The sequence below is a fragment of the Podarcis cretensis genome, assembly GCF_951804945.1.
Source record: "Podarcis cretensis genome assembly, chromosome: 12".
NCBI classification, from domain to species: domain Eukaryota; kingdom Metazoa; phylum Chordata; class Lepidosauria; order Squamata; family Lacertidae; genus Podarcis; species Podarcis cretensis.
The window spans coordinates 11,206,948-11,438,377 of NC_137181.1; the positions used below are offsets into that span (position 1 = coordinate 11,206,948).

The 231,430-nt window shown below is 44.5% G+C and overlaps 1 protein-coding gene and 2 long non-coding RNA genes across 15 annotated transcripts; 1 reads left to right on the forward strand and 2 right to left on the reverse strand.

Moving 5' to 3' along the window:
- Positions 1-5,610: 5,610 nt before the first annotated feature.
- PRKAG2 (protein kinase AMP-activated non-catalytic subunit gamma 2) lies at positions 5,611-215,413 on the reverse strand. 7 transcript variants are annotated; one of them, XR_013831821.1, is made up of 17 exons: positions 214,387-215,413; positions 146,705-146,776; positions 138,871-139,153; positions 72,919-73,130; positions 45,371-45,437; positions 33,954-34,063; positions 32,087-32,168; positions 28,858-28,916; positions 22,975-23,020; positions 21,347-21,401; positions 20,485-20,611; positions 18,549-18,714; positions 17,531-17,568; positions 16,196-16,342; positions 14,481-14,533; positions 12,782-12,875; positions 5,611-6,268 (listed from the first exon to the last, which is right to left on the reverse strand). XR_013831821.1 is itself a non-coding variant. In XM_079946862.1 (16 exons), exons 1-16 carry the CDS (start codon positions 214,483-214,485, stop codon positions 6,237-6,239), a joined length of 1,689 nt encoding a protein of 562 aa, XP_079802988.1. In that variant the 5' UTR covers positions 214,486-215,408; the 3' UTR covers positions 5,611-6,236. The 7 variants fall into 7 exon arrangements, 6 of the variants coding, with proteins under 6 accessions (XP_079802988.1, XP_079802991.1, XP_079802989.1 ...); XM_079946862.1 differs by lacking the exon at positions 14,481-14,533 and having other exon boundaries at positions 214,387-215,408; XM_079946865.1 differs by lacking the exons at positions 14,481-14,533; positions 214,387-215,413 and adding an exon at positions 167,108-167,231.
- LOC307199309 lies at positions 45,222-52,313 on the forward strand. 7 transcript variants are annotated; one of them, XR_013831849.1, is made up of 4 exons: positions 46,798-46,812; positions 47,448-47,579; positions 48,811-48,859; positions 52,177-52,313. It is a non-coding gene; the product is annotated as an uncharacterized lncRNA (long non-coding RNA). The 7 variants fall into 7 exon arrangements; XR_013831845.1 differs by lacking the exons at positions 46,798-46,812; positions 47,448-47,579 and adding an exon at positions 45,222-45,240; XR_013831846.1 differs by lacking the exons at positions 46,798-46,812; positions 47,448-47,579 and adding an exon at positions 45,477-45,495.
- On the reverse strand, positions 52,177-56,108 carry LOC307199308. The gene is made up of 2 exons (XR_013831844.1): positions 54,256-56,108; positions 52,177-53,877 (listed from the first exon to the last, which is right to left on the reverse strand). It is a non-coding gene; the product is annotated as an uncharacterized lncRNA (long non-coding RNA).
- Positions 215,414-231,430: the final 16,017 nt, after the last annotated feature.

Sequence of the window (231,430 nt, forward strand, 5' to 3'; positions counted from 1 at the left end):
ATGCTAATATTGTATGCACTCACACAGAGAAATTATATGCACATTAGTCACTGTATTACAACTTACATGGTTAAAATTATGCTCTTTGTGAAGGACTGGGTGAAGAGGCCTTATAGGTTTCTGCCCAAAACCTATATTATAGGTTCTAAAGCAGGCAGGTTCCCCGGGATTTTTTTTTGGGGGGGGGGTCTGGTTGACAACATGGTGTTGGGTGTGCTTCCTTATCACCTGTTCTCCAACTCACTTGCTTCTCCCAAGCATATGTGTAACTAGCATAGAGTAACTTTTATGGGGGGCCAGTGTGGTGTAGTGGTTCAGAGCAGTGGTTCTTGTAAGGATGTGGTGGTGCCACAATGGTGTGGCAGAAAAGGATGGCAGTGTGGCAAGAAGATTCAAGGATCATCAAAGAAACATTTAAACATTTCAGTGCAGTATAGTATAGCATACAGGCAGCAACCATTCTGTACCCGGCCAATTGATGCACAACTGCTGACAAGTGGGTCCTTTCGGAGGTCAGAATGAGGGAGTAACGGGCTTATGCACACTTTCCTGACGCGCCTGAGGGCCAGGAATGAAACCCCCAAACAAAATGGTTACCGCCTGTATTATCAAAATATATTTTTTTTGTAGAACATTACTGTGAGTCCTTTTTTTGTTTCTGGATGCATCGATCAATTAAAAAAAATCAGTGCAATGTGAACAAATATTTATTTTGAAAGTATGGCCTAGAGAAAAGTTTGAGAACCACTGGGTTATAAATGCAATGAATATTTTTTTAAAACTTCTCTCTCTGGGTAGTGAGGATTAGGCTCATCTCAGATGGTGCAGCAAAGTTTGGGTTTCCCATAGAAAAGATTGAATAAGAGTTACCCAAGAAGGCTGACAGTGTTACAGTAGAGTCTTTGTATATGTACTCTAGAGATTGTTGGGACAAGTAATTGTTGAGAGCATGCTTACTGTCAGGGGTTCAGGAGCAGAGACACAGGGGAGAGAGGAAACGGAGAGCGAAGGGGAAGAATCTGAGGGCAGCGTAGGGGAGTATGACAGTGGCCCGAGAGATTCCATGAGCTCCAGCGATTCAGAAGATTCCCAGAGGGGGGCGCCTATGGCCAGGGCAAGGGGGGTCCCAGGGGGGACACACCAGAAGCAAGGGGCCAGCGGGGACTCCCAAAGCAGCAGCGGGAGATCAGGACCAGTTCCCCCACCAGAGTGGAGTGGGGGGGAAGAGTCTCATGAATCAGGGCCAGCGTCTCCTCCAGTAGGGAGAGAAGATGAGTCAGAGCTGGCCACGCCCCCATCGCAGAGTGAGGGAACGGAGGGGAAGTCAGGTCCAGCTAGCCCCCCCCGAGGGGGGAAGCAGTGACAGGAGCAGTGTAACAGTCAGGAGAAAGGTTGCTGGCTGGGCGCGCGCGCCAAGTTCAAATGTACAGGCGCGCGGGACAGCAGGAAGCACGGATTGGGAGCCAGGTCCTAAAGCACGCCGGAGGCAGGGGGAAGAATCCGGGGACTCAGCATCAGAAGAGTCCAGAAAGGGCAACACCCCAGCGGACAGGCGGACCCAGAGGAGGAAAGAGCAGAGGAGGAGGTGGAGCAAGGCTAGAGTCTTAAACTGGTGTCTGGGGGGAGGAGATTCAGACGGAGCTTCAGCGGTCTAGGGTTTAAGACGTAGGGCTGCACGCCGCGGCTTTGAAATCGAAACTGCGTTTCAATAAAGACTCTTGTATATAACAACGGACTGGCGTTGGTCCTTTGTGAGCTGGGACCTCGGGCAGCCCTGACACTTACCTATATGGGTGAATGTATGCTGGTACTTTTACAGATGTTTCAGAAGAATTTATGTGCCTCTTGAGTGAGGGGAATCCCATTTCATAGATTTTGATTTTTTTCTGTTCTATCAGATTAGAGATTTATAGAAGATTGGGAAAAGTTTACAGAGTATATGCATAAATTAAGTGATAATCAAATAACGCTTGTAAGCTTTAATGAAGCTCTGTAAGAAGAAATGTTAGAATGTGAGCAAATTAAGACTTAATCTATAAAAATAATCAATCAAAAAGAAGTTACAGCAACTTGACTTCTCTAACACAGCTTCCCATGCAAGAGGGCCGTGTTCAGGCTTAGCCCTAGCTATTCCACCCCCTGAAGGGATCCCTCTATACTGCTTTACAATTCCTTCGGAGGCTAAGCGAAGGGCCTTCACCTGTGCCCGTCTCAACTGTTTCCCTACAGCAGCTTTGTCGGGTCGTTATTCCAGAGCTCCCATCGCAAATAGAACATGCACCTGCAACGACACGGCTCTGGAGACTATGGAACATGTAATGCTCTTCTGTACCAACTGGACAGATGAAAGATCTCGGTTTCTAATTCCTCTCGTGAACAAGCTTCATCTCCCAATCCAGCCTTGGATAGTGTCCCTTCTTCTGCAGGATTCTGACTGTTGGATCACCGAGATGACAGCTAACTTCCTGCTTAGTGTGATGAAGAGGAAGGCGGCACCAACTCCTTTAACACCACAGCCGTAGTCGATATGCCGCACAATCGAACCTGTTTTTGCATTCTCTGTCATTCGATGTTTTAAATCCCCTGTCACTTTTGTTATCCTCGTATTCGCCTTGGACGATATCTACCTTTACCTCCCCCCCTATTTTATGCTGTTATTTCTATGTATATTATGCTATGGCCACACGGCTAATGCAATAATAAAGTTGTTGAATAATGGAAGTAAGGTTTTAGAAATGTGTAAGAAATTAAGAAGGGAAGGAGTATCAGTCAAGTTGAGGGAAGTCAAAAAGAGAACGGATATAAAAAAGATGTATGAATTGTATAAATTTTGTATTGGAAAAATGGAATAAAATAATAATAATTTAAAAAAATTAAAAAAAATTCAGGGCTTTTATTTCAGACAGGACCTTGCCGTAATTCAGTTCCAGCACCTCTCAGATGGCTGCCATTGACATTATAAGAGTATAAGGGTGGATTTCATGGTGAGTTCTGGCACCTCTTTTTCTAGAGAAATAGCTCTGATGATGATGATACATAATTTATTACTTGTACCCTGCCCATCTATTAATTGTGTTTGTTGATTTCCTTTGTAAACTTTGCCATTTTTTAATGAAAAGTAGTTCTTTTCATTATTTCACAAATAAAATAATATTTTGTGTTCTAGCCATTCACTCCTCTCAGATAATATTATTTCATAATCCCCCCTGTTTTTCTGTTTCTGCAAACCTTTGAGTTCTCCCTAGCTTGTTGATACTTCCCTAGTTCCTTGTGCCATTTTGGCTGCGTAAGGATTCACACTTGAAGAAAGAGTATACTATTAGTATATACAATGTTTCTCTCAACTTATAAAGTGTTATTTAATTTAAAGATGCTTTGGCCACCATGGGATGTAGTTTTCTTATCCAATAGCATTTACTAATAATTGCTCCCATTCGTTGTTTCATACATGTATTTTGCTTACGTATTTAATTTTAATGTTTAACCTGTTTAAAGCACACATTCTGAAGAGGATACAAGTAGGATAGAAGTCAGTACCAAAGGTGGAAAAAGTACATTGTCCTTCTCAGCCTTGTTAACTCTGGCTGCAGCTGACAAAATCTTATCCCATCTGAAATCTCTGGATAATTGTTCACCTTTCATGAGAGACCTCAATGCTGTACTGACACCCTTCAGACGTAGACTATGAAATTTGCACAGACCATCATGTATTGTTGGAGGGGTCAGGAGAATGGTTTGGAGTGTAGATAAAAGGAACAGGGTATTCTGGATTGTAAGCACAATCAGTTCCTTTTGTTTTTTGTATCATATGTATCACCTATTTGAAATATAAATGATGCAGAAGCAAACTAGGACTTGTCTTGTGTCACATTCTGAATGTCCAGACACAGCAAATATATTTTCCTTTCACACTGCTCTTTCATGGATGTGGAATTAAGTGTGTTTCTACATGGCGCAATACAGCACTATATACTCCACGTTAGTTCTTCTCCATGGCCAAGTCTTCTGTAATGTTTATTCACAAGGCAGTTCCATTCAGCAAAGGTCTCTTGCAACATTAGTAGATGCCTTATTCCAGGTTTAGTGCTTTTTATTGCTACCTATGCCGCACAACTGGGTGTGTGGATTACTTATGAATTGCCCCTGAAGCCTGTTCCATTTGTGTGTGGTGTGTATGAAGATTTAATTACTGGCTTCCTTTCATTATGTAATAGTTAAAGAGAGCTATTTGCTATGGGAGGAAATAGACAATAAAAGGAACAAACCTTCCCCAGCGAAGTTAACTAATGGTTATCACGAAACTTTTCAAGAGACACAGTTGGAACAGCCTCAGCAGAAACACTGAAAGGTTGGAGGAGTGAACAGAGCCCACAGCTTTTATCACTGCCCTTAAAATTTTTTTATTTGACTGTACTAATTTTTGCTTTCTGTCAGGCATTGGTAAGGCAGAAAGGTGGAATATAAATATTTTAAACAATTATAAAATGGGCAGAACCTGTAAAGAAGAAACGGTTAATTAATGATCAAGTACACTCTAAAGTGCTGGGGAGGCTAATGCTCTGACTGTATTTTATTACAACACCCCACCCCAAAATCAGGACATTGCACCAGTGGCGTAGCGTGGGGGGTGCAGGGGGGGCCGGCCGCACCGGGCGCAACATCTGGGGGTTAGGGTTAGGGGGTGCAAATCCACGGGTTAGGGGGCGCAAATTACTTGCCTTGTCCCGGGTGCTGACAACCCACGCTACGCCACTGCATTGCACTGAACATAGGCACTTTGGCAATGATGTCTGAACAGTAGGGATGGGAAGTCTTGTTGCAGAGATACAGTCTGCTAGTATACAGCCAACATATCCACACCATGTACAGAGGACAAATAGATGCTTAAGGAACAGGACCTTCCCTGGAAAGAAGCTATTCAACTCCAGAGTCTTCCACAGATATCTTTCTTTAATTTCTCAAAAGGGAAAAGAACTGCCTGTTTTCTGATTTTTTTTAAAAAATAAGCTTATTAAAAAGAGAAGAGCACATCCTTAAAAACAATTACATTTTGGACAACAAATATATGTTTATAGTTTACACAAATAACCAGTTTGCCTTCTGAAAGGAATTAATCTGAATCGCCCTAAAAATGGAATATGCCAGAACATGTGGTTGTACTGCATATGGAGATTTATGGGTGTATTTTTAAGTGGATTATGCCATCTTCTGGACACCTAGGCTTTTTTTGTTACTAAAATTACACAGTAGGACTTTTGGAATTATTCTCACACCCTGGTTTTCATTCCAATCTTTACAGACTACCAGCATGATACTGTTACTTTTCTGCAAGTTTATATGCAATCAACATTCACCTTCCTTTGTTGATTACTTTTTCATAGCTTCTTTTCTGTGGAAATATGAGGTGTCTAGTGGTGATACATGACAAACCCCTGATTTCTGTGCCTCTTGTGTACAACCCATCTAAAAGCCACATGGTTTGCACCGCTGTTTTTAGTAATGAGAGATCTTCTTATATAACAATCAATGTTTTATTAATGAATATGGTGAAGTTTTAGCTATCCACCAAAGATGTGTAAAAAATTGCAAGAAAATAAAAATAAATAAAGCTGGTTTTAGATCAGTCTTGTTTTACCATCTCTTCAGAATGCAACATTTATAAACACACAAAACTGTCATTAAAGTCTTAAAGTAATCTACTGATATTCAAATTACAGCTTTTATGACAAATCTAATGATAACTGAAACTGATTTGGTTTTAGGTTTAGCGACTTGAACATTCAAATACAGTGTCTCGTTTCACACAATACTTCCTCTTATTGTGATGGGCAACAGCGATGACATATTGTTGGCTTTTTGACATAAGGCACTATGATATGAATATGCCATACACTTGCCTTATGTCAGAGATCTGTTGCTGAGCAGTGACTTCTATCAAATACAAAAGATGTTTGTTTTCAGGATACAGTGCATTTTAGATGAAGGACATCATGTGAAGTCTTTCAGCAAACATTTTGAAATGCAAGCCTGTATTTAATACATAAGCTTTTTGTCATGCTGCTTTTTGTGTGTGACAGTCACTGGGAAGTAATAGACTAGTTACCCAACACGCAGTCCCAATACACACATACTCATCCCCATTTCTCTCTTCTCTAGTGCTGCCAGTGTACTTGAGGCAAAGATGACCCAGTAACTTCAATCAAGTTCTTCTACAAAGGTTTATACGCTCACAGCAATCATTCAGTTTCACCTTCCTTTTGTTTGGCACCTGTTAACATAAAGGTAGATGAGAGAAAATGTGTACACCAGGGGTCAGCAAATGTTTTCAGCAGGGGGCCGGTCCACTGTCCCTCAGACCTTGTGGGGGGCCGGCCTATATTTTGAAAAAAATAATAATGAATTCCTATGCCCCACAAATAACCCAGAGATGCATTTTAAATAAAAGGACACATTCTACTCATGTAAAAACACGCTGATTCCCAGACTGTCCACAGGCCAGATTTAGAAGGCGATTGGGCCGGATCCGGCCCCGGGGCCTTAGTTTGCCTACCTATGGTCTACACTCTCATATCATGGGAGAGATTGCATTTGCCCAGCATTCAACACATAACATTTTTGTGCCTGGCAAAATTTGATCTTTCTACCCCTGCACCCAGGGGTGAAATTTTCAAAGCCATTATGCATTCTGCCAAACTTTTTAGTTTTATGGAAGTTTGGACCATTCATAATATACAATGTATAAACTTTACTTTTAAGCTCTAATGCAATATATACTGTACCTTTTATTATTTTAAACTTTTTAGCTAGAGGACATTATGGTCCAGATGCAAAGTTCTGCTGACACCCAAATGCATTCATAGCAGTTGTGGCCTGTATACAATTCTTTGCTTGTATCAGAGGCAGCCCAGGGCACTAACTGCAAGTGCAAGTTCAGTCCATTACATTTGTGTGCAAGGGAGAGATTACTGTGCATACCAGTGCTCCAACATGCACAAGGGTCAATCTGTCCGACTAACTGATAACTACAAGTATTAATCAAGTTCTCCACATAATGGAGAAATTCACATTTTAGGGGTGCTAGCTAAAAGATGTGCTGGTTTTAAGATAAGGTTATCATTGTGACATTTGATGTGAATACAGAAGACAACTGGCTCAGTCATGAAGCCCACTTGGCCTTGAGGAAATCAGCATCAGTCTCAACTTTCAAGAGTTGTTGTGAGTATAAAGTTATTGTACGATACTTTGTATGTTACTGTGATGGGATGATGAGCTGCTTGTGCGTAAAAGCTTAGGGACTAAGCTTGCTCAGGGTTTGCTCAGCTTAGCAAAACTCTGTCTTTAGCGGAGCCCTTAAGCATGGCTCCCTCAGTCGCTGGCAGAATCCGACAGTGGGCGTTTGCGGAATCTCTTCCAACATAAAAGCTCCTTAACGGAAACGCGTCTTCTGGACTCTCGGCGTGACAATTTCCGGCGAGGTGTGGGTGTCCCTATAGGAGGTCCTGAAACCTCCTCACTGTTTTCGCTGGAAGTGTCCCAGAGCCCTTCTTCCGACTCCCTTTCCCTCGGACCTCCTTCTCTCCCCCTGCTGGTTCCTTCCTCTGCTGTTAAGTCTCTCCTAACCTCCTTGAGCCCTTCCACCACCTGCTCTGATGGCAGTTCCCTGACATCCACCTCCCCTCCAGGGCCCCCTTCACCCCCTCCCGTCCCTTCCTCCATGGGCGGTGAGGATGCAAAACCCCTGAAAGAGCCTCCCTCCTCTTCTGAAGTCTCGAACACTTCCCTCCACCTGTTGCTGTCCCTGGCTCCCCAGTACTCCTCCTCATCAGAGTCTACTTCTTCTTCCCGCTCTGATTCCGGGAACCCTTCGAACTCCTCTTCCTCGTCGGTGGTGCCAAAATATTCCCTCCGAAACCTCGTTACAGACTGAGGTTTCCTTGGGAACCTTTGATGAAACGTTTCTATCAAAACCTCGTCATTGACTTCTTCTGCACTTAACCAGGTGTTTTCTGACTCTGGTTCTCCTTCCCAAGCTACCAAATACTCCACCTGATTACCCTTCCACCTGGAGTCAATGATTTCCGCCACATGGTTGTTGTGCTCCCTTTCTTCTATGACTGGTCCCTGAGTCAACAACCCTTCATGTCCCCCCCTGTGTGGTGACAACAATGACCTGTGGAATACTGGGTGCAGTTTCATGTGGTTAGGTAACCTGAGTTTGAACGCCACCGGATTGACCTGTTGAATAACTTCAAATGGTCCCAATCTTTTGGGTCTCAATTTCTTGCAACCCCCTTTGAACGGCAACCCTTGGGTCGACAGCCACACCTGGTTCCCCACCCTTATTGTTTCACCTTCCCTTCTATTCCTGTCTGCCTGCTTCTTGTATTCTTCCTTGGCCCTTTCTAGGTTGAGCTGGAGCTGACAGTGGATCGCTTCCATCTCTTCTACAAAATGTTCTGCTGCTGGGACACTCCACCTCTCCCCTCCTTCCCCTGGAAAAGCCCTGGGATGACACCCACAGTTTGCTAAAAAGGGACTCATCCCTGTGGACACATTCTCCGCATTATTGTAGGCAAACTCCGCCAGTGCCAACTTTTCTACCCAATCTTTTTCTCTGTCATTGACATAACACCTCAAGTATTGTTGGAGGATACCGTTTGCTCTTTCCGCCTGCCCGTTGGTTTCTGGGTGTCGGGCAGTCGAAAAATTGACTTCTACGTGCAGCAAGCTCATGAGCTTCCTCCAGAACCTGGAAGTAAATTGTTTCCCTCGGTCGGAAACCACCCTCAAGGGGGCGCCATGCAACCTAAAAATGTGTTCTACAAACAGTTTGGCTGTCTCTTCTGCCGTGACCGCATGTGAGCATGCTACAAAGTGGCACATCTTGGTTAACAGGTCTACAACCACCATGACAGCTGTTTTACCTTTGGACTTTGGCAGATCCGTCATAAAATCTATGGATACTGCCTCCCATGGCCTTTCTGGTGTGGGTAAGGGTTCCAATAGCCCCGCTGGTGCCAACCTCTCCCCTTTTGCTCGCTGGCACCGGTCGCACCCCCTAACATATTCCCGTACGTCTTCCCTCACTTTGGGCCACCAAAACTCCCTGGTAACCAACCACATGGTTTTGTGTTGCCCGAAGTGCCCCGCGGTGGGGCTGTTGTGCAATTGTTTGAGTACCCGACCCCTCAATTCACCTTCCGGTATGTACAGTGCCCCCTTGTAATACAACGCTCCGTTCCTTTCTTCAAACCCCCCTGTGTTCTCTCCACCTCCCCGTAGTCCTCTGATTTTATCTTGGGCATATGCATCGTTCTCGATTTCCTCTACCAGTTCTCTTTGCCCCACCAATGCCGCCCCACACACCCAGTGGTCCTCAGGGATGATATCTCTCTCCTCTGGCTCCCCCTCTCCCTCTAAATACTCTGGTTTACGAGAGAGAGCATCTGCTCTGACATTCTCCTTCCCTGGCACATAGCAAATTTCAAAATGGAATTTGGAGAACTCCTGGGCCCATCTCACTTGTCTCTGGTTCATTACTCGGGCAGTTCTCCAGTATTCTAGATTTTTGTGGTCGGTGCGCACTTGGACCTTGTGTTGCGCTCCAATCAGCAAGTGTCGCCATCTCCGGAACGCTTCATGAATGGCGAGTAGTTCTCGGTCGTACACGGTGTAGTTCCTCTCGGATTTGTTCAGCTTCCGCGAGAAGAAGGCACACGGTCTCCACTCCAATGTGTCTTCTCCCGGCTGTAGAAGCACCGCCCCCACCGCTCGGTCTGACGCGTCAGTCTCCACTCTCATGGGTTGCTGTAGATCCACGAGCAAAAGTTGTTCTTCCGACGCAAACGCCTTCTTCAATCTTTCGAACGCCCCCTGCGCCTCTTCCGTCCAAACAAATTTCTTCTTGCTGCTGAGACAATCAGTGATGGGCGCCGTTAAGTGGGCAAAGTTCTTGATGAACTTCCGATAGAAGTTTCCGAAGCCCAAGAACCTTTGCACGTCCTTCTTAGTTTTCAGTGTCTTCCATTCCAGTACCGCTTGAACCTTGCTGGGATCCATGGCCAATCCCTTGTCTGACAACCGGTACCCCAGGAATTCCACCTCTCTGGTATGAAACTCACACTTCTCTAGTTTCACCCACAGCTGGTTTTCTTGCAGTCTGCTCAATACCTCTCTTACATCTCGCACATGCTGTTCCTCATTCTCTGAGTACACCAGGACGTCATCTAAAAACGCTACACAGTTTTTGTATAGCAATGGTCCCAGGACGTGATTCATGAACGATTGAAAACAGGCCGAGCCCCCTTGTAGACCGAAAGGCATAACGAGGTACTCAAAGGCCCCCAAGGGGGTGAACATAGTGGTTTTCCACTCGTCTCCCTTTCTCATACGTATCAGGTTATACGCCCCCCTTAGGTCCAGCTTGGTAAAGATTTTCCCTTTCCTCACGCGGGTCAAAATGTCATCGATTCTGGGCATGGGGAAAGCCACTGGTTCTGACACTGCATTCAGGGCCCGGAAGTCCACGACCAATCTGGGTTTATCAGTATTTTTTTTGTCCACAAAGAACACTGGGCTGCCCCCCACCGCGCGTGACTCTCTGATGAAACCTCGCTTGAGGTTCTTGTCAATGAACTCCCTTAACTCCTGCATCTCCCGGTCTGACATTGCATACAGCTTGCCCACTGGCAGTTGTGCTCCTGGGAGTAAGTTAATTTGACAGTCAAAGGGTCTGTGCGGGGGCAGTTTATCTGCTTCTCTTTCGCTGAAGACGTTAACCAGGTCGGCGTATTGTCGTAGTACCTTCCCTTTAACTGTTACTTCCATCCCTGCTAGTGTGGCCTGAGCTCCTGCCTGGGCTTCCCCTTCCTTGCAGTGTGCCATGCAATGCGCTGACCCAAAGGAAACTACCCTCTGGTGCCATCCCACTAGCGGATCATGCAGTGCCAGCCAGCTCATCCCCAAAATAATGGGTGCTCCTCCCAAGGTGGCCACATTAAACGCTATCAGTTCCGTGTGTCTTGCCACCCTCATTATCATTGGGACAGTCTGTTGGTTAACTTCTCCCCCCAAACAGCTCCCTCCCATCAATCGTGGTCACCTGCAACGGGTTGCTCAAAGTGATAGTCTGTATCTGGTGTTCAGCTGCAAACTCCTTACTCATAAAATTGCAGGAGCTGCCTGAGTCCAATAGCGCCTTTATCTTTAATGGGTGTCCATTTGGCAGCTCAAGCAACACCTCTATTACAAGCGCTGGTCTTGGGGGTTCCGGCTTGGGCACATTCACTGCTCTTTGGCCTGGCTGCTGTGCCCCGACGGTGGCAGCCAGGCGTTGGCTTTTACTTGCTCCTTAACCCCCTCCTCCTCCCCTCCAACAGCTCCCGCCATCCCTTGCCATTCCTTTCTTTGCGGGCAGACTCTGGCAAAGTGACCTGGCTGTTGGCAGAGAAAACATTTCTTGGCGCTCTTTCCCTCCTTCTTCCGCCCTTCGCTGGGGTTTGAAACTGAGCGTGCGCTGTTCCATTTTCCATCGGCTCTGCTGGCGGGGAATGCTGCTCAGGAATCTCTGGAATGCGAAAATCCCTCCAACGTTCCCCCTTCCCTTCCCGCTTCTCCAAAGCTCTCGCCTCCTGGCGTGCTCCTATGGCCAGCACTGATTTAGTCAGCTGGTCCATAGACTCCGCCCTGGGCGCCCGGGAAAGTTCGTCCTTCACTGCCGAAGATAGTCCTTCTTCGAACAGCATTTGTATCGGTTCCGCCGACAAATCCCAACCCAATTTATGGATCAACATGGTGAACTCAGTCCAGTACTCACGGACAGATCGGCTCCCCTGTTTACACGCCATTAATTGTCTGCGCACCACTCCCTGCTCAATCTCGCTGGAAAACATCAGATCCATGGCGCGAAAAAACTTTCTTGAGTCCTTTAAGGCGTCATTATTCGCTGCCATCAGGGGCCTCACCCAGTCTTTCGCCCCTCCCTCGAGGTGCCCAATCACAAACGCAACTCTCGATTCCTCATCAGGAAAGTCATCAAACTGCAGATTGAGGGCATATTGCATCTCTGTTCTAAAGGCTTGATAGTTCCTGGGATCCCCCCCAAACTTCTGCACCAATCCTGGCACCTTCCTCGTGAGTGGGGTGGTTTTTCCCTTTTCTGCATCCTGAGCCCTCCTCTCCTCGAGCCTAGCCGTTTGCAGAGCTAGCTGGACCTCCAACATCCTGTACCTTTCTTCCAGGCTTGGACCCTCTCCAGCTCCTCCCGCTGCTCCGGCTCCTGCTGGGTTGCTCATGATGCCTCTCCTTGCACAAGCTGCTTTCAGAGACTGTCGGATTGCTGTGATGGGATGATGAGCTGCTTGTGCGTAAAAGCTTAGTCCCTCAGGGTTTGCTCAGCTTAGCAAAACTCTGTCTTTAGCGGAGCCCTTAAGCATGGCTCCCTCAGTCGCTGGCAGAATCCGACAGTGGGCGTTTGCGGAATCTCTTCCAACATAAAAGCTCCTTAACGGAAACGCGTCTTCTGGACTCTCGGCGTGACAATTTCCGGCGAGGTGTGGGTGTCCCTATAGGAGGTCCTGAAACCTCCTCACTGTTTTCGCTGGAAGTGTCCCAGAGCCCTTCTTCTGACTCCCTTTCCCTCGGACCTCCTTCTCTCCCCCTGCTGGTTCCTTCCTCTGCTGTTAAGTCTCTCCTAACCTCCTTGAGCCCTTCCACCACCTGCTCTGATGGCAGTTCCCTGACAGTTACAGAAGAACTCAATACATAAATGCTGCATACATACCAGCTGGTGAGAGCACCAGAGCTTGTAGGATGTCCGAGAGGGAGATGATACCAACAATGCTATCTGCTTCATTCACTACCACCAATCGATGCACCTGCAAACATGAAACAAAAGCATATTAAGAGATTGTTGTATTTGCCAATAAGCAGTGCACTCCACGTTCATGTTAATAATAGCCAGATGAATCAAGCTATTTAGAAAGACACTCAACTCCCCCTCAATGAATTAATATAGAGACTTTCCAGAACAAATTTTTGTTCAGCTCCAGAGACCCAGGAGGGCACACCACATTCAAATCGAATTTACAATGAGATTCAAAGAGAAAACATGAACCGGATCCATTTTCCAATGCCGCTAGGTGAAGCCTGGATCAGACCATTTAGTTTTACACTAGTATGTCATTAAAAAGCAGTCTCAATTTCCCTCACTGTTAGCACTTGCATTCACATCTTTTCTGTGGGCTTGTACATGAATAACTGGAGGCCCAGCTGTTCTATAATTGAACAGGGACATGCTGCACAGTAGCAGAATGCATTTCACTTTTCACAGCTATGAAAGGCTAATTGTTGAAATGCTAGCAAGGTGTTATTTAACAGTAAAGAACTGTCCGTCAACAAATAGAAGAAATCTGAGAGTGCAGATTGCATTTTCCTCATTGTCAGAACAGAATATAAAGTTCAACAGAAATTATTCCTACTATTTATGAATACATTCAAGTGGAAAGTTCTTGTTAAAAATAGATACTGTCTGTAACCCAAACACTGCCACATAATCTAACAAGGAACAGACTAAAACTAACAAGTCTATTTTTATTATAAAAGTGAAGTGTAATGTTACTGGTTCCATACATAGTTAAATCATATTTATAATTAGAATAGCCTAATTTACAACGTCAGCTTAATGATGTGCCTTTAAAATTTATGCACCACTATTTTAGGTGCATATTATAGTTTGTGTTTGCCCAGTAGGACTTTTAAACAACATACCCTCCCCACATATCACATCTCCTGAGTTTCAAAAGCAGTTTGCTATACTGCACAGCCACCCCTTTGGGCAAATGTACAACCAGTCAAGCATTGATGAGTAGACAGTGCCAGCAGCCCTCTGTTTGTGAGTTTGCATCTAGTTAATTGAACTGGGGAATATGCCAACAGCAGTGCCATAAACCCACACGGAGTATGCCACAGTTGGCATCTCATATATGGGGTATGTGAACAGCTGTTTGAGAGGGAAAAGTCCACAACCTTATCTTGACACGCTTTTCTAGAGTAGGTCTACATCTTTTTCGCTTTATAATCTGACAAAAGTTTTCTTCAGCTGTTTTTAAATACGCACACTTATCATGGAGTACTTGTAGCTTTGCCACAAAGACATTTGAGTAAGACAGCAGTTGTTTATGGGAAAGATGCCCAAATGATTAAGATGCAAAATAGTGAGATGATCAGTTCCCACAAAGCATTTAAAGAACGACCAGACTCTCAACAGATGACCTCGGCTCTACTAAACATTTGATGTTTTATGATTGCTCTCAACCATTTTCCAATTTTGTAACCACTTTAAACTTCCATCAAAATGTTTGCTAAAAGTAACTCAGAAATACAAGAAACAAAGAGCAAGAGAGGCCTTTGTCAAAGAAATAGGCATAGCAAAGTTCAAGTCAAGGTACTTCAACAGTTTAGGACAGAGGTGAACTACATACCGGCCAGGTAACTTAGAGCTCCTCTTCTCTTGTATTTGAACAGTCATACCCACCTGATACAAATGGGGAACACAGGAAAGAAATAGAAAAGGGGGGAAATTCTATTTTTATATATGTTCCTCTTACGTTGGCGATACTTTAGACAGGGTTATTATGATGGATGGGTTTAATATGACTATTAAGTATGGACTATCACATGGTCAGTCACTTGGCCATCTTTCTCAAGTTCAACAGCTTCATTACTCAAAGGCTATCGATTAATAAAGTGACAGTACAAACACTTATCTGCCAAGACGCAACAGTAATAGCCAATTACTTTAAAAAACCCTCCACCCATCCTCCAATCTAATTCAGATTTCTGGTATCTACGTATGTTGTGAAATAATTATATGGCATCTTTCTGAAAAGATATTGTAAGATCGGCTATGTTTGTGTTTAGAAATCTATAAAATAAAATTGATATACATTGATTTTAAAGCACACACCTATCTTAGTTTATGTTGGAAAGTTTCCATTGCTACCTGTTCTTGCTTTGTGTGCACCTGATCGGGTGTCATAACTGATTTTATCCCATATGAAAAATATAACTCAGAATATTTTGCATTTCACTTTTTCAAATTATGGTCTGAAATTAGGGCACTGGGCAGGGAGAGGGGAAAACGAGAAAGCATATTATGGCTTGGTTGGCTTTGTCAGTGAAGGAAGAGTCTATGTTCCATTACAATGGTGATGGTTGTATGGGAAAGTTTCCCATATACCTCATAACATTTATCCTGTCCCATCCTAGGGGAGAAGGAAGGAAGAAATCACAAGATTTTAAGGGGGATGTCTAAGAGCTTGAATCTAGAAGCTCAAATGGATACCCATTTTCTGATAACTAGATGGGAAGCTACTTCCTAGCCTGCTGCTTGCAAGGTGATCATGCCTGTAGCTAAAAGGCAGCACTATCCCAGAAGAACTGTCCTGTCCCTGGTATTACTGCAGAATTCAAAACGTGCAGTATTTTGAAAGCAAAGTGTAATTATTGATTACACCCTTATCCAGAACTATGTGCTTTGTATTAAACTTACAAGAACATTTCAATGAGTTTGCATTTCTTTTCCCCTTTCAACCAACATATACTAGTTGTCACATAAATACTGATTAAAGGGTGCGCTAGCAGAATCCATATTTCTGTGATGTGCCTTTGCAAACTAATATTCATCAAGTTTTAAAAAATATGGCAGAAGTCACAGTTCTCATATAACCACCAACAGTCCAGCTAAGTTTATCATCTATAAACCTTAGGTTAGAGCAACTTTAGATCTCCCACCTCTTCATTTCAGTAAAAGACCTTTAGACTTCAGTCCATCAACAATGCCACATGTTTTCATAGGTAGCCATCACAATCTCCACAAAAATCAGGGCTTGGTCACACTGCTTGCCAAAACCCGAAGTCTCCAAGGCTGTAGTAGTTCATCATGCTCAATTACTTTTTTATTTTAAAGAAAGTGTAAGAAATATGATAGTCTTAAAAGTTAGAATAAAGAATCCATGAAGTACAGAGCCGTTGTGCTTTATGTAGGATTATAAAATGTAAGTTTAAATGCACATTCTAGCACACCTTTGAAGGAGTCTTATGCAGACATCATCCGAGTCCTTCTTTGAAATTGTGTTAGCTGGAATTCTGGTTAGCAACACTACTCAGAAATGTGTTGTGGTCCAAGAAATCTCACCTCAGCTTTAACTATCCGATCCACGATGGTCTCCAGTGTTTCCAGCTTACTGCATTTCACAACACCTTCAAAATACTGAGAGCGGTGTTGTAGGGCTTGTGTCACTGTGATATCTAAGTTATTATAAGTTTTTTCAGCAGCAAGATTCTGAAAAAAAGTGATTACATAAGACTTTTTTTAAAAAACGAAACACCCAATGTATTATCCCCTTATATCAGGAATGTGATGCTACTAAGATCATTTCAGAAATGGAACAAAAACCCAGTCCTCCAGATACGCTAAGAGTACAATCCAAATAAATATGTGCAATGTTAGGTTGCACAAAGATATAACATTATGACCAAGCTTGCATGCCAGTTAGGAGGTCTATTGTGCCTCTGCTAAACATGATTGGCTCTTTGCAGATTAATGTTTCCTAATCTCCAAACCAAGTTTAGGATATCAGGAAAACCCAGTGAGCTTGCACACTCCTCTCCTTCCTGTCTCAAATGGGTAGTCCTATTTCCTTTCACTTTGCACCAGATTTCCACTTTAATCATGGTTGCAAACTGTGGATTAGTGCAAATTAGTGTGTAAACATAACACTAATCATAAAAAGGTAAAGGACCCCTGGCAGTTAAGACCAGTTGCAAACGACTCTGGGGTTGCGACGCTCATCTCGCTTTACTGGCCGAGGGAGCCGACGTTTGTCCACATAGTTTTTCCGGGTAATGTGGCCAGCATGTCTAAGCCGCTTCTGGCGAAACTAGAGCAGCGCACAGAAGCACCGTTTACGCTGGCGCCAGAGCGGTACCTATTTATCTACTTGCACTTCGACATGCTTTCGAACTGCTAGGTTGGCAGGAGCAGGGACCGAGCAACAGGAGCTCACCCCGTTGCGGGGATTCAAACTGCCGACCTATTGATCGGCAAGCTCTAGGGCTCAGTGGTTTAGACCACAGCGCCACCTGCGTCCCTCTAACACTAATCATAGATAGCTACAAAACTCAAATTGAGTGGTGGGTGCTCACAGAAGAGGGGAGAATGTAGGAGCATGCTAACCTATGATATCCCAATCTTGATTAGGAGATGCGGCACCATTAGGTTTGCACCGAGTAACAGACTGCAGTCTTTTGTTGGTTGCCAGTTGCTCTCTCCTCTCCAAGGAAATTTACCTCTCCACCCCCCTAGAAGCACTCATGGAAACCATCATATGAATAATTGAAGTTAGAGACTAACATAGAAATATCAGGAACTGAAGAGCAAAAAGGACCATTCTACTCTAGGAAAAGCCTCTGGGCAAAAGTGAGAGATATAAAATATATTTAAAAAGATATAAAACATGTAAATACTTACTATTACATCAAATTTGGAATAAATATCTACAACCTTTCCTAAAAACAGAAGATAAAACAAACTTTATGTTGGTAATTAAGCTATAAAACCAAATACAATACTTTATATTAGCCTCTGTCAACCTGGTTCAAATGTTTTAAGAGTACAACTCCCACCAGTCCCTAGCCAGCACAAAGACTGCTCTAAACAACTTAAAAAATTGTTCAGTAGCACCTTAGAGACCAACTAAGTTTGTTCTGGGTATAAGCTTTCGTGTGCATGCACACTTCTTCAAGAAGGATGTAAATACACCTAGAAGTTGTATTAACAGATTTACAGCTTGGTCCCATGCTTGTTTCCTTCCACATTGTGTATATGACACACACTAGGCCTGTGATTCTGTACATGCTTACTTTTGAGTCAACAAGTTATAGTGCTGGATGAATCCATATAGAAAGGCGAACATATTTTAGGAAACAGTGAATTTTTAGCTTCAATGATTTCAGCACAGAAAATAATTAATGGCAAATTTCACCTTCCTTACTCAAGAAATGCAAAAGCACAATCCATCTGCACTTTTCTGTACATTATATTGGAATGGAAGGAAAATAAAATTACTGCAGAAGTATAATAAATATAGAGGTGCAAATCAGGAGTAATTTTATTGAAGTGAAAACACACAACTGAAAAGAGAAGCAAAAATATTTTTTGTTCTAGATCCTATAGGGTTTGATGAGAGTGGAAAAGGGATATGTGCAAATGTGCTTTTAGCTTTAAATGATAATGAAACGCAAGATAACCAAAACAGAATGGAACCATTTTGTTCTATTACAGTTTCCTAGAAACGTAATTAATTCAAGTGAGATGATAGAGATGTTATGAATAAAAGATTGATCAAAGGGTGATAAAGAAGCTTTTTTCTCCTTTTATTTTTTCCCATTTAATAAGGCGATTCACATAATTTAGCACTTACAACAGATAACCAATGGCAAAATAAACTATTTCCTTCCGAATGATAGCCATTTTACTGAATACAAACCTGACTCATCCACAACAGGTAGTGCTGATATCCTTCTATCTACAAATATATTCAATGCTTTAATGATAGGAGTGTCTGGGTGTATAAAGGCGATGTTGTCATATGTTCCTATCCCAAGTTCATCCAGATTTTGCTTCATAAAGGCAGGCTTTGGCATTTCTGACACCTAGAAGAAGTAAAATACTACTTGTTTGACAGGCATATTTTACCATTTTTAAGCTACACAGGTCACACAGTTTTAAAAATTACCACGCAAGGAATTTCCTTATCATGTCTTTCAACTGGTAACATATTTTAGTAGCCTAGTAAGCTTAAGATTAGTGGGCAAAGTCAAATGCGTTAGAATGAAGCTAATACTGTTTTCAAAGTTGAACTCTATTCTGGCATTCTGTCCCACGTTTCTTGCCCATATAGGGATGCCCTGAACTGGGAAAACACAATAAATATCCAATATACAGTAACATGTTCACAGCTTTTATAATTGCAGCATGGATTGCAGTGGCACAAGTGTCCTTGGTGTTTTGAAGATGTAGCTTATGAATGAAACAGCACAGCTATCATTCAAAGCTTGCTGCTTCCTTGTCCAAGCTTCACAATGCAATTATTAACACCTTATATAAGGTTGCATGCTAGAACTTCTGAGTGTCGTATAACCCAGGCATCATTTGGACACGCTTCTGCAGCTGTGACATTTAGCACACTGAATTTTGCAGGAGAGTTATGAAAGGGATAGCATGTCTAAGGAGTTTTACTAGCATATCTTTTTATTGTACCGATTACAGACAAGTGGAACCTCCAAGAATGTTGCAGTGTATCCTCGCCTCTTAGTAGGAATGCTCCTGGACAGGTTTTCAGCCAGCCAATCATGACCCTGTCCATTCTACATTTCTATTTTCCAACAATCAATCAATATTCTGTGCTTATTGAGCATGCTCAGTCCTCACTGGGCTGTTTTGTGGTTTGTTTTTCAAAATGTTCTCCTTCTGCAAACCTCAGAGTTCCTCTGAGCATGCCAATACCTCTTTCCTTTCTCAGTGCCCTAGGTTGGCTCCAATCCTGTCTCTGAACTCAGTGGTGAGCCCTATTATGAGAATGCAAAGTTTGCATAGATTTTTACCATGAAGGTTTCTTGGCAGTAAACACTATAAAGTTGCTGCCATCTGAATACTCTGTAAACGCTATTTGCATGACCCATCCCAATACAAGAAATTTTGTCACCGGAAAAGTGAGACAACAAAAACCATCCATGTGGTCATTTGATAATTCTCAACTATAATCTCATTATACTCCTAAACTTTATAAAAACCTAGGAAAATCAACTACAGTTTCAAGTGACTGAACTAGGCCAGATGACTGCAAATGAGGCAAGCCAAGCCTTGGATTTGTACCCACTCCTCCTCTATGAACAAGAAATGAGAGTAGAAGCTTGCACTTTTGACTAAAATAAAAACTTAAAGAAATGTTCCTTATTCAAACTCCAGTAGGATAAAAGAATCCAGGATCTTGTTAGAATAAACTAAGGTTCCAAGTTTGTACGTAACAGGAAACGGTGCTTTAGTCTGCAGTGAAAGCAGAAGATTTGATTTTCCTCTCACACATGCAAACCAGGTGATGAAGTGTCACCTGCAAAAGTGACTGGATTATTCAAGAGTCTTTTTTGAGACTGCTTGATTGCACAGGTCCAATTAAAATACTTCCTGCATAGTTATTATGAATGGAAACACTTTTATCACTAGTGCAGAGTAAAGGCCTGCTACCAACTGCATGAAGAGAGACAACAGGAACATACCTATTATTTTTGTACCAGTGTAAGTGTAGAGCATTCAAAGGAAATGGATCATGTAAGTACCGTTGTTTATAAAGACTTTACTAATGTAACAGTGAGCTTTGTCTGTTCCAACATCAAGAAGTAATAGGAATTTATTATTTTACTTACAAAAAGCTGGAGAAACTTGAGGATTCTTTTATGGGTAAGTATATAAAGTGCATTTCCGCTCACTGGGTCAATAACTGGCAATCTGTGGATTCTGTTTTTGATCAGTGAATACACAGCATCAAAAAGGCTGAAGAGAAAGTTATTGCAACTGTTAGTATACTCTTACTGTGATATCTGAAGACAGCTTTGATCATTCCCCCAAAGCTACACTCTACCAACTAAGTGATTTTTAGTAAATAATGTTGGAGGAGGTTGTGAAAACTGAGCTAAAGGGCAGATGATTTCATTACATCATTGTTAAAGTAGGTATAGTACAGTTTAACATCAATATTATATCAGATCCTGTCAGCCAAACAGGAAAATGCTTTGTGATGGGGTGGGGAAAGAGAATGTTTTACTTATAAGGACCTGAAGATTACTAAGATTCAAATGCACAATAAAATAGAGGACAATAACAGTAATAAACACAACAGCTTTCTCACTAAATGTCCTTGTGCTGGCTTGGAAGGGTTACACAGAATGGATGGTTAATTATAGCATAACAAGCTTCCTGTATTTTCCATACAGAAATACATGTAACTGGAAGCAGGAGCGGAAAGGAAGAAAACTTATGCCATATCCTCAGTATTTCTTGTGTAATCATTCCCCCCCCCCCCCAAAAAAAAAATCAGATTCAAAACCACCAAAGATTCTAAGATAAGCCATAAAGGTTCCTATCACCAATTTAGAAACTTAATTGAAGTTAGAAACTTAGAAACACCAATTGCTAACGTGCACTATCTGTCTTGTCCGTTGCAGCTGTGTGATGGATGTATTAGCACAATTTACATTTTAAGAAATCAAAAGTAGAAAAGCATCTTACCTGGCGTCTGGTGAAATGTTCACTAAAGGCTTAAAGGTTTCTTGTAAATAAAGCTCTGTATAATTAAAAACAAAACCAATGCTTCATAAATTAATAATAAAAAATAGTATTTCATGAAATATCCACACACACTCTTAGCAGTGAACTCGGCATATGAAAGTGAGGACAATCCATGATTTACTAAATTAAAAAATGGCAGTGGTTCATAAGAGCAATCACTAGAGGTCACTATAATACTATATTAATACACATGAATACCATAAAAAAGTAGACAGCAAAGGCTGAGCAGAGGGTATTTTAAAGAAGTGTTTCAGATTACTAATGTAAGTGCTTTTTGTTTTTAAGGCACCACTGTCTTCTCAGGCACCTGCAGCAATAAATGAACTTCCAACTTTTTCTGCAACGCATAGCATGTCCTGAAGACACATCTTCAAGATGAACATTTATTGAAAGATCTTCAATTTTTTATCTAACCATCATTTCCTGAGGAGTGACTTGGTAAGGTGGAAAGAGGTAAAGGGAGGCAATTTATATTTATGAAAATATAAATACAAAAAGCCATCATTACCCCTATTTAAATCAAAACATGCAACATGTAATAATTAAAATTTACACCACCAGTCAGAAATATATAACACATACAGGTGAATATTACTGTGATATTTCATCTTCCAGGGACTGTTTAAAAAACACTTTTTAATAAACTTGCCTGGTGAGCATCCTCTCTTACAACATGTAAGTTTTGTAAGAAATAACACATTCACTCATATGAAGATAATAAAGAATTTCAGGGGGATTTCCAAGATAACTCTTATCATGTAAACTATTCACCGTTTTAAAGTCCTCCAGCTATAGATGATCCTTCAAATATCCCAAAAGCAGCATTTTAGGATTCAATAGATCATATCCAATAATCTCTTTTACTACTTGCCAAAATGAAGACTTGAGCTTTTCCAAAATACCTGCATTAATTTTGCCTCTAAAGCTTTACACCTCCAAGTCCTACCTTCCTGTAATTTTATCCTTCCCGCAAAGAAAGGCCTTAATTTGAGCTAATCCCTTTAGAATTTTACAGAATACAGACTACAACAGACTTGAGCTTTTCCCAAGATATGAGCAATTAGGATGGATTCCAGCACTCACATTTGTGTTGGAATCTCTTCCACAGCCCATGGCACAGCCCAAGTATATCTGGGTTCTCAGGCTAAGGGAACATAGGAAACTATTCCTGAGTCAGACCATTAGTCTATGTAACTCAATATTGTCTACACTCACTGGCAGCGGTTCCAGTGGCGTAGCGTGGGTTGTCAGCACCCGGCGCAAGGCAAGTAATTTGTGCCCCCTAACCCGTGGATTTGCCCTAACCCCAGATGTTGCGCCCGGTGCGGCCGGCCCCCCCTGCACCCCCCACGCTACGCCACTGAGCAGTTCTCCAGGGTTTCAGGCAAGGTGTCTCCTGGCCCAAGCTGAAGATGCTGGGAATTTAACCTGAGATCTTCTGCATGCAGAGCTGATGTTCTACCACTGAACTATATAGTCTTTCCCCTATTAAGGACAACACATAGTATAGTACTGCATAACAGGTTGTGAATCACGTTCTTAGTGCATATCTTTCAAAGGGTACTTACCCCTCCATGTTTCAATCTTGTGCTCCTCCAATTCATAGATTTGTACCTGCAAAGAAAAAACAGGTTTGAAGCTCAAATCTTTAGCATATAATTTTAAAATGGCCAGTGAACTAAAGGCTATCTACTTTCAAGTAATTAGGACTGAGGCACATAGTTAATATGCTGAAATTAACTATAGTAATATGGGTGACTTTAAAATGCAATGAAAGGCTGACAAATTGGAAACTAAACCAAAAGACTGAACAAATACTTAGGATTTTCTGCATACACAGCCACTGGAATTGACAATTACATTCTAATTTGAATCATTTTCTTATGCTCTGTTGCAAGCACATTACAGCAAACAGGAATTAAGGCTGGTTGGAAAATACTAATTGCTAATGCCAGCACTGGGATGAACAAACTTCTCATCTGCATGTTTTGAAAATGAAATTTTATTTCCCTACACTGATAAAACTAATCAGAGCACTTGGCTGAAAAGTGGTTGAAATAACCAGGTATAGAATGCATTGCTGACAAAATATATTCATTCTGCTGTCAAGAAAATAATGAAAAAAATCTTGCTGAAGCAGAAAAGTTGGACATCTTCCATTTTCTTGTGTAGATTAAGATTAAATCATAACTTGAGTGTCAGCAGCAGCCCCTTATCCCTATCACTAGCTGTGTACAGTTATGGGTAGCTACATGCATTCTTTACAAGGCACTTACTTTAAAAGTTAAGTTTGAAAATGCCACTTTTGATTTGTCATATTCAACTAGGCAATCGGGAGCATTCCACAGGCTCGGAAACTTCCATCCTTCCCTGGTTAGTGTTCCCCATACTGCAGCATTACATCTGCGTTAAACTAAGCAGTTTTCCATGTCAGGTAGAAACCCTGATTTCAAAGCTAACTAGTTAATGCTAGTGCAGATAAAATGCTGCAACATAGTTAACACTAATAAGGGAAGGGAAGGAGATTGCAACACATGCCCAGTAGTGTCGTGTGTGCTTGTCCGAGATGTGCAAATGAATCTTCAAAGTTATACTGGCATATCATTGTAGAATCTTATACAGTTGTGTATGGTAAAGGCCCTCTCTGCACACTCATTTTGCACTAACATACATATGCAGATCCACTGTATCATCCCTACCCTGGCATAAAATTGCTACCAGACCCCAAGATAACAGGAGGAGCAAAAGAACTGGAGAATCCAGAATGTTATTGAGTTCAGCATCTTTCCCTGTAGTTCCCAAATAACATTAGCAGAGGTGGGAGGGTACATTACAACATTGCCATCTGCTGACCCTATGGCACCATGCTTCAATAATTCAGAAGTTTGGGTTAAAAGAGCTCTTGAATGTTGAATTTTAGACTGGGCTCTAAAGAATGCAAGCCACAAGAGTTAAGAAGCATATTTCATTTTCTCTGCCTAAGAAATCTTCTTTAAAGGGAATGTATCTTTGCAGCACCCTTTAAAAACCAAGTACCAATTTTGGTATATAGAGTTTGACTTGTTGACATTACTGCAACAGTAATGATTTGAGTAATGGCAGGAATGTTTGTAGCAATGGAAAGAACTTGAACTTTGTACAGAAATCCCTTGGCATGGGTGCTTGGCACTCTAATGCAAAATAGAAACTCTACTTACAGTACTCCAACTTTCCTCATGATGGAGTAAAAAAACCCTGAATCCATACACATCAGCAAATATGGAAAACACTTATAAGCTATTGGAATGCATGCAACTCTTACAGCAGTGGTACAGCTGGATTTTATTGCCTTACAAAAACGAACACTCCCTTATTTGATGCTGAAAATGTGGCAGTGCTAATTTAAAATTCCTGGCTCCTCTACAGACCATGGTTTGCAAATCAGGAGTCATGCTCATTAATGGTGCTCCCTTTCCTTCACTCTCCAGATGTTATTCCTTTTTTCTTCTTCTTGAAATTCACTTCAACAATGCAAACTAGGCATCCTTTGTAAAATGGAAGCTGTATTCATATTTGAGCTGGGATCATCAATGAACATGGTTTGTGCTTGTGAATATGTAGCATGAAAAACAAGGAAGGGAAGGGGACAATAACTCTGGAGAGGACGTAACTATGGTTTCTAGGAAGTTAAAGTTACAAAATGCATCCATCTAATGATTGTGAAATTGAAATTATGGTTTTCAAAGTGCAAAAAGATATAGTGCTAAGTTTACACTTAAAATTCACAAAGTTGCATTTCATCTCTCATCACATCTATCCACTGTGTCAAATATAATGGCCCATTCAAGGTTAGGTGGATTAGGAACATGCCACAGGCTCATATGTTTCCTCTTTGTGGATTCCCTCCTCCATTTTCTGGTTGCCTCTATTCAATTATTTACCCAATTCAGATTACAGAAAACCAGAAATGGAGGAGAGTAAGCAAAAAGGGCAAATGTATGCCTGCAGTTTATGCCTGATCCTCCAAACCATTATATGAAGGATTGTTTGAATTGCGCCAAATTAATTATATTTACATCATGATTAATTCCATTCACTATTTAGTGAATTTATGGTTTCAGTAACTGACAGAGCAAGACTTTATTTTCAGTGAGTTATATGTCTGACGGTCATTTATGCAAAAATAAAGAGCTTTTGCTTCTCCTGCTGCAACAAATTAAAAACAAACAAACCTACAGTTAATAGGTACTTTACAGAGTAGCCTTTTAAACTATTCAAATATAATACATTCTTTATTGCTGCTATTCCTTTTAGAACAATGTCAAACTTCAATGTCAAATAACTTGTTGACTTTGTTTAGCAACTGAAGGATTACTAACAACAAACATTCCCTCAGCCAGAAATAGCCAACTTAGTGCCTTCCAGTGAGTGTGAACCAAAACTCCCAACATCCCAGACTACTGCAGATGCTTGCTGGGGCTGATGCAGTCCACAAAATCTGGACGGTACCATGTTTACTCCATGTGTTCTAGACATACTAAGCCAAATTGGGGAAAATGTGATTGAAGCAATACAACCAGCATTGTTGAAGAGCTACAGGCAACTGTTACCTATATTCAATAAATCACTATGATGCTTTTGGTCACAGTAGAACCGCTACATCAGCGCAACAGAAATGCATAGGTCAGCACTATCCTGGTGATAAGTCACCATTTGACCAGCATAGTTTTTTTTACTAATGTGGTAAATTTATTTTGGGCTATAGCACTGAGATTGCTTGGGGGTGCTCCATCCAAAAAATTTCATCCACATAGCAAAATAGAACTCTTCTCCCTAACATCTAGATTTCTAAATGTGTAGGGAGGAATATTCAGCAGAGAGCCTCCAAACTGCAGTCTAAAGTAGTACAGCCTTATCACCTCCGCAGGAGAAGGGCCATAGATTAGTTGTGGACAGCTGTTTTGTGGCACAGAAACAGTGAGGAAAGCTAAAGACAGAAGCAAGGACTGGGGACAATTAACATATGCAACATCCTAGGAATCAGTGGAAATCTAAGCACCTGACAAGGAATAGGTATCTGTTATAAATAGAGCCCTGCAGCCAAAGATTTAGCAGGTTCAATTCAATGGGAAATCCAGCCTCAGTTCCTTTTCAGGCTCCTTGCCCAACCCTAGTTTCCAAAGCTCTGTTTCATACTCATTGTGTCTAAATCTGATAAGATTTGCCTGACCTTAGGCTGGGTGAGAATTTCCCAAAACTCCACTTTCTCCTTGGTACAGGATTGTTAATTAACAGGGTTTTGCCTAGCCAAGCCAGTATTGGGAGAGCTGGATACATAGACAACTGTGTGTCATGGCTGACAGGCATCATAAAAGAAAGCATTTGACCCACTGTGTCTGTGCACCATTCCAGTGATATATATCTTTAGGATCAGGCTGTATACTTCCAGGTGAAAGAAATCTAAATTTTTCTTTAAACATTTTCACTGTCTCTGTTCCAACAAAATGCATCAGGTACACAGGGAAATACAAGTAGCAGATCAGACTTAACTACCAAATGGTCAGCTGTTTCCTCTCCTTGCACAACTTGATTATTTCCTGAAAAAAACTAATAAAGAAAGTTCTTCTCCTTAAAAGTGCACCAAAAGGGTTTCCCCCCATAACTGAATTTATATGGTTCCAACAATATGCTCTGTGCTTGACTGAAGGGAGAACTGGAACTTACTGGCATAAAAGCACATAGGAAAGTGCATTTCAACCTTGTATGCAAGGCAGAAGAGTTTTAAATTGGAACAGTTGGCATGTTCAGATAAAGCTGCTATGCTGAAATGAACAACAGGAACTAACAGGCTGGATACCAATCACGATTGCTATGTAGCAGATATATCCTGGATCTCAGCTGCATGCCTATACAACTACATGCAGTTCCCACTTACCAAACACAATGTGTACCCAGGAAATTGTTCATTAGGCAAGGGTTTGCATAACAAACTGGTGATTTCCATTATTTCCTATGTGAACATTTCTAACCCATGATCTCTCTCCCCTCTCCCACCACGTTTCTTCATAAAAGGGCTGCAGCCAACCAGGAAAAAAGAGACAAAGACAAAACTAATTTGTCCACACTCTCCCCTCCTTCCCTCTCTCCATGGTTTCTGTCCGAAAATGTCTGCTGCAGACCAACAAAGCACAAACAAGGAAGGAAGTGGGCAAACTCCAGTTGTTTGGATATCAACCAGCTTTGTATGTAGCAAGGTTTGGCTATTACTATGTTCACATAAGTGAAATTTTTGGATAATGAGCAGGTGGATAAGTGGCATCTCTGTGTATAAATTTGTGTCCTAACTTCATATTAGGAAACTGTGGAGGGGTTGGCTCATTTCAGTCTTACAACAAAACTAGGGCCCAAGAGTGTCTTGCCCCAGGACAACTAGTTATTTTCACAGTTAAACCAGCCTTTGAATCAAGGTATCTGCAGTCCAACACTTACTTGATGTACTAAACCACACTGACTCCATTCCACTGTGCATATTTTCTGCATACTTTGTGTTACATCCATGTTCTTTCTGCTTTTTATATTGGTTTGTGCGTACCATTTTATAACTATCATGGTTAAGCCAGCTACCTCATGCACCAGAGAAATAAAAAACAAACTCCTTCAGTATCAGAGACGTGAAATTATCTAAAGCAGGTGTCAGCAAACTTTTTCAGCAGGGGGCCAGTCCACTGTCCCTCAGACCTTGTGGGGGGCCGGACTATATTTCTTTTTTTTGGGGGGGGGGGAGAGAATGAACGAATCCCTATGCCCCACAAATAACCCACATATGCATTTTAAATAAAAGCACACATTCTACTCATGTAAAAGCACCAGCCATGCCCCACAAATAAGCCAGAGGTGCATTTTAAATAAAAGGACACATTCTACTCTTGTAAAAAGACGCTGATTCTTGGACCATCCGTGGGCCAGATTTAGAAGGCGATTGGGCCAGATCCAGCCTCCGGGCCTTAGTTTGCCTACCCATGATCTAAAGCAATGTTTCCTAAACTTGGGTTTCCAGCTGTTTTTTAACTACAACTCCCATCATCCCTAGCTAGCAGGACCAGTGGTCAGGGATGATGGAAACTGTAGTCCAAAAACAGCTGGAGACCCAAGTTCAGGAAACACTAACCTAAAGTATCAAGTTTGATATGAAGACAAGAATAACAGTTCTTATCACCTCTCTTATTCAATAACTAGTAAGTGATATAAGATAAAGAAACCTTTGCCCAAATGTCTACAGAAAAGGTGGGGATCTTAATTTCACATGTACCATTCAGAATCTAGCAGCAAAACTTTCCTTCCTCTTCAAAAGGCAGCATTCTTTCAACCACCCATCCAATTACAAAAAAAAATATTATCAAATACATGGTTATCGATGCTTTTATTTCAGGGATACTCACTAATGATAATTGTATTTATGAGGTTGTACCTACCATTGGAGACTTATAGTATCTATGCAGTATATTAATGAAATCTGTAATAGTTAACATTCCTGTAACAAGAGAAAACAATGCAAAATAAAGATTTAGATCATATTTAGACACAATTTTTAATTAACAAGTTAAAATAAATTAAATATTGCATCCCTAATTGATAAAAGTTCCTTTAAAAAATTCCTAGTGTAGCTTAGAAATATGAGTGTACATGACACTGCCTGCCTTTTACAAGAACAACCAGAGCTACAAAAACATAATTCCTACATAATAAAGGGACATAGCATTTCACATCTGTAAAACTGGTAAGATCTATTTTGTCACACAACTCTAGTAAAATGTCCTCACTAAACAGCTCCTAACTGTTGTTTGGTATATGATCAGGAACCTCAACCTTCCACGCTTACTCCTTCCCTTGTATGCCAAGATTTGTTGTTGTTGTTTAGTCGTTTAGTCGTGTCCGACTCTTCGTGACCCCATGGACCAGAGCACGCCAGGCACTTCTGTCTTCCACTGTCTCCCGCAGTTTGGTCAGACTCATGTTTATAGCGTCGAGAACACTGTCCAACCATCTCGTCCTCTGTCGTCCCCTTCTCCTTGTGCCCTCCATCTTTCCCAACATCAGGGTCTTTTCCAGGGAGTCTTCTCTTCTCATGAGGTGGCCAAAGTATTGGAGCCTCAGCTTCACAATCTGTCCTTCCAGTGAGCACTCAGGGCTGATTTCCTTCAGAATGGATGCGTTTGATCTTCTTGCAGTCCATGGGACTCTCAAGAGTCTTCTCCAACACCATAATTCAAAAATATCAATTCTTCGGCGATCAGCCTTCTTTATGGTCCAGCTCTCACTTCCATACATCACTACTGGGAAAACCATGGCTTTAACTATATGCACCTTTGTTGGCAAGGTGATGTCTCTGCTTTTTAAGATGCTGTCTAGGTTTGCCATTGCCTTTCTTCCAAGGAGCAGGCGTCTTTTGATTTCATGACTGCTGTCACCATCTGCAGTGATCATGGAGCCCAAGAAAGTAAAATCTCTCACTGCCTCCATTTCTTCCCCTTCTATTTGCCAGGAGGTGATGGGCCCAGTGGCCATGATCTTCGTTTTTTTGATGTTGAGCTTCAGACCATATTTTGTGCTCTCCTCTTTCACCCTCATTAAAAGGTTCTTTAATTCCTCCTCACTTTCTGCCATCAAGGTTGTGTCATCTGCATATCTGAGGTTGTTGATATTTCTTCCGGCGATCTTAATTCTGGCATGGGATTCATCCAGCCCAGCCTTTCGCATGATGAATTCTGCATATAAGTTAAATAAGCAGGGAGACAATATACAGCCTTGCCGTACTCCTTTCCCAATTTTGAACCAATCAGTTGTTCCATATCCAGTTCTAACTGTAGCTTCTTGTCCCACATAGAGCTTTCACAGGAGACAGATGAGGTGATCAGGCACTCCCATTTCTTTAAGAACATTTAAGAATTTCTTTAATGCCAAGATTAGATGATTCCATTTTCTGGTTAATTGTAAACGAGAAGTAGCTAATGTGATGTTTAATTACAACTCTCATCAGCCTCAGCCAGCATGGCCAATGGTCAGGAATGAGTTTTTACAGAACTTGGTGAATAAATCAAACTGAACCCAGAAAGTTAAGAGCTTGGCAACTTTACTTAGTTATACACAAGTAGGCCGAACAAAACTGTAGCCATAGTCCTACTGTAAATAATACTGTAGAAACTTCTGGTGATGCAGTCAGACTGTAGGCTGAGTTTCTGATGGAAAGGAACTACAATTACAACTAGAACATACGGAACATGTTAGCGTTTTTATATGCAAGAAATCCGGGAAGAAGCAAAATTCTTTGGCTCCGTTGCTGTTGCACCTACTAGCTGCTTTGAAACAGTAAGAGCAACCCAATCTGTAATTTACACCAGTGGCTGCCAACCAGTACCTCCCTATGTTATTTTCAAAAGGTCTCAGGAAGTTTCCTTTCAAAAATCTAATGCAGGAGAGTGTTTGCTCTTTCTAGTCAATTCTTGTTTACACTGGCTCAGCCTCTCCTAAACTGAACACACCCTTCAACATGACCACATTTCATTGGATACCAGGAATGGATGCCCACGCTTCCATCAGGAGCTGCAAAGAGCTTCACTGTGAGCAAGCATAGCTGTGGCCAGTATAGGTGCTTCCCACTCTCATTGATGGGGCAGCTGATGGGAAAGCTTGTCAGCACCATTTTGTGGTCCTCTCTTTTTTGCTCTTTAAGATGTGAAGCCATTATTGCCCATAGCAGTCATTTTCTGTTATGTCATCTTCATGGTAACAATTTTTAAACTGGTGCATATGGTCCTCTCTCTAAATTCCAAATTTGCCCACTAGTTGGTCACCCCGGGCTTACACTTTTGGTGCAATTCCCTGCCAGTGCTATTCCAGCAGGGAATCTAACAATACTTGGAGGGTATCACAGTGGCTACCTGCTATAAACATTAGCTCACCAGGTTCAGACCAACTGGCGGCGACTGGAAAATTCAAATCTTGGCACACAAGGGAGCATAAAAGTATGAGGTATGTTCTCATATTGTCAATCTATAGTTTGGCATTTAAACTGAATAGTCTCCAAGGCCGTAGGGGAGAGGCCACAGTACAATGGGAGAATTTTTTTGGGGGGGAAATTAAAAATCATGTCTGCATCCTCTTCTTAGGTATGTAATTTCATGTCTTTATGCATGAGAGAATTACAAGTCCAGGCATATTGCTGCTTGCACCTTTTCAGCTCTTTGTATGTTTGGCTCTTGAAAGAGCAATGCTGACTCCTTGGAATTTAAAATATTTTTTTCCAGCCCTGCTTTTATGATACACTAAGCATCCCATTTCCCAGCATTTTAAAATGTCAGTATAAAAAAACCAAGAATTCAGCTTCCTCCACAAAAGCACTAAGTGTTGCAGACCCATCACCCATTCTATGATTTGAGGCCCAGGTTAGAGATAATGGGAAACCACTGTGTCTCAATATTTGAGTGAGCTTCCCCATTGCCTCCACACAGGTGTGAAAGCAGAGACTTCCTGTTATGTCTGAAACAGATATGGACAGTATTTCATGAGTATAAAATAAAAAATTGAAGAGAAGGCAAAAGCACAAAAAAACCCCACAAACCAACACTATATCCGATTCCACTGTATAGTGGAGATGAATTAAATATCTCTCTCCAAACTCTATACTAATATACATTATCTTACCTACAAAGCTTTGTTTTTTACTCTCCCACAGAGGAGCTGCTCGGACACCATTTGCTACCAAGGCAAAGAAAGCTTTCTTTACCTGAAAGACAAAATAAAACAGCATTTTTAAAAAAAGGACATAGAGCATTGCTATTTTTAAAAACCTTATCACACAGCTTGATACTGAGGAGGACATGACAGCTACAATTTGCTAGAAAGGTATGGATGAGTTTCAAGCCTAAAGAAACAACATGGATACACTGAAACACTAGAAACTCCTCTCTCACTTGCTCTATATTCATATGGCATTACACTTGTATGTACAAACCGGAACAGTGATTTAGTTCTTGGCAGCTTCCCAAACCCAAGGACATGGAAAACACTTATTTTATAATAAACCTGCAGTATTAGCCAATGAATATCCCCCACTGCCCTGTACAAAATCACATTCATTGCTGCATTTGTGTTTGCCTCTGGCCCCACCCACCACTGGCTTGTGGGAGGTTGTCCAGAATGGAATCTGGCTCCCCAGCTGAAAAAAATTCCCCATCTATTTCTAAGCCATAATTTGTTTTAAAAGATGGCTTAATCGTGAATGTGACTCCTAGCCTACTGTGAGATGCCCCCCACCTCTGGTGGGTGCCATGTGCAGCACAAAACAAGCTATTGTATGGCTTATCAGATCGTGTAAATCTAATTTGTTTCACATGTTTGTTATTGGCTTATTTCTAGCTTACCATTCATTTGTATGAAATATGACAAGCCATGCTGTGGCTCGTTTGTGCCACACACAGCATTGTACAGAGTGTGTTTATGTGTCATGTGTTTAAAATCAACTATGACTTAGCATGACGTGCAAACTTAGCTCTTCTGGGGGGGGGGGAGGTCACCTGAATCCACTGGCATGTTAAGACTTTAATCATGAGAAAAAATGGTAAAGAATGGAAGACTAGGTTTCCTTCAGGCTATCTGGAGGATAATATACTTTTGTTCTATATAGGTCTTAAGGTTTGAGTGTTGGCCTCCCAACTTTATGAAAGCATGCATTGTATAAAAAGATCTGTCTATCATCAAAGACAAGAGGTTAATTTATTTACCTACCAGGTCCAAGAAGATAATGCAACTACATTATAAAAGGATATATTTTTAGTAACATACTTTTCATTGTAAGCAATTCAATGTGACTTTGAAAGTCAATGACTATAGAAGGAGTGTATTTTGTGTCAACTGGAAATGCTAATTTATATTAAAATGTCATGTTAGAAGGATATATGTCTCTCAGAAAATCTGTTCTATGCCGTTTCTCTGTTCCTATTCTGCTATATTCAGTGCTCCTTTTCAACTTTAAAATGATGTTACAGTGAAAAATGTTAACACAGAGCTGCACAGTCTAAGTGTTGGCTTTATTATGACATTTTTATTTAAAAAAATTCTAAAATGACCTTCATCCAGACAGATCCTAGGTAGGTATATAAAAATTATAGTTTAGTGGGCTTACTTGTAAATACTGACATGCAATCCTTAAAAGTTACTTTACCAAGGTATTTGAAACCTTATGCCATATAATTTATAAAACAAAAGATAGGCATCTGTTCAACATATGATTTTAGAACATATTTGATTGCTCAATTTTCACAACCACACAAAGGCACTTTGTCACTAACCCTTTTCCATTTAAAAGGAAGGGAACTTCCATTGGTCATTAGGACTGATGTCTAATTATTGATTCAAAGAGGAAGAACATTTTTTAAAAAAAACTTTTAAAATGTCTTTGAGGCATTGCATTCTGAAAACAAGGTCATCTGAATCACAGGGCACAACCCATGTATATTATTAATAAGGCAACTAATGGTTAGGAAATGGATTCTGAAAATGGACAACTCACCTGTAGTGTAGTGTCAAAGACCACAAGCTTTGAGCTTGTTGGAACAATATCATAACACTTATGTGACCTCATGAATCGCATGTAGATATCACTTTCTGATTCGCCAACAGCTGTAAGAAAAACAATTTTAAAAAAAATGCCTCAAACCATATGAATGCTATTCTAATTTAAGGAAGGAAAAAGTGAAATTCTCAACAACATTTCTACTGCAATAGTCATATAAACTTGGGCATAATTTTTAAAGTTATTGATGAGAAAAATCAATGAACAAATTTAGTGGGTACGGAGCTCCAGAATGAGGCAGGTTCACTTCCCTGATGAAAGGCAAACCTCATCAAGAAAACAGAATGCCTGGAGAGTAAACAGTGAGATATTCCTCCACAACAGGTCTGAGAATATTGATTTGAATGACTACACATGTGAAAAGGAATTTACCTAAGGAAATTAAAAAGAACATTGTTTGTAAAGATGATTTATTGGCAGTGGTGAGAATGGATTACTTCTAGCGAAGATTTTAAGTGGATTTCAAGAAAAAAGGATGTGGCAACAACAGAAGAGAAGGACATATGTTGGCAACAGGAGTGGGAAACTTGATTTTTAAAAATAAAAATTGTATTCAATTAAATAGGTTTGATTTGTATTAATTTGCAAAACTAATAAAAATAATTTGAAAAAAGAAGAAAGTAAGCAGTGCACCTTTAATGAGAAGTTGAGACAGCCGCTTTTCTATGGTATGATATGTTTCAGCATATTAACAAATATAATTAGAACCATGTGCTTCATACATGCATATGAATTCAGAGCAGACTACTAGGCACATAAACAGCCCAAGTGGACTCCCAGTGTGATAAAAACCTGCCTGAAGGTTCCCTCAGCTTTGCTATGATTTGCACCTCTGGTTTCATGTTGCACAATTATTGCCATGTTGGAAAAAATGATACATAAAGAGTCCCTAATGTTACATCTGAATCAGCACCGATATTTAAAACCTAGTGTTTAAATATTCATGGCATTAAGTCCCAAATCAGATTGCTGTTGCAGTTTTGGGGCGACAATGCAGAACAAAGAGAGCAAAAAATATGAGTGGCTTCTAGAGGATGCCAACATGCCACACAAAGGTTCCTCCAGAATGGGCGAGTTGAGATGGAGCCACTTCACTATGCTTTGAGACAATATAAGTTAACTGCCAGCCATTGTTAGAATTACCCATTTCTATCATGCTTTAAATCTTCTTCAGGTGGCTTACAAAGTAAGTCACAAGGTTACAAATTAAGCTTAGAATAATTCCGTTATTAAATTATTTCTCCACCATCGCATCAGGTAATTCAGGAATCGCCACACTGCCAATTGCCTTTCAATACATTTGTGAATATTTTATTTATTCTGGAAAATCTTTTCAGTTTGCTTCTAGATATGGCCAAGTTAGTTGATATCTGGGAGGGGCTCCCTTCCACAGACATGGCTGGAATCTAAAATTGTGGCTATACCCAAGCCATATAAAGATCCGTTGCAGGTGGAATCCTACTGCACAATGTTTTTGACTAACCATGTACACATAAAATCAACAATGATTCTTAATCTAAAGCCATCATTCATATTAATCATCTGAACTCCAATAGTATAGATATTAAATGTGGGACAAAGCAAGGTTGTCCTTTATTACAATTTTTACTTATTCTAACACTAGGGATTAGAACCTTTTGCTATTACGGCTGAACTTCCCTGCAATGCCCTGCATTGTTTAGCAGGCTCTGGGAAGTGGATAATCTAAACGCAGTTGGAAGAGGCTGTGTCTCTCATATGGATATAGTTACAGCTGCAGCCACTTCAGTGCCAGATCTGCTCAAGTCCTGGCTTACAAGACATCACTTCCTTTTGCTATTAGAATCTGGACCTCGGCAAACATTTCAGGGGTAAATATTAAACGAAGATACTGTATCTTCGGAAAGTACATGGATGATATTATGCTAACTACACCAAAACCCATGGAAACAGCTCAAGCAATACAAGAACTTAAACCAACATTGCCTCTGTCACAGGGTGTGTATTTCCAAAAAATTGAGGCAATGTTTTCATATCCCTCCTCACACACAAAAATCAAGAGTTTACTGAATATTAAAACATATTATGTGAAACTGAAATATCTAGGTATACTTATCACTATAAATTTGAACAGACTGCTTAAAGTCAACTATAGTTGGCTCTGACACACTATTAACCACAATGTTTAAACGCTGGAGAAAAGAAACCTTTACAATACTAGATAGATTAGTGGTAATTAAAATGGTGACTCTTTCCAAGTTAACATACCCCTTTCAAGCTCTTCCAGTATGAATATCGCCTGTACAATCATGTCTTTGGCAACAGAAATGGAATTATTTTATTTTTGATCAATGTAAAATCCATGTAGGGAAGTTTATTTATGTGACCCATCATGAGTGGGGCTGGAGAACCCTGAATTGTAAAGGTAAAGGTACCCCTGACCGTTAGGTCCAGTTGCGGACGACTGGAGTTGTGGCGCTCATCTCGTTCTATAGGCTGAGGGAGCCAGTGTTTGTCCGCAGACAGCTTCAGGGTCATGTGGCCAGCATGACTAAGCTGATTCTGGCAAAACCAGAGCAGCACACTGAAATGCCATTTACCTTCCCGCCAGAGCGGTACCTATTTATCTACTTGCACTTTGATGTGCTTTCAAACTGCTAGGTGGGCAGGAGCTGGGACCGAACAACAAGAGCTCACCCCGTCGTGGGGATTCGAACCACCAACCTTCTGATTGGTGAGAATCCTGAATTGTACTACCTGGCAAATGAGCTTCACCATGCTATTCCAATGATCATGGATGATACAAACAATGGGTTTGTATGCAATCTGAACAGATATAGGGTCTCCCCTTTCATGCCTTTTTGGACTCCAATAATAAATTTCAAAACAACCCACATATACACAACAATTTTCTCCAAACAGCAGTCCACTATTGGCTTAGAAAGGCGGCTGTACTTGCTGCAGCCCTATCCCCTTTAATTTGTTTGGTCTCCATCCCCTCTTTTATCACAAAAATCAAACTTACGATATAAGATGGTTGTGGACTGTAAGAGAATGTTTTACTTTTTTGTGTAGATAATGTTCCCATATTGGAGGACAAACTTAATGAAAGTCTACAAAAACTACATGTACCATGACTTCTGTGGAGGCAGATCTCTACTTTTCTCTAAAGGTATTAGAGAGGCAGTAACATGTAAACTTTCAGAGTTTGAAGGTGTGGTGGGACACTGCAGTAGTAATATTAAGGGTTTGATTTTAGACTATCCTGTAGCTTACTGAAATCACAAGTGAACGGCACAGAAGGCCTTAAAATAATGTTGGAGCAAGAACTGGATTTGAAGCTGGAGGAACAGGAATGGCAGGCAAGATGAAACAAATCCCAATGGTCCATCTCAGTTAGTGACTAAGAAATAGCACTTAAAATGGTACAGAGGTTATCCTGTATAAATTATACACTATCACCATACTGTAGGAGGGGATGCCAGATAGTGTGTACTTAAAACATCTCTGGAGGGATTGTAGAAAAATATAAAAGTTCTGGCTCTCTGTGTTTAAAGAGATTAGCACACTTTCAAATTGTAATGTAACACCCACCCCACAACTAGCTCTTCTAAACATTTATGAAGAGAATGATAAAGGATTATTTTTTAAGGAGTTGGATGCAGTACTGTTCTAGAGGAATTGTTGCAGGAATATATATGGGTGGGGGGCACTACCTCTAGAACAATGCTACATCCTGATGCATCATCATTCAGGGTAGTACAGCAGCTAGTGGCAGAACAATTATTTTAAAAACTCCCCACGAAGGCCACTGCTGCTGCTTCCACTACTTACAATTGTAAATCTGCATACATTTGTTTAGAACCAAGCCAAAAATGCTGACCCACTTTCATGGGTTTGAAGTGGGAAGGCATTTTTGGCTCAGTGCTACTTAAATATTGTTTTGCTATTAATGACCCAAAGAACAGCTATCTCTTCCCTCCACTTGCTCCTTCAGAATCTGATATTTTTTGAATTACTGTAGCCACATTTAACAAATGCCAATTTATTTAATTTGAAACTTGTATTTTCATATGGTTACAAACAACACCTATAATCTCATTATCAAAATTTCTGGTGTTTAACCACTACTTACACTACATAAAAATCACACCCAAGCAAAATCTTCCATCTGATAATCCCAAGTACTACTACTATATGGGTCAAACAGAAGTACTTGTTGTGAAATTCAGATAAGTCATTTCCACACCAGTGCTATTTCTCCCATCCATTTGCCTTGTAGTGATGAAAAGAGAAAAAATAAACTGAGAAACACCTTTATTTTTAATTAAAACATTTTTATATCACTCGGTGTTCAAACACCATGCTTGATTAATTATCAGTATTTCAAGAAGCATGTATAAATGACAGACTGCGCTGCAAGTAATTAGGTACAGTAGAACTTGGATTTAGTCAAGCCATGTAATGCATGCCTTTTCTGTTTTCTTCTGCAAAAGCAATTATGGTAAGTTGTGTAGTCAACAGTATGGACACATCTGCATAAACATTGGTTAATATACCAATGAAGTGAAGAGTTTATATATAATCCAAAGTATAAATCAGGGCAACATTACAGCAATTGTTGTTTGCATTAATCCACAAATGAAGATTCAATGACTTGTGACTGGTTACTCATTAAGACTAGAAATACCATGAAAACAGCCTGGAAGAAAGTATTCCATTTGTATACCTCCATCAAAGCTCAGGAGACTGCATGGGGAGGGAGATCATTTTATTTTATTCAACTGCTCTGTGAGGTAGGTAAAGGTAAGAGACAAATGACTGGCCAAGGCAACTTAGTGAGTGAAACAAGAATCTAAACATGTTACTCACCTCAAACCCAAAATTCTAGAGGCAAAGCCAGACATGGATGATCAGTCAACAGATCTGCACTCATCTTTTTCAAAGCTTACAGTATAAAGCAACCTTTTCTCCCAGTCAATATCGCTCCAGTTATTAGCATCGCTTGCCTGGAAAAAAGCAAGTTCCTGTCCCCCACTGGACAGAATGAATCCCCAGTTAAATCAGGAAATGATACAGGGAGAAAAGGTTAAATCCTTGCCACTTCAGCTCTTTGGCACCAGTCAAATATGGTCCCTGCCCCCTTGCAGCTTTCTTTAGAAAAACCTTTACCATAGATCTTGCATCTCATCTCGTTTAGTTACCTTATCACTGCTGCATATTGCCTGCATGAATCACTATTTAAATTAGGAATAATGAACCTGTGGCCCTCCAGATGTTGAATAACTACAACTCCCATCATCCCTAATTATTGGCCATGCTGGCTGGGGTGATGGAGTCCAGCAATGCTTGTAGGGTTTCTTGATTTAGGGATTGGGAGTGGCCTTTCCTCTAAGGAGGTCCGGGTGGCATATATGGTTTTCCTTGTGAAGAAGGTTAGGCTGAGAGATAGTGACTGGTTTCACAGGTGGTCTCACAAGTCACGGTCTAACCACTACACCACACTGGCTACCAAGTTACATACACTGGGACAACTCCATATAGTAATGCAGTACTCCTTTGTGACTTATGATCAGCATTGTACTGATGCTGATGTAACTATGAAACCGTAAGGAGAAATGGGCAGAAGTGCGACTGTAAGGGTGGAGTAGCTAGTCTAACTGTCATCTTATCCTACTGATGTCAAAAGTTATGCTAGCTGTTCTACACACTTACCAACTCAATGGAAAACTAAAATGAATGCCAATCATCCTTCAGGTCATGTTGTAGAATAGGAGGGCAGCACCAGAAAGACATAAGCAAGGGCCTAGAACTCATACAAACACAAGATGAAGCTACAGCACTCTGCTCCTCACATCTAAGTAAGGAGATGGATTTAACGAAAGGGGAGTTTTATACAAAACAAGACTACAAAGGGCAAACAAACAACACTCCCCTTTTCAGAAACCATTATTAGGCACACTTCAGGATTCCACACACATACAACTATCTTCAGCCCTGGTGAAGTTTCCCCCATACACTGGGAAAAGCAATGGGACACCAAACATTCACATTCCATTGATTGCTATCACTGGTCTTTATTTTTCATTAAAAGATCAGAACCATAGTGCATGATAGGAGAACAAACAGTAATGAGACAGATCCAATGCAACTTCCTTCAGTAAGTGGGTATTGCCTTAATATTGTTTCCTCAAATGTAGATATCAGGAGAACTACTACTTGAGTGCATACTCACATAAGTGGACAGTGTGACTGTGACATGCAAAAAATGGAAGAGAAACAGGAGCTGTCACTATCTTAATCAGGCAATAGGACCACTATTTCCATTTAAGTCATATAAACTACCCAATTTTGGAAGTTGGATACTACAGCGCAGGTCTAATGCTTACATTCAAGATGTTATTGGCAAGTGCAAAGAGCTCACACTACAATTCTACCTGGGAGCGAGCCCCAAAGAAACCAGTCCCGTCATGTTCAAAAATTAATCAGAGAAAACAAAGCCCACCTGTCACTTGAGAATTCACAGCAAGTCTTTCTAACATGAGGAAGTTTTTAGCTTAAGGCAAAAATGACTTACAGTACTAATACTATACTTCAACACTTGGAGAGGATGTCAGCATCTCCCATTCCTTTTCTTCAATATAAGATTTTAACAAATTGCTCTGACAGCAAGAATTCAGTGTCAGAAACCTTTTTGTCCCTGGCCACCAATGTGTAAAAAGATATCTCAAAGAACAAATGCAGTTTTGTATATTGTCTACTGCTTCTTGTTCTTAAAACTGTGCTGATGAGAAATGGATGGAAGCCAACATTGCAGCAGAACCAGTTATCCAAGATAGACTTACAGCTCTGCACCAACCAGTTAACAGAAGTGATAGGTATATAGTTTGCAACCAAATTGAATTGTAGTCCAATTTGCTTTGAAAGCAAAGACACTAATTTCAGAACACATTAACACTATAAGTTTAAACTATGCTACACAACAAGCTGTTTAATAATTAAAGTTTCATGCCGAACAAATAAATATATCAGGACACTCAATCGTTAATAAAGCAACTTTTAATAACTGAAAAGTCTAATACCAAGGACAGGAACCAGTTCCCCAATTCTTCCTTCACATGATTATAAAAATTAAAACAATCAAATACATTGCTTACTGAGACAAGTACAGCTGTTGTTAACAACAGTACTGCTTTTGTCACCGAACCATTTTCAGCTATGAAATATGGTAATAACCTTATTCTCAATAAAACAGATTAATCCATTCTCAGAATCATATCTCTATGGTGCTTTATAAAATTATTTTATACAGGTTGCCTACTGGGTTTAAATATTCTGTAAAAGTGACATGAGCACCACATTTTTATTGGGAAGCTGGGCTAGAGAGAAAGGAGCTCTCTAGTTGGATGTATTGGTTCCATTTAATCAAGGCAGCAGTTCCTCTCCCTATGAGCAGATATAATTTTCATGACTTCTATTCCAGAGCAGTCTCCTGTGTGCCACTGGGGAGATGATTATGCATCATGGAAGCAAGTGGTAAAATTTCACTGGAAAAGATGTATCTCTTGTACAAAGGAAAACATTGCAGGTGTTTTCCTGGAGGGGGCGCAAACTAAGGGCTAGCTCTCTGCTTGTAAAATGTCTGTAGAGCTAAAACTCACAAACCTCTCAGGGACAGAAATCTCATCTGATCATATATTTCAATTCCCCCAATCAAGATGGAGCGAGTGAACGCAAACATCAACTTATCTGTGTGAACAGAACAGTACTGGTGGCAGGACAGAGTTTTAATTTATCTTAAGTGGGAATCAAACAATTTTTGTTCTCCTCCCTCTTAGAAATAAACCTATTTTACACGAAGCATCAATTTGGCTACAAGGTTCATGCCCTGACCCTGAATGTCATAGTTCTTCATACAACAAATAGGGGAAAGGCTAGGCATGAGCAATGTGACTACTGACTTTTGATGAGAGTTGAAACTTGCTCCTGAACAGGATTAGAAATGGTGACAAAAACCAATTGTGAGTACAACGGACTTGTACAATATGCTGAGTACAATAGACTTGTACAATTGCACCAAGTAATCTTTTTAACATAGCCAAGATCTCCTAATCTTGTGCCCTCTGCTACATATTCTAGACAACAACTCCTGCCACAGGAGCTAACTCCTAGGGACCAAGGTCCCTTCGCCCCCTACCAATAAAATATTTGAGGGGGGCAGGCCAAAAATAATCTCTTGTATCCATTTACTGCTTTATCACAAAATTCTCAGCTCAAGAAGAAAAGACACTTTTGACATTCCTAATGCAGTCAAAGCTTAGACCAAGTGTTTTAGCATCTTTAAAGCACTAATTTAAATTGAAGATGCAGTTACTCGGAAGAGATAATTCATAAAAGCAAACACAACCATTAGATCAGAAGGAGAGTCTTGCAGCTCTACTACCCACTAAAGTGTGATTCTGCAGTCATTCCATAGTGAGACCCATTAAGAAACTGGTCTTGTTGATGTTTCAAGCCAACACATAGCAATGATCAAAAGTCAGTCCTATCATTCATGAGGTGGTCCAGGAAACCTTCCAATGCAAAGTCGCATCAAGCTGCTAACAGCACAATCCTATATGTATTTACTCAAAAGCTACATCCTACTGTGTTTAGGATTGCAGCCTGAGTCCACTAACTGTCCTCAAAGTCTGCTAATCACAGGAAGAATGGAACAAGTTCTTAGGGGGGAAAAAGCTCTGTTGATTATAAAGCATTTTTTCTCTGTAAATATGTTCTGGAAAACTGCTTTTGATTGTTGTACTGCCTATAACTCTTAAGAGTCTAACAAACTGAGTCACCCAAAATTGAAAAGAAAAATGAATCCTTTGTTAAAAGATCTTTTAAATAAGAAGCTCAGTTATGAGTGGGAATGCAAGAAGCATTATGTTGACTTGTCCATCTAATTAAGTAGGCTTTCTCAAAACAAAACAGACTTTGAGAGTCTCTGTGCTGAAATATCCTTTAAGAGCTTTCTGTTATTTATACCATCTTTACATGACATAGCAGTCACTCTATAGTATCTTCTATAACAAAAGTATATTGGGGGAAAATAAGCCTGTAGAAAATTTACAGAGGCTTAAATTTCCAAAACAAAATGTGGATATGAAGTTGTGTGAAGAGATTGCAGTCACAACAGTGCATTTTGAACAAGTATTTTAATGGAGGTCCATGGAAGATTATCTGCTCAGGAGAACTGTGCATATCTGCAGAACTAACTGTTCAGAGGTACTCTAAATGCCTCTAGGGGGCAAACAGTAAAGGTGCCAGATGTCCCTTATTTTAACTCACTGACCCTTAATCCAGAATACCACAGTCCATTAGAGCACAATAGCAATCCATTATGTCAGACACCACTGCTCAGAAGTGTTGCTTTTAAAAACAATTAGGTTTGGAAATCTCAATATGAGCTGCCCCCTCTTACAAAACTACAAATAAAGAGCTATAGTGCCTAAGAAGGCCTGTGTATACATCAAAAGTTTATTTTGAGGTCTCAGAGTTGCATGTGGCAGGTTGCCTGTTTAGCTAGTTTTTAGATGGCTGTGTGAGAGAACATTTTTAGAACGCAACCGACACCAAAGGGCAACTAACTGATGGGATTAATGATGCTGGAAGGAGAAACCTATTCCATGGAACGAGAATAGACTGTGCACACAAAACATATCTATTCTAATGGAAACAGGTAATTCCCGTTGCTTGGGGAGGAAATAGGTAATTCCCGTTCGGGAATTGCTTGGGGAGAAGTAATTTCTGTATGGCAAGAATGCAGAAATAGATTACACCTGTTCTATTGGGCAGACTGCAGGTTTGTCCCTGATCTACTAAATAAGTAATTGTTCTACTCACCCCTAGCCTCAATGCCATACTGTTTCAGAATAGCTACTTCACACAACTGTGTTCTGACAGAGCAGAAATGAATTTACCTTCTAGAACCACCCTCTCCAAATGCAAGTGGGACACAGCATTTAAAGGGTATTACCCAATGCCATAGAGAACAGGAATCAAGAATTTTTAGAGGAATAATTTTATGAAATGCCACTTGTCATAACAGTGGTGCAGAGCGAAGGAAAGCTACCTCTGATGAAGTTTCCTTTCCCATAGAGCTATTAAAAGGTCCTCTTGAATACCTTTTAATTAACACTGCTTTTAATTAATGTGTGTAGGTCTGTATTTTAATACTGTTGCTGTTTTAATTATGCTTTTAGCTTTGACTGATTTTTTTTCAAATTATTGTATGTTCAATTTTCTCTCTCTTTCTCTTTTTAATAGTCCATTTTGAGATGAACCTCCTCAGAAGCGTTTACTCTGTAAAGAGAAATACACATTCTGAAATAAATATATAAACCTAAGAACCCAGGCATGAAAGAGTTGATATTTTAGACCGTAGGCTCCATGGGGACAGGGATACATCCTTTCACTTGTGAACCCATGTACACAAACGGTACTGAAGAAACTAACTAATCCACATTAAGCCACCTTGACCATGGCTGCGTATTCACCATACATTTAAAAGCGCACGACTTTCCCCAAAGAATCTGAGGGGGCTGCAGTTTGAATGTGGCAGGAATTGTAGCTCTGTGAGGAGAAAACGACACTTCCAGGGATTTTCTTTGGGAGAAACAAACGTACTGTAAATTCCGCCCACGCACTGTATGAACGGCTGTCAATTCTTTGGATGGGGGGGGGGGCGCAATACCATTTTAGCCCAGATCTTACCACACACCTCTACCTTGCTCCTCCCATTGTTACTTGGGAGAGGTTGCTTAGAATATAAAGAAGCCTATATCCTGTCTATCCCCCCGCCCACTTTACCTTTCATTCTCCCTCACCAAATCATTTATTGCAAGCCACCGGTTAGGTATTATTAATTAATTTATTTTTTTTATTATTATTATTATTATTATTATTATTATTATTATTATTATTCCGGCACTCATGCAACTGGTATGCCTGGCTACTCCAGAAATCCCCTCCCCACCCCAGCAGGGAAATGAAATCTTGTGTGTGTGTGTATATGAGAGAGAGAGATCGAGAGAGAGAGATCTAGAAAGAGAGATCTAGAGAGAGAGATCTATACCAAAACTGCCGGCTCCTCCAGCTACCAATGAGCCCTGTACAAATTCACCACACAACACAGCAGCAGGAAAAGCAGGTGTCTGCATGGTCAGCAGTGTGTGCCCAGGCAGGCTCCATGCCGGATTACGAGGTGGTTGTTTGTGTGATTCTGAAGGGATTCCGCCTGCCTCGGGGTTCCCCCATCATCCTACCCGGTCTGTCTGTCTGCCTGCTTGCCTGCCCCCCCCCCCCCGCCGCCGCCTGCCGCCGCTTCTCCTTACCTTCATCCTCGAGCTCCAGTTTCTCCAGCATCCCTTCGGAGGCGGCCGGGGACTGAGGAGGAGCTGCCTGCAGGAGGGCGGGGAGGGAGACACAAGAGAGAGACGGCGGGATCAGCAGCATCCAGGCGCGGAACTCACCCGACCCGCGGCGGCATCCCCGGGGGCGGGCGGGCGGGAGCGGAGCATGCGGCGGAGGAGAGCCGGTGGCGGCGACCGGCAATGCTCGAGGCTCGGCCTGACAAGAGCGGGCTCGCTTTGCGACGCCTCCCGCACGCTCCGAGGAAGGGGACTGGCCGAGGGGAGGAGCCGAGGGGCGGGAGGGCTCGGCCGGCCTTTCTCTCCCTCACTCTCCCCCCACAGCCCGTTAACCCCTTCGCAGTCTCGCCAAGGCCCGGCGATATACCGAGCGCTCTTCCCGCCCCTTTCAGGGACTCGGTTTGCCGCGGCGCGGGCTGGCTTCCCCCTCAGCAAGGGCTGCATCCCCCCTCTCGCAGGGCTGAGGCGCGGAGGGCGGCCGTTAAGCGGCCCAACGGCCGCCGGTAGAACGTTGGCGCGTTTCAACCGCCACCTTTACACACCCCTATTTCGGGAAAGCGCAGTGGAACATCCCGCGCTCCTCAAACCCCTCGCCGCGCTACTGCCCCTAGGGAGAAGCGGGCAGCTACCACCTAGCATGTCGGAAAAAGGGAGGGAAGGGGGCGGGCCTGGCTGGCTGGCCGGCCGGCGGCAAGTTTCCTATTAGGCTAGGGAAATAAGGCGCCTACTGTCCTCCCCACTCCTACGCCGCCGTTAAGAGATCAGGGCCGCAGGATTCCATATTAGACTTAAGAGGCTGGAGGTAGGACAGGAGACGCGCTTCTTCCCCACGCACCCCACCCCCGCCAGCTGCTGTTGGTATTGTCCAGTGTGCATTCACCTGCACGGAAAACAGGATGAACCACTGCTCTGGTGCAGGGGAGAAGCTTCATGTTCTTGTCCCCTCCTGCCAGTCACGGCACATAAAATTGCAGAGTTAGCAGGGATCCCGGGGGTCATCTAGTCCAACCCCCCCTGCAATGCAGGAATCCTGCCCACAGCTGTCCCTGTGTGGGCTTGAACCGCCAACCTTCTGGTTAACAGCCAGGCACACTGACCCATTGTGCCACAGTAAGAATGGACAGAGATTTGTATGGACCTTAGTTTATCTGTAATATGATCCAGATGTTAGTTCCTCTCCTCACAGAGCAGGATGCACATTCTACAGATGTGTCGATGACCCCCCAGTTTGGCAAGCCTACCATAATGCCCCATCCTTGCATACAGGGCACCCTATGCCACCTGCCTTTGTTTTTCACCATCGCCTTTCAATATGCGCCCACACATTGTATTCCCATTATCTGGTGTGCAGCCTTGCTTGTCTTTTTCAGTTCATCCTCCAGTTGCACAAGGAGAATGAGATGGAGGTGTATTTCTGCCAACCTTCACATTCAGTACTCATCATCACTGAACAGATCCCACCAAACCTGTGCACTTGTTGTTAGTCTTTAACACCCCCCCCCCAGCAGAGTACTTAAGGCAGGAAGGGGAAAACTGTGGCCCTCCAAGTATTGGTCACTCCATCCTGACCATTGGCCATGCTGGCTATGGCTGATGAGAAGTCCAGCAACATCTAGAGCAGGGGTAGGCAACCTAAGGCCCGTGGGCCAGATGCGGCCCAATCGGCTTCTCAATCCGGCCCGCGGACGGTCCAGGAATCAGCATGTTTTTACATGAGTAGAATGTGTCCTTTTATTTAAAATGTATCTCTGGGTTATTTGTGGGGATTGCCTGGTGCTTTTACATAAGTAGAATGTGTGCTTTTATTTAAAATGCATCTCTGGGTTATTTGTGGGGCATAGGAATTCGTTAGTTTGGCCCACCACATAGTCTGAGGGACAGTGGACCGGCCCACGGCTGAAAAAGGTTGCTGACAGGCTCCCCACCCTTGGCTTAAGAAGCAAATTTACATCCACACAACAGATGCATATGTTCTTATATTTTTCAACCACTCGTGGGTACATCTAACTTGCTTAAAACTTCTCATGTCCCTCACTGTAAGAGGTATTGGTTCTCCTGTTTCCATCCCTGGCTCCCCCACTTCCCAAGAGTGCATATGCTGTTCCCCCTTAATGTTCAGCAGAGATGCTGAAAGGATTAGGTATCTCTGACAGCAATGAACAGCTCCTAAAAGGTAAAACAAAATAAAAAAATTCCTTCCAGTAGCACCTTAAAGACCAACTAAGTTAGTTTTTGGTATGAGCTTTCGTGTGCATGCACACTTCTTCAGATACACTGAAACAGAAGTCACCAGACCCTTCTATATAGTGAGAAGGTGGGGAGGGGTATTACTCAGAAGGGTGGTGGGATTGGGTGATTGGCAGATAGCTGTGATGAGCCTGTTGACGACTCTTAACGACTGCAATAGGTCTTACAGGAAAAAGCCAGGGGTGAGAAGGTGAAAAATGGCTTTGTCATGTATAATGAGATAAGAATCCAATGTCTTTGTTCAGACCAGGTCTCTCCATGGTTTTAAGTTTGGTAATAAGTTGCAATTCAGCAACTTCTCTTTCCAGTCTATTTCTGAAATTCCTTTGTAATAGAACAGCTTTGAGATCTTGTATAGAATGTCCTGGGAGATTGAAGTGTTCTCCTACTGGTTTCTCTGTCTTGTGATTCCTGATGTCAGATTTATGTCCGTTTATTCTTTGGCGTAAGGTTTGGCCTGTTTGTCCAATATAGAGAGCTGAAGGACACTGTTGGCATTTGATGGCATACACAATGTTAGACGATGAGCAATTAAATAGTCCCGAGATGGTATGTGTGATGTTGTTGGGGCAACACCATTACTGGCCAATCTTTAAACTAATTTAAGAAATTAGAGCAAAATAAAAATAGAAAGCTTGTAAGAAAGTCTTGGGACGCGGGTGGCGCTGTGGGTAAAAGCCTCAGCGCCTAGGGCTTGCCGATCGAAAGGTCGGCGGTTCGAATCCCTGCGGCGGGGTGCGCTCCCGCTGCTCGGTCCCAGCGCCTGCCAACCTAGCAGTTCGAAAGCACCTCCGGGTGCAAGTAGATAAATAGGGACCGCTTACCAGCGGGAAGGTAAACGGCGTTTCCGTGTGCGGCTCTGGCTCGCCAGAGCAGCGATGTCACGCTGGCCACGTGACCCGGAAGTGTCTCCGGACAGCGCTGGCCCCTGGCCTCTTAAGTGAGATGGGCGCACAACCCCAGAGTCTGTCAAGACTGGCCCGTACGGGCAGGGGTACCTTTACCTTTTACCTAAGAAAGTCTGGTTCAGAATAGACTTTACCTGAATGGGATTTGCACAGTAACTACAAATTATATTTATATCTTGTAAGAATATGGCACGTTATGTAATTTCATGCTTTCCTATTATTGAAGTTGGTTTTCTGTGTTTTCAACAGGCAGAATTTTAAGGAGCACAGGAAAAATTCAGAACATTACTCATCTTTTGTAAGTGCACAGAGTTTATTTTTGAGCTTATATTATCCACTGCCAAACTCTCAGGCTTTCAGGGAAGTAGATATGCTTAACATAAGGATTCTAAATTTAAATAAGTTTAAATCACAGTTCTCAACATAACCACACACACAATCTTAACCAAATCCTTGCCTAAATATAAAGGTCTTAGACTGTATCCAGTGGGTACTTATGCTAGGGTTAGAAGAAGGTGCACCATAACTATGGAGTCAATGTGATCAGAACTACTTCACAGACATATTTCTACTTGTATATAAAATCTGATACCTCAATTCACCCATCTAACTCTTCCACAGTCAGTCACCTCCAATATGCCTGGGGAGTTGCTGCTTCCATCAATCACCCATTTCCAAATTCTTCCAAAATATTTATAGTCTCACTCAATCCTTATTCAGCCCACGGCATCATTCATATTCTTTCACAAGGCAATAGTGTATCTGCAACCAGAACCATGTAATTGTGGAAGAAAAATGCACAGCTCCCTTTGTCTATGTAGAATTGGCTCAGGGAGCAAAATTCAGAGACTGTTACTTCAGTAATGTTATCACATACTCTCAGGTTCTGAATCCAGAGTAACTGTAGTCTCATACTTTGAAATTTGTTCTACACACAGAACAGGTCCACATACACTCTGTCCTCTATCTGTTTTTCTGGGATTACTGTTCTAATGCACATGCTTAGTGCACGTTTCATAAAACCATTAGTTACTTGAAATGACTAAACCTGCAAGCTTAACGCAAACATATTCAGAAGTAGCTTTCCTCCACTGAAATAATTCAAGGCAGGAACTGCAAAAAAACCATGGTGCGGATCAGCTGAATAAATGATAGGCATATAAAGCAGCAATTCTTGTGGAGCAAGCTTCACAGAACTCAGAGGGACTCATCTCGCATAGCCTGGATAGCTCATTCGGTTAAAGCACAGTGCTGATAATCCCAAGGTTGCAGGTTAGATCCCCGTAAGGGACAGCTGCTTATTCCTGCATTGCAGAAGGTTCGGCTAGATGATCCTTGTGGTCCCTTCCAACCTGATTCTATGAAGAAGCATGTTTAGGATCTTGCTGCAAGCAGTGCTCAGCCTTATGCAAAACAAGGCTTTTCACCAATGCACAGTGGCCAGTGATCTAATTTCTATGTTCTATGAAGTATAAAAAGAAGAGCAGGTTTATTGGCTTTTCAGGCAAGGTAACAGTTGCTTTAAGAATAAACATAACTCTTCATATGTTTCTACCTTTTAGAAGACAGCCTGGTCACACTTGATTTATGCAGAGATTCCATCCCTACCCAATACTTGTCCTTTGAAGCTCATTGGGCAGATACAGCAGCCTTAAGAGATTCCCCTTTTATCTTCACACCCCAAAACATGGTTTTCAAGTGTAGTGTTTCAACAACGTAAGCAACCAAACACACGATGCAGGAGACTAGGTTTGCCAGGGTGACTGAAACCTCTCCTGAAAGGTTCCTTCAATTTCACATCTTCCTAACCCCTTCATCTTTTGCCTACCAGTTGTCAGTTTGGATCTTAAGGGTCATAACTGTTGTTACACGGTTCCTTAAGTGTTTTTCCTTAGAGAGAGACAGAGCCAGCAATTTCCTGCAGGGCTCAGATGCTCCCTGAGGCTTCTGTCTGCCACCAGCCACTGAACTTCAATGAGAGTATTCATTTTCCTCGGAAACAGTTCTCTCTCCCCTGCTGTGCTGTGGCAGCAGATGCCACTGCGGCTTAGGAATGCCCCTGGATGCACAATGCAGCACTTCAAAAGGAGCCATAGTGGCCATGCAGAGAATACAGGCTTTTCTTGGAGTCAGCACACAGGACAGGAACTACCAAAGTCGAGCAAGTCCCTAAATTAGGAACGTAACAGAATGTTAATTAAAAACAAAAGAGATGTTAGGCATTCCTCCCGAGCATCAGAATATAATTGCAACTGACGAGACCAGAGCAGAGCAATGGCCCATCTAACTTCAGTATCCCAATCCCCAAAAGCGACCAGCTTCAGAAAGCCCAAGGAAGGGAAATAGGAAACCTATAAAAGATCCCAGGCCAACTCAGCAATTTGTGCTTGCAGAAATAAATCTGCAAGTCATTCTAGTACTCGCCAATCCCACACAGGTATGCTAATAACCCCAGATGCCAAGTCCTTCCAGCATAATTTGTGGCAGAATAATGACTTGAAAGTGAACTTCAAGCAGCACCGATAATGATTGCAGAAGAAGCTATTACTCTTTGCAAGACATGAACTGGGAGGTACACTAGTCCAAAACACTCTTTTAAAGCAAAAGGAAGTGGTAGCTGAAACCTGCAGGGAAGAGGTATTTACCATTTCTGTTCCTATTCTGCATTTTTGAAAAGCCTCGTAAGATTCATTGTCAAATGACTAAATTGGATTTGGATTTTTTAAAATTCTTGCTGAAAATAGTCATAACATCACAACTTAAACCCATGCAGGTAAAATTCCAGTTGCTGCTTCTACTGGGCACACCATAAAAGTTTCATCGGCTCAGTATTAATGCAAGCAACACCAAAACATCCAAGGCTGCATGCAGATGTTCTTGTTCTTGGATCTCCTACTGTGGACTTGCACAATAACATACTAAAACATTCATATTGCAAGATCAATTTGCTGCCTCACTACAACAGACCACCCAAACACTTCCTACTTATGTTCCTTGGGCAGCATAGTATACACTCAGAATGCTACTTTTCCTAGGCATATGCAATCTGACAAAATGTGGAATATATGAAGAAGCCTTGCCATTGGCCTGATCTAGCTGAGGGCTGATGGGCAGTGGCTCTCTGGGGCTTTTGGAAAGGGGTCTTTTCCAGTCTTATGTGGAAGTGCCATGGATTGAGCCTGGAAGCCTCTACATCTCAAATATGTGCTCTATCACTGAATTATGTTGCCAGGATGGCACCAGCAGTCTCCATATCTCCAGCTGTCTCTCAGGATGCTTCCTATTTGCGCCTATTAAGCAAATAAGGGGCTTGTCCACACCGGACTGGACTGTGAACTTGAGTCCAGGATTTCTGGGCACAGTCCTCAACCAGAACCCAGCCATCATTTGTTGTTGAGTGAAATTAGATTTTCTCAACCCTGGGAAAATCTGAAAAGCAAAGCAAAACCCAAAACAAATCCGCTGGTGCTGTTTGCATTCTCTTCAGTTAAGGTGGCACCAGAAAGATCTATGCAATCTCAGAGTGAGGTGGGGGCATGGGGGATGGAGAATCCGGAGTTTGTATGCAGAGTGGAAGGTAAAAAAGGACATTTTTCTCTACTTCCCCACTTCCAGCCACTCGCTGAAGACTGGAGAAGGGACCCGCATGAGAATATGATGGGAGGGGGAGCATGACTTTGCTTTTGAAGGCGGATGAAGATTTGTTTGTGGGGCCACCTTAAGCCTTGTTGAACCTTGCAAGTGGTTGGAGCAACATTGAACCGGCTCTGGTTTCTGAAACTGTTACTAAACCGTGCATTCATTTTGCTATCCTGCGCTTGTGTAGACCAGTCTGTTGTGTGCACTTGCTACATGTTATATGTGCAATGAGCCTGCACAACATGCGACTCGTCAGGTTGGCTGCAGCCTGCATAATACAGCAACGCAGGTGCTTGACAATTCCTGTAGTACATTGACTTCAGCAGATGGGCCACATGTAGTGCAGGCCTAGTGCATGCTAAGAGTACTGTGAGACACTTCCGCTAATCCTTATGAGAGTCGCTGGGCATAAGAGTCAGACCAAGTTACCCATTCTCATGCCAAACCTATTTGGATTAGTTTCATGCTCTCCGATAACCTTGAGATATATATATCTTTCACTTGCTGCATTAATGGTTTCACTGACCTTGTGCAATTGATCTGCATTTTGTTGCCAGTGAGGAGACAGTTTCTTGGTACCTGCCTTTAAAGTTGTGTTGTTTGTCAAGGGTTGCAGCTCTCATTACACTGATAAGGCACATTCTCCATTTCCTGGATTTCTCTGCTGAGGACTTCCAGAGCACATTTAGGCCACTCTGATTTTTAAAATATTGATAATTTTAGGAGTGGACTTTGAATACAATGTTGCCAACATACTGAAGTGCCAAACAAAAAGTGTTAAAGAAATAACAGAGTCTAAGCCAGAATTTTCATTATCACAATACTCACGTTAGAGCTATGGATAGCTGAGTTGTTATATGAAATATGAAAATCTAATTGCTTTGCACCAAATGCATTTTACAAAATGCAGGATAAGAATAGTTCAGTGCTGTTTCTCTTCTGTGCTTTCTTTTGGAGCAAGACTGCTTTTATGGTGGAGTTATTACAACCGGGTGCTTGCAATCAAAATGCTGATCCAGGCAAAATCACCACACAATAACACTAACCCCCACCCAAGGGCTGTTTGAAGTAATAAAATATGGATCAGAATAAAATTAAAGTGCTTCTGTAATGGAAGAATATGAGCTGCAATTCAACTAACTTGAAGGCCCTGGCTTTTATCCCAAATACTGCTAAGCTTTTGAGTAGGAAATAGAATCCAAAGTACTCCAACCGGCAAAGTCTTTTAATTGTGTACCAATATACAATGCAGTATAGCTCTGCCCGTGGAAATAAAACTTATACAAGGTTAACAGTTAAAGTTCTCCCCAAAGAATCTTGGGAATCATAGTATTTATGACAATGCCATTTATTCTCTGAAAGCGATAGCTAGCCTTCTTCACAGAAAGTTACTTCACAAGAGTCTTTAGAAAGAGAATGACAAGCTAAACCTGTCTAAGAAGTGCAGATAAGTCCTTGTAGGGTTATTCACTGCATGGTTAGTCACTGGCAAAAGATCAAGCTTTGATAGCATAGCGTATCTTCATTGCATGTTTTGCAAACAAATTGCAAAATATCTGTCCAAAACAAAATGTATCTCTATTGCACTGAACAAACAAACAAATAGCACACAAGAACATCCTAGCTATAGAACAAAATAATATGAGAAAAGGATGAATTTGTGCTGCTTTCACTACACTGAAAGTGCCGCTTTTGCACATAAAGGTAAAGGTAAAGGTACCCCTGCCCGTACGGGCCAGTCTTGACAAACTCTGGGGTTGTGCGCCCATCTCACTTAAGAGGCCAGGGGCCAGCGCTGTCCGGAGACACTTCCGGGTCACGTGGCCAGCGTGACATCGCTGCTCTGGCGAGCCAGAGCCGCACACGGAAACGCCGTTTACCTTCCCGCTGGTAAGCGGTCCCTATTTATCTACTTGCACCCGGAGGTGCTTTCGAACTGCTAGGTTGGCAGGCGCTGGGACCGAGCAGCGGGAGCGCACCCCGCCGCAGGGATTCGAACCGCCAACCTTTCGATCGGCAAGCCCTAGGCGCTGAGGCTTTAACCCACAGCGCCACCTGCGTCCCATGCTTTTGCACATAACCTGCAGCAAATTCCATGTACATCAGGGTCAAAACAAGCTTGAGGCATGATCCAATACAAGCCCCATAAAGCCAAAACTTCTGAAGACTTTCCCATACAGAGCTCACCACAAGGAGACTGAAAACTCACTCAGGGTAGGAGGTGGGGAGGAAAGGTCTTGCAAATCCAAAGCCATGGATGTCACCCAAAGGTACTAAGCTGTGTTTCCTCCAACAAAACAAAATCTTAGTTTAATATTGACTCTCAAATGCCAATCCAAATTTCTTTCGACTGAAGCTGTAACGCAAGCCCAAAATTCAGATTCTCACAAGTATTGCCGCCAACTTTATCTCTAATTCAAGTTGCCCATCATAACTATTCATTGTGAACTGGAGTTCCGACAGGAAGCAGAAGCATATATTGCAGCCATTTAGAGAGAAAAGGAATGTGGTTCTTAATTGATCGGTGATGTGGTAGTGTTCTATTGTATTATTTATGCAAATTTATTTCCTCTGGAGTTAAAGATCTGACTGGGACAAACCTTGTTATGCTGAGCTCGTATTTTGCACAATTTGTATACGGTGTCTGTTTGATAATGTGTGGTTTGCTATGCCTAATAAAGGATACTTGATATTAGAAAAGGAATGTGTGCATGGCGGAGAAGCCAGAACTGCAGACTACAAAAAGTCCTACCTAGACCCTGCTCTAATCTAAGCCATCAGCAAATCCACCCAAATTCTTCCTCAGGAAGGAAGATCTGTACCACATTCCAGGTTGTACAGCAAATTCACTCATACAATGTGCATCGTCCTGCCTACATTAGTATCTGCATTTTCAATGTGGCTGTTTTAAAACACTAGGTCTACCTAAAAATTAAGGCATATCAGACCAGCAACATGTAAGTACCTCAGATGCAACAATGAAGTGCCCATTTCAGTAGAGAAAAAAAATGTCAAAATAATGGGCTCCATATACTGATATCAGTTGTATCCTATTTGTGTAATATTCTTGCTTTTCAAGGAACGGAAAAGTTGGCGTCTCCACAGACAAAATGACTTTCATTTATAACATACAGAATGCACCTAAGCAAATGGTGTTTTGAGTAATTCCAGTGGTTACATATTAATCTGCTATGGCTGGGTAGAGGCTCAAGAATCTTGTTTTAAAGCCAGAACCGCATGACAGAGAGTTACTCAAGCACTTCAAGAAGAGCCATGGGTGCCCTTTATTAACAGTTGACCTTCCTTGATACACAAAACACTTGTTTCAAAAAAAACCTTTGTTTCCACCAAAAACACAGAAGCCAATAAACTAATGGCTTCAGCATTATGCTCTAAATATGTCTCTGCAACTAAGAATGTCATACTAGTTTTTAATTTCCCTCCTAGTGCTTCTTAAGAAGTACACACACACACACACACACACACACACACACACCCCTACCTTTTTTAAAAAAAGCTTAACAGACTAAAGTCTAATGAGAAGGAATTCCTATCTAAATGCAAATCAAGGTACACCAATCTTGAATGCACAAATAGTTACAAATGGAACTTTTCCCACCATCTGTGAATGAAACACGCCACAATTTATAGCTTTTGCACATGCTTCCAGTTCTTCTCTCTGAAATAGTCATGTCTAAACCATGGTGCTTCCAACTCAAACTGTGCAAGCCTCAAACCTTCCTACTGTGTAGGAATATATGTGTTTCAAGTTAAATTTGAGAATATATATACGTACTCTTGGATCATCTGGCACTATTGGTTTTTCTCCAGTAATGTCAAGAGATGGAGACAAAACAAGGGTGGCTCTTCTGCTCAAATGGCAAAGAAAGTGACTAATGGTTGCACTGCCCAGGTATCTTTGCACTCATTGGCACCAAAGCTGCCAGCTTTTGGGCTTTGCAGTAATTCAGCCACTCAGCGGCAACAGTCATTACAACCTCCTTCTCCTTCCCATCTTAATCAGCCTGGCAAACGACAAGCCTTGTATTTTATCTTATTGTACAAGGCTTATTTAAGCTGAGGTTGTCTTCAGGATGGAGAAGACATAGCATACTAGTGATAGGATTGGGGGGAAGAAGAAGAAGAAGAAGAAGAAGAAGAAGAAGAAGAAGAAGAAGAAGAAGAAGAGGAAGAAGAAGGAGAAGAAGAAGGAGAAGAAGAAGAAGAAGAGAGTCTTGGGCTAGAATTGCAGAGGAAGGGTACACATAATCTTGAATTTTTTCAAGATTCAAGTAATTCAAGTGATATAAATTACAATTAATCATGTAATATCCATTGCTAAACAGTCAAGAAGTGTTACATCTGCACTGGCCCAATCAAATCACCGACATTTAAGACACATGCATTTAAGATCCTCTTTACCTTTTGGCTTATTATGAGCCTGAAAAAAGAACATCAGTCAGTCATGAGAAGTGCCATTCCACTTTCCCCTTGCGAAATGAATCAGCTGTCCATCCCAGTGACTGGCCTAAGGCAGCACTGCAGGCCCTAGCCAGAACTAAGTTAATTGCAAATCTGCCAAAGGGGTGAACCAGGCAGAGCTGATGTTAATGGCTTCTCGGCAGCATAAAGCAATGGAGCTAATGAGGAAGAGAATGGAACTTCCATTTCCCCATCGCAAAAATTGTACCTGGAGACAGGCTTTGTAGAAATATAACTGATTCAAGTGATATAAATTACAATTAATCATGTAATCCAGTTTAGGAGGCTGGCAGAGAGTTTTTCCTTTCACTCTGCAACTTGCAGGAGGAAAACGGCCATCTGTTTCATTTATTTAGCAGACGTACTGCAGGACGTGAGACTCCTTGTTCAAGGGCTCCCTGAACAGATTAGTCCCCCCGTAGTTTATTTTGCACCAAGCGTAAAATGTCATTCAGTAAAGTACAAACTCTCTCTTGTGGCTTATATAATGCCTGTGCAGTTCTGGGGTTTGAGAAAAGGTGCACATGATTATCGGTATGGCGGCCAAATATACTATTTGAGTAGCCAGAATTTACTTATTAATTAAAACCATTCATATACCGCCTTCCATGTAAACATCACAAGACAGTGTGCAAAAATACATTAAGATAAATTGCTGTAGTCCTTCAGGTCAAAACAGTTGTATTAGGTAAACGAAGTATTAAGTTAACAAATACAGGATAGCTCAATCGGTAGAGCATGAGAATCTTAATCTCAGGGTTATGGGTTTGAGTCCCACACTGGGTAAAATATTGCAGGAGGTTGGACTAGATGACCCTTGTGGTCCCTTCGAATGCTACAGTTATATGATTCTACTTTTGCAGACATTGAAATGCCATCAATGTCGGCAGCTGCCTTAATTCAGAGGAATCCAAATACAGTGGTGCCCCCCAAGACGAACGCCTCGCAAGACAGAAAGCCCGCTAGACGAAAGGGTTTTCCGTTTTGGAGGCGCTTCGCAAAACGAATTTCCCTATGGGCTTGCTTCGCAAGACGAAATGTCTTGTGAGTTCCTGCGGGTTCCCCCCCCCTTTCCCCCCTTTTCCTAAGCCGCTAAGCCGCTTAACAGCTGATCCGCTAAAAGCCGCTAAACCGCTAATAGCGCTAATCCGCTAAGCTGTCAATGGGCTTGCTCCGCAAGACGAAAAAACCGCTAGATGAAGAGCCTCACAGAACGGATTAATTTCGTCTTGCGAGGCACCACTGTAGACTGTTTCAGTGTATAACAGTTCTAACAAGGAAGGCATATACAAAGAGAGGGACAGTTTTGGTTCTGAAACACATGAAGGGAGCTGGAAATATATATAATAATAATATATAAATTATTATTATTATCTACCATATTTTTCGCTCTATAGGCCGCACCCGACCATAGGACGCACCTTGTTTTAGAGGGGGAGAACAAGAAAAAAAAAATTCTCCCCCTCTCTGCTCAGTGCCCATTCAGTGAAGCGGCAGGAGAAATGGAGCCCCTTTCATTTCTCCTCCCGCTTCGCTGAAGAGGCGCTGCGCAGCTCTCCCTCTCTGGGAGAGTCTTGCTCTCTCGGCTTCAGCAAAAGGAACCCAAAGCCTTTGGAGCGCAGTGCGAGGTCCCACTGTGCTTCAAAGGCTTCAGGCAGCTATCCCTGAAGCCTGGAGAACGAGAGGGGTCAGTGCGCACCAACCCCTCTCGCCCTCCAGGCTTCAGCGAAAGCAACGCAAAGCCTCCGGAGCGTGGAGGGAGCGCTCCCTTTGCACTTCGGAGGCTTCGCGTTGCTATCGCTGAAGCCAAGGAGCCTGCATTCGCTCCATAGGATGCACACACATTTCCCCTTAATTTTTGGAGGGGGAAAAGTGTGTCCTATAGAGCGAAAAATACGGTATATCTATCTATCTATCATCTATCTATCTATCTATCTATCTATCTATCTATCTATCTATCTATCATCTATCTATCTATCTATCTATCTATGCAATAAAATTATGTAGCATAAGAATGTAAGAAACAGCCATAAGACAGCTTTTCTGTTCAAAGAAAATCTATTGTGTATGGATGGCCATCTGTCATGGATGTTTTAGCTGAGATTCTTGCATTGCGGGGGGGGGGGGTTGGACTAAGTGACCCCCGGGGTCCCTTCCAACTCTGCAATTCTGTGATTCTATGTGTCTGGGAATTGTTGCAACATATTGCCTAAAATTTAGCCACATTGGTGTCAAGCAGACCTCTCTAGCGAGGGCGTTCCAAAACAAAAACCTCCATTCCAGGCCTTCTCTTTGGTCACTGTGAATCTCACCCTAGATCACGGGTGGGTTACTTGCAACCCTAGGTCCACATAGAGCCATCTAACAAATTTCACACAGGTGGCAAAGTGGGAGGAGAGGGAGAAACTTCTGGTTCTGTGAGGACTAAGGATCAAAGACCATTTCCAAAAAGCAATACTAAACCAAAATTTCCATGACTCCTTGGACAGAGGCCTGACAGTTCAGTTAAGGTGCCACGCTGGTTAAAACAATTATATCCATCTGTGGTGCAGACAACCTGCCCATGTCCCAAAGTGTCTTGTATACTACAGTGGTACCTCGGGTTAAGTACTTAATTCGTTCCGGAGGTCCGTTCTTAACCTGAAACTATTCTTAACCTGAAGCACCACTTTAGCTAATGGGGCCTCCCGCTGCTGCTGCGCCGCCAGAGCACGATTTCTCTTCTCATCCTGAAGCAAAGTTCTTAACCCAAGGTACCATTTCTGGGTTAGCGGAGTCTGTAACCTGAAGCGTATGTAACCCGAGGTACCACTGTACTGTCATACTCCTCAAACCACGTATCCACATATCTCATTTTAAGGAAATGATCAGTGAAGCATCACTAGAGTGAATCGGGATTAGGCAGAAGCAGCGCTTGGCCAAAGGACCCATATTCAGCCAGTCTGCTATAATTGACTAAAGGACTGTAGGGCAAGGCCACATCCCTAGTGCAAAACCATCAAAATTATCAACAGGTTGCTTTTATCCTTGCCCTCAGTTCCAATTGAAAACATGACAGTGATGAATCTACAATAATAACTATTTTGAGTTCACATCAGTCATCCAATGCAGAGGAAACATTTTCCAACCCACTGCTGAGACACTCTCCAATATTATTATGAGTCAGCTGCCCCAAAGCATCTCATTTTCCAGTGGCTAAACCTAGCCTGTTGCAGGTTTTTGCTTTTTGTTTTTAAATGCAGACTCTGTTTTTCAAACAATCTTATGCCTCCTCCTCTCCTCCTGCTGCCCAATGGCTTAGCTGGTGCGGCATTGAATATGGACAGACAGCAGTCCCATTGAGCAGGAGCAGGCAGTGAGAGCAAATATTACTGGACAACTTAGGGAAAGCCACCATTTCATTCCCAGTACACGACTGCAGTCTAAAACACTAAGCTTTGAATCAGCAAGACCTCTGTCATAAACTCTTAAGGGCTGCTTCGACACTGAGCATTTTTACTTACGGAAGTCACACACCCTCCAATCTAATTTACAGAGGCATCTGTAGTGATAAAAGCATCCTTCTCCCATGTTTTCCCTGTTCAGATTCTTTATTCCTCCAGAGTTCAGAAAAATCTGTTTGTTCTCTTTACATGATGGAACAGCTATGCAATTTCCTGAGGTGTAGATGAACCATCACACAGTTGTTCAAGCCTATACAGAGCAACAGTGGCCTGAAAAGACCATACAGTGGTACCTCGGGTTAAGAACTTAATTCGTTCTGGAGGTCCGTTCTTAACTCGAAACTGTTCTTAACCTGAAGCACCACTTTAGCTAATGGGGCTTCCTGCTGCCGCCACACCACTGCTGCGTGATTTCTGTTCTCATCCTGAAGCAAAGTTCTTAACCCACAGTACTATTTCTGGGTTAGCAGAGTCTGTAACCTGAAGCGTCTGTAACCTGAAGTGTCTGTACCCCGAGGTACCACTGTACTGTAGTATGTTTGGACGGCAGCAGTGGGGGAGAGAGTACTGCACCTTCTTTCCCCACCCCTCACAGTCTAAGTGATGTCCCCCAATAAACATTTGGACTGGGGAAACGTGGGCTGATCACAACAGAATGCAATTTGGATTCCAGAAGTCTAGATGAGGTTGCTACTGCCTTTCCTGTTTAAAGCAGAGGAGCAATGACCAGGCATTGCCTGGAAACAGTCAGGATGTGCATTCATAGCAGAAGAGGAATGACTGCTAGAAATAATAATAATAATAATAATAATAATAATAATAATAATAATTTATTTGTACCCTGCCCATCTGGCTGGGTTTCCCCAGCCACTCTGGGCGGCTTCCAACAAAGATGAAAAGTACACTAAAATGTCACATATTAAAAACTTCCCTGAACAGGGCTGCCTTCAGATGTCTTCTGAATGTCAGGTAGTTGTTTATCACTTTGACATCTGATGGGAGGGCGTTCCACAGGGTGGGCGCCACTACCGAGAAGGCCCTCTGCCTGGTTCCCTGTAGCTTTGCTTCTCGCAATGAGGGAACTGCCAGAAGGCCCTCGGAGCTGGACCTCAGTGTCCGGGCAGAACGATGGGGGAGGAGACGCTCCTTCAGATATACTGGACCGAGGCCGTTTAGGGCTTTAAAGGTCAGCACCAACACTTTGAATTGTCCTCGGAAACGCACTGGGAGCCAATGTAGGTCTTTCAAGACTGGTGTTATATGGTCTCGGCGGCCGCTCCCAGTCACCAGTCTAGCTGCCGCGTTATGGATTAGTTGTAGTTTCTGGGTCACCTTCAAAGGTAGCCCCACGTAGAGCGCATTGCAGTAGTCCAAGCGGGAGATAACCAGAGCATGCACCACTCTGGCGAGACAGTCTGCAGGCAGATAGGGTCTCAGCCTACGTACCAGATGGAGCTGGTAAACAGCTGCCCTGGATACAGAAAGAACACAGAGAGAAGGAACACTATGCTGCATCTGCAGCAGCACAACCGGGCGCCTTCATCTGCCCCAGCTGCAACAAAACATCTCTCGCCATATCAGTCTCTACAGCCACAGCAGGCGGTGTAACTCTCCAACAATTTGACTTCACCCTCAAAGGCAAACTCCTCCACTGTCTCCTGAGGCAGATGGATACCAACCAGGCTAAATCATCCATGTCTGTAAGCACCCTAAGTAACCTAGCCCATACTGGATCAGGCCAATTCCCCTCTAGCCCAGATCCTGTTCTCATTTTGGCTCACCAGATGCCTTTGGGAAAGCCACAAGCAGGATTCCAACACAAGAGCCACTCTTCCAACTTGTGATTGCCAGCAACTCGTATTTGGAGACCTGCTTCCCCCAACCTCCCACGCCATGTCTCCTTTGGCCTTTAGATAAGCTGCTGTCTCTCAGCCCAGGCCTCTATCTGGAGAGGCTACTAATCTACCATACAGGGTTGTTGTAAGAAAACCTGAGAAAGTCTACTTGAGTGCTGCAAGCCAACCTCCCTAACAATGAAAGGAAAAATGGATCACTGTGCAGCTAGAGGAAGCATTCGAGTAATTGCCACCCTGTCCCCCTTATTCCACGTCTACTTAGTTACTGTGCCTGGTGAAAAATTTATGAAGCCCTAGTCATAAGATGTTTTCAGACAGACGTACTTAACTGCCAGCCCTTCACTAACTGCAGCAGCTTTCGCACCAGCATTTATAATGTCAATGGAGAGTTCTATTTAAGCATTTATTGCTGGCTGTGGTCCACCGAGATCCATTAGAGTGTGGAGCAATCTCCCTCAGGGAAGTGGTGGGTAGCCGAGGGCCTCTGAAACCAGACTGGGCAAAATGCTATTTTTAAGGAATCAATGGCAAGACAGACACTGGCCACTGCCCAAGGAGAAGAGCTTGCAGCTGCTGCTAAATCCCCTTTTGTGATATGTTTACCGGGGCGTAAACATATCATGGCTGAGTCACAGAAACTTCTTGGCACAACTTGCTAAATCATGTTTGCCCACCTGAACACTGGAATGCTGGGTCTACAGTACAATGACAGCACACATTCTCCCTTTCCCTCAAGGCACCTAATTTCTTCTCAAAAAGTGCCAGATTTAAGCTAGAGGTACTTTCCTTTCCTGCTGCAGTCTCCATGTGGAACTCTGGGATATGCAGAGGTGGTGAAGAGAGGAAGTTTTTTGGGGGGCAGGGTTGTACCTAATCCTAGTGTGCATGACCTCTTTCAGACAACACTATTTTCTGTTATTAGAAAGATGTGAGGCATCATTCGGAATGCATGGGGACTGGGAGTTAATTGTCATTTTAATTCTTTTAAGCAGTGAAGAGTTTGCTTGTTTACCTTGCTTCTCCCAAACCCTGGGCCTGAGAATGGACCATATCTGCAGATTGCCCAATCTTGGGACTCTGAAGAAGTATCTGAAGAAGTGTGCATGCACACGAATCTGAAGAAGTGTGCATGCACACGAAAGCTCATACCTAGAACTAACTTAGTTGGTCTTTAAGGTGCTACTGGAAGGAATTTTTTTTCTTTTATTTTGTTGGGACTCTGACTTAGTCTGCAGCCTTGGAGGCCCACTGGATGGGTGCATAAGCATGACTTTAGACACCAAGGACAAATATGACTTGCCTAGAGCCAGTCTTTCTTCAGAGATATGGCCACACACAATATGTCTGAAATCACAAAGTGTTTTTTGTGCCAAGTCATTTCCAGGTGAAGCTTGAAAAGCTTAAGAGCGTATGTAATAAATGCATATCAAAGGAAAGCATGCAATTCACCACTAGGGTCCAGGAGCTGCCATGAAAGCAAAGACCCAAAAGCTCTCTTACATTTTGTGTTCATCTTTTTAAGTGAGAAAAGGAATGGGCAGTTGCTATAAAAGCAGAGTCACGGCAAAAAGGTTGAGGGAAATGGAAGGATGGAGTCAGGCAAGAGAGGAAAAGACGAGAGGAAAAAAGGAACTATTTCTGAAGGCACAGAAAATGCAAAGGGGGGCGGAACTATCATCACCCTCTGTATTAAAACCCCCACACAACCCTATCTGGAGCTCTATCAAATCTTAGGTGAAATGATCGGTAGAATGAAGACATTGTTTTCCAATGCACGCACAAGAAACTTTGTTGGGCTAATAGAAGGGGGATGGGAGGGAATGTAAGGTCATCTTACACATCAGCTTTCTGACTTTATGGCTGCTGCCAGGACACACTTCCAGGTACAGCTCTTTTCCAGGGCTGGGGGAGCTCTCTCATGCACACATGACAAATGGCTATTAAAACAGGTGATTACTATAACAGGGCCTTTTGGGTGGTGGCACTACAACTTTGGACGGCCCTCTGTGGGGAGATGTGAATGGTTCCCTCTCTTCCCATTTTTAGACAGGCAATGCTCTGCGTTTTAGTAGGCTTTATGCAGTTCCACGTTTATTTAGCGCTGCTTTTAGTTGTGCTGAATTTACTGAAAAATCCTATGGCATTGTTATCTCTGTGCGCCATTCTGCAAGTCTGGCTGCACTGCTGGGTACCTGCCAAGACCTACATCCCCGCAGGAGGTCCAGTTCCATCCTCTGGATCCTTGTGGCTCCGCTGTTCCTCCACTTGGCTATTGCTGCCTGCTCATCTGCTCTCTTTGACCAGATAAATAAAGTACTTAAAAAAAAAAAATCTCAACCACCTTTAATTAAAGTGTTCCAGGGAGATGTACAATAATATTTGCAAGAAGAAGCCTCTGGAACTGGGCATCCTTTTTAAAATGGCAGATCTGTTCAAACCAGCCACACCATAAAGCTGCAGAGAAAGGAATGAGTCTCCCTCTCCCTCCCCCCCCCCACACCAGGCAAAAAACAAAACAAAAACAGAAGCAAAAGAAACTTGCCTCCCCCATTACCTTTACAACCTCTCTGCATTCCACTCACACTTGGCAATCTGACACTAAGGAAGAGTTTAAGTCACCATCCTCCAGCTACTGTTTGAAGGTCAGGCAGTTCAAATAACAAGAAGTCAAAGTACAAATTGTTGTCTTATAGATGTTACGGTGTGTGTGAAGTTGTATGTCTTCCCACTAAACACAGCTGGCCTAACCTTTCGTTGAAGGAATCCAGCTAAACTTAGACGCTTTATCTGGAAAAAGTGCTTTGGACTCCCTACTAGGGACAGATACATAAACAAACATACACTTTCCCATAAAATTAAGCAGCTGCTACTTTGCAACTGGGGATGCAGGTGGTGCTGTGGGTTAAACCGCAGAGCCTAGGACTTGCCGATCAGAAGGTCGGCGGTTCGAATCCCTGCGACGGGGTGAGCTCCCGTTCCTCCGTCCCAACTCCTGCCAACCTAGCAGTTCAAAAGCACGTCAAAGTGCAAGTAGATAAATAGGTACCACTCCAGCAGGAAGGTAAACGGCGTTTCCGTGCGCTGCTCTGGTTCGCCAGAAGCAGCTTAGTCATGCTGGCCACATGACCCGGAAGCTGTACGCCGGCTCCCTCGGCCAATAAAGCGAGATGAGTGCCGCAACCCCAGAGTCAGTCACGACTGGACCTAATGGTCAGGGGTCCCTTTACCTCTACTTTACTTTGTAACCAGGAGGTTTGCAAGACAGCATTAAAATTTCCTTAAGGCAGGGCAAGTCTCTCATCAGGTTCTGCCTTAGTCATTCTGCCCAATCTTTACCTACTCCAGACGTGCCAGACAACAGATCAGCATTAGGAAAGGAGTAGGCAGGGGCAGCCAGAGCTACTATGTCACTTTAAAGCTAGAAACCTCTGGTTTGCAACCCTTACCCCAATTGCAAGGATGCCTGTACCAGCTCAGATTTAACAAGCAACTCTGTCTGCCAGGTTGTTGCATTAAATATATATACAGTATATATTGGCTCTGTTCCTGTGCCTTTAACAACAGCCTGACATACAGAAATGCTGCAAGTAAACCTGCTCCTAGCACTCAGCTTCCACCTGCTTCATTTCTGCTGTTAAAGGCACAGAAACGTAGAATCATAGTGGGAAGGGACCCCAAGGGTCATCTAGACCAACCCCTTGCAATGCAGGAACCTCAGCTAAAGCGTCCAATGCAAATGGCCACCCAATCTCTGCTTAGAAACCTCCAAGGAAGGACAATCCACCACCTCTCGTGAGAATCTGTTCCACTGCTGAACAGCTCTTACTATCAGAAAGTTTTTCTGAACGTTTAGTCGGAATCTCCTTTCTTGCAACTTTAAGCCATTGGTTTGAGTCCCTACCCTCCAGAGCAGGAGTAAACAAGCATGCTTCCTCCTCCATATGACAGCCCTTAAGATATCTGAAGATACAGTGGTACCTCGGGTTAAGTACTTAATTCGTTCCGGAGGTCCGTACTTAACCTGAAACTGTTCTTAACCTGAAGCACCACTTTAGCTAATGGGGCCTCCCGCTGCTGCTGCGCCGCCAGAGCACGATTTCTCTTCTCATCCTGAAGCAAAGGTCCTAACCCAAGGTACCATTTCTGGGTTAGCGGAGTCTGTAACCTGAAGCGTATGTAACCCGAGGTACCACTGTACTGTCATACTCCTCAAACCACATATGCACATATCTCATTTTAAGGAAATGATCAGTGAAGCATCACTAGAGTGAATCGGGATTAGGCAGAAGCAGCGCTTGGCCAAAGGACCCATCTTCAGCCAGTCTGCTATAATTGACTAAAGGACTGTAGGGCAAGGCCACATCCCTAGTGCAAAACCATCAAAATTATCAACAGGTTGCTTTTATCTTTGCCCTCAGTTCCAATTGAAAACATGACAGTGATGAATCTGCAATAATAACTATTTTGAGTTCACATCAGTCATCCAGTGCAGAGGAAACATTTTCCAACCCACTGCTGAGACATTCTCCAATATTATTATGTAACCTGAAGCGTATGTAACCCAAGGTACCACTATACAAAGAGACAGAAGCATTTCAGTTTCTGTGGAACTACAGGCAACGACCATTTTACACGGGGCTTACAATCCAAGGCACCGTGGGTTTAAGTGAAATCGTGTATATTGGGGATGCCCATAGAAAAAACCATGAACCCCCTCTGTAAACCCCAGAAAAACCCTTTAAAAAACCAGCAGCACTTACCAGATGCCAAACTCCACCACAGTTGTTCCCTCCAAACCTCCTTTCTCAAACTCCAACTCTCCACAGGCCTCAACGGTTGGTGCAAGAGCTTTGGGGATTGTACTTGCAAAAGCTTGTGGGATTGCTAGGTGCTGTTTTCACACCGTTTTTGCCCTTTCCACACTTTTTAAGGGCCACTGTTGCCCTTTTCCCGGTCACTCCCGGGTTCACGGCAATGCGCGTGTGCATGACCACACACAAATTGAATGTGTGTAAAATGGTCATTGCCTGTACTTATAGCAAAGTATAAAAATTAGAAAGCATAAAGTACGCCCAGCTAGTTAAGGTGTGTGAAATCTCAGCTGGGAGGCTTCGGGTCAAATAAATTAAATTTGCCTTTCTGGGCTGTGACCAGGGGTTCACTTTTTACCTTTACATCATCTGATGCTGAGGTAGCTTCTGTTTCCAGTGTCCCCCCCATTTCTGAAATCTTCCTCTTCTCCCATCAAGAGATATAGGGAGCTAATGTCAGGTAAACAATACAAGCCACAGCTGCTAAGCATTTTGCTTTACGGATGGATTTAAAGGCAGAGGAGGAAATCTTCAGGTTGCAACCTGAGCATGTAGACAGCAGATGTGTTATTCCCTGTCAGAGGAGCTGAAGTCCTAACACAGAAAGGCTGCAAAGGATATGTGATGCAAGGCTTATAAATCATGGTTTCTCCGCCACTGTCAGACTTGCTGGCTATCTTATGCAGCCACGCTCCAGAAAATAGGAAGAGTTATTGAGCCAATGAAAGATGTGATAAGTACAGTACACAGTCAGGGGCAAGCTATCCATCTCACTGTCATCTCAGTTTCCTGTGTCTAAGCCACCTTTTTTTAAAAAAAACAAAACAAAATTAATTTTGTTCTGGTGGACGGTCTGAGATGTAAATATGGATGCTAAAAGAAGACAACCAAGGATCCTGTTTCCATACCATGATGGTCTTCTCAAACAAGCTCCCAGCAAACTTTCCTGCTGCTGTAAAGAAAGTTTGGGGGGTCAAACGGGATATTGTTCACAGGAAAATTATTCCTGCACCTGTACCTTTAACAGGAGTCACATGCAGAGAAATTTAGCAGGTGAATGTTTTTACCCACCATTTATCTCCACGGTGGAAAAAGGTTTCTGTGCTGCCATCAGAAGCAGGGCACTTAAAAAAGGGGGAGGGGAATGTTGGTGATCCTAGAGGTTAAGAGATAATACTATTTCAATCTGCAGAGTCTCTTGCACCAAATATAAGGTAAAGGTAAAGGTACCCCTGCCCGTACGGGCCAGTCTTGACAGACTCTGGGGTTGTGCGCCCATCTCACTTAAGAGGCCAGGGGCCAGCGCTGTCCGGAGACACTTCCGGGTCACGTGGCCAGCGTGACATCGCTGCTCTGGCGAGCCAGAGCCGCACACGGAAACGCCGTTTACCTTCCCGCTGGTAAGCGGTCCCTATTTATCTACTTGCACCCGGAGGTGCTTTCGAACTGCTAGGTTGGCAGGCGCTGGGACCGAGCAGCGGGAGCGCACCCCGCCGCAGGGATTCGAACCGCCGACCTTTCGATCGGCAAGTCCTAGGCGCTGAGGCTTTAACCCACAGAGCAAATACATCAATATTGCTGAAATATCTGACAACCCCCTGGCTCTTGAAGACATATCTTCTAAGTCAAGCACTTCCCTGAACCTGAGCTTTCTGATCTAATTGTTTTAATCATTCTTTTAACTGTTTTAATTGTTATGCTTCTTCGCAGGCTTATTTTATTGTATATATTAAATACAGATGTTTTTATGTTTCGATGGAATTGCTTTATTCTGTATTTCAATTACGTGTGGATACTGAATACTTGATTTTATACTTGTAAACTGCTTTGAAACTATTTTGGTATGCAAGCGTTATATCACTAAATACACAGTGCTGACATTAATCAAACGCAAAGGGTTATGTCGCAATCGTCAGATTTGAATAATGACGTATTAAAAGTAGTTTCAGAAAAGCGGACTCACAGGAGACACCAAGAGATGAGCGGTATGCAAAAGCAGAATGTAGGACTGGAGACTATTTAGTGCAAAACAACCGTTGCGAGTTGGAGTAAACAGTAAACCAAGTAATTAAGGTTAGAACAAGATTGCAGAGTAGAAATTTAGATGTAAAGGAGAAAAATATGGAAGCAGCATGAGATTTTTAGGAAGAGATCATGGTGATAGAAAGCACCTGCCATTCCTATGGTTGGGAATATACTGTTGTATGTCACCCCAATCTCAGCACAATGTGAGATTCCAGGCACTTACCCAGGGTTTGTGTTTCCTTCGGGAAAAGGGATAGCGGAGACTGTAGTGTCTTTATAATATATGGTTTATTTACACGCATATATACAGCCTGACCCTATGGTGGAGAGGTTCACAGCATTAACAGCCCAAGAGGATATTGTTTCTGTAATAGCCACAGCCTTGGATTTGAACAGAAATCAAGCATGCCTCCATCTCTCTGGCTTCTGCCTGCTTCTTTCCAGCTTCTAGCTGACATCATTCCCATGTCTCTGATCTCAACTCTGCCTCTGTCCTTCTAGCTTCCCACGAATTGAAGGAGGGGTCCCTACCCATTTGCCATCTTGCACAGAGCCCCTTTCTTTGTTCTCCTTAATGGCCCATCACCCAGGCTATCACCTCACTAGGAAGCTAGCTAGCCTGGCTATTAAAAATTAGAAGGGGGTCCAGACATTAGGCCCACCCCTTCCCAAACTCATAACAATACTAACTGACCCCAGATATAGGGAGATGGCAAAACCAAATGATAGAAAATATTTTGAAGAATAGGAGTGGCATAAGTAAGGCCTAGTAGGAAATAGCAATTGGGAAGGCTTGCTGTGGGGAAGGATCTTCTCACCCTAGACTAGGTATGCACAGGAGATAAAAAATGGCACACAGCTTTCAAGCTCCATATGGGTTACTTAGTGCTTGGGGATGGATGGGTTTCTAGCAAAGGATGCTGAAGTTGGTAGACCTTAATCTGATCCACCCAGGCACTTCTTATGCTCTTAAGAAAGAACACATACATATTTAGGATCACTTAGCACAGATTAGTTATGCCTCAGCTACCCTAACTACTTTTTTGGTACATTTAATGCACCTTGGTGGAGAATTCTAGCTTTACAAAAAGTAGACTACAGAAGATTGGTCAGCCCATCTCTTACCTTGAAAGATAACACCCCCTGCTATTGTCTCCCCATCTCTTTCTCACCAAGTTTTAGTACTTAGGTGTCCTATTTTGTGTTATTGTCCTGTTGGCATGCCCTGCGACAAATGCTGACGTAATACCTTAAGACAGGAGGGAGACCTCCGAGTATTCATATTATATTGCTGTTCTGATCCAAGGCAAGTTTGATCATTGTGACTAAGATTATGGGTTTGTTTTGTTTTTTTAAAAAACTTAGCTGTTTTGTACTTGTTGAGGAAAGACTGGGTATAAATCAACGCAGGGCTAGAAAGTCAAAAAGGGGATGCGGGTGGCGCTGTGGGTTAAACCACAGAGCCTAGGACTTGCTGATCAGAAGGTTAGCGGTTCGAATCCCTGTGACAGGGTGAGCTCCCGTTGCTCAGTCCCAGCTCCTGCCAACCTAGCAGTTCGAAAGCATGTCAACGTGCAAGTAGATAAATAGGTACTGCTCCGGCGGGAAGGTAAACGGCGTTTCTGTGTGCTGCTCTGGTTCGCCAGAAGCGGCTTAGTCATGCTGGCCACATGACCCGGAAGCTGTACACCGGCTCCCTTGACCAATAAAGCGGGATGAGCGCCACAACCACAGACTGGGCCTAATAGTCAGGGGTCCCTTTACCTTTAGAAAGTCAAAGGTCTGACATAAGGTTTTCACATGGCCAGAGGTGGAGGTTGATCACATCTGGAAAAACTTTCTGGCAGCAAGAGCTGTTTGACAGTGGAACCGTCTCGCTCAGGTGGTTGTGGACTCTCCTTCCATTGAGTTTAGAGATTGGATGGCCATCTGTCAAGGATGCTTTAGCTGAGGTTCCTGCATTGCAGGGGATTGGACTAGATGACCTTTGGGGTCTCTTCCAACCCTACAATTCTCTGTTGTTATCTGAAATAAATCCTCCATGTTTGATTGCCATATTGTGTGGACCGTACTTAGATCAGCAACTCATGTCAAAGGTGAATGGTTTGAAGAACTCACGTTCACTCAGAAAGGCTGATGGAAGAATAATCTATCAACTGAATCACCAAGCGATATTTCATACATCCAATCCCCAAATGAGTAATTTCTTCCTCCTATGAAAGTTGCCATTTGACTTTCACACTCAGAGGCTCTGCAGTGGCCATTTAGGAGTGTTTCCCCACCAAAGTCAACTACTATTTCATACTGGCATGTAAGCAAAGTATACAGTGACCTGATGTGATTGATGTTAGAATGAGCTGAGGTCCAAGTATTAGTTTAGTCATCAGTGGCTTCTTGCCAGCTACATCTAACTGCACGTCTCACAGCAGCACATATCAGCTACCTTTGCTCTAGTTCCCATTTGTCATCTCTTTACGTAAATTCCGTAAATTTACAGGTGCTTAATACAGCTGTCAGGTGACGCAGGTGGCGCTGTGGGTTAAAGCCTCAGCGCCTAGGACTTGCCGATCGAAAGGTCGGCGGTTCGAATCCCTGCGGCGGGGTGCGCTCCCGCTGCTCGGTCCCAGCGCCTGCCAACCTAGCAGTTCGAAAGCACCTCCGGGTGCAAGTAGATAAATAGGGACCGCTTACCAGCGGGAAGGTAAACGGCGTTTCCGTGTGCAGCTCTGGCTCTGGCTCTGGCCAGAGCAGCGATGTCACGCTGGCCACGTGACCCGGAAGTGTCTCCGGACAGCGCTGGCCCCTGGCCTCTTAAATGAGATGGGCGCACAACCCCAGAGTCTGTCAAGACTGGCCCGTATGGGCAGGGGTACCTTTACCTTTTTAATACAGCTGTCAGACTGCAAGCCAGATCGATGCTAACCCTTTAAATTCCCAAGTTAAGTGGGAGATTCTGCAACCCATTTTTCCTCTGGCTCTTACACACACACACACACACACACACATCCACTGTAGCAGATGGAAGGTTTGGCTGTCTTTGCATTTTTCTCTGAAAAATGAAGGCTTTAAATGTTTGTTACTTCTAAGCTTCAGCAAAAGTATATTGACTATGGGTGAGGTTTTATATCTGAATTTAGAATTTTATAAAGTAAAACACAGTGTATTGCCTACCCCTGAGAAAAGAACTTACGGCTGTTGATAGTATAAACAAGACTGATGGGTGTTCACAGCTAGAATCCTATACAGGATTAAGCAGAATAAGCAGGTTTGAGGAAGGAACCCAAGTAATCAAAGTAGCTTTATCTTCCAACAGAAAACGGCATTCTACAAATTAAACACTGTATCCTATTGAAGACAATGGTGCCAATAATTAGTTGCTATTTGTAATGGCTGGTGGCTAAGTACTCAGTGTGCAAGTTAAAATTTAGGCACACCTTCTTGAAACTCCCAAGCAAACCTGCAGAGATTTGCAGTCTAAAAGCCTTTGCTAAGAATCGAGAAGCCATTGGTTCAAACCTCACCTCTGCCTTGGACTCATTAGGAGGCCTTAGACAAGATGTCAGCCTCCGTCCTCACCCCAACTGAAATATAGTGATAACTGTAAGACTTAAGCACCTTGCAGAATTATTATAATATATTTATATCCCGCCCATCTGGCTGGGTTTCCCCAGCCACTCTGGGAGGCTTCCAACAGAACACTAAAATACAATAACCTATTAAACATTAAAAGCTTCCCTAAACAGGGCAGTCTTTGGATGTCTTCTAGAAGTTTGGTAGTTATTTTTCTCTTTGACATCTGGTGGGAGGGCGTTCCACAGGGCGGGTGCCACTACCAAGAAGACCCTCTGCCTGGTTCCCTGTAACTTGGCTTCTCACAGTGAGGGAACCGCCAGAAGGCCCTCAGCGCTGGACCTCAGTGTCCGGGCAGAACAATGGGGGTGGAGAAGGCGCTCCTTCAGGTATACTGGACCGATTATATCAAAAGGATTATAAGAAGATAATCCACGCTATGAACTTGGACACTTAGAAGCACCCTGTTAATCCTAAAATGCACACAGGACTTTGCTTTTCTTACAGAGAAATGAAACAGTCCATACTTACGGCTTTTGAGGTAGCGCACGGGGTGGAGGTGGGAGGTTTGGCCACACTTTGTCCAGGAGGGAGACTCGGTCTCTGGCCTGTATCTGGGGGGGAAGAGGACGTGTGAATCCGTGTTTCTAGCCTCTCTGGTTCATGTTTGTAGGATTCAAGCGGAAACGTTGGCTGCTTGATCACTTGTGTCGGGGTTGAGGGAGAGGAGGAAAGACCAGAGGCTATAAACAAAACAAAAAAAGATGCAGATCATTAAATCTCGGATACATATGGGGTGAGGAATGGCTTAAGCCACGCAAAAGCTTTGATCCAATATTTTCATCCCCCCACAACACTGCAACACTGAACAGAAATATTGTCCTTCTATTTACAAAGTATGGGTCTTCCTCCCATTGCCATAAAATGCCTTTTTTAAATCTATAAAGTAGCTGCTGTGAAGCGTGTGTTGATCTCAAGCAAGCACAACCAGCCAGATGTGGCTGCGGAAGAGACACCATCCCATTCCTCGGTGTCACCAATGAAGAGAATTCATTGCTGACAGCCATGTAGAGCAATCTGTGAAGAAAACAGGGGTGAAAGCAAGAGTAGAGATGCTTGTGCCTTCCTGTTTTCTAGGGATTTCTCCTCCCCACATGTACACAGACACAACAGGGACTGTTCAAAGGGCGGGGGGAACCAATGATATGCCAACTCCCTTGGCTTGAATCACTACTGGCTCACATAAATCAAATACTTCAGGTGGGGAGATCACATTCTTTGAAAGCTCCAGGTACCTAGAAATGTTTTGCTTTCTCACAGTCACCTGGGAACAGTAGTGTGGTAGGGATGGAGTTTCAGAGCAAGGCAGCTCAGCTTAATGCACTAAGGTACTGCAAGGTCAGGAAATTTGTACTGCGAGCCTGCTATTTTTAAAAACCCTAGGAAAAACAACAACCCCAAAACGAAAAGGCAGAGAGCAGTGCAGCAGAAAGCAGGCAGGGTCAGCTGAGCGAAGGCAGTTCTTTTGTGGAAATGTATAAAACTGATTGTAAGAGATGACTTTCCCAGTAGTGATGTATGGAAGTGAGAGCTGGACCATAAAGAAGGCTGATCGCTGAAGAATTGATGCGTTTGAATTCTGGTGCTGGAGGAGACTCTTGAGAGTCCATGGACTGCAAGAAGATCAAACCTATCCATTCTTAAGGAAATCATCCCAGAGTGCTCACTGGAAGGACAGATCCTGAAGCTGAGGCTCCAAGACTTTGGCCACCTCATGAGAAGAGCAGACTCCCTGGAAAAGACCCTGGTGTTGGGAAAGATGGAGGGCACAAGGAGAAGGTGACGACAGAGGATGAGATGGTTGGATAGTGTTCTCGAAGCTACCAGCATGAGTTTGACCAAACTGCGGGAGGCAGTGGAAGACAGAAGTGCCTGGCGTGCTCTGGTCCATGGGGTCACGAAGAGTCAGACACGACTAAACAACAACAACAACAAGAGATGATACTGCTTAGCTTTGCCACTTTCAATGTCTGATGGAGCCAGATGGGAAGGGAAGGGCAGAGTTAGAAATGCCCCAAGAGACTCCCACCCGCTTTATTAGGAATCTGGAACTGGCCAGACTGTCAATTTCAACATCTTTGGTCCATCAGAGCCAAGTGGCTGTTACAGGATTTCTTACAGAAAATGTATGTGGTATGATGACTTTCCATAGCAAGCACTGCTAGAGGAAATGGAGGAGGGAGAGTTGGTGGATACAATTAACAAAGGTCTCTAGAGCAGCAGCCTTCTCCAACTTGGTGCCCTCAAGATGTCTTGGCTTACAACCATCAGTCCCAGCCAGAATGGCCGATGGTCAGGGATGATGGGAGTTGTAGTCTGAACAGAACCAGGCTAAGGAAGGCCCCTGTGCAGAGGATTTGTACCAATCCCATTATTTCAACGTAATCAGTCTTCTGTTGGTCAAAAGTATCATGAAAGTCAACTGTACAGCAGTTTCCGTTGATTTTAAAGACCATATCTTGGCAACCTGAAATTGACTTTTGTTTGAAGAGGCATTTGTGTTGTGTAAAATTAAACAAAACACACACACAGTAGCTGTTAAGGTACTGTTCAGAACCAGGAAACTGTTAATGCATGCCGTCCTCAGCAGTTCTGTTATCTCAGGTGTTGCTATGAGAAAGTGAACACTTCCAAGCAGCAAAGAAATTGAACTAAAGATTTAAAGGCTGTTAGGAATGGAGAGGCAGTAAATAAACAAGAATGCTGAAAAGGTGGTTGTTTCCTCTCTACTATAAAGATTCCCAACTGTGACATGTTATAAAAAAACAGAAAAACCTTCTGGATATACTCTTAAAAAGGTAAAGGTAAAGGGACCCCTGACCATTAGGTCCAGTCGTGACCGACTCTGGGGTTGTGGCGCTCATCTCGCTTTATTGGCCGAGGGAGCCGGCGTACAGCTTCCGGGTCATGTGGCCAGCATGACTAAGCCGCTTCTGGCGAACCAGAGCAGCGCACGGAAACGCCGTTTACCTTCCCGCCAGAGCAGTACCTATTTATCTACTTGCACTTTGACATGCTTTTGAATTGCTAGGTTGGAAGGAGCAGGGACCGAGCAACGGGAGCTCACCCCGTCACGGGGATTCGAACCGCCGACCTTCTGATCAGCAAGTCCTAGGCTCTGTAGTTTAACCCACAGTGCCACCCTTATGCCGCTGTTATTAGGATGCACATTTGTATTTCTAAACACATGATGTTGCTTTATGCAGAGTCTGATCATTGGCTCACTTAACCCAATACTGAATGCTCTGATCAGCAGCTGCTCTCTGGCATTATTTTGTAACAGGCTTGGATTGTTTTTCATTTTGTGTGAGTCACCTTGGGAGAGTTTTTAAGGACCAACAGGTGGATATTAAAGTTATTATAAAAGAACATCATGAAACGTCTCAGCAGAGGGTCTTTCCTACCCTTCTACCTAAAGTAATATTTAACTAGTTCTGCTATAGATAAACCACAGGAGCTTTTATGCGTATAGCATTTCCCCCACTACTGCTCTGTAGCCCCAGATTCCATCACAGTTTAAAAATATTATATTCCATTTCACTTATGGAGGTCTGCTATATGAGACCAGGAAAGTGACAAGAGGAAAAAGAGATGAAAAAAGCCAGCAAAATTAGCACATGCAACAGGAAAGAGGAAGAGGAGACAGATGGTCAAGAGAACAGACCCGGTGAACACAAGAGAATACATTTGTGGGAGATTGTGGGGGTCGTTGTTAAGAAGCAGAGAGGGAGCGTGCAGTTCAGATCTTGAGCGAGAGCTGGGATAAGAAGGAAAGGGAAAGAGTCTGTGGGTAATCTGTTTGTTTGGAGATACAGTTGTACCTTGGATCTAGAACGGCTTGCAAGTTGAACATTTTGGCTCCAGAACGCTGCAAAGCTTGCAGTCTATGTCCTGACAGATTCTAAGCTAGAGAACATTCATATTCTTGAGATCTCCCTACACCCTTCTGCTGTGCCTGATGCTGTCTTGTCTCTTAGAAAATGAAATGCTAACTCTAACTAACAGATTACAGAAAGAACATTGTTTCTTCTAGCTAGATAATATTTAATGCCCTTTTCTATATGTTTGAAAAGACCTTGCCTCAGTCTGCTGGTCAAGATATCAGACAACACTACTCCTTTGCAGTCAGACACAATATCGGTGCACTGTTTCAGACCACGATACAAACTAAGGATTAATCAGACTTGCCATTTCCCATCAGACTACATGGGAGTCAAGCTTTCTAGGTTGTGAGAAAGGTTAATGAACTATGCAATCCTATAAATGTCTACGCAGATGTAAGCCACTGAGTTCAGTGGGATTTACTCTGAGGAAACCGTGAACAGGATTGAAATCCGAACTCTCTTCCCCAATGCTTCATTTCTTCCAAGTTCAATGCATTAAAGGTAAAGGTAAAGGACCCCTGACAGTTAAGTCCAGTTGCGAACGACTCTGGGGTTGCGGCGTTCATCTCACTTTACTGGCTGAGGGAGTCTGCGTTTGTCCGCAGACAGTTTTTCTGGGTCATGTGGCCAGCATGACTAAGCCACTTCTGGCGAAACCAGAGCAGCGCACGGAAATGCCATTTACCTTCCCGCCAGAGTGGGACCTATGTATCTACTTGCACTAGGTTGGCAGGAGCTGGGACTGAGCAACAGGAACTCACCCCGTCGCAGGGATAATGCTTTTATAGGCAGGTAAGTGGGACGTGGGTGGCGCTGTGGGTTAAACCACAGAGCCTAGGACTTGCCGATCAGAAGGTCGGCGGTTTGAATCCCTGCAATGGGGTGAGTTCCCATTGCTTGGTCTCTGCTCCTGCCAACCTAGCAGTTCGAAAGCATGTCAAAGTGCAAGTAGATCAATAGGTACCGCTCCGGCAGGAAGGTAAACGGCGTTTCCGTGCGCTGCTCTGGTTCACCAGAAGCAGTTTAGTCATGCTGGCCACATGACTCGGAAGCTGTCTGCAGACAAACGCCGGTTCCCTCGGCCAATAAAGCGAGATGAGCGCCGCAACCCCAAAGTTGGCCACGACTGGACTTAATGGTCAGTGGTCCTTTACTAAGTGTTTTCAGAATGCTTAAAGTTTTGGTGGAAACTGCAAATGAGGAAAATGACATTCCATTCAAAGGAAATATGATTTACTGCATTACAGCTCCTTAATGCGACTTCTGAGATGCATCTATCACAAGAGCTAATGGGCTAACATGTCAGCTGAAGAGAGGTCCAATAGCAACAAGCTGTGCCAAAACACTAATAATCAGACACACGGGAGCCAAGCCACACAGTTAGCAACATCATAGACATGCCAAAAAAATAAATAAGAGGATGCAGTAAATGGTCAGCAAATGAGGATTCTTCAGGAACACTACAGAGCTGTGTATAAGATAGTCTTCATATAGTTTATCTCCACTTTCACTCTCCCTGTCCCACTCAAATATGTGACTGGACAGGGAGTATGTCAGGGCTGAACCAAGGATAGTGGTCTCAAGTGAGCCAGGAGCTAAGAACCAGGAACTGTGGGAAAAGCCAATAATCAGAACTGAAGAGTAAGTCTCTATGCAAAGGACGAACCACAAGGCGAGGTCAATGAGTAAGCCAGAAGTCCGGATCAAAGAATAACCAAGGATACAATACCACACCAGAGTCCAGGAAAACTTTGTTGCTTGAGCAACAAGCCCTACACCCATCTCTATCACAAGTGGCCTCAGGGACTAGGGGTGCGGGGCTTGAAGGAGGGCTGAGGCATGGGCAGAAAGGGTTAGACCTCCTTGTCCACCCATACGCAGCCTCAATTACAGAAGCGTGCTGGTTTTAAAACGGATGATTTGTAATTTAATTTGGATTATCGATTGGCCAGGATTGCACACAGAAGTCGAGCAGTTTTGCACCCAAACAGGTAGGCCCTTGCAATGTGTCTTCCAACAAGGCTTTGGAGTTCAGCCTTTCCCCTTGCTTTTGATTTGTGCATCAATATTGCTACAAGTCCAAATCTGCAGTTAATCACTCTTCTATTTTCCCATCAGCTTAGGCTTTCCTTTTCTGGCACTGCTCACGATCTGACATGCAAAGCCATTTCTCTCCGGGCTAAATATTTTCCATACCTTTTAAGCATTTGCATACCATTTTTGTGCCAGCATTTCAAATGTGCAAATATTCCATGTGCACTGTGTAAGGGCTTGGGGCAAAGGACTCTCTTCCCCTGCAACCCTTCCGTAAAGGTTTGCACTCTTCCGCTACTAGGGAAAACCAAGGCGCAGGCAAGCTATGGCTGGTGAATGTTAAGTAGAGTCAGTTACTTGTAGCAAAACTGAGCAGGGCCTACTATTTCTCCATTAGGCTGATTCATCGCAAAGAATACCAGGCATTTAAGGCAATTGCTGCAAACTTCATGTGATAACAGTTGACTGCAGTTGCTTAATGGCTGTGAAGGCACATACAAAGCAGCAGGTGAAGAGTGTGTTTGTAATGAAAGCTCTCTGGATATGGGAAGCCACATAAGGAAGCAAGCAGCTAGGTAGTACAACCCCTACTGCAACTGGGAAAAATTGCATTTCCCTTTAAAAGATATAACGCAGGGGGAGCATCTCCTGGATCATTCTTCCACTTTGTTGTTGTTGTTGTTTAGTCATTTCCGACTCTTCGTGACCCCATGGACCAGAGCATGCCAGGCACTCCTGTCTTCTACTGCCTCCCGCAGTTTGGTCAAACTCATGCTGGTAGCTTCGAGAACATTGTCCAACCATCTCGTCCTCTGTCGTCCCCTTCTCCTTGTGCCCTCCATCTTTCCCAACATCAGGGTCTTTTCCAGGGAGTCTTCTCTTCTCATGAGGTGGCCAAAGTATTGGAGCCTCAGCTTCAGGATCTGTCCTTCCAGTGAGCACTCAGGGCTGATTTCCTTCAGAATGGAGAGGTTTGATCTTCTTGCAGTCCATGGGACTCTTAAGAGTCTCCTCCAGCACCATAATTCAAAAGCATCTTCCACTACTCCCCCAATAAATGCATATATTGAACGACGCATGAATATGACTGGACCTAACGTATCTACACCGGCTCCAACAGATGGGAGGAATCTCAATTGCTATGCCATTCTAAAATTATTGTTGCCATCCATCTGTCTCGGGAGGCAATGGCAGAGTGCACTTTCGGGGGTAACGTCAAACTGTTGGAGAGTTACAGCGCCTGCTGTGGCTGTAGAGACCGATATGGGAGACATGTTTTGTTGCAGCTGGGGCAGGTGAAGGCATCTGGCTATGCTACTGCAGATGCACCATGGTGTTTCTTCTCTCTGCGCTCCTCCCAGCGGTCATTCCTCCTCTGGTCACAGCTATGGATGCACAACCTGACTGCCTGTCTGCAGGCCTCGCAATCGTCTGCAAGAGGTTCCCACAGGGCAGGGTTGACATTGCCAGCCTTCATGTCACATTTGGAGACATCTTTGTAACACAGAGCTGGGCTTTCGACAGGCCTAATGCCTGATGCAACACACTTTTGTCTTGGCATGGGGATGCGCCAGTTTGAACAGAGACAACCTGTCACTCCTTGAAGTACACACCATACACCATGAACTGTTATCATTATTACCTTGTGAACTGTAAATATTTTAATCAGTCAAGGGACATAAGCACTCTGACCCTGCACAGAACTGAGCTGTATAAGTCATCTCTGTCCCCCACAACCCTCACCCCAATCTATAATATTTATTTATACTGAAAGGTATAGGCTGCTTTTTGTATTCAGAGGGCCCTTAAAAAAAAGAAAACAATGACGAACAATAAAAAGGAAATGGAGATTTGAGTTCTGGTTGTCAACAAATTTGGTTCTCTGCTATTGTGAAGTTTGGGTTTTTTATAATAGTTTTATATTTTTGTTTTTGTGTGTGTGGATTTGGTATATTTTAGTATATTGCTATGCATCTTGGCAGGAACCTTTGGAAGAACACAAATTTAATCAATCAATCAATCAATCAATCAATCAATCAATCAATATGAACTAATGTCAAATAATATCCATAAAAAGATCTGTGCAACAGAACAAAGCAGCAAAAGGGGCAGCAAAGATGTCGGCTTCACTAACTAGGACAACTAACCAATACCGAGTGCCCATCGCAATAAGGCAACTCTCACCAGGCCTCTGGAGACCAGCAGGATGAATCTCCTGGTGGAGGGAGTTCCACAGTTTGGAAGCTGCAATCATTATGGACCTGTCCTGCGCTCCCACCAGTTGAGACACAGAGCAGGGCCTCTTCCAAAGGCCAAAATTGGAAGGTGGAGTCATGTGGAAGCAAGTACTCCTTCTGGACCAGGGTGAGGAGGGGAGGGAATGGTAATGCTAATAATATGGGGGTCATAATTTACCTGACAATACTGTGGTAAGAATGACTAATATAAAGGCCTCAAATGCTCGGAAGGCATAAATTCAAAGTGTTATCGTTGTTGCAATGAACGCAGCAAGAAATCTTTCAAGACGGTGAACTCGGAACGTTTGCAAGCTGCCCCTGCTCTAGGTAGCATATTTTCCTGCTTCTCACAAGGACCATTCTTCTTCAGCTTATTATTCAAACACATTAGCCAACAAAAAACAGCGAACACATTCAAGTAGTCCTTGAGCGAATACATCCTTGGCCCGCTAACGAAACAACAAGCGCTAAGACAACACAGCCCTGAAATGCTGACCTCCGACCCGGTCACTTACGCCATGAGTCTGTTGCAATGCCTAGCCACCCTGGGCTTTATTTACTTAGCACATCACCTGGTTTCTCATTCTCTTACAGAATACTTCACATTCCTCAATGGTGAGGCTTTAAAGGAACAAGGTTCTGGGCCCAGTCTGCACCCATGCAAGTGTGATCGCCATTAACCTGGCTGTACTACCAGTGACATTAGTTACACTCAAACCCATGCACACTTTGTGCAAAATGTAATATATACAAATTCTGGAGCCCAAATTCTGTGATGAGAAATGCTTGATTATTTGCCCCTTACAAACCTCACAAATTAGGTAAAGCTTCAGGAGTTTCTCCTCTACAGCTTTATTTACTTTGATTCTTTCTAACAACCACCACAACCACGAATCATGTAATTTGCAGGCAAAAGAAATGTCTTCATATTCAAACAATCCATAATTAACATGAGAATTTGTTGCCATAATATGTGGTGGTATACAACTAAGTTTTACTCAAAATAGACCCAACAGGTGTTACCTTGAGTTGAAGAAAGAGCCCTCTAATTATTTGGGTTTCTTCCCCCTTAATCATTGCACCCCTTGGTTGTGTGGATCCAGTGAGAATAGGTTCCTGTCTCCAAATAAGGTGCTAATAAACTTGGCCAACTACAACCAGGTCCTACACATGTTAACTCCAAAATAAATACCAAGTAACCATGAACAAATTTGAAGGGAAGGGGGTTGTGTTATATAGTGAAATGAGAAAAATATTCCACATTCTAGATCTTGGTGTGCTAAATCCCTCTGAAATCACTGAGGATTTGCAAAATAGCCTACATATTATGCATGTCATCGAGAACATGGAATGCCAACGCATGTAAAACCATTGTGCTATATGATTGGCATGCATGCTGGATATTTCTAAAAATGGGGGGTGGGGGGAACCATGCCAACACCAACAGCTGAGTTAGGGTATTTTTTGGAGTAGGCCAACCTCAGAGCAACTATGAATTTGTTTGTCTGTTTGTTAATATTTCTAGGATGCTCCAAAAGTAGCTTATGAAATAAACAAGGTAACATCAAGTTACAGATAGGTAGCCGTGTTGGTCTGCCATAGTCAAAACAAAAAATTCCTTCCAGTAGCACCTTAAAGACCAACTAAGTTAGTTCTAGGTATGAGCTTTCGTGTGCATGCACACAAAAGCTCATACCTAGAACTAACTTAGTTGGTCTTTAAGGTGCTACTGGAAGGAATTTTTTGTTTTAAGGTAACATCAAAACACAGTAATAAAATATCACATACAGACATAAGACCCAAATATTAAATGGGCAGTCTGAGTGATCAAGGAGCAGGTTATAGTGTGTACTGAAGCCAGCTTTACTTACTACCCTAAATTCAAAGGACAAAGCATAGGTTCTCTCTCTCTCTATCCCCCCCTTTCATTATGGTGAATGGTGGGTGTCTGTTTTTTTTTAGAGACCTTGTATGGAACCACTGGGGATTGCAATGAGTCTCGATGGACTCTACATATATATAGATAACACGGTGGCACATTGCATCTCCCGAAGGGAGACTTGCTAGTGAAGGCTGACCCTCCCACAATCAGAAGATGATTCTTCTAATTCGTCACTCCACTTTTCCCCCGAAGAGTGTATGGCAACCATTCATTTAATGGGGAGAAGTAGGGGGGGGGGGGTAAAGGCATGTCCTGGAAACGTACTGGGGTGAGATTTAAACTTCTTCCTCCCCTGCCCTTGTTTTTCCCAGGGATCCAAGCCCTTAAGAATCAAGCCCACTCTGGTCTGAACAGCTCTCGTCTCTGTGAAGAGGTCATAACACAGGGGACAGAGTAGATATATTGATCTGATGCAGTGTAAGGCAGCTACCTACCTACCTTCATCCAGTATCCCCATCCCAGGTTTTGTTTTTCGGCCACGCTCGAATGTGCAATAATTTTTGGAACTGATTAGATATCGCTGACCATTTCTCAGACTTTGATTGCTCAGGGCTTTAGTCCTCATGGGATCCCACTGGCAGTGATAAGAGCCAAAGGTCATTTGCACAAAGGGATGTCAGATTGAACCTTCATAAAGAACAACTCTCTGAAAGGGTGATGTCTGTTCAGGACCATCCAATGGCTCTGCTAAATATGGTGCTGTGAATGGCTACCAGGAAAACAGCCTTCTTGGCAGCAGTGCCCCATTTCTGCAATGCCCTTTCCAGGGAGGCTCGTCCGGCACCAACATTGCTATTTTGTGTGTGTGTCCAGCACATAGCTTTCAAAATTTTAATTTCTTGGGTTCTTTTGTTTTAAGCACTTTAATTTTGGAATAGCACCTGGTTTTATGCTGCCATATTGTCTGTTTTTATTATTTTGTATTTGATGGTGAAACTGTGTAGGCTGCCCAAATAAATTCTTATCTGAAAGGTGGGGTATAAATCTCTGTTAACAAAATAACAATGAAGTAATGTGCTTGGGAGTAAGACCAATTAAACTCGGTGGGACCTTATTTCAAATAAACCATAGAATCATAGAATCATAGAGTTGGAAGAGACCACAAGGGCCATCGAGTCCAACCCCCTGCCAAGCAGGAAACACCATCACTCCTGACATATGGTTGTCAAGCCTCTGCTTAAAGACCTCCAAAGAAGGAGACTCCACCACACTCCTTGGCAGCAAATTCCACTGTCGAACAGCTCTTACTGTCAGGAAGTTCTTCCTAATGTTTAGGTGGAATCTTCTTTCTTGTAGTTTGGATCCATTGCTCCGTGTCCACTTCTCTGGAGCAGCAGAAAACAACCTTTCTCCCTCCTCCTTGTGACATCCTTTTATATATTTGAACATGGCTATCATATCACCCCTTAACCTCCTCTTCTCCAGGCAAAACATGCCCAGCTCCCTTAGCCGTTCCTCATAAGGCATCGTTTCCAGGCCTTTGACCATTTTGGTTGCCCTCCTCCGGACACGTTCCAGTTTGTCAGTGTCCTTCTTGAACTGTGGTGCCCAGAACTGGACACATCGAATCAGGCATAGAACCTGCATAGAATCAGGCTATTAAAACTATTTAGCTTTGGCAGGCTTGTGCAAAACCTCTGGACAAAGCAATACGGTATGTCTAGAAAGCTGACTCCCAACCTGGGAATACAACTTGCTTTTATGCTCTGGGCTGCAGGGGTTGAACATGAAAATGCTAGTGCCTCTCAGAGGGCAAGCCATTGTGATAATAAAGCCTTGGTTTGTCATTCCTTCTCCTTTATGAGACTGGATTTTTTCAGCATATAGGCATTGCATCCTTGCCAGGAGAACAATTAACACCCCCCCCCCCCAAAGTAACCTACACCATTTAAAATTCAGAATGCATCCGAGTGCAGCCTCATCCCATGGGGAGACAGCAGGGGTGTGAGGTGGGGGAAAGAGAGCTCCAGACTTTCAATCCTGCTCATCATCATTCTTATCCTGCTAACGTGGGAAATTAATCTCTTTATTAATGTATGTCGCAGTGTGGTTCCTTGGACACCTGCCAAAGCCCTCCTGGAGGAATGAGTGATGACTGCTTAGCTCCTGTTTGACAGAAAATAAACTGCTTGTGCCTCGCTTATGATCCCTTACTGTACTTAGTGAAATAAATTTGTGCTGGTTATAGCAAAAGATCACATCTGCAGCTTGCACGTTTGAGCAATTTGCTCTCAGAATCCGATCTCACAGCTGCCCACTCACCTACCTCCCATTGAAATGGATGCCCTCTCTGCCATCTCTTGCTTTCCCCCACCCCTAAGGTAAAGGTAAAGGTACCCCTGCCCGTACGGGCCAGTCTTGACAGACTCTGGGGTTGTGCGCCCATCTCACTCAAGAGGCCGGGGGCCAGCGCTGTCCGGAGACACTTCCGGGTCACATGGCCAGCGTGACAAAGCTGCATCTGGCGAGCCAGTGCAGCACACGGAAACGCCGTTTACCTTCCCACCGGTAAGCGGTCCCTATTTATCTACTTGCACCCGGGGGTGCTTTCGAACTGCTAGGCTGGCAGGCGCTGGGACCGAGCAGCGGGAGCGCACCCCGCCGCGGGGATTCGAACCGCCGACCTTTCGATCGGCAAGCCCTAGGTGCTGAGGCTTTTACCCACAGCGCCACCCGCGTCCCCTTCCCCCACCCCTACAACCTGGTAATCGTACAGACAGGCATTGCACTTCTTACAAAAGGGATCTTGGTATCTCAGCCATTCACACTTTCTTGCATTTGGACTTCCTTTCTTTTTTCGCAGTGGAGTTAAAACTATTTGTTGCGCCACTCCTGCTGCAACCAGGCTTGTTTCCCTTGAAAGCCCCTTTAAAAGAAATTCTACTACTCCTCTGCTATTGGCTGCTTGCAGGGAGGCTGAACAGGCAATTGTCTCTGGCTCTAGTTCCACTTGCCAGCGTACGTGTTTGCCCTTGAGGCTGAGAACACTCGGATGAAACGCATTCCGAGTCTTGCTCTGAGGAGGCCGGCAGCTGTTGGTTCCTCTCAACACTCCTCTTGCACACAGTGGGAAGTGGCTGGCCAGAGACAAGACGGGCTGGCCTGTCAGCAGCGTCCGATCCAACTCACGCCTGCACTTCCCACAGGCTTCGCGAAGCAGCATTCTTCTCCAGAAAACTCTTCCTTTCTCAGTTCAGAGGCCTAGACCCCCAGTTGGTCTCACCACCACCACTTCCTTTGCCCCCCTACCCAAAAGCACTCTCTTCTCTGGCTAATGTAAGGATGTAAGAGGTCCCTGCTGAAGGAGATCAAAGGCCGATTTAGTTCAGCATCTTGCTCCCCACAATGCCCTGGTTCCAAAGCCCAACAGTGACCCAGAGACAGAGGCTGAGGGTCAAACTGAGAAAGCTTTGAAACTAAGCCCCACCACTGAACCTGAGGCATCCAAGCCTGAGGCCATCAGGTGTCTGCATGCCCCCAATCCCATTCCACCAAGGAGCTGGTATATTTCCCCTATGTACTCAGCTGAGCTAGCAGGGCAACAGAGACAGCATGCACAGCATGAGCTCCTGGAGAGATGATGGTGTGTGGCTTGCAACCAGAGAGTTGCCCCTTTATTAGATGGAGCATGAGAGGCGCAGTAAGGCTCAGAGCATAAGTGGACTCAGTGTGCCTTGGAACAAGTAGCCTGTTTTCACGGCTCTGTCCAGGGTCCTGAAACCACTGGTCTCTACCACTGTTTTCCTTTGTTTTCAAGAATCCTCTTTAATGAGCGGTACAAGTCTACTCCTTTTGCCCCAGATTTTCACACTCCTGACCCAATCGAAGGCTCTCTCTTACCAGGGCAGGATGATGAGATGCCTCAGGTAAGTACGCAAGCAGTAACACCTTTCACTGTTTCTTGCCACTGAACATGGAAGATCCACTTAGCTATTATGACTAGTAGCCATGGGTAGATTCCCCTGCACGTGAATTTGTCCGACCTGATCTAAGCCTGTGGCCATAATCTCATTTTGTGGCAGCAAATTCCACAAAATGCTTATGTACTGCTTCCTTCCTTTTGTCTCCCCTGAGTCTGGTGCCAATCAATATCGACGTAGGTTCTAGCACTATGAGATGGGGAAAACAAGTGATCTCTGTCTACTCTGCTCATGCTGTGGGCTTAATTCTCCCCAATGGTGCCTTTCAGACTGTTGCCAAATTCTTCCCAACAACTGACTCAATAAAATTATCTCTGCTTTGGTCTCTATTTTGGCCCCTGCTTCCCTCAGAAATGTGCTCACATATTCTAGTGTGGCTTCAAGCATCATGTTTGTGCAGTTCTGTTGGTAGTTATCTGTCAGGCAGCCAGCGAGCAATAAATCTCATAGAGTAAGTGAAGTTAACTCATTACGGGCAGTGACCATTTTAGGCGCGTCCACCAACATGTGGGCCCTTTTGGACCCTGAAGAGGGAGGAATGGGGGCATAACAGGGTGGGGCAGGCTTATGCACACTCCGCTGATGCATGGGGGGCGGGTTGACAAACGGAACCCCCATGCAAAATGGTCACTGCCTGTAGTAGAAGGAACAAGGCCTGCTCAGGAGCACCAGACCTAATGAGCACAGCAACTCTTCTTGGTAGGTCTTACTGTTAGTTTCTGTTTGTGCCTCTGTGCAGTTGCTTGGAGTCACAAGACTCTGTTTACATTCCAGAGATTCCATACTGTTGGAAGTCTCACGGAAGACAGGAGACGGATGTGATGTTTACTGGTTTCCTGTTCTTTTGTTTTTCCAGTTGCTCTCTGCTTTCACAAAGAGAGGATGTTTCTTTTCTGTCTGCGTAATTAGGACTAAAACTCTTTGGCGATGTAGCTCATAGACTTCTTGTCCTTCCCTGCATGCTGAATACTCTGCGTAATGGGAAACGTGCTTGGAGCCTTATCAAAGGCTCAGATCGTTAATCATCGTCGGAGGAGATTCAGAAGGCTCGACCGGAGGAGTAGTTTGGTCGAACACAAGTCCGACACTTATTCCTATAATACAGTTGTGGAGATTGAAGGTCCCTGCCTTCCCACAACTGCCTAAGTCGTCTCCTCCCCTGGGTCCTTCCCAAGCAATCTGAGACTTGCCAGCTCCGTGCCTGTATTTGCTCCTCCCTCTTCATACCAGCGGGGAGGAGAGCTTGTCACAGCAGGCATGGGAAACACCCTACCTTCTTCACCAGCCTGATTCATCTCTGCCTCTTCACCTGCTTCTGCTTCTGGACTTCTCTCTGCCACAGACTCTCCCTGCTCACTAAGCCCTGTTTCCCCTTCAACTTCTAACACCTCCTCCTCCCAGTCTTCTCTCTCTTCTCCTTCTGACCACTCATCATCGTCCCACCACCTCTCCCCGGGCTCTGAGCCTTCTTCCCTTGGGATTTCTCTCCCTGGTGCCTCCCAGCGTTCCTCTGTGTCTCGCCAGTCCATTACACTATCATGACCTAATGCAGTACCAAAACTTTCATGGTTAAGAAAAGAAAGGCAAGCTAGTAACTTTCGAAGGCTTATTGGCTGCCTTAAAGAGGCTCACTTCCCACTCCAGAAACTCTGGCACTGCAGACATGTCCAAAGACAGCCCTGTGTGGTCACCACTGCTGACCTGGGATGCGTTTGAGCTGGAGGTGCAAATCTCCATATCTCATTACCCTGGAGTCAGCCTGACCCCTCTGCTCCCAGCTGCCGTGTGTGTGTGTGGATTTCATTTCTGAAAACAAACAGCAGTTCAAGTTCTTGATTTAAGAAGTAGCTGCCACCTAGAAATCTTGGTTCATATATTACCCATAGTCCAAGGCCTAGGGGGTGGGGGGTGGGTCACAAATACGTCATTAAAGCCTGAATCTATTTGGTCAAGAGACTGCCTACATTGCTCCATGAGTCTCATGTGGACACTATGCTCAATCCACTTGCACAATCCAACTGCAATCCAGATACGTTAAAATCAGTAGGTGTCTTGGCATTGATTTCAGCTAGATATGGATGGCAATCTATGAAAGCTGAACCCATGACTTTCTCAAGGGTCTGCTCTAGCGTTCTCAAAAACTACCGGACTCAAAGAAGTACTGTCTGGTTGAAAAACCTAGGGTCAATTGTGCAAATTAGGTGGTGCTGTATACATCCATTCAACACTTCCATAATTTCTTTGGTTTTGCTCTTCAGGTTTCTAAATAATTTGGATTTTTTTCCCCTCACTAGAGACTGCCTGGAATGGGAAGAACATGCAGTGGTTTTAATGGCAATGAATGAGATCTAAAAACTTGCTTTTTAAACTCAAAAATCTACCATGATTTATATGCCATATTCTATGCCATTCGGTTGATTTTCTGTTTCTGTGACACATTCCCAGCTGTGCAGAATACACCCAACCCTTGTTCATTCAGTAACGTTGAAACTTCAGTGCGAAGGAACCCAATAGGCTCTTGGGAGTCATGTAAATCCTGGGCGAGAAAGGCCTAGACAACTTCCTGGGAAGATACAAGCTTCTTCCTATCTTCTTGCTGGGGTGTCCCAAAGGGTGGAAGAAGAGAACCAGAAGCCATGCAACAGCCATCTAACACTTAATGCACAGTGGTTTTGACAATATATGGAACTGGCTCCTGCTAGAACCGAGCTATGCAGAGACACTCAGGCTATCATTATTACCATTCACTTAATGAAGCGTTGAACATTAGTGGAGCTCACTTCCAAGTAGTAGGTGCACACTACTGGCTTCAGGCATGCTTCTGACTACCTCATCCTAAACATATTTACCTGGAAGTGAACCAAGCAGACCCATCATCACCCTGTCTCATGTGTTGCACAGGAAGATGCCTTATAGTAGCTCAGTTGTGTCTATTCCAGGGATGGGGAACCTGTGGCCCTCTAAATGTGCTTGGACTACTTCAGCCCAGACCAGGAGCCATGCTGACTGGGGCTGATGGGAGTTATGGCATCTGAAGTGCCACAGGTGAGCCTCCTCTGGTCTACGTTGGCCACCAGTAGCTCTCTAGGTTTTCAGCCAGAAGTCTTTTGCAGCCCTACCTAGAGATGCCAGGGACTGAACTTTGGACTTCTTGTCTGCAAAGGAGCTGCTCTGCCATTGAGCAATAGCCCTTCCCTGAAGGCTCCCACGGGTCATGAAGACTTGGTGAGAGGGGACCGAAGGAAAAGGAGAACAGTGATAGGCTAAGGGACGGGCCTGCCTCTCAGTGAGAAACTATACCTGTGCCTGGGAATTCATGTGACTTAAGGCTCCTCTTTTTTACGTTGGGGGTGAAGGGACCTCAGACCAGAAATTGGCTCCTATGAAAACTGCTGTATGCATGTAGGTGGTGCACTGTCATTTTCTGCAGCAAATGTGAAAATGTGGGCAACATGAGTACATCAGATGGAGTTAGGACAGGGCATGTGGTTTGCAAGTAGAAGATCCCAGGTTGATTCTCTGGCACTCCCAGGTAGGGATAGTAGTACAGTGGTACCTCGGGTTACATACGCTTCAGGTTACAGACTCCGCAAACCCAGAAATAGTACCTCGGGTTAAGAACTTTGCTTCAGGATGAGAACAGAAATCGTGCTCCGGCGGTGCGGCGGCAGCAGGAGGCCCCATTAGCTAAAGTGGTGCTTCGGGTTAAGAACAGTTTCAGGTTAAGAACGGACCTCCAGAACAAATTAAGTACTTAACCCGAGGTACCACTGTAGTAGTGGTAGTAATAATAATAATAATAATAATAATAATAATAATAATTTATTATTTGTACCCCCGCCCATCTGGCTGGGTTTCCCCAGCCACTTCGGGTGGCTTCCAACAGAGATTAAAAATACATTAAAACATCAATCATTAAAAACTTCCCTAAAGAGGGTTGCCTTCAGATGTCTTCTAAACGTCAGGTAGTTTATCTCTTTGACATCTGATGGGAAGGCATTCCACAGGGCGGGCGCCACTACCGAGAAGGCCCTCTGCCTGGTTCCCTGTAACTTGGCTTCTCGCAGCGAGGGAACCACCAGAAGGCCCTCAGCGCTGGATCTCAGTGTCCGGGCAGAACGATGGGGGTGGAGACACTCCTTCAGGTATACTTCAGGTATCCTTCAGGACAGGACAGATTCCTGTTTGAAACCCTGAAAAGCCATTGCCGGCCACTGTGCAGACATTGATAAGCTGGCGGAACCATTGGTCTGATTCTGTGTAAGGCAGCTTCCTGAAGACATGGGGATGTTACCCACATATTTGTTGCAAGAAATATCCTTGCTTTGTAACACATGCATGTGAATATTTGCGGCAATCCTGGTTTCTGCACAAAAGGCAGAGGCACCCCCATGCAAACTTCAGGGTTAAGAAGCAAGCTCCCAAAGGCATTTTTACGCAACGCCATTCTCCAGGGGACCATCCTCTGAGCGGCCAGAGCCGCTGCTTACATTGCAGAAGGAGGAGAGATAAACACAGCATGGGGCTTGCTCTGCAAAGGGCTATTATCGTTTGCTTTATTTGCCCTGTGTGATCTGAATTCGCCCCATTTGTTTTTGCCAGCATAAAACCAACAGCTGAGAAGAAAAGGTCCTGAGACCGCTAATGCAAACCTCAGAATGTGTATGAAAACAGCTAGAGCAGGAAGAAAAGAGAAAAGGGCGGCAGCTGGTCGCAGGAGGAGGTGAGAGGTAGGGGAACAAAAAAGAATGAGGACAGAGGAGGGTTAGTTATTAAAACAGCCAAGTGAAACAAGGCATACGCAGGAATAAGCCCCTTGGGGAGATATAAGCAAGCAAGGAAGAAAAATCCCAACAGTGCAGTTTTATGTAACTCTTTCACTGCTAATTCTTAAATGCCATCGTCCGCCTGCAGTCCAAACACAGTGACAGCTAAAGTATTTTGCTCTGAAGGATCCCCTCCTCTTTTACTAACTTAGCACACTGTACTGTTCCGGTTTGGAATGGTTTCACCTGTTTTACAATCCTAAAATGGTGTATTATGTTGTCATAATTCACCTTGGGGCCTTATGGTGAAGGGCAGGTTAAGAAATCTTAGAAATAAATAGATTAGGGAACAAGCCCTATTGAACATGACAGACTATATTCAGACTTCCCTGTCCATTAACATCAGGGTCCTTGCACTGGCAAACTGGTGAGCCTTAATGCTTTAATGCAGAGCAATCGAGGACCACAGTTACACTAGCAGAAGCTCATGGTGCAACGGATTGTGCAGCCTGCCACTTTATGGATTGTTCTCCTGGTAAAAAAAAATTGCACCAGCAGAACAAATACACAGCTAGGTGATGTTAACTTGGGGCTCATCCACACTGCTTTCTCCTGCTCTTCAGCACTGAATCAGAGGACCCGATTTGCTCCTATCCAGCAGTGAAGATCGGGTTTTCCCAGGGGAAAGCGGTGGGACAAGCGGAAGTCTGGAGGCTCATCCATACCTCCATTTGCCTCGCCCCTTTCTCCCGGGAAAACTCGTGGTTTAGCGCTGAAGCAGAACAAACAGCAATTGGGTTTTCTGTGGAGGGGAAAGTTGCAGGGCATAAGCCAAAATCGCTCAGACCTCTGCTTTTTAGACCCGGGACAAGCCAAAGTGTGTTTGGGGGGCCCAGGAGACCTTAGCGATACCTCGGACAAAACCCACCAGTCCTTACTTCTGAGTAAGGGCTGCACTGCTAGATAACGTACTTGCTCAGGATTACATCGGACGCTTGTGTTGACAGCACTGAAAGCGCCAGAAATGCTGTAGGCCAAAGGTTTCTCATTACAATTATCTCCATAGCAGGAGATTCTGCAAATCAGAGCTGGTTAAAGGTGAACAACCCAGACAGACGCATTAGTCTCGGTAGGTTTCAAGTTTGCAAAAGAAATACTGTAAAGGGCAAATGCGGATTTGAAGTTACATTCCCTGACATTCTATAAAACACAGCCAGCCGCAAGATTATAATTTACACACATATACATATAAGGGCAATATACTCAAGTAAAGTATAACACTCCTCCCCACTCTGCTGCCTGATGTGCTATTTCCCATGGCACTTCTGCTGCTGTTTTGTTTCTGGTGCACACCCACAAACACACATAGGAACTGTAACTATAGAACCACAGCTGGATGAAGCAACAGTTGCCGGGGATCTGGTATCAGTATGGAAGTGTGACTGACAAGTGCATGTCAGCAGCGCTGGACTCGGGAGCAGGAGAAAAGCACATGCCTGCCGACCATGTGATCCACAGCCATGTGCTCGGCAACAGCGAGCAAGGAAAAAACGGCTATCATCAATGCTCCCGTCCTCTGCGCTTTCTTCCAAGGCGTCATCCGATTTGCTCTTCCCGGCACAAAGCTCATTTGATTAGATTGCTATTAAAAGAACAATTTATCTAAACACGCTAAACTGGGGGAGAAGTGTGGGCTTGAAGCAAGGCAGATTTTGGGGGGGCATCCATCTTACGAGCATCTCCGAGGCAGATGAGTTGCCGCTGCTCCCAGAGGAGTAATGAAGCTATGTTTCATTTGCACATGTTAATTAACTCAAATGGTATAAAGGTAAAGGGACCCCTGACCATTAGGTCCAGTCGTGGCCAACTCTGGGGTTGAGGCGCTCATCTCGCTTTATTGGCCGAGGGAGTCAATGTACAGCTTCCGGGTCATGTGGCCAGCATGACTAAGCTGCTTCTGGCAAACCAGAGCAGCGCACGGAAACGCCGTTTACCTTCCCGCCGGAGCGGTACCTATTTATCTACTTGCACTTTGACGTGCTTTCGAAGTGCTAGGTGGGCAGGAGCAGGGACCGAGCAATGGGAGCTCACCCCGTCGTGGGGATTCGAACCGCCGACCTTCGGATCGGCAAGCCCTAGGCTCTGTGGTTTAAACCCACAGCGCCACCCACGTCCCAGAACTCAAATGGTACGCATGCTTAAATGCATGCTGCTTAGCAGAAAAAATACTGGCAAGAGGCATTTGGGAATGCAGCTAGGTGCTACTTAACTCTCCTTTCATCGAAGCAGCAAGGCTGTAATCATTCTCTAGAAAAGCCAAGCATGTAAAATGGAGAGAACGGTCAGTTGGAGCAAGGTACCCTGAACTCTATGGCTCTCCATTTATCAGAATGGTTAGAGCCTTGAGTCTGGATGTGGAAAACCCAAGTTCAAATCATCACATGGCTACCTGTTACACTTGCTGGGTAGCCTCGGGCATTGTACTCTGGACCTGCTACCAAACCACAGCTAAGGATGCAATCTAATATTTATTGCATTTCCATCCCCTTCCTCCTCCAGCACTTGGGGATAGGGTAGATAAGAGATGGAGAACCTGCAGCGCTCACTGCCACCGCTGCGACTGTAACCCCACAACCCTGCGAAGTAGGGCAGACTTAGAGATTGTGTCTAGAATTATATTCCCAACAGGTGTTCTGGCACTGGTAGTCCCAGTCCCATCTCAGGATACACCAGACATATTATCAAGGTCCCAGGTAAGCTCTGTTAGTCAAAAGCAGCAGAGGTGCTCATAGGAGTGCATTCATAGGATCACAGAATTGTGGAGTTCAAAGGGACCCTGAGGGGACATCCAGTCCAATCCCCTGCAAGGTAGGAATCTCAATATGTGGTCCCCCATCCAACATAAAACCACACTGGATCCTGCTTAGCTTTGCAAATGTGCTAGCGGTTTTATTGCTGTCCCACTGGGAGTGACAAAGATGCCATAAGCCTCCAGCTCACTCTCTTCACAAGGAAGTTGACCCTGTGTTGTATCCAACTCGCGGTAGACCCACTGATATGAATGGCATGACTAGCTTAGTTCCGTTAATTAGGGATATAGTGTGGTATAGTGGTTAGAGGGTCAAACTAGGACCTGGGAGACCAGGGTTTAAATCCCTACTTGGCCATGGAGCTCACTGGGTGACCTGGAGCGCTCACTCGCTCTCAGGGCTACTGTGAGGATTAAATGAGGGAGAGAACCATGCACACCATCTTGGGCTCCTTGAAGGACAGGTGGGCTACAAATGGAATAGTTTCAATGGGTCTACTCAGAGCAGGGCTTAGTTGGATCCAACCCCCTCTAGCCGAACTACCTACTGCTCGAGGGAATAAGGAACTATGTGGAAGAAAAAGTTCACTTAAATCCCCCAAACGTAGAGAACACAGTACTTTGCTCTGTATGAAAGAAATGCCCATATTGTCCCTTGATACACAGCACAACTAAACAAACAAACAAAAAAAAACCCTTCTCGTGCACACAATGTTTTATATTCTTGTGGTGCCTTTATTCTGGAGAGATCAACATTCTTAAAATGCTCATGTGATCCCCCCCCCCCCAAATATTTGGCTCGATGTCATCTGATTTGAATTTTTCTGGTCCTCTGCAGAGAACTGGGCAGTGTGAGTCCTTTGCCTCTCGCAGCGTGACTTTATCTGGATTGTCATCGGAGCACAGCGGCATGATTGGGAGGTGTGTCTCCGCACCCACGTCAATGGGGCCCAAGAGTGTGTCTGGCTGCCAAACCATGTGACTTGGCAGACCTTCCGTGCTCGGATAAATATTATGCCACTGAATGGCAAAGAGATGCCTGGATCCGGACCAAACCAGGGTCAAGCCCCCGAGGCTTGGCTTTGCAGAGGCTCTTTCCTGCGCTGCCACACAGAAAGCAGAGGCTCGCACACCTCGGGGGGGGGGGGGGAGCAGCAAAAATTCAATTTCATTCCAGACGCAAACTTGGAAGGCTCAACAAGTTTGCAAGAGACCTTAAGCACACCTGAGGCTGTAGGAAGCTATGAACCCCAATCCAATTGTATGAGGGTAGAAAACCCCAGCCCTGGACAAAAAATGTGCTTTCAACTCATGCCCCTACCCAATGCTGTGAGGTTTCGAGAAAAAAATATATGGAATATTTTCCATTGCCCAAAGTTTAGGGTGGAAATGATGATGAATAGCCTGACGCTCGCTCGCCCTCCCTCCCTCCCTCCCTCCCTCCCTCCCTCTCTCTCTCTCTCTCTCTCCTTCCTATCTTCCTTTCACAATCAGCCCCAGTGATTCCCGGAGGCTCAGCATTCCCAACACGGTTGGGAAGCCTGCCGCACAGCCTTGGCTCCTGCCCTGGGAATTAATATATCAGCAGCTCAGAGTCTTTTATCTCCCTGTACAACCCAGGAGGCTCCTCCTCAGGCAGAAAGAGGCCACGCCAAGGAGAAAGGTGCTGGTGAGTTTAATGGTCTTACTGGGCTGGGAAGTTCCTTGGGTGGTGATGTGTTTTGCTCCACTCGTTTCAAAATGTGGCCAGATAGCCTGGCTGCAACCGGAGGTCTTGCTCGTTCTTCTGAGTTGGGCATGGACATCTGCCCCAAAGTCCTGCCCTGTTGGCTGCCGCTGCCAGGAATTGCAATCTCCTGGGAAGAGAGCAGATGTACAGTGGTAACTCAGGTTAAGAACTTAATTCGTTCCGGAGGTCCGTTCTTAACCTGAAACTGTTCTTAACCTGAAGCACCACTTTAGCTAATGGGACCTCCTGCTGCCGCTGCGCCGCTGCTGCACAATTTCTGTTCTCATCCTGAAGCAAAGTTCTTAACCCGAGGTAATATTTCTGAGTTAGGGGAGTCTGTAACCTTAAGCATATGTAACCCGAGGTACCACTGTACTGCAATAAAGGGCAGCTATGTCCCCTTGTTTTTCCCAACTCTGGTGTTCATGAAATGCGTAAGGGGCGGTTCATGCATTATGTTCTCACAGATGGATGTTCACATCAGATGGGTCATCAGATGGATGCTTTAGTTGAGATTCCAGCATGGCGTTGGAATAGATGACCTTTGGGGTCCCTTCCAATGCTACAATTCTAAGGTCCTATGATTCTACAGTGGTACCTCAGGTTACATACGCTTCAGGTTACAGACTCCGCTAACCCAGAAATAGTGCTTCAGGTTAAGAACTTTGCTTCAGGATGAGAACAGAAACCGTGCTCTGACGGCACGGCGGCCCCATTAGCTAAAGTGGTGCTTCAGGTTAAGAACAGTTTCAGGTTAAGAACGGACCTCCGGAACAAATTAAGTACTTAACTTGAGGTAGGTAAAGGTAAAGGTACCCCTGCCCGTACGGGCCAGTCTTGACAGACTCTGGGGTTGTGCGCCCATCTCACTTAAGAGACCAGGGGCCAGCGCTGTCCGGAGACACTTCCGGGTCACGTGGCCAGCGTGACATCGCTGCTCTGGCAAGCCAGAGCCGCACACGGAAACGCCGTTTACCTTCCCGCTGGTAAGCGGTCCCTATTTATCTACTTGCACCCGGAGGTGCTTTCGAACTGCTAGGTTGGCAGGCGCTGGGACCGAGCAGCGGGAGCGCACCCCGCCGCAGGGATTCGCACTGCCGACCTTTCGATCGGCAAGTCCTAGGCGCTGAGGCTTTAACCCACAGCGCCACCTGCGTCCCACCCTAACTTGAGGTACCACTGTATAATACTGTTACACACCACCCCGATCTTCAAGCGGTGCGAGATTCCAGGAGTACCAGGCAAACTTCATGTTGGATCAATCCATCAACCTCTGATGGATGATTTAGAAGGATTGGGTCCGGCATCACTTTCGCTGTGTGTGCGTGTGCCAGTATCCATACCTAGCGGAGTTGCATCTCAACGCAGTTCCTTCCTTGGAAGCATCTTCAGGGTTGAAGGTACATACAGCAGGCAATAAACACTCATGGACGTCATAAAGATTCAGTCAAGTGTAGAGGTTTACTTGACAGACATAAAAGCATACTGGCAGCAAATATATACAGACATTCACCACTGCAATGGTCAAGGCATGCTTAAGAGTCCAACAAGAGTCCAAGACTCACTCTCTGCTTCTCTCACCGCAAGGCACAAGCAACAGACTCACAACAAGGTACACAGAACCTTGTTATCAGTACTTCCTGTCATACTGCGCATGTCCAAAGAACAGTTCCCACAGAAAATGTCCTTGCATAGACAAAACAATCTCAGCCTTCTGCTGTCTTGAGACTTCCTTCTCTGTTCTTCTCTGTTTCTGATACAAATGATTCTCACACACAGAGAGAGATTATTCAACACTTAGCAGGGTCTATGTTACCTTTTACCTCAGATATGCTGATGACACAACCTTGATGGTAGAAAGTGAGGAGGAATTAAAGAACCTTTTAATGACGGTGAAAGAGGAGAGCGCAAAATATGGTCTGAAACTCAACATCAAAAAAACGAAGATCGTGGCCAGTGGTCCCATCACCTCCTGGCAAATAGAAGGGGAAGAAATGGAGGCAGTGAGAGATTTTACTTTCTTGGGCTCCATGATCACTGCAGATGGTGACAGCAGCCAGGAAATTAAAAGACGCCTGCTTCTTGGGAGAAAAGCAATGAGAAACCTAGACAGCATCTTAAAAAGCAGAGACATCACCTTGCCAACAAAGGTCCGTATAGATAAAGCTATGGTTTTCCCAGTAGTGATGTATGGAAGTGAGAGCTGGACCGTAAAGAAGGCTGGTCGCCGAAGAATTGATGCTTTTGAATTATGGTGCTTTAGCCACCTCATGAGAAGAGAAGACTCCCCGGAAAAGACCCTGATGTTGGGAAAGATGGAGGGCACAAGGAGAAGGGCACGACAGAGGACGAGATGGTTGGATAGTATTCTCGAAGCTGCCAGCATGAGTTTGGCCAAACTGCTGGAGGCAATGGAAGACAGGAGTGCCTGGCATGCTCTGGTCCATGGGGTCACGAAGAGTCGGACACGACTAAATGACTAAACAACAACAACATGTTACCTTTTGGAAGAATGAAGCACAGCAGCGTCTGTGGTGTCTTTATGATATATGGTTTATTTACACATATATACAACCTCCCAGTACGTTTCCGAGCACAATTCAAAGTGTTGGTGCTGACCTTTAAAGACCTAAATGGCCTCGGTCCAGTATATCTGAAGGAGCGTCTCCTCCCCCATCGTTCTGCCCGGACACTGAGGTCCAGCTCCGAGGGCCTTCTGGCGGTTCCCTCACTGCGAGAGGCCAAGTTACAGGGAACCAGGCAGAGGGCCTTCTCGGTAGTGGCGCCCACCCTGTGGAATGCCCTCCCATCAGATGTCAAAGCGATAAACAACTACCTGACATTCAGAAGACATCTGAAGGCAGCCCTGTTCAGGGAAGTTTTTAATATGTGACATTTTAGTGTATTTCTCATCTTTGTTGGAAGCCGCCCAGAGTGGCTGGGGAAACCCAGCCAGATGGGCGGGGTACAAATAAATTATTATTATTATTATTATTATTATTATTATTATTACCTGTGTCTAGATGGAGAGAGTTTGGAGCATTCACATCCCAAGAGGGACCCTTGTTCCTTCCATTGCCGCAGACTCTGATTGCAAGAGACCCCAAACATTGTGTCTGGCCCTCTCTGCAGCATAAAACAGACAGCCCAGCTTGTGCTCTGGCACCACCCCCACTTCAGCTTCCTGAAACGCTGGACTTTTGTCTCGTAACTATCTCTCACCTCAGGGAGATGCTAACCTTCTGCATGCAAAGCAGATGTTCTGTCACTGAACTACGGTCCTTTCCCAAGGATACAGAACCACATCAATAGCACCTTATCCAGTAAAATGTACTTTTGAGTTCTGTGGGCCCTTTAAATAACAACAGAGGACAGTAGCACATTCTGAAATGCTATTGGAGCAGACACACATTTGATTAAAACTTCAGAAAGCACATGGGAAGGGTTCAAAAGGGGGGTGGGACAAGACTAACTTAAAGACAACATCATCTTTTTGGTGGTGTAATTACATCCTGATTGTCACCCACCAATTGAGCAAAGGTGTCAAGGTTAAACCTGCTATTTCAAGCGTAGGCTTAATACCCGTCTGCCACGGGTAGTTCACAGAGAAAATGAAATCAGTCCTCTTGTAACATGAGGAGATGCACCAGACAAGCCACTAAAACTTGTCGTCTTCCAGATGTTAGATGTCAACTATCATCACCCTCAGCCAGCATGGCCAGCGGTCAGGCGTGATGGGAGTTACTGTCCAACAACATCTGGAAGGTCACAGGTTAGCCACGCCTGCGCCAAAGATTTCTTTCACAATGACTTTGTGAAACGCAATTTGAGCCTGTGGGGCACTGGGGCTGCCTTGACACCCAAGACTCTCACACGTCCGGCGACCTGTCTTGCGCACAGTGACTTATATCTTTCCTTTGTAACACAACTCTGTTTGCAGTGCCTCCTAACATTTGCTACTCTCTTCCAAGGAACTCAAGGAGAGGCCCAGAATCCAACAATCAGGTTGGACCTCCAGAAGGCAGTGGAGGTGAGAAAAATAAAGTAACGTAACGTAACGTAACGTAACGTAACGTAACGTAACGTAACGTAACGTAACGTAAAATAAAATAAAATAAAATAAGGGCTATTGTTAGTCTCCAGATATCGCTCTTGAGTCTGCATAGCATTCTGAACCTGGGATATGTCAGAGAAAAATGCAGTCTGTGCACCACAATCAAGATTTTGGCTAAAGAAGAAAAGAACAGGAAGACCTTTCGGGCCATCAAGAAAGGTGCCATCTTGATTCTAGGGCAGGTTTCCTCAATCTGCTGCACCAAAATGTTCTTGGATTCCAACCATTCCAACTCCCATGAGCCTCAGCCAGCAAGGCAAATGGTCAGAAATGATAAGAGCTGTGGTCCAAAATGTCTGGAGGGCATCATGTTCGGGAAGGCTAGGATTGCAACACACCTACTACAGACTCCAGCCTATGCTGGAGCCAAATACTATTATTATCTGTTGTTTCTTGCATCCCAGCGCTTGTGTTTGAAGTCCCCTGCTGGTGTTGTAAAAAGCTCGCCCTTTCCGATTCCATTGATGTCCCTGTCTGAAACGCTTGTGGGGTTGCTGAGCCGTCTGGGTCAGACAGCTTTGCTCTGCCTGATGCTCACACTGTCGCCCTGAGCCACGCTTCTCCAGCTTCGCCTCATATTGTGAATGCTCAGATCACACGGCTCATTTGTCCTCCCTTCATGCCTGAGAGGGCAGTGGAGAATGAGACAGAAGAAATTCATTCTCCTTGTGGGCTCCAGCGTAAATAAAACCAAGTCAGATTTGGCTAATGAGTGCATGAGCAGCTATCATTACACCAGAGTGTGTGCTCTGTTTGGCCCTCTGTGGTGTGTCTCTTATGCTTCAACCAGCATAAGAAAATACATCTGGAGTGGAGTGACAACTTGAGTCCATCTCATTTAATATTTTCTGTTTCAGACCTGGTGTCCCCCAGATGGTTTGGATTGCAACGTCCATCAATCCCAAGGGAAACCCAAGGGGATATTGGGTTGTTGTTTCTGTTTTGACTATATATTTTGTGGTTTTATATTTTGATTTTTCTTCTGTGAACCGACCTTAGGCCTCTGGATATAGAGCATTATATAAATAAAATAAATAATAATAATAGTCAACTCTGGAAAAAGCCACATGTACACTGTACATTTAAAGCTGTATAATACCACTTTACACAGTCATGGCTTCCCCCCAAAGGGTTCTGGGAGTTGTAGTTTGTTGAAGGTACTGTGAGGTGTTAGGAGACACCTCTTCCCTACCACAGATTTACAATTCCCAGAGAGGTTTAACAACCAATCCCTCTTCACAGGGAACTCTGGGAACTGTAGTTCTGTGAGACAAAGAGGGGTTTCTAAGATTCATGCAGGGTTATTGGGACAAAGGCAGCGAAAAGGGATGCCTCCCATTTCTAAGAATAAAAGTTATTGAAGTGACTACTAAGTAGTTATTTGGTTCTGTCTCAGACCCCAACTGGAACACACAGGAGGCAGAAAATAATACAGAGCAATGTGTCTTTATATTAGCAAAGCTGGAGAATAATGATAAGGCAATGCAATTTAGGTTTCATAGAATGGTAGAGCGGGAAGGGACCTCGAGGGTCATCTAGTCCAGCCCCCTGCCATGCAGGAATTTCAACTAAAAGCATCCATGACAGATGGCCATCCAACTTCTGCTCAAAAACTTCCAAGGAAGGATAGTCCACAACTTCCCAATGGAATCCATTCCCCCGTCGAACAGCTCTTACTGTCAGAAAGTTCTTCCTGATGTTTAACCGGAATCTCCCTCCTGCAACTTGAATCCATTGGTTCAAGTCCTACGCTCCTGAGCAGGAGAAAATCAGCTTTCTCTGTCATCCACTGGACAGCCCTTCAGATATTTAAAGATGGTCATCATATCTCCCCTCATCCGCCTCTTTTTCAGGCTAAACATACCCAGCTCCTTCAACCATTCTTCATAAGGCTTGGTTTCTAGACCCCTGACTCCTCCGAGTCCATCTCCTGAGCATTCATATTAGTGTAAAAGCTGAGTTCAAGTCCTAGTCTTGATAGATGCCATTTAATGGCTTCCATACTGTTTGCCTCTGCAACCATTTTGGGGGCAAACACGCAGCTTTCGTTTCCGATAAGGGCATGTCCCATAGTGTACTACTGAAATCCTGTAACTTTTTCTACCACAGTGTTTGATGTGTGTTTCTGTGGGTGAATGTCCTGCTGTTGTTGCACTATGCTGCAAGACAGCAGCACTTGCAAAGCACCGCAGAACAGGTAATGAAGCGGAACGATGTGTTGACGGTCCATTTAAATCCCCCACTAAATTACTACTGTTGGGTCAATGATATGTTGCAGAACATAACCACGACAAAACACCAGTCTGGAGGGGCCCTGCTCTATTATGCCATTATGATGCAAGGAGTATCATCTCTGTTAAGCACCACTGATCCTTCATTCCTAAAGGACTTGGCTATTAGGAACCCATAGTATCACCCTAAAGAATTATAACCACACCACCCTAGGACCTTAATTCGTGCTCCTACACACACACACACACACACACACACACACACACACAGAGAGAGAGAGAGAGAGAGAGAGAGAGAGAGAGAGCCTCTTCTTGCCTGAAGGAATGCGAGGGAATGCAATGAGGCTTTACATTATCTCCGACGGTTCAGCAAGATTATCTCATCACTAATTCCAGTTCACACACTGCCACACAGCAGTTTCTTATTCTGGATGTGCTGCTGACATGTACAAAAACCTATTAGAAAGCTTTGCACAGTCCTCGAAGAAGTCTTCGTTGAAGAAAAATGGCTCCCTTATCTCCCGCTTGGACTACTGCCATGCGCTCTATGTGGGGCTACCTTTGAAGGTGACTTGGAAACCGCAACTATTTCAGAAGGAGGCAGCTAGACTGGCAACTGGGAGCGGCAGCTGGGACCATATAACACCAGTCCTAAAGGATTTACATCAGCTCCCAGTAGGTTTCTGAGCCCAACTCAAAGTGTTGATGCTGACATTTAAAGCCCTAAATGGCCTCGGCCCTGTATATCTGAAGGAGCATCTCCACCCCCATTGCTCAGTCCGGACACTGAGATACAGCTCTGCGGGCCTTCTGGCAGTTCCCTCACTGTGAGAAGTGAAGTTACAGGGGACCAGGTAGAGGGCCTTCTTGGTGGTGGCGCCCTTCCTGTGGAACCTTCACCTATCAGATGTCTAGGAAATAGACAACTATCTGACATTTAGAAGACATCTGAAAGCAGCCTTGTTTAGGGAAGTTTTTAATGTTTGATGTTTTGCTATGTTTTTATATTTTATTGAAAGCCGCCCAGGCTGGTTGCAGCAACCCAGTCAGATGGGTGATGATGATATTATTATTATTATTATTATTATTATTATTATTATTATTTGAAGCTTTTGACTCTCTGCACCTCGGAGTTCTTGCCTCTGCCTGGCTTTGCTCTCCATTCCCATACAAACCTCCTGCTTGTCTCGCTGGTCCATCCCTACATTCCAGTGCAAGGAAAACCTTTGCAGGGACCCCTCCTTTTCTCCTGCCACAAGTCATTTCTCCCAAATCTTCCCTGGCTGTCCATAAGAAGAACTTTGCTGGATCAGGCCAGAAGCCCATCTAATCCAGCATCCTATTCTCACACTGGCCAACTGGATGCCAAGTTTCCCCTCAGCATTGGTCAAACTCTTCAGCCATTAAAAAAAAGCCTACCAGATGCTAGCACCTTGCTACTTAAAAATAAGTTTTTCAAATCCAGGAATGTTGGTAATCTTAAAGCAGTTGGCTGGGGAGAACCTGCGACAGTGGCGTAGCGTGGGGGGTGCAGGGGGGGCTGGCCGCACCGGGCACAACATCTGGGGATTAGGGTTAGGGGGCGCAAATCCATGGGTTAGGGGGCGCAAATTACTTGCCTTGCCCCGGGTGCTGACAACCCACGCTACGCCACTGACCTGCGACCCTCCTTGTTAGGCTACAACTCCCATCGGCCCCCGCCTGTTTGACCAACATTCAAGGATAAGCAGAATCGTAGTAGAGAAATCTCTAGAGAGCTCCAGGCTTCTCGCCCCAGTCTCATGTATACAGTCGTACCTTAGTTTCTGAACAGTTTAGTACTCAGACATTTTGGCTCCCGGACGCCGCAAACCTGGAAGTGATTCTTCCAGTCTGCGAACTATTTTTGGAAGCCGAACGTCCGACAGGGCTTCCACGGCTTCTGCTTGGCTGCAGGAGCTTCCTGCAGCCAATCGGAAGCCACGCTTTGGTTTCCGAACGTTCTGGAAGTTGAACGGACTTCCAGAACGGATTCCGTTTGACTTCCAAGGTATGGCTGTATATCAGATTGCTACAATTCTCTCTGTCTCCCTCTGAATCAGATGCATGTGATACCCTGACAGTCTGCACTCCGGCACTGCACAGATTCTCGTGTTCGTCCACTTCCTCTCAACTCCCCTCCTGGGGGTCTCAAAGAAGCAAGCAAGGGAAAGCAGTGCCAGAGCTATTCCACGGACATGAATGGGTTTCAAACCATTGAGGCCAGATCAGTCCCCGCAAAGGAGACCTTTGCACATGTATTGCTCAGAGTATTGCAAAAGAACGATGTCAATCAACATTTGATGATCTCCTTCTACCGATCCACAACAGAAAGTGTCCTTTCATACTGCATCACGGTGTGGTACACTGGTTTGACAGGAAGTGCCTACAGAGGGTGGTGAATACAGCACAAGATATTATGGGCTGTCCCGTGAATCCACTGGATGAAATAGCGGAAGATCGTTGCCTCAGGAGAGTGAGGAAAATTCTCAGGGATGATTCACACCATGGCCGGCACTTTCTTGATCTCCTGCCCTCGGGCAGAAGATATAGAAGCAGGATCAGTCGCACCAACAGGGTAAAGAACAGCTTCTATCCGTGGGTTGTTAGGCTGCTGAATGAAAAGATAACAATAGGGCAACTGACTTTTGGGTTTGGTGGGTGTGCGTCAGTAAACGAGGGGAATTAAGACTAAGAGAGCTGAGTGGGGGGTGCTCATGTAATCTCACTGTATACAAGTTGTACAAGTGACAAATAAAGTATTTCAGTTTCAATTTAAATATGGATGTTGCCCCATGCACCAGCTGCAAAACACACACAACATACCCCTCACTTCTGGGCAGCAGCCAGTGGTTTCTCTTTTGGGGTGTCCCTCAGTGACAGTAGCCTTGGGACAGCAGCACACACCCCGGGTTGTAAGGCGTTGGGTATAATTCACACCACAGAGCAGGACTTCAAACACAACCCTACCGTTTCCGATTTGTTGCTTAAATAGGCTGCTCATGCCTCCTCGCATTGTGGAAGGCTTTTATTTGCTGGATTTCAAAGGCAGAGCTGCTTTGCAAGCACCACCGCGGAAGTCAATCACGCTGGCACCTTTTGATTTCCCCTGATTTCTTTCCCCGGGTTCAAGGTGATCTATTTTTAGCAGCAAGACTTGGGCAAGAGAAGCGTTGCTATAGCAACAGCTGGCAGATACAAACCCAGCCCCTGCTGCAATACTTCAATCGAGTAGACGAATAAGAGCAGTAAAAAAGGAAGGGAGTTGAGGACATCTAAATTTTGCTCAGTCGGGAGTCGGGTTTGTACTCTGCCAAGGCATACAGCTAGTTCTCACATATGAGATGCCTTCTGCCTGCCCTGTAATTATTTCAGATTGCTCATGTGAGGAGCGGGGGGAGGGGGGGCTATCTTTTTTTTAAAAAAATGTCTAAAATTCCTTGCACATACTATACAGGAGAAGTTATTTATTTCATAAACTGCTTGACTGGTTTTTTAATTTTTTTAAAAAACCCGAAACCTCAAAGCTGTTTAGATAAGCTTTGCTCTTAACCCAACTTCTGACACACTAGATTTCCCCTTTGCAGGGATTATTGTTTTATTTTTATTTTTAGGCATAGAAGAACCTACAATCATATGAGCCCCCCCCCCCCCCCCGTGAAATGGTGTGGGCACAGCACACATTTACCTCCTCATCCATTCTGTGAACCACCCTGAGATTGTATAATGAAAGGTGGTATAAAAAAAAATATCAAATAATCAACCAACCAACCAACCAACCAACCAACCCACTGTTTACAGGAAAACTGCAGCCATCAGCAGAAACTGGCCTGAAATGAACATATATATTTTTTTAAAATAGTGGAGAGGACCGTAAACATTTTACAAGTTAAAAAATGCAACTTTCTCCATCATCACGGGCGGCGGACGTGCAATGCAACAGCCTCACCAAAGCCACGCAGGTCGGATGGGAGACAGGCAGGGAATGCACATACATCACCCTGAGTTGAATGGAAGCAAAGCAGAATAGAAAGCAAATCGCCAACTATCCCAATATATCCAGGAACACAGGCAAGATTATTTGCCCTTCTAGCCCAGGGAGGGGGAACTTGTGGCAGCTCCAGATACTGTTGGACTGCACAGCCAGCATGGCCAACAGTCAAGGATGATGGGAGTTGTAGTCCAGCTACATCTGGAGGGCCACAGGTTCTCCATCATTGCTCTACCCTGATATTATGCATATTGAAAGGCAACGGCTCTTCCAAGGTCCCCAGCAGAGAATCCTTCAAGTCATTGTGTATTGGAGGTCCTTTTTATCAACAGGAGATGCCAGGGACTGTGCCTGTGCTCTACCACAAACCTATGGTCCCCTTCCAGGGCACCCAATGCAGAATATACATGGGTTCTGTTGGACTGCAACAGGAAAAAGAGAAACAAACTTCAGCTGGAAATTCCACCAGGTGGATAAACCACCATAGGAGGTCCTATGGTGGTTTATGAACCTGATGGGAGTTGCTAAATGAAACATGATCCCAAAGGAAGGTTAGTTCATTTGAAATGCATATTTTTCAACATCTGGAGTTCCAGTAGTTCCACCCCGCTGTCAGTCATCCTTGGACTATATATATATAGAGAGAGAGAACTGTGCATCTTTTAAATATACTAATGCAATCTAATTTGAAATGCAATGAAGCATCCTTTGGTCTTTGACTGTACGGAGCTTGGAGCCACAACCATCAAATGGGCCTGTAAATGTGATCGCTGGTCTCTAGGGCTATCTGTGGACATTATGGTTCCACACCCCAGAGCATAGGGTCCAAGGAGCTCCCTAGGAATCATTATGCTTACAAATCACGACCTTTTTCTCTTAAGTCTCAACAAACCCCTTGCCCTTTCCTAAGGCAAACCGAAGCGGAAAAGTGATGCAGAATCCACAAAAACTTGCACAATTATTCAGGTCACAGCTTTTGGGGTTTTCCTTTATTCTTCCTCTATAATACTTACAGCCCACCTTCCCACTAAATTAATGCCCAAGATGGCATGATTTGGTGCAACGTTTTGAGTTAACTTTGTTGTGCAATGACATTTTTTTTTTTTAAGATGGAAGACATGCAGTATGACTGGGTGCAAATGACAACAGAGTTTCTGTATCTTCCACAGATGTGTGGCGGCAGGAATTTTGGTGCCCTGTCATCCACCTGCCAAAACTCCCTCTTCTACACAAGGCCCAGAAACCCTTTTGCATCTGCTTACTTTAATATGATGGGTGGATTAAAAAAAACAAAAACAAAATTGTAAAAATATTGGGGGCCCTTGAGGGCAGTTTTAATAGCTCAGCCTGTCTCCCCATAATCACTCGCCATTCTTTGCGTGGAGAGTTCCCCCCCCCCCCACACACCAGTAGAAATAAAGACACCGGACAACATTATTTAGGTTAATGGGCTAAAATTGGCCACAACTTTATTAGTTACAGGTGATTAGCGGTATTGGCTTAGGCATTGGTCCTAATCAACTATCCGGCTTGAGTCTGTCTGTCTGAGAGGCCGGGAAGGGTTAACACCAGCAGGGGAAGCCCTGCTGATGCACATCAACTAGGCACTCCCCCAGGTCACTGCTCGGGGGCGTGCCTTGGGCCCTGGCCTCCATAGGCTTCGGACAGGGCCACGCCCCCCGAAGTCCTTTACCGGACTACCCTTCACTATCTGGGAGAGGTGATGGCGCTCCCCCCCATTCATCTACATAACAATACCCATACCAATGCCTAACCGCCAAACCGTAGAAGTTGTGACGATTTGCTACGAGGTAGGCGGAAAAGCCAAATGGCTGGTGCCAATTTGCCAAGTGGAAAAATTCCTACCAGGCCCCTTAACGGCGACCAACCAAAGTCCATAGCAAGGTCAAAAGAGAACCTTGAAGGGTGGGTGGGTGGGAAATTTCCCAGCTGACCGGCGGCAAAAGAGGACGCTTCTCTGCCACGCTTGCCCTGGCTGGCCAGGGAATGACGTGGCAGAGGATTCCCCTGGTGGCGCGGGGCTGGGAGTCAGCCACCGTGTGAGTGTTGGGGGTGGGAAGCCCGCAACACCACCACCTCCTTAGGTCGGAAGTGGCTTTCTTGCAAAGCTTTCTACATGGACCCTTCTCCATTCAAGCAAGTAAGAGATGTTGCTACTATCCAAGGACGTATTCCAGCCAGGCAAAAGAACTGGAGGAGAGCGTGGAGAAGGGCCAAGGAGGAGCGTGGTGCCAGGAGGGTCCCAAGGGCCATATAAAGAGGACTGGAGGGCCATATCTGGCTTTTCCCTCAGCAATGGACCCAAAACCATGGCTTGCCTTTTGGCATGTAATTTTAGTAGGAATCGAGGTTCACCCCTAGGGTCCTCTTTGACTGATAAAAGTCCTAAATTAGGGACTGAAGATTAGGCAGGCATTTTGCGGTTCTAGAAATACTCCTGACATTCAAAGCACCTTCAGAGAAGTGCAGTAACGGCGCCCAGGGAGGGAGGGAAATATGTGATATCCCTAGAAGCAAACCCCAGGGGAAAAGGAGATTTCGCAAACCACATGGCAGTCCATCACACCTTCTCCTTTCAAACTGCAACCAGCTGCTGAGAAGCCTCTCAGCATCCAAGCCCCAGTGTTGTTTGCAATGCAAGATTAATTGGCATTGATTGGCCACTAGCGCACATTTTCTGAAATTGCCGTCAACTCAGCAGGCTGAGCGAGGGGATGGCTAATAAATGAAAGAGCTCCGCAGGTGTTGCTGCGAGTTGTACCGCTCAGCCCCGAATGTACGGACGAACAAATATTTGAATGCAGCCGTGTTTGTGTCTCAGCATGGAGGCTGTAGTGGTCCCCCCCCCCCCCCCCAATGCTGGGCGCTGCTGATGGACAGCCAGGCTCCTCGGGCACAACCCCATCCCTAGGGTAAGTTGGGATTTCTGCAATTTCATGTGCAGGCCGAGAATGCCCCAAGTACACAAAGATAAGCCTTTCAGTGGAAAGCAGCACAGGAAAAGAGCCGGAAAAGCAGGATACAGCTGAAGCCAAACAGCTGCAGACAAGGTAAACCAAAATATATACTACAGAAAGCTGGATTCTGCAAGCTGTTTCCCCAGTTTAATTGGCACCTTTTCTCTAGTCGGAGGGAGGGCAAGGAGCTACAGAGTGCCCAAAGACTCAATTCTTAATCACTCAAAATCCTACACAGCTCCCCCACTAGCTTCAAAGATTTCTCTAGACACTGTTGATGCTCAAAATGTACACTCAGTTATCTGAAGAAGTGTGCATGCACACAAAAGCTTATACCCAGTCCAAACTTAAAAGGTAAAGGGACCCCTGACCATTAGGTCCAGTCGTGGCCGACTCTGGGGTTGCGGCGCTCATCTCGCTCTATAGGCTGAGGGAGCCGGTGTACAGCTTCCGGGTCATGTGGCCAGCATGACTAACCAGAGCAGCACATGGAAACGCCGTTTACCTTCCCGCCGGAACGGTACCTATTTATCTACTTGCACTTTGTTGTGCTTTTGAATTGCTAGGTTGGCAGGAGCAGGGACCGAGCAATGAGAGCTCACCCCATCACGGGGATTCGAACCGCCAGCCCTCTGATCGGCAAGTCCTAGGCTCATAACCCACAGCGCCACCTGCGTCCCATAGTACAAACTTAGTTGGTCTCTAAAGTGCTACTGGACCATTTTATTATTATTATTATTCCTTCATTTCACCCATTTTATCCTCACAAGAACCCTGTGAGCTATGTAAGACCAAGAGAGATCCACTGACCTAAGGTTGTCCAGGGAGATTCATGGCTGAGTGGTGACATAGACCCTGGTTTCCCTAACCTTAGTCTGGCCCTCTAACCAGTACACCAAGCTGAGAACTCTGGATTCTTCACCCAGTAACAGATTCTGACTTCAAAGTTTAAGGAATAGTTGTGCAGACTCCGTGCAAAGGACAAAACCAAACCTAAATGCTGCGCAATGAAAAAAGAAACGCAGATGACTGTAACCTGAATTTTCCTGTATACTTTATCATTATGCATCATAATTCTGTTTGAGCCTGCGAATCCAGGATAGGATTATAACCCCTATTCCAAGGGCCACATTTCCTAATGTGCAATCACTTGGGGACCACTTGACGAAAGCAGGCAAAACAACAGATGTGACTCTTAGTTTTGTACAGTAGGCCATGTTCCAGCCGTGCAAAAGCAAGAGATTTCTGCACCCACCCACAATTTCTGTTTTACATAGAATATTCACTTAGACAACCTTAAAATATCAATGACTTCCCTTCCTCTCTTTCCATCATTCGTTTTGCACGACATAAATACCTTCATATTTTAAATAAACTAAACCATTCAATATTCCATTATTACACCCTTCAAAACTTATTTACGCTGTTGGATTTATCTTAATGCTGCCTACATTTTCAAATAAACACAATTTTCCTCCATATATTCAATAAATATTTTCCAATCTTCTTTAAACCTATGTTCTTCTTGATCACTTATTCTATATGTTAGGTCCGCAAGCTGAGCTTATTCCATCAGTTTACCCCACCCATATTTCTCCACCCTGGTAAGAAGCTGGCATTATTAGCTAGATACCCAATTGTAGGAGCGCATGGTGCTACTACAATTGCGAAGACCCATGCAGTTAACTTTTGATCCTGCGGGAGCTGCAGTGAGTGCAATTAGCCAATCTGGGTTGAGCTTGGAACAAGCCCAATCACAGGAGCAAGCTGGGCTTGACCAGACCGTTGGAGCCCTGGGTGGCCCAGGGAAAAGCCACATCTGGGTTGCCTTCCAAAGAACCATTACTAAAACAGGCTCCAGATGGGCGTGGATGATGCTGGATCTTTGCTGGAGTCAGCAGGCACCAGCACCAGCAAGTGGGCCTTCCCCCAGTTGCTGTTGTGCTGAGCCAGATGTTTTCACAGCTGCAGGGCTCAGAGGAGAGCCACCTCCAGGGTTCGTCAGAGGGGAACTCGTTTTAACCTTGCGTTCTTCGTATGTGTCATTCAACCTATCCCTGAACAGATGGTGTCCTTTAAAGGGCAGGGATATTAGTCTCATCTTGCTTGGAAGAAGAAGAAGAAGAAGAAATCTCATTTACAAACAGCAACAGGGACCTGACCTGTTTAAACACAACTGGCCATGTTGAGAGTCGAAGGGGAGCCAGGGGCAACTCTTATAATAGGCATGTCCATTTCAGGGGCCTTACTCAGCCCCTGTGGAAGTTTATATCCTGGGGTGAAATCATAAAAAAGCTCAACAACTTTAATCCTTAAAAAACGTTAACAACTTTGGTCGGCCCTTTGGTCGGCCTTCACGGCCCTTCACTTCATCAAATCTGGCCCTCTTTGAAAAATGTTTGGACACCACTGTCTTATAAAGTTAAGTAGCAGATAGTTCAGTGGATTTCTTCTGGGGGACCCACAGGGTTCCTTTGAAGCTCACCAGGCATTCTTCCATGAGACGATCAGTAATGGTAGAGAAGATCCTTTGAGCCTGCCAGTGGTACCTTGGGTTACATACGCTTCAGGTTACATACACTTCAGGTTACAGACTCCGCTAACTCACAAATAGTACCTCAGGTTAAGAACTTTGCTTCAGGATGAGAACAGAAATCGTGCTCTGGTGGCACGGCGGCAGCAGGAGGCCCCATTAGCTAAAGTGGTCTTCAGGTTAAGAACAGTTTCAGGTTAAGAACGGACCTCTGGAATGAATTAAGTACGTAACCAGAGGTACCACTGTACCATTTTCCCCTGCAGTGTGAGACCCAGCAGCATTCTGGGGTAACACTCAACACCCAATAAGACATGATGTTTACGATCTGATCTCTTTGGGAATCTGTGGGACAGCTCCGTCAGCAGAGCATGAGACGCTTAATCTTAGGGTTGTGGGTTTGAGCCCCATGTTGGGCAAAAAGATTCCTGCACTGCAGGGGGTTGGACCAGATGACCCTCGAGGTCCCTTTCAACTCTGCAATTCTACGATTCTATGATAAAGACAAACCTTGGGAGGATCCTAAAGATCATGTCCCAGATATAACCAGTGCTCCTCAAGCTGCTATCTTCCCTATTATCTGCATTCAATTCGCTTTGGAGGGGAAATTTACTTCAGAAAAACACAGCCTCAGTGCAACTTTGGGGGGCAGGGTGGTGGTAAAGAAATTTAAAGAGGTGGGCAAGCCAAGTAGGGACCCTCAACATCTTGTCCAGCTTAGTCCTCATGGGATGATGACAAAGGTCCGAAAGGACACATTCCTAGGATATTCACCCACCACAAAATCCTCTGCAATATTCCCAGGGTTCCATAGCAGACATCTGGCAAAAGTTTCTTAGCAGGTAAGCGAGTGCAGAAATCGAGACAAATCCAATATAGGAATGTAGAGTCAGTGTGCCCCGTGGAATGCTATTCTTTAGTAGGGATCCTGTAGGAAGCCAAACATGGCCTGAAAATGGTCACAGTGAATCCAATTTATCATAGGAATTGTAAGAAGACTGTTACTGGGTTAGACAAAAGGTCCATCTGCTCCGGCATTCTGCTTCCCACAGTGGCTAAGTCATTGTCTTCACAGCCCCCAAGCAAAGCGTGAAGGATTGTTCTTGCTCCCCTGCAACTGGTATTCAGTAAAATAATCTACACCAAACATTTAAAAGACATGGTTCTCCACCCTCCCGCCTGCCGCCAAAATCGGAAACTTAGTACACTCCTTACAGAGCTATAATTCCCAGCACCCACAACAAACTACAGTTCCCAGGATTCTTTGGGGAAAGCCATGCTCTCTACATGTGTGTTAAATGTATGGTGTGTATGTGGCCCGACTCTCAACATGGAGATCATTTATAGCCATTGATAAGACACATCCTGGATGGCTTTAATTCACTTTTAAAAGCCAACAGCCACTGCCCTATTCTACTGGCAGTGAATTCTACTGGAAGCTTGGCTTGATCAAGTTGATTCTGTCATCTGCTCTGGATCTAGATCTACTGCCAATCAGTTTCATGGAGGAGCGACAGAGAGCACCAGCTGACAAGGAGTCAAGGCGAGTTAAACAGCCGAGTGGGGTGGCAAGGCAAGGAGTTAACGGCATAGTATTCTGCTCCTCCTTTCCTTGGCATTAAAAACAAACAAACCATAAGCTTCCAATGAAGGAACGTAATAAATTACAAAAACAGTTACGTAGCAGCTTTTCACAGGTGTATGTGCGAAGTTGAACCTTGCTTCTGAAAAAAGGAACTGGGATTTTCTTTGGGAGTTCAGCAGCAGCTACTCTCTAGGAAATGCAATGACACGCGCCTGCTTTTCAGTTTCTCTCCATCAGCCTTGTGACCTGCAGCCAAGGTTAGCTCCAAAAGGCACCTGCAACCCTTCATTTAGGATGCTGCAGAGGCAGCAGATTCAGAGAGCACATCAGAGATATATCCTTGGTGGAATTCCTCGGTAATAGATGGGTTGCTAAAAGGGCAGTGAGAGATTTTACTTTCTTGGGCTCCATGATCACTGCAGATGGTGACAGCAGCCACAAAATTAAAAGACGCCTGCTTCTTGGGAGAAAAGCAATGACAAACCTAGACAGCATCTTAAAAAGCAGAGACATCACCTTGCCAACAAAGGTCCGTATAGTTAAAGCTATGGTTTTCCAAGCAGTGATGTATGAAAATGAAAGCTGGACCATAAAGAAGGCTGGTCGCCGAAGAATTGATGCTTTTGAATTATGGTGCTGGAGGAGACTCTTGAGAGTCTCATGGACTGCAAGAAGATCAAACCTCTCCATTCTGAAGGAAATCAGCTGTGAGTGCTCACTGGAAGGACAGATCGTGAAGCTGAGGCTCCAATACTTTGGCCACCTCGTGAGAAGAGAAGACTCCTTGGAAAAGATCCTGATGTTGGGAAAGATGGAGGGCACAAGGAGAAGGGGACGACAGAGGACGAGATGGTTGGATAGTGTTCGCGAAGCTGCCAGCATGAGTTTGGCCAAACTACGGGAGGCAGTGGAAGACAGAAGTGCCTGGCGTGCTCTTGTCCATGGGGTTACGAAGAGTCGGACACGACTAAACGACTAAACAACAACAACAAAAAGGTGCCGCTGGGCTGTGATATGCATCAGGAAGCAGCAACAGAAGCAGCCAAAGATTATCAGGAGCTAGCAATATTGCCCTGACTGCTTAGAACTTGCTCTACAAAACGAAGGTGAAGTGGAGTTGGGTGATGTTTCAAATGGCTTAAGGACCATCTTTTTGAACAGGGACTGGATCAGAGGAAAGGAAAGGAAAGGCATATCTACTACAGCATCAAAGATATCCTCAGCAGACACATTGGTATAGAATCCCTGGTGCTGGAAAGCTGGAATCACACTAGAATTCCTCCAGTAAGATACATCCAGAACTTCACTAGTTTTACAGAGGAATCCTAAATGCAGGGGGCATTCCATGGTGAAGAAATGATCACCTTAAAAGGGAAGTAAATGCACCAAACATCAGTCTGAAAGGTGCAGCTGCTCCAGTGCTTTCTTTCCTTTTCCCTCCGCATTGAATTTTCCTTTTGTGCTGTGGCTATGGGATTGAATGCCTGTGGATGCCATTTTCACCTCTCTACGGCAATTGTGATGTTTAGGCAATTTAGAATAGTTAAAACACAACAGTAATAATGAGGAGGAGGCATTTTCAGCAGAATTGCAACTGACAATAAGTACAGGAGTACAAACCTATCTTATAAGCCTATCATTATGCTGCTACATGTTGTTGCGGTCCCTGTTGTAGTTCCGTGTATCTATAATATCAGGATACCTGCAATGAAGTCATCCTATAAAACAGAGTGAAAACCGAGAAGAGGCTTTCGAAGGGATAAGTCAAGCACAAATAACTAAGCAATCATCGGACAGCTCTTGAATTTCTCCTATAGCACTGGTGTACAGAGAAGGATGACTGCCATATAATGTGCCTTGGCTTTCCAAGAACTGAAAAGGACACTTGTGAAATCTCCTGGTATTTTACCTGCGCATAATTCCAAACCAAAGTTTAGAATTATCAACAAGGCAGAAAATTCACCTTTCAGGATTCTTATCTAAAATTCTGCAAAGCAAAATTTAGGAGTGGGATGGTAGATGTGAGAGGCTAAGCTAGTTTGCTTTTGAGAGAGGAACTGCTCTTATTGGCATGTAGAAAGCAGCTTAAATCTCTTCCAGGCACCTGCATTTAAACAGCCACCCCCAAAACTCAAACCGCTGAATCGATATTGAATTAAGCTGCTCTCTCCACAGCTCCTGGCTGCTGCCAACTCGTGGGGTTCATCCAAGGTTTTTAAGGTGCAAGTGACAGCATTTGCCTACCTAGAAGGCCATGGGGTTCAGATTTGCGCCTCTCGGAGCTCCTGCCTTGATCCTTTCGCTTCTTGCTTCCTCTCAGGCTGCCAAATCGCTTCATGGGCTACAACAGGCACAGACACCACCAGCCGTCAGTCATACCCGTCTGTCCAGAAGCAAATGTGTCCCACAGGTGGAGCGAAGCAGGGAGAACGCGTCAACTGAACTTGTCAACAAAGAGTCCGAGAAGCAAGCAAAAAATAAAATAAATCCAGAGAGGTGCTGGGGGGGGGGAATAAACCCAGTGAACCAGCAGGTGCGCTAATCAAAACAAGTTAAAAACCTTCTCCCTGAGCCCACAAACTTTCTGCAACTTTCAATGGGAAGCTGCAGTCAGAGGAGCTGGAGAATTATATCTTCCCAATGCACAGTAAATAGATGTGCGCTGCCGACATCTGTTGATATCAGGAGCAGCTGAAAACCCCAGTCCAGCTTGCAACAGCGGCGCTTCTCTCCTTAAGGAGGGAAAAAGGAGAAAAGAAGCTCGGAGGCTGGGATTTCCCCCAGCAGATCGGCTTCGGCAGAAAGGGGTTGTGGCCGGATGATAAGCCGTTTGCCTCTTTTTAAATAAAACACCGAACATGCTAAGTAGGCACGAGATCCCTGGGAGGTAATTGCCATGTGCAGTTCGGCGTGATGTCTCTTTAAAAAAGACTGTAAAAGGAAACCACCCCAGAGCAGACAATTCCTGGCACCAATTGGCCAGAGCACATTCCCATTATGACATCACTCAACTATTTTGATTCATGTCGCCTAGGTCTCTTTAGTAGGGCTGCCTGCTGATAACCTCAGCCGTGTCCAACCCCTCCGGGACAGAAGCAACAAGCCAGCGCATGGGGAATGAGGTGCCGTCAGTTTCCTGACAGGCAAGTTAAGTCGCTTCTTGGAAACCTGAGCAGCTGAAGCACCCTGGACGGAGTCTCCACATGCATGTGCAAAACCACACTCAATGTATTTGCAACTGTACACTCCAATAATTTTTAAATGGAGGTTTAAGGACAAATGGCTTAAATATCAATGTTCCCATAAAGTGACACACTGCTCACAACGTTCAGGCTTTTAAAAGCAACCTTGTAATGCAGAGATAAAATATAAAACTCCTTCCACAATTACTCTATATTAAGGGTGCTTTCAAGGGCTGGTTTTTTATATATATAAAAATTGCATATTAGTTACATCATTAAGGAGCTGTGCAGTTTACAAAGACATCCTATTGTCTCCATATATGTTTTGAGTAGTAGTCAAAGTGTGCCGCATGATTTTCTTCAGGAATTCTTTCAATAAGTCTGTTAGACAGGCCAACGTTACAGTACAAATTTGGGGAGGGAAGCACTGAGATGGAAAGACAAATTTGTTGGACCCCACTATAAGCTTTTTTCCAGAGCAGCAATCTTGGCTGACACCCCAACATGCATGGTTTTGGGCACCATGCCTGAAGAAAGTACAACCTGTGATCAGGGCGGTGCAGTTGATGAGTATGTAATAGTTAAGGCACATTAACAGACACCTTTGTCTCACATCCTGTGTGCCTTACTAAATTTAACAGAGAGGTGAAGGTGGTGCAGAGCTTTTGCTTTTGGTCCTTGCTGCGCAGTGGCTCAAACATGTAATTCCCATCTGTGTATTCCCCACTGAAATCAGTTCAACTTAAAAATGCTTATTTGTAGCTGGGCTACGTCCTGGATGAACAACAACAACAAAATGTATGTGGTATTTGAGTGAGGGAAGACTGAAGGCGCCAGATATTTAAATACCGGTTTTGCTTATGTATTAAAAGGGTACGTCACCTATGTAGATAAATATGTAATAGACATCCAGACGCTGTTGTGTGGATAGAGGACGCAAGGGTGAAACGTGCTAAGAGGAAGGCACGCTTGACAAATCCACACCGTGATCAACTCCCGCCCAAGAAACCAATATCCCCACTGTTTAAGGACGTGTGGATCCAGAATTGGCCTCCACAGTCACTTACGGACTCATTGTTAAAACCATGTTTATGGAAGACAATCTTACTCGGCTACGAGTGATCGCCAAAGAATATATATATCCAAACAGCAAACCTTCTCTCCCTCTCTCTCATATACCTATGTATATGTATATGTATATGTATATGTTTATGTATATGTATATGTATATGTATATGTATATGTATATGTATATGTGTATGTGTATGTGTATGTGTATGTGTATGCTCGGTCACAGCGCCTGCCAACCTAGCAGTTCGAAAGCACCTCCGGGTGCAAGTAGATAAATAGGGACCGCTTACCAGCGGGAAGGTAAACGGCGTTTCCGTGTGCGGCTCTGGCTCGCCAGAGCAGCGATGTCACGCTGGCCACGTGACCCGGAAATGTCTCCGGACAGCGCTGGCCCCTGGCCTCTTAAGTGAGATGGGCGCACAACCCCAGAGTCTGTCAAGACTGGCCCGTATGGGCAGGGGTACCTTTACCTTTACCTTTATGTGTATGTGTATGTGTATATATGTATATGAAAGTTTATTGTTTGCTGTGCATCTGGACCCCTCTTAAAAGATCATAACCAATTTTTGCATGATTGTTCCTGAGATCAAGGAGCAGGCTTTATGTTTGGATACAACTGGACAATATTTTGAATCAAGATGGCAGGCTGAACCTTTCAAAACTGCAGAATATATCTCAGAACAGAGAAAGAGGAAACCTAACGCTGTATGCTTCCTAACGCAAATGGTTGAAAGCAGCGGCACTGCGTGAGCTCACGACACCTGGGCAAGTGTGCACAGGTGCTGGGGGGGGGGGACAAGGGGTGGAGGGTGAATGAGTCCATCATAGCACCCTGGCCTTCACTGCTGACTCTGCCCCACACCAGAGCCAAACAGGGGCACACTGCTGCCTCTGATGCTGAGAGAGTTATTCTGGGCCCGGCCACGCTGGAGGGGTAGGGGTGCCTGCCTCATGCCCCCTCAAAAATATGTGCCCAGGGCTACACCCCTGGCCAAAATGTTTGAAACAAGCAGACTGCTAGGGCCATGAGAACGAACAGGCTAGGGTCAGCCAAAGCTTGGGAATAAAAGGGCTGTTCCTTCTAACAGGATTATAAAGGTGTTGGTGTGGGTATTTGGTCATTCCGATTTTCCACCCCACTGTTACTGCAGTGTGTGAACCCAGGAGAGGTTGCTCAAAGGTTGGTCTAAGCACTTTTGGCAAGAGGTGCATATTTTATTTTATTTTTTTGGCAGACAGAGTTGCACATTTGCCCTGACTCTGGGTTTAGTTTTCAAGAGCAGCAAAGGCCTAAATCATCCTTCAAAGCCTGGGAAGAAAATATCCATCTCTATTTCAAGCATTTTCTTTCTTTCTTATGAGCTGATCTAAAAGCATCACAGAACTGCGATAGCTAAGAGGCATCTGAGAGACCATGCAGTCCAAACCCTCAACAGATTTAACTCCCATCATACGCCAAAGGTCAACCTAGACTGCCTGCACCGAGAAACCCAGTGGGGTTTGCTACTGAGTAAGCCTGGAGAAGTAAACCATGAGAGAGGCTTGGAAGCAGCCACTGTGTAAATACCTTGGAATCAGATAAAGCCATCTTGCCCAAGAGAATCTGACTGATGCCACACTGATGTGAACAGCTAGGGGAGAAAAAACTGTGAAACGCATCTCACTGCATTCTAAGGCAGTAATGCAAGCACACCTTCGGTGGTACTGAAAAAGCCATTCCACATGTTATGCCGAATGAGGTGAATTCAGAATTATTATTTCAGAATGCAGATAGACTGTTTGGTTTTCACCCTCCTATGTAAAAAGTTCCAAGAGTGTGGAAACTAGAACATTGGGGAAATAATTACACTAAGGCTATAAATCTAAGTATGCTTATGTACAGACATGAAAAAGGCCCTGTTGGGCCGGACTAAAGACCCATCTAGCCCAGTGCACAGTTTCCAAAGGCGGACAGCCAATTGCCTCTGGGAAGACAACAAACAGGAGATGAAGGCAACAGTTCTGCCTTGTAAATCTCCCTCCAGCCCAGGCAGCTGGTGTTTAGAGGAATATTCCCTCTGAATCTGGACTTCCAATTAAGCTGTCATGGCTAGGTAAAGGTAAAGGGACCCCTGACCGTTAGGTTCAGTCGTGGACGACTCTGGGGTTGTGGTGCTCATCTCGCTTTACAGGCTGAGGGAGCCGGCATTTGTCCGCAGACAGCTTCTGGGTCATGTGGCCAGCATGACTAAGCCACTTCTGGTGAACCAGAGCAGCGCACGGAAACACCATTTACCTTCCCACTGGAGTGGTATCTATTTATCTACTTGCACTTTGACATGCTATCGAACTGCTAGGTGGGCAGGAGCAGGGACCAAACAACGGGAGCTCACCCCGTTGCAGGGATTCAAACTGCCGACCTTCTAATTGGCAATAGGTTCCAAAAGTTATTATGTGCTGCATGAAGAACTTCATTTTGTCTTTCCAATCAATTTCGCTGGGCGATCCCAGCCTCTAGTATTACAAGAGAGAGAAATTTATCTCTTCATACCCTTTAAGGGTTGTGGTAAGGATTATTGAGACAATGCACATTGAATACTTCAAACATTGCTATTCAAGCACTATTTAAATGCTGTCATGTAATTTCAGACAATAGAGTAGAATGTTCATTGCGTATGTTTTGTTAAGTTCCTGGGGCTATTTATTTATTATTAGAAGCCTGAGCAATTTTTGTAATGCTATTGTGCTACACTGATGTTATGATTGTTCCATAGGGTGTTGATTCAGGTGGAACACCGACCCAAGTGCTGTTCTAATCCCAAACAGAACACTATCCTATTTTGACCTAGAGCTTTTCAGCTGCCCTCACAGGAGGATGGCTTAACTTAAAAGCATAGAAAACTATCCCCCCTGCTGCCACCTCAGTGCTCTTCCTACGTATGTTCTCTTGATAACAAGAGGAGTTCATGTCAAGCCAGCCCAGAGGTTGTAGAAAGGAAGCTGCTTTATTGACAAGGCAACAACCCCCTGCCCTGAAGCCTTGCGGCCCAAATCTCAAAGCACAAAAATGATGGCATGAGTCAGGAGAAAGTATACAGGGGAGAGAGAGAAAAGAGAAGGATTTCAATCATAATAAAGCAAAGGATTTGCTTCCGCAACCAGCTTGGGCTCCTCTGTTATTCTAAGAGTTCAGATAACACCAGTGGTGCTAAGAGCAACACCACGAGCTGGATCTTCCCCCCCATTGTTTATTTTCCACTCCCAAAATTGCAAAATAAGCAAGAGCGTGATAATGATCCTCAACCTGATGGCTGGTGGGCATTAGCTGTTAAACAGAGAGATCAGAAACTGGCAGATCTGCACCAGGCCTGAAGATCATCCATGTTGGCACCAGGGTCAGAGCTAAAATGTTGGTGCTCTTCTGGCTACCTGGCTTAGAAAGATGGGTGTCAGCTGCCATACCCAGATTGGAGAGGTGGCGGGAAAGGTGCTACAGAGATCATGAGTGTACAAAACTGCTCAGCTGACCATTATCTGACAGAGCCGTGCCTGTCAGAAATAATTCACAGTGAAGTTAACTCTTTATTCAAAGAAAAAAACTGCTCAGGAGGCCAGGCCTAGTTCCTCTCCCCCAGGTCTATCCCACGCAATCTGAGACTCCAATACCTTGTTTGTCATTATTCCACCCTCTTCATACCTCTTCTGGTTCTTCTGGTAGGGGAGCTGGTCTTAGCAGACGGTGGAGACCCCTTGGCTTCTTCAACAGCCTGCTTCATCTCTGCGCCTTGATCCCCCTCCTTCCCAGCCTCCGCTTCTGCCCCTGATTCTGGATTGCTCTCTGCTGCAGAATCTTCCTGCTCACTAAACCCTGTTGCCTCTTCATCTTCTGACACCTCCGGCTCCCAGTCTGTTTCCTATTCTCCCTCTGACCACTCATTGTTGTCCCACCACCAGTCCCCGGGCTCTGAGGCCAAGTCATCTCTGCCCAAAAGGGGTCGTACCTGGTGAACCAGCTGTAGCTGGAAAAAGGCGCTCTTTGGCCACCGAGGCCACCTAAGCCTCAAGCGACAGCGCTGAACCCAGGAGACCCCCAAACTGCAGTCAAAAGGGTGGCGGAGGCTGTAGCTTTTGCCAAGTCTCTCTTCACAGTGCACACAGTCCTGCTCTCGTCTGGATGAAGAGCAGTCTTTTTCTTCTTCTTGGCTTTTCAACCAGTTATGAACCGCAGATTACCTGCTTTGAAAAGAGGAATTAAACGCATCACTAGCCCAGCTTAGAAAGCTGCTGGTTGTGATAGGAGCAAAGGAGGATTTATGATCGGAGCTAATCAAGAGGCAGGATTCTGTTGGGTAAGTTGTCAAACCTCTGGGCTGTCTGGCAAAATGGGGAACGCGTTGCAATTTTAAAATGAGAGCAATATGCTTTTGTGGGGGGAGGAACCCAATGTTTTCTCGGCAGCCAGCAATGAAGACATGGCACGTCTATGGCACTCAAATCAGAAGAGTGTGACTGGTGTATTAAATATTAAAAACCTGCATCTTAAAGAGACACAAATAGGAAGTATTGCTCCAATCCACATTCTCTGCTTAAGCATGTTTGTTTGTTCGCTACTTGGAATGAGGTGGGAGATAGTATGTGTGGATTAAAGCAGAGTTTCTCAACTCTGGGCCTTCGACCACTTTTGTTGTTGGCATCTGTCTCAAGAGACAATGGAGTGCACCTCTGGGGGTGGAGTTAAGCCTCTACATTAGCAGCACCAAAGTGGAGGTGCCAGCTTGGGCAGCAAGTATGGAGGTCCTGGGCCGCCCAGACGACAAGCCCCCCCCCCCCTCAGCCTCGCTGATGTGGTCCAAAGGAAAGCAGACCAATGTGTTTGGCACCAGCTTGGCTGAAGGAGTTGCTGGAAGGAGGCATACAAGGCATTATCCAACCATCTTAGGGACTCCACTCTGAATTTGTATAGCCTTTTCTTCTTCCAAAGATATCCCACAAAGGATCACTTTTAGGTGGGTCTCATTTGCTGCAGCCTGCGCAGTGCCTCCTTCCTTGCCTGCCCTGCCCTATAGCCACCCCAGTTCAACCAATGCCAACACCAGCAGCTTCTGGCATTTTGAGTAAAGGTTGAGTAAATAAGTTTTTTGGGAGGTGGGGTGCATGAGCAATTGAAGGTCTCCCTTCTGGGGAGGGGGGTGGCCAGAGGAGGTGTTGCCATACGTCTGGAATTTTTTGGTATTCGGTCCTTGTTAGCAGTCTCCAGGTGGAAATTGCTGAGATTTCTGGGAAAATGCGGACATATGGCAGCCCATGTCGGAAGTGTAGATTTTGGTGAACGTCATTAAAAATAGCTCAAAAAGCTCAACAACTTTTGTGTCTGGACTTTCACTTGTTGAAATATGGCAATCCTATTACAAAACAAACTGGGAATATAAAGGAAGGGGAGAAGAGAGGAGAGCCGTTGCAGCAGGAAGATGTGAATGAAAAGGACCTGAGAGGAGGAGTAGAGGACCTTGCAGGTTGGAGGCAGGGGAAGAAGGTCCAAGTTGGATGTGAAAGGAACTGGGAGAAGAATTAACAGGGACTGGTGTGGGTAGGGGCAAATTAAAAAGGAAAGGCCTTCATTGCTTGGAGAGTCTGGATCAGCAAATTCTGCCTAAAACAGGGAGGCTGCCACAATACCTCTGGAGCAAATTCCTGTACTTCGTGTCAGAAAAGCTAAGCTATGGAACCTCACCACAAAGAAAACAGATACGAGTGTGGCCAGCAGGTGCACCCGAGCAACTTCAAGATTGCTTTCGGAACACTGAATGGTCACTTTTTGTGGAGAATAATGTGGACACATACGCTTCAATAGTACTGTTCTATGTCAAAAGCTGCATTGATGTCGTTACTACCACCAAACAAATACGGGTGTTTCCTAACAACAAGCCCTGGCTAAACAGGGATGTGTATCTTCTGCTAAAGGCAAGGAATGCTGCTTTTCACTCTGGCGATGCGCAACAGTATAGAGAAGCTAGAGCCAAACTGAAAAAGGGCATCAGGGATGCTAAAGCCATGTACTGCCGGAGGATCGAAAAGCATTTTGAGAGCTCCGACCCTCGTCGTGTATGGCAAGGCCTGCGACAAATTACAGGGCAAAATATTAAAAACGAACTGGCTAACAGCAGTGCGCACCTGGCTGATCAGCTGAATCAATTCTTCAGTCGTTTTGAGGTGGGAACTGGAACCACCGTCACTACAGCATTGGCTACCAGCACACCATCAGGAACTATTACTGATAAACAACCACTTTTATTACAGACCTCCGACGTACAACGTGCTTTTCGGAGCATTAATATTAGGAAGGCAGCTGGACCGGATGGAATTATGGGACGAGTTATTAGGGACTGTGCTGCAGAATTAGCTGGTGTATTTACGGACATTTTTAATCTATCTCTGTTGCAGGGTTCTGTCCCTACCTGCCTGAAGACATCGATTATAGTGCCAGTCCCTAAACAGTCAGTGGTGGTATCTCTCAATGACTACAGACCAATAGCCCTAACATCTGTCGTTATGAAATGCTTTGAGAGATTGGTGCTAGATTATATTAAGGCTGGTCTTCCATCCACTCTAGATCCGTTCCAGTTTGCATACAGAAGGAATAGATCTACTGATGATGCTATTTCCATCGCTGTCCATACTGTACTGAGTCATCTAGAACGACAGGGAACCTACGCAAGGCTGTTGTTTGTGGACTACAGTTCTGCCTTTAATACAATTCTACCAGACAGGTTATTCCTTAAAATGACCAATTTGGGTATACATCAGAAGATCTGCTTGTGGGTAAGGAATTTCCTGACCGATAGGCCGCAGACAGTGAGAATGGGACCTTACCACTCTTCTACTCTAGTATTAAGCACAGGAGCCCCTCAGGGGTGTGTGTTAAGCCCCTTCCTCTATTCCCTGTACACATTTGACTGCACCCCACTGTATAAGTCCAACAAAATCATCAAATTTGCGGATGATACAACAGTGGTGGGGCTCATTAGTGAGAATGATGAGGCTGCTTATAGGAAAGAAGTACAGGGGTTAATTCAATGGTGTAAAGAAAATAATCTTATGCTTAACACCAAAAAAACCAAAGAACTCATAATTGATTTTAGGCGAAAGAAAAGTGTATTTTTACCATTGCACATAAATGGCGAGGAGGTGGAGAGGGTTGGTAGTTTTAAATACCTGGGCACTTACATCTCTGAGGACCTCTCATGGACTGCAAATATTAATATGGTTGTGAGGAAGGTACAGGGGAGGTTGTATTTCCTGAGAATGCTCAGAGGATTGAATCTATCTCAGCACCTACTTCTGTCCTATTATCATAGTACCATTGAGAGTGTCTTAACCTATAGTATATTATCGTGGTATGGGAGCAGCTCTGGAATGGATAAAAAAGCCTTACAGAGAATAATTAAAATTGCCCAGAATGTTATTGGGCTCCAACTACCAACCCTGGATGAGATCTTCACGTCTCGCAGCTTGAAGAAGGCACACAATATCCTGAGAGATCCCACCCATCCTGCTCACAACCTCTTTGAACTGTTGCCTTCGGGCAGAAGATATAGGACAATGAAAACACGAACCACACGCCTTCTGAATAGTTTCTATCCAAGAGCTCTGATTGCACTAAACAATGATCTCAGGGCCAGTTGTAAGAGATAGCAAGCAGTGAGTAGTAAGGAATGAAATAGGTTTTAGGTTATGCTATGCTTCTAATAGGTTGTGTTATATTCTGGATTATGTATGTTTTAATAGATTATGTCTGAATAGGATGAGAGTGTTGGAGATACGTGCAAATGTGTATGTGAATCCGGTCTTGGGTGTTTGATTTTCGTTGTTGTGTATACTGTGTATATACGGACAATGACAATAAATTTATCTAATCTAATCTAATCTGTGACAGAGAATTCAGCAATTTCCAAAAATGGATTCAGTGTCGGAAGGAAACAATGTCAGTAAATGCCAAACTCTCCTTCCACCTGCCGCCATTTTGTGACTGGTAAGCCTCAGCCATTTTCAGCCATCTCAGCCACCCTGAATTCAATCATTCAGAGCTTCCATGCCCCATGAGGCCACATACCAATGGACAAGATCTATTAAGAACTGAAGGACAAACCCACACTACAGATCTGCCTTTCTTATAAAAGCAAGAGTCTTGGGGGAAAGACTTGAGGGGTACAAATCAGGTGCACAGTTGATGCGTCAATGGGTATGCAGTAAAACTTGCCGCAATCATCTTCATGGGAAATCTCATTGATGAGGATGAATTGAGATTTCCCATGGCAAATTCTGTAATATACCAACCCAAATGGTGTGTTCACAGTAAGATTCCGAGTCTACTTATAATGTTGATTACTTTCAACAATATCATTCTATGTAAGCTCTCCGCGCACTTTCAAACTGAGACTGCCAGGCACTTCATAACTCCCACTCCTACTTCAAACCTTAGTCTATCCTTCCTGGACCCTTCATTAGGCAGAAAGAGGATTGAATGGTTCCAAGAGAGAAAAAAGCAAACTTACACCTTTCTCTGGAGCCTCCTACCGTCACTGACTGCTCACCCCTCCTTTTATAGCCTTCCTGCACCAACACACCCATCATCTTCCTTTCTGCTGAGGCGGCACAAGAGCAAAAGCCTGCAAGACTGAATTTGATTTTCTTCAAAACACAAACACTGTGCAGAAGGGATTAGGGCCAAAACAATACCTATAGCACAGTCCGATTGGCCAAAGATAAGAGACCCAGCTGGGGCAGCAGTAGGCAACAGGCATGCACTCTTTACCGCCTGCTGTGCCCCGATATTAAAAATCTTGAGCCTGTGTTTTTCCTCCCCTTTCAGTGTATTCGGAGATGTAACAAGACCCGCAACAGGGACAGGGAGCGCAATGTGGATTAGGAACTTTCCGCTGGCCTTTATTTTGGGTCGCAGCGGTCAGAGTGTTCCGCCATCCACCAGAATTCCTTGCTTCCCTTCCCTATTTTTAGGCTCTGAAACAAAATTGGCTTGAGAGGCTAGCTTACTAATGGGCGCCTCTTCCAGCGACTCAGGAAACTATTACATTATTATGTAACCTCCAAAAATTCAAGCATTGTTGTTATTTATTATGGGGTGGTTGTCGTTGTTTGATCTTGCTCTTCTGCCGCACCCAACTTGCACAAAATAAATAAACAAAGCAGCCACATATTTTGGGTTGTTGTGATTTGCAGCTGCCATCTTATCAAGAGTTCCATTCTGCATGATATAGGAACTGGGACTTTACTGGCGTGGCCCCTACCCTTTGGAAATCCCTGCCCTTGAATATCAGACTGTCTCTGTTGTCTTTTTGGTACCTACTGAAGACACTCCTCTTCCAACAAGAATTCTAGTGGAGCTATTTCCTAATCTGCATCTGTACAGGGGTTGGTTTTTAACGGGACGGCTCAGCTGGTTAGCGCATAGTGTTGATAACGCCAAGGTTTCAGGTTCAATCCCTGTATGGGGCAGTTGCACATTCCTGCACTGCAAGGGGTTGGACTAGAGGACCGTCGGGGTCCCTTCCAGCTCTATGATTCTATACTGTTATTTCTTTATCCTTCTGTTGTTTAGCGCCCTGTGCTCCTTTGGGAGGAAGAATAATGGTACCTGCAGACACCTACATGGCACCTGCTCTATGAAAGTACATGCCTTGTGGGTGGGAGGAACGCCGCAGCTTAATTGCTTGATCTGTAGTTACCCTAATTAGGCCTGGCACTGATAAGCAGCTTCTTAACAAGCTGTGACAGATTTCTCAGCCTTTCCGCCAGAAGTTTCCCTGAGTTTTATTGTGCTCAGCAAAGCTTGGATCTGGTGGCCTTTAATGTAATTGCAGGAGTAATGAGTCTTAGTGCCAACAGCAGCTTTCTTCCCAGGGCAAAAAACAGCAGCCACGGACCAATCTGAATCGGGGCCATGAGAAGAGTTAAATTCCCCCCTCGCTGCATGCCACGGTATCAATCAAACCCTGGCTCCCCAAACCCTGCTATTTGTTAAATTACAATCAATTAATAATAATTATTATAATGGGATGCGGGTCTAAACCACAGAGCCTAGGGCTTGCCGATCAGAAGGTTGGCGGTTTGAATGCCCGCGATGGGGCGAGCTCCCATTGCTCAGTCCCTGCTCCTGCCAACCTAGCAGTTCGAAAGCATGTCAAAGTGCAAATAGATAAAAAGGTTCGGCGGGAAGGTAAACAGTGTTTCTGTGCGCTGCTCTGGTTCGCCAGAAGCAGATTAGTCATGCTGGTCACATGACCCGGAAGCTGTCTCCGGACAAACGCCGGCTCCCTCGGCCTATAGAGTGAGATGAGCGCCACAACCCCAGAGTCATCCGCGACTGGGACCTAATGGTCAAGGGTACCTTTACCTTTAATAATAATAATAATAATAATAATAATAATAATAATAATAGTATTTATACCCCGCCCATCTGGCTGGGTTTCCCTAGCTACTTGGGGCAGTTTCCAACAAAAGATTAAAAATACATCAAAACATCAGTCATTAAAAACTTCCCTAAACAGGACTGCCTTCAGATGTCTTCTAAAAGTCAGATAGTTGGGTATTTCGTTGACAGCTGATGGGAGGGTGTTCCACAGGGCGGGCACTACTACCAAGAAGGCCCTCTGCCTGGTTCCCTGTAACTTTGCTTTTCGGAGGGAGGGAACTGCTAGAAGGCCCTCGGCGCTGGACCTCAGCGTCCAGGCTGAACGATGGGGGTAGAGACGCTCCTTCACGTATACTGGGCCAAGGCAATTTAGGGCTTTAAAGGTCAGCACCAACACTTTGAATTGGCTTCAGAAACATACTGGGAGCCAATGTAGGTCTTTCAAGACCGGTGTTATGTGGTCTCGGCGGCCACTCCCAGTCACCAGTCTATAACTCAGGAGCCAGACATGTTCTTAACCCGTATCAAAGATCTTACCATTTTCCCCCTTCTGCAAAAATCCCAGAATTTGCATGGTAATTGGGCTGGCCCTAAGAATGTTAGAGATCTCTAGATCTGCCCACGCCATACTGTATTTCTTCTGTGTTGAGATTAGAACCTTGGGGGAATAATTTGTGGCCGTTGTATTTTTAGGGGCACACCTGCAGAGCTTGTGAAAAAGCCAGGCGCAAGACAGAAGCCGATTTGCTTTATTCTGGGTCTGGAGTACAACGTGGCACATTTTGAGAGTTGTGAATTGGTTGCTCCAAGGCAATTTCCCACAGCCTCTCTGAGCCCAAATATAGTGACCCTGCAGATGTCACTGGACTACTAGTCCAAGATGATGATAGTTCAAGACCATCACATGGAGAGCCACAGATTCCTCATGCTTGCTATGAGGTCTCCAATGTATCTTGGGACATGCAAGGATAGTTCATAACAAAGGTGAAGATCTTCCACCCATCACTAAAACAAGAATGGAAATGTTGGGGTACAAGGAAAAACCCATGAAAAATAAATATTATAAAAAAGTATATATGGTCAACTTTTGCCTTTGTGCGGAGAGAGATTAATTCCTTTCTCAGGATGTCAGTTATGCCAGGCAATTTCTTCTGCCTTCTCTTTAAGAAGCATTACAAAAACTGTCAGCAGCATTAAGGATAGCTTAACAAAAAAACAAAAAAAAACCCTACCCGGCCTCTTTGCCAAAAGCACAATTGCTAATCATTACTGGGATTTGCTTTTCACACAGACAACTCCCTGGTTTTTAAATTCTTTGGTTCTTATTCTGAGTGCCTGATTTGTTAACTCTTGTTCCAGCCTAGTTTTTTTTTTTTTTGGGGGGGGGTGTCTGGGCAGGGGGAAGATGGACTAAAATGAAACTTTTTCTCTCCCTGTCTGAAGCTAATATTTTCAATTATGGGTGAATGGCACACAATAGGGCACAGGGGGTTGGTCTCGCTTGGCTTTAGAACTTTATTATTCATTGTTTAAGATTGGGGCTGCAACATTGTAGTCATGAGTACAGAAGACATTCCTTGAGGACTTCCCTCTGGTGCTCGTGAAACCTGATGGGCCTCCCTTGCTTACTGCTCCCTTCATCACAAGGTGATGAGAGTGGTTATTCCACCCTTCCGCTTGAAAAGAGCTGAAAGAGGGATGCTCGTCCCTCTTCCAACTTGATATGCTTTATGAAGGCTCACATCAGCATCTCAGATGTTAAACTGGAATCACTGCAACAGTTCATTTATGTTAGGACTGTCATATGGAGGAGGCAGGGATCTTATCAGTCTGAGGTACCAAATAAGGCTTGAAACACTCACACCAACGCATTACTGCAGCATATCCAGAGCTAATACAGTGGTACCTCGGGTTACATAGGCTTCAGGTTACATACGCTTCAGGTTACAGACTCCGCAAACCCAGAAATATTACCTCAGGTTAAGAACCTTGCTTCAGGATGAGAACAGAAATCATGCTCCGGTGGCGCGGCGGCAGCAGGAGGCCCCATTAGCTAAAGTGGTGCTTCAAGTAAAAACAGTTTCAGGTTAAGAACAGACCTCCAGAATGAATTAAGTTCTTAACCCGAGGTACCACTGTACTCCATTAGCAGGGCAAAGAGGCTGAGCACTCAAATGGCTGCTACAGCACAACTCAATGTCAGCTTCTCCCATATTCCATTTAGTGTGGAAAATTTGCAAATTGTGTGTGGCTTAGGGTGTGGAATAGGTGGTACTGGTAAATCAAGAATAACAGTAAATACAGTGGTACCTCGGGTTGAGTACTTAATTCATTCTGGAGGTCCGTTGTTAACCTGAAACTGTTCTTAACCTGAAGCACCACTTTAGCTAATGGGGGCCGCCCACTGCTGCCGCGCCGCCGGAGCACGATTTCTGTTCTCATCCTGAAGCAAAGTTCTTAACCCGAGGTAATATTTCTGGGTGAGCGGAGTCTGTAACCTGAAGCATATGTAACCTGAAGCGTACGTAACCTGAAACGTATGTAACCTGAAGCATATGTAACCCGAGGTACCACTGTATTTCAGTTGGTGGCATGGGGAGCAGCCATTTTGGCATGGAAGAAGATTCTGGAGAATGAGCAGTAGCAAGGGCATCGATGGTGTCCTGCTTGGGAGACCATGTGCAGCCGAGGCAATCCCTGGCTAGATTAATCATATGCCACATTCCAAACAGGAGGGTTACAGAAAAGAAAGTCAGGTGGATTAGTCAAATGCACCTGGCAATACCAGATTCTAACCATGGTGGAAAGCAGGGCAAACAGGAGCATGTCAACACCCTGGAGAGCTCACTCAGGAGCAGTTGTTGACTCAACAACATGCTGAAGCCTTCTGGGGCTTTATGAAAGTCAGCTGGCCTGGACTGTCTATTAGCCCTGTGACAATGTAGGCTCTTTTAAAGGATCATTGCCCTGCTAGGTAGCTGTTGGTTCCTACAGCATGGAGATAGCGAGGGATGAGTTGGAAGGGTGTCATCCAAGCTGGAGGGGTCTGGTAAGACCACATCTTCTGATCTGGATAGTCCAGAGGGCAGGGCGGGTATTTATGTCCCAAGTGATGCTTCCTCTCCCTGCAGGTCTGCCTGTGAGCCGGATGGAGGATTGTGTCCAGAGAACATGACAAATAGCAGGTGCCTCAAGAGCTGCAGATGTTGCTCAGGCCTGAGTGAGTGGAAGTAGTGATGATGGTGATGAAGGGATTATGGCACACCGAGGTTGGATAATGGAGCTATATTCAGAAGATAACCACTGGTCCCATTGGCTTGAAGGGAGGGGGAGTTATGGGTGTGGCCACATCTGCTGGGTGGGCAGCTTTGCCCTCCAGCTTAAATGAGGTTGATACCCCTGGTTGACTAGATCAACAGAATCTAAATTCTCAAATAAATAAAATGGGAGAGATCACACAAAACAGCATAATATTCACATTGCATGACTGCAAGCTTGCTGATTTTGTTGCGTGCATTTGCAGTGAAAACAGATAGAACTGCAGTCATCATGTGTGATGCTCTACACACGCTATTTGCACACTTGCGTGTTTTTGAAATCTGAAGTTTTTATCCTGTCTAAAAACCAGAGGTTTCAGGTTGGAGGAAGACCAAATATACCACAGGAATTTCTAGATATAATATGCTTTTGCCATTAACAAAACCAACATCTGGTTGCAGCTCACTTTTATAGAAATTCTTTGTGCGTCTGGATGTTTGGAGTGGGCTCCTTCTTCCCATACTTTTCCGTTGCCCTTCCACCTAAGGATTTGCTAACAACTTCAGAATTTTTCGAGTGGATGGATGCCTGATCCTAGGAAATTCGGGCAGCTGTACAAACCAGCTCATGCTAATCCCTGGCATTTGTGCAAAAGCTTACCATAAGCCTTCAACTTCAGGAGGTGTCAGAACAGCAAGATCCTCACCATCAATTAATTCTGCTTTCAGAAAGTAGAAAAGAGGGCTATTGGGAGGCAACAGAGTGAGTGACAAGAGGCTGGGCCAAGGCCATTTCGTCAGCTTGGTTGAGACCACCAGTTTCACTGGGCCAAACCACCAGGATTCAACAGTGGGGAAGTGGGGAAGCAGGGCCGTAGGTCAACAGAGCTTGATGGAATGAATCGAGGCTGTGGCATTTTGACCCTCCATTCAATGACTTTTTCCCTGACCTCCGATATCATTTGCCTGTTCTGGGTATGCATGCAGGTATTTCTGCACCTGTGTGAATGTGTGTGAACCTTTAAAGAAAATTCCCAGGAAGGGCACAAATGCCAGGATTACAGACCTTAGTTGTCATGATTCACAATAGGCAAACAGGGGCAGCAATACCCATTTTTAATTTGACTCTTAAAAAAAAAAGGTATTGTGTAAGACTAATCTTTGCCTGAATAAAGCTTGCCTGAGAGATGAAGAGGGATGAAGCTGTTCTGTCCCAAGACCTCTCTATTTATTTTTTATTTTAATGTACAAGGTGTGGCTGCTGTTTAAACGTATTATTGTTGCATTAAGAAAGATATTGCATGCTGTAACTTGGAAACAAAGATGCACACCAAACAGGAAGGAATTAATAAGGAAATTATAGGAGCAGCTGTAAGTGATAAACTTAGTGACAATGTTGTGATTACTTAGAGCATCTTATAGAGTTTTAAGAAAACGGAATCCAGTTATGCAATATATGAAGAAATAATTAGGAACTACAAGTATAGGAATAGAAAATATGCCGCTATAAAGATTAAGGACTTTGTTTCTGATTAAGCTGTTTCACACACATGTATTGGGGGATTTCATAAGAGATATAAAATTGTTAAGATAGGATGACCATATTGATGACATTAATGATATTTATGACTTCTACATTTATGAACTGTAACTTATTTGGATTACTTGAGATATTTGTAAGCAAGGTAGTAGAGATGTTTAGTATAAGGTTTGACACTAAATGTTAACCTTAAAAAAAAAAAAAAACCTGTACTGGATTTTTTATTTAGTTTAAGTATGAACAAAAACTAAATAGAATACTTTTTTAAAAGCCTGATATATATACTGATTTAGAGGTAACACACATACACATCTGCAATCCCATACCCATGTATTGGGTGGAGATCTGAAAAAAAACTGCTCCTGCTAACTCGGTTGTTAAATTTCACCTGTGCCTTCTGCAGGCAACGTTCAGTAAAATTGGATGCACTTATACCATATGGCTAATATGACCACACACACACACAAATCACCAAAAATCACGCATGACAAACCTGCCCATCAAAACATAAAATGTGCTAACAAGCTTCCACATCAGCAGGTGCGCAGCAGATTGCAAATGTAACACATGGAACACGAAAATCCTGATTAAAGGAAGGAAAACTACAGGCAGGCATTTTGACAACGATGATACTGTCTGGATGCTGCAAAAAAAAAAAAAAAAAAAAAAAAACACAAATGAACAACACAAATTCCACAATAAACACATGTCCAAAAGCACCCAACATAGTGCAGGCACTTCAAAACCCTCTTAGAATCATAGAATCCTAGAGTTGGAAGAGACCACAAGGGCCATCGAGTCCAACCCCCTGCCAAGCAGGAAACACCATCAGAGCACTCCTGACATATGGTTGTCAAGCCTCTGCTTAAAGACCTCCAAAGAAGGAGACTCCACCACACTCCTTGGCAGCAAATTCCACTGTCAAACAGCTCTTACTGTCAGGAAGTTCTTCCTAATGTTTAGGTGGAATCTTTTTCTTGTAGTTTGGAGCCATTGCTCCGTGTCCGCTTCTCTGGAGCAGCAGAAAACAACCTTTCTCCCTCCTCTATGTGACATCCTTTTATATATTTGAACATGGCTATCATATCACCCCTTAACCTCCTCTTCTCCAGGCTAAACATGCCCAGCTCCCTTAGCCGCCCAGCTCCTCTTGCTGTCATGGATTGGCTGGATGCAGAAGAGGAGTGGGAGGCACCAGCTGGGGAACCCCCAAGGGAACCCCTAAGGGAAGAAGGCTCAGAGCCCAGGGATTGGTGGTGGGATGACAATGAGTGGTCAGAAGGAGAAGAAGGAGAAGATTGGAAGAAAGAGGTGTCAGAAGCTGAAGGGGTAAAAGGAAGAGTCTGTGGCAGAGAGCAGTCTAGAAGCAGAGGTTGAAGAGGAGGAGGGCCGAGAGGCAGATACGAGGCAGGCTGCTGAAGAAACCAGGGCATCTTCCCCTTCTGCTGTGACCAACTCCCCTACCCTCTGGTCACCCAAAACCTACAGAGGTATGAAGAGGGCGGAGCAGAGACAGACAAGGTGTCAGAGTCTCAGACTGCTTAGAACGAACCCAGAGGAGGTCCTTCAGTGACATCTTGTGATTACTGATGACCTGCTGGCCCAGTAAGGTACCTGGATAGGAGATATTCTGGTACACATATGAAATCTGGTGTGAGCTCTTCGGAAGAAGAGCAAGGTGTATGATTTTGTAAGGGCACCTTCAGACTTGGGGCACATACCACCTGTGGGCCACCCCTAATCTAGAGTTTCACCACCTGGAAATGTTTGATGACCCAAATTAAAGCCTGCCTTCAATGTAAACTCAAAAGGACATGAGAATCTGCCTATAACAGATCAGACTATTTGTCCATCTAGCTCCAGAATGGGGAACCTCAGGCCCAGAGACCCAGTGTGGTCCCTCTAGGTCTTTCTGCATGGTCCTAGGAACTCTCCTCCGAGACCACCTGATGCTCCACCCACTTTTGCTTCTGGCCCCTCCCACCCTCAGAATGTAGCAGCCCTGGAAGGCTGCCTCAAAGAAGATTCAGTCGCCAGACTGAAAAATGTTCTCCACCTCTGGACTGGCCCAGCATTTTCTTTACTTGACTAGCTCAATGGCAAAGAAAGGTGTTCCCCAAATGTTCTGAACCCCTGGCCTACCTGGTGGCAAGTCAATATGTCAAGTCCAAAGTCTGGGGGTCAATCTACGCAAGCTAAATCCAAAGTCCAGGAAACACACTCCAGTGTCTGTTCAGGTACGCCAAGTCTGAAGCCCACAAGTCAATATACTGTCCAGAGTCAAACCTGAAGCAGTCCCCTAGAGGTCCAGGAGCGTCCAAGCCAAGGCCCATCAACATGGGCTGTTGAGCAGACCTGGCACCTCAGCTCTGCTTCCCATTTGTACTTCGCATGTTGATTGCAGCATCTGGGCTTGATGAGACACGTGACCCTCACCTGTTCTGAGCCTACTCCAGCTAAGGAATCATCTCCTCCCAGAGCTAGCAAGCCCCACATGGCCAACTGGTGAGCTGGGCTTTGTGCCCTTGCCTGCCTCAGCCTCCTAGAGCGCCCCTCCTGCTGCTCCCTATGCCTCAGAGCCTGCTGTATTTGTGGAGACAGGGGCCCCTATGGCTCTGGTAATGGGTCCTGCTGCTCTGGTTCCCCTCACCACCCTCTTGTCACTCCATGAGTACTTCTTTCCCCATCCCCTGCTTGCCCTGGTATGTCCCAGTCCTGGCTACACCCCATGCTGGGATCCTGTTCCTTCTCTTCCTCCGCCCCGTCGTCCTACCAGTTCATGACACCAACACTGGGTTCCTGGTCCCCTTTAACAAGAGCTACCAGGGCTTCAAGGGACGCGGGTGGTGCTGTGGGTTAAACCACAGAGCCTAGGACTTGCCGATCAGAAGGTCAGCGGTTCGAATCCCTGCGACGGGGTGAGCTCCCGTTGCCCGGTCACTGCTCCTGCCAACCTGGCAGTTTGAAAGCATGTCAAAGTACAAGTAGATAAATAGGTACCACTCTGGCGGGAAGGTAAACGGCGTTTCCGTGCGCTGCTCTGGTTCGCCAGAAGCAGCTTAGTCATGCTGGCCACATGACCCGGAAGCTGTACGCCGGCTCCCTCGGCCAATAAAGCGAGATGAGCGCCGCAACCCCAGAGTCGGCCATGACTGGACCTAACGCTCAGGGGTCCCTTTTTACTTTAACCAAGGCTTCAACATGGGGCGTGCTGCACACAGAGCATGTCTTCTGCCACTGAGATGCAGATCTTCCCTGACGAAGAGTCAACCATCCTTAAACACCTATGATTCAGAGACCCTGATACAGAGCCACAGACAAAGCCCAGTCATGGCCCATTAATATCTCTAGCAAAGGGAAACTAAATATTTCTGGGGATGCAACCGGACTAGTCCAGGCCATGAAACTGAACATTTCAGATTCATGGCTTGTGCATTACTGCTGAGCATTGCCTAGAAGCTTCAACCTTAATAAGCTGGGGCTAATTTCCCACTAATGGTACTTTGGTCTTACAAAAGCAGGTCTTTCTTTTTTTTTTCATTCTGCAGTCAAATATTGTTATAGGAAATGCTATAGGACCTGGCCCTAGAAGACTCAACATCAATCTAAACCCATTAAAACAGTGTTTTTTGTTCTCTCTGTCCCTTGGGAAAAAAAGCTACTTTGTCATTTTATCTTAGCCAAATAGGGTGGAAAAAATTAATTTCATTATACAGAACAGAACAGGATTTCATTGGATTAAACCCAAGGACTTTCAATGTGCTTTTTAATATCTGCAGAATTGCACTGCCCTTTCATATTTGTAAAATATTCACGCACAAAAGATCTCCAAACCCATCCCTATTCCCAACAGTGGCTGAATTTGCCACATCACAGTAAGCCAGTGCTGGGGAAACTCCAGTTTCATAAGCCCACCAGATCTCCCCACTTGGCACATAGTGTAGTTTAGCCAAAGCCACGCCAGGCAGGTTTACAACAGGTAAACCTGCAGTGCCAAACCGAAAAGGAAGAATCAGGAGCACACCCTGAGAGCCTTTTTCTGTTGCTCTGTAGTAATGAAAATAGGCGTCAGATTCAAAAAGCGGCAAATTGCAGCTGAATAGGAAGAACAGCGAGTGCATTTTGGCTCTGTGCACACCCTCTAGCTTTAAAGCACATGCAAAATACAATCTTTCCCTCAAAGGACTCTGGGCACTGTAGTTTGTTAAGGGTTGCTGGAAGTTACAACTCTGTGAGGGGCTAAACTACAATGTCCATAATTCTCTGAGGGGAGGGTATGTTTCAAACGTGTTTTGAAGGTAGAGCGTACACATAGCCTTGAGACTGCATTCATAATTCTTCTGCAGCCTCAACTTAAATTCAAGTCATGGCTGCAAAGGAAGACTCTTTGCAGCACTGGCTTATGTTTATGTCTTTATTATTAATTTTTGTATACTGCCCTTCATCTAATTTCACAGGCCGCGGAGGGTTGCCGTATCTCTTCTTTTTCCAGGACACATCCTCTTTTTCATGGGTATGTAAAATGAGAGTTGACATAGCAATACATAGTTAAAAGTAGTACAGTGGTACCTCAGGTTAAGTACTTAATTCGTTACGGAGGTCCGTTCTTAACCTGAAACTGTTCTTAACCTGAAGCCCCACTTTGGCTAATGGGGCCTCCTGATGCTGCTGGGCCGCCAGAGCACGATTTCTGTTCTTATCCTGAAGCAAAGTTCTTAACCTGAAGTACTATTTCTGGGTTAGCGGAGTATGTAACCTGAAGCGTATGTAACCTGAAGCGTATGTAACCTGAAGCGTATGTAACCTGAGGTACCACTGTAGTTGGCAAATGTGCCCTCTTTTTTGCTCTTCAAAAACATGGCAACAAAGAGTCGTGGCTTCAATGGAAGCATTGCAGATATACTCCTAATTCTTCCCAGGCGAGGCACAGGCTCAAAATGGAATCCAGTTTGATACTCCTTCAGTAAGTCACGAATCATGGGCTACTGTGCATGAGCCAACTGTATCCGCCTGGACCTAACCCCCCCCAACAATGGGGAGAACCAATTCGCAACCCCTGATTAAGCATTACATCTGATTCAGGGACTGTGGCTTGTTTTTCCCTTAACACACCACATTGGTAATCCAAGAGTTGATCTTTGCTCATAAACCATGGTTTGCTTGAAAGAAACTAACCACGATTCCATGATCCAGGTGCAATGCTAAGCCAAGGATTGATTTGTTTCCTCCAAGCAAATCTGCCCAGACTGGCTCAGTCACAGGAAACCATTAAGTATGACACGGGAATTGGGTCATCATTTAAAAAGAAGAAGTCTTAAACTTTTTAAAAGCACTTTTCGGTATCTTGCACATTTTCTTCTTCGTAACTGAGAAACCCCCGTAGATTTGCCCATATCCAAATTTAGATTGCAAGCACTTTGAAACAAAGACGTATTCTATTAGACGGCGAGCCCTCTGTAAATTCCCTGCACATAAACAGATGAACAAATCGTAACAAACCCAAATTACGGCTGATGAACCTTTATTGCGGATTCCGATGAAATGGTTTAGATTTAAAAGGCAAGCTTTTAAGAAGAAATGATTATCAACTATATAATGGAGAATCAACACAGCTTTCGTATCAAAAGGCAAGAAGGTTGCCGGTCAAAGTTATGCCTCTCCTCTACAGCACAGATACAACAGAATCTGCTTAAAAACCTGAAACCTTATCTGTAAGAAACAGGCAACTAAAACTAACAGCACCATCTTAAGGCAAAAAATAGAAGCGCACATTAAGCAGGAAAAGAGGAGGCAGCTTTATGCAGAGTCAGGCCAATGATCCGTCTTGCTCAGCACTGTTTATACCCAAGCCAGAGTGAGGCCTTCTACATGGGGTTGGCTTCCCATCAGTCCTACCATGCCCCATGGGCATAGCTCAGTTGGTAGAGAATGAGACTGGAGTCAGGGCTGGAGTCCTTCCATCCCATCCTTGGGGCTGGTCCTGCACCACCAACAGAGAACATACACAACAGGGTCGCTGTGTTTCGCACTATCGTGCTAGTGTGAGAAGCAACCACTTAAAAGCACCTTAAACAAAACTCGAAACCAAAGCTGGTAGGACACACACTATCTACTTACTTTCCTGCTGCATGAAAAGGAAATGGCCCCGAAACCCAGAGCACCTTCCCAAAATGTAACAACGAAGAGTTCCTTACTTTTTCTTGATCTGGAGAAGAACTTTATGCCCCCGGGGGAAGTGGATGCGTTGGAGCTGGGGGAGGAAGAGTCTTTGGAAGACGACCGGAAGATCCCACTGAAACTCATGCGCCGAGGGGAGCGAGGGGGAGATTCCTGGTAGGGGAAGGGGAACACTGTTTTGGGCGAGCCGGGACTGTGCTTGGATTTGACCGGGGCAGAGGCTGGGCTGGAAGGCCGGTTCTGGAGCCCCTTTGGGAAAAGTCCTTTGGAAGGGCTCCCTGTGTTGTAGCTGTCTTCCGCCTACAAGAGAAAGAGAAAGGGGCAATAATTTTTAACAAAAAAAATATTCCAAGGCTGACCTCTGTCAAACCATTGACCTAATGAGCATCTACCTGCAGTGAATCTGCTGCAATAAAATATTGCCTGCCCTTCTCTTAAAAATATCTTTTGCTGGACTAGCCAAACACTAGCATCTTTCCTGTGTTGGAAAGGCTGTGGAGAGATATGCTCATATTTTTATGCATGGTGGAGTCACACACTGGTATACATCTTTTGGGGGATAAAAGTTGTTTCTCATTATTTCCAAAATTTCACAGCAATCCCTTCTGCCCAATTCGGGTCTTGCCTTGTTATCATTAGTCTCAAATTGAAAGAATAACCTTAAATGCAGAGATATAGTAATTTTTCCTATTATCAGCTGTCTGATTAACAACAGCCCAATACTGGAAACAACTTAAAGAAACCCCCTTGAAATCTGATTAAATAATATTTGGAATGTGGCTCTATCTCGCTACGGAAGGCTAATTTAAGGCAGTTCAAGGATAGACACTTTTGGTGATACTTGGCTGCCTTTCTTTGACTTTATTTATAAAGAGACAGAAGGTACTTTTATTCCATTCTCAACGCAAGAATCACTGGGGAGAGGCTACTTGAAATGATAATGCATAAATAAACGTAACGCTTGTGAACTGTATGCTGCATATGAAACCTAACGATAATGTACCACTGGGCGAGTTAATGTTGTTCTTCTATTGACATGAAAACCAATAAAAATTACAGTGGTACCTCGGGTTACATATGCTTCAGGTTACAGACTCTGCTAACCCAGAAATAGTACCTCGGGTTAAGAACTTTGCTTCAGGATGAGAACAGAAATCGTACTTAACCCGAGGTACCACTGTATCAGCTCTCAGGGTGGTGCATGTGAGGCAAAACAGCTCTTGTTCGGCAGAAGGTAGGAGGTCTAAGAAGGCATAGATTTCTGTTCTGACCCATGCTCACCACTGTCGTAGTTCACCTTCCAAAAAAACCTGCATGGCTTGTCTTGTTGGCCGTTGCGGCAGAATTTTATGTAATTAACTAGGCTCCCAGAAGCTGCCCGTTCTTTTCACATCCACAAATGGCAACTGTTGGGACCGAGATGCATCATTTTTCATGCTTTACATGCAGGAGGTCATAAGTCCAGTCCCAAATTTAAAAGATCAAATCAGAGGTGACGGTGGTGAGACTTCTTCCCCAAGGCCATGGAGATGGACTTCCTGTCAAATTTCAGGAGCACTGGACCAGATAGACAAATAGCGTATTGTCTTCCTCTGTTGGTAGTGAGTTCTCCTTGTCACCCATTGAGAGTCTGCATTTTAACTTTTCATTAGAAGAAGGTGGGATTTGACTTTTAATTCTGTTTTCTGACCACCTGCAGTGTTGGGCAGATAATATTCCCCCCTCCCAAATACAGTGGTACCTCTAGTTACGTACTTAATTCGTTCCGGAGGTCCGTTCTTAACCTGAAACTGTTCTTAACCTGAAGCACCACTTTAGCTAATGGGGCCTCCTGCTGCCGCCGCGCCGCTGGGTTAGCGGAGTCTGTAACCTCAAGCGTCTGTAACTTGAAGCGTATGTAACCCGAGGTACCACTGTAATGGCTTTTTATTGTGTACAACATGCAGCAACAGCCGTTTTTAAACCTCACAATTATATTTTAACCGGAATATAGCAATATTCCCTTTGATTGGACTGAAACGTGCTCATACGTTATAACTATCTTGGTCCTAGGGAGGGCGGGAAGCAATTACGCTGATATTAATGGCATGTACAGTGCGCATGACTATCTCAATTGCTTTATGGCTGCAGCCATTAGCCGGGGGGGGGGGGGAATGAGGGGAGAGACCTGTCATTTCCTGTTCTCTACTCTTGATGCTGCAGCAATTGTTCCAGTCAGAGCACCTCAAGCGAGATAATCTGATTAATTATTTACCTTAATGATGAGGGGTAAAGAAAACATTAAAGCAGAAGATGAGTGTAAATAAATATATATACATATTTGCTTCCCTATTGGCAATTCATTTAATCAATTTTTCCTTCTCTGAGCTTATCAGACAGGATCTAGTCCTCAATAAAGAACACATACACAAATACCCATGACTTCTAACGATACCCAGCCCATTCTTGATACCCCGGCAGCTACAGAAGCTCAGCTGCAGAAACCAAAGGGTGGGCATTTATCGGCTAGTTGTTCTTAGGAATTCTGTTTAAATATTTGTCAAGAAGGAAGGCAGCGGGGACTCTGGCATCGTCAGATGTTCCACAAGCTGAGCAGCAGAGGGCGAAGGGAGCATGTGGAACCAAGTGCAAGCTGAAGGAGGAAACTCCACAAAACAAGCATTTTGCCAGGGACCTCCATGCTCTAGCATTAGTCTGAAGAGCAGCTGCGAATGATCAGCCCCACACTGAACTTCTCCACACAAGGCACGTGTGGCGATGTATAACTGAATCTGGGATCCATAGCTAAGCTCCAGGCCCTTGCTACTCAGGGCGTTAAGCTTATTATTCTTATTATTGCTCCCAGAGTAAAGGTAAGGGTAAAGGGACCCCTGACCTTTAGGTCCAGTCGTGACCGACTCTGGGGTTGGGGCGCTCATCTCGCTTTACTGGCCGAGGGAGCCGGCGTACAGCTTCTGGGTCATGTGGCCAGCATGACTAAGCCGCTTCTGGCAAACCAGAGCAGCACACAGAAACACCATTTACCTTCCCTCCGGAGCAGTACCTATTTATCTACTTGCACTTTGACGTGCTTTCAAACTGCTAGGTTGGCAGGAGCAGGGACCGAGCAACGGGAGCTCACCCCGTCGCGGGGATTCGAACCGCTGACCTTCTGATCGGCAAGTCCTAGGCTCTGTGGTTTAACCCACAGCGCCACCCGCGTCCCTCCCCCAGAGTACAAAAGTGCTTTAAAGAGCCGCAAAACCAAGACAGACTGAAGAGCTTGGAGTCTAGACTTTGGCACCACAGGTCTTTCCTTATGCCTCGACCTGAAAACTCATTTAAACAGACAATACTGCCATGCACCTTTTGATGCAGTATTTTTTTTTTTTTTTTTTTGGTATTTTCCTGCATTTGGGTGTTTATATTTGTGAGCTTTCTTCTGAACCATAAATCTTATATTTTATTTTCAGGGGAAGAACAGGATTTGTTTAATAAAGATTTAAGAAGAAAATAAAGTACCCAATGAAGAGAGGGACAGATTTATTGTAACAAGCAGCATGGTTTGAACTGGAACATTCCTTACAGAAAATAAATCCACAGATAAGTACAAACATTAACTCAGTCTCCCCATTTTAATCAGAATTTGCTGATCCAGAGTCTCTAGGTGGAGAATATCTATCTATCTATCTATCTATCTATCTATCTATCTATCTATCGCTTTTTTTCTATTAAAAAAATGTTTAGGGGTACTCTCATTTTCCTACTCATTTTGAAATACTGCCTCTCAATGAGGCCAAACTTATTCACAAAATGTTTAGGGGTATGCGTCCCCCTGCATCCCCCTAGAAAAAAAGCACTGTATGTATATGTATATGTATATGTATATGTGTGTGTACATACATACATACATGTACATACATACATATACACACACACTTTTACTCATCTCCTTGAATTTCTTTTTCCCTCCACCTTTTCTTCTTAACTTATACTTAGTTTCCCCTCCCAAAAATTTATATTCACTTCCTCCTTTCATTATCTCATTCCTTTCTATTCCCATTTACAGTCGTACGTCAGTTTCAGAACAGCCCTGTTTACGAACTGCAGTGGTACCTCGGGTTAAGTACTTAATCCGTTCCCGAGGTCTGTTCTTAACCTGAAACTGTTCTTAACCTGAAGCACCACTTTAGCTAATGGGGCCTCCCGCTGCCACCGTGGCACAATTTCTGTTCTCATCCTGAAGCAAAGTTCTTAAACTGAGGTAATATTTCTGGGTTAGCAGAGTTTGTAACCTGAAGTGTATGTAACCTGAAGCGTATGTAACCCGGGGTACCACTGTACAGTCATACCTCGGGTTATAGCCGCTTCAGGTTGCGTTTTTTCGGGTTGTGGTCTGCCGAAACCCGAAAGTACTGGAACAAGTTACTTCCGCGTTTTGGCAGTCGCACATGCGCAGAAGCACCAAATCGCAACCCGCGTGTGAGCTGACGAGGGTTGCAAACGCTGCGGGTTGCGAACGTGCATCCCGCACAGATCACATTCGCAACCCGAGCATCCACCGTATTTGGTTTACAAACTCTGCAAAACCAGAAGTAGTGTCCGGGTTTGCGAACTTTACCTTGGTCTAAGAACGGAATCCAAATGGTGGAAGGGCACCGGCCGCGGGAGGCCTCATTAGGGAAAGCATGCCTCGGTATAAGAACAATTTCGGTTTAAGAACGGACTTCCGGAACGGATTAAGTTCGTAAACCAAGGTACCACCTGTGTTATTATTTTTAAATATTAACCTTTTACCTCATCTCCTAATTCCCTTCAACACTTTCACTGACTTCCAAGGCCATATCTGACTCCTGGGGCTGAAGCAAGTGAAGAGGCAGACTGCGGTGCCAAGGTCCACGTGGCCCCCTGTTTGACTAAACCAACTGGCAGTGCCCTCTCCAGGGTTCAGACTGGGGACATTCCCAGCCCTATCTGAAGATGCCAGGAATCGAACACGGGACCTTCCACGTGCACAGAGGATGCTTTAACAACCCTTCCCTGATAGGAAGAAAAATTCTTTCCCTTAGAAGGACAGGCCTGGAGACATGGAGTTCCTTATTTCCTTCAAGCAAAGGGAGCGATGGCGCATACCAGATTAAACTAAACGATATGCTATCAGTCTTCATGTCAAGGTGCAGTTAGATTAGTGTCATTCGAGGCGAGGGAATTTCTGCCCGTGGTATACCGCTGCAGAACGTCGCTCACATCTCACCAGATAGCTTTATCGGACTGTACATACGTCCTCAGAGGCAAATGCAAGATTAAATGGGTTGTTAGTGTGTGTCAGTGTGTTCTGCATCTGGCTGGGGTCTGGGTAAGGATATAAGGAGATGCTGTTTTCAGTCCTGTCCTGAGTTTGGTGTGTAATCAGCGCAGCTTCTGTTATTCTACGGTTCAGCTTCCACTCAAACCTACATCACCATCCCCTCCAACATTTATCCGATGAAAATAGGGACTTTCTATTCTCCATCAGGAAGCTTCTCTCGTGTTTTATCTCACCGCACACATAGATGTCATATATACCGTATTTTTCGCCCTATAGGACGCACTTTTTCCCCTCCAAAAATGAAGGGGAAATGTGTGTGCGTCCTATGGGGCGAATGCAGGCTTCAGGAAGCTATCCGCTAGCCATGGGAGAGCTTGCCTGTTCTGGGGGCTGGGGTCGGGGGAAGCTCGGGCTTCCCCCACCCCAGCCCCGCACCTGGGGAAAAAATAATTCCCCCCCCTTTATTTCCCCCCAAAAAAACTAGGTGCGTCCTATGGGCCAGTGCGTCCTATGGGGCGAAAAATACGGTACATCTGTCACCTTGAGCCAACTTCACCGCCTCAACCTACCTCGCAGGATTGTCGTAAAGAAAAAATGTGTGAGGGAAGGGATCATGCGCAACACCTTCCACAGATAAATGAAACAAAACTAAAGTTTTAGCAACAAGCTAAAACTGCCAGCCGGCAGTTAAGTCTGGAGAAGCAACAGAACCTTGTGTTATAACCACCATTTTCAAACTCACAGCAAAGCTAAAAATGTCACAAGCTGGGCTAGGGAGGAAGGAATGAGTCAATCACTATTTGCAATAGGTCTTCCCCAGGAGGTACAAACGCAATCTCATCTGCCTACAGAAACACTCTCACCAAGTGACACCCAATTTACCCCTCAGGTTTGAAAGTTACAGGCATACCTCGGAAATATTGCGGGTTTGGTTCCAGGCTACCACAATAAAGCAAATATCGCAATAAAGCAAGTCACACACATTTTTGGGGGGTGAATATTTAAGTTCTGTTTACACTATACTGTAGTCCATAGGAAGGCAAACTAAGGCCCAGGGGTCGGGGCCAGCCCAATCGCCTTCTAAATCCGGCCCACGGATGGTCCAGGAATCAGCGTGTTTTTACATGAGTAGAATGTGTCCTTTTATTTAAAATGCATCTCTGGGTTATTTGCGGGGCCTGCCTGGTGTTTTTACATGAGTAGAATTTGTCCTTTTATTTAAAATGCATCTCTGGGTTATTTGTGGGGCATAGGAATACATTCATTTTTTTTTTTTTCAAAATATAGTCCGGCCCCCCACAAGGTCTGAGGGACAGTGGACCGGCCTCCTGCTGAAAAAGTTTGCTGACCCCTGCTGTAGTCTATTAAGCCAGGCCCCCTAGCCAGCTCGACTCCTGTAGCCAGAAATGTGGGTCTTCCTTCCCCTGAAAGCAGCTGGACTGCCTGCAGCTGTACCCGTGTCCTCATAAGGAGGACAATAAAACTGCACGTGCATGTACAAGACTGAATCAGGCACTCTCCAATCTTTTGCAGAAAATTATATTTTCATCTGCAGACGAGAAGCGATAATTCCTCATCACTGATGGTAGTGACGGCGACCCCAAAACATTTAAAGTGCTGTAATGTAGCTTCACTTAAGAACAGTTTTTTTCTTCTCAGGCAATCAGATTCTACACTCCTAAAGTGTGTCGTGCTTAATGCTTCATTGTGAAAGGTGTGAGTCAGCTCCGCAGAATTTAAAATGGATCTCTGCTTACTAAGGCAAAGGGTTTTGTGAAACGTTAATAGCCAGAAAGACGCGTTCTCGGCATTTTTCTTGAAGCTGTCCCAAGAGGTGAAATATCGCAAGACTAACAGACTTTAACAACAAAGCTCTTCCCCGTCCTTTCTGCACAAGGGGAGGCAAAAGAGGAAATAATAGCTTGCTCCTGATTTGCTGGAAAACAATGAATTCTGCAAACTATGGTTTGCTCCATTCAGACACAAAACTATTATATTCCAAATAAGGAAAGGAGATTATATCCCCATATATTGTGGCTGTTCATACGTGTAATGCCAAACCATGGTTTAGCATTACATCTGAATGCACACCACTGTCTGTGTTTGAGCTATTTGTCTTGGGCTGCCTGGCAGTTGCATTTCTTACCTTCTAAACCACTTTGAATGGGCTTTTGCCTCTTCTGGAGGGATTTTAGCTTGCTAAAGGGTCTGTTCACATGCTCAGGGTGAAAAAGTTATAGCAAGGCCACGCCTTCATCTTCCTCACACAGCAAGCTGGTCCTGTGGAAGCACCTCCCATGGAACCAGATCCACAGGTCAGGATAAGGGTGCCATGGAAGAGGTTTTTCCCCAAGACCACTTGACCGCATCATCAACACAGAAGGGACCAAGGGACCTTGCAGCAACTTCCACTTTAAAATATTCAGCTGAATCAGCCATATCTGGACAAATCAACATGGCCGACGTGAACTCAGTGAAACAGATCTCTGAATTCTGGGAGGACTGATGGACGCACCACCAGTTTTCACTAGCCAGAGATAGAAAGAAAACTCAGAAAGTCCTACCTTCCGTGAAGCATGCTTCTCTGCACTGTCTACATCTCCATCCAAGAATGGCATGGCAAATGAGCTGAGATCCTAGGAGAAAAGAAGGAAAATGGTAGTCTTTCAATTAAAGTTTCTAAAGGGCACACAGACTAGAATAGAAATGGAATACATAGTATGTAAAAGGAAGCTTTGGAAGTCATTTTAATAATAATAATTTATTTATACCCCGCCCATCTGGCTGGGCTTCCCCAGACACTCTGGCGGCTTCCAAAAAAATATTAAAATACTGTAATATATCAAACATTAAAAGCTTCCCTAAACAGGGCTGCCTTCAGATTTCTTGTAAAAGTCTGGTAGTTGTTGTCTTTGACATCTGGTGGGAGGGCGTTCCACACGGAGGGCGCCACTACCGAGAAGGCCCTCTGCCTGGTTCCCTTTAACTTGGCTTCTCGCAGTGAGGGAACCGCCAGGAGGTCCTCAGTGCTGGAGCTCAGTGTCCGGGTAGAATGATGGGGGTGGAGACGCTCCTTCAGATATACTGGACAAAGGCCGTTTGGGGCTTTAAAGGTCAGCTCTGGGATTGTTAACGCTGAGTGATGTAGTGGTGTGGGGGTCACTTAACTTATTTGCTGGCTACTTATTCACTCCTTTGAGCAGTTTCACCCTTCCACTGTACAATCCCAGGTAATGCTTGCCTTCACAAACAGGCATTTGGCCTGCTATTCTATTTCTACTTACCTGGAAGGAGGGATATCAGAGAATTCCATTGAAAATAGAAATGGGAGCGGAAATTGCCAATGTTCATTTTATTCACCCCACTCCTCCAACAGAACTCAATCTAGCCAATGTAATCAGTATTTGCTGCGGTTGTTGCTTTCGGTCCGTAAACAGTACATAATTGATCATGTGTCAATTCCCCACCAACTTGCATTGAACAGGGTGGAATACTGCAATGGCAACGCAACTTATGTACTGAATTACGTATATTACATAAGCTACACAGTTTTGCCATAGCAAACAGTAAGACAAATAACACCGTGTGAAAGGCGAACTGCAGCAGAAGGGAAACAGTGCTTCATGGGAAGAACAGAAAAATGATGCCTTCTTACGTCTGTGGTTGAGATGGGAGGGCATTCCACAGGGTGGGCGCCACTACCGAGAAGGCCTTCTGCCTGGTTCCTTGTAACTTCACTTCTCACAGCGAGGGAACTGCCAGAAGACCCTCGGAGCTGGACCTGAATGATGGGGGTCTTTGTATGTACAGTCATACCTCAGGATAAATATGCTTCAGGATAAGTATTTTCGGGTTGCGCTCCGCGGCGACCCGGAAGTAACAGAGCGCTTTACTTCCAGGTTTCGCCGCTCGCGCATGCGCAGATGGTCAAAATGACGTCACGCGCATGCACAGAAGCGGCGAAATGCGGCCTGCACACGCACGGTCACGTCTTACGTTCTATTCAGGATGCGAACGGGGCTCCAGGGTACCACACCGTCACAGTGTGTTCCATTGCGCCAGAAGCAGTTTGGTCATGCTGGCCACATGACCCAGAAAGCTGTCTGCGGACAAACGTCGGCTCTGAAGTGAGATGAGCACCGCAACCCCATAGCTGCCTTTGACTGGACTTAACCATCCAGGGGGTCCTTTACCTTTACCCTTTTTTACTTATTTATCTATTTATCTGTTTTTATCACACTTTTCTATATAAAATACCCAACACATCAAGCAAAACTAAAACAACTAGATCATAAAATGGATTAACTATGATCCAAACCCACAGAGAACAGACGGACAGACATAAACTATTTTCCAAAATATATAGTAGGTGAATCAGCTGTCACATAGAATCTCCGAGGAAATGAGATGCTAATAGCATTTTTAGATGAAAACCTATTGTCTCAACAGTAAACCTAAGATGTGTGAATATGACAAGTATGTGTTTGCAATTGCAGGTGTCGGGGAGGAAGTCTTGTCACGACAGGGGATTTGCCTGTGCAATGTGTTAAGGGACACTAATCAGATTGCCAACTTAAAGAACCAACAGGAACACGGGGAAATGGAGAGGGGAGAATTCTATACTCCTTTATTTTATTTGTAGCACTATCGCCCTGCCTTTCTTCCATGGAGCTCAAGGTGGATTACAATGGTACCTCAGGTTACAGACGCTTCAGGTTACAGACTCCGCTAACCCAGAAATATTACCTCGGGTTAAGAACTTTGCTTCAGGATGAGAACAGAAATCGTGCTCCGGCGGCGCGGCAGCAGTGGTAGGCCCCATTAGCTAAAGTGGTGCTTCAGGTTAAGAACAGTTTCAGGTTAAGAACGGACCTCCGGAACGAATTAAGTACTTAACCTAAGGTACCACTATAATATAATTACAGTAATGATTCAAAAAACCACTGGTGATAGTAACACAAACCACCTGGCATTGGTGAACTTTATCTTATAATTCAGCGGTTTCATGCTAAAGTCTCCCTCTGAAGGTCTTCTGTTCAAGAATGATCACTTCAACATCAGTAACCTGAGGTACCACTGTATGTTGTTTTTCCCCTCCAAATTTCATCCCCACAACAAGCATGTGAGGTAGGCCAGGCCAAGAGCAAGTGACTGGCCCAACGTCACCCAGGGAGCTTCATGGCCAAGTGAGGGTTCAAACCCTGGTCTCCTAGGTCTTAGTCTAACCACTACACCACAGTGGCTCGCCAATTGTTTGTGAAAACAGAAATTCTTCTGAACATACTTGTTAAGACAGAATCATATAATCATTGAATAGTAGTGGTGGAAGGGACCCTGAGGGTCATCTAGTCCAACCCCCGGCAATGCAGGAATCTCAACTATAGCATCCGTGGCATTAAAAACCAAGAAAGGAGAGTCCACTGTCTCCAGAGGGAGTCAGTTCCACTGTCAATCAGCTCTTACTTTCAGAAACCTCTTCCTGAAGTTTTAGCCAGAACCTCCTTTCTTGTAACATGAAGTCATTGGTTTCAATTCTACCCTCCAGAACAGGGGGGGAAACAAGCATATTCCATCTTCCTTGTGACAGCCCTTGAGATATTTGAAGATGGCTATTATATCTCCTCTCAGTCTCCTCTTTTCCAGGCTAAAGGTAACCAGCTCCTTCAATGCCCTCCTGATGTTTTGAACTAAAACTCCATTCATCCCTGACCACTGGTCATGCTGGCTGGCTGGGATGAGACATGTTGTTCAAAGCATGTATTTCACAATGGGCAGGTCCATATTGCATTCAGGAAGGTGATTAAAATTTACCTGGGGTCAACTTTTCCTTCACAGTTGTGAGACTGAATCCTTCAATGCTCTAAAGCAGACAAAAGGTTCCCTATGGCCCTTCTCCACTCTACACAACAACTCTCTCTTTTCCAGAAAAGGGAGAACAGGAGATCTAAATCTATTCCTGCTCTCTCATACATGATACATGTTCTGCCCATCTTCTGAGTCAGTTAAAAGTAGCCCTGTTAATTCCAGCTCATTCTCTTTCTAGAAGGTTCTGGATTAGAATGCTCTCAAATGCAGAATGAGGGCAGCGACCCTGATTTCCCTAGCAGCCACTCTCTGCATAGCCCAGTATCATATTCCCAAGGGTAACTCAATAAAACACAAACATTTGTTATGCATAATATCACCACTCGCAATCTTCAGACCTTGCAGGAAGCGGAAGATATTCAGAACAGAAGATTGCAATCGGTGCAACACTTCAAATTAAATTCAAAGGAGATGATCCCTTTGTGCCACCATTCAATATATTTCCATTAGCAGGAGCTATGTTCTCGTTAAATTAATTAGCAATAATTAACAAAAGCCGGGGTAGCCAGGGTGGTATTTGAGCTGGTGATCAGACAGCTTTGACTGATGCGAAGAAAATTACACTTATGAGACAAATATGCCCAAGTCATCTTTAATTAAGGAAAAAAACCTGTAATTGCATCCCTGCCTCTGCTGCTTGCTCACTGTTGGATGGACTTTTGTGCTTATTAAACAATGTGCTGTTTTAGTATGTTGCTATGTATGGAAGTGGGGACACGGGTGGTGCTTTGAGTTAAACCACAGAGCCTAGGACTTGCCAATCAGAAGGTCGGCGGTTTGAATCCCCGCGACGGGGTGAGCGCCCATTGCTCAGTCCCTGCTCCTGCCAACCTAGCAGTTCGAAAGCACGTCAAGGTGCAAGTAGATAAATAGGTACCGCTCCGGTGGGAAGGTAAATGGCGTTTCCGTGCACTACTCTGGTTCGCCAGAAGCGGCTTAGTCCTGCTTGCCACATGACCCGGAAGCTGTACGCCGGCTCCCTCGGCCAGTAAAGCGAGGTGAGCGCCGCAACCCCAGAGTCGGTCACGACTAGACCTAATGGTCAGGGGTCCCTTTACCTTTACCTATGTATGGAAGTGAGAGCTGGACCATAAAGAAGGCTGATCGCCGAAGAATGGATGCTTTTGAATTATGGTGCTGGAGGAGACTCCTGAGAGTCCCATGGACTGCAAGAAGATCAAACCTCTCCATTCTGAATGAAATCAGCTCTGAGTGCTCACTGGAAGGACAGATCGTGAAGCTGAGGCTCCAATACTTTGGCCACCTCATGAGAAGAGAAGACTCCCTGGAAAAGACCCTGATGTTGGGAAAGATGGAGGGCACAAGGAGAAGGGGACGAGAGAGGACGAGATGGTTGGACAGTGTTCTCAAAGCTATCAACATGAGTTTGACCAAACTGCAGGAGGCAGTGGAAGACAAGAGTGCCTGGCATGCTCTGGTCCATGGGGTCACGAAGAGTTGGACATGACTAAACGACTAAACAACAACAAATTTAGCAAACGTGCTGAGAATGAGCACAGACGAAGAGGAAAGAGTGTTGCATGAACCCTAGGTTCAAATTTCCTCCTAGGGCTGGGTTCAAATCCTTTCTCAGGTGTATGAAAGGATTTGTGCCCAGCCAAAGTACAACACTCTATCCTCTACCCTGCAACCTTTTCCTGTTAAATGCCACATTCTCTGCTGGATTAATCTGCTTCTCAATAGCCCACTGTGCTCAATAACTCACATGTGCTCTGCCAGTGAGTGATGGCCCCTATTGGAGAACACTTTCTAACCTGCAACCTCTTCAATTCGGGACAAATAATGGTCACTGGCGGGGAATTATTGGAGCCGCATGAGATGCAGAAAGAGAGAGAGCAATTCAGGCAAGTGAGGGCATCAGAGGGATTCAAGTCAGATTTCTTTCAAGTGATTATTTTTGCTTAAGGACCTGAATGTGGATGGTTTTAAAAGAATAAATCAGTAATGCTAATCTCAAATTCTTGGCATCTCAGACAAACCTAAATTAGGCGATCCAGTGGCCTTTTACATCTTAAGCCCCAAATCTGGAAAGCACCAGAGGTACGCAGAAAAGAGCATATTTTCCAACATTTCCAAAAAAGGGAAGCATCAATTTCAAACACAAATGACCTATGAAACCTACAAATGTCCTATGAAAACTATTTTGCCTTGGGAAGGATCCACAGGCAAAGTTGTGGCTTGGTGCAGCGGGGAACGAGGTTAGCCACCCATGACAGTCCCAACTCCCCTGCTCTCTCATACCAGATTTCAAAGCTGAAGTTTCAAGAGCCGTGAGGTGCCAGAGATTGCCGCATACAAAGAGAGAAAAGCTTGGCGATGTGGGTTCCCACCAACCCAGAGTCTCCCCTGTGCACAGCTCCTTAGACACCAAACTGTAGGTAAAGCTAAAGGGACCCCTAACCATTAGGTCCAGTCGTGACCGACTCTGGCGTTGCGGCGCTCATCTCGCTTTATTGGCCGAGGGAGCCGGTGTACAGCTTCGGGTCATGTGGCCAGCAGGAATAAGCCGCTTCTGGCGAACCAGAGCAGCGTACGGAAACGCCGTTTACCTTCCCGCTGGAGTGGTACCTATTTATCTACTGGCACTTTGACGTGCTTTCAAACTGCTAGGTTGGCAGGAGCAGGGACTGAGCAACAGGAGCTCACCCCGTTGCGGGGATTTGAACCTCCGACCTTCTGATCGGCAAGTCCTACGCTCTGTGGTTTAACCCACAGTGCCACCCACGTCCCACCCCAAACTGTAGAGCTCCCCTCAAAACTGAGTATGAGCAGAAGCTACTTGATATATAAGCTAGGCCCACCATATCTGAATAACACATAATGAAGGCCACAGACAAGTATTTGCAGGTCATGCAGAGAGGAATCCCTACACTTTGCTGTTAAAATGCAGGATCAGAGTTTGTGACAACCCATTTGTTTCTTCTGGATTATAGCGATGAATTAATTCAAGGCTCAAACATTGGTTCATTCTCTTGCCTTTGACGTTCTGCACACTTCACCAAGGATGTGTGTGTGTGTTTTCTTTTGAAAAACAAGCTAAATTGTCAGTTGCCAGAACTGGAGTGGCTGGCTTTCAACGTGACACCAAAAGAGTGGGTGGTAACAGATGCAGAACGGTACATTCACACAAGCCAGTAAACAATGCAGCCTTCATCAATCTCTGATCATTCAGGAGGCAAACAGAGGAAGAGCTACAACAGGAGAATGGATGGGAGTAGTACCAAATCAAATCAAACAAAAAGAAACTGGAGAACTTGAGGTTTTTTAAAAAAAAAATCTGCTGATTTATTTTTTTGTGAGTAATAATTATAATAATTTACTTATACCCTGTCCACCTGACTGGGCTCCCCAGCCACTGAGAAAGATATTGTTGGTGCAAGTAGGCTGCACGTAAAAACTGTATGGATTTGTCTATGCTATTTACCAGCTGCCTCTTATTTATACACTTTGCTTACATTTCTGGAAAGAAACTGGCCCCAAGGTCTACATTAAAAGGATTTATAAAGCTGCCACATTTCTAAATCTTTACGTTGTATAATGTAATTCTATTTGCCACTGGTGGGACTTGAGGTTCTTTGCTTTTTGTAGTTCTTTTGTGCTCAGAATTATGAAGCCCTCCTGTTACGGATAGAACATTCGTCACAAACAGCAGATGGACACCTACAGGATAAATAGAACAGGATTTTTTGTACTGCTTTTCAACAGGAGATAATGACAAAAGATGCCTGAATCTTTCTGTGTTCCCTGCGCAATGTGGGGCCCGCACAGTTATGAAACTTCTGCTTAAAAGCACAATCCGTTTGCTTCCGCTTTCCTGGGATTATGCTGCATTGAACACAGTGGGACTTACTTCTGAGTAGACGTGCTTAGGCTTGCATTGTATATTCCTGCATTCAGATCAGTGAACGGCCTGGGAGCTACAGCATTGCAGACCTGATGACTGCCCTCTGAATGTAATAATTCAACATTTATTGGATTTAAATCCCTCCTTTCTCCCACGGAACTCACGGCTGAATGCATGGGGGGTCCCCATCACGTCTCTCATCCAGGCAGGGTCCAGACTCTTAATCTCAAGGTTGTTGGTTCGAGCCCCACACTGAGCAAAATTTTCCTGCATGGCAGGGGGTTGGACTAGGGGGCCCTCAGCCCCCTTCCAACTAGTCTATGATTCAGCAAGATGGCTGCAGCCTATGCCCCATTGTTATGTTTGTATTTTAATATCACTGAAAATCACTAAATGCTAGCATTCGATTGACGTTGGAGAGAGACTAAGTTGAGAAATTAGACCAAAGGTACATATTGATATAGGAATGTATTAGATAAAATGTAAAGAAATATACAATAATAAGAGTACATTCATTTGTAAAAAAGGAATAGACAACGGGATAGACAAGAAGTCCAAAGTGTTGGTACATATATGATTTTGGAATAATTTTTTGCCCTTGTTTTTTTTTCTTTAGGTATATAAACTTTGTATATAAACTTTGTACAGCAGTACCTCTGGTTGCGAAAGGGATCCATTCCGGAGTCCCATTCGCAGAACACAACCCGTGTCAGCACGTGCACGGGTCGCGATTTGCCGCATGTGCGCATGCGTGTGACGTCATTTTGCGTGTCTGCGCATGCGGCGAAACCTGGAAGTAACCCTTTCCGGTACTTCCGGGTTGCCGCGGGAAGCAACCTGAAAACCTGTATCATGAAGCAAACGCAACACGAGGTATGACTGTACACATGCTGAAAATTATATTATAATAAGCCTTGTAAAACAAAACAAAACCCTGTACTCATTCAATCGGTGAAGTGTCTAGCATGCAAAGAAAGTAGACAATACCCATCTTTGCATCCCAGTGCCATGTTAGCAACTTGAACTAAACTGCTCTGTCTTCTAGAAAACCACAGACCATAAGGTTTCGCTCTAGCGAGTCATGCTAGGTACAGAGCGTCTTGCAACTGTCATGCTCTGTGCTCAGGCAAGGCAGAACACAGGCTGGGTACCAGGCAGACAGAAGCAACACTAGGTAGAGAAAGACTCAAGACTGAATGCAGACCTTCAGGCCATCTTCCATAAACCCAAAACCTCTACATTGCCCCCGCAGGGAACAAACTGAGCTCCAGCTCTATGTAGCCCTGTGTGTACAGCTGCTTCCAAATTGTGAGTTCTGCCCAAACCAGAAGACACTCCTTCACTTACAGAGGCACCCTTGTCCTCCATGAAGTTTCCAGAGTCTGAAGATAGCAGTGCCACATCCTCTGGGGGGGGGGGGACACATGCGTCACAGAGTGGCAATGCTTCCAGGGTGTGACACATGTGCCCTTCCCTTTCTGTTTTGGAGTCTTCCATCACCTGAAGGAGACTCCTGGCCCCTGACAGTAGCCTGCTCTGGACCAGGAAGTTGAAAGCACCGCATAAATGCGGTGCCACAGCGGCGATCAGTTCTGCCTTTAAATTTTGTTCTATGCTGTTGTCCGAATCACGTAAAAATGTACAAAATCTCAAAAACGCAAGCAGAGCGAAGGCCACGCTTCCACCTCTCAGCAGTTTAGGAAAACAGCTGTTCTTCCTGCTTGCTCTGTGCATTCTTTTTGGTTAATAGCCATGAGTAATTCTCATGAGCAAAGAGATCAGCTGGCACGCAAGGATATTAAAGCCTGAAGATTACCGTTATTATCAATTGTTTACACAGTGCTTCTGATTCGCAAACATCTTTCGAATCCTTGATTTGGTTCATCTTCACAACAACTCTGCATACAGGGAAGCCATTGTCATTTCCATTGTTTCACAGAGATTGGCAGCTCAGGCTGGTGGAAGAGTCGTCTCTGCTCAAGGTTATTCAGGAGAACAACATTTACCATGCACTCAAAACCTTCGTTGTGTTCCTAGTACTATACAGAGCATAAGAGACAACTGCACTGAAATATAACGTACTCGGAGTTGAGAGTGGATTTCATGCTCTTTATTCAGCTCATAGTGGTGGGGAAGAATGGAAGTTCCCCCAAAATGTCTGCTTTATATACATTATTTACACAATGGGCCCCACGTGATTGGCCAATTCCGGGATTCACCTGTAGGCCAATCAGGTTGCGGATTCACTTCCACCTGGAGCTGGATTGGGTGGCTCATGTGGACCAATCAGACTGCTGCATTCTGGATCCTATTGTTCTAGGACCAATCAGACTGCTGCATTCTGAATCCTATTCAACTTAGTACATAACATGCACTATAGTCAAAATGTGAACTGTCCACATTTTTGGCAGATAAGCAAGAGGGGTGAACGAGAGAAACACAGCTACATAATGGATGTTTAGCCACAGTGATGACTTCTACCCATTCTCACATCTAATGTGATGTAATTTACTATAGGGTAAAAAAACCCAGCATACTCCATTAAATACAACAAATATAGATATGTATAAAATAAAGTAAAATAAATGGTAAATAAACAAAATTGAAGACTTAGGAATTTAAAAGAGAAACAGAAAGTTTATGTAGACCCAGTAGGGTCAATTTTTCTGAGAAAATGTCTGAGATTTTTCTTTTTTCCACCCTTCCACTTTGCAGAATTTCCCCAGGATATTCTCCATCTTTTTTTTGGTGTGTGTGAGATGGCTGCCATCCCCCACTTTCCCTCCAATGCTGTGGAAAGATGGTAGATCTGAGGCAAGGTGGGAGATACAAAATGGTGGCCAGAGTTGATGTTGCTGCCACTTGCCATGGCAGTGGCAGCAATAACAACAAAAACTCCAAACTTAGGAAAACGAAAAATAGCTGTGCTGTTCTCACAGTTAATGGTGAACCCCACCCCAGGAAACAATTAGAGAATTTCTATTCCCCTTGGAGAAATTTGGTGAATCAATGTGTCGTCCTTCCCACCTGTACACATCCCTTTTCTCCACCCACAATTATGGTGAGAAAACTCACGAGTCCACGAAGAGCTCTAATATTTCCAGATCTATATTCTTTGTGCATCTCAGCATGTTGGGGGGGGGGGCGCTGCTTCAATTCTAGAGTCTGTCCATGATTAGTGTCAAGCTTTGTTAAGATGGAGGCAGATGAAACTGAATTTAAAAAGACAAAACTGTGAATACATTTTTTTTTTTGTACCAGACTGTTCTGGAGACACAACCTGTTCTTATCAAAACATCTTCCGTGTTATGCAGCTAAAATGAGATGTTTGGGAGTTGGCGGAAGTAAATTTGAGAGATTATTCCTTGTATATTTTTTTTAAATCAAGTATGTGTCAAGAGTGAGTCTCTGGAGAACAGCAGGCTGAACATGGCCAGTCACAACTTGTATTGCATTTCTTTCATTTTCAGAGAGACAACTCACAGGATTCTTGGGCAGCTACCAGGGTGTCAGTACCCTGGCAAGGCCTATTGTAAACAACTGTCCCTGGGTCTCTGCTTTGAAATATGTGTGCTGGTGCTTTTATCAGTCCCAGGCAGTTGATGTACTGAAACTCTGAGGCACTGGTGGAAGTAAAAATGGCAGCTTCAAGATGCTCACCCAGGTAGGAGGGACTCCACTTACATAGAAGAGAGACTACTGAAAGGCACTTGGCTGAGGAAGAGACTCAACAAAGAGAAGTTTGCAGCAGGGGCGGAAACCTTAAACTGGTCTGGTTAGTGTCCACAGCAATGTGTTGCGAGATCACTCACTTGAAGTCCATATCCCATATCCCCAAGATGCTCGGTGTTTGCTCAGGAAGGTGGGTGAGTACAGTGCTACCTCGGGTTATATTCGCTTCAGGTTACAGACAATTCAGGTTACAGACTCCGCTAACCCAGAAATAGTATCTCGGGTTAAGAACTTTGCTTCAGGATGAAAACAGAAATCGTGCTCCGGCGGCGCAGCGGCAGGAGGAGGCCCCATTAGCTAAAGTGGTCTTCAGGTTAAGAACAGTTTCAGGTTAAGAATGGACCTCCGGAACGAATTAAGTACTTAACCCGAGGTACCACTGTAGAAGACAAACTCTATGATAGAGGAGTATTCTCATCCCTCCTGCTGTGTTGTTGTTGTTTAGTCGTTTAGTCGCGTCCTACTCTTCGTGACCCCATGGACCAGAGGACACCAGGCACTCCTGTCTTCCACTGCCTCCTGCAGTTTGGTCAAACTCATGCTGGTAGCTTTGAGAACACTGCCCAGCCATCTTGTCGTCTGTCGTCCCCTTCTCCTTGTGCCCTCCATCTTTCCCAACATCAGGGTCTTTTCCAGGGAGTCTTCTCTTCTTATGAGGTGGCCAAAGTATTGGAGCCTCAGCTTCACGATCTGTCCTTCCAGTGAGCACTCAGGGCTGATTTCCTTCAGAATGGATAGGTCTGATCTTCTTGCAGTCCATGGGACTCTCAAGAGTCTCCTCCAGCACCGTAATTCAAAGGCATCAATTCTTCGGCGATCAGCCTTCTTTATAGTCCAGCTCTCACTTCCATACATCACTACTAGGAAAATACATCCCTGCTACCTGATCCTTTGAACTAGAGCAGTGGTTCCCAGTTAGCTAAATTCTGTGGACCCCATTTTTCAAAAGCGAAGCCATAGATCCCCTATTTTTGAAAAGTGTTATATCACCATGATAGATTTTATGTTAATGGTGCCACAGACCACCAATTGGGAACCACTGGGCTAGAGCTATCAGGGGATTGAAACTGGGATGTCCTGCATACAAAGTATGAGCTTGGCCACTGGGCTACAGTCCCTCCCCAAGACGGAAGATCATTTGCCAGCCTCACACTCCAAGTCAACAACCATGATTCAGGCTACAATGCACGGAGCTGAACTGTTGACTACATCAAGGAACAAGTATGACATCTTATGAAGGATGGCAGCTTTGATTCATTACAAAGATGACCTATCTCTAAAAATCAATAGGAAACATGGCCATATTTGTTTGCTCAGGGAAACTGAGCAATGCTGTCCTAGCAAGATTAAATGCCGATCCAAACTCTGAAGTTTGTGGCATCTGGTTCTGACAATGGCTAAGAAAAGAAACAAATTCATCTGGTAGAAAGGAGCTCATATGATTATATTCAGGAAAATGGGGACAGATAGCAAAGTATGTTTATCCATCAGTCTTCTTGGAAGGTATGTCATTAGACCGGCAATCCTGTCAAGTAATTTTATCAGTCCCACCATGATAGAGATGAAAAAGTGAGATTAGGGAATGAGCATGCTTTTTTTCAACTAGCGTCCTACAAAAACAAAATGCTGCAGTAAGTTTTAAGAATGGAGCAGGACCTTTATAGTGAGGGCACCTTTACTGCAGAATCCTCTCCACAAGGGGACCAGCACAGCCCCCTTCTATATCAACCTTCTCCATGCATTTAGATCTTCAGATCAGGTCCTTTTTCCATCTGTAGATGAGTTGTGTTACGCATTTACACAGGAGAGAGCCGTCTTGATGGTGGGGCTTCAGCTCTGGAATACCCTCCAGAAGGAAGACGGGGGCCAACATTATATTCTTTTTAGTGCCGGGTTAAGACCGTTTTATTTTCTGTGGCTTTTAAAATCTACTGTATTGGTTTAGCTGATTACACAGTTTCTCGCCGATTATTATTTTGGGTTTTATTGCTGGTTTTAATGTAACAACAACAACAACAACAACGTTTATTTATGTATATGCTGCCGATCTCACTGGGCTGTTCCAGCCACCCTGGGCAGCTCCAAACAAAAGCACAATACAACATCAAACACTAAAAACTTCCCCGAAGAGGCTATGACTGCATTGTTGTTTTCTTCCTTAAAACGTCTATTTAGCTGTCTACCCATTTGGCAAGAGTTGTTTATCACTGTAACCAGCCGGCACATATGAGGACACAGCCCAAACCAGAAGCCAAACCCTTTGATGGTCTACAAACAAAATCTATGGGCGTTGCCAATACTCTTGCCTCAAACATTGGAACTTCAAATCTAGGCCTTTGGTGCCCCCTCCTCTCACAGTTAACAGCCTGTTTTATTCTAAAATTATAATGACTGCTTGTGCTGGAACAGATTAAGGTTTCTCCACTACTAACAGCTTGTTTCCAACCAGATGCTCCTGGTAAAACTGCAAGGGGAACAAGATGGAGGAAGCCAACTCCACTCTCCCGGCTTGGCTCCAGCATCTGAGGGTGGGGGTTAGCTTAGATTTCAAAGCAAACAACCTCCCCTTCCGGAATGTCTTTCTAATCTAATCTAGCTCCCCAAGGAACAAAGGACTGGGAGCAATTTATTGGAACATGGACCTACTTAATAGATTATGGAAATAATACTACTGTACACATACCACCTCTAATTACACAATACAAAGTACAGGCGGACATTCTAGGATAAGCATGCTAGGATAGCTCAGTTGGTTAGAGTGTGGGGCTGATAAGGCCAAGGTTGCAGGTTCGATCCCCGCAAGGGACATCTGCATATTCCAGCACCCTTCTAATCCTGCTCAGTTTTATCTCTGATAATTTTGTTGTTTTTTACAATCATACCTCGGGTTGTGAATGTGATCTGTGCGGGTGGCACATTCGCAACCAACAGCATTCTCAGCCTGAAGTGCCGTGTCTGCACACGTGCGTGACGCAATTCGGCGCTTCTGCGCATGAATGTGATGTCATTTTGTGCTTCTGTGCATGCGCAAGTGCCAAAACCCAGAAGTAACCCGTTCTGGTACTTTTGGGTTCCGCGCGGTCTGCAACCCGCAGCGTTCGTAATCCAAGGTATGACTGTATCTTGCTTCCATTCAGGGATTTTATTAAATGTATTTTTATTACCTTTATGCAAACCACTTTCAAAATTTTATCTTGTGGTCAAAAATGGAAGCAAGAGGAACTACTGACCAAAGAAGAATGGAGGATGAAATTGATGGACTATGCAGAATTAGATAAATTAACAGGAAGAATTCAAAATCTGCGGGACCAGAGATTCACAAAAGACTGAAGTAAATTTACGGACTATGTGAAAGGTAATTGTGATGATCACATTAGGTTTGTAGGTTTGCAAGAAGTTTTGTGAGGTGAATTATTTGAATTATTGCAAAAATGGATAATGGGGAGGATGGTTAGTTAAGACAATTAAAGGCAATATGAATTTAAGAAATGCAGAAGAAGTGATAAGAATGGTGGATCATCAGCGGTGCTGGCGGAAGTCCAAAAACAGATTGTATAAGATGTGAAGTTTTGTGGTATGTATTATAATTTATATGTTAAAATTAATTTTAAAATATTTGTTTTAAAAAAAATCTTGTGGGCAATTCCCGCTGAATTTAATAGGGCTTGCTCCCACATAGGGCTGCGGCCTAATACCCACTTCCTAGGACTGAGCCCATAAACTCAACAGGACTTACTCCGAGGAAACATACACAGGGCTACACTCTACCAGTCTTGCAAAGCTAAGCTCCTTGCAGGGGACCCACTCTTTGACAGGCTTGCTTTGCTAAAGGTCAGGTGCAAATCCTTGAAGATTAGAAATGGCAAACAAGAGTATAAGCAATGAAGTCAGTCGGCTGTTTCGTTTTACGGTGTGCCTTGGCATTCTTAAGAGGAGTCCTGCAGGATCAGGTCAGCATCTTGTTCTTACAGTGGCCACCCAGATTCACATGGGAAGCCTACAGGCAGGACATGAGAGCAACAGGATCCTCTTAGGTATTTTTAAATATACAGTGGTACCTTGGTTTACGAACTTAATCCGTTCCGGAAGTGTGTTCTTAAACCAAAGTGTTCTTAAACCAAGGCGTGCTTTCCCATAGCAGCGGGGAACTCAATTTACAAACGGAACACACTCAACAGGAAGCGAAACATGTTCTTATTCCAAGGCAAAGTTCACACACCAAAACACCTACTTCTGGGTTTGCAGCGTTCTTAATCCAAGTTGTTCATAAACTAAGCTGTTCTTAAATCAAGGCACCACTCTATTATAAAGTGCTTTGACCAAACACAAATGAACATACAATGTTCTGAAAGGTCCTGATGTGGCTCAGTTTCAGAAATTGAACAGGTCTGAGCCTGGCCAATATATAAATGGAAGATCACCTGGGAATGTCCTGCATGCTCCTCTTGATGGTATCTGGCAGTATAGCAGAAAATTTTAAAAGCTGCTTAGCTCCACATGTTGCTTTGAAATGGCACACTGGCCTTCAAAGTCAACAGACCAAAGTAATGAAGAACACCAGGGAAAAGCAAGTCCCTTTTTGACTCCACACAAGGACGTGAGACAAAATGTACCATTTTCTCCCACCCCTCCCCACCACCCCAAGGTTAAAACACAACATTGTTGTTAAGCCTACAACATTCCAGTGTTTTATACGATATCCTACCATTCCACCACCACAAAGACAAACAACCTTATTTATTATTGTTTTTTGTGTGGTAAAACACAACTGCAGCACCAGACTGCTCAGCAGGGCCAGGAAAAACCCTGTTAAGGCTTTTACATTGCTTGCATGCCGTTAAATTTGAGATTTCTGCTTTGCAAATTCTGCCTACCCTCTCAGTCTGGATCAGGCATAGCCAAACTCGGCCCTCCAGATGTTTTGGGACTACAACTCCCATCATCCCTAGCTAACAGGACCAGTGGTCAGGGATGATTTGAGTTGTAGTCCCAAAACATCTGGAGGGCTGGGTTTGCCTATGCCTGGTCTGGATTCTCCAAGGTGAGGGAATAGTGTTGGGATTTACTTCTCAAAACTGTTTGACTATCATTTTCTATTCCTGCATTGGGGGGTGTCAGGGAACTGCCATCGGAGCCAGAGGAGGAGGGAGGGCTCCAGAGGGATGCCGGAGAGCGACCCAGGAGGGAGAGAGGCAGCCCATCGGCGGGGGAAGGAAATCAGCGTAGCACCAGTGGAGAAGGGGGGCAGATGGGGGAATCGGTGAGGAGGCTCCATGACTTCTCACCGGAGACCAGCGGGGAGAGCACGGGTCCTCCACTGCCCACACCCTCCCTGCGCAGAAGACTTCCGCGCAGGGAGAGTAGGCAGAGACTTGGCGTCAAAGAACTTCTTTGCTGGAAAAAGTTCAAGAAACGCCCACTGACGGGTTCTGCCAGCGATTGAGACGGACACGGATGAGTGGCTGTCCGGACAGAAAGGGTTCACCCAGGTGACTCAGCCAGGTGTGGCGACGACTTACGCACGAGCAACCCCTAGAACCATTACGGGGGGGGGGAGCTTTAATTATCAAATTTAATTACTGATTTCCCTAAATGTGCCCCCAGATTTCACTAAATTTAATATGAGTTAATTTTAACACAAGTGCACGTTCCAATCTTTCACAGAAGGTATTTCAAATCGCGAGTATTTTACACGGAGTACTCTAACCACAGTAGATATTTAAGATGCTAGCCCTGTATGAGGTTTTCCAAAACGCTTCATATAATTTAAGTGATTAAAAAAATGAGGATATACAGTATATAAAAAAATGAGGATATACAAGACAAATGCCTCGCAAGACGAAAAACTCGCTAGACGAAATGGTTTTCCGTTTTTCGAGGTGCTTCGCAAGACGAATTTCCCTATGGGCTTGCTTCGCAAGATGATAACGTCTTGCGAGTTTGCTTCCTTTTTTGTAAAACCGTTAATACCCGGGGAATCCGCGCTCCGCAAGATGAAAAAATCGCAAGACGAAGCAACTCGCGGAACGAATTAATTTCGTCTTGCGAGGCACCACTGTAGAAGAATTGCATATTTTAATATTTTTTCAATAATATTATTAATCATTCTCTAGTATCTTCTTGCTATGGGGCATTCTCAGCAAACACGTTGAAGATATCTGGTTTTGATTCTGATATTTTCAACATTATTTGAATAGTTCTCATTTATTCTCTTTATTGCAATGGGTGTTATGAACCATCTTGCATATAACTCTTGCACATGACAGTTCTCTGCCATGCTCAGATAGAATTTATGGTCTTTGTTGCAAAGACTTTCCAATATCTCCATAGAAATGTCCCCCCCCCCCTATATATTATTCCCATTTTAGCATAATTTTATTCTGCTCCAGCTCTGCTTCATACTTCACAATAGTTTATAACACTTTGATTAGGGCTGGACGACATCAGCTTTTCAACATCGTGGTGTATCGCCAGCCCAACATTGTGGCCAATACAGCTTGTTTCTCCCTCTGCGTCGTATGAGGGCAGAATGGGATGTTGGTTTCACTCAGCAATATATCTCTGGTGAAACCACCGCCTCTGCTAGCAGTGCCCACTGGAGGAAGGAACTTTTGACTGAGTGAAATCAATATCGCGGTCTGCTTCTCATACCTGTCCTGGGCGATATTTCAATATATTCCCCAGGCCTAATTTTGATGTTGTTTTTATTTTCTGTTGTTTGCAGAACACGGAATGTGTATTGGGCAAAAACCAATCAAACTCTTCTCCAGAAAACATACACAATTTCCTCGCGTCCGCCCCCCCCCCCCTTTAGCATTATTTCAGTGTTTGTTTCAAGAAAGGAAATACGAGAGGAAATCGATAACTAAAATCTTCTCCCCCACCACAGGAAGAGAAACTGACACTGGTGCATTCAAGAAAGGCTACTCAAAAGGCAAATCAGAGACCACACTTCACTTTCCCCACAACTTGGATCAACAGGAAGCCATACACAGGGGTAGAACAGGTGGAAGGTGGTTTTCAATTAGCGTTAGAAAATATATTGACTGAATGCAACTTATTTCTGAGTGGACGCTACAGAAGGAGCTCACTCACAGGGAAAGGCACTAACAGATATTATAGCTGTATGCTGCTTGGACCAGGCTTTTGGCTAACATCCTATATCATTTTAAATGTGTTTGTGGGAGAGGGGGTTATTGCTTTGTTTTGTGCTTGTTCTTGTTTTTATTATGCATTTTGTGTTTTTCTCTTGTGTTTGTATGCTGTGAACCACCTTGAGATCTACAAATGAAGGATGGTATATAAATTTAATGCAAAATAATAATAATAATAACAACAACAACAACAACAACAACAACAAAACAACAACAACAACAAAACAACAAAACAACAACAACAACAACAACAACTCAAATGCTGCAGGGAACCTGCATTTTAATTCCTCTTCCTACTAACAGAATAACAATGCTCTATTTGAACTGGGGCCATTTCCAGGCCGTCACTGCTTTTGGGTAGGACTCAATCACATACTCACATTGCACCCTTAAAGTGGATTTGGAGGTCTCACGCAACAGACTCGCTTCCCTCAAATATGAAACATTTTTTGCAATAAAGAAAGAGATGGGGAAATGTGCTAGAAAATGCAGGATAATACTTGTTTGGTGCAATGCTTGCCATCTAAAAACCAAATCATAATGAATAATCATTAAATAACCAATGTGGTCTAATCGTCCTGCAATCAAATCAGATCAGAAAGAATGCTCAATAAATAGCAGGTGTAACCAAACATTGTTGCAAACCGCTCAGGGTCATCTGGAAGTGACGTTAAGTGTAGAAGCAACCCATAGGCTGAAGGCAAGGTGAAGCTGGGCCTTGCTTTGCCCACCTGCCGGAGGTAGAACAGCGGCCTTGATTCTGCCAACCACCTTTGTCCAGTCCACAGGTCCTATTTGCCAGGGCCTAATGGCCGGGCAAGGGACGTGGGTGCGCTGTGGTTAAACCACAGAGCCTAGGGCTTGCCGATCAAAAGGTCGGTGGTTCGAATCCCCGCGACGGGGTGAGCTCCCGTTGTTCAGTCCCTGCTCCTGCCAACCTAGCAGTTCGAAAGCACGTCAAAGTGCAAATAGATAAATAGGGACCGCTCCGGTGGGAAGGTAAACGGTGTTTCCATGCGCTGCTCTGGTTTGCCAGAAGCGGCTTAGTCATTCTGGCCACATGACCCGGAAGCTGTATGCCGGCTCCCTCGGCCAATAAAGCGAGATGAGCGCCGCAACTCCAGAGTCAGCCACGACTGGACCTAATGGTTAGGGGTCCTTTTACCTTTAATGGCAGGGCACAGGGAGATCAACTGCTCCCCTGAACTTCCGCAGCTGCCCTGACTCTGCCAACCCAGACAGCAAGCATAGCTTCCATCTTCGCTGCCAGGTGAGGAAGGGAGGGAAGAGAGGGGGCCCACCTGGCATCACCCACCTGCCAGAACTTCAGCAGTTGCCTTGAGTCATGGCAGATAGGAAGCAATGCACGAAAATGCATCAAGTGCCCGTGGCTTCTGCACAAAAGCTGTGTTAAAATGCTTTAATTTAAGGAAGAAATCACCTCCAGCAAACAATCTGACAAGCTGATTATGTGATACATGGGGGGACAAATCAAACCTTTGATTTGTCCAATGCCTTCTGATTAGCTGTAGGTACAGGGCAGCTCAAAGGAAGCCCATTTTCACACGGAACACATTGTATCAATGGGTTCTTTGAAGCCGGGGGCAATGCGTTTGGCTTTGCTGCTGCAACATAAGCTCCTGTTCGCAGGATTTGAGTGCTTTGAGATTTACGTGCCTGTGGTTTACAGGCCAGACACAAACTGAAAGTTGCCCGAACGGTGAATCTTTATAAAAGCCAATGTTTTTGTTATATCTCAAACTGGAAAAATATATCTATATTATTATTTTTTTAAAGCACCATCAACAGCAATGTTTGCAACTAATAAGCCAAGATACATGCATGCATGCATACGTGTGTGTATGTGTATTAGGAAGCTGAGATTGCTTCTACCAGACAAGCAGAAGACAGACACTGCAGGGTACAGAGAACAGATGGTTAAACATACATTCAGCAAATTCTCACCCACACCCCTTGCACTCCACTGAATATCTCCCTGGAATATCTAATCTTTCTCTGTAAATTGCGAAGGAGAAAAAAGTTGTGGTTGAAAAACACCCTGGAAGGAGAACATGATCTACAACCTTTCATTTTGTTGTAATCAGGGGGAAAGCGTCACTGTGTCAGTTTATACAGGCAGAACAGACAAAACACATCCACTCAGTAAAATACACAAGGACTATTTCTATTCAGCTAAACAAATTTCTCTCCCCTTTCTCCCCTTCTCTCCCCTTTCTCCCAGCCTTGGTCTTGCACTGATAGACACAGTTTCCCTTTAACAGGCACGGTTTATCTGCTTCTTCTATAGCCTCAGGAAAAACACAGATGACTCACACAAATCCATTACTTACAGCTCTGTAAAATCCTGCACCTTGGGTTGAAATATCCATAGAAATGCACTTAACAAGAACAAATATTCCCAGAGAAAAGAAAGCAAAATTGAAATGTTTCAGGTCCAGCGAGCGATGCAGCCGCAACAGATGGGGACCAGTGCCTGGGTGTGCTGTCAATTCCCAGAGCAAAGCAACCAGAGAGATCTCAGGGAACACAAGGTAACCCAGGAGAACACAGACAACAGTTTCATCTGATGCTCAAAGGCTGCAAGCCAGGCATGCTTCAGACAATTCAGATTTGATTACGAGAACCCTCCAGCCTACCCTATTAACTTTGAAAAGATGCGTTAAAGAGAAAGGTACTTTGGAGGAAGCACTCAATTGTCCAAAGCTGGGGGAGGGTGGCGTCTACAAACACATAAGGTAAGTGGGAGGTTTGGAATAAAATGTGTTATCTTGTTAGCAGACAAGACATCCATGCAATGATGGCAGATTGTAGGTCTGGAGTTTGGGAAGAGCCATGTGTCTATTCCGGTCTCAGTCAGAAGCCTGTTTATATACATTCAAAAACCCCGTTATTCATGGATAATTCAAAAGACAGATATGCCGATCATAATGTGCCTACTGTTAAATTAACTGCTGCTATTCTTATAGGCCAGGGGACGTGGTTGGCGCTGTGGTCTAAACCACAGAGCCTACGGCTTGCCGATCAGAAGGTTGGCGGTTTGAAACCCCACAACGGGGTGAGCTCCTGTTGCTCGGTCCCTGCTCCTGCCAACCTAGCAATTCGAAAGCACATCAAAGTGCAAGTAGATAAGGTACCACTCCAGCGGGGAGGTAAATGGCATTTCCGTGTGCTGCTCTGGTTCACCAGAAGCAGCTTAGTCATGCTGGCCACATGACCCGGAAAGTTGTCGGTGGACAAACGCCAGCTCCCTCGGCCAGTAAAGCGAGATGAGTGCCGCAACCCTAGAGTCGTCCGTGACTAGACTGGACTGGAGTCAGGGGTCCCTTTACCTTTATTCTTATAGGCTAGCTCGTAGCAATCATGATCCGGAAGCAAAATGAAAAAAGAATAGCAATATGGAGAAGATAAAATGCAGTACAGTGGTACCTCAGGTTATTGAGCGGTGCTTCAGGCTACAGACTCTGCTAACCTGGAAGTAGTACCCCGGGTTAAGAACTTTACCTCAGGATGAGAACAGAAATTGCGCAGCGGCAGCAGCAGGAGGCCCCATTAGCTAAAGTGGTACCTCAGGTTAAGAATGGTTTCAGGTTAAGAACAGACCTCCGGAACGAATTAAGTTCGTAACCAGAGGTACCACTGTATTCCCCACAATCCCTGGCAATTCCTTTGTCCCCCACCAGTCCTGGCCCTGCTCTCTGGCAATATCCAGACAGCACCCATGGAGGAAAGGTCTCAATCAATGGGCGGGCACTACAGGGACACTATTGGTTATGCTGATCTCACAAGAGCAGGATGCTAAAATTGGGGGTAATTAAAGGAAGGGCTTGGAAGGTCCTGCTGCTATCATCACATTCCTGGAGGTGGAATGAAAACTCCTTATGCAATAAGAGGAGCCTGGAAAATGAAGGCAGCACTTCAGGACTCTCTATATGGCCCCTGGGACCATCCTCCAGACTAGGCCGCTTCCCAGGCATAACACCTTTTGCTCACCTGACTGGAGGATGGAGAGAGAGGGGGGGGGAAAGCAGTGTGTGCACAAAACTGACTTTTGTGTGGCTTCAACAAAAGTTATACTCTTAAGTTGAGAAGGTTTCATGGAAGAACACTGCCCCTGATTTTGAACCACATGGAATTTCAACATATGCAGAGACAGGCAGTTTTGAAAACACCCACAGCATCACCAACTATCTGTGGACTCCCCTCAAGGAAGCCGCGACATTTGCCTGTTCTGGTCACACACCACCAGTTCCTCTCTTCTTCATTCAGCCTCCTCCCATCCGCCTGATCTAGTTAAATTAAATGTCTAAGCTTTCCCCTATAGCTGGCAGAACACAAGCAGTGAAAGATTTATCTAAGCTAGCTATCCATTTCCCCCCCATTCATTCGTTCAGTTTCTACCATGAAAATGTTAGCAATAGCTTAGAAGTAGAAGGGACTGTTCCACCGCCAGGAACATTTCCACCATTTTCAATAAAGGAAAAGGTAATTAAAATTAAAATCTGATACAGCCGCCTACTTCTGCATTTTGACCTAACTCCAAATTGAATTAGGCCTAGAATGGAAGGCACTTAGCAAACGCTGCTGTCAATCTAATTACAACAAATTTAAATTGCCCTCAACATTTTGTTGTACCTTGCTTCGATTACACACAATTTTGCATCCCTTTGGAAGTCCTTTGTTGGAGGTTTGGAGAGCACACATTGTTGGTTGATTTTTTAAATGGACTTTGAAGTATAGTAGCTTTGAACATGACTATGCTTTGTACATCCACCTTCAATAATCAAGTGGGTATCATAAATCTGTAAAAGCTGAAAGCCAAGAAACACATGCAATGGAGGCAACAGGAACCAACCCAAATGCTTGAATGAACAACGAGTGATGTGTAGAGAGCTGAGCAAAGAAGATGGCAGCCCAAATGTTTTCGTAAAGGCCAATAACTTCTTGAAAAGTAAGGCCCAATTGATGCTCTCGGAGATCAGGGCAATGCAGTGGTCCACAGGATCAGTACTTTTTTTGCAGTGGGCCAGAGCACAGCACCTCTCAGGTGGGTGCTATTGAGGGCTGGCACTCCCCCTGCCTGCTTCTTGCCATTACGTACTTCTGAGAAGTCTAAAATGAACATTTCAAGTCAAAACAGAAGCTGGCCAGTACGTGTGAGTCCACACTTATTTTAGGTCTATGACTCCACCTAGCTCCTAGCCACAACTGGTCAAGCTATGGGGCAGGGCCAATTCACATTTCCTTTTCTTCAATCCAACTCCTGTGTAACAGCGGCTGCTTCAAGCTTCCCAGACAGTCTTCTACCACTGCAAGTGCGCATGTTTGAGTGAGGGCCCTTCCGAGCTGCCCTAGCCATCTGCCTGAATCTAACAGAACGAGGGAAGCGGCGACTTACTCTAACAACTTCATGGTGAGATCCTGCACCTATTTTTCTTGAAGAAAAGCACTGCATAGCATTGAAGCTTTAGACCAGTGATGGCCAAACTTGGCCCTCTGGCTGTTTTGGAGTGACTACAACTCCCATCATCCCTAGCTAACAGGACCAGTGGTCAGGGATGATGGGAATTGTAGTCCCAAAACAGCTGGAGGGCCAAGTTTGGCCATCACTGCTTCAGACCAAGCTAGAATCCCAAGAAGAGGGGAAACACTGTACAACCAAGATGACCAAAGGGAGCATGGGATGAGGAGACTAAAAGGCAAACAAAGACTGTCAGGATCGGGGAGACCACTGTGTAAGCCAGTAAACAGGAAGGAAGGTTACTCTCTATTGAAGACTAAAAAGGGAGGACACACCTTTTGGATTCAGGGAGGATATGGCACGAAGTTTTTGAAATCAGCAGAATGGCTACAATTCAAGAGGAGCTGCAAAGAGATATGCAACAAGGAGTGGAGCGTTCGTGGCACCACCTGCCATTACATTTCAGCAGATCAACTTCTTGACTCTGCAGATATACCGTATTTTTCACTCTATAGGATGCACCTTTTCCCCTCCAAAAATTAAGGGGAAATGTGTGTGCGTCCTATGGAGCGAATGCAGGCTCCTTGGCTTCAGCGATAGCAACGCGAAGCCTCTGAAGTGCAAAGGGAGCGCTCCCTCCGCGCTCCGGAGGCTTCACGTTGCTTTTGCTGAAGCCTGGAGAGCGAGAGGGGTCGCACCGACCCCTCTCGCTTTCCAGGCTTCAGGGATAGCCGCCTGAAGCTTCCGGAGCGCAGCGGGGGCTCCCTCTGCGCTCCGAAGGCTTTGGGTTCCTTTTGCTGAAGCCGGGAGAGCAAGACTCTCCTGGCTTCAGCAGAGAGGGAGAGCTGCGCAGCGCCCCTTCAGCCAAGCAGGAGGAGAAAAGGGACTCCATTTCTCCTGCCGCTTCGCTGAAGGGGTGCTGAGCAGAGAGGGGGAGAAATTTTTGTTCTTGTTCTCCCCCTCTAAAACAAGGTGGGTCCTATGGTCGGGTGCGTCCTATAGAGCGAAAAATACGATAGCTTCCAGCTGGATTGAGCTTTCTGCTGTGGTAGCACCCAAGTGAAAGATTGGTGCCTCTTCCTCATGATTTAGAGTCCCCCCAGTCCTTAGTGTCTTCACAACTAAACAATTTACATCAAAGGAAATCCCAGGGACTTCTCCTGAACTTGTTGCCTAGTGAACAAGCTTAGGCCTTGGCTGAACATGTCTACAGGTACTTTATCATCTGCTTTGGAGCCATGTCAGATTTAGCCATCCAGAGGGAGAACCTAAGAACTGGAGGGAAAAGACAACCAGGGATCTGCCATCCAGTGTTTTACAACCTATCATTACAGGGCTTTAACATGGCCTCCAGCCACTAAAGAAGCTTAGAATTACATAATCAAAACCCTGCACATTACTTTGTGATTTTTGGTGGATTCCTAATAAAGGTATTGCTTTAACTATCCTTGTACTGATGTCTGAAATACATTTCCCCACACATTTCCCCATCCCTGGGGAATTCCCACATCTACAAATGTTTCGTGGAAGTCTGATTTTGTCATCGTTGTTGTTATTGTTGCTACACAGAATCATATGTGCACGGGAGACACAGAGACACGGCGCCAGCAGCTTCCACACGTTGGTAATTAGCACCCTTATTAGTGTTTTCATTTCCCAACAGCATTTATTAGTGCGATGATCCAGTGTCCCAAGGACACAGCCATCCTAGCCCTAGACGTACCAAGAGAAAACATTAGCATGCTATTGTAACAAACATTGAGCCCAAGACAAATAAGTAGAATATCAGAGATGATAATATTGAAAGTAGACTCAGAGTGGCCAGGCTGGACCAGAGGCAGGGTGGATAAAAATCAATGGGATTTAAAAAAAAACAAATCAGATTTTTGTTAAAATTTAAATCAGATTTTAAAAATAAAATGCTTTTGGAGGGAAAAACTTTCTAAAGATAGTTTTCTATTTAAGCTACATTTTAGTCCAAAGGTTATGCATCAGAAAATTAGGATTTGTTTAAGTTTTTCATGTGTGCTAAAACTCAGTCTAAGGTTTTTGGTATTTTTAAACATTTAACCACATCAGTTAACAAAGATGGATACATATTGTATAATGTTACTGTTTTAGTTAAATAAATTGTTTAAATTGTTATTAAGGAAATTATTATTTTTCACCTTCCAATAAAGGACAGCAGAAAAGTTGTCCAAATATAAACAGTTAACTTATTGAACCTCACAATAATTTCACCATTTTTTATTAGTCTATGTATTTCTAATAGTATAACCAAATCAGTAATTTTTGATATAACTGTAAAAACTACTCTTGAAAATTTATTATTCCAAAAATGAAATCTTCAGCTGGTTGTAAATATTAAGATTACACCAGCAAGAATGAGTCTTTCTGTATTTAAATTTTTTTTTTATTTAAATCAAGTCTTTACCAACTAGTGATTTAAATTGTGATTTAAATCGATTTGACTAGAGGTTCTCCATTTCTTATACCAGATCCATTCCAAAGGCAAGACTAGTGGAGGGATCACTTATAGGGCTTCTATACAGTGGTGCCCCGCAAGACGAATGCCTCGTAAGACGGAAAACCCGCTAGACGAAAGGGTTTTCCGTTTTGGAGGTGCTTCGCAAAACGAATTTCCTATGAGCTTGCTTCGCAAGATGAAAATGTCTTGCGAGTTTCTGCAGGGTTTTTTTACTCCCCCCCCCTTTTTTCTAAGCCGCTAAGCCGCTTATCTGCTTATCCGATAAGCCGATAAGCCGCTAAAAGCCGCTAATAGCGCTAAGCCGCTAAGCCGTCAATGGGCTTGCTTCGCAAGACGAAAAAACCACTAGACGAAGAGCCTCACGGAACGGATTAATTTCGTCTTGCGAGGCACCACTGTACCACCAAATAATTTACCCCAGCCAAAAATATTCCATCCTTCACTCCCCTTGCAGGAGCTGGATGATTTGCCAGAAATAGACAACTGGCCTTTTCTTCAGCTGTGAGAATTTTTATAAACATTCTGTCGTGTCACAAGGATCAGTCATGCATTGAGGAGCGTAGTGCTACTGTGTACACCCGAAGCTGCCTTTTGCTGAGAGCCGCTCAGCTCACTTTTGTCTACTCTGGCTGGATGTGCAAGCAAACCAGGCTCCTCTATCAATGTGGAACGGTTGAGGAAATTGAGTATGTTTAGCCTGGAAAAGGGGAGGCTAAGAGAAGATAGGATAGCCACCTTCAAATATCTCAAGGGCTGTCACATGGAAGACGGAGGAAGCTTGTTTTCTCCTGCTCTGGAGAGTAGGGACTCGAACCAACAGATTCAAGTTACAAGAAAGGAGATTCTGACTAAACATCAATAACTTTCTTGACAGGTAGAAAATATTTTAAAAATCAGTCTTTAGATGCTGAGTTTCCAAAGTCCTAAAAAATTGCCAGGTCCAATTTTTTTTTAATGTTCCAGAGCTCCTCGTGCACAAATGAGCCCTCAGGCCTGTTTCACTGACTGAAAACGACCTCTGGTCAAAATTTTGAAACCTCCCATTCAGGAGCAAAACACATGAATGGTGGCGTGGCGACGTGCAGGTGCCCTCCTGGCAGCTAAGTTGCTGCCGCTTACGAAGGAGAGGTGGCAAGGCTGGCACAGTGCAAACGCAATGGCAAATCCAATCTGGCACTCCTGCTGGCGTGTTTACACTGCAGTAACATGCCCTTCACCTTTTCCCTCCCTGTCTCCTTTCCAGCAAGCAACAGTGACTCAGCGGTCAGGAGATCAAATGAGCACTGCAACATGCTTTCGCTACGGATCCCATTTAGTGGCTGAAATTTCCAGACGTTTCTGGTGGTGCCTTATGCACACCCAACGACTTTTAACGCACCACAGTGTTTGGAGCAGCTTCTGCTACAGCCAACAGCTCAAGTATCTATGTATGGAGAGGTGGCTAGGAATCGACTTCCATCTCTCTTTATCAAGTTCATTGCAAGGCATGCTTTCCACAGCTCCACAGGCCTTCACTTAACGATGATTTAGGCACGTTACACAAGCTACTAAAATCCCAGCAAGAATCTTTTGGGTTGGTTTGTAAAATAGCAGTGAGCAAATTGTTCCCAACTGCAATGCACATAAACACTTCTTCTTTTTCCTTTTTTGTTTTTGCTTTAATTAAACAGCTGTGGCTCAATTTGATCAAGGGTAAAAATGAAATGGAATTAGGGTGGGTAGGGTCTACCAGTTAACCCTTCTCATTAAATGTCTAACAATTTAAGGACATTAGATGAGTCCTGCTGGAGTCCATAACATCTGGAGGGCCACAGCCTTCCTCCTTCCTGATTCCGGGATGTGCAACAGGCTACGGAATCATGTGCCCCCCCCATGTCTCTCCCCTCCCTTGTGCAAATCCTCTCCATCCTTCTCTATCCTGGTTTAAGCATCATGCCAGACAGTTGTCGCTAACTCTGGTCAAGGGCGCTACCAAACCCCCAATCTGATTGTCCATTAGTGTTCAAAACTCCCATTGTTCTAGGCGGATTTTGCAAAAGGGAGTTTCATTGGTGCTAGCAGATTCTGAGCTCTGGGCGCAGTACTGCACCTAAGATTTCAGGTTAAAACAGTTAAAGAAAATGTTGAAATATACATTTGTTAAGAAGCCAGAGACATTTTTACTAGGAATGTTAGGTTATGAAATCAAAAAGAAGGATGTGAAGGTATTCTTATATGCAGTAACAGCAGCTAGAATTTTGATGGCCCAGAAATGGAAACAAGAAGAAATGCCTACGATCAAAGAATGGAGAATGAAATTGATGGAATATGCAGAACTGGACAAATTAACAAGGTGATAGAGCGAGCGGTTGCCGAACAACTCCAGGCACGCCTGGAAGAAGCGGACCATTTGGATCCCTTCCAGTCGGGATTCAGGCCTCATCATGGGACTGAAACTGCCTTGGTCGCACTGGTTGATGATCTCCGGCGGGCTAGGGACAAAGGTGAGAGCTGTTTCCTAGTTCTGCTGGATCTCTCAGCGGCGTTTGATACCATCGACCATGACATCCTTCTGGACCGTCTTGAGGGGCTCGGAGCTGGGGGCACTGTCCTACAGTGGTTCCGCTCCTTCCTCCTGGGCCGTGTTCAGAAAGTGGTGGTGGGGGATGAGTGTTCAGACCCCTGGGCTCTCATTTGTGGGGTGCCTCAGGGTTCTGTCCTCTCCCCCATGCTTTTCAACATCTACATGCAGCCGCTGGGAGAGATCATCAGGAGGTTTGGGCTGGGTGTTCATCAGTATGCAGATGATACCCAGCTCTACCTCTCTTTTAAATCAGAACCAGTGAGGGCAGTGAAGGTCCTGTGTGAGTGTCTGGAGGCGGTTGGAGGATGGATGGCGGCTAACAGATTGAGGTTGAATCCTGACAAGACAGAAGTACTGTTTCTGGGGGACAGGAGGCGGGCAGGTGTGGAGGATTCCCTGGTCCTGAATGGGGTAACTGTGCCCCTGAAGGACCAGGTGCGCAGCCTGGGAGTCATTTTGGACTCACAGCTGTCCATGGAGGCAAAGGTCAAATCTGTGTCCAGGGCAGCTGTTTACCAGCTCCATCTGGTACGTAGGCTGAGACCCTATCTGCCTGCGGACTGTCTCGCCAGAGTGGTGCATGCTCTGGTTATCTCCCGCTTGGACTACTGCAATGCACTCTACGTGGGGCTACCTTTGAAGGTAACTCGGAAACTACAACTAATCCAGAATGCGGCAGCTAGACTGGTGACTGGGAGCGGCCGCCGAGACCATATAACACCGGTCTTGAAAGACCTACATTGGCTCCCAGTATGTTTCTGAGCACAATTCAAAGTGTTGGTGCTGACCTTTAAAGCCCTAAACGGCCTCGGTCCAGTATACCTGAAGGAGCGTCTCCACCCCCATCATTCTGCCCGGACGCTGAGGTCCAGCGCCGAGGGCCTTCTGGCGGTTCCCTCATTGCGAGAAGCAAAGCTACAGGGAACCAGGCAGAGGGCCTTCTCGGTAGTGGCGCCCACCCTGTGGAACGCCCTTCCAGCAGATGTCAAAGCGATAAACAACTACCTGACATTCAGAAGACATCTTAAGGCAGCCCTGTTCAGGGAAGTTTTTAACGTGTGATTTTACTGTATTTTTGGTTTTTATGGAAGCCGCCCAGAGTGGCTGGGAAGGCCCAGCCAGATGGGCGGGATATAAATAATAAATTATTATTATTATTATTATTATTATTATTATTATTATTATTATATTAACAGGCAGGATTCGGAACAGACAAGATCAGAGATTCACTGAGGACTGGAACAAATTTACAGAATATATTAAACATATATGTGATGAACAGTTAACGTTTGTAAGTTTTCAAGAAGCTCTGTGAGAAGTAACGGTAGAAATATTGTATAAATAATATGATAAGGTAAATAATGATATAGTGCAATATTAATTTGAGAAATGTGAGAAAATGTGAGAATACGGAGAATTGTCAGACATGCTGATGGAGGTCCAAAAGAAGCAGTTGGCGAGAATTGGATGTTAAATTTTGTACAAATTTATGTTGGAAAATTAATAAAAAATATTTTTTTAAAAAAAAGATTTCAGGTTAAAACTGCAGAGTGGAAGGAAAGGGCCACCTTTTTCTTTCTCCCCACTTCCAGCTACTTTCTGAAGATTGGAGAAGAGATTCTCTGAAGAATATTAGGGGGCGGGAAGGGAAGGACTCACTAGACCATGTGAAAAATGAACATAATATTTTAGCTGCAGTTCATTCATTTTCAACTCTGTATTCTTGTTATAAAAAAGCACACCTAGACATTCCGTTGTTGTGCCCATAACCTAGGTATAAGGTTTCATTTAGCTCCTAGCTTTCATATCTCAGGTTCTAATACTGATGTCCATTACAAATGTGCTCCACTAAAGCACATCCACTTAGTTAAATTAAAATCCAATTAAGCCTTTTTTTAAAAAAAAATTGAACAAATAAAACCACTGGATGGATTACATATAAAAACCAATACCCGTGCGGTAGGACATTCGGTTCTCTGAATATCACAGGCACACAAGCTTAGCTGGTCATCAGTTTTCAGAGATTTCTGCTATGAAACCAGGGATTTGTCATGTGAAGCAGCGGACAATCTGTTCTCAAACTTTATATTCTCTAGACAATACAATTGGTGCTATTTTGGCCATAGGAAAGGAACTGAGACTGCAGGCCTTTCAAAGCAGCTGTGTTATAGCAGAATAATTTGCAGAGTTGTCATTGACCTGTGGTTCCAGTTGAAGATAGCTTGTTGGCGTGAGGAATTTATATTTCCCCAGTATTTAAATTGCCACTGTTGGAACAGGATGCTGGGCTAGAGGGGACTTCCACTTGATCCATCAGAACTCTTCTTATGCTATAAATAACCAGGTAACAGCCATGCAAACATCCCACATTTTTGTCTCTGAGAATAGCAAAACGAGTAAGTAAGTGCTGGACGGAGCGATAGCTACCACCTCTGATAACTTGAATTTCATTTATCAGAGACATCCTTTCATGGTAACACTCTTAACCTACATTGCACGAATGAGCTTGGAAAATAAGTAAAATAGATCAGTAGCCCCACTCTGCTTTTGGAAAGCATTTTACTTTCAGAAGTGTCATAGGTCACTGTCGTGGAATCTTTCCCAGTCCAAGAGCTGTTTTATCCAACGGATATGACAATCCTCAGAATGCTTCAATACAACCCAGCAGAGCTCTTCTGTTCTCACATTAATGGTCATGAGCTGAGAAGGGGGGGGGGGGGATACAGTGCTGTCCCAAAAAAAGGAAGGCTTTATTCCTTTGGATCACAAATTATTTGTCAAGAACCCAACACCCACACAACTGTCTTCCTAAGAGAGTATATGGCTCTCCACTGGTCTCCCTCTGGCCACTGGTCATGCCAGATTGTCAGGTTTCCAACCCAGGATTAATCATGATTATGCCAACAAATGCCTCTCCGCAAAATGTGCAAACTGCGGAAGTATGCATGGCGTGGTGTGTTGTTGTTGTTTTTCATCCCTGTGTACCGACATCCATTCCTGAGCTTTTCCTTTGAGGATGATGGTTCTCTAAAGCAAGAGGAAGCAGCGAAATTGGCCGATGCCGTTTCTAAGGGGGTCAGGAACATGGTTGCTCAGATGTTTCTTTAAACTATCCCAATCCAGACACCTTCCCATTCACTTCCACAGAAGTGCCAGGAGCATGCACAAAATGGAAGCTGAGGTGAATGAATGGGGGAAACAGACTGCTTAGGAAGTTGCGTGTAACTATGAATCAGGGGCCATGCTTCTTACTTTAATTTGAAATGCAACCCAGTTTCTGCCAGTGCCCTGTCATCGCCACTGCCACAAACACAGTGCTTACAACGGGTGCATTTCCCTAAATAAAAAAGGCAAAGACCAAGTGAGGACCCAATAAAGATGTATTTCTTTGTGTGACAGAGTCTCTGCAGGCAGTAAAGAAATTCCTGAAGTGGAACAGCAGTAGCAATAAAGATGACACCGATTTGGATTTAAAGCCTTAATAGTCCTCAGTCTCTGTAGAGCGGGTCTATATCTCTTGACTTTAACAGGATTTGCATGCAAAACGAGAGAGAGACATGGCCTCCAGATCCATTGGGCTGCCTTGCCATTTTATAGGTTAATGTTCTCTCATCACCTTTTCCAGAGGGGGCTGTGGCATCCATCTTCAAGGGATAGGGGTGCCAGTTAAAAAAAAAAAAAGTTGATCACAGGATATGCTGCCAAGAGAGACAGGAGGAGACAGGACTCAAGAGCATCATGGGAAATCAGGGATATGACTTCTCTTCTGACCCTGTGGCAAATAAAGGCCAGGAGGGAAATCAGACGCATAAAACTACAGCCCAAGTTTACTAAGAAGTAAGCGCCACTGAATTTGATGGGATTTCTCCCTTGTAAGAATTGCTGCCTCCATCTTTTGGTTTCTTTTTGGTTTCACAGATGCGGATGTAAATGTTGGTTTGCAAACTGGAAGATACTGGGGAGGGAAAATTTGAAGTCCAGCCACATATAATGGCAGGCAACATAGCCAGACACTCCAAAGAGGATCCAAAAATACAACTTTGTAAAATAATAATAATAATAATATTTTAAAATTATTATAATAATAATAATAAATTCAACCCCATATGTGAATGAAGAAGCAGTTCCGTGGCACGATAAATACTAAATTTTTATCCGGTGTAACTAACTCCTATGCATTTACCCAGCAGCAAGTCCATTGAACTTAGTGATGCATACTGATGAAAGAATAAATTCAATCTGCAAAAGGCACTGGGCTTTAGTGCAGTTGCTAGAGCATGGGACTCTTAATCCCAGGGTTGTGGGTTTGAGACCCACGCTGGACAAAAGATTTCTGCACTAAAGGAGGTTGGTCTAGATGACCCTCGTGGTCTCTTCCAATTCTATGAAAAACACCTTTTGGCTTTTAATTAGAAGTGCAAACGAAGTACGAACCCCGTAAGAGAGCAGGACCTGAAAAAGGAGGGTCCGTCAATTATCCAAACACTCCAGCAAATGAAGTCATCCCTGCTGCTCCAGAGCTGCACTGCCCCCAAATTCCCTCTGCCACTAAACCATTTCTGGAAGCCAGAATCAGGATGAATGTTCATTGCCGTGTAACCTCCCTGCAAACAAATCAGAACAAATACTCAATGAACAGCAAGCATTGTATAACCGCAGTGCAAGTCAGGATGAATGCTCAAGAAATAGGTCATCTTGAGGCTCGCCTACTCTTATACTGGGTCAAAATTTCATTTTAAAAATTCCAGCCCAAGCAGCCATTTATATTCAAGTACCAGGAAAGAAATCACCCCATGCTGGCGAAAGGTTAAGTGGGGGCTTAGCCAGAAATGCTGACTCGCATTACTAAAGACAATCAATTTCCCCCTTCCTCTAATCCTTAAATAAAGGTAAAGGTAAAGGTACCCCTGCCCGTACGGGCCAGTCTTGACAGACTCTGGGGTTGTGCGCCCATCTCACTTAAGAGGCCAGGGGCCAGCGCTGTCCGGAGACACTTCCGGGTCACGTGGCCAGCGTGACATCGCTGCTCTGGCCAGAGCCAGAGCCAGAGCCAGAGCCGCACACGGAAACGCCGTTTACCTTCCCGCTAGTAAGGTAAAGGTAAAGGTACCCCTGCCCGTACGGGCCAGTCTTGACAGACTCTAGGGTTGTGCGCCCATCTCACTTAAGAGGCCAGGGGCCAGCGCTGTCCGGAGACACTTCCGGGTCACGTGGCCAGTGTGACATCGCTGCTCTGGCGAGCCAGAGCCGCACACGGAAACGCCGTTTACCTTCCCGCTGGTAAGCGGTCCCTATTTATCTACTTGCACCCGGAGGTGCTTTCGAACTGCTAGGTTGGCAGGCGCTGGGACCGAGCAGCGGGAGCGCACCCCGCCGCAGGGATTCGAACCGCCGACCTTTCGATCGGCAAGCCCTAGGCGCTGAGGCTTTAACCCACAGCGCCACCTGCGTCCCTAATCCTTAAATAGCTCCAAGGAAAATTTAAAGTGCTTCCGGTCCCTAAACCGTAAGGGGGAAACCTTCCAACTGCAAGAACTTCTTATAACCGTGCAAACAAGTGACAGCATCAAATTGAGAACCACAGCCATCATGTTATTAAGGAACTCATGAAAGCAAACATAACCAGGATGAGAGCACAGGATAGGGTTGCTAGGTCTGAGACATCGTTCCTGGGACCCAGGTTTTGAGATTTCCTCAATAGCACAAGCTGGATGCTTCCCTGTCTTCTAATTCCAACCAAATACAGTGGTACCTCGGGTTAAGTACTTAATTCATTCTGGAGGTCCATACTTAACCTGAAACTGTTCTTAACCTGAAGCACCACTTTAGCTCATGGGGCCTCCTGCTGCCGCCACACCGCCAGAGCATGATTTCTGTTCTCATCCTGAGGTAAAGTTCTTAACCTGAAGCACTATTTCTGGGTTAGCGGAGTCTGTAACCTGAAGCGTCTGTAACCCGAGGTACCACTGTAAGTGTTCTTTATTTTGTAACTTTTGGGACTATTTTTCCAACATAAAGGCCTAACAGGGTTGACCATTTAGCAATAAATCCAGAAAAATCCAGTAGCAATCACATTTCTTACTATCAAATGTAGAAGTATACAGCCAGTGTTCATGTTATCATCCTGAAAGAGAAAATGCTGCATAAGAAATTTTAAGGTTTTATCACCAGGGGCGGTAGAGAGAAATCCTCTTACACACACACACACACCCCGATTAAGTATTCAAACTCAAATCTTTACTGCTTGGGCAAAGGCCGATGTCAACAGTACAATAAAAAGGAGAGTGCTTTTCAAAACAGAAAACATGTAGAAAATTAATCCGCTACCTCCACGATTTTCCTGACCCTTCTTATATCTTGTACCTCTCTTTCACTGATGGGCCACATCTTTCACTTTCGAGAACTGACAACCCTGAATCATCACCAGTCCCTGATGCCTCGTGACATCATAAATCTCTGCATCTCAAGTCTCCGGCACTGCTTGGATGCTGCGAAACACCTGCCAGCTCTAGCTGAGCATAAGACACCACAAGCACAAAAAGCTCCCAACACAAGCTGTCCAACAGGCTTGTCAGCGCTCACTTCCTGCTTCCTTTCCCACTTGAATTTTGAAATACCATCTAGCAAATGGGTCACTTTCACTTCTTCTCGCTTCCTCAGCTCTGCAAGAAGCGTGATGATTACTTCCCCTTTTTGTTTACTTGTCTGGAATCTGGAAATTCAAATGCCATCCAGAGAAGAGTTTGCTTCTCTTGAGAAGCTACTGGTTTTGTATAATCTTCACAGAGAAACTCCATGTACAAGATTTTCTTAATGTACAAGATCTTCTTAACCCTCTGAACTGAGAGGGTTACATTAGTGAAGGACTGAAAACAGAATCATCATTATAAAAACTTAACATGTGTATACAGCACTTCCTAGTGCTCAAAGCACTTTATGTGCATTATCTACTTGTAAACTTTACAAAGCATATTCTCCTTCATGGAGAGCATGTGTTGCGGTGGGGTCTAGCAAGTCATCCCACTGTTGCTGGGCGGGTAAGATTAGATTGCCACATTTGCGATTGGGCTCCTCTATGTTGTTGGGGAGATTTAAATGTTGATATTCCTGATTGACAGCCTTTTAGCTTTATATTCCCTGCACACAGCGTTGAGCTTCCTTTTTTCGCTGCACACATCGGATCAGCCGCCCACCCTCCCTGTATTTAGGGTTGTTCGCATTGACCTTGCTATGCCTGCTGTGGGGTCGTCTGCTTTTGGGGCGGGGCCTGGTAGAAATTTTGTCCATTTGGCTGATTGGCGGTTGCCATTTGGTTTTTTGCCTACTGCGTAGCAAATCGTCACAACTTGTAAGGTTGCAGTTAGGCATTGGTTATTTTTTGGTTGGTGGAGGGGATGTGGTTGGCTGTGCCTGCCCCTCCAATGCTGCTGCTGCAAGGGAATTCCATTAAAGGAATCCAGGGGCTCGCCATGTTCTTGTCCGAACCCCTGTCAAAGGGCTAGGGCCATGCAAGAGCCCCTGGGAGCATTTGGGGCGAGGTGTGCAATAAGTTTATGCCACGAAACAAATCCCTGAAGACTCTTTGCTGTGACTGCAGCAACGAAATCCAACTCGATGAAGGAGAATCTATGAAATTCAGCCCTTAGGGCAAGACAGACCTGAGTATTGCAAAATCTTGGCTGCAACCCAGGCAAAAATAAAGCCACCGGCCCTGGACTGTCGTCCTTGGCTTGAGTACCCTAGACTGGCGCTAGTGGTGTGGAGCAGAGCTATAGTAGCAGCCATTGTTAATATGAGCACAGGGGCAGCAGAGGGAGCTCAGGCCTTGCTAAGCAGCTGCTGGCTTTCCTGTGGCTTCTTTGCAAAGGCCAGAAACGCCCCACCCCCCACCCCCTCTAGACCCAAGAACCTCATTACCGCATTGTAATGTGTGCATGAAAGCTAGCAGAGTTAATGTGGCCGAGTGTCAGAGGGCACCCGCAGCATCTCCCTTGCGCCCATCTAAAGTGCAGCTTCCCAAGCCCCGCCGGGAGGACGGCAAACGTCTTCCAGTAAAGCGCTGGGTATCGACTCCCAGAACAGGAACATTAATAGAACTTAATGGACAAGCGCAGCATTTGCATTTGCCTCTCCAGGAGATTCATCTGCTGTTTGACATGATTCACAGCCTTTTCCCAGCCATAATTCCCTTCATATAAACACAGCGCCTTCCAAGAACGACTTCCCAGGGTTCCCTTGCAGACTGGCTCACCAGGCAGGGCAAGGATGATTCTGCTAACATAGCCCCCATCCCGTTTGTGTCCAATAATAATAATAATAATAATAATAATAATAAATTTATTATTTATACCCCGCCCATCTGGCTGAGTTTCCCCAGCCACTCTGGACGACTTCCAATTGAATGTTAAAAACAATACAGCATTAAATATTAAAAACTTCCCTAAATAGGGCTGCCTTCAGATGTCTTTTAAACATAAGACAGCTGCTTATTTCCTTCATATCTGAAGGGAGGGTTCCACAGGGTGGGCGCCACTACCTAGAAGGCCCTCTGTCTGGTTCCCTGTAACCTCACTTCTCGCAATGAGGGAACCGCCAGAAGGCCCTCGGCGCTGGATCTCAGTGTCCGGGCTGAACGATGGGGGTGGAGATGCTCCTTCAGGTATCCTGCTTTATCACTACCTGAAGGAGTCTCAAAGCAGCTAACATTCTCCTTTCCCTTCCTCCCCCACAACAAACTGTGAGGTGAGTGGGGCTGAGAGACTTCAGAGAAGTGTGACTGGCCCAAGGTCACCCAGCAGCTGCATGTGGAGGAGCGGGGAAGCGAACCTGGTTCACCAGATTACGAATCTACCGCTCTTAACCACTACACCACATTTGCTCTCAGGGGCTTCCCCTGCATGTGAAGACAGGCTCAGGTGGATTGAGGAGACAAGACCAATGGGTCCTATGGTCAAGGAGGAGATTTCTGCATGTGCTGTAGAGAGAACTGAGGGGCAGATGGGGCTCGTCAACTTGTGGGATATTTTCAGGAGAAGAAAAGGCTAAGGAGTAAACTGCTACACAAATCTGGAGTGGAGTCCCTAAGGCGGATGAGTGGCGCCTTGTATGCCTCCTTCCGGGAACTCCTATAGCCAAGCTGGTGCCTAACATATTGCTCTGCTTTCCTTTGGGTCACATCAACGAGGCTGAGAGGGGCGCCTTGCCATCTGGGCAGCCCAGAACCTCCATACATACCGCCCAGGCTTGCACCCCATAGAGGCCACTTTGGTACTGCTGTGGTTTGACTTCACACACACACATACACACACCCACACCCCAGAGGCACACTCCATTTTCTCTCGAAACAGACGGGTGCCAACAACATATCATGGTGTCCCAACACCCTACTGAAGCTCAGCCAAATAACACATGATTGAAACAGTGGCGTATTCTTCCCTTGTTTACTCCTGCCTCTATTCCCTCCTCCTTCCTCTGTCGTTTCCTTGTGTCTGTTTCTGCCATGCAAGCCCCCGGGGTGGGATCCTGTTAACTTGTGCTTTGTAAAGTGCAGTGCACAGAGGAGGAGGAAGAGGAAGAGCTATCCTACGCACTTAACAGCAAACCCACTTCTCTAAGTGCAAAGCCTTACATTGCCAAAAGGACTTTGCTTCTGATGTGGATGTGGATTGCTGCATGCATGCTTAGGAGTGCAGCTTTAATCAGGCTCCATTCCTTTTTAAAAACACAAAGCAAAAGTAAATCACACCACAGTTCCTTATTTCAGAGATTAAACAGCGTTTGGCTGTTTCTTTAACTTTCCCCCAAACAAGTGAAAATTCTAATTCTTCATCCTTGAGCCTAAGAAACATTTGCCAGAAGCAGCAGCTTAGCTAGAAGTTTGGAGAACAGAATAATTCCAGGATATAGCAGAGAGCTGTGACGGGAGTTCTCAGGCCTTTGGCTGCTGGGGCTGTTGTGTGCTAAAAGAAACTGATGTGCTCCGTTTGGCTACTGTTTTTGTATTTGGAGCTAAATGTGTTCAAAAACAGCAGGGAGTTCCTTTTCTTTTTCTAAAACCCCGCTGCTGATGGAAACTTCCATACTCAGGTAAATTCACTGCTAGCAAACAGGAAGATGCTTTTGTGGACCGATCTGTAACCCTTCCTAAAGCACAGATGATGTGTGGAGACAAGATACCCTGAATGAAAGGGTAGTGGGAAAGGTTATGAGCCAAGAGAACAGAGTCTAGGCTTGGGACGCAGAACTGGAGCACAGAAAAGGGAAAGACCATAGCCCAAGGCTAGAGGACAGAAATCCCAGGTTTCAATCCCTGGTATGTCCAGAAACAGATGGGAGAGACTCCTGCACGAAAAAAGAGCCACTTTCAGTCAATATAATTGTAGACAATACTCAGAGTCTGTACATTTAAAGTACACCTCCCTCCGCTTCCAAGAGTCTTGGTAGCAGTAGTTGACCATGCACAGAGTTACGATTCCCAGCACCCTTAAACTACAGCTCCCAGGATTCAGGATGGGGCTTTAGTGTCTGGTGCATATACAGAGCCTGAGCTAGAAAGACTGAGCTCCGATTGTAAAAAGCATCCAGCGTCTTGTTTCCTAAGCTGCCTTCTACCAAGCCAGACCACTATTTCAGTGTTTCCACTCATTTTTTTGGACTACAATTCCCATCATCCCTGACCACTGGTCTTGCTAGCTAGGGATGATGGGAGTTGTAGTCGAAAAACAGCTGGAGACCCAAGTTTGGGAAACACTTGTCTAGATCAATATAATTTATTTATAGACTGCCTTTCTGGCAAGGCACCCAAGGCAATCTGCAATTTTAAAAGACCCAAACAGATGAATGATAGAAAATGGAAAGTTGGGGGGTGGGGGTGGGGAAGGAGAGTCCAACTGAAGCAGGCCCTGAAGTTGTCTTTGTCTTCCTCCCTTGGCTTCTTCTTCCTTCCCACAGGGCAGATGCCACTAATGGGTGGTAGATCTCCAGATTTTTAGACAAGTACTTTTCCAAGGAAGTGGAAAGTACACGTTGACAGGCCAGGCATCCGTGGCGGGAAACAGACAGGAAAGACGAAAGAAAATTACCTGTCTCTCTTATTAAAGAAGCGGCCAAATACTACCCACGATAAAAGAGCAGCAAACTCAAAATGCATCGAGTACACTTCTTTCTTCCTTATTTAAAAACCCAATTCCTTGGGATGTTTTCCTTCTATTTGCCTTTTTTTTTTCATTCCCAGCGGGTTGGCAAATATCCCTTTGTTTCTGGATCAGTGGAACCTGCAACCTACCGGGTTGAACAGAGCACACTGTCAGCCATGCGCTGCGGCCTGCTAGGCGGCTTGACAACCACACAGTTTCGTAAGCCCAGACAGGCAGCAGGGACCTTGGTGGGAATCACATGACTGGAGGGCACCATTCAATTTGGTGGTTTATAAGCCACACAGGTTTATGGCAAGACATCTTCCACCTGCATTCCAAAGAACATTATCCAAGGAAGAGCGCATCGTGTACCTTTCTCAAAACCAGCCCTTCAGCTTTGTATGCTGTTGTGACAGACAGACTCTAAGGCAGGGGTCAACAAAGTTTTTCAGCAGGGGCCGGCCCACTGTCCCTCAGACCTTGTGGGGGTAAGGTAAAGGTAAAGGGGGTAAGGTAAAGGTAAAGGTAAAGGGACCCCTGACCATTAGTTTCAGTCGTGACCGACTCTGGGGTTGCAGTGCTTTATTGGCCAAGGGAGCCAGTGTACAGCTTCCGGGTCATGTGGCCAGCATGACTGAGCCGCTTCTGGCGAACCAGAGCAGCACACGGAAACGCTGTTTACCTTCCCGCCGGAGTAGTACCTATTTATCTACTTGCACTTTGACGTGCTTTCAAACTGCTAGGTTGGCAGGTGCTGGGACCGAGCAACGGGAGCTCACCCCGTTGCGGGGATTCGAACCGCCGACCTTCTGATCAGCAAGTCCTAGGCTCTGTGGTTTAACCCACAGCGCCACTGGACTATTTTTTTTTTTGGGGGGGGGGGAAATGAACGAATTCCTATGCCCCACAAATAACCCAGAGATGCATTTTAAATAAAAGGACACATTCTACTCATATCAAAACATGCTGATTCCCGGACTGTCCACAGGCCAGATTTAGAAGGCAATTGGGCCAGATCCGGCCCCCGGGCCTTAGTTTGCTTACCCATGCTCTCTAAGGAAACGGAACTATCATTACTATTATGATGCAATGCTGAAGAAAAGCAACAGTAAATGTGGTTAACTGCATCCAGCCAAGTTTTACTCAAGAGTCAACTGACTGAAAGTAATGGCTCCCAAATTCCGGAATCTTCTGCCTGAGGTGCAGGCAGGGAACCTGCATCTCCATAAAGCACTTTATACATGCAAGCATATAAATCTTGGAGCTAATTCTTTGTTTCCCCCCATAGCTTTTTATTATATGTTTTCAAAATATAGTGCAATAAAAACCAAACAGATCAGATACAGAGTTAAAAAAATAATAATACAATAAGCAAGAAAAAGAGAGAGGGAGGGGGAAAACACAGAACAGAGTTAAAAAGACAGAAAGATGAGGAAAACAAATAGGGGGAGAGACAGAGAAGTATTTCCACATCTCTATCTGCCAGCTGTATTACAATTATTCAAAATACTTAGCATATACCGTACACTCCAGAATAATTTCTCAGTGCAGTTTTTCTACCAAACTGCTAAATGGTAGCTTTCCTAGTTTCCTTCACAGGCCTCCGACAACCCATTTCTGCCACTCATAAAATCTAAGATATCTGTGACAGGAAGGATAATCTCTTTGCTCCCTGTCCAAAGTCATCCATCACTGATCATATTTATTGATGCTTCCACAGATGGCTCCCTTTGGGCATTGGTCCTATCTTGATCTGCTTTTTGTTTATCTCCAAGATGGGTGCTCTCTCTATTAAAAAAGAAAGAAACAGGGCATTAATACTGCGGAGTGAAAAAGGTATCCTTTGTGTGGGTCTGTGTTTTGGAAGACTGCTGTTGAATCACCACTGGGCACATGAAGACACAGCTTCGCAAAGAAAACTCTCTTTACTTTAATTGTTTACTAGTAACTTGCTGGCACAATTCCCTGGCCTGGCGCTGTGCTTAAAAATAGGCCGAAGGGCAAACAAACAAATTACTATGAAGTAATTCTTTTCCTTCTGTTTTTAAGCGCAATATTCCATCAAAAGGAGAAGTCATCACAGGCTCAAGAAACCAAGCCAAACACTGCAAAAACAACATGCATTGTGGAGGAGGTAGTTAAAGGCGATGAATTTTTCCACCCTCCTCAACTCCAAAATTGAAAATGGAGGATATATTAAATAATTAACTGTTGTTGCTGCTGCTGTTGCTCTTATGCGAGTTTACACCACACCAAACCTGGTACAACTAATTTGGGGTGGGGGGAAATAGCCCAATATTGATAACCACACATCACCATGACAGAGCACATAATTTAACCCATTACCCAATCACGCCACACCATTACCACCATCATCTTTATTACGATCACAGACCAGCGTTAGTTAAAATAGAAACGCACAATAATTTGGAAAATAAAACAGATAAAACGGGTAAAAGGAGTGACTCAAAGAAGGGGGGTGAAGGGAGACTTAAAATCAGCTAGAGGATTAAGAGCAAACACTTGCAAAAGTCGCTATAGAGGGAAGGGTGCAAGAGAGGCAACGGGTCTTCACTTTAGGTTTGGTGCATGACCCAAACCATTATTTGGCGAATGTCCATCATAGCAGCGCAAAATCTGGCTGCTGAATAGCAAGGAGATAACAGAGTTGCTCTGTCCATCCGGGGAATTTGTGTAGTATTGGCAGGATGAACCTGTCACTCCTCATCAGGCTTGGTTTCCAGACCCTCAATCATCTTGCTTGCTCTCCTCTGCATATGTTCCAGCTTGTCAACATCCTTCTTAAATTGTGGTGCCCAGAACTGGATACAATATTCCAAGTGTGGCCTGACTAAGGCAGAATAAAGGGACCCCTGACCATTAAGTCCAGTCGCGAACGACTCTGGGGTTGCGGCGCTCATCTCGCTTTACTGGCCAAGGGAGCCAACATTTGTCCAGAGACAGTTTTTCCGGGTCATGACTAAGCTGCTTCTGGCGAAACCAGAGCAGCGCACGGAAACGCCGTTTACCTTCCCGCCACAGCGGTACCTATTTATCTACTTGCACTGGTGTGCTTTCAAACTGCTAGGTTGAATAGTGTGGTCCAATTTCTTCCCTTGATCTGGGACACTGGACTTACGTTGGTGTTATAGTAGGGGTGAATTGATTTTCAAATGAATTCAGTACATGGGTGGGGAACCCATTTCCTCTTAATGCTGCTAGAATTCCACTCCCATCAGCTCCAGCCAGCACAGGCAATAGGGAGGATGGAATAATGAGTGTTTTGGCACAAAATCAGAGCTTCATTTTCCATGTTTTGAGAAAAGTAGCTCGTCACTTTATATTCTCTCACACAGGTCCCAAGAACAGTCTCGTGCAGACAGCTGATAACAGAGGAAGCTGCTTTATTCCGGGTCAGACTATTGGTCTATGTAGCGAATAATAATAATAATAATAATAATAATAATAATAATAATAATTTATTTATACCCCGTCTATCTGGCTGAGTTTCCCCAGCCACTTTGGGCGGCTTCCAATTAAGTGTTAAAAACAATACAGCATTCAATATTAAAAACTTCCCTAAACAGGGCTGCCTTCAGATGTCTTTTAAAGTTAAGATAGCTGCTTATTTCCTTCTGAAGGGAGGGCGTTCCACAGGGCGGGCGCCACTACCGAGAAGGCCCTCTGTCTGGTTCCCTGTAACCTCACTTCTCGCAATGACGGAACCGCCAGAAGGCCCTCGGAGCTGGATCTCAGTGTCCGGGGTGAACGATGGGGCTGGAGACGCTCCTTCAGGTCTACTGGGCCGAGGCCGTTTAGGGCTTTAAAGGTCAGCACCAATACTTTGAATTGTGCTCGGAAACGTACTGGGAGCCAATGCAGATCTCTCAGGACAGGTGTTATGTGGTCCCGGTGGCCACTCCCAGTCACCAGTTGTGAAGTGTTGTCTACACTGGCTGGCAGCAACTCGCCAGCATTTCAGACAGGATTCTCGCCTCAGGCCTACAGGGAGACACTGGGGTTTTAAACCTGGGACACAGCATGCAGTGCATAGGCTTGGTCACCGAGCTATACAGCCTATCCTCAAATCACAGCCACATCAAAACAAATCACAGCCAGGGTGTGTTTAATTATTCGGGCTTACGTGGCGTTTTCAAGGATCATAAGAAAGAGACACTTCCAGGGTCATCAGGATTTTGAAAAGACATGTCAAGTTTCACAATACGAGGAAATCCTTTTTTTCTCTCTCCAGGCTACACAACCTGTTTCATGAAAAAGAGCACGGCAACAGGATCCAAGAAAACGACAATTTGTCGTTAGACATGTGCAGCCCTCCTGGAAGTCTGGCTGAGATCCAACTGCTTCAGATCTAAGTACATTTTGAGGACTTCTTGCGAGATGGGTGTTCTTCCGCTGAATGACAAGACAAAAGTTTTGCACATAAATGAGCAAGGAGAACCAGCTAGGTTTCTTTTTGGGGAGCCAGGCTTTGATTGCACAGAAGAAGAAGAAGAAGAAGAAGAAGAAGAAGAAGAAGAAGAAGAAGAAGAAGAAGAAGACTTCAATCCTAACCTCACTTATTCAATAGGATTTACTCCCATGATTAGGATTATTATATATTGAACACATACCCCACCCTTCCTCCTGAAAGAGCCTAGAGGGGCAAATACACCCACAGCAGAACGTTTTTTAAAAAGCATTCCAAAAACAGTTTAAACATTCAACACCTGTTAAAGACAAAGGTATAGAATAGTCTACTTAAAAAAGCTCACCTGATGCTTTATGTTCTTTCCAGCACTGAATTTTTTTCCAGACTTTTAACTCCCCCTGACTGAATATTGACAAAGTTGGGCTTTAGTTATGTAGCAGGAACCCCCCCACCCCAATCATTCTGTTTGTATAAACTTCACACTCACACACTCCATACGCCACATTTCTGTTATAAATTCATAACGCCACATTTCTGTTATAAATTCATAGAAAATCAACCATACATTGGATTTGCACTGTTCCATTTTTATTTTACTCCATATGACAAGAACTAACAAAGGGGGGTGACTTAGTCCTGGTCAGCCATAATCCCTTCACTGTCTCAGCACATACACAGGAGCCCTGCCCATACCAACCCTGATGATCCCAGACAGAAGACAATCAAGATCACAAAGAACCTGCATATGGGAGTGGATTCAACATGGACTGAAACAAAGGACAATGATCAGATCTTCCCTCAGGGGGCAGGAAACTGTGGGGAGGGGGAAAGGAGGAACCAGCCAGGTGACAAGACACTCAGGTTACCATCAGCCCCTCCTTTCTGTAATGTATGCCTCCCTCAACCCCTCCTTTCTGTAATGTATGCATGATGTTTCTGGGGGTGGGCTAGACCTAGAGGAGGGGAATTTCAAAAGTTTTTATAAGACCTTGCACACTATTCTTCTGGGTCTTTCCTCTCTCCTGCACGTTAGGGGAATACCCTGTTGCAACAGTTCAATAAAGGCCAAGCCTACAGGCTGCTGTTTTGCTCCAAGTTATCCTGGTTGGTGTCTTTGTTTTGTCCAAGGGAGCCCTCGGATTTTTCCTGTAACAGTTATTCTCCCACCCCCACCCAACTTTTTATGCTACACTTATTTTTACGATATTTTCAATATTGCATATTTTTTCATCTTCTCTTTATGAGCCACCAGGACGACTAAGAAAGAAATGAATCTAAAAATTCCATTTATTCCTATAGGATTGGGGAATTCCCCTTATAAACCTAGATGTGGTGTGTGAGGAACTGTCGGCTTGTTAATGCTATGAACCTTACATCTTATTTTCAGCCTGTATGCATGTTTGTTTATGTGTGTGTGTTTTTTAAAAAATGAACTTACATCATGAAAACTCCATTGGTCTCCACTGACCTCATTCAAAAGAAACCACTCGGAGTGTGTGCTGGAACCCACAAAACCTCTCACCCCCCTGAGACTGGGGCTGCATGCTAATACTACTGAAGGAGTCATGAACAATCTTCAGGCCATCTCTCTAGAGAGGCTATATACTCAATCTTGACAGCTCAGTGTGGCTGACAACCACTCCTCTCATGAAATATTCTGATGTCACCACGTGGAATAATGTGGAGTCACGTTGTCCCCATCTCAGGTCAGCGAATCAAAACTAGCCACAATTCTCCTCTGGCTTCCTCAGACTCATTTATCTAGCCCCAAATATCCAGCTAGTATCAGCGGCGTAGCGTGGGTTGTCAGCACCCGGGGCAAGGCAAGTAATTTGCGCCCCTAACCCCTAACCTGCCGCCGCTGCCAGCTTCTTCTTACTGCTGCCTGGGCTGGGGTATTTATGGTAAGGTAGCCACGGCGGCGGCGGCGGGTCCGTGTCAGGTGATCTGAGGCGAGTTGCCGCTGGCGCTGCTGCCCAAACGACGCCGCTTGCCCGGAGGAGGAGGAGGGCAGAGAGGCAAGGAAAATGCAACATGGCCCAGCAGCTGCAGCAGCAGCAGCGGCGGCGGGGCTGTGAGGAGGGGCTGCCTGGTGCGCCCTTCGCGGCCCTGACGCGCGGGGACTGCGGCGAGTGCTGAGAGCCGCTGCCTGCCGGACGCCTTCAGCCCGGACGCGCGCACAGCTCGTCGGTTCCGCGAGACATGGGGCTCTGCTACAGCCTGCGCCCGAGGCTCTTCGGCGACTCCGGAGGCGGCGAGCGCGCCCCCCCCAGATGTTGCACCCGGTGCGGCTGGCCCCCCCTGCACCCCCACGCTACGCCACTGGCTAGTATCCAACACCACCTCTGCCTACCTGTCCAGCTTGGTAAGAGATCACTATTCCTACTTTAAACTGGACTCTCATGTAAAACGTCCCATGCTACATTTCCAAATGGCAAGCGCCAGCAAATACCGGTAAATAGCTCTGCCTTGATCTTATTGTTACTGCTTCTCTCCCTCCATTTTTAGGGCTTCACCTTTCCGGGGCAGCAGAATCAGGTCCTTCAAGGCTGTTCCCCAAAACAATATTTTTAGGTATACACCAAATTCTCTTTTTTTGCGATTGCGTAATGTGTGAACAAGAGGAGTCAAGTTTGTTTTTTTGCCTGCCTCTTCTCTACTTTCAGCACAGCTGTTGCTATTGCTCCTTCTTTCTTACCATCCAGCATGTACTTCTCTGCATTTCTGAACGCCATCAAGTCTCCATTTACAATCCTCTGCCATCCCAAAGCTGCTAATGTTCAATTAGCTCTAGCAAAATGCATGTCTCCCTCCAAGCGGCGGGCGGGGGGGGGGGGGAGAGAGAGGACTACACTGCCATAATCAGGTTACTTTTTTTTAAAAAAAAAAAGGTCATTAGAGCATTCACAAATCAGAGCATAGCAATCCAGTAGCGATAATAGCTATTTCAGCCAGGGAACCACTTCATATTTACTTAGTAAATTGACAGATTCATCGCCTGTCTCTTAGGAAGATCAATGTTTATCGCATGAAGCTGGCTCCTGTCACCCAAAAAGATTGCTACTCTGAAACCAAGATACAATTTAAATATAGTACACAATATTTTATCGGGCTTCCCATTTCCCTGAGCTGAAGGAGGTTTCACAACAGCTGGACCCTGTGGGGTTTTTTTGGGGGGGGAGTTGTTTGTTTTAAAGAGGGTACTGGGGGCTTCTATTAATAAACTTTTTATTTGCAAAAGTACAGGTTGAGCAGATGGCAATGAAACACGCAGGCAAGCATTGTTATTCCCCAGACAATAATAATTCAACTTCCCAATATCCAAGACGCTGCTGCTACTGCTGCCAGCCAGAAAACATTTAGCATCCTTATTCAGAAAGCTCCAAATCTAGGCTTTTTGGCTTTTCTCCCACATTCACACTACAAAAGCAGTTTACTTCTGCCCTTGACTCACTCAGGTAGATGGCACCGCAATAATTCCAAAGGCTCAGAATATCCACAGGCCAGCAATAAATGTTCATTAGGAGCCATCTGGCTACCATCAGGTGCCAGGCTATGCTAAAGGTCTAGAGAAGGGACAGGGAACCTGCAACCAGTCTTCGAAACTCAGATATAAAGGCTAGGCACAAAATGGCTGCTTAAACCAGGGTTAGAGTCGCCAAAATAGAATGCCTGGTCACCATTTGGAGGCCAGATGGCTCAAAAGTCGTATTTTCCAGTACTTTTGGGTACCTGGAATTGATTCTGATTGCACAGATAACATATAACGGACAGAATTCTACAGGATGTGTTGCTAGTATGTGTAAACAGTCAAGATCCAAGGATCCCCAGGCATGCACTTCCAGATGGTGGAGACACCAGGCGCAACCTTGCTGCCCAGGCATCTTCACTTGGTCGCAAGTAGCCAATAGCCACTTGCAAAATGCACCTGGTGAATTTCAAATGTTGCCTGTGGCCCTCCAGATGTTGCTGGACTCCAAGTCCCATCATCCCTCATCACTGACTATGTCCAACAACATCTGGAAGACCAAAGTTTCTCTACACCTGCTTAATCCAGGAACAGGTTTACAATCATATGGTGGGGAACCTTTTTTTCCAAATTTTTTAATTGATTTTCCAAAAATTTTAAGCGAACAAACATACATCTTAACTGTACTTGATCCAATCTTAGTAACATTGTTAAGTGGCTTCCTCAAATCCCCCCTAGCTGAATTTCAGTGTATTTCATTGTAACAGTTTTCCATAACTAGTTTTCTCATAAAATTAACTTGATCACTTAACATCTTTCTTTCTTTTCTTATTAACTTTCAACATATTATTCTCTATCATCACATATTTAAATCCTAAGCCTATCTGGTATTTGCAAGTTTTTCCAATTAAGTTATCTTAGCATATTTAACTAAATAGTCTTTGAATTTCATCCATTCCTCCTGGCACTCCTCCTCCTTCTGGTCACGGACTCTTCCAGTCAGGTCAGCTAGCTCCAAAAAGTCCATCTTCTTCATCTGCCATTCCTCCACTGTTGGGATTTCTTGTGTTTTCCAATTCTTAGGCAACAAAATTCTAGCTGCAGTTGTGACATACAAAAACAATCTAACATCTTTCTTGGGCAGTTCCAGACCTGTAATTCCAAGAAGAAAGGCCTCTGGTTTCTTAATAAATATACATTTCAACGTTTTTTTTCAATTCATTATAAATCTTCTCCCAGAAGTCTTTCACCTTGGGGCAGGTCCACATGTGATAAAAGGTACCCTCTTTCATATGGTGGGGAACATTTGCCAGCCTGAGGGTCACACATCCTTCTGGGCAACTGCCTGAGGGCCACAGGCCACTGGTAGGCAGAACAAATGTCAGAAGAGCAACAAATCTACATTTTGTCTTTGTACACAGACTACTTTCTGAACAAACCCCTCTGTAACCCCCTTTCAGCACCTGCTTAAAACATTTTCTACATACATGCAGAAGTTAAGTGAACCGCCCTGAGATCTATGGAGTATAAAGCAGTATACAAATTTGTAAATAAATGAATAAAATGTGTTTCAATCAGTTTTTAGTTTACTGTTGATTTTGATTGGTTTTTTTGAATGCTGCCTTAAATAACAGTTTTTAGCTGTCTTCTCCCCCCCCCCCCCCAGCATGTGAAGACAGGCTCCGGTGAGTTGAGTGGACAAGACCAATTGTGGCTCCGACGGTCAAGAAGGCAGTTTTTGCAGGTTCTGTGGAGGGAAGTGAGGGGCATATGGGGCTAGTCAACCTGGGAGGGAACCCATATAGGAGAAGGAAAACTCTGGTCCTAAACCTCTGCTGCTTTGGGGGATATCTTTGAGAGAAGAAAAGGCTTAGGAGTAAACCCTATACAAATCCGGAGTGGAGTCCCTAAGACGGCTGGATGACGCCTTGAAAGACCTACATTGGCTCCCAGTACATTTCCGAGCACAATTCAAAGTGTTGGTGCTGACCTTTAAAGCCCTAAACGGCCTCGGTCCAGTATACCTGAAGGAGCGTCTCCACCCCCATTGTTCTGCCCAGACATTGAGGTCCAGCGCCGAGGGCCTTCTGGCGGTTCCCTCACTGTGAGAAGCCAAGTTACAGGGAACCAGGCAGAGGGTCTTCTTGGTAGTGGCACCCACCCTGTGGAACGCCCTCCCACCAGATCTCAAAGAGAAAAACAACTACCAGACTTTCAGAAGACATCTGAAGCCAGCCCTGTTTAGGGAAGCTTTTAATGTTTGATGCATTACTGTATTTTAATATTTTGTTGGAAGCTGCCCAGAGTGGCTGGGGAGGCCTGGCCAGATGGGTGGGGTATAAATAAATAAATAAATAAATAAATAAATAATTCAATGCCTCCGTCCGGCAACTCCTGCAGCCAAACTGTTGCCAACATTTTGCTCTGTGAGGCCGAGAGCAGGGTCTTGTCATATGGGCTGCCCAGGACCTCCATACAAACAGCCCAGCCTTGCGCCCCAGCGGTTTGACTTCACTCCCTAGAGGCGCACTCCGTTGTCTCTCGAAACAAACATATGCCAACAGCAGCAGTTGTCTCTGATGGACAATTCTAATGAAATGTCCTGTTTGTTTTTTGTAAACAAGACTGGGGTTTTATCACAATCAAGCGGGGATGTTTTGTAAACCACTTTTGAGTTTTTACTACAATCCAGCAGTAGTTTATTCCAAAAAGTAAAATAAACTTCAGACTTCCCCTCAGTTTTGCCCGTGGGCTGCTTGTAACAAAACACCATTCCTGTGCAAGGCCTCATCAGAGCATGGCCAAGCACAACTACATTTTTAGAATTTGTGTGATATTATCCCAAAGGGTCATTGACAAACCTAGACAGCATCTTAAAAAGCAGAGACATCACCTTGCCAACAAAGGTCCATATAGTTAAATCTATGGTAGTAGTGATGTATGGAAGTGAGAGCTGGACAACAAAGAAGGCTGATCGCCGAAGAACTGATGCTTTTGAATTATGGTGCTGGAGGAGACTCTTGAGAGTCCCATGGACTGCAAGAAGATCAAACCTATCCATTCTGAAGGAAATCAGCCCTGAGTGCTCACTGGAAGGACAGATCCTGAAGCTGAGGCTCCAATACTTTGGCCACCTCATGAGAAGAGAAGACTCCCTGGAAAAGACCCTGATGTTGGGAAAGATGGAGGGCACAAGGAGAAGGGGATGACAGAGGACGAGATGGTTGGACAGTCTTCTTGAAGCTACCAGCATGAGTTTGACCAAACTGCAGGAGGCAGTGGAAGACAAGAGTGCCTGGCGTGCTCTGGTACATGGGGTCACGAAGAGTCGGAGACGACTAAACGACTAAACAACAACAACAACATCCCAAAGGGTAATCCGATCTGAATCCATGGCAGAAACATGCAACATGGCACATTTCTAACAAGAAGGAGGGAACCCAACCTCCCAATACCTCTCTTTCTCTCCCTCTCTCTCTCTCTCTCACACACACACACACACTTGACACTATTCTCACTGGGCTTATAGGCTGTACAGGAGCCAAGAGCTCTCGTATCCTGCTCTGATCTAGAACTTTCCTATCCAAAGCTCCACCACATCAGAGGAAAGGATTCAAGAGCCGCCATGCACAGCGCTATGATAATTATTATTTTTAATGTAGCCAGCTTCCAAAGCAGACACATTCCCACCGCCTCTCCCCTTCTCTCCCGCTTTATGTGTTTTGCCACCCACAACAACAATTAGTGGAAATGACTGGCCTTGGCTTGTTTGCATTGTTCCCAGACTCCTCTCTCCCCACAGTGAGCTCCGAAGACCATGCAATATTGGAATTGACAAGGCTTTCGACTGCAGCAGAAACAACAGTTGCATGTGGGAAAGGAGAGGGCAAGCCAAAGTTCCCAGGCGGGACTTGCAGAGCAAGAGCAGGTAAAGTAAGCAATATTTTAATTTTTATTTCAATGAAAGACTTCTTGGGCTGGGAAGAGAGGACAGCTTTTTCAGCGTTGTGGCATCAGTAGGATCTCTCTCTCTCTCTCTCTCTACCTGTTTCTGCAGAGTTTCAAAAACCAACCTGCAAAGCCTGTTTGGCCCAGAGACAAATACAATTTGCACTTCCACATCATGGGAAACAGCAGCTCTATCAACCAACCTCTGCTCTCTAAAGAACTACTGTCCAGCTCCAAAAGAACTCGCTTGCAAAACTGTAAACACCAAGCCCTGCAAAGAAGGCATACAATCACAGTAAAAAAAATATGTTCTGTATAAACACAGTCAGCCAAACACATCCTGACATAATCACAGTTTTTAGACACTCAAAAGCAGGGTGGATAAAAAATCTCTATTTTTTTAAATAAAAAAAAACAAATCACTTTTTTTTATCTAAATCAGATTTTTTTTATTTAAATCGGATTTTTAAAATAAAATGCTTTTGGAGGAAAAATCTTTCCAAATATAGTTTTCTATTTAAGTTGCATTATAGTCCAAAGGCTATTCATCAGGAAATAAGGATTTGTTTTTTGTTTTTCATGTGTGCTAAAACTCAGTCTAAGGTTTTTGGGTTTTTTAAATGTTTAACCACATCAGTTAACAAAGATGGATACATATGCTACAAGGTTATTGTTTTAGTTAAATAGTTTAAATTGTTATTAAGGAAATGATCCTTTTCCCCTTCCAATAAAGTACAAATATAAACAATAATTTCATCATTTTTATCAGTCTATGTTTTTCTAATAGTACAACCAAATCAGTAATTTTTGATATAACTGTAAAATCTACTCTGAAAATTGATTATTCCAAAAATGAAACCTTCATCTGGTTGTAAATATTAAGATTATACCAGCAAGAATGAGTCTTCCTGTAAAAAAAATTATTCAAATCAAGTCTTACTGACTAGTGATTTAAATCAAGTCTTACTGACTAGTGATTTAAATCGTGATTTAAATCTATTTGATTTAAATCAAATCTGCTCAAAAGTAAGCCCTCAAAGGCCTTGTGATACAAGGTGGTCTCGCAGTGTTTGTTAGAAGCAGGAAGGCTTGGGCCAAATCATATTCACCTTGGGAAACATACCTCAAAAGTTTAGGGCCACTATGAAAAAGACCCTGCTCTGTTACCCTGACAGCCTTAAGTGGCATAAAAGCCACTTAGCCAACACAGATCCACACCAGACATTTAAAACACAGCCAAGACACTTTTAAAGCAAACGGCTTCCTCTTTGAGAGAAGACACGTGCTTTAAATGTGTGTTGGATGTACTTTAAATGTATGGTGTGGATCTGGGCTTTGCTGCTGGTTTATGTCTGGCATGTCTGGACTGGGACCCTGGTGTGGGGAGCAGGGGGTCTTTACCCTCTACTCTCCCCCAGGTCCGAATCAGATCAGCTTCCACGGGTGTTTCTGCATTCATACACAACACAAATGAATGTTTCCACCCTTTTTAATATATAAAAAACCTCTTCTGTGTATTGCCATGCATTTGTTAAATCAGTTAGGTCAGGTGGATTTTACTGCTGATGGAAGCATGTAGGAAAAAGGTATTCCACCATCAAGGGGAAAGGGTGATCTTCCGGAACCAAAACAGTCCTGGCTTAAGAGTTTTCAAAATAATGACTTAGGACATAAATCAGCCCTTAACCAAAAGTGTAAATTAACTCCCCAAGACCCTATTAATTCAAAACATGTTTCCACACAACATATTTGTTTTGCAACTCTTCGTTCTTCTGGAATCTGGATTCTTAAGTAATCAAAGTTCAGTCTATAAGCCAAATAGATAGGCTGCCAGAACCCTTAAGATGATACCTTGGCTTAGATTGTTATAGAATGACTGCATATTTTAATCTATGGAAAGAAGCCCCACTGAAGACATAGGGCCAAAATAGATGGGCATCCATTGCAATCAAGTATTGATGCTTTCGGATGCTGGGTTTGTGTTGGGGATCAGATCACCTGAGAAAACGCCTGGTACATACCACACACTGAAACACACATTGAAAGCAGATTATTTCCCCCAAATAACCCTAGGAGCTGTAGTGTGTTGCGGGTGCTGGGAGTTGTAGCTCAGTGAGGAGTAAACTACAGTTCCCAGGATTATTTGGGGGAAAATAATATGGTGTGTACGCAGCCATAAAAAGGTAAAGGGACGCCTGACCATTAGGTCCAGTCGTGGCCGACTCTGGGGTTGTGGCGCTCATCTCGCTTTATTGGCTGAGGGAGCCAGCGTACAACTTCCAGGTCATGTGGCCAGCATGAGTAAGCCGCTTCTGGCAAACCAGAGCAGCGCACGGAAACGCTGTTTACCTTTCCGCCGGAGCGGTACCTATTTATCTATTTGCACTTTGACATGCTTTTGAACTGCTAGTTTGGCAGGAGCAGGGACCGAGCAATGGGAGCTCACCCCGCCGCGGGGATTCGAACTGCCAACCTTCTGATCGGCAAGTCCTAGGCTCTGTGGTTTAACCCACAGCGCCACCCGCGTCCCGTACGCAGCCATACATGAGCTTATATCCCGGTTTCAGGCTCTACCATTAGTGCCCAAGTCATGCAGGGGGTCCCGGCTGTTCCCCGTAAGCCCCCTTGGCCAGTCCTCTTTGCTGGAGGACAACTGTGTATGCTGTTATGACATGCTCTCTCCCCACACCTTGTGGCAGGTGAGGGGGCAACAGGTTGCAGCCTCAGGGATTGTGGAGGACACTATCCCATCACCATCACTGAAGGCACAAAACTCAATGGTGAAAGCCCTTGCTTTGTACAAAAACAATCCCAGGTTCATCTCCACTTGAAAGAATCTCAAAGAACAGAGGTGAGGAGGAACTCTACTCCTCCCCTACTCAGAGTAGACAATATGGGGCTAGACAGACCAATAACATGTCTTGATATACTACGGTTTCTTTGATCCAAAACCAAAAATGCAGGAAGCAGATGTCCGCACAAGCCCTTACATGCTATATTTACGGCTGTGTTGTTGGTTTTTTAAAGGCTAAATTGGCAAGACAAATGAAGGTTCGATACATATCATTCTGAAGCAGGGCCAGCCCAAGACATTTTGGCACCTGAGGCTAACCACAAAATGGCTCCGTTGCTGCCAAGGAAGAAGGGGTGAGTGAAAATCTACATCAGGATCAAGGGGGGCGGGGAATAAAGCTGTATATCGGAATCTGCTGCTCCTGTCACCCAAGGCAGTCACCTCACCTTGCCTCATGGGTGGGCCGGCCCTGTCCTGAAGTCCGCCAATCCATCATTATAAACTAGTATTCAACTGGATAATTATACAAGCAGTACTTCACAGGAGTAGCAGCACCATTAAACAACTGAACTGACTTCTAGCTCTGACAGGAGAATCTAGATGCCTCCGGCTGAATTTGGGCTTCAGCACATTACAATTGGCAGGAATACACACATAATGAGCAATGTAGAATGATTCAGCAGCCTCTCTTTAGGGCTTACATAGCAGAGGTTTGGTGGGTGGGGGAGAGAGACAGAGAGATGGAGAGAGGTAACTGCCCCCAAATCACATCAAGTCACTTGTGGATCACCTTCATAAGTCCTTCAACACCAGCACCATCCAAATCCTAAATAAATGCATAATTCAGAAAATAATGTTTTCTTTTGACAACCTTTTACAAGCTGCTTTCAGACAGCCTCTTGGGGAAACAAAGTACAGTGGTACCTCAAGTTACATACGCTTCAGGTTACATACGCTTCAGGTTACAGACTCCGCTAACCCAGAAATATTACCTCGGGTTAAGAACTTTGCTTCAGGATGAGAACAGAAATTGTGCAGCGGCAGCAGGAGGCCCCCATTAGCTAAAGTGATCTTCAGGTTAAGAACAGTTTCAGGTTAATAATGGACCTCCGGAACGAATTAAGTACTTAACCCGAGGTACCACTGTAATAAATACTCCAAATAAATATATGGAATAAAGGAGAAGCGAGTTCATTGTACACCTCTTGGACATGAATTAAACCCCATTCTTACAAGTTAATTGGAGGATTTCTCAGGCAGGGGTTTATTACATGCCTCTCTTTTTTCTTTTTGCACCATCTACACAATGTTGTTGGCATCAAAATGCCAGTTCCAATCCCCCCAATTTAAACCAAATTTACTCTTTCCAGGATAGATCTAGTAAGATAGAGAGAGAGAGAGAGAGAGAGAGAGATGAAAAAGCACCCATAAATTGCAACACCCCTCTTAAGGGGAATTATAGTATAATGGCAAAAAAATAAACTAGGCATGATAGTAGAAGATGCAGAACTTTAAATTTGTACAGTCTGTCTTTCAAAAGCAGGGCGATCCATAGATTCACAGACTAGATTCATCCAACTTCCAATTCCTTTATTTGTGAACTAAGGATTATAATGTTAAAAGGACATAATTGTGGGGACCAACCTAAGTGTCCTATTATCGGGGTGAATGAAATGCTCTTGATCACTCCATCTTGCACATCAAAGGTACTGAATAAATCATTAAGAATATTAATAGCTATGTATCTCTCCAGGGCACAAAATTTATAGCTGGCTCTGGAATGACTGGAATGTCTTCAAGCATCCAGGAGTCACTCCAATGCAGGTGAGTCATCCACCTCCAGCCACACTCAATCCACTTTCATGCCACACAGCAGCAACCTCACACAACACTGCAATGCAGCAAAGGTCACCGTGGCTTCAACGCAGCATCCAAGGCTGGCTTGCAACCCAGCAACAACACAACTGATTGCAATGCTAAGTCCCATCCTAAACACTTCCTTAACTGGTGTTCCGGCTCACCAGAACACATTCCAGATGTCCAAGCGCTACGGCAAATGTATAACCCTACAGCAGAGCCGCTAAAGGCAAGGCACCGAAAAAATCCAACCTTCTTTTGGGACCAATAGCAATAGTCAGAAGAGAGAAGGTTTGCTAGATCCCACTCTCACCCTTCCAGTCCTCTGTGCCTATCTGTAGGGTGTTTCACCTTAGGATGATCCCAGTTATTATAGCCAGAAAACAGCAACCCAAACAGGACCAAGTTTGGGAGACCATAGTTCATTGTCAAAAGTTCAAAGCCTGACATTTCCAGGTAAAAGAATCTGGTAAGGGACGATGCGAAGATCCTGGAGAACTATTACCAGTCAAGAGAAGACAGTACTGGGCTAGATGGGGGGAACACGCAAAATTAAAGCAGTCAAAAAACGTTAAAAATTGTCCAGTAGCACTTCAAAGTGTGCATGCACATGAAAGCTTATACCCAGAACAAGCTTAGTTGGTCTCTAAGGTGCTACTGGACAATTTTCTTATTTATTTCGACTGCATCAGACCAACACAGCTACCTACCTGAAAATTAAAGCAGTGACTTATGTTCTAATGTGCCTCCAGCTTCCTAGACTATGCGCTGCAGCAACTGACAAATCGTCTACACACATGCTGAGTTCCCCCCTCTTTTACCTTTAAGAATCCACTGAATAATAAGTATGATCTGGTAACAAAAAGGAAGGAGGGGTAGGGAGGAAACCTTACTGGTGAAAAGCTCTCTTGACAAGTAATTCTGCACTGACAGGAGCTGCTGAAATAACACAAATGATACTCTAAGGCAGCCCAAAAGGAAGAGGAGCAGCGGGAGAAAGAAAATAGTTGGAGTCTGCATGTCATGATGACTCAATAGCCAACAAAGAGAGTGTGAGAAGAGTTCTCCTTATATACTTATAGTGCAACTGTCAGGCCAAATCAGAAAAGGCCTTCATGTTTGAAGTCCAAGCCTGTGTAGAATTGGTAATCTGAAGCAAACCTCCATCCCCCCAAAGGGGGTGATTCCATTTGGGGCATATCACTGCAAATGTCGGGGTCTTAAGCATTTTCCACGATGTTCCAAAAGCCAAAGCATGAACAAGGGACTGATGATGGTAGCTGATGTGCCTCAGGGCTGAAATCAACACAATTGAGCTTTTAATTTTGGGCATCACCAGCTTGCGAAGCGTGTGGTGGGGAGAGAATCAAACAGAAGTGGAAATGGACTCCACAGGCAAATCTGCAAAAAAATATACAGACAGTTTGTTGAATCCAAGCCCATTAAGTGCTCATTGCATCCTCTGCGACAATGTGGTTTAAATGGATTCGCTAAACCATTGCAAATGACACTGCCAGAAAAGGGAGGGGGGTGATAGACCAAGAGGGGTGGGAGAGTGTTGAAGCATGACCTGCATGAAGATCATCACAACTGCTCGTTACCAACTTGGATGGTAGAAGGTACTGGAAAGCAGCAAATTGACAAAGCAAAGGATTCCTAAATGGCAAACAAAAATTCTCTATAAACATTAGAACAGCTTTTCGAAAGCATGCCTCCTTTCCACAGAAATCAGTCTTTGTTTTGAGTTCCTTCCTCCTGACTTCACCACTCGCCGCTTTCTCCCCCAGCCCAGAATCAAGCATCCACAGCAATGATCAGCGTGCAGAGATCTGAATGTCCCACAGCAGGGCGAAACTGCTTTTTCCTTGGAGGAAGTAGCTGCATTGGCAAACCTCACCTGGCAGAGATGCCCAACCCATTTGCCTAAGTAAGGATCTTTTCTCAAGCTTGGAACTAAGTGCTCCTGTTCTAAGTCTCTCTCTCTCTCTCTCTCTCTCTCTCTCACACACACACACACACACACACACACACACAATGTAGGGTCTCTACTCTACAGCACAGGTAAACTGGACTGCAAACTACAGAGTAGGGAAGCTTGCAACTCACTCCTAGCCAAGTCAAGCAACACAAGTGCCTTCAGGAGAAAAGGTAAACCCCCTTTCAAGAAGAAAAAGTGAAACGTTACAGCAAAAAGAGAAGTAGCAGGGCAGAGAGGATAAGGAGACAACCACTTGGGTTCTTGGAGCCCTGACGCTATTGAAAACTCTCTCTTTGGGCAACATGCAAAACAGCCCTGCTCTGCCCACAAGTTTCCACTTCCTCTAAAAATCATGTTATTGGAGGTATTTTGAAGAAAGAAGGGCAGAGCCCTCAGGCCCAGAGTGCAACTGTTGGAATGGAGATCACGGCCACACAGAAAGGTTATTGACTTTCACCAGTTCCTACAGAAGCACCCTGCCGGCATCCGAGACCCTACAGGAGTCACTTTCATGGGACTTGCCTTTTCCCACCTTGCAAACTTCCAGCATTGCTGGGTCAGGGCCGAAAAAGCCCCTTACAGAACCTTTACGAAGTGCACGGAAAGCAAAATTCCACTGGCTCCCATCACTACAGCTCTGCAATAGAGAGAGCCAAATTTGGTGATATCCTGAAGCAGCGGTCACCAGGCCTGCGGGCACACTTCCAAACCAGATAAACTGTTGCGGGCAACACAAAACAACCTATCAGATGGAACAAGATTGGTGTTTGCATAGCAAACGAGGGATGTGGAGAAAAGAACAGGCTTTCTTTTAAAATACCTCGAGAAGTACAACATGCTTTATAGGTGGTCTCTGAGAAAAAGTGTCATCGTTATCATGGTCGATCGATCGAATTTGTATACCTATACACAAAGGTTTCAGGGGGGGTTCCCTGCCCACAAACAACTGCAATCCGCAAGAGCTGCTCCAGACTGCGAACTTGAGGTCCTACACCTAGAATCGTAGAATTGTAGAGTTGGAAGAAGGGTGGGTTTGATTTAAATCAAATCGATTTAAATCACTAGTCAGTAAGACTTGATTTAAATCATTGTTTATGCAGAAAGACTCATTCTTAATATTTACAACCAGAAGGAAGTTTCATTTTTGGAGTAATAAATTTTCAGAGTAGTTTTTACAGTTATATCAAAAAATTACTGATTTGGTTAAACTATTAGAAATACCTAGAGAGATAACTTATTAAACCTCACAATAATTTCATAATTAACTGTTTATATTTGGACAACTTTTCTGCTGTACTTTATTGGAAGGAGAATAAACTTAAGTTTTAGCACACATGAAAAACTTAAAACAAATCCTTATTTCCTGATGAATAGCCTTTGGACTATAATGCAACTTAAATAGAAAACTATCTTTAGAAGGATTATTCCTCCAAAAGCATTTTATTTTAAAAATCCGATTTATATTTTTGAAAATCAGATTTTTTTAAAAAAAAATAAATAATTGATTTTTATCCACCCTGGATGGAAGGGACCGCCAAAGGTCATCTAGTCCAACCCCCCTACAATGCAGCAATAGGCACGCAGGAATCAAACCCACAACCCCAACTGGCATTGCCAGCACCATGCTCTAGCCCACTGAGCTAGCAGCCAAGCCTGAAGCGCTTCATTTTCTGTGCGGTTTTCTGCGCCACACGATAAGCAGCAGGCCCCGTGCCTTCTCAACTGTTATTCAAAATCAGAAACCAAGAAAGAAAATTATCCCCTTGTTCCTTGGGGGAGCGGAGAGGTGTACCGCTCATAACAAGGCAACACAGCAGCAGGGAGGGGGGGTGGAATCAGAGCTCACAGCAGGACGGTTCTATGCCTTCAGGGGTATGCTTTCCGAGTGCATAATAATAATAATAATAATAATAATAATAATAATAATAATAATTTATTATTTGTACCCCGCCCATCTGGCTGGGTTTCCCCAACCACTCTAGGCGGCTTCCACAAAGACCAAAAATACACTAAAATGTCACACATTAAAAACTTCCCTGAACAGGGCTGCCATCAGATGTCTTCTGAATGTCAGGTAGTTGTTTATCGCTTTGACATCTAATGGGAGGGCGTTCCACAGGGCGGGTGCCATTACCGAGAAGGCCCTCTGTCTGGTTCCCTGTAGCTTTGCTTCTCGCAATGAGGGAACCGCCAGAAGGCCCTCGGCGCTGGATCTCAGCGTCTGGGCTGAACGATGGGGGTGGAGATGCTCCTTCAGGTATACTGGGCCGAGGCCATTTAGGGCTTTAAAGGTCAGCACCAACACTTTGAATTGTGCTTGGAAACGTACTGGGAGCCAATGCAGATGTCTCAGAACCGGTGTTATGTGGTCCCGGTGGCCACTCCCAGTCACCAGTCTAGCTGCCGCATTCTGGATTAATTGCAGTTTCCGGGTCACCTTCAAAGGTAGCCCCACGTAGAGTGCATTGCAGTCATCCAAGCGAGAGATAACTAGAGCATGCACCACTCTGGCGAGACAGTCAGTGGGCAGGTAGGGTCTTAGCCTGCGTACCAGATGGAGCTGGTAGACAGCTGCCCTGGACACAGAATTGACCTGCGCCTCCATGGACAGCTGTGAGTCCAAAATGACTCCCAGGCTGTGCACCTGGTCCTTCAGGGGCACAGTTGCCCCATTCAGGACCAGGGAATCCCCCACACCCGCCCGCCCGCCTCCTGTCCCCCAAAAACAATACTTCTGTCTTGTCAGGATTCAACCTCAATCTGTTAGCCGCCATCCATCCTCCAACCGCCTCCAGACACTCACACAGGACCTTCACCGCCTTCACTGGTTCTGATTTAAAGGAGAGGTAGAGCTGGGTGTCATCTGCATACTGATGAACACCCAGCCCAAACCCCCTGATGATCTCTCCCAGCGGCTTCATATAGATATTATTTCATTTCAGAGATATTATTTCATTTCAGAGTCCATGTTTGTGTCCTGTTTCTTCGCATGGCTTCAATTATGACTGTAAATGGCCCAGGGAGCAGTGCGGTATACTGGTTAGGGTGGTGAGCCAGGACCTGGGAGACCAGTGTTCAAATCTCAGCCATGAAGCTCACCAGGTGACCTCGCGCTTGTCTCTCTTACTTTTGTGGCTTAGGGCCCTCGTATTTACGGGACTGCCTCTCCTGGTATGCCCCGCAGAGGACCTTAAGGTCCATGAATAACCATAGTTTAGAGGTCCCGGGCCCTAAGGAAGTCAGACTATCCTCCACCAGGGCCAGGGCCTTTTCAGTGATGGCTCCGACCTGGTGGAATGCTCTGTCCCATGAGACTAGGGCCCTGCAGGATTTAACCTCCTTCCTTCGGGCCTTTAATTTGAATTCAGCCTGATCTTTTATTTCCCTTCTCTTCCCTCCCCTCCCTTTTATGAAGATTACCCGCTCTGAGACCCCGCAGCTAATTCTCCCCTGGCCTCCTCGCTGGCCCAAGTAGAACTAATTCAGCCAGCTAGCCCTGGTGACTATCTAATGCTTATTAGATGGATTTGCCCCAAATTGATTTCTGAACTTTGAATTTTATTGTTATCCGTGTTTTTATACTGTATTTTATGCTGCTTCTACAATTAAGTGTTTTAAATTTGTTGTTAGCCGCCCTGAGCCAGGTTTTCTGAACCGGGAAGGGTGGAGTATAAATAAAAATGTATCATTATTATTATTATTATTACTACCCTAACCCACCTTGCAGGGTTGCCGTGAGGAGAAAACAAAGACGAGGAGAACCGCACATGATACTTTAAACTCCTTGGAGGATATATAAATGTAAAATAAATAAATTACTGGGAAATATTGCACAAATAAATAAAATCAGCCATAGCATTCTGTTCTTCAACAGGATGTAGAAGCTGGCAATTTTACCACAAGGAAGAAGCATCGCAAGAAAAGCCTCGACAAGTTAAAAACACACACAAACCAGAGCCAAAATCACCTCAGTCAAAAGCGTTCTTGCATACGGGGCATTCCTGATTCTTGCTCAATCATGTTCCATGCTGGCCTCTCTCTCTATCACAACAATACTCTTGCTAAGTAAGGGGGGTGTGGATTTTACCAATGACAAAAATAATACAGTCCGCATGCCAGAATGTCGCAACTTTATCCCAACCCAACAAGCCACACTAACCTGAGGGGAAAGGGGAGAGAAATCTGTTGCACGAGTTTCCAACGACTATTGACTGCACTTGTTATGCAATAAAGGCACTGTCTAGAAAGAGCTGAAGGAGTCCATCTTTAAACTCTTCATCTCAGTTTATTGGTGAATTTCTTCGGATATTTACCTCAAGTGGGGCAATGGTGAAGGAACCTTCCATTTTCAACCAAGTCACTGCCTAGTTTATTTTTGTGTGCCTTGGTATAAAAATAAATGAAGTTCTCATTTGAGACAGATTAGAGGAAATGCACCAATAAGCTACCTCAAGAAAAGCTCGGGGTGAGGGAAGAGGTGCTATGTACACTACTTTTGTGGCACACATGAAAAACAGGCACTTGTGCACACAATTCTCTGGCTGCCACCACAAATGTGAGGACAATTGAAAGACTTGGCTATCATGTCTGCTCTTGGCAAGATGTCACCCTATTTAGGCTGGCCTTTGACCCTTGAGAGGTGTGTTTTCAGAGCCCACCCTACCTGTGACTGTAGTATGTTCTGTTTTTAATTCTGAATATTATATTGCTTTAAAGGTAGAAGGTAAAAGGTAAAGGACCCCTGGACCATAGCTGTCAACTTTTCCCTTTTCTTGCGAGGAATCCTATTCAGAATAAGGGAATTTCCCTTAAAAAAAGGGAAACATTGACAAGTCCAGTCAAAGGCAACTATGGGGGTATGTCGCTCATCTCATCTCATCTGTTTCGGGAAGTTCTTAATGACTGACGTTTTAATGTATTTTTAATCTTTTGTTGGAAGCTGCCCAGAGTGGCTGAGGAAACCCAGCCAGATGTTTGGGGTATAAATTATTATTATTATTATTATTATTATTATTATTATTATTATTATCTCACTTCAAGCTGAGGTAGCCAGCATTTGTCCACAGACAGATTTCTGGTAATGTGGCCAACATGACTAAACCACTACTGGCGCATGGAGAACTGTGAAGAGTGCCAGAGTGCACGGAAATGCCGCATACCTTCCCGCCACAGTGGTACTTATTTATCTACTTGCACTGATGTGCTTTCAAACTGCTAAGTTGACTGAAGCTGGGACAGGGAGCTCACCCTGTTGCACGGATTCGAACCGCCGACCTTCCGATCGGCAAGCTCAAGGGGCTCAGTGGTTTAGAGCACAGCGCCACCTGTAACCTATCCTGGCGCCTGCTGGTAAAGGCCGGTAATGCAAATCATCAATAGTGGTAACACTTTTCTTTTTGCACATATGACTGGGTCCCTGCCCTTGAGGAAAAGGGGATCTCTGACATTTGGGGAAATTCCCCTGCCCACAGTCAACACAGAAGCAGCACAATATCCCTTTTGTTGTTGTTCCGTGACAGAAAGAAGGAAACTTTTCCAGTAGCTATTCATCCACTCCAACCCTAACACACTCTGACTGCTCCAACCAGCCAGCAATCTGCCTTGCAGAGGCAGTCAATGCACATAGACCTCCACACACACACACCTGGTTGCATGCCACAAAATAGCGGTTATTTTCCCAACATGACCACAGGTCAGTCCTAAACCCCAAAGCAAGTCCCGCTGAGTTAAATGAAAGTTTGCGGCACAATCCCGTTTGTGTTTATTCAGGAACAAATCCCACTGTGTTCAAGAGGTGTAATTTCCAGGTGACTGTGTGAGAGATTATACCATAATCTTTACAGCCTCAGTTCCAATAAAGTGTGGTTAGAATGAAGGTGAGGCTACTAAGAGCTTGTCACTCTCTAGGCTGGAGGTTCATAAAATAATTTAAGGCAAATTAAAATGGGGATGGGTAGAGAACATGCTTTGCATGCAGAAGGTTTTGGATTCAAACCCTGGCATCTTCAGATGGTGACCTGGAAAGAACTCTTTCCAAAAGTATGGACAGCCAATGGCAGCCTGGGTAGGTCACAGGTGGCAAACCTGTGGCTCTTCAATGTTGATGGACTAGAATTCCAATTATCCCTAACCACTGGCCATGCTGGACAGAGGCAGAACCCAACAATATATGGAGGGCCACTGGTTCCCCACCCTCTGATGTAGTGTTAAAAACTCAGATATATAAGCTAGGAGCCAAACAGCTTCTTAAAGCAGGGTTACAGTCGCCATAACAGAATGCCTGGTGAATATTGAACACTGGATGTAGACAATACTTAGATAGACCAACCAATGGCCTGAAACTGAATCATGGGTGTCAGCTTGAATGTGGGGTTTCAGGTAAGCCCTGCCCCACGTAATTTGATCACATGATGTTGCACACACACACCATTTGAATGGCAATGCCCATCAATTTTGGGGAGGCCCTCAAATATTTTATGGGGGGGTGAAGGAATCTCAGCCCCTAGGAGTTGGCTCCTATGAACTGAATCATAGGCACTGTGGGTTAAACCACAGAGCCTAGGACTTGCCGATCAGAAGGTTGGAAGGTTGGGAATCCCCGCGACGGGGTGAGCTCCCATTGTTCGGTCCCTGCTCCTGCCAACCTAGCAGTTCAAAAGCACGTCAAAGTGCAAGTAGATAAATAGGTACCGCTCCAGCGGGAAGGTAAACGGCGTTTCCGTGCGCTGCTCTGGTTCGCCAGAAGCAGCTTAGTCATGCTGGCCACATGACCCGGAAGCTGTCTGCGGACAAACGCCGGCTCCCTCGGCTAATAAAGCGAGATGAGCACCGCAACCCCAGAGTCAGTCACGACAAGACCTAATGGTCAGGGGTCCCTTTACCTTTACCTTTAAGGCAGTTTCCTGTGCTTCTGACAACTTACTGAATGGCCAAATCACAGTGAGGAAGATTCAAAAACACGTAAACTTCCACCCTCCTCTGCCCTCAATGCATATGCACACAGACTAGGGATTCTCATCTGTGTTGATGACCAGGCATATAAATTCACAGGCCAACAATAAAGAACTGATACTGAGTCAGGCTGGGATCCTGTTCGTGTGGCGACAGGTATGTGGGTTAAGGTGCTCCTCACTTCCGCGTGCAGAACCATTTTTCACTTCCCCGTGCTCACAAAGCAACTCACAGGAAGGGCATTATTACAAGCGAACCTGTGCATAGTTTATTCCAATGCTCTTCTCACTACTCGGCGATGCTTCAATGTCTGAATGCCAGTGAGAGAGAATACCTGTCACGCCCGACGAAAAGTATGTGGAGCTACAGAACATGCCCACAGGCATCAAGGAACGTCGCAGCAAGCGCTAGCAAACTTCTGCTTGCTCAAGAGTCCCACTGAAGAAGTGCAGTTCCATTGGGTCGCCCTCTTTTCCCAGGAAACGGGAATTGTGATGCCCTGTGCTACAGGCAACAGAGTTCGCCCCTTGGGATTTATACCTCTACTTTCCCAGCTCTGATCCAAACAAGTAATAAGTGAAAAAAGTGAAAAGGGTAGCATAGACACCACTTTCAACTGTCCGCAAGAAACTTAACACACTAGGGAGCATCAGAAGCTGCTATATACTGAGTCCAATTGGTCCATCTAGCTCAGTTTTGTTTCTACAGCATTGTCTTGCCACAGTGCTCCAGGGTTTCTGTTGCACTAGCTTCTGCTTCCATTGATGTTTGTTTTCTTTTGAGGTGTGCACCCTCTGCATGGGGGAGAAGAGCCATCCTAAATGCAAGCCCACCACCATCAGTTTGAAGTGGTGGAGGCTATTTGGCCACCTTGAGATGCTACCATCTCATTCTGTTGAAGATCAGATGAGAAGATGAAGGTGGACATTTTCTACTCTTTCAATGCCTTCTTATGGGTTATCTAAGCCATTTTAGTTTATGGCAAACAGGACATCAAGGGTTAATGGCAGTGTGATCCTATTTATGGTGCACCATATCAATATCCTATATATGATGCACAAGAAAACTTGGGTATACTGTGTCCTGGAACTCAACATACAAAGGAACATTTTGTGTTCTCGTATGGCTTAGCAGTGAGGACCTTTAATCCTGGAACTTCTCACAAAGCAGTTATTATTACTATTATTTATTAAATTTGTATGCCGCCCTGTCTAAAGCAGCCTCTGCCAGGCAGGTGCCCTCCAAATGTTTCAGACTACAGCTCCCATCAGTCCCAGACAGCCTATTGGAGTCAAAGTCCAAAACATGTGGAGGACACCATCTTAGCAAATGTTCTCCAGGAGCTGCACACTGAGAAGAACCCAACCTTCAAGGCAAAAGTTGCTTAGATCCCAGGACAGCTTCAAACCCAAAGAGCCACTTTAAAAGTACTGTATGGTGATCAAGGGCACCTTCGCAGTACAACCCTATATGGGGAAGCAAGTGTAGGGTTGCAAACTAAGCCCCCTCTTAAGTCTCCGTGCAGCAGTTTGCATGAATGTGAGCTTGTCGTGAGTAGAAGGCAGGCAACCAATGCTTTATTTTTTAATTCACTTGTACGATCTGGCTAATGCAGCTTTTCCATTCAGGCTGGAGTCTGGTTTAAGCAGATGCACGTGGGTGTCTGTGTAGCATCACAGTCCTCAAACTGGGCTTCACCTCTCTGAGCCTTGGGAAGCGTTTGGAGCCCACGACCAGCTGGCAGAGAAACCAGACTGAGGCTGTAAAACCTGTGCACACTCATTGAGCATTAGTCCCATTGAATGCCATGGGGCTTACTTCTGAGTAAGGAATGCCATCCCCAGAGAGACTCACCTGGTGCCTATGTTTCTTCCTGTTCCTCCAGGCCTTTTAATTCCAATCCACAGCTGCTTCAGGGCTGTTACTATTGCTTGCACCATGTTACCCCCTCGCTGTGTTTTAAACCTGCTTTAATGGGGGCAGAGTTTGCTGGGGGAGGGGTTGCTTCTCTCTCCAAGGGCTTTTGTTTTATTTTGCACCTCACTTCAAAATACTTTTTTTTTTTCGTATTTTATTGCATAACCTTCCAGACAGCTTGGCTTATAAAATGTAAACACGTTTTCTTAAAAGGGGTTGCATTGCACATAAATCCCTCCCTAGGAAAAAGGCGGCTGCCAAAGTGTCAGGGCACGGCTGCCCCATTGCTCTCGCCCTTTTCCTACCCCCACCAGCCACCCCCCCCAAAAAAAGAGCCGTTCCCCAATTGTGGCTTTTGAGTGACAGGCATGAGCGCATTCCTTTCGTGCCCCACCCCCTCCCAACCTGTTGCTGCAAAAGAGAGCGCTCGCGCTGCAAAGGAGATAACATAATCCTTGGGGTGGGGGGGGGGTGGACGAGAGATACATCAACTTCTCTATAGCTGGCCAGAAAAAAGAGGAGACAACAATAACTCGCTTTTCGGTCTTTGCCAGTGCTAGGAATCGAGCAGGGGGAAAGTAGAAGGAGAGAGAATGAGATCGACCAGGCAGGCGCAACTTACTGGGATGTGGACTCGCAAAAGGCGCTTCTTCTGGCCACTGCTCTTCTTGCCACCGGGCGCTGCATCTTTCTTCTTGGTGTCCATAGCGGTGCTTCCCATCTCTCCGATGTCCCTTCCGACGGGAAGGTCGGAGGAGAGGCCCGCGGGAACCGGCCCGGCCAGGTCTCTCCTCCAGACGGGCTCTTCGGCTAACCCTCTCCAAGCTCCTCCGCGCCAAGTGATGGGTCGTTTGAGCTCCTCGTTTTATATTGCGTTGTTTTTCCAGAGCCTTTGGCTGTAAAGAGGGACGTCCCAAGCTTGGAGGGAGGGGGGTGTTACGACCACAGCGGCTGCTCGGGGTCCTCAAGGGCACGGGATGGGTCTGGGAAGGAGAAGCGGAAGAAGGCGCCTCGCATCGTGCAGGAAAATAGCGCAATGGTTGGAAGGCTGCGAGAAAGCTAGCCAAAGCTCAGGCTGCAGCAGGGAACTCCTGGGCCGATTCAGAAGCAGCCCGCGCTTCTGGGCGGCTGCAAAAGTTTCCTTCCCCCTGCGCAGCAGGAGATGGGCATGTCCTCTGAGTCAGCGTGCCCGGAGGGCGAAAGCAAGGAGGTGCACCCAACACAATTGAGAGTAATCGCGCAGATTAATCTGAATGCGGAGGCTGTTTTGCGGAAAAGCAGCCCCCCCTCCCTCTCTGCTCTGTAGTGCCAAGTCTGGGCTCCAGTGCCCAGGTCCGCCCCACCGCCAGCCACCACCACTATGGAGAAGGAGGAGGAGGAGGAGGAAGAGATGCAATTCGCGTTGAAGAGCTGGTTTCCTTTCGCGCTGCAAAACAAGGCTCTCAGGCAGGCAGGCAGGCGGCTGCAGTTTGCAAACACAAGTGACCCGGGGAGGGAGGGAGGTGAGCAGATCACCCAGCACTGCTTGCGGTTCCCGTTTCGCGCTCTGCAAGCGAGGACGCTTTCTGACAGCTGCTTGCACAAGATCCAAGCGAAAGGAGCACGCGCGAGCGAGCAAGGAAACCCAGCCCGGGAAGGCAGTCGCCAAGCTCTGCGCGCGCGTGTGTATATATATATATATTCGAGGAGAAGAGAGGAGGACGCTGCTGCCGAACAGGAAGTGCAAAATCACGAAAGACAACTTTCTCTCCCCCAACGCAGAGCGCGCGCCCCGCCCCGCGGCCCACGCCCCTCCGCGCGTCTCCAGAAGCAAGGTCGAGCCGAGGAAGGATCTCGGCGGGGGATCCCATCTTCAAGGACATCCCCGGGGCCGCCTCCTCCTCCTCCTCCTCCTCCTCCTCTCTTGATCATCGCCTGAGCAGATGGAGCCAAGATTGGGGAAGAATCGGTTGATCCCGCTTTGAAATCGGGGCTTAGCTGCATAGCCAGTGGCGTAGCGTGGGGGGGTGCAGGGGGGCCGGCCGCACCGGGCGCAACATCTGGGGGTTAGGGTTAGGGTTAGGGGGCGCAAATCCACGGGTTAGGGGGTGCAAATTACTTGCCTTGCCCCGGGTGCTGACAACCCACGCTACGCCACTGTGCATAGCCATGCTATGCCACCCTCTTAAAAAAATTAAATAGGGAAATGATATTCCGAAAAGGGCATCGATATTATTCCCTACGAGTAGCACCCTCCCGGTAAAAATATAATAATAATAATGCTTGGATGCTTGTAGTTTTGAATTTTCCTGCGCTGCAAACGTTGTTGGTCTGGGTAAGGTGGCGGGAGAGCCGCGATTGTGCACAAACGCGCTTTCTGGGTCGCAGAAGGAAGGCGGCTCCTTCCTTCCCCCGCCTCAGGCGAGGCGCCGTTGCGAAAGGCTGCGTCGGTCGTGCCCAAGCTACCTTCTCTGTCAGAGGCGCGGCCGGCAGGTGGCGCTGGTTGCGCTGGCCGAGGGCGAAGCCGCAGCTGCAAGCGAAAGGTGTACACGGTTTGGACACGAAGCTGCTGGCGAAGGCAAGCCTTTGGCCAGCTGAAGCCCTGCCAGCTGTTTAGACCTACAACTCCCATCAGCCCGAAACAGCTGGAACGGCTTCAGCTGGGCAAAGGCGGACGAAGGGGTACACAGCCTCTGCTCTGCTTAAAAGTCTTACCATATTTTAAAGAATAAACAAGCTTTTTCGTTATCAAATGATTTTTTTTTTAATTGGCCATGTTCAAATGTGGGGCAGGGCGAAGGTCAAACTAATCCAGGCATGGCCAAACTCAGCCCTCCAGATGTTTTGGAACTACAACTCCCATCATCCCTGGCTAACAGGACCAGTGGTCAGGGATGATGGGAACTGTAGCCCCTAAATATCTGGCGGGCCAAGTTTGGCCATGCCTGATACAAATCCTTTGATTTTTAAAGGGCCTTTTCACGTGTATGGCATTATACTCTGCATGCATGTGTGTGCTTTGTTGCTGTTGAAGGCAGAATACAAAATGAGAGCCATTTTTTAATGGAATATACCTTGCATGTGTTGAAAATACTGTAGATGTCAAAGCAAGAGATTGAAGGAGAGGCAAGGCAAACTAAGACAAACTAGAAATTCAGAAGAGGCGTGATCTTCCACCCCAGGGCAGGCTCTGCCATTCCATGCATAATTTTATTTGTATGCCACAGTTCCACAGTTCAAACCATGCTCAAGGCGGCTTGCAACAGGAAAAGGACACATAGCTGCAACATAACGAAAGTAGTAATAAACAATAAATGAACATTTAAAAATACACAACCAAACTGAACAATTTTCACGTGATTCACAACAAGACCTAGATACAAAAAAAAAAAACAGCAACAACCCCCCCAACAAAATATCCACAGGTAATAAAGTGCAAGCAATAAAATATAATTTACAAACATTTAAGGCGACAAAAACATCAGCAACCTAACTTTTTTATATTAAAAACTAATGCTCCTCTACAGATTCACTCTTCCTGCTGTCTAAAGGCAAAGGCTGGTCCGCTCCCCATCCAAACAAAAACCGTCAGAGAGAGCATGAGTAAACTCTAAGCCAGGAGCTCTTCCTACGTCTGTAATCTCAGCATGTCTTAAACAGCCCAGATAACAGCTTTCAACCACCTCTTCCTAGATTGCAATGTGCACCGTTTTGCACTAAACTGGACCACTGGGGCAGCCCTGAGCCTTCACAAACCCTGTGCATCTATTGGTCACCTAGCATGATCTTAAGGTCCAAAGTGTGCTCCAGTAGATCTACTTGAGCATGCATTCTCCTTTGAACAAAGCTTCTAGGCCTCAGTGATCTGGAATATTGCCCGCTGACTGCTTGTGCTTTTGCACAAAGATCTAGTTATGGTTTCACATGTGCTATAAACAATTTTGCAGCATGTTGATGTTCCCATGTCTTTGCTGCAGTGCTTGCCCAGGCCAGCTCTGGTGTGCTTACAGCAACCTGCTTCAGGTGGCCCTTTGAAAATAATAATAATAATAATAATAATAATAATAATAATAATAATTTTTATTATTATTATTTATTTGTACCCCGCCCATCTGGGTGGCTTCCAACAATGATTAAAAATAAATTAAAATGTCACATATTAAAAACTTCCTGAACAGGGCTGACTTCAGATGTTGAAGGGAAAGATAGTTCCATAGTTTCACTATGCGCTGCATAAAGAATTACCGTATTTTTCGCTCTATAAGACACACCAGACCACAAGATGCACCTTAGTTTTCGGAGAAGGAAAACAATAAAAAATATATTCTGAATCTCAGAAGCCAGAACAGCAAGAGGGATCGCTGCACAGTGAAAGCAGCAATCCCTCTTGCTGTTCTGGCTTCTGGGATAGCTGCGCAGCCTGCATTCACTCCATAAGATGCACACACATTTCCCCTTACTTTTTAGGAGGGAAAAAGTGAGTCTTATAGAGCAAAAAATACGCTTTCTGCCCTGAATCTTCCAAAATTCAGCTTCAATGGGTGCCCACATATTCTAGTATTAAGACAGAGGGAGGAAAAAACCTCTCTATCCCCTTTCCATGCATAATTTTATAAACGTCTGTCATGTCACTTGCCTTCTCCCTAAACTAAAAAGTCCCAAATGCTGCAAGGCAGGCAATTCCTGATTTATTTCTATATATTAGGAAACCACTGCAGAGTAGTTTGTTTATTTCATTTGTTTCATAAATTTATACAACATAAATTTTAAACAACAACACAAAGTGTTTTGCAAATAGTAGTGGCAACATGCCTGCATCGAACCCACCAGGATCCATGTCTAAGGAGGTGTTCAATTCTGAGGCCCATTCTACCAGCTCAAAACTCAGGACTTTATGTGCAGATGAAAGAATGAGGTGGAGAAATAAGAGAGTGCAATGAGAAGTGAAGAAAAGTAATACCACCGACTAAGACAAAAAGCAAACAAAACCCCTTAGAATCTGCAAAGTCTGAACCTGAGCCAAGGATGTCCACCTTTGTGAGGCTATCGGGGTCCTGTAAATGGCCCAGTGTTCTCTCTGCTTGTCTTGCCAACCAAGTTTTATTGAATTGACTGTAGTCATTCAGCATGTTTGCCTTTCAAATCAGCCAGCTGAGAGAGCTGTTCTTAAGGGTGCCTGAGTCATCAAAAAGGCTTCTAGCAAAACAGGGAAGACTAGGCTTCGGTTCCCACTATGGTTTCAATATGACTAACAAAACAGACATTTTAAATTCTTACAGCAAAATGGTTTGGCGTCTGCCTTCATCTGCCTTGGAAACGGCATCGTTTTGATCAGAGAAACTGATGGGAGGCAGAAGCCAAACATTTTTCTTATAAGAATATAAAATGTTTGTTTTCTCTGTGTGTGCTTACCTGGAAGTAAGTCTCACTGTGATCAATAGGCCTTATTTCCTAAAAAGATAGGACTGCAGCCTTAAACTTATTAAACTGAATGTACAACACACAATCACAAGACAAGGTCACAACAGATAAAAACTTTTCAGTTCCTTGAACAGCTAAGAATGATCAAACCCACCAGGTCTGCAAGACACCCTGAAACGCCTTAGCAGTACTATTCCCACTGCAAGCCAACTGCTCTGAAGGGTCTGTCCCATACTATGCATGCACCTGCTTCCTTAAGAGTTGCAACCTTGACTATGCAGAGAGAAGGGCAGAGATGTGAAGGGACCCGGTTGCATATGGATTTCAATTAATGCCTCTCAAGCTGGAAACACTGTGCCTCCAGTTAGCAGAGTACAAACTAAGCAACATCTTCTCCAGTGATTTAGCTTAGTACAAACAAACACTCTCCGCCAATAGTCCTGAACAGTTTAAAGCAAAGCTTCAAACATGAAACCATCAGGGGCCTAGAGTAAGGAAATACCATTCCAAAATAAATTGCTTGGTGACTGCCTAATCACTTTTAGAGCAACCCTAGTGCTTAGATTTTAACAGCAATTAGCAATGCATTTTTACTTGATTTGCTTTTGTTTAGTCCCGCGCATGTTTCATAAAGAAACGCATCTTCATTTCAATTTGGGGGCAGCAATGTCATATCTGGACAGGGGCCAGTTTTTGGCATGGTAACAATATGATCTTTCAGCACTAGTACACATTAAAAAATACAACCACAAAGTCATTTGGAAAGAGTTAGGCTGAGTCTGGATCTTTGCAATGCAGAAATCTGTATTGATATTTCAAAAGAGGGAGGGGGAAAGGCAGAGAAAGTTGGCACATGACAGTTTTTTGTTTGCATTTCATCACACAATTTGCCCCCACCCCAGCTACCCTTACATCTGGGTTATGGAAGTCAAATGTTCCCTTATAAAGACCTGCAGAACATTCCCAGACTTCTTAAAATGTTTACAATATGTTTGCTCTGAGCTTTGGTCACACTGTTTTATACTCTTCATCCCATAAGCAAACATAATGACTAGCTCAGCTTTTACATTTTGATGCATAGTACATAGGAGGATGGTATTCTGCAAAAACACTATTTTTACAAGTAAAATCCTCTTTTTCATTACCTTCTATTATAAAGAGAGCTGCCAATACCAGGCATAATTTGCAACTGATTGTACTTTATGTATTTTCTGTCAAAAATTGCAGCTCTCTCAAAACGCCCCCACACATTTGCCTCTTAATAAACATTTTCCACACTTATTTTGATTGCATTTCTGAAAGCTGTGTGAACATGAGACTTCATAACAGCTTTACCTACCAGATTCAAACTTGTCTCTGAGAACTGCCTACATAAAGATCCTGACAAACATACAGCTTGCTTGACAAACATGTGGAAAACCTTATACCACATCACGGCAGATTGGGTCATGTGCCAAGCTGAGCAAATCTGAGATAGGCAGTTCTGTCTCCCTCTGCTTGCTGCAGGCTGCACGAATGGGCCTCTGGAATCACAGGGTAGAAGCTCAAACCAATACGTGCAAGAAGAGCTTAATAGCAGCAATTTCAATACAGCTGATGGAAAACTGATTTGGATTTAGGATGCCAGGAGGACTGACACTTCCAACCTGTGTGCTTGCTTCTGCATCCTGCAACACCACTCAGCTTGCACATTTGTAAACAAACACAATATGTCCCCAATGTAAATGTTGACTTGGATTGGGAAAGGAGGGTATGGAAGAAGACCACTGAGGTGGGGTTAGGTTTATTTGAAAACTACATTGGAAGCACTGGAAAACCCCATGCTGACATATCCTTAGCATGCAAGGTTTCCTGCAGTCCTTTGTGCATCATCCACACCAGCCCTGTGAGGCCTGCCATCATGTATCATGTTCCACCTTTTGCAGGGAGGAAACTCATGCAGAACATTAACTAACACTAGCAGAAATGGTATTGGGCTGATGTTTATGATTATTGAAAACATGGTGACATTTAAAAAATCAACAAACTGCAGGCTATCGGATTAGGCAACATATTAGACCACAAATGACACTCTTTGGCACAATTTAACTTGGTGTGGTGTTGGCTCACCCAACGGCTATTAAAGTGGCAGGCCCCATTCATTTGTAAGATGGATGCCCAGCTTGATAAGCCTTTAATGGTGCTGCTGAAGGATCAAAGAGCAAATTTCTATTCAGTCAGCTACCTGCCTCCTGCTAAGGTTTGCAAATTTCCCACTTCTGGATTTCCTGATTGTTGAAAGTTCCCTGGCTGCAGGCCAGATAAAACTGCCGTTCTTTTGAGGCACACAGTGGAACTGATAACACCAAAGTACATGCAGCTGGGGTTTTGGCAGGGTCCAAAAACTAGCCTTGATCATAAATAAACACAAGAAAAATTCCTGGATGCCAAGGTCCAGGTTTGGGGCAAGTCCCCTTTGGTGAGAGAACCCCAGGAGAGATTTAAAATCACAAAATGTGTAGCAAAGCAAAGCATTGAAGTATAGGCTGTGAGACCTTTAAAATGTACCCTTTAAAATGAGTTCAAAAATAGTCCCCTCTTCCCCTGGCATGGGAACAGACTGCACATAAAGTTAAAAGTGGTTTACTTACAAACTATTAAAAGGTTGGGTTTATGTGCTTTTCCATACATCAGTCAGAAAGGTTACACTGTAGTAAAACTTAATTTAGTTCCAAGTGGTGAATGTTCCTAAATTATTGGTATAGGAACTCAATAATGGCTGATGAGAGGCATGCAGTTTGAGCTGGAACAACTAGCTCAAACCTCTTTACATACTGAGCTTCTCAGGTTAACTGAGGAGGAACAATAGTCTTATTGTTGAGGGAAGTGGACATAGCTAAGCCTGGCCGTACAGCTTACTCTATGGCATTAACCCCTTCATGCATTAATTAGACTAAAGCATGTTGGTTATATAAGGCTGGCTGCACTTCTCAGGCAAATATATATATATACATATATATATATATATATATATATACACATATATACACACACACACACACACACACACACACACATATATATATATATATATATATATAGCATGCACAATTGATGAACCACCCAGTCTCATATTGACTTGAAGGTTCTCCAGACCGTCTCTCGGTAGTAGCTTGGTCAGAATGTTTCTATGCCAATTCAACAAGTCCTTATTGTATCACCTCACACACATAGTGGTATTTCACCCTAATGTGTTTAGTTCTTACATGAACCTTATCGCTTTGAGAGTATGTCAGTCAGCTTTGGTTGTCGTCCATCAATCGAACAGGTTTCTGCCCACACAACCCAAAGTCCATAGCTAGTTGGTCAATGCAGACCAGTTCTCTGCATGTCTCTATTGCACAGCTGTGCACTGTGACCCTGCAGAATAAAAAGCTACAGATCCTTGTTTATAACTGGCCCAGGAAACAGGACCATTCCAAACATGAAAAGAACTCCATCTGCTGATTTGAAATCCTTTGGTTTTTTTTTCTGGCCCTGCCAGCATCTGGGAGACCCAGTTTAGGATTTACTCCCTTAGATGATCCCAGTGACCAGCTTGGGACACACAGGGTAAGGCATTCCTCAAGCTTCTTGAAAGAAAGGAGTGCAATAAAGAAAAACAAATATGCAACACAGCCAAAATACATAGAGCAAAGAGGCAGGCACAGAGAGCAACAGGGCCTGCTGCAGTTGAACTCTCCCCCCACAGCCAACCTTGGTTATTACGTCATTTGTTTTAGTCCCTTAAGACTGTAAAGTGTCTTGGCAGAAATAAGGCATGTAAATGCAAAAAGTAAATGGACAGACCATACTTTTATTAGGGATCCCTGGGAATTGTAGTTCTATGAGAGAACTTCAATGTAGTTGTTAGAACTCTCATCAAATAGTTCCCAGAATTCTTTGTGCCGTGGCACTTAAACTGGCATAAAACTGGTCTTGGTCTGCTGTGTAAAAATGCTCTGGGGCTTGCTTCTAAACAGCTGCTGCACAGAAATAAATAAAAAGCAGAAGAATGAGCATAGCCTGGAATAAGGGCCCATTTGTACATTCACCCTGGGTTTATTTTTAAATTGATTTATGTTACTCCCCACCCACACAGAGCAATGGAACATGACATCCTTGCTTATCATGACACTTTTAGAACACTAACGAAAAGTGGCTTCATCTGCTCTTCACTTTTGCCATGAACAGAAGTGTAACTTTCTTTCTTTCTTTCTTTCTTTCTTTCTTTCTTTCTTCGGAGGCATAGTGTTCAGATATGCATATTTTACATCAGGGGTGAAGAATCTCTGGATGTTGTTGGATTCCATCATACCAAGTTGATGTGGGTTGGATTCTAACAACATCTTCTGGTCCACAGCTTCCCCATGATACAGAGCATCATTCTAGAGCAACCTTTCTCAACCTTGGGTCCCCATAAGATCATCCTGATCTACCAGAACCAGTATTCAGGGATGATGGGAGTTGTAGTCAAACAACATCTGGGGTCCCAAGGTTGAGAAAGGCTGATCTAGAGAGAGAGAGAGAGAGAGAAATCCCAAAGTTAATGTGAGAAAGTCTTAGTTGTTAAGTAACCAAGTGGGTCAGCCCAGAAAGACCAAGCATTCCACATAACAATTTTGCACCATTCCTTAGGTTATGACTCTAGCTGCATTATCACCTTAGGTGTTATTGATAATGTATGCATTTATGGCATATGCATTTACCTACAACACATTTTTGACCAGTAAATTTAGAGCTCAGTATAAGCAGTGAGTAGTAATAAAATGACAAGCATGATTATTGGTAGTTTCATTACATAAAGGATTGGGAATTTTTAAATGTAGCAGCTTCTGTCAATTACTGTTGATGGAAACAAGAAATAATGAAAAAAATGAATTATGATTTATAAGTTTTAAAAAATAATAATTATGCCTTGGCAGCTAGGAAGATTAGGACAAAAGAATTAGATACCTGCAAAGCGGACTCAGAGATTTAAGATGTATATTTTATATGAGAATTAACTATTATCCTATGTAGCAAAGGATTTTAGATTTGATGGTGGTTTTATTGTATAAGTAGTGATTTCTGATGTTTTTGGATTATGCCTTTGGCTAGGGCAATAAAGTTTATGTTGATGAATTATGGGATCAGTTTTGCAGCCGAAGTGATGTGTCCAAATATCGATAATTTGAGCAGTGGCGCCCACTGCCACGTTGTGCCTTCTCAACTTAAATCTGATGTACAGCCCTTCTCTTAAGCACTGAGATAGGCAGAAACCCATTCTTACTGTTTGCAGTTGAGGGGCTAGGTGCAGTGCTGATTGGTTGGCACTTGTAACAATCATGACAACATCTCCACTCCTCCAGAGCAGGTTTTCAAGCTTACAAATACTGTAATACACTGGGGATTTTGCAACAAATAAGACAGCTAGTGAAAGTCTTTAATCACCTGACTTCTGTAATGTAGGTTACACCAGTAAGATGAAACAGTAACTGGTTTTATTTATTTGCTTTTGCTACATAGTTTTTGAGTTTGGAACTACTCAAAAAACAAAAAAACCAAAAACCAAACAGGCTGCTTTGAGCATGCTTGGTTCCAACTTTTCTCAATAAGCACTTTAGTGTTTTCACCACCAGGTGGCAACCACATAAATGTATATTACAAGTATGTGGGCGGAAAAAAAGGTGGACAGTCTCATGGCCAGCTCTACTATTAGGTAGAATGAGCGGCTGCCTCAGGTAGCAGAGGCTCAGAGTGGGGTCAGTCAGTCCTCTAAGCTAGCTAGATGTCCTCAGGTGCAATGGAGGACATGTGGTGAAGTAAAATTCAATTACCACAATGGTCAGTTTCCTATATACACAATGCCATATTGTGCTTCACCTCAGACAGAAAAATGAATTGATTTCGGTTGTCCTTGCAATAGCTGACCCTTGATTTTCCCATATGAGGGGAAACTGAAGAGGAAATCAGCCTTGGATTGAGAGACAATTATCCTTTGCATATTTGTTCTATTGCTACTTGAAATTCAATCAGCATATACCAGCTTCTTTTCTAGCATTCAGAAAAAGACAACAAAACACTGTTCATCTTCCTCGGGTGAAGTTCTGCTTCATTTAACTCACTTGCAGAATTCTAATTAAAACAAGATCAGACAACTTTTTTTTAAAAAAAGATTCCATCTTCTTACCAAAAAAAATCCGTCACCACTTCAATATGGTATAGTGAAAATTCAATCTACCAGAACAAAGCTTAATCATACCAAGTCTTTCCACCCACAAAACACACACACATCACTGAAAATTAGGCCCTTAGCAACAGGCAGCATTGAGGCATGATTCTTTCTTTCTTCCTCTTTCTTTCTTTCTTTCTTTCTTTCTTTCTTTCTTTCTTTCCTTTCACAGATCCACCCCCCCCCCCAATAAGGAACAGTTATATCCAAATCTACCTATAACCCTGGGTGTAATACTTATGTCAGTTTCATACCACCTTGACAGCCATGGCTTCTCTTAAAGAAACTTGAGAATCATAATTTGGAATGGATGTTTAGAATTATTTGTAGGAGACCCTTAGTGCTTCACAGATAACTACTTTCCCTAGGGTTTCATTCATTCATTCATTTAACAAAATGAATATTTTGTTTACTAGAACAAAATACCTCTGAGCAATTTACAAGAGACAAGCGAAAATATTCATTTAAAATACTAAAAAAATCAAACATTAAAAACAAGTTGTGTAATAAAATATAATCTGGGATAGCTCAGTCGGTAGAGCATATGAAAAGATTATATGCTTATTTGTGAAACATCCTTAAAACTAATTTTGATTTCTCCTGATCACGTTAATATTGAGCTTCAGTGGGGGTTAGGAAGGATATATTCACAACAGGAGTAACTAGTTCCAGCTAGCATGTGATGATATGGACACATAGGACCTTGTATAAGGATAGTAAAATAATGCATAAGGTGATGTCCATAACAGGAAGATACATCTCTAGACCAGGCCTAAAAAAAACCCTAATGTGTAGACATATATAGCAACCCTGCTATGTCCCCTAATACCCTAAATGCAAATTAGGAGACATGCTACAAAACCTTTCTTCTCAGTAGGATTGGTGAACTATCTCTTGCTATGGGTAGGGTCAGGGGGCAATAGTAATAAGTTGAGGTCAGAAAACTTTTGTGCTTGCATCCATCCATCTGATATTCCAGGTGCCATAAACACCTCCAGGTTGATTGTCCCCACCCTCCTTAGCTATGCTAGCAGGAGCAACCCCACAATATGTATTTATGCTCATATCTTTGTGAGCTGTTCTCAGTAAAGTAGCTTAATTACTTTGCTACTGCAAATAAGACACTCTCCTTCTGCACCCTCATTAATAGCAGTTTCTTGACATATCTAGGACTGATTTTAAGGTTTAAAACCTGCAAGAAGGGAGAGAAGGGGCCTTAAAATCGGCCATCCTCACCTAGTATTTGGGCAGCAGATTGTGGTTGTGCTTCCCTTCCAATTTAGTATTCCAGCTTTTCCAATGCTGAATTTATAACCTGTGTTCACACAACATTATCCAAAAGGCATATTATCTCGGCAATATTGCTGGCACAAGCTATAACTGTGTCCTTATATTATCATTTCTTTAAAAAAGAATCCTTAGCATTTTGGAGCATATATATTTCTTTTAACAAGAGCCAAATGCCAGCACTCAACCTATTTTTCCCCCACATGGTTTCTCTGTCACAGAAGTGTTGAGCAATCTCCTCCACTTTTGAACTTGCCAAATTAAACACCATGTTTTGCCTCTTTGAAATTTACATAGAATCATAGAATCATAGAGTTGGAAGAGACCACAAGGGCCATTGAGTCCAACCCCCTGCCAAGCAGGAAACACCATCAGAGCACTCCTGACATATGGTTGTCAAGCCTCTGCTTAAAAACCTCCAAAGAAGGAGACTCCACCACACTCCTTGGCAGCAAATTCCACTGTCAAACAGCTCTTACTGTCAGGAAGTTCTTTCTAATGTTTAGGTGGAATCTTCTTTCTTGTAGTTTGGATCCATTGCTCTGTGTTCGCTTCTCTGGAGCAGCAGAAAACAACCTTTCTCCCTCCTCTATGTGACATCCTTTTATATATTTGAATATGGCTATCATATCACCCCTTAACCTCCTTTTCTCCAGGCTAAACATGCCCAGCTCCCTTAGCCGTTCCTCATAAGGCACCGTTTCCAGGCCTTTGACCATTTTGGATGCCCTCCTCTGGACACGTTCCAGTTTGTCAGTGTCCTTCCTGAACTGTGGTGCCCAGAACTGGACACAGTACTCCAGGTGAGGTCTGACCAGAGCAGAATACAGTGGCACTATTACTTCCCTTGATCTAGATGCTATACTCCTATTGATGCAGCCCAGAATTGCATTGGCTTTTTTAGCTGCCGCGTCACACTGTTGGCTCATGTCAAGTTTGTGGTCAACCAAGACTCCTAGATCCTTTTCACATGTACTGCTCTCAAGCCAGGTGTCACCCATCTTGTATTTGTGCCTCTAATTTTTTTTTGCCCAAGTGCAATACTTTACATTTCTCCTTGTTAAAATTCATCTTGTTTGTTTTGGCCCAGTTCTCTAATCTGTCAAGGTCGTTTTGAAGTGTGATCCTGTCCTCTGGGGTGTCGTCTGCAAATTTGATCAGGATGCCCTTGAGTCCATCATCCAAGTCGTTGATAAAGATGTTGAATAAGACCGGGCCCAAGACAGAACCCTGTGGCACCCCACTAGTCACTCTTCTCCAGGATGAAGAGGAACCATTGATGAGCACCCTTTGGGTTCGGTCAGTCAGCCAGTTACAAATCCACTGAGTGGTAGCATAGTCAAGACCGCATTTTACCAGCTTCTTTACAAGAATGTCATGGGGCACCTTGTCAAATGCCTTGCTGAAATCAAGGTAGGTTACATCCACTGCGTTCCCTTCATCTACCAGGCTTGTAATTCTGCCAAAAAATGAGATCATGTTAGTCTGACATGACTTATTTTTCAGAAATCCATGCTGACTATTGGTGATCACAGCATTCCTTTCTAGGTGCTCACAGACCGTTTGCTTAATGATTTGCTCCAGAATCTTCCCTGTTATTGATGTCAGACTGACTGGGCGGTAATTATTTGGGTCCTCTCTTTTCCCCTTTTTGAAAATAGGGACAACATTTGCCCTCCTCCAGTCTGCCGGGACTTCGCCTGTTCTCCAGGAATTCTCAAAGATGACTGCCAGTGGTTCTGAGATCACATCTGCCAGTTCTTTTAATACTCTTGGATGCAGTTCATCTGGCCCTGGAGACTTGAATACATCTAAACTAGCCAAGTATTCTTGTACTATCTCCTTAGTTATTCTGGGCTGTGTTTCCTCTGCTGAATCATTTGCTCCAAATACTTCAGGTCGGGCATTGTTTTCTTTATCGGAGAAGACTGAGGCAAAGAAGGCATTGAGGAGTTCAGCCCTTTCTGTGTCCCCGTTTGCATTTCACCAGCTTCTCCTCTCAGTGACCCCACTGTTTCTTTGTTCTTCCTTTTGCTACGAACATACCCATAAAAGCCTTTTTTGTTGCTTTTAACTTCTCTAGCAAGCCTGAGTTCATTCTGTGCTTTAGCTTTTCTGACTTTGTGTCTACACGTGCTGGCTATTTGTTTGAATTCCTCTTTGGTGGTTTCCCCCCTTTTCCATTTTTTGTACACATCCTTTTTTAATCTTAACTCAGTTAAAAGTTATTTAGATAGCCACCCTGGCTTCTTTAGACACCTTCCATGTTTCCATCTCATTGGTATTGCCTGAAGTTGTGCTTTTACTATCTCCCTCTTAACAATCTCCCAGCCATCATGAACTCCCTTTCCTTTTAGTATTACTGTCCATGGGATCTCATCCAGCACTTCCCTAAGTTTTATGAAGTCGGCTTTCTTAAAGTCAAGAAATTGAGTCCTAGTATGCTTGGCTGCTCCTTTCCGCTGTATAGTAAACTTCAGAAGAGCATGATCACTCGCGCCTAATGATCCTTCCACTTCTACCCCACTAACCAGGTCATCAACATTAGTTAGGACCAGATCTAAAATGGCTGTTCCTCTTGTTGCTTCTCCCACTTTCTGGACAATGAAGTTGTCTGCAAGGCCAGTGCGGAATCTGTTTGACCTTATGCTCTTGGCTGAGTTTGACATCCAACAAATATCCGGGTAATTGAAGTCCCCCATTACTGCTATCTCCCTTCCTTTTGCATGCTTGGCCATCTGTTCCAGGAAGACATCATCTATGTCCTCCATTTGGACATACAGGCAGCCTTGTTTTTGAGTTCCTTTACATATCAGATCTTCACACAGCTCTATAATCTCATGGACCTATACACCTTTTTGCCTGCATCCTTGTTATGAAAAAATTACACACACACAAACACACACACTGAGCTGTTGGCAATGGCTCAGTACTTATTAGATGCCTTGATTAAACGTCTAGACTCTAGCGGCCTTTCTCAACCTGTGGGTCCCCAAATGTTGTTGAACTACAACTCCCATCACCCCTAGCTAGCAAGACCAGAGCTCAGGGATGGTGAGAGTTGTAGTCCAACAATATATGGGGACCCACAAGTTGAGAACCGCTGCAAGGGTTTATTTTGTAGTGATTATAAAGGGAGTGCCCCTGGGAGTTTTCTTGCTCAAAGAGCACAAGAGAAATAGGGGGGGGGGGAATGAGAGAGTTTAGATCAAATATTATGATACCATAAGCTGGTCAATAATTAGCTTTCATGTAATTCCAACTTGGGCTCTGCCTTACAAGGACACATGTTAATAATTAAGTATTTTTTAAAAGTGTATTCAGTGCAGAGTTAAGGCGTAAAGTTGGAACAATTCAAATAATTAAAAAGCACATTTCTGTTGATGTTTCGTTTCTATGGAGTTGTAATTTTATGGTGAAAATTAATAAATAGATTCTTTAAAAATAAAAAAATAAAAAATGCAACATTGCATATATATTTTTCTGTGCCATCCATGGCTAGCCTGACTGCTTTAATTCTGCACTGAGAAACAAAGTAGTTAAAAAACCAAAACAAAACACCAGCCCTACAGACTAAGTTTTTCCTGTTGAACCTACTACTACCTTCATGTTTATTCTTAAAGACCAGGGAGGCTATGCGCTTGCCTCTGATCTACGTTCCAGAAAATTATCAAGTTTGCTCCAACACAGATGTCTTAACACTTGGCACCTGAACCCATGTCAGCAAGAACCTCTGCCAACAGCAGGAGTTACCTGCAGGGCTTGGGAGAGACAAAGCAGATCTGCTGATAGTAGCACTGAAATCTTTCAGTCTAGGCAGGTTCTGAAACAGCAAAAAGCTGGAATGGCACGGCCGCTGCTCTTTCCTGCATCGTTATTGTGGAGCCAACAATAACCCTCCTCTTGGATTATACCCCAGAGAAGGCCAACTAGCAAAACCAACAGGAGGAAACCAAAGACTATGAATAAAATGTTGCTGGCAGCCATACCAAACCGCAGTTCTCTGTGATCTCAGTGTGTGTGTGTGTGTGTGTTTCACCAAGTGACACAGGATATGGGGTAGGCAGGAGTAGCTCCAGGCTGGCAGAACAGAGAGCAAATCTTTAGGTTGTGTAGCTGCATAGGTGAGCAGCTGGAAGGATTAGGCAATGGATTCTGCTTTCCAAAATATCCATTTCAGCCATAATGTTGACCATACACATGAAGCTGCATTAGACAGAATCTGACTCAGGCCATTGGTACATCTAGCCTAGTATTGCCTGTGCTGACTAGCCGCAACATTCAAAGGTCTCAGAAAAGATGTCTTCCTAGTCCCTATCGGATCCTTTTACACCAGCCTTCCCCAACCTGGTGCCCTCCAGATGTTTTGGTCTACTCCAAGTCGGGGGGGGGGGGGCTACTTAAAATCAGGAATCAAACATGGGAACTTCTGCATGCAAAGGATGTGTTCCAGCCCACCCCTTTGTTTTTGTGCTGCAAGCAGAATTAATAAGCTCAAGAGGGACCTGCCACAAAATATTGCAGATTACATGCTTGAAGGGGATAGTCACTGGCATTCATCTGTCTCAAGAGGCTGCAGCCCTAGCACACAACCCAAGAGATTGGGGAGTGACATTGTGCCTGGTTGTCCTTGAGATACCCTGCAGACACCTTGAATGTGGAGTTTTAGAAAGCAGAGTTTGGTGCATGCCTGGGGATGTTTGCTGCACCAACAAGCACAAAACAACCCCTCTGCGGCACCACAAAT

Bases quoted from the DNA above. Each gene is read 5' to 3' on its own strand.
- PRKAG2 (XM_079946862.1), bottom strand. From the start codon at position 214,485: ATGGGAAGCACCGCTATGGACACCAAGAAGAAAGATGCAGCGCCCGGT. The intron at 20,612-21,346 runs GTAAGATGCTTT...CTTTCTCTTCAG, and splicing joins AACATTTCACCAGACGCCAG to CCTTTTTGATGCTGTGTATT. The intron at 16,343-17,530 runs GTAAGTATTTAC...ACTTTTTTTCAG, and splicing joins ATTCCAAATTTGATGTAATA to AATCTTGCTGCTGAAAAAAC.